Source organism: Sporothrix brasiliensis (genome assembly GCF_000820605.1).
Source record: "Sporothrix brasiliensis 5110 chromosome Unknown Cont22, whole genome shotgun sequence".
In the NCBI taxonomy this organism is placed as follows: Eukaryota; Fungi; Ascomycota; class Sordariomycetes; order Ophiostomatales; family Ophiostomataceae; genus Sporothrix; species Sporothrix brasiliensis.
This window is the reverse complement of record NW_024467141.1, coordinates 1,695,798-1,941,572: the sequence shown is the minus strand read 5'-3', so window position 1 is coordinate 1,941,572 and position 245,775 is coordinate 1,695,798. Positions and strand designations below refer to the sequence as shown.

Below are 245,775 nucleotides of genomic sequence, written 5' to 3'. Positions count from 1 at the left end.
GCGAGAGTGCTGTGCCAAACCGCCTAAATTATGTCGTAGAGCGACAAAATGCAAGCAAAAAGACCCGCCAACGGACAGTGATTCAGCCATGACAAAGCTGGAGAGTGTGGACAACGCTGATGTAACGGTTTGTCAGGCAACGGACGTGTAAGAGAGTGGAGGGGATCTAACCTGTTTTAGATGTTTAGCTCATTCTGACGAAAAGCTGACTGTGGCTTGGCTCTGTGGCTGATTCTAGAATTTCACGTGATATATCACGATGTATGATTTCTCATGCAGTCGGAAAGACAGCTCCACAGCCCCCACCAATGACACAATCGCTCGTCATCCACTCGAGTCGCTCCACTGCGTTGTAAGTCAGGCTCGCCCAATGAGGCGACCATTGATAAGAACGAGGCAGAGCTTCACCATTAAACATGCCTGCTTGCCCACACCCACTCTCGTAATGGTGGGTGACAAAGGTGGCCTGGACCATCAAACAATTACAACGGCGAGAATACACCATGTTGATGGTACTTTGGTTTAATGTAGAGGGGAGATGCGTTTTGCGCCATGTTCCCCCTGTCTTACGACGTGCTTTCTTTTTCAACGTTCCCCTCTTTCAGTGTTTCAACGGCTGTTCCGGAAAACGACCGTTATCTTGTGGCGAGAGGCGCGTGTCTTTTCTCATCATTTCCATACGGGTCTCTCCGTTGTACATTGTACAACCTACCTTTGATAGTCTACGCCCTATCGATATATTACTGACAATTGCAGACGAGACGCGGGGAAGTTGGCTATCATTGCTCGTCGGTCAATTTATCGCTGCATCTGCCAGGTCCACACATCCCTGGCGGTGCTTAGAAGTACATAAAACTCATAAAGTATCCAGTATTATGAAAACCATTATTTTTCGTGGTACTTTGGTTCCGGTAACCTTATGTTTCTAAAAAAGTCCCTAGTCTGGCCTGGATAAAACGAAAACAAGAAACATGAAAAAAAGAACAAGATATGAGACATGGATAAGAAAGGGAAAGAAAGGGAAAGAAAGAGAAGAGGAAGGCGAAAGGAAGAGTGGGAATCAAGTAAAAGTCGTTTTATCGGGTGGGTGAACGTAGCATAAGAGAGAAAAGCAATCATCTCGAGCACAAGCCCAAAGGGGGCGTGAGGAGGCAGTCCCGCGCAGGTGAGAGAGGGAACAGGGCAAGGTGAGCAAGGTGTGGCGAATAAAAAGTCATCTCAGCAGAAAGAATGCCTGCCAACTAGGTGCAGAGCCAAGGAGAGCAGAACCGACCAGCCGACAAACGGGTGCGAAACAGCACTCCTGTGATTTGCGCCAATAGCGCACCCCACTTATTCGTCCTTATCGTGCAGAAACGGCCACTAAAAGACAGTATTTCTCTCTTTTAGTTAGTGCCGTTGGGCGTCTTCTCGCTAATGCTTGCATCTGCCTGCTTCTTGGCCGCCGAAAGGTAGGTGCGCACCCAGGCCAGCGTCTCGGAGGTGACGGTGATTGCCGTCAGGGCGACCGCCTTGCCAGCCGGCAGCACGCCGTCGCCGCCGACCTGCTTGCGCTCGCCCGAGTAGACGCTAAAGACATGGTCGCGGCCTTCGGTGGCCTTGCGGACAGGGTACCAGACAAAGTCCTTGGTGTCCTGGTACACCTCAGCGGTGGGCTTGCGGACAACGGGGAAGCGCTGGTCAAGCGAGTCGAGGGTGCGGTCGCCGAGGGAGTCGGCCTTCTTGACGTAGGGCGAGACGTAGCCGTAGGGCTTGGACAGGTACGGGAGGACGGGCTTGGCGAGCGTCTCGTAGGCGGAGGTGCTGAAGGCAAGGGTCTGCTGGCCATACTTGTTCTCCTTGACGGTGGAGACGCTGTCGGAGACGAGCGGGTACTGGAGGAGGTGCTTGTATGGTTGTTAGTGGTGAGGCGCGATGACGGACACGGGCAGCTGCGACGACTGGAAAACTCACCTCCAGGAAAGCCGACTGCGGGCTGACGCCGTTGACCTGAGGGGAAGCCATTGCGAATGTGTAGGAGTGTTTGGTTTGCAAACAAAGTGAAAGATGGTTTGTTCGTGTACGGCGGCTGAAATAAAACGGAACGAGGATGGGAAAGTCGAGGTTGAGTGCGGACGACTCAATTAAGAGGCCTAGAAACGTGGGCGCGTAAGAAAGAGTCCAGCCAAAAGAGACAAAAAGAAAAAGAAAGAAAAAAAGCGAAGCAAAAAAAGACAGACGACGGGGTAGACAGGAGGTTCCTGAGTGAGACGGCTGAGACACAAAGGGGGACAAAGAATGCAGGTGAAGGCGCAAGGGCGATTACCACACCGCGGGTGTGAGGAGATGGAGTCAGAGGGGGGTGAAATCTTACAATGAATTCCTTTTTGAGTGGCTGTCGAGGCGACGTGTTAATGTTTGGGAAGAATGCAAAAGCGAGGAAACAGAGAGAAGAGCAAACAAAGGCAGGGAGAAAAGGGAAAGGAAGAGAAAAAGAAGAGAAAAAGAAGAGGCGTACGAAAAGGAAAGAGCAGACGGCAAGCTTTTGTTTTCTACAGGAAGGTTCGGTCAAAGCTGGCAGGTACGTATTGCCTACAATTACGGCGAGACACAGTCGCCATGTTGCGTGCTCCTTCCAACACCACCCACCCTGGCATGAGAAGGTGTGTGGCAACAGACAATCAGAGGCTTTTTGGGGCTGTCGATGTAGCCAAGCAGGCCGGCGTTGCTGTTGGCCATAATTTGTACGCTGTTCCATTTTGTTTTGTGTCTTGCTTGTTTTTCTTGCATCTATTACGTGTCTCGCCAAAGTTGCCTCTCTAGTTGTGAGACGATGCGCGTCTGCATCTTTTTTGCTGCGTCGCGTTGTTTGTGTTCGCTCAACTTTTTGGCATGTGCGTTGCCCTTCTTCTGCTATTTTTGCCGTCGTGTTTGCCATCCTTTTGCCATTTGAGCTTTAAAGTGGATGCCTGCCATTGTCAGGCTTACTGCGGACTGCTCTCTGTGGACTCCTGAGATGACTCGTTTCTTATCTCTGCGCAGCACGAGCAGACGCCTTTCACCACGGGTACCTCTCTATCCAGAAACGACATGTCGAGGATACATGTTTTCCACACGTTCATAAGCAGTGCAAGGGCACCGTGAGCCTTCATTGGGCGGCATGCAATGAGGCAGAAGCTTTTGCATGGATTGCTGCATGGCATTACTGTGGTGTGTGATTGTGTCCAGTTCTGGCATGTGAACGTCGCTGGTCCGTGCGTCTTGGAGTGCCTGCCCTTTGCTCGCCGTATTCTCCGTCAAAATACGCTATCCCTCCAGGTGGATTACGGAGTCAACAAAGTGCCTCTAACCCCCAGCCCCCCTACAATTTACACTGACTGGCCTTGAGTCGCCACCATGTCAGTCGCAAAGCGGCAAGAGGAGACGAGAGACGAGAGACGAGAGAGCGCCGCTATCAACCGAACGCAAATGGTAAACGAGGACGAGGCCAAGGCAGGGCATGCAGAGGGCCAAAACTATGGCAGTGATAAGAAATACCATGGACAAAGGGGCGCAGAATGGGGCAACTTTCGGAGAGGGTGCGGCCGGAATTTGCCATGCCGTGGCATGTCGGTCGGTCTTGCCATTTAATACGGCGTGGACCTCGCTATCACGTTCTTTCCTTGTCCTCTCTGCAATTACGCGCTCTGTGGTGGTTCCGTTACCTCTTCGTGCATTGCTCTTTCCCAATGCGACTCGGTACGATCATACTGTGTATGTCGTGTTCCACATGCTAAGTGACATCACCACTAAAAGCCTCTGGCGCAATAAGTACATCGCGACCTTGTACATCGATACATCGACACACGCGATCTGCAACGGTTTCCATGCTGCAGTCTCTGCACGGCTGCCATGCAACTCTTCACACTGTTCCAGGCCCCGCGTCGTACTCTTCCTTATCACACCTCTTCTCCCAGCCATATGTGGCGTACTACTATTATTGCCACACTTTCGTGAACGCCCGTTTTGTGTATTCCCTTTCTTCCATTTCCAACGTTTGTAGTGTTCGAATGCCTCTGCTCTGTGCGGAGCATAGGTTGGGTGTCGTGTCTAAATTCTAACCGAAATGAAATGCATCCCTGGGCCAAAAGGAAGTAGAAAAGAAGAATGCTGTGTAACCATCTCTCTGGTTCTCTGGTTCCTGGTTCTCCGGATCCCTCAACCCAAGACAAGGCGCCTGGCTGAGACATGTGCCCTGCATTGGAACTGTCCTCGAGAATGCCCGTCGACTTGTGAGTGCCCCGCATATCTTTACCAACCAGGGCCGACCTGGATGCCTCTTGGGTCCTCTTTGGAGACGGCGGCGCTTTCTCCGGTATTCCCTGCCCTCCTCGGTCATATCATGTGAGCGTGAGGCATCTTTGACTATCGTGGGGGTCATCCCTTACATAGACGGCTAATTATCGAGTGTTGGCCGCCGATGTCAGCCACAAGGGAACGACATTTGTGACTGTACCCCTTCGTTCTGCAATATAGGAGTATCCCTCAAAGTATATTACAATCTTCACGATGCCACCCGGTTTGTCGTTGTTTTCTGTTACTTGCTACTAGTCATCTTCTCTGGGTGAGGAATACGACGCCAGTGCAGAGTCCACCGTCCCTCGGAGAAGAGTGCTAGTATCAAATGGGACGTTGAGTTCGGTCCGACGCCAGATCCGAAGGGCACCATCGCTCGGAAAGTAAAAAGGAACAAGGGTCCTCCTGGCACATGCTTTTTGGCGTCTCCAAAAAGGGATGTTATCGTTCGAGGTTCTGAGAACGTATATGCACCTACGATGGGCACTAGCCTCGTTGCCGGCTATCTGCCCGTGACAAGCACACATTATGCTCGGCAAAGTGTAGAGAACGGTGCCGACTTGATAACCCATACAAAGTGACCGATGCACAATACAACTCAAGATCAGGGCACACTGAGCTGAACAGAGTCGCAAGTGGCGAGCCGAATTACAGAGCCGTAACGACCTGGACTGGTTGGACACACGAAAACATTCTACGAGACCATGAGACACTGGTTTGCCCTCGCCAATGGCAGCCATGACACGACCGAATGGGAAGTGAGGACATTGTCCCGGCGGAGGACGAGAACTCCCGTATATCCTCTTTCCAATATAACGTTACCCTACAATTTACTGACCAGCGACTGGGAAAAGGCTCACTGACCACGGACGGATTTCCTCTAAATTGTATTGCCAAGGCGCGGAATGAGGATCCAGAACACAAAGTTTGTACGCTATCGGAAAAGCTAGCTCGCAAATCATTTTTTTTTAGTTGACTGTGCGTCGATCTAATTAAGCACGCTTTAACGTAGTAGACAGTTTAAGAGGGGTGGCAAAAATGGAGCCCCTTTCACATGTCAACGACGACCAGACACGATTGACATCCTTTAACATGAGGAAAGTAAATAACAGCTCCCAGAATATTGCCAGCCGGGAGACGTATGATTTCATGCGAGGACAGGGGCCAGCGGGTAGAATTATTCCGTTGACGACAGTCGACGAAGAAAACTAGGAAGTGCGGATTTGATCCGCGATGAAGTTTACTTGTTCCCAAAGCACCATATGCATAGCACTTATATAAGATCAACGATGAGCTCCATACTTGTACTCCGTAATGTACGCACCTTTGCACAGCTGCTACCGAGCAAGGCGTCTTCGCTTCGACATACACCGAGGAACCAGGCGAACAAGCCACAAACCCTGTGGCCATGCCTCTGGTGACGCCACCGGGACACGATCCCCGGCAGTCGGTGGTACCCGTCTCATAGTTCAACAAGCCGTCTCGCATATCACCGCGAACAAGCAATCTATGCAGTGCTTTGAGATAATTTTGCCATGCGAGTGATAAAAAAAAAGCGAAGAGAAGAGAAGTTAAAGTACCGTTCGAGACTACACGCATGTAAAGCTATTGTGGGGTTTGAGACTGCAGTTTCGGTCGCCGAGGATGAGGCGATTACAAGTGCTGAGAACAAGTAAAACGCGTGAGTGATGCACCGATGATACGACTTGGCGTACTTTCGTCGGCTTTTCATAGTGATATAATTAAAACCGTAGAAATATATCCATGTGTATATTTTTGTAATACGTATTTTTCACCTTTAACCAAAGTCGTTATGAGAATGCTGCTAAAGAACGTGGCAATTTTGTTATACGTTTTCACCAGTCAAGTTTTCGTATGGTAGGTATGCCAAGGCGACACTGAAATTAAACCCAATTATCTCCTCCCTGATTCCATCTATTTTATGACCATCTTTTGCATAGTACTAGCTGACAAGTAAACTCTATCATCTTTCAAACTTCATAAAGCTCTCTTGGACCGTGCCATGGCCGTTGGCCCTTATTGAAGTAGTACATCTCGGCCGCTGCAATCAAAGAAGAATAAATCAATATAAAAGCCACATCGTGGTCCTGCAATGGCATATGCTCATATCCACCTGATATAAACGCGTCAAACGCGGCAATAGAAAGAAATCAGTGACGACTCAATGTCGGATGAGGGCCATCTCACGATACCGTCTGTTCTTGCCTCTTATCCGACGAGCCCGACGACGTGGCAGGGCGAGACGAGAGTTTCAATGCCTAAAAGCATGGGAGGAGATCCATTCTCAACATGCCATATCACAGCAAGGCGCTCTCCCATCTGGCCACGGACTCGTCAGGCCATTGTGCGTCATGCGTATGGCATGGTCACGCAAAGCCACCAAGCCACCCTGGAGACACAGGAAATAAGAAGAAACGAGAAAACAAAGGAACGAAGGCAACGGAATTCCAGGGTCCAAGTGCTGGACAAAGGTTGTCCACCCCAACAGGGCCCAGGCCAAAGTCTTCTTCAGCGGTTCTGTTACACAAATGAGAAGACGCTTCGCCTGGCGTGATGTGTGACGTGTGCTTTGCGAGAACAGCATGACCACACCCTGGACACTTTCTTCTTCGACTTTCCATGCCAGCAAAGGGTGGTCGCACAACATGGCAGCGTAGCATCAGAATGCAGAATGTGAAGAATAGGCAAGACAAAAATCCGAAAGCCGCCAAAAGCGTACAGAAAAGGAGCAACGACGAGCGTACGCGGCCAATGTCGGTGAGGGTGGACAGGGTTTTTCGTCTTGGCCAACTGACGAGGAGCACTGGATCGATGTGCGCCTTCAGAAGCCGTGGCTGCAGTCTCGTTCTCCAGATGAGCCACTCAATTTTCGTCGTCTCCGCCTCGGTCTGTACCTTCTGCATTCGATCCCGGTCTCGTGTCCTTGTGTTGCCAGTAGCTCCTTCATCACCTCATGTGCCGGCGCCTTATGTTTTTGTGTAGGAGCCGGCACGACTCTCCGTTCTCATGAGAGGAAGCTTGAGGCGCGACATGCGAGAAGAGTTGCCCATGTCCAACGACCACCGAAATGTCGCCGATGCTCTGCACTTTTTGATGCTGCTGTGTTCCCCTTTTTCTCTCGCCTTCTCAAACAGCAAACAGGCGCAAGGGGCGGTAAAAGATCAAGTAAGAGCAAGCCAAAAGCAGGAAGTGACAAGGACAAGAAGGTGGTACGAGAGGACAGAGAGCGTGTCGAGGCGGATCATGTACTGTCTAGATTGAAAATGAGAAACGTGGAACGTAAGTTGCCGGCCTGCTTGTCGACAACTCGGTCGATCTCGATGACAATACTTGTCAAAATGCAATGACTTGATGCCATCCAATCACCGTCCGGATCAACTATGATCGCTGGGCAATAGAAGCAGGGAAGGTGAAGTGGACATGGTTAGGAATAGAGAAGTCGGAGACGTGGACGGGGAGAATCAAGAGATGAAACGGAACCAAAATCAAAACACATGAGGAGGATGGGATTCCTTCGCGTATGATCACACCCCTATAGCGGCATCGGCTACCAAGGGGAAAATATATTCACATTGGCCTGTCTGTCCTCGTGAGCAAAATTGACCACTGGGATAAACACCGGCCTGTCAGATACAATATGCCCGGGTTTTTTCTGTGCTCCGACCTTTGGCGGAATCACCCAGGCATCAATCAAGATGAAACGGGGTGTGGAATGGGGTACAGGCGTAATGGGGAAAAGAGAAGATGAACGACAGACAGGAACGGCGAAAAGAAGTAAGAAGCCCTCGAAACGGGTGGCCTGTACTTTCGTCGAGACGAGCGTCCCGCGTTCGGCGGTTCTGCGGATCCGCTTCGGATGTGCTGTTGGCGATGCTGTGAGCGTTGTTTTCATCGTTTGTTCAGTCCGCCAGTCCTCATCCGCCCGTGTCACTTTTGGATGTGGTCATTCGGGCCTCGCGTTCGATTGTGATTTGTGTAAATAAAGGGGGGGGACAAGGGTGGGAAATAAGTAAGGAACTGTCACATCCGCTGCGCCCATCGGGCAAGCAGGTGCAAGTGGCCCCAAGGTTGCTCTTTCCTTTCGTTGTTTCTTGAGCTCTTTAGTCTATGGAAGGTCACATTACCTCTGCTCGACTGGACGGTTGCGAAAACGGCAGTCTCTCACACCCCCATTTTCCTTCCTTATCTGGTTGTTCCCGTCAACGTTCCCGTCAACGCTCTTTCCTCGTTTTGTCCCTGTGGAGGTGTCCCTGACTAGCAGGAGCGGCTGGCTTGGGCCATGGCGCCGTTCGTTCTTTCCATTCGCACAATCTCAGCATTCGACACTGTTCACCTAAGCCGCAGCTCGTGGACATCTCGTGGCGTTCCTATGGCTTCCCATGCCCGTCAACATAACACGATTGGTTGTCCAAGTCGCCCGTTGGAAATCCTTCCCTCGTTCGTTCGTTCCGTGTACACCCCTCACCGCCCCTCTGGGTCAGACACCCCTCCCGCCTGTTTTCCGCTGTGTCTCCCACTTTCCCCTCTGCGAGGCGAGAAAAAAAAAAGAAAACAAAAAAATAAAGAAAAAAAGGTTGATGGCGCAACACGATTGGAAGCATATAGACAGTGCTATTGGACAGCTCAATGACAGATATTTGCGGAAGGCAAAGGCGCAGCCAACCCCATGGCCAAACCGCTCGAGGAAGACGAGGGCCAGCTTTGGGCCAGCAAGGTGCAATGCCAGCCGGGTTGGCATGACCAACAGACTAGGCCAGCGAATCAACGAAAAGGCGATCGAGATGATGTGTTGTGCGCAGCAGTATTATGTCTTTATCCCCTCCCTTCCCTACCGTTTGGTAGGACTACCCGCGCGGGTGATTGTGACACGGCCTTCCGGCGAAGCCGTCTTGTACGTCTTATATGTGGAAACGACGGGAGAAAAGAGAGAAGTGTGAGCAGCGAAAGCAAGTAGAGAGAAAGTAGAGTGAAAGAGAGGTGAGAGTGGTGGTGGCGGTCGTTGCTCCTCTCCACGCGTAGCCATGCGCGATGTCAGTCCACAAGGAAGAGGGCTGACAACACTTTCCGTATTTTATCAAAAATTTTGAATAGTGGGATTTTGGAAGAAGCTGTCCGTCAACAGCCCTTTGCGATGGCCGTTCAGGGCGCAAGGCAGCAAGGCGCAGGCGGATAACTTACAAAACCAACCAAGAAATGGTCTCAACCAAAGACAGTCAAATGCAAACGTGCGGATGGCTGCGGACGCAACTGCTTGGCAGATTGTACCGGCAGACGGGTGCTCCCACTACGACCAGTGGAGATAAAAATACCAACGAGCGTGCATATGGCCCAAAGGCTGCTTGTGCTGTGGGCGACCTTTAAACTATAGTAGCTGTTTTATGCCTACGCACAGCCAGTGACTATTGCAGCCAAATCAGAAAAGAAACAAGAGGGAAGGATTCGGGGGGCGTGCAGGTTGCAAGGCAGTAATGGACTCCGTAATGTACATCGGACATACACTGGTGTTGTGTAGACTGATAGACTGCAGTGTTGCCTGTAAATAGACTGCGGGGAGAATAGGCAGGGAAGACTACGAGAGGTTGACAAACGTGAGGAAAATCGGGAGCATGAAGTGGAGAAAGAGAGAAAGACAGAAAGAGAGAGATAGCGATAGAGAGAAAGACGATTCGTGGCTGTATTTAGTGAATAATGGTTGGACTGAGGAGGCAAAGGGCAAAGGGACAGAGGCAGAGCAGTGTATGCCTGTAAAATGCCGAAGGCGGTAAACAAACGAAAACGGACGATATATGGCGATGATGTGTTGCGAGGGGGGGGGGGGGGGGTTGTGACTTGTGTTTCGCACATCGTCGTGCGGTGTCCTCGAAGTGTTGCTAGCGGCTAAGCAAAGGACACGGATGGGGATAGGAGAGAAAGGATAGAGCGAGAGGAGTTGCGCCCTGTTGCATCATACGAAGCAGATAGGGCCAAGAGCCATCGTCATCCTCTGTTGCAGGATCCCACGTGTGTGACTACCTGGGAGACGACTTACACGACTAAAATGGAAACAACGTGCAGGAGGGCCCTTTCCGTGTTTGGTAATCCTTTGTCTTTCCCTCTTCCCCTCGTCCTCCGCCATCCGCGCTTTCCATCTCTTATTCCTTCTCGCTTAACGCAGCGCCCGCGCGTCGTTCTTCCCCCCTTCCCATCGCCCCCTCCTCCCTCTTTCCCCGTCTCAACCTCACCGTTCCCTTGTCCGTTTCCTGTTTCATCCGTTCTTTCCTGGCATGCTGGCTTGGCGACGAGAGACAAGATGTGAAGTCATCAAGCCATCCTCGTGACCGCATTTCACACCCCCCTTTTATTTTCGTAGTATTACACCGCCAAGTAACAACGACGAGGAAGGAGCGAACGAGAAAAAGGAAAACCATAAAGAGGGGCGCGCTCGTCAGAGATGCAGAAACCAAGCAAAACAAGAAGGACCCCTGCTCAGCCCTGGATATCGTTTGATGCCTGCCTAGGAGACGCCTTTTTTCCCCTTCTCGACGGTTCTTTGTATCTTCCTTTTGTCCTCAGTCCCGTGTTTTATGTTTATCTCACTCTGTGCACGCGGTCATTGTGCATGCGAACCCACATTTATTTCACGCCAATATACATGTTTACAGCTCAGACAGACATGAAGGCCAACAGTTCTCTCTTGATATTTTGCTATTTTTGTGCCTTCCCCCCTGCATATTGGCAGCATCGTAACACTTTAAAAGGCTCCCATTTGAACGGGGTCCCTCTATTGTGTATTACCTCCACGTTGGATATCGGCCCACTAGCCACCCCCCAAACCCGCCGCCTTGCTGAGAAAGTGACCACACCCCCTCGGTATCTCCTTCCTCCAGCGTCCCCTCTTCTCACTCTTGCGTCGTTGCTACTAGCAGACCGGGCATAAAGTCACGGCCGGCACTAGCAAGAGTACAACGACCGCTAACGATGAGCTGTGTGTGCGCGGAAGGACCAACCCAGAGACAAAAAAAAGAGGGAAGGAGAGAATGACATGGTTGCCCGTTTTGGGGGCGACGCTTGGCAACTGGCCTTTGTGCACTTTTATGGGCCTTGTCTGCGTCCGGCCTTGTCCCTGCTTCCTGCGCTTTGCTGTGGCGTATGGCCCTCACAGTTATCGCATCTCAACCTCAGTCGTACCGTCCCTTCTCGCTCTTCGCCGCTCTTTCCCTCCACGCCCCGTCTGCCACGTCCCCGTTTTCCTCACATCATTACCCTGGGCATTTGCACGACGATTTTCGTCATAGCCTCCTCGTCGGCTCTTTCCTATATAAACCCTCAACCCTTCCTTCCTTGGATTAGCCTCTGGTCTTTTCCTCCATCTCTTCCTCAACAGCTCAAACAAACATCGCAACTTCTGACAAAAACACATCGCCAGCAACAACAGTCAACCGTCAACTCCATCGCTTACCTCCCTCACCTCCCTTATCACTTCATTTCATCAGCCTTTTGATACGTCGCCTTTCCAACAACCACTCTGCCTGCCAGGCGCTACTCTCTCTCTCTCTCTCTGTCACAGCTACGTCATCTTCCATAATGGACTGCAAGGAAATCGTCGCCCTTGTCAACCGGTGCTGCACGTACTGCTGCCGCGCGGTTGACTTTGGCACACATGATTACTGTGGAGGCAGCAAAAACTGCCACCGGTGCCCGTCAGACTAGGGGACGCAAGCTATGAGCCGGACGTCATGGCTCTCTGTCCACATCCTCGCCGTCCTCGCCTCTGACGCCTTCGCACTCAACCTTCTGCATTTGTCCACATCGAACATCAACTCCGCCTATGTTCTCTTATTTCCATCTTCCTGTTTTCGTCGACATGTCTAAATTGAGACCTTCCGGCACGCCTAACAACTGAGGCGTCTCCAGGTGTCTGAGCAGGTCGACACACGTTCTACGCATCATTGAGGTCGCAGCTTGGGATGTGAGCCAACCCTTCGACCACATCCTCTGTTTACCTCTCCCGTTCTCACTGCATTTGCAAACCTGTACTTCTATTTTGTACATGTCTGCCTGCCATGCACCTCTCCTGAGTGGCCTCCTCTGATGCGCCCCTTTGACCTCAGCCTACTCGGCTGCACATCACCTGGGCCAATCAGCCCGTAAAGCGGGCTCGACGGCCACACCGTGACTCACCCAGCCCACCCAAGCCCAGCCAACGAAACTGCGGATTCTCACCGAGCGATTGCGACTGGTCCGGTCGCGCCGTGTTGATGCCGCTTTCGCTCTCCAGGCTTCCGGTCATCGTTCTTATTTTGCTTATTTTCTTTTTATCATTTTCTTTTCTATGATACACTCATTTCTTCTTGCATACCTTTGTTCCTATCTTCTCCCTCAGTCACTTCACTTTTTTCACCTCTTTTTCACACCCTGGACTCTCCCTCTTTGTGCCAATTACTCTCCTCTCCAGCCACGCCTTGTCCAAGTCCACTCTGTGCCATTGGATGTGCCTTATCCCTGCAACACTTCAATGTGGGGTCATATGCGCATGCATGCCGCAGACTGACCTTACCACAGCTTCAGCAGATGCGAAGCAGGAGTACGATGTACATCGGTGCAACTTGCATACACCCTGCGCCTGGCGCTGCAGATTTTTTTAATTTTTGTCTCTCATTTCTTGTCCACTGTTATCCCGATATCCCCCCCACCCCCTTACCGTCCCCTTGATTATATAACGAAAGTATGATTTCCTGTATTACCTAACCTTTTGTGTTGCGTCCGGGAGTTTTCATCTTCAACACCGCGGAGGGCTGCGGCATTTGCTTTTTGCTTTTTGCTTCTTTGATCTGCGATTCATACAGGAAGGTGTCATAGGGCACATCCGTGTCTGGGAGTTTTTTGGATGGCTATGTTTTTGGAATACCTCGGGGCAATTATCTTGACGATCTTGGGCGTCTCGAAGGCTATATTGGACACTCGCTTTTGTTTTGTATTTGCTTTTTGAACTTTGCAGTGGTGAACGGTGAATGTGGAGTACTTTGGGCTCTTTCTGCAGGGTTATATTTTGCGAATCTTATTGTTGGGCACCTGTTTATGCTTTTGTCACATTTTTATTGAACCTTGGTTTCCGGATACGACCACCCACGGTCTTGAACCGGAGACGGTGACCAATTTGACCGCCTTGATCACATTGAAAGCTGCGACCTTTATCTTTTACTTCTCCTTTTCGTTTTTGGTCTTCTTTCTTCATGCACGAAGCTGCCATTGTCAGGTCGCCTTGCATCTGTCACTCTCCACTGGCATCTGGTCCCAGTCGACTCAAAATGGCATTGTGCATTGTGTGCCCTGCCCGGAGTCTGCGTCCTGCATGTCGTCAAGCCCTGCACGGTTGTTCTGGGCAACAGTGTACTCCTACCTCGTCCATGCACAGCTGTCTCCTCTCTCCACCAACCGACCAAGAGAGGAAAAGAAATAACAGCGAAAACAAAGTCGGCCGCATTGAAAGCCTGGTTCACACCGCTGTGGCCTTGCAGCCTTTTGTTTTGGCTAAGGAAATGTGAGCCAACCTGCACTGGAAATGATCACCTTGCGCTGATCACTCCGGGGTTGCTCACCTTAACGAGGCCGTTTCTCGCCATATTCTCAAAGAGAGATGCACACGTGTTGCTGCCTTGCTCCGGCTACCTTGCCAGCCTCATGGCCAACCGCTATTTTGGATATGATGTCCAAAAAAAAGGACTTTTACGCTCTTTTCGGGATGACAACACAATTAGACACCAGAGTCGAAGTTAACTCCTTGACTGCCTTTATCTGGCAGTGATCATCACTAATGAAGGCTGGAGTTAAGCGCATTATACGAGTAGCTTAAAGGAGCAATGCACATCGCCAACAAGACGGACAAGCTGCAGAAAATTACGGGCACGATATGCGGCCCGTTTGTGACCTATCGTGTCACTTTGAACCTCTGAAGCGGTTGACACAAGTGCGGTCACCGCTCACACAATTCACGCAATCTTGGATTAGTTTTTTTTGGTTCGAGATTGTGTTTATTATGACGTGAAACGATTAACGAAACCTAACATGAATGGGTATGAAAAATGACCTAATACAATAAGCAATAAATCCAAAAATAAAATGACACTGCACAACTACACCTTCGCCCCCAATCGTCCCAAACAGAAAATACCAATTCACACACCTCGCACTCCTCAAAAGTGACCCTCGCTATGAAAATATGCAGGCCATATTCTCTTCTCGGGCCCGAGATGGAGAGAACATGTAGCCCTGCAACCCTTCCTTCGACCCCTGTCCTATCCATGCTCATAACTGCTCGCTTTGATGCACCAGCTGCAGCGCCTTTCTCAATTGAGAACTGTACCATTTTGGTTCGTTTGTGAGCACGTGCGCCTGAGGGGAGACCAGCCCTTCCCTCAATCATTCAGATGTGCCCCCTCTGCACAATCTGGTAACCAATTGCAACGCGCAGAGCGATCCCCTCTCGATGTTGACCCTCTGTGTAGTGAAAGGAGAAGAGATCGATGTGGTGGAATAAGAGCGGGATGCTCGCAGCTGTTTTGGTTTGGTTACCTTTTTTTTTTTTTTTTTTTTAAAGGTTTTGCATCTCAGCGTGCTGCACAACTTTGCGTGTATGACAACTTTATGCACAGCAAAGTGCAACATAGGCAGAGAGTGAGAGATGCAGTGAGGCCAATCTGCCTTTCCTGACCAACACGTGCCCGACACCGTAGACAGAAAAAGCGGACGAGAGTGAGCCTTGCGATTCACGCAAAACGAAAGCCAACCATATCACAGCCTTGTCCAAAAGTGCTCACGTAGCTGGCCACGCAGCTGTGCGTCTTTCCCAGTACCTTTCACTATCCCAACAGACCGGTTTCGGTCATCCCTGCTGTCCCGGCACTTGCTTCTAGTTTTTTTGTCGTCCCCGCCCTGGATTGTGTCGGTGTGTTTCCAATGTGGAGCTACTCATGTGCTCTGCTGCATGCATCATGCGTGGTGTTGGAAGAAGCAAGAAGAAGCTGAGCAAGAGGTGTGGTGAGCAAGAGGTGAGGAGGTAGACACGGGCGCAAAAGGAAACAATAAAGATGCACACGCCCTTTCACCACAGCGAGCACTATTGCGTCCAAAATGCAACGTGGTGAGAACATAAACGAAACGGAAGCGGCGGGATGAGCAAGGAATATCGGTATGTTTTCTCTCGTGCAGCGAATTTGGCGCCTTGCCTGCAGCTTGACACACGGTGGGGACGAGAAAAAGGCAGCAAAGCAACGCAGGGCGCAGATGCACCGCAAATCATGCTTCGCCTCCTGCAGCCTCTGATCCTTTCCATACGTCTTCCTCCCCAAGTTCGTTGACCTCTCTCACCGAATCGTTGTTGCCTAATCCAAGTTCCGCCGCACCGTCTGCATTGTGAGATGATGCGCTCTTCTTGAGATTGTAAAAAAAGGAAAATGAGGGGCAGAGAGACGAGAGAAAAAGGCAGAGGTTTTCAGTAGCTCCAGCAGAAACTCAACAGGCTCTGACAAAACTGTTCAGCGTCTCAAGTAGGCCCTCTCCGTGGAAGACAAGATCGCATGAACCCAAGCTTTGAAGGACTAGTACAGGCTCACAAACACAGCCGAGATACTCGCCTTGTCGTACTTGACATATTTGCCCTTGCCCTTATCGATTTCGTGATAACGGTCCCAGAACCGGTTGTACAGCGGCTCGAGCATCTGCTGAATGTCACGGGCAAACGCCTGGCGCACCTCGCGCTCCATGCTAAACGAGCGGTGCTTGGCCACCATGTCGTCAAAGGACAGGTTGAACGCCGTGAACTTGCCCTTGATGTTCTCTTTGTCCTTGGACGACAGGCCGCGCACAATCGACGATGAGTCCACGCCGTTTTGGCTCGAAGCAGGCCGCCCACCGCCGCCGCCACCGCCACCGCCGGCACGGTTTGTGTGGATCACATCAAAGAGGTGCATCGACACGTCCTTGCAGGTCTCGGTGTAAAGCACAGTGGCCTTTTTTCGCCACGGCTCCAACACGCCGGCCTGGCGCGTTTCCAAGAGGGAGGTGAGGTCCGAGTCGCGGATCATGCGCTCGATAATGGCGATGCTGTTCGCGAGGAACACGCCAACCACAGGCTTGCGACCCAGGGACGCGCGCGCGCGCGCATCGAGCGCCGAAAGCAGGCCGTCAATGGTGTCGGTACAGTAGTGTGCAAAGATCTCGCGGCCGTCGGCGCCGACGTCAAAGGAGGCCAGGCTGGGGATGGCATCCGACGCACCGCCTCCACCGCCTCCACGTGGTGCGGCACCAGCCCGCCACCCACCGTCGCCCAGCGAGATCATAATGCTCGAGATCGGCCGCAGGAAATCCACCATGGTCTGCAGGCGTTGCATGGTCTCGGAGACAATGGGCACAGGTCCGCCGTCAAGCGGCAGCGTCGGCAGTGCCGTGACGCGGCGCTTAGTTTCTTCGAGCAGCTCGCCCAGCGACGACTTGGCCGTGTCGCGGACGGGCTTGAGGGATGCGGCCAGGGCCGACTTGAGCTCACCGGTCCGAGTCTCGAGCTTGTTCGACAGGCCCGAGATGATCTCGACAACCTCGTAGGCCAGGTAGCAGTCGGTCTGCGGGTGGGTCTTGATGTGGCTGTTGAGCTCGCGCAGGGTGCGGGCAAGTTCGTTCAGTGCATTTTGGCAGGTGCCCTGGAAGACGGGGGCCCAGTCGTCGCGCGTAAAGATGCTGCAAATGTTTTCGTGCTCGGCCAAAAACATACCCTCCATGGACTGGGCGTACATGCCGATGCCGCTGGTGCCGGAGCGGTAGATGGCGTCGGCGGTCTTTTTCTTGGTCGTACTGACACTGGCGGCGGCCAGATTCTTGAGAGTGTTGGCGAGATATGGTCCTCGGATGTCGGCATAGATGCGGCCCACGGGCGAGTCTTGGTTGGCGGAACCGACGGACAACATTGAGGAACCAGCAGGGCCACCTACCCCAGCACCACCGCCATTATTCCGCATCGAAGCGGCCAGGTGAGCATTGATAAGGCCCAGACGCGATGTCGTGTATTGGGTCAGCAACGGGAAAGGTTTGTTCTTGGTGGCAAAGTGCAGCGGCTCGATCTCGGGCGGAGTCTCAGCGCGCAGCAGCTGGTCAAAGTAGCTCTCAAGCTGGGCATTGGCGGACGAAGTGATGCGCTGCAGTTCGCCAATCGTCTGCTGCGTCGAGCGGATGTTGGACGCCTTCATTTCGTTGAGGGAGCGGTCGAGGCGCTGTACGGACGAGAGGTACTTGGACAGGCCAGCCTTTTCGGGGCCGGCGCGGATGATGAGCTCCTCTTCGTTCTTGTTCTCGGCGGGTTGGCGCAGCCGTTCAATTGCCGCAATGACGCTTTCAATGTCTGGGCAAGGGCAATTAGTATCTCTAGTACGAGGACCTCATAGAGCCAGGCGCATATCTTCAGAGGACAGGGGGCCTACTGTTCCCCAAGGTCTGCAGCCGCTTGGTCTCGCCGCTCAGTGGCCCAGCCACCTCGCGTACGCTCTTGCCCGTGGCATCGAGGCGGTTGAGGCAGGCCTCGATCTTCTTGGTCAGCTGTGACGTCTTCTCGAGGCGCGAGCTCAACACATCGACCTCGGCGCGGGCCTCTTCTTCCGCGGCGTGGCGCTGGCCCAAGCTGGTAGTGGTGCCGCCGGGCGTCAGGCCGACGGCCATCATGCGGATGCGCGTTGAGAGGTGCGAGGTGCGGCGCGACGCGGCGGTGAGGGAGGGAGAGGTGAATCGGTCGTTGGGATAATCAGAAAAGGAGCGTGTCGTCGAATAGGGGGAGCGGGGCGACGGCAATGGGGAAGTCGCGGATGCGGGTGAGGTCGCAGTTGCCGACGAGGAGAAGGAGCGTTTTGCAAGCGTTGGAGAGGCAGGCGCGAGCGAGGCTGCGAGCGAGGTGCTGTTGCCATAGCTGGCGTCCCGCCAGGACGTCGACCCACTGTAGTTCGCCATGCGTTCCTGGAATTACAGCACTCCTGACAACGAGCGAAGGTGGGGTTTCAGCGGTGCACTGAGAGGCGCAAAAGTCCACCAGTCGAAGGAAGGGAACCAACCAACTCTATCAACGTCACTCGACAGATGGACACTACTCGACCAAAGTTTTGAGGACGACGATGCGAAGTGGCTGTTCAATCTACGATCGTCCGCGAACGGCAATGCTCTTACTAAAATACCATACGTAGCCATATTGAAAATCGGATTATAGCCCTCTATTTGCCGACAACGCTTCTTCAAACACCAGATCTGGCCCGTCTGTGTGGCTCAGCCAAGTTCTTATTATCCGAGCATCTCTCGCTCTGCTAAAACGATGGTACTTTATGGATACACGCCGCTTGTTTCACCGTCTCATTCGTATCAATGTGCCTCTGTTCGAAAACAACTTCTCATAACTTGGCATCCACCAGCCCGGCATCTTTCTTCGTCGCAAAATAGTCTTCAATCAACCGCGCCACCCGGTCGACAATCGTGTGGATCTCTGCCCTCGTCGCGTTGTACGGCGGCGAGAGGATGATGTGGTCGCCTGACACTCCGTCGGCCGTGCCTGACCCGGGATAGACGGCAACAGCATAGTCGGCAGCGGCGACGCCCAGCTCTGCAATCTCCATGGCCACATGGTCCGCGGCAGGGAACGGCCGCGCTGCAGCCTTGTCCTGTACGAACTCGATACCCCAGAAGAAGCCGCGGCCGCGGATGTCGCCGACGTTGGGGTGGTCGCCCAGCCGCTGGGCAAGCAGATCTGAGAGGACGGGGGCGAGTGTGCGCACGTTGGCCAACAGGTCCTCCTCGGCAATAATACGCTGCACGGCGAGGGCGGCGGCACAGGCGACGGGGTGGCCCTGGTAGGTGTGTCCATGGACGAAGGCGCTAAACATGGTCAGAATGTGACGTGGACTCGAAGCATGACGGGGGAGGAGACGAGACTCACCCGGTGCCTTTGCTGAGGACATCAATGACACCGTGGCTAGCCAGGACGCCGGCAATGGGCTGATATCCGCCACCTAGGCACTTGCCAATCGTCTGAATATCAGGTGCGATGCCCTCCTGCTGCCAGGCGTGCAGAGTGCCGGTGCGCCCCATACCGCACATAACTTCGTCCAAAATCAACAGGGCGCCGTACTTGCGGCACACGGCCTGGATAGCCTTGAAGTATCCAGGCACAGATGGCACGGATCCGAGAGCCTTAGAAAGTAGGACACGGTCAGTGCGCGTCTCAGGAAGTATGGCGTAGTGACGAAGAGAACGAGAGGACATACTGCACCGACGACGGGCTCGGCCACAAAGGCACAAACTGTGTCCGGACCCACGCGCTGGAACTCGGCATCCAGCTCGTCGGCCAAGCGGGCCACGTAGGCAGCGTCCGACTCGTCTGCCGTCTTGCCGCGGTAGGCAAAACACGGGGAGACATGCGAGATGTTCTTCGGCATCAACGGTTCGAACAGCTGGCGCCGTGTCTTGTGGCCACCCACAGCCAGCGCGCCAAGCGTGATGCCGTGGTACGACTGGTTACGGGCGATGAATCGGGTGCGCCGCGGCTCTGGCTCAGCCTTTTCCAAGTAGTACTGGCGGGCTAGCTTCAAAGCGGCCTCCATAGCCTCGGAGCCGGAGCAAACAATGTAGGCTCGGGCCATGTGGCCGCCGGTCGAGTCAACGAGATAACGGCACAGCTGCTCGCAGGCCGTGTTCGTGTAAAAGATAGTGGCACAGTACGCTGCAGATCGCATCTGAGCCATGGCAGAGTCGGCCACGCGGCCATCACCGTGGCCAATGCAAGCGACGGCTGCACCGCCGGAGGCGTCCAGAATGCGCCGGCCGTCATCCAAGATGAGGTAACTGCCCTCGCCACGGACAATAGACGGAAACTCGTGATGGATCTGGCGATGTAGAACAGCCGATGCGGCAGCAGGAGGCGCAGAGGTAGACTCAACTACGCCAGTGGTCGGCGCCCGAGTGATAACGGACTCACACCGGCTCGTGTCCTGCATGCTGAAGGGATCGGTGTCACTGAGATGCATACTGGTGGGCAGATAAGAGGGACGGGTGCAATAGCTGAGAAAAACGTTAGTGTTGAAGGGACGAAGTGTGGACAGTTGCGTGAAAGAAAACGAAATTCGTCCAGGAACAATGGACGCAGTCTGTAAATATAGTAAAGTCACGGGAAGCGCCGACCTGACTAGGCTCGAAGACCCAGTTCCGAAGCGGGGGATCCGACTATCAAAGAATGAGCTAGATGCCTTGTAAGTCGAGCAACATAAGCCAGCAGATGCTCTCCAACTCCAAAGAGAGCACTAGCCATGGACAACGGCTGCCAAGGTTCTTGAATGTGCTCAGGCAGGCAAGCAACCGGTCAAGGACGTTCCTACTTCAATCGAAGACCATGGCGTTTGTTCCTTTTTTTTCCACTTCGTAATTGCGTTTTGTTGTTTTGAGCAAACGAAACCAATGTTGATAGGCAAGCGAGCAACAGAGGGGGCTCGTATGACAGCGGGTGCGTGCGGACAGTGGATGCCGACGCGGGATCCCAGAATGGATATGGACATGACGAAAGTCGAATAATGGACGAAACCCGGAATTTGTCGCCCCCCAAATCATGTAAGAACCAGACATCAACTGTCGACAACACACCGCTCCCCGATTCTGGGCGGATGCTGATGGTGTCAAGAGCGGCTAGCTGGTGAGTTGGTCAAATCAACCGGTGAACGGATAGACGCAGGGCCAATTTGTTGTTGTGTATGTGATGGGTTTTGTTTTATTGTTTTTCATGGTTCGTTTTCATCCCCTTTTGTTTTTGTCGTTACCTCCTTCCCCATTCTAGTACTTTCAGTGTTTCTTTTGCTCGTTTTTTTTGCTCCTGCCTCTGTTATTCCTCACCCGCGCTTTCCGCTTTCATTTTGATATCGTCGGTTTGTGGCCAGTTGCTCTTTCTTCATCTGTCCTCTTACATGGCTCTCATTCTTTCTTTCCTTTCCCCCGCTCAAGCCCTATTTCCTTGCAAGCCTCGTTCCAGCTTTTTCTTAACAGCAGAACCTTTGGCTTTCTTCATCTTATCTCCATTCAGACGTCTCAGCGGTCGTCCTGCACCGCCCTTCTCCTAGCCACAACACCGCGATTACACCCTCGACGCATATGCCTGCCCCCTGCGTTTTCGGGACGACAATAACATGCCGGCTCGTTCAATCCTGCCAACGGCCGACTTTATCGGCAAGCTGCCTGATTCGCCAAATTCTCCCCCCTTTCTGCTTGTCGTCATGTCGCAGTGCATGCAGACGTGCGGAGGAAGAGGTGGTTGCTTTTGTTCTCCAGAGCACATCACATGCTCCGCATGCAGCTGCAGGGTAGTATTCAGCATCATTCGTACGCTTAGCTCGACTTCTTATCATTTCTCAGTTTCGCTCAGGTCAAACGTCATTTTGACGCTCAGAGCTTAATGTCGAGACCTGAATGCCAACACGTATCTTGCAGCATCCGCGCCCTACCGGAAGTTGAACTGTGAATAACGAATAGTCATGATGGCCTCCGACCGCCATTGCTCTTTTTTCTCGAATTCAGCGTCGGATATCGGCTCACGTTCGAGCGCGGCGTCGGTGCGTCTGTCGCACCGCAGAATGCATCTCCGTACCAGGGTGACAAAACTAACAGAAAAATGCAGCTCGCTCTTGTCTTCCGTGCGTGTCTACGGGTGCCGTTTCCGCTGGCCACTGGTGCATGTCTTACGTTCTCGAGGAATTCTTGAGACACCCCGCGCGTGGAGAGCATTTATTCAATTTTCGTACAAACGCGCTGTGTTACGCCAGGCACAGAGACAAGCGAGTCCTTCAGTCACCAAAACAAAAGTTCATGATCCAAAAGAAAATACTGAAGACGAACCAGTTGACCATTGCGCTGCTGCATCCTGTCGTACCACGTGAAAGCCAGCAGCTGCATGCTAATATGTCTGTTTGTTCGACGGCTCGGCGGAGTGCAACCCATCCCGCTTCTGATGACCACCATTTTTCACAGGGCAAGGAACAGCCATCCCATATGCGACATCATGACACCCTTCTGTGTCTTTTCTGTTTTGTTCTGTCACAGCTCGTATTTTGGGCGTCTCTTCGTTTTGTCCCCCACCCTTGTTTTTCGGCCATGGCCGTTCGTCTCGTCATCTCCAAGTGCGCACAACAAACCGAACGGAGCCACGTCTCAACGCTAGCCGTCTGTTGGTTAAGGGATGCAGTGTTTCCAATACAGCCTTCCATTCTTGGCATCCCGATGCGAGTGAATGCCTTCCTTGATCAAAGCAGCATTCGACTGGTGCTGCCGCAATCGCAATTAATTTACCCTTCCACCGCCGACTGAACACAAGACCGGCCATTCTAGGCTCTTGTGGTGAGCCTGGCACAAGGAAGGGACAGCATGCCGCGTGGCCTACAGTGGTACACATTACATGTAGTGAGTCAAGACCGCGGGCCGTAGGCCAACAGCAGGCCGAGTCTCATGGCATTGTATACCATACCTTGGTCAACATAACTCGGACGTACGTTTATTTCGCTTGGAACACAGCTACAGTGACAACACTTCCCTAGCTCGGCCCGGGTATGAAAAATTGACGGTGGACGCGGAACACTGAGTTGTTGGCACGCCATTGTGTTTGAGCCCGAGGACCAACGTACGGCCTCGTCCAGGATTCGTATGTTATCGCGGGCATCATAAAGTAAATCGACCAAAATGGGCAAGTCAAAAAGATACAACTGGCCAAGAAGTAAATGTTGTCACACGGCCACGCCGTAGCACCCCCTCGTCAAACGAGCTTCGGTGGTTGGTGCCCGAAGTGATTCGACCTGCATAAAAACGACACTAACTACGAAAGTGCGTTATCGTATCCGTAAAATCGGTGAGAAATGGAACTGCTGTGCATGATGCATTAAGGAGGGTGGCATATCACAGGGATTGGATGAGCATGCCAGTCGAGTTTTTTGCTGGTCGTGGCCGTCGTCCGAACTTTTATCGTAATGACTGTGTTCAGGTTTGTTAGGATGGAGTTTAAAAAAGGCAGTGCATAAAACCAATGTGAAATGTGCATAAACTTGATTACCTAATTCGCTTGCGCTATTGTGCACTGGCCAGAGGGCAGCACGCGAAATTGGTTGGCTGGGCCCTGGCCTAAAAAGGGCGGGAGTTAAACCACTTAACGCGTAAACGCGTCCACGACGCGTCGCTCCTGCCCCCTCCTCCACCTGTCGCTCCTGCACCTCATTAAACCTTTTTCCCCTCCAGGAAAGAGAACCCCGTTGCTATTTTGCAATTAACTCCTTCCCGCTTTGCCTTTGCTGTTTTCTGTTTGCTTCGTCGCCTCGCACTTGCCTTTTTTCATACTTCCTTTGCATTCTTGCCTCGTTCGCTCCTTTTCTTTGTTTCTCTTCGGCCTCAAACTCAACGCTGCGCAAGACGATACTCCCACCTCCTTCTTTTCAGTCTCATCATCCCTCACCGCGAACGATTGTCACCACACCTTGATCGCGGGCACAATGGACAGCATCCTGCTCCGCGACGACGCGGCGCGCGACCGCGTCCGCCAGGCGGAGGAATTCCTTGATCCCAGTATGTTTACGATCCGCATTTTGCTTCAAGTTTACTGCTATCGCTGTTGGCAGCTTTCCCTAACTTGCTCCCGCTCCTTGCAGACGACCAGAATGTCCGCACCTATCGCCCCAGCATCATCACGATGCTGCAAAAGAACCAGCGCCGCCTCGTGGTCAACATTGACCATGTTCGCGATACGCGGCCCGAGATGGCCGACGGCCTGCTGACGCAGCCTTTTGACTTCACACTCGCCTTCAACCAGGCGCTCAAGAATATTGTCAAGGCGATTCCCAATGCGCGTCCTGACCAGACCGACGACGACGTGCCGTACTACTGCGCCTGGGCCGGCAGCTTCGGTATGCACGCCTGCAACCCGCGCACGCTGTCGTCCCAGCACCTCAACCAGATGGTCTCTATTGAGGGCATTGTCACACGCTGCTCGCTGATCCACCCCAAGGTCATCAAGAGTGTGCACCACAGCGCCGCCAACGACACCTTTTACTATCGCGAATATCGTGACCAGACCATGACCAACGGCGCCACCACAACCAGCGCCTACCCGCAGCAGGACGACAACGGCAATGCGCTCGTCACCGAGTATGGCTTCTCCACCTACCGCGACAACCAGACCATTTCCATCCAAGAGATGCCCGAGCGGGCGCCAGCCGGTCAGCTGCCGCGTGGTGTCGATGTCATGCTTGACGATGACCTCGTTGATCATGTCAAGCCTGGTGACCGCGTGCAGATTGTTGGCATTTTTCGCACGCTCGGCAACCGCAACACCAACCACAGCAGCGCCCTCTTCAAGACGATCCTGCTCGCCAACAACGTCGTGCTGCTGTCGTCCAAGGCTGGCGGCGGCATTTCGACTGTCGACATTACCGACACCGACTTGCGCAACATCAACAAGATTGCCAAGAAGAAGAATCTGTTTGAGCTACTCTCACAGTCGCTCGCACCTAGCATCTACGGCCACGACCATATCAAGAAGGCTGTTTTGCTCATGCTACTCGGTGGTATGGAGAAGAACCTGGAGAACGGCACCCATTTGCGTGGTGACATCAATATTCTCATGGTTGGTGACCCCTCGACGGCCAAGTCGCAGCTGCTGCGTTTTGTCCTCAACACCGCGCCGCTGGCCATTGCCACGACGGGTCGTGGCTCGTCCGGTGTTGGTCTGACTGCCGCAGTGACCACGGACAAGGAGACAGGCGAGCGCCGCCTCGAGGCCGGTGCCATGGTCATGGCCGATCGTGGCGTGGTTTGTATCGACGAGTTCGACAAGATGTCCGACATTGACCGTGTGGCCATCCACGAAGTCATGGAGCAGCAGACCGTCACCATTGCCAAGGCCGGCATCCACACCTCGCTTAACGCCCGGTGCAGTGTCGTCGCGGCCGCCAACCCTGTGTTTGGCCAGTACGACCCGCACAAGGACCCGCACAAGAACATTGCGCTGCCCGATTCGCTGCTCTCGCGTTTCGATTTGCTCTTTGTTGTCACCGACGACATTGAAGACACGCGCGATCGTCAGATCTCCGAGCACGTTCTGCGTATGCACCGTTATCGCCAGCCGGGCACCGAGGAGGGCGCCCCTGTCCGAGAGCAGGGCCAGCAGGCTCTGTCGGTAGGCATGCAGAGCCAAACGAACGGAGGCTCGTCGCAGCGACCTACGGACGTCTTTGAGAAGCACAACGACATGCTGCACGCGGGTGTCAGCGGCGGCACGTCAGGTCGTGGCCGCCCGGCTGCCAACAAGAAGAAGGAGCTTCTGTCCATCCCCTTCCTTAAGAAGTACATCCACTACGCCAAGACGCGTGTGCGCCCTGTCTTGACTCAAGAAGCGTCGGACCGCATCTCCGACATTTACGTGGCGCTACGCAACGACGAGATGGAGGGCAACCAGCGCCGCACCAGCCCCATGACGGTCCGTACGCTGGAGACCATTATCCGTCTGGCGACTGCACACGCCAAGTCGCGCCTGTCGAACCGCGTTGACGAGCGCGATGCGCTGGCGGCCGAGGCCATCCTGCGCTTCGCCCTCTTCAAGGAAGTTGTTGAGGACGAGTCGCGCCGCAAGAAGAGGAAGACGCGGACGGTCGACGATGCCGAGAATGCTGAGTCAGGTAGCGACGACGACGACGACGACGAGTCGAGCGACGAGGGCGACGATGCAGCTGATGGTACGTTCCGTCGGACAGGTGCCGCTGGTACTCCCAGCGGATCACGGTCCACCCGCACCTCGGCACGGGCACGCGGCGGCGCCACGACCAATGGCCGGCGGCAAGCAGCCGCTGATGAAGACGATGACGAGGAAGATGCCGACGGTGACATTGATCCAGCAACGCCTTCACGCACAACACGGTCGGGCGGTGCCGGTACACAGTCCAGCACATCCTTTGCTTCGTCGCTCCCCTCGTCGCGCCTGGTATCGCAATCCCAGTCGCAAAGACGGCGGGCTACGCAGGAGGGCGACGATGGCGACGATGACGATGACGACGACGAAGACGATGACGGCGATGCTGAGGAAGAGGACGAGGAGGCTGACGAGCTCGCTAGCGGCGCTGCTGCCCTCAGCATTGCACCCGCGGCTGCTGCACCAGCGACCCTGGCACCGGCTCGCATGAACACCTTCCGCCGTCTCCTCGGCCAGCTGCAGAGCACGGACCTGTTCCAGAACGACGCGGCCAGTGTCGACGACATTATCACCTCCGTCAACGAGAAGATTGCGTCGATGCCGAGCAGCAGTGGTGGTCCCTTTTCGCGTGCTGACACGATTCTGGCGCTGGAGAAGATGGAGAAGGACAACCAGGTCATGTACACGGGCGGCAACCTGGTGTACCGCCTGTAAGCGGCAACGTGGCCAGGGGACGAATGTTGATGCTGATGGTTTCGTGACGACGGCCGGCGTTATCTGGTAGAACGGGCATGTTGTGCTTTTTAATGCGGGTTTTGTCATGTCTTGTATCTGATTGTCTCTGCCATGTACATGGGAATGATTTGTTCAACGCGTCACATGTTGCGTAAGGAGACGTAATGTGAATGGAGCAATGGAAGAATGCCAGAAACAAAATCGAATTCAAATTCAAATTTGATTTTCTCAAGAACAACAAAAATGGTCTTCTAACGAAACCTGTCTAAAAGAAAGTCTATATGCGTGTCGTCGTATCGTGGCCATGCTTTTCCTGCCGTCAAAAATAAAACCGAAACGAAGTGGAAATGGATATAAGAACGCCTCCTGTTGTAGAAATGAGGTGAGATTGTTGTTGGCTGCCCCGGGCCCGTGTGCCCCTTGACGAGATATGATACTCTCCAGAGGGTTAGTGGTCAGTCCATTAGAATACCCCTTTTACGAAGCAGAGACGCGTACGCTGCATAGCGGTCCTCGACTCGAACTCCGTTCCACGTCTCTTGGCCGTCGGCGTCTTGGCCCAACACAGGCACACCGACCTGCTCGATAGCAAAGCTGGCAGCCACGTTGCCCCACACAGCAGCTTCGTCGAGACTCTTGCCGCGCGCAAGGGCCACGGTAAAGCCGCCAAGGAACGAGTTGCCGCCACCAGTTGGATCGACCACCTGTAGCTTCTTGCCGGCAATACTCTCGGCGTCACCGTCTGCTGCCTCCGCGGCCTCGCCAGACACGGCCGGGATCCAGACCTCAACGCCAGCATCAAATGTGATTTCGTCGCGAGCAATCGACCCTTCTTCATCTTGCATCAAGCCAGCAAACAGAGCCTCCATGTCAATGTCGGGGCGCAGGCCGCCGTGTAGGTCTTGTTTGGGCACCGCCTTTCTCGGCGGTGCTTCTTTCTTGGGCGCCGCGTTCTTGTCGGAGCGTAGGAACCGCCGGCCTCCGTTTTTCGCGACATAGCAGCCGTACTCGGCTGCCCGTACTACGAGCGCATATGATTGAAGCGGCATGGCCGAGAGGAGCTGCTCGCAGGCACGCTCAACGGCGGCCTTGGATGGTTTGCCGGTCTCAGGGTCCATGCCACAGTGCGGGTCTCCCATGTAGCTCGCCAGTTCTGTGTGGTTTGGACTGCAGACGTCAACTACAGGGAGTGTGTTGGTGCAGTCGAGAAGCTCGTCGGGTGTACAGCGGTCAGGCACGGGCTCCCAAATGAAGTAGGGCCGCGCTAGAATGTCCGCCGTAGCCGACGCATCCGGGCCCAGAGCCGCGATGGCTTTGCGGCGCCTCGCCTTGATGTCTTCCACGAGGTCGCGACAACGCGAGGCAGAACTGAGAATGTGAAATGCGCGAGCCGTCAGAAGCGAGGGCGGCAGATCTTCGGCTGTCAGCCGCTTTTTGGGCGTCATGTAGCGAAACGCTCGGCGCTCAGCGGCGTCGTAGCCGTTCCAGCCCCGCGTGGTCAAGCGATCTGGGTCGGACCGCATGACGACGGCTGTCTCCCAGCTGTCGATGAGGTCAGCCATCGCTTTGGGGAAGTCTGAACCCTTGTCAACAACCCATCCGACGGTCCGTGACAGATCCGGGGCGGGGGAGAACAGACGAGCGCCCAGCGCAGCATAGGCGCCGCCGCCACCAAGAATGTCGCGCACTGGCGGCTTTGGGGGCAAGTACTCGATCTCGTCTGCAATAGTCAGTATTTTCGCCGTCTTTTCTGACAATGCTTGTGTAGCCGTGTTCTCGCTTAACGATTTAGTCTCATGTCATCCGCTGTACGCACCGATGATAAACATTCCCATCGTCACAAAGTCTGCAAAGACGCTTGGTGACTCCTCAGACTCATCTTCCCATTGAGAATCCGCCGGACTGTCAGTGTCAGCTTCTATGGATCCCATGTCGACCGTTTTGCTGCCGTCAAGGACAGTCGGACCGTCCTTGGCCTGGCCGTTGAGTCCAACGCTTTCGAGAGGTTGCTCCAGACCGGAAAGGGCCATTAGACGAGAACAGCACGACCCAAACGGTAGCTTGCGCGAGTCATGCAGCAGGGCAGGTCTGCGGGTACGGCAGCGTTCCAGAAATGAGACTTCGGTCTTCCTGTTTGTGTATCTTGCAAAGTTTCGCTCTGGGTTTCAACGTTGACGACTGATTTCGTGTCGTCGAGCCTTATCGATATTCCGCTTTGGCAATGGAGCCCAGGAATGCGCTAATGTGAACACAGCAGCTAATTATTGCACACCGTTGGGCTAGCGAACGGGCTGCAAGGGCGGATTTCGTTTTTCGAACGGTGACGAACTGCGACAAGGAAAACGATAAACGTGTTTTGGTTAAGTCATAAAGATGGGAGAATCTTGAGAACGGGCAGAGTGGAGGATGTGGACGTGCAAGAGGAAACGTCAAGAACAGCAAAAGGAAAGTGCGTGAGAATCAGAACGTGCAAAAAGGCAGGGGCCTGACCAGTCACCGCCGGTCTCGCCTGCCCCCCCAACAAGGTAAGAATCCGACTGATTGGCTTTCAGGACAATAGCTCCTGCCCACTATGGACACCAAAACAACACAACTGTACAGAGTAATTACCAAGCTAGGCTTTTCAATGTATTCAGGCAAGAACGACTAAGCCAGAGCAGCAGCCCACGGCATCGCACTTGCACCGACACCACAACGTGCGCATTATTTAGAAGGATCGACCGGTGCAGAGCTGAACCACCTGCAGGAGGCTTGATTCTGGCCATTGGGAGCACTGAGCATGCCCTGCACGCACTTGCGCACACATCTGTAACTCGCCTTATGCATTTGTGAGGGTCGGCTTGGGTCGCAATCAATACGTATTAATACTCCGCAGCGGGCAGCCCACCAAGACGGGCGGTCCAAGTCAGTGTTTTGGGGATTGTTTGGGGACACTGCTTTATCGCTCCTTCCATTTCAAAATGACTAACAGGGCGTGGGATATTGGGCGGGGGTGGCTCTAGCGCCAGAAGCTCCCTGGAAGCAGTCCGTACCTTCTTTGGAGAAGTCGCTGTGCAACGGCGGAAGGCGTTCGCCCGATTCCAAGCTGGGTCCTGCCTTCCCATTCAATCAGGGGTTGAGGCAACATCCATCATCGCGCAAATCTGTCGGAAGAGTGCAGGAAACTTGCAGCAAATCTCATCCACACTTTTCCATCGGGGGACACTTCAAACGCCATTCTGCCATTTCGCGATTTCGTGCTCATCAGGCAGCACTGTTTACAAGGCCCGTCGGTCTCTCGCTCACCTTATTCGAATCTCGTCATTTCACAATCGTGTTGCCTAGTTCTAGCTTGCAGGCTTGCAGGTATAACTAGGTTTTCCTTTTCTTGTTCTGCCATCTGGTGTTTCCAGCTCACTGCAGCCTTTCTTGCGTTTCTGCCTCGTCTCGATCGTTTCGTCGCATCGTTTCGTCGCATCGTCGGCTTCTGTCGCACCGCCGCTCTCGTCTCGTCGGGCAGCTCCATCTCCTAGCTCCCACCGTTTCCCGCCATGGCCACCAACAACATGAACAACCTGACGACGCTCATCAAGAGGTAGGTTGGCAACTTTCTGCTTGACATTGGCTCAATTGGCTTGTTGGCATGACCTTGAACCAATACTGGCTCGACCACCGAGCTGACCCTCACCCACCTCACCCAGACTCGAAGCTGCCACTGCCCGGCTCGAGGACATTGCGTCGTCCACCATCGAGCTCCCCCAAGCCGTCCCAGGCCTCCAACGATCCATCGCTTCCCCCGAGGCGGGCGGCTCTTCTGTTTCGACGCCTTCTGCTGCCCCCTCTGCTGCCGCCACTGCTGCTGCCGCTTCGAAAGCGCCAGCAGTCCCCGACGAACCCCTCCCCGAAATCATCGAAGAGTTCGACGTGTTCCTCAATGGCGCCGTGGCCAAGTTTGTGGAGCTGAGCAACAAGCGTGGCGGCCTCGTCGCCGAGCAGGCTGCCAAGGTCGCGGAAGGCTTCCGCGCGCAGCGCACGTTCCTACTCATCTCGACCAAGGCCAAGAAGCCCGATGTGAACGGCGCCGAGATGACCGTCTATCAGGACCTGCTGAAGCCCATCAACGAGGCCCTCATGGCCGTCAGCGCCATCAAGGACAACAACCGTGGCGCCACCGATTTCAACCAGCTGAGCGCCGTGTCCGAGGGTATTATGGTTCTCGCCTGGGTCACGCTCTCCGGCCGGGCCTTCAAGATGGTGGAGGAGTCGCTGGGTGCCGCCCAGTTCTTTGGCAACCGCGTGCTGAAGGAGTACAAGGACAAGTGAGTGACCTTATCTTATTGTTTTTCGATTTTACAAACTCATGCTAATGCAGAGCAGGGATCCCCAGCAGGTGGAGTGGGTGCAGAGCTTCTACCAGATTTTCCGCGACCTGGCCGATTACACAAAGGAGTTTGTCAATAACGGCATTCCTTGGAACCCCAATGGCAAACCGGCGGCCGAGGCCGCCAAGGAGGTGGCCGCATTAGCACCCGGTGCCGCGTCGTCCGCCTCCGCACCGCCACCCCCGCCCCCGCCTGGTCCTTCGGCTGGCGGTGCGCCGCCGCCGCCACCGCCGCCACCTCCACCCGGCCCTCCTCCCGTCCTGCAAATCAAGGATGAGTCGGCTGCTCAGACCAACGGTGCCAGCTCGGCGATTGGTGCTGTGTTCTCGGAGATCAACAAGGGCTCGGACGTGACCAAGGGCCTGCGCAAGGTCGACAAGTCGCAGATGACGCACAAGAATCCGGAACTGCGGGCAAGCTCGACGGTGCCCGGCGGAGGTGCTGCGGCAGGGGCAGGCGGCCAGCGTGGCAAGAGTCCGGTGCCGGGTAAGAAGCCGAAGCCGGAGAGCATGCGGGTCAAGAAGCCGGCTAAGAAGGAGCTGGACGGCAACAAGTGGACCATTGAGAACTACGACAAGGAGGCGGCCGCGGCCGGGCCCATTGAGATCGTGGTCAACATCAACCAGTCGATCCTGATCAGCAAGTGCTCGAATGCTACAGTCATTGTGCGCGGCAAGGGCAATGCCGTGACCGTTGAGAACACGGACCGGCTGTCGTTGGTTGTGGAGACGCTCGTGTCGTCGGTGGACGTGGTCAAGTCCAAGAACTTTGCGCTGCAGGTGCTGGGTACCATCCCAACGGTGATGCTCGACCAGGTGGACGGTGCACAGGTGTACCTGAGCAAGGAGAGCACGTCGGCGCAGGTGTTTATGAGCAAGACGGAGGGCGTCAACCTCAACATCATCACGCCGGCCGAGCAGCTGGGCGCAGACGAGGAGGAGGGCGACTACAAGGAGGTGCCGCTGCCGTCGCAGATCTGCTCGTACTTTGACGCGGAAAAGGGCGAGCTGGTCAGCGAGATTGTGTCTCACGCCGGTTAGGTTGTGAAACATGTTTTGGGAGGGGAGGTCTACGAGGCAGTCGGTTCGTTGTGTTGGAAAGACAGGATGTGTCTCATTTTTGTCTGTATATTGCGAGTGTATTGTGTATTAGCCGAAGAGGGTGGTGTAGGTAGTGTTCGAGTAAGACGCGGTGTTACATGTAGACAGAATCTTGTCGAGGCTCATTGTATAGCTGTTTTCAAAAGAGCTTTTCAACTTGCAGTTGAGCATGTCTACCGCTATTGTGGCCTTACGATATGACCTCAGAACCAGCTCGTCCTATATGGATCAAATAATGTGAATGATCTTCCGCTACTATACACAAAATAGTCGTGTCTTTTTATTATTTCATAGGGGTGTATGATATATAGTATCAAAATCAAGTAAGATTCCCGCTTGCATCTGCACCTTTGTTGAAAGATGACCCTCGTGCTCAAGTATGCTTTTATGTTCAGAGGGAGCAAATGAACACAGTTTCGCCGTAATGCACCAAAAATCGAATATCAAATGCAAGCCCAGTCTGCCACACTTGAAAGAGTTCGTACCCACCTCGTTCTAAGTCTAGCCACAAGATTGTGGACGCAACGCCGTTGAAGTGTTGCTATGCCGAACAAAGCACCTATAGAGGGACCAGTCTGTCTGTATATAAGCACCAAACCTTAGAACAGACCGTCGATCTCGCCAGTCTCGACGTCGATGTCGACGTTGAGATATCCCGGTGCGGTGGGCAGACCCGGGATGGTCTGGATATCAGCAGCAAGCGCGTACCTATGTTCGTTAGCATGTGTAGTAAAGAGAACTGTAGGAAGGCGCAGAAACGCTGGGGACTCACAAGTATCCTGCACCGGCCGCCATGCGCACGTCCCGGATGGGCACGGTGAAGCCTGTGGGTGCACCCTTCAGGTCTGGGTCGTGCGACAGCGAGTACTGCGTCTTGGCCACGCAGATGGGCAGGTTGCCAAATCCTTGGCGGGTGTACGTGTCCACCTTCTTCTGTGCCAGCTCGCTGAACTCGACAGCCGCCGCGCCGTACATGTCGCGCGCAATCTTCTCAATACGCTCCTGCACGCTGCCCTCGAGGCTGTACAGAAGATGGAAGTCCTTGGGCTTCTCGCTAGCGGCAACGACGGCGTTGGCCAGGTCGACAGCGCCTTTGCCACCCTCGGCCCAGTGGTTGGCCAGGATGGCGTCCTCGGCACCCGCGGCAATGGCCTCCTCGCGAATCACGGCAATCTCGGCGTCCGTGTCCGTCGAAAACTTGTTGATGGCCACAACAACGGGCACACCGTACGTCTTGGCATTGGCAATGTGCTTGCGCAGATTGACGCAGCCCTTGCGCAGGATGTCGACGTTCTCCTCGCGGTAGACGGCATTGAGCGGCGCGCCAGGTGAAATCGGAGGGCCGCCACCGTGCACCTTCAGAGCACGAACAGTCGCCACCACGACAACGACGTCGGGTACGAGGCCGGACGTGCGACACTTGATGTTGAAGAACCGCTCACCACCCATGGTGAAGTCGAAACCGGCCTCGGTCACGACGAAACCGGCCTTGGCCTTGGGGTCTTCGTCCGGCTCTGTGCCGGCGAGTTTGAGAGCCAGCTTGTCCGCCAGAATCGAGCTGTTGCCAATGCTAATGTTGGCAAAGGGGCCCGCGTGGACAAAGACGGGCGTGCCCTCCAGCGACTGCATCAGGTTGGGCTTGATGGCGTCCTTCATCAGTGCCGCGAGGGCACCGCCGGCGCCAATGTCGTCGCACGTCACAGGGTCGCCGCTGCGCGACGTCGCAACGACCATGCGGCCGAGGCGCTCACGCATGTCCGACAGGCTTGTGCTCAAGGCCAGGATGGCCATGCACTCACTGGCCACGGAAATGTCGAAGCCAGTGTCGCGGGTCTGCCCCTTCTCGGTGGGCGCCGTGCCGACCGTGATGCCGCGCAAGTGGCGGTCGTTGACATCTAGGACACGCTTCCAAGTGATCGTCTCCGGATCGATGTCGAGACGGGCGAACTTGGTGATCTCCTCCGGTGTCAGAGAGTCGGGGTCGGTCTTGTCGATGCCGAGCTTCTTCAGGCGACGGAACATGACCGGTTGGAAAGTCCGCTTGCCGTTTTTGGCCGGTACCAGGCGCTTGTAGAGGGGGCCGTCCTTCTGCGTGTTCTCGTGGAAAATGCGCGTCTCAATGGCAGCTGCCAGCAGGTTGTTGGCCGCCGAGATGGCGTGGATGTCGCCCGTCAGGTGCAAGTTGAACTCGTCCATGGGGATGACCTGGCTGTAGCCACCACCGGCCGCACCGCCCTTAATGCCGAATGTCGGGCCCTGGCTGGGCTGGCGAACATTGGCAAACGTGAGGCGGCCGAGGTGGGCGCCCAGGGCCTGGGCAAGACCCATAGTAGTGGTCGACTTGCCCTCGCCCAGCGGCGTGGGCGTGATGCCCGTCACCACAACGTAGCGACCGTTCTGGCGGTGCTCGAGACGCTTCAGGACATCAAGGTCGACCTTGGCCTTGTAAGCGCCGTACGGCTCCAGCTCGGCGGTGGTGATGCCGATCTCGGAAGCCACGCGGGTGATTTGCTTTGGCCGCTGCGCACGGGACACGGCAATGTCCGACGGGACGGGCTCCTGCAGCTTCAGGGGCAGCGGTACAATGTGGCGGTTCTTCAGGCCCTCAAAGTAGTTGGTGGCGGCCTCGACCACGTTCTGCATCAGCATGGCGACGGTCATCGGGCCAACACCACCGGGCACGGGCGTGAGATACGACGCAACTTGCGCGACCTGCTCGTGGTTCACATCGCCGACGAGGCGCTGGCCGGATTTCTTGGTCGCGTCCGGGATGTAGTTGGTGCCGACGTCAATGACGACGGCACCGGGCTTCAGCCAGCTGCCCAGAATGAACTCGGGCTGGCCAATGGCGGCGACGACCACGTCGGCCTGCTGAATGTGATCAACCAAGCCCTGGGTCTGCGAGTGGCATGTTGTCACGGTGGCATCTGCATGGCGCAGAAGCGAGGCGACGGGGCTGCCGACAATGTCGCTGCGGCCAACGACAACGGCGTTCTTTCCCCGCAGATTGATACCGGTCTCCTTGAGGAGGGCCATGATTCCCTTGGGCGTGCAGGGGATGAAGAGCGGGCGCGCGCCGCGCTTGGCGAGCTCGCCAATGTTGTTGGTACCGAAGCCATCAACATCCTTCTCGGCAGCGACAGCCGAGGTGACATTGTACTCAGACAGGTGCTTAGGAAGCGGCAACTGGACAAGGATGCCGTGAACGCTGGGGTTGTTGTTGAGGCGTCCGATCTCCTCGAGCAGCTCGGGCTCGGAGATGGACTCGGGCAGGTGAATGAGCTCACAGAGAATGCCAGCCTAGAGTGGGAGCGGCGGGTGTTTAGCAACATGATGGCATTGCCGTCACATGTAATCCTTGAGAGGGGAGTGTGTCACAGCTTACCTCTTCGGCGGCCTTGAGCTTCATGCGAACATAGGTAGCTAAACGTCAGGGAGCAAACAACTGTCAGTCACGAACAAAAAAAAACACATCATTGGTCAACGGCAAACCTTCCACGCCCAGACGATATCGGTTTCGAGGGTCGTATCTTACAGGAGTCAGACCGGTCGGCGACTGTAGAAGCAATTGAGTCAGTGTGGGCTGCTGGAGGATCACGTTGAGTCATTCAATGGACCAGGGCACGTACCCTGGATGATCTTGAGGCTTGGCTGGAAACGCGGGTTGGACTTCTGCTGCTCGGCGATGTCGGCACGCAGCGACTCCCGGATCTTCTTGGCGAGCGCCGTGCCGTCAATCTTTGCGGCGGCCATGGCGGAGCTGGAGAATGGACGGCTGCGAGAGCGGGTGGGGAGACACAAGGGGGATCCTGCGGAAACTGCAGAAAAACCAGCAAAGCGAGGGCGAGCGAGGGGTGTCCGGCTAGCAAACGTGGTCTTTGAGAGCTGTTGGAGACCGACTCGGGCCGGCGCCGCTGACCCAAAGGAGGATGAGGGGCGCGTGGTGCTGTTGGGGCGAAGAGAGCTGGTGCTGCCAAGGAAGAGACTGCTACTGGCGTGTGAGCATGCGCTCGTGGTAGTTCTCGTTCTGCTTGTTGGGCAGGTTCTCGTGCTGTACAAGCGGTTGCAGCCAACGGACGACATGCAGCTCAAGGGCAATCGCTCAGGAGCTGGATGTTGCCAAAGCGGTTTTTTTGTTTGGCGGCTTAAATCGGGTCTGGCGATAGGCGCTACCGGCCAAACATGTGCCTTTGAGGCAGGTGGTGCTGGTGTTGGTGCCTGACGCTTACATGCATATTCAAAGCCACCACAAGTTGGCACTCTGCGCGGGTGCAGGGGTGGTGGCATGTCTCTGTCTGGACCCAGTTCCTATATGATAAGGACGTGCAGAAAGCGAAGAGGAATATCCGACGATGACGCGAAGTAAGATCGATGTGGTACCAGAAAGGGAAAGTCACTGCGAGGGAAGGGGCCCAGCGCGAATTGCCTCGCAAAAACGGAAACCACGCACCACTCTTTGCCCCTTGAAAAAGCGCCGCAAATGACACAACAATAGCAGAAGGAGCGTTCTAATCTTGCCTATTTTGTTACTTTCCTGTCTCCTTCCTAATACTCCCTCGATGTGTGACTCAGATGCGGGAACGGCAGGTACTTGTCGCAACAGTTCGCGGAAGGAATGACGGGGAACAAAACGCCAAGACTAGTCAGGGCGTCCGAGCCTTCCCTCTCGGTGAGCGGACGGTGGAATGTGGATATATGAAAGTAAGCGAGCTTACACCCTGAGACTGAGGCGGATGAACTGCACGAGATGCAACAAGATCGTGAACACGAGCAAGGTGGTTGAGAATGCACAAAAAGCGACAGGCTCGTGTTATGGGAGATGGGGAACGGACCATAGAAATAGGAAATACAAGGGTCTCTCTTGGCTGGCGATATGTATGTTGAACACGTCCGCAATTCAAGCAAAAATACGGTCGCCGCGCATGAGGCGCTTTCCACGCCTTCTTAGACACGGCTCGTCAGACAAGCGGCGAGTTCAACCGCCAACTGCATCCGTAAGCGGAGGCCAAGGCATTTGGTGATTTCTCGGCATGCGCCTGGCCACCGCAACAGAACCCACGGCAAGACAAATAAATGCCTTTGCAAAAGACGGGATGTGTCAAAGAATTGTCAAGTGGCAGATTAGCGTCACCCTGCCTCTGGATTTCACGATGCAGCGCGGACCAATAAAGAACGGCCGAAGACGGCGGCGTCTAGATGCGCACGGCAGAGCCATTCTTGTGCGCCGCCAGTTGACCCTTTCGCGATGCCGCCGCAGGGTTGTGGGGGGTGAGTGACTCCAGGGGTATGCAACTATCAGAAATGGTGGTCAGCAAACGGTACAAATGAGGCTGCAAAATTGGGACTCTGAGTCACGTGGTGAGTCAAATGCCACTGGACCCCTGTCCAAGGTACTGCTTGTGTGCTGCGGCATACAAAAGGTACTAAATGCTGCCTGGACGGCTGATTGCCCCGCCCTTTCCCTTAGACGAGGTTCGGCGCACAAAGACCCCACAGTTAATACTCTGCTGGTTCGCATTTGGTGAGAAAAAAAATGAAGACGTTGGTATCAAATTCGGACGCAGAAACGAGACTACCATCTGCAACCTCTCGCACGACCACCACCACGCGTCCACGAAACTGATTCGCGCTATAGCGGACATTTCCGACTTCTGAAAAACACCCAACATGCGGCCGATTTTACTATCTGGGCACGAGCGTGCCCTCACGCAAGTGAGGTGAGTTTGAGCGAGCGCTTCTCTGAAGCGAAAACGAAAGACGATATCGAACAGCGCGGTGGGGAATGCCACGAGGACCAGGGAAGCCGCCGCGTGATGGTTATGGATGGAGAATACACAGACTGTATGCATCCAAACGACACGCGAAAGAGCCTGGTTGGCCAGTAGACATGGCGGGGTGGTCTGGAGGAAAGACAGTCGACGACAAGCGACGCTTTTCTTTTATAGAAAGAATCATAGCCCGACAGCAAGATTGACTAACGCTTTCCCTTCCTAGATACAACCATGACGGCGATTTGATCTTCTCCGTGTCCAAGGATCAGCACATCTGCGCCTGGTACGCACACAACGGCGAGCGTCTCGGAACATACCAGGGCCACCAGGGCGCCATCTGGACAGTCGACGTCGACCCGACAACGACGATTCTGGCCAGCGGCTCGGCCGACAACACGATCCGGCTATGGGACGCCATGACGGGCAAGCTGCTCAAGACGTGGGAGTTCCCGACGGCCGTCAAGCGCGTCGAGTTCAACGAGGATGCCACGCAGCTGCTGGGCGTGACGGAGAAGCGCATGGGCCACCTGGGCACCATTGTGGTGCTAGACATCAAGGTCGACGTGGAGGCGGAGCAGACGGACGAGCGCGCCATGACGATTGTCTGCGACGAGAGCAAGGCCACCGTCGCCGGCTGGAGCTACCTGTCCAAGTACATCATTGCGGGCCACGAGGATGGCTCGGTATCGCAGTACGACGGCAAGACGGGCGAGCTGATTTACAACGTGCCGATCCACGACCTGAACCAGCCCATTACGGACCTGCAGTGGTCGCCCGACCGGACATACTTCATCACGGCGTCCAAGGACAAGACGGCCAAGCTGGTGTCGGCCCGCGACCTGACCGTGCTCAAGACGTACACGGCCGACACGCCGCTCAACAGCGCCTGCATAACCCGCAAGAAGGACTTTGTCATTCTGGGCGGCGGTCAGGCGGCCATGGAGGTCACGCAGACGGCGGCCCGCCAGGGCAAGTTCGAGGCCCGCTTCTACCACAAGATCTTTGAGGACGAGATTGGCCGTGTCCGTGGCCACTTCGGCCCTCTGGTGCGTTGCCCTCCCTTTCCCCTCTTGGATATATTCACTGAACAAACGCTAACATCATGCAAGAACACCGTTGCTGTCGATCCTACCGGCAAGGGTTACGCGAGTGGAGGTGAGGACGGTTACGTGCGTGTGCACCAGTTTGACAAGGGCTACTTTGACTTCCTGTACGAGGTGGAGCGGGAACGGGCGAACCAGCTGGCTCTGCAGCAGTAGGTGGCAGGCGACTTGTCCGGACGGTGGTAGACGGAGGAAACAAAAAAGCGGCATAGGGGCGCGCAGTCAGCATCTGGTATCATGCAACGTGTGGGTCGAGTGTTTGTGGGAGTCCCTCAATGGCCCTTGCAGCATTCATGGCGTTTCTGGGATTTTGTCTTGTTTTATGTTTTTGGTCCGGGATTTCAGAAACTAAAAATACGTCTACTATTTATGTCCCGTTTTAATCTCTGGCACGTTTTTGTATAAGAATTTGTTGATGTGAGGTGGTACATATTTTCGATCCAAGTCATATATTACAGAACACGCACGCAAGCACACACACACAATTACACACGCTCGCTGACCCAGATAGCGCTGCGACAGCCCAGACGGATGACGCCCGTCAGCAGCCAGTGCGGCTCGGCCTTTTGCGCATCGTTGTCGACGGCATGGTCCAAGTGCTCCAACTCCTCGTCACGGATCCGGCGCAGCGTCGACGTCAGCTCCTCCAGCTCCGGCCCCACCTCGTAGCCCTCTGCCTTCCATGCGTCCGTCATCTCCAGCAGCTCGCGGATCTGGCCGTTGTAGTGTGTGCCAATCTCCGTCTCCACGGCCTCGGTGCACGCCATAGCCGCCTCGCGGCCCAACATTGCCGTCGACCAGCCAAGGCCCGTGGCCAGGGCCGACCAGACCGGATACAGCGCCGTGGGCCGCACGCGATGCTTGGCAATCAGCTTGTTGAACGTCTTGAGGTGGCCGACCTCCTGGTCATGCATGTGCTTCATCAGCGGCCGCAGATGCGGGTGCCGGCGCACAATCACCGGCGTCTGGGCGGCGTAGATGAGTGTGGCCGCCAGCTCGCCCGTCTGGTTCACACGGAGCTGCGCGTGTTAGCACGGTTGCAGGTCGATCGAAAATCAGACAGAGAAAACATCCAATAGTACACCGTGCGATGATACATACTGCAGAGGAAAGGAAGTCTTTCTGCTCTTGGGTCAGCGGCTTGCGCTTCGGCTTCGCATCACTCGAGCTGGAAGAGTGCGGTGGCGGCGGCGGTGGTGTGGAAGCAGATGCAGAGCCAGACACAGAGTCCGGGTCATTGACAACAGCCGCCAGACGGCGAGCCGGGACCGATGACAGACCGCATTGCGGGCACGATCTTGAGGCCGAAGAAGGCGAAGACAAAAGAGGTGACGCTGACACGCCTGTCCGGCGGGCCGCCCGTAACAGTGCTCTTGATGTTATTGGCAGCATTTTGTATGTGATGAGGACTTGCGGACGAGAAACGCGAATCTCTACAATAATTGCTTCCTCAATAGATGTGCTGTTCGTCGTCAGTCGAGGCCTGAATCATCCGACCATCTTCAAAAGCCCTCCATTGATCCATTCCGAGGAGCTCTGGTGGATACGCCTGTGTGGTTGATTCCGGCTTTTTATTGGTCAGGTAACCACAAGTGGGTCCCTTCTGGATTTTTACTCTGCCACCTGCCAGTCCACCAGCTGACGGGCTATTGCGCTAAGACAAAACCAGCCAATCATGGGCGTGCCCAGGGCGAGGCCTCAAAGTGAGCCAAAGGGAAACAATGGTCAATAGCACCGAATTTAGATTGTTTGCTGCGTTGGACCGCAACATTTGCTTTCATCGATCTTTTGGCCATCCGTCGTTGTTGTGCAAAAGTTCGACCACCCGCCGCCACATTTTTATCGTTAACTTGTCCCAGAGTTCTTCTCCTCGGCAGGTACTTTACACCAGTACTGACTCACGAAAAGCGCAGAGTCTTGACATTTCCATCGCAACACTGCGTTTCCGTTTTGACTGCAAACACAAGCATCTGTCGCACCATACGATCAGAATGTCCGACGTTGATGACGAGCTCCTTGCCCTCGCTGGTGGCGGCGAGTCTTCGGACGAAGATGTTCCCCCACAGCGCAAACGGCGCTCGGCCGCCGCATCTGACGATGAAGACGACGACGATGATGCGCCCGTGAGCAGACACCGCAGCCGGAGCCACTCCGAGTCACGCCCGGTGTCCCGCGGGGACGACAACCCCGCACGCAAAAACGACTCGCCGAGCTCCGCCGGCATGTCCGTGAAGAAGCCGACCAAGGCCAGACGGCGGGCACAGTCCGACGATTCAGAGGAGGAGGGCGAGGCGTAAGTCCAGGACATGTTCTCGTCTCGTGTGCCTCAGAAGTGGCCATTGACAAACTAACCTCCGGCCAGCTCGTCGCAACCCGGTACCCCCAGCTCGCAACAATCAGCCCCCATGGACGAGTCCGACTCCGAGTCGGACGCCGATGTGACAACCACGAAGAAGTCGCGGGTTGCCGCGGCCGCTGCTGTGGCCGACGACGACGACGATGACGAGAATAAGTACCCCGTCGACGGTCTCTTTGCGACGCACGAGGAGAAGGAAGAGATTATGGGCATGCGCGAGGTGGAGCGTGAGCAGATTCTGGCCGAGCGCGCCATGGAAAAGGACCGCATCCACCAAAACAAGCTCCTGCGCAGCCTCGTGAGCAACGACGAACAGCGTAAGAAGCGGTCGGCGAGCGCGGCCGACCTCGACGAAGGCCAGCGCAAGACATCGCGTGTGCGCACGAAGCTGGGCGGCACCAAGGTTGGCGAGACGCACTCGGCCATTGACACGCTCAAGAGCCGGCGTGCCGAGAAGAGCGAGCGCAACCGGCGGCGCGAGGAGGACCGTGAGCGGCGGAAAGACCGGCCGTCGTCGCGCGGCGGGCGCAGCGACAGCAGCCGCTCGGACGACGAGGACGATGACGATGGCTATGAGCCGGGCGATGCCGACAGCGACGTGGAGTGGGCCAAGCCCTCCAAGAAGTCGCGGTCGCCCGAGCTCAAGGTCAGCCAGGTTGCGGAGCTGCGGGACGTGGAGCGCGTGCGTCTCAGCCGCAGCCGTTTTGGCCAGGTGTGCTTCTACCCTGGTTTCGAGGAGAAAATCACAGGCACCTTTGTCCGGATATCTATCGGTCCTGATCCGGAGACGCGCGAGCCTGTCTATCGCATGGCACTTGTCAAGGGTATGCAATGCGCCATAGTTGTGGAACGGAAATCAGTATCTTCCTATTAACACGGCACCAGGCTTCACCAAGGGCAAACCGTACGCCATCTCGGGCCCTCAGGGCCAAATGATTGTCACGGACCAGTATGTCCTAGCCGCACACGGAAAGGCCCAGAGAGAATGGCCCTTCCTCGCATGCTCTGACAGCCCATTCACTGAGGTAAGCACCCCACCATGTCCAGTCAATATGATTTTTTCCGTTTTTTTTTTTTTTTTTTTTTTTTTTTTTTTTTTTTTTTTTCAACTGATATTAACACCACCCAGTCTGAGTGGTCGCGGTACCAGAAGGTGTGCCACGCCGACGGCGTATCCGTCCCAAAAAGGGGCCTGCTGCTCAACAAGGCGGACGACATCAACCAGCTGATCAACCGCAAGTGGACCGAGCAGGAGCTCGTCGAAAAAGTCGACCGCCAACAGGAGCTCAAGAGCCGCTTCAACGGCGTCGACCGCCTGCGCCTCGAGACCGCCATCAAAGAGGCCAAGGCCCTCGGCAACGCTGAGCGTGCACAGAAGCTGCAGGAGGAGCTCGACAGCCTCGAGACCCCCCGCCTCGCCTTCCGCACGTCTCTCACTGCATCAACCAAGACCAGCAACGAGCCGTCGCAGCAGGAGCGCCTCGCCCGTCTCAATGCTGAGAACCGCCGGCGCAACGCCGATGCTGTGCGCAAAGCGCAGCTGCGCGAGCGCAAGAAGGCGCGCGAGATTGAGCGCAAGATTGAGAATGGCGAAGAGGTCGAGGAGGACACGTCTCGGCGTGTCAAGACGCGGGCCAAGTTTGTGCACGACATCAATGACAATGGCGCCACGCCCGAGAGGAAGCCCGGCAGCCAGGCGGGCAGCGGTGCGAGCACACCAGCCAACGGCACACCGCGCCTTGGCGCACAAAAGAGCGGCTCTGGACTCCTGCCGCACCTGGCCAAGCTGCAGCAGCAACAGCGGGCGACAGCCAAGAACGGCCTGCCCGTGCTCCACAAGCCGATTGTGGACGACGACATTATTGCGTCGCTCGATCTTGACATTGACGACAACATCTTTGACGACTAAGGACGTTGTTCAGGATGGGATTGTTGGTCGATACTGTTATGTTTTCTTGTTATATTTTATTTTCCCCTTCCCTTTTCGTGTATCAGGCGTGTTTTTAAAAATGACTTTAGGGGAGAGCGGAAGACGCAAAGCGCAGGACAAGGCTCTGTATCATAATTACAAAATTGCACAACAACGGCGTGTGGTGTTTGTATTTTATTTTTAAACCAACGGGGCAACTACAAAATATTATAAATGCTATGAGGCATACGGCAGCCCATAGAGGGATTAGATCGTAAACGTGAAGCATTAACGTCGTGCCAAGGAAAGAGATGCGAACCAGTAGCCAAACAAATAATGAAACAAAATCAAGTGGTAGTAAACATCCTAAGAAATATATTGTGCTTTGGCTTCACTCAACAGCTCACGTCATACCAGGCCTTGATATCTCTTTTCACTCATTGCCGGCCTCAAGAGCCCGCAGTCGCCGCTCCAGATCGGCATTCTGTTTCTCGAGCTTCTCAACTTGCGCCTCCAGCTCTTCCATCTGCTCTTCGGCGCCCACGCTCATCTCCTCGACAATCTTGACCACACGCCACAAACGCAGCACAATGACCAGGGACGCAATCTCTTCAAGAACGCCGTGCGCCAGCACGTCCACCACGAAGCTCACGAGGATGACAAAAGCGTCGAAGCAGTGGAACCAGGACGAGAAGAAGTCGGTTCCAAACGCCCACAGCGACGACAGCAGCTCGGCCAAGAACAGACTGCTAATGACCAGCCCAATAATCTTGGTGGCCTCGAGCACAGGGTCAACCCATGGCTGGTCCTCGGTGCCGGTCTCGCAGGTGACAAGAGACACCAAAATCTCCGTGAGGATGGCGACGACGTCGAGGCCGACGAGTGTCAAGATCAGGTAGTGTTTCTGTTTGGAGGCGAGGTAATGCTGCGACCGACGGCGCCATTGCTGGATGCGGGCATGAGTATGTCCAGTGTGCGAATGGCTGGTGGCATGAGCCGGATGAGGCAGCAGTGGCTGGTTGTCTGCCATGTTTGGATGCCAGACGTTTTGAGTGGCGGTTGGAGTTTCGGGCGGTGCCGAGGAATGCCAAGCCGCGAAACGTCCCTAAAAAGGCAACGATGCAGAACAAGAAGGAGCAGGGCTCGCAAGGAAGGAGCGAGGCTGGCGATGAAGTCGCGATCGTAAAACACAAACAACAGACGCGGGAAATAGAATGGACGTACGTCGTAATCAAGATCAAATAAGTTTTAATAAATTGTAAAAGAACGCACAAGTGTGTCTTAAACAGTCTACCGAGCAAAAATGACGCGCAGTGACGCTGCTAGAAAGAGGAAAGTTGGCGGATGGAAACAAGGAGGCAAGCGTCACGTGAAAGGACCACACACCAAAATAGCAATATTAATAGGAGGCATTCTTCGAAGTATGTCGTACAACGATTCACAACATACCGAGACATTATGGCTTTGGATATTATTTCTATTTCCCAACTCCGAATAATGTTGTTAAATAAACGACACCGGGTGCCAAACTCTGCTATGCAATGTGATATAGTAATGCCGTCCCCGTATACATGATTGAACAAAAAAAAATACCTGCAGTTGCCAAAAAAACAAGATGCTCCGAGAAACAACGCCGGCCGAGGCCGTGAGTAGCAACGTCAGTGTATGGTCTACCGTTCCTGCTGCGGTGCATTGGCCGTGTACAGGGTAATTCCAAAGTGGATATGCTGAAAGGCTGGAGAAAAACGCCCCTTTCCATCATCCTCCACTGCAAGTATTAAAACTGCGGTCGGACGATCGATGAACGGCAAACTTGGCCTATGCTTGCCGAGACCGCTTGCCGCCACCGCGCCCAAACACGTCTTTGCCATAGCCTAGGCTCGCCAAGTCAAAAATCTCGTCAAAGTTGAGCTTGCGCTTTTGACCGGCGGAGCTTCGGTTGTAGCGTGCCGTCAGAGCACTGCGGCCGTTTGGTCGGCCCGCCGCGTGCCGTACGCGAAACTGTCGCGAGCCTGCTGTGTGCGACGGGCTGGACGATGTGCCGTCGGCTTGTGGAGTGTTGGGCGGCGCGTTGAACACATATGTCGATCCTGTCGTTGCTGTGGCGGACGGTGGCTCGGACGCGTCTTTGACAGAACCGGACGCTGATCGCCGGTCCGACAGATCGAGGTTGGCAAGCTCCAGGTATGACTCGTTGGTGGGATACGGCACCGTTGAGCGGAAAGTAAAGTGGTCTGAGTTGGAGTTCGAAACGTCGGCGTCCGCGCCTGTGTCGGCAGCGGTCGATGTCGATGCTGAGGAAGACGCAGACGTCGTCGTGGCGCCTCGCGCTTTGATCTTGCTCTTCTTCGTCGACACAGGCGCGGCCATCGGAGATGATGCTGCTACCTGGTAGTTCTTGGACGGCGAGGGCGTCTCCGCCTCTGTTTCCATGTCCGCCTCCGCCTCTGCCTCGGCCTCCGTTTGCATGGCCGTATCGTTGCTGTTCATGTTGTTACTGCCGTTGTTGGCGTTGCTTGTTGTAGAATCGTGATCTCGCACTTGGCGGTCGGCGCTGTTGGCGCCGGCAGGCTGTGGTTCCGGCGTGGAGCCCTCGGTCTTCTCAACCTCGTCCTCGCTCTCGATCGTCGGCAGGATCGGCTCGCGGCCGTCCAGCCGCTCCACGATCCATCGGCGTATTGTCCGCACATCCACGTCGCCCTTGTCCAGAACCACCAGCAGGTCCTCCAGGCAGTCTTGGTAGCCCTCGATCCGCGCCTTGGACTGCACGGCCGCCGACGTTTTGTACAGTTTCGTCACCGAGAGCGCTGCCGCCTTGAAGACGTCCAGCAGCTCCTCGGGGCTGCTCTCAGCACTGTGGCCGAGCATAGAGTGTGTTGTTGTGCCGGGTGTCCGCTTGCCGCTCATTCTGCGACGCCTGTATCGGCGGTGTATTGTGTGATGGGTCGATGCCAGAGGCTGGCTCTCGCCGATGGCTTTGGATGGCCGTGTTGATGCACTGGAAAATATCCAACCGCGTGCCTTTCAACGACGCGATGGCGGTGATAAACTGTATCAGAGATAGATCCCAGACGTTGTCGTTTGTGCTGCACGGCTTTCAGTGTCGTATTTGGTCGGCCTGTGTCGAAAAATGTTGTCGTAGTGGGGAGGGTCCAGAGAGGGGATATGCGTTGCTGGGAAGATGCAGTGATTTTTGCCCTGTGACTTATCTTTAGCGGGTTGCCACGATTGGAGTGGATGTCCCACAGGGGCCTTTGCTGTGCTGCCTATTATTGGTCAGCCGAACAAGTCACAAGGAAATATGGGGTCTTGGTGCCTGATGATTTATCACGTGCAATCGATTGGCCAATTCGGATAAAATTTGTTGCGTCACGCTTCGATGTCCTCTCCCTTCCTGACACGGCTAGCCGCACTGTGATTGGCAGGAACGACCGCGAGCGCGCCTCGATCCTCGAAATTTTGGGACTAACACCCAACGCCGCCGAGGAAGGCACGGTACAGCACCCCTTCCCGCTAAGAAACAGTAGTGGGCGCCCTGCATCCATTGTCGAGAACGGCATCAGCATCTTCTCTTTTTTCAACACCCTCTGGTCCGCCCCTTTACACCACTCACCGTGAGACCACTACGCGCCAGTGACACCATTTCAACTGCATTCGCATCTTGGACGCTGCTCTTCGAACTTCCCATCCATTCGTCGCGCGCAATCGATTCGATCACGGCGTGCACCAAAGGATCGCTAAAACGTTGCAAAGAGGCGCGTTTCCAACGCGTAAAGTGCAGACATCGCGAGCCTTCCGACTCCCGTCGACTGGACGCCCCTGGAGCTGCACCAACTGCTCATCCGATCGATAGGCAGACATACGAATATTCAACACCGACCTCTCATACCCAAGATCGCCCGCCATGGCTGCCTCGCGGCTCGACGATGGCAACGACACGGACGCGTCCATGGCTGATGCGCCCGCCTCTCGGCCCCAGTACTACGAGGTGTGTGCTGCCTACTCCGGTCGACATTCTGCCTGATGATTTCCGGGCTGCCGGTTAACTAATTTGTGCAGATGGACGACACCCCAGACTACACAGAGGACTCCGACACCAACCCCAATACGACGGCGAGCAGCGTCATCGGCGACGCAGCGCCCGACAGCCGGAGACGCAAGTCCGAGGCCAACCAGCTCCGTCGCAGCATATTCGGCCGCAAGCATGACCGTCTTGGCGAGTCAAAGGTGCGTGACCTTTCCAGCCTGCCGATCTCGGCCGTCCCTCCCTTTCTTTGCCCATACTGACTAATGTTTTCCCTGCTTCAGGAAGACGACACCATTCGACGATTCAAGTACCTACTCGGACTGACCGACCTCTTCCGCCACTTCATCGACACAAACCCGAACCCCAAGGTGCGCGAGGTTGTTGAGGAGATTGACCGGCAGAACGCAGAGGCCAGCAAATCCAAGAAGTCGGCACGCCAGGGCGGTGCTGCTACCGGCCGGCAGCGGCGGACAGAAGCCGAGGAGGATGCCGAGCTGCTTCGGGACGAGAAACACGGCGGGTCGGCCGAGACCGTCTTCCGCGAGTCCCCGTCCTTCATCCAGGGCACGATGCGTGACTACCAAGTGGCGGGCCTCAACTGGCTGATCTCGCTGCACGAGAACGGTATCTCGGGCATCCTCGCCGACGAAATGGGTCTGGGCAAGACCCTGCAGACCATCTCGTTCCTGGGCTACCTGCGCCATATTATGGGCATCACCGGCCCGCACCTGGTCATTGTGCCCAAGTCGACCCTCGACAACTGGAAGCGCGAGTTTGCCAAGTGGACGCCCGAGGTCAACGTGCTGGTCCTGCAGGGCGCCAAGGAGGAGCGGACCAACCTGATCAACGACCGCCTGATCGACGAGAGCTTTGACGTCTGTGTCACCAGCTACGAGATGATTCTCCGCGAAAAGGCACATCTGAAGAAGTTTGCCTGGGAGTACATCATCATCGACGAGGCCCACCGCATCAAGAACGAGGAGTCGTCGCTCGCCCAGGTCATCCGCCTGTTCAACTCGCGCAACCGGCTGCTGATCACGGGCACACCGCTGCAGAACAACCTGCACGAGCTGTGGGCGCTGCTCAACTTCTTGCTGCCCGATGTGTTTGGTGACTCGGAGGCGTTTGACCAGTGGTTCTCGGGCCAGGGCCGCGACCAGGACACCGTCGTGCAGCAGCTGCACCGCGTGCTGCGGCCTTTCCTGCTGCGGCGTGTCAAGAGCGACGTGGAGAAGAGCCTCCTGCCGAAGAAGGAGGTCAACGTCTACATTGGCATGTCGGACATGCAGGTCAAGTGGTACCAAAAGATCCTGGAGAAGGACATTGACGCTGTCAACGGCGCCGGCGGCAAGCGCGAGTCCAAGACGCGCCTGCTCAACATTGTCATGCAGCTGCGCAAGTGCTGCAACCACCCGTACCTGTTTGAGGGCGCCGAGCCGGGTCCGCCGTACACGACCGACGAGCATCTTGTGTTCAATGCCGGCAAAATGGTCGTGCTCGACAAGCTGCTCAAGCGCATGCAGAGCCAGGGCAGCCGCGTGCTCATTTTCTCGCAGATGAGCCGCCAGCTGGACATTCTGGAGGACTACTGCGTCTTCCGCGAGTACCAGTACTGCCGGATTGACGGCAACACGGCGCACGAGGACCGCATTGCGGCGATTGACGAGTACAACAAGCCTGGGTCTGAAAAGTTTGTGTTTTTGCTGACGACGCGCGCCGGCGGCCTCGGCATCAACCTGACGACGGCCGACATTGTCGTGCTGTACGACAGCGACTGGAACCCGCAAGCCGATTTGCAGGCCATGGACCGCGCGCATCGCATTGGCCAGACCAAGCAGGTGTACGTGTACCGTTTCATTACGGACAATGCCATTGAGGAGAAGGTGCTGGAGCGCGCAGCCCAAAAGCTGCGGCTCGACCAGCTGGTCATCCAGCAGGGCCGGGCGCAGATTGCGGCCAAGGCGGCGGCCAACAAGGACGAGCTCTTGTCGATGATTCAGCACGGCGCCGAGAAGGTGTTCAACACCAAGGGCGGCGGCACGGGCACGATGGGCGAGAAGGGCATGGAGATGACGGACGAGGACATTGACACGATCCTGCAGAGCGGCGAGAAGCGGACCCAGGAGCTCAACGCGCGGTACGAAAAGCTGGGCATCGACGACCTGCAAAAGTTCACGTCGGAATCGGCGTACGACTGGAACGGCGAGAACTTTGCGGCCAAGAAGAAGGACGTCGGGCTGACGTGGATCAACCCGGCCAAGCGCGAGCGCAAGGAGCAGGTGTACTCCATCGACCAGTACTACCGGCAGGCCATGTACGGCCACGCGCAGGCGCAAAAGGAGGCCAAGCCCAAGGCGCCTCGCGCACCCAAGCAGATCCACATCCAGGACTACCAGTTCTACCCCGAGGCGCTGCGCGACCTGCAGGACCGCGAGACAGCCTACTACCGCAAGGAGATTGGCTACAAGGTGCCGCTGGCGGACGGCGAGGAGGAGACGCTGGCGGAGCGCGAGGCCGAGCAGCAGATCGACCAGCAGGAGATTGACAACGCGACGGCGCTGACGGAGGAAGAGCAGGAGGAGAAGCAGCGGCTGTCGACGATGGGATTCGGCGACTGGAACCGGCGGGACTACCAGCAGTTTATCAACGGCTCGGCCAAGTTTGGACGCACCGACTACGAGAGCATTGCCACCGAGGTCGACAGCAAGACGGGCAGCGAGGTCAAGCAGTACGCCAAGGTGTTTTGGCAGCGGTACAAGGAGATCAGCGACTATCCGCGGGCGATCAAGGTGATTGAGGACGGCGAGGAGAAGCTGCGCAAGATTGAGCACCAGCGCAAGATGCTGCGCAAGAAGATGCAGCAGTACCGCGTGCCGCTGCAGCAGCTGCGCATCAACTACTCGGTGTCGACGACGAACAAGAAGGTGTACACCGAGGAGGAGGACCGGTTCCTGCTGGTGCAGCTCGACAAGCACGGCGTCGACTCGGACGGCATCTACGAGAAGATTCGCGACGAGATTCGCGAGAGCCCCCTCTTCCGGTTCGACTGGTTCTTCCTGAGCCGCACGCCCAGCGAGCTGAGCCGCCGGTGCACGACGCTGCTGACGACAATCGTCAAGGAGTTTGACGACCTCAACACGGCCAAGAGCAACGGGCACGGCGGCCATGCCAACGGCAAGCCCAAGCGCGAGCCCGACGGGGACGAGGAGAACGACGAGGACAGTGTGCTGGGCGCGCCGCCCAAGAAGAAGTCCAAGAACGGCGTCAAGGTGAGTCCACACGCCATCCCCGCGTCCTGCTCTGAGGTGGGAAACCCAGAAACTGTGTATTAACGTGAAACGCAGAACAAACCCCTCGACAATGTCAAGGCCAAGAACGGCGGCAGCAAGGCTAGCTCGGCGTCGCCCTCGCGGGCTTCGAGCGTCGTGTCGTCCAAGAAGGGAAAGCCTCAGAGCAAGCAGGCGGCGGCAGCGGCAGCGGCGAGCTCCAAGAGCAAAGCCAAGGGCCGCAAGCGGTAGACGATAGACTCGGAGTCAGCAAAAAAAAAAAGAAAAGGTCGGCTGGCCTCTCATTTCCGTTTTTTTGTGTTAATTTTTGATTTTCTTCTCGCTGTCTTTTTTCTATTTGGTGCGGTTTTTTTTTTTTGGCTGGCTGGTCCCTTTGTATTTCTCATCTAGAAAAAGAGAGGGCTCTTGTTATAGGACGGTCGGGGCCGGTGTTTATTTGTTTCCTGTTTGTTTCTTGTGCTCGATTACCATGTTATATCTATCATCTGTCTTTTTTTTTTCTACATCTGCATTGTACAATGTGTCCTTTCGTGTCATCACTTTGCGTCAAGGAGTGGTTGTCGAAAGGTATATGGAGTATTCAAAATGCATTGGGGGTTTATTGCAGAAGCAGTTGGGCTTCGCCCTTTTCATACTGCCGCACTATTTTGGTCGCCTTTTGGTCGCAACACCGCATCGTATAAAAGTCAGCACATGAGAAGAGTACAGTCACGACATGGCCTCGTTTTAGAGGGAGCGCTTTGTAAACGGCCGGGCGAACACCTGTGACCCCTTTCGTTTTTCCACTTGGTTCTTTTCGTTATGTTCAGAGATGAACCATGCAACCCAAGCGTGACACTGTTTCCCTCGCAAGACCGGGCCACAACGAGGACGTGATATTGAGATTGAATGATATTGCAAATCCACAGGAGGGTACCCCAACTTTGTCGCGGGAATGCTCTGTCTCGAGTCCGTGGTAACAATGCAGCATCCATTAACCAGAGATGCAGCTGTCGCATATGACGTACGATTACACCTCGTCACGAGCCATTCGACTGTTCTCCGTCTGTTGTGTAGCAACAGGACAGAAAACGGCCAGCATTCCTCTGGCACAGAATAAGTGAGACCTGACAATGTCAACCAGCGTTTTGTCCGTCTCAATTGCGATGCACTTATGCTCCACTCCACTGACTCTGCTAGCTTCGCCGGCTTGTCTTGGAGCGATGGTTCCTTGGACGGATCGGCAAGTCACCCACCCACACCTTTTGTGTCCTCTGCGTTGTAGCGGCCGTGTCGAAGAGGACAACCCAGTCGCGCATCATGGATGTCAAAAGTAGCTCTCTAGCCATCATACAGCTGGGCCGCGCTAGCTGGGCGGATCACAGTGACAAGATTTTGGCCTGCTCGGCCTCCGTCGGACACTGGAATGCAGCCTCTCGGGCACTAGCAACAGCTTAACCAAGTCGTATGGAGGAACGCATATCTGCTGCCGAGAGGTGCAGATACGTTGTGAAAATGCGACGTAAGAGGAGTGTCGAACGTTGAAGTAAACAAATCGTCGCTCCTGCCCAGAGCTCGCAGGAAAGAAGGAAAGAAAGCATGGCATGTACGTTCCTTCCGCGTCACTTTGTTCTTTACTTTCTCGTTCTTCTGCCCCCCTGAAAAGCCAGTCTCGCAGGGAAGGAGCCGAAAAGGGAAAGGGCACGCCGCCACAGTCGCTATTCACTTTTATTTGTCCACCCAAAATTTAACATTATCTCAAATTGGCCAATCACTCAGGTCGCGATGGTGCCGGGTAGCGCATTTGGTGGTCCCGCTGAGCCAGAGGAAGGGGAAATAACCAACGAAAGCCCCTGGAATGCCAAAAATGCTGTCTGTTATGAGATCAAATCGACCACGCTAATACGAGGTTCAAGGGGTATTAGAGCTCCCCACAAAATGAGTAGCGTGGGACGTGCCTTCCATTCCCGTGCAAAAAGAAAACACACACGAGAGAAGGAAAGAGCACAGAGCATATCACCATCTTGCTTATGCGCCTCCTTACGCCCACATGTTCTACTTGAAACAGACAGTCGGACTTTTAGAAAGCTCATGGTGTACGGAGTACGACGTATTACGAGTAATGGGCCCGCGATACCGGGGAGACAGCGCACCAATGTCTTGCCCATCCCGGCCAGGAAGAGTCGAGCGAAAATATCACGAGGTCAAGGAGGAGGTTTTACTTGCGCATGGTGGCTCCTGCCCTCCACTCCCAATAACCCGGCTGGGGAAAACACGAACCGTCCAGTCCACCCACCGAACCCCTGGCCGTTCTTTCCTATCTCTCTTATTGTCTCTTTCCCTGGGTTTTTTTGGCACTGTTTTAGAAGGAAGGTACGGTGTAGCCCGTCAGGCCGTTGCTCACTCGCTGCCAGGCCACCGTCCTCCATGCCATTGCGCCGCCCGACGAGCATTGCTCGCTTAGAAACTTTGTGTAATGCCAGGTACCATACGCCGTACGTTGCTATTCCTAGATTTTCTGTGATATGTGGTGATTAGTAGGTGTGCGTCTGTTGTGTTGCGACTGATTTGGTCTGTGTGTGGTCCCTTGCTGCCCATCCAGCGCTCCTTCCCTTTTGTTTACTGTACCGAGTGTCCGTGGGTCGAAGCCATAAACCTCTCCTTCCCTGCCAGCCAGCAGCTTATCGAGCTATCCTTATTTCTCCTCTTTTCTGTCCTCTTCTTCTCTATTTTTCTTTCCCCTCTCTCTCTTTCTCTTCCACTTCTCTGCTTTACCACGATCCATCTTCGTTTCACGGTCATCACGTCCTTCGCTTGCCTTCTGTTCTTGTCACTCGTTTCGACCAAGTCGCCGTCTCTCGCTGTCTCAATACTTTCACCTCACGACTTTCACCATTTATCTCTTACTTTAACGTAATACCCACCTCTCACAACGCCAAAATGCAGTTCTTCACCTTCGCCGCTCTCCTGGCCTCGGCCGTCTCTGTCTCGGCCGCCACCACCTCGGCCGCCGCTCCTGTCGGCACGTCCACCTCGTCTTGCGCCGCCCAGAACATCCTGGACGCCTGCTTGCAGACCGAGACCGACCTGTTCAACTCCTGCGGCACCAACGACTGGAACTGCAAGTGCAATGCCTACGGTGCAATTGTGACGTGAGTCCTCCCCTCCCCGCACTCCTCTCCTTCAACCTTGCAAGGCCGACTGTTTCTACACTACAAGCTCGTGTAACACATCGCTAACCGTTCTTTAGCTGCTACAACAACTGCCCCAGCGACCAGACCGTCGTCACCGCCAAGGGCCAGCAGCAGATCTTCTGCGGCTACGCCAGCCAGTACCCTTCGGCGACGCCCACCGGCGCCAAGAAGACGGGCACCGCCACCACGACCGCCACCAAGGCTACCGGCACCAAAGCCGCCGCCGGTACCGGTTCCAGCACTGACTCTGGCTCCGGTGCGTCGGGCAGCGCTTCCTCGGGCACTGCTTCCGGCACTGCTAAGCCCCCCGCTGAGACCCACTCGGGTGCCGACCTGGCAATCAAGTCGGGCAGCATGCTGTTCGCCGTGGCCGGTATGGCCGCTGCTCTCCTGTAAGGGAGGTGAAGCGAACACCTTTGAAATAAGACAAGAAACCAGCGACAAACAGCTTGCATTCTTGGTCTTTTTTGATCGTTTCCCCGACCAATGAATCAACCCACCCCCTTTCTTCGTTGCGGTTTCTTTACAGGAGCTCGGCCATGTTTTTATTTTTTTTATAGTTCTTTCGCGCCTTCTTCGTCTACCGTTCATTACCGTTATACTTGAAAAACTCACAATATAATCTCTAATTTTTGGGTCGCGGGATCAGGAAAGCCATGGTGTCTCAATATATGAACGCATTGACAGCATGTTTGATGTGGAATATGTAATTCAATTTATAAATTGACATCTTAATGTGAGGCAACAGCTAGGCACGAAGAGAACGAGAAGTCACTCACACAACATGTCCCATTACCGCGCCTATAGACGCCTTAGCACACTCTCAACAGCATCCGACTTCCTCCTTGGCCCCATGGCCCACCTAACAAGGTGTTGTGCAAAGGGTCCCCGTGGTTTCGGGCAAAGGGCAGAAGTTATATTCGGTGCACTGTCCCGGTTGTGTAGCCAAATCTCGTCTACGTGATGACCATGTATTATTCAGAGCACATCTTTTTATTTGTGGTGACTCTCCTCGAGGGGTAATACTACGAATGGAGATTGGGAGGGAGAAGTTGAGAATATTGAACATTTCTTAGTATATACTTACTACCTGAGGTATATCTGTGAATAGGGTCAAACAGAAAGCCAGCGTCATATTCAGACATTCACATTCACACGTGGACGCAAGGCATTGACAAACTTAGGGCGTATTTGTATGGATGTTATGTTCAGATTCAAGTATGTACAGTTCGGTAGTAAAACATCTGTCCTGCAACGTAAAAAATAAATCGCAGACAGAAACACCGCTCTCGTCACCCATCAACGAGGCTCGCCATCTCGACAAAGGCTCTCGTTCGGCCTTGCACGCGGAGTCAACCGGCACCTTCTTTCAGGCCTTCGGCATCACCGAAAATGCTCCGGTATCGGGATCCGTACACGGTGCAGTCGCTTTCTCATCCTTTAAACAGAGAACAAAAGAACGCGGGAGACAAAAGAAGTACATAATATCGAGGAAAAGACAGCGCGAAAAGAAGACAACGGAGAAAAAAAGGACACGCACGAAAACCGCAAATCCGAACCCGCCATCCCATGCGCTTGAAACCACAGACCCGAGAGATAACCGGAACCAATAAAACTAAATAGAAGACGAAAACAGAGAAAAGAGACCGCCGCCTTGCGTCGCCGCGAGCAAGACGGTAAAAAATCAACCCATTTGTTTATCACTCTAATTTTGATTGTAGCAGGGAGGAGGAAATTTGAAGGAAAAGGGGAAGAAAGGGTCATTGACACATAAAAGCCATATGTGCAGCAATAAGGCGCGGTATAAAACAAAAAAAGCAAGCTGGTATTAAAAGCGTAGAAATGGAAAGCAAAGAGGGGTACAAGAAGGAAGAACGTGTGTGCGGGAGTGTAGGTGCGATGAGCAGGTGCGGTGGCAATAGACAGTCTAGTTACGTCTGCCCTTGCTAGACCCTTTCACGGGGCTCACAAAGGTGACATGTTTGGGGTCATCCTTCTTCAGCTTGACGCTGCCGCTGTGGCGGCGTAGAGGCCGAGGCGTGTTGTGCACGTGGTCTTCGTCCTCGTCGGTGTTGATCTCAGGTACTTCGGAGACGGAATCCATATCGGTGTCAGAGGTCTCCGAAGCAGAACCATCGTCCGAGTCATCGTACTCGCCATCATCGCTGACAAGCGAAGGCGCGATGTTGCTAGCCGAATGGATAGGGCTGAGGTCGACATCCATCGCATCGCCGACCACACCGACCGCGACATAGTCGACGATCTGCCCCCCGTACGGAATGTGGGCTGGGGTGGATGCGCCCTTGCTGCTGCTGGGCCGCGAAGCCTCGGCACTCTTAGAGGAGGCAGCCGATTGCGTCGGCCGCACGGGGGCACGCTTCACTGTCGACGTGTTTGGCGTTTCGGCATTCGGAGTGTTCAGGTCGAACTCGTCGTCTTCATCGGCGTACCAAGCCATGTCGTCAATGTCGGTGACCTCTTTCGCATCTTCCACCGACGCATCCAGGTTTCCTCCGAACTCCTTCTTTTCCAAGAAACGAGAAAGGAACGGCGTCTTATCCGAACCAACAAACGCAGCTGTAGCAGCCTTTGCCTTCTTGTTTTTCACCTGGTTGCGGGCGCCCGAGGCGGCCGAGGCGGCCGTGGCAGTAGAGCACGACGCGTAGGACGAGTGAATGCGGTCCAGCACGGAGTCAGTGGCGTTGCTATCAGCGCGCGCCAGTGAATAAACATGGCCGGGGAGAGCAGTGCTGCCAGGTGTGCCCGACACACCGGGGTTGACGGGAGTCGCGAGAGCGGACGCAGAGCAAGACGTAGAAGACGCGGACGCGATGGCTGAGGCAGCCGGCATAGCGATGCTCGCAGGAGCACCACTCTTGGGAGCAGCGGCGGCCGCAGTAGCATCGTTCTTTTTGGCCGATGCTGCGGCAAGAGGTGCACCGGTATCGACTTCGATGGGATGACCACAGTGAATGGCAGCCTCGTCATGGCTCTTGTAGTCGCGCTTGTGAGCGATACGGCAGTGGTTGATGAAGCCCTGTGTGCTAGAAAAGTTGTCACGGTGACAGTCGGTGCAGACCAGCTTCACGACTTTGCCATCAGAGCGCTTCAGAATGCAAGGGCCAGCCTTGTCCTTGGGCTGGGGGTAGCCACTGGACAGCGAGTGTAGTCTCTGACCAGAAACACCACGTGAGGCGCGCGCCTTGCTGGAGTCGGAGACGCTGTTCCTCGTCGACCGCGCATCGGCGGTTGCACCGCCCTTGGAGGACCGAGCATGCGGTGCAAGGCCAGGCCAGTTGGGGAGCGGCCCATCAAAGACAGGGTCGGGAATGAGCCACTTGGCGTAATGACGCGCATACGGACCGTCGACAACACCGAACGGCGATGACCACTTCGGAACAGTAGCGCCCGGCCTGGGACGCACAGCGGTACCACGACCGCTGGCAATGTCCAGCATTTGCGCGGGTGTCGGGCAATCCGTCGGGTAGGGGATAAGGTGGCATCTGCGCAACTGCTCGAGCGCAATCTGGCACTTGGCCATCTCTTGCTCGATGAGGCGCAGCTCATTGTGCTTGATCAAAATCTCCTGCGAAAACTGGAACTGCACGACATCCTTCACTGCCTCGATGTTGGCAACATCCCGTGTGGCCAGTGACACAGACAACGGAGGGGAGGGTGGTGAGGTCAGACGGTCTTGGGTGGTTGCGCTGTCCTGGGCACCATACGTAGCTTGCGGCCAAGCAGCCTCACCACACTCGGTCTTTACGCGCTTCGTCGAAGAGAACAGCGCCTGCTGGTCGGCCGGGGGGTCGAACTCCATCGAGGGAGAGGGCGGCAGCATAGACTCGGCGTCCGATGCGCGCTTGCGTTTTGTCAGCGGCGCCGGCCGCCCCGGCGCGCCAGCAGCGGTAGCTGCGGACATCTCAGAAGCGTCATACGCGTTATATACAGCGCCGAAATAGTCTTCAGATGGTGGTGATACTGCCTCGGTAGTACTGTCGCATCCCCTTGGTTCAGACGACCAGAAACGAAACATCACCAAGGTGGTAGGGAAGAGGCGCGCCGCGCGAGAAAGGAGTGTCGATCGCCCGGCGAGGGTGGGTGATTAAAAAATATAAATGAAAAAAGTCCAAAGACAAGAGAGAAAGAAAGACGGTCCAGTAAGAGTCAAAAAAAGAAGGCGCAAGGTCTTGTGTGTTGTGGTCGAGGCGGAAAGGACTGCTGACTGGTTGTCGAACTGAGTGGCTTTGGTACGTCGCAAGGCAGCCGCGTGGTGAAACAAGAACGCCACGGCAAAGGTGTGTGAGAAGGGGAAAGGCAAGAAACGAGAAGCGTGACAGCAAGCGGAGGAGACCGAATCAAATAGGGTGGGGCGAATCGGCACGAAAGAGCGTGTGATTGGCTGGCGATTGGGCGAAAGGCAAGCTGACGTAACCGAGCAGGACGGGCAAAGCGGGCCTATCGTATTTTGCAGACTGGAGCCTGCGTTGCGGGAGAAGGAGTACCGGGGGGGGGGGGGGGGGTGCGTTGGTGTGAGTGGAGAGTGGGTCCCCTAGGACTTTTGGCTGGGCCGTGAGGAACAGGGGCGACTAGCAGGAGAAGGAAAGAGCAAGGAATAAGGGGCAATAGCAGGCGGAACAGCGGGGGGAAGGCGCTGAGTGGTGAGTAATGCTGCTGGGCGTGGATGATGTGGCCGCTTCAGATCCAACGGAAACTGGGCAGCAACACAGCCTGGAATGCGCGGGAAGGTGCAACACTGCCAAAACTGGGCGGAAAGTGCGACGGAGCCAGCACTGCAAAAAGGGGGAAGATCGTGAGGGAGAAAGGAGGAAAAGTGAGCGGGAAAATAGAGGAAAATGAGAAAAGCGACGAGGAAAGCGATCGTAACAGGCCCAAAAGCGAGATTTTGGTTGCTGAAGGGAAGGGAAAGTCGAAGCGCGAGCACTAGCAAAAGCCTCTGCGCAAAGTAAAGGTCAGGAGAAGACAAGAAGTGTCGAGAAAGAGTCTGCAAAACGAAAATTTGCTGCTCTCGTCGAAGAAAAAAGCGTTGTTGTTTGTGTTGTCGCGGAAGACAATTCTGCGACGTCTGGAGATGGCGAGAAAAAAGAAGAAAAGGAAGAGAAACAGGACGTGAGAGCAAATGTGAGATAAAGGAGAAAGGGGGCGTTGTGTGGTGGGTGTGGGCGCTGGACGGTGGTGTTTTTGTTGTGGTTCTAGGCGAGAAGGAGATGGAAACGGGCGGGACGGATTGCGAAATCGAAAGGAAGCAAGGAAACAAGGAGGCAGCACAGAAGGGGTAACTGCGCGGGGCGTTTGTAGCGCAGGTGGCCTAGACTAGAGGAGACTGTAACCCCAAGGCGACCAGTTCATGCGCCGTTTCCACGTCTTGATGTCTGGGGGTCTGGGCCTCAGTGGAAGGAGCAAACCAAAAGCGCACGAATCCTGTTACGGTACTCCGTAGTGGGCAGGAGAAATTCTAGGCAAAAGGCAGGAGCAGCACAGGGTGGTTTGGGACCAACACCAGACTGGACGAGACAAGAAAGAACGGCGAAGGCGACGCTGGGAGCAACAGGGCAGGACGCAAGGGGAGAGGCGCTCAGAGTGGAAGCCACTGGGGAGGTGTGGGTCTAGCCAAGGGCGTCCCAAACACAACGCTAGGGAAGCTGTATTGGTGTGGGCCAGGCTTGGCTGGCGAGATACGAGAGACGAGGACAAGACACGGGGGGGGAGAATGAGTGATATCGGTTTGTCTCATTACGCTTGCGGAATGGACAAACGAGAGAAGGATGGGCATGTTTTGCGACGTAAGATGCAGTATCTCGCACTTGTGCACATCCATTTGAACACGTTACGAGAGCATGAAAAAGCGTTCGTAATGAGTTATGTTTCTCCAGACATTGCAATACGCAAGGCCCCGAGAATGACAGCATCCACTGCGACGGTCTTGAGATATGAAGATGGATCGGCAAGTCGCCGCCACGTGCACGTACTGGTACATCATAATGAGCGTCAAATACCGCAGTTTGGCAGCCCCATACGTATCTTCTACATTCGACTTAACGGTGCTGAGTAGCTTACGGGCATAGTGCACTACTAGCGCATTATGCTCTGCTTCAGCGCACTACGCGCTAACCGACCACGCAAATCCTGCCCAAATGGAATCATCGACACATGCAAGCCTATGAAGCTCGAGAGATGTGTCCAATATTGATAATATCGTAACACCGAGGACAGAAACACCCTCGCTTATTGTTTTTTCTTACTTGTTTAAAGGTCGTTGTTTTGTTTGTTTGTTGCTTCTGTTCCGTTTGTTCCGTTTGTTCCGTTGCGGCCGTTCGCGTTATCGCGCCACGTCTTGCAATCTATTTCGTGCTGTTGTTTCCTTGCTGTTTAGCTCGTTTAATTCCTTTTGTTTGCCCTTCTGCACGGCAGCAGGCCGTGCTGCCCTGTGCACTGTTTGATTGCAGCGATTCCACTGGGTGGGTATTCATGGGCTATTGCAGCTCCTTCCGCCCCAGTTTCAGCCTGGGTTAGCCGGGGTTTGCTCGCTAACAGAATACAGCCAGAGTGCTCATCTGCCCTCACCTTCCGGGCAAGGACTGCGTGTTCCCCGGTACCTCGCTATCTGCCGACCCCTGTCCAATAAACAGCAGGCATGGGTCCGAGGGCCGCTTTCTATTTGTGTTTGAGTTTGATGTTTCCTGGCCCCTTTGGCCCCCTTCCATCCTTGCAGTCACACAACAGCGGCCTGCAGCGAGGACTGGCGTCTAGACGAGGAAGGAGCAAATAAAGAGTGTGCATGCGCATCGAATTTCTTCATGGTGCAAAACGACGACAGACACCGGAGAGACGACCTCGACAAAAATATACACATGCCCGATGCACATGCCACGCTTGCTCGATCTCGAGCTGTCCATAATTCCACAGTGCAAGCCTCCACGCCATCAGAACCGTCGAGCTAGCGTGAGAACCTGCATGGTGCTGACGATGCCCCAGCTTCATCTTGTCAAATATGTGTCGTAAGATACTTCGTTCACTGCGTATTTTATGGGCTTAAGCCACGAAGACGTAGAGAGGTGAGAGTCCTATCACACACTGGTCCAGCCTCGCTGTATTGGCGTTCTGTTAGCTGGTCGAGTTGTACGCGGCGCAACGTCGGGTGCCGATACTCATGGCCGGCCTCACTGTTGAGCAGCCCAGAGATAGCTGCTGCTGCTGCGAAGTGGTGCAGTCAATGATAAGACCCCGTCCGAGAGCCACATAAAGGCGCAATACAAGGCGCTCTCGCCATGATTTTTGTCTGTTTGCAAGGCCAGAACGGCCGAGCTAAGCTCCGTTGGGCCGAAGGGGATGCATCTACTGGATGTTGGCCCAGGGGCGTGCATATTCACCTGCCACTCATCCAAGGAACCAAAGAAACAAACGTCGTGGAATAAATACTCCAGTCAAATAAATGCACAGCCGTTTTGCTTTCAAGAACGCACAGACCACCAGCGATGCAGGAGAACAAAGCTCCAGAACACTACTTGGAGAAGGCGCGCTTGTGATTGGCTGCAGCTATTTGCTGCAACGGCAGGCACCGTTTTGTGGGGGAGCGAACGTAGATTCTTACGATTTTTTTAGAGCCAGATTCGACCTCGTGCGGGACAACAACAACAAAGCATACGACGTGAAGACCCGACGTCACATCCATTACCGCAGAGCGACAGCAATCGGGTCATCCTGTCAGAAAATACGACTCGATAGAGTCGAGGCAGGCTCTTCCAATACGGGCATCACATAAAAACATACAGCCTTGAGGGGCTGCACCGACGCAGCCTTGTCCCGACCTCCGTCACAAACACATTTTACGTCCTGCCATACAACGGCTCCGCAAAATCAGCAGCAGTATTGAACCTTGCATCAAAGACACACGGGAGCATCGAGTAATGGGGCCGAGCAAGAGACACGCAGCATCGGCGCCCTTCGGGCAGCAGCAGAACCAAAAAAAGCCGAAAACAGCACCTTCCACAATCTTGAACACGCCCAAGGCAGCAAAGCCAACAACAAAGACAACTTCCAGCACGGTCATCCCGGCGACTCCGGGCGCAGCCGTAGACACAGCTTCGAAACGCGGCAAACAACAAACACCGACCAAAGAGCCCCAGTCAGAAAAACGGCAAAGAACGCCGCAGACAGCAGAGGCGGCACCCAAAAAGCGACCATCCAAACCACATTCGCAAAAGCAGGCGGCGCAACCCAGCACACTCCCCCTCGAGCCTCATGCCACCATATTGCGCGAGCTTGACCCCAAATACGATGTCCACACTCTCTCCGTCATCTCGTCATCGAAAATGGAGAAGCGCATCCAGGCAGTCCTCAACCACCTTGCAGATCGACCGATCGCTCATACCACAAAAGAACGAGAGGCATCGCCACCAACAACCCGGCCGGGCGTTGTGCTCCTACATAGCCGAGTCCTTGATTCCAACAAGCTCATCTCCATTGCCGAGATTGTCAAGCAGCGTGTGCGGGAAGGCTATTATGCTCGGGGAGCGGAAGGCGCGGGCGCTACGGGGGCGTCCAAGAAGCAGGGAAAGAAGGGTTCAAAACTGTCAAAGATGTCGTGGTATCAATACAACCGGATCTACGATGTTGTGTCTGCACCCGGCGCAGCGGACACCGCACCCGGTGCGGGGGATGACGAGGATGACGGCTTTGCACCTATGATGCACAGGTTCACAGAAGCAATGTCGGGAAAGAAAGCCTTGCAGGGGCGGGCAAATATCACAACCTACGTGAGCATTGTCCTGTCACGGACTCCCATCGCGGAATTGCAAAAGAACCCAGAAATATCTGTCCAGGCCAGCACTGACCCATTGGAGGTTGAGTTTGAGCAGTGGATGGCCAGGACTTGATCGCAGAGGGACGCGGGCAGTGACTATGGTGCTGACTCCGGAGTGGCATATGGCAGAGTTGCGGGTGATCTTGGGAACACATACATGGCACGGAAATTGAGGTTAAAGATTTGGCAAGCTTACATTATGATACCCTGGCTCTTCACGGTTTTAATTCCATAAAGCTTTCGATTTATTTTATTTCGTTTAATTTTGGTTTGTTTATTCTTCGTTTCTAAGCTATTTTTATTTATTTATTTGAAAAAAAGTTGTCGAAAAAAAAAAAGAACAATATTTGTTCACCATCGGTATCATACGAAGCTTAATTCCACGAATTCCATTCGAGCATGAACAACTTGCGTGACTTGTTATAAAAGTAAAATACATGGTGTAAACAAATGCCAATCACCGTTAACATAAGCCACGAAAGTACTCCGTATAGGTTCATCATCTGTCCGTCGGATCACAGTATCCTGCTGCTCACGTAAATCCAATCCCAAGTAACCAAAAAGTAAATGCTAGATATGCAATGCAGTCAGTCTGTACCCTCCATCCAGTCGTGTTCGTCCCCAGTAGTTTGTGAATTACTGTGGTTCTGCGCCTGTAAACATGTCACGCCCACCTCGGATCCAGGAGTGCGGTGCAGTTCCATCCTTTCACAATTGGATCCGTCACCTTGACGCAGGCGACGCGAAAACCGAGCCCATGTTCGCTTTTCAAGCCAAAGGAAGGAAATAGCCGCGCCTACTTCCGGTGGACTTCTCTTCGTCCGCTTCCGCCCACTACTGCATAACCGTTCTATGGGTTGCCGCCAGTCGAGGAGTAGACGATGCGCAGGACAAAGTTGACAACAATGGCCAGCACCAGGATGACGGCCAGGAACGTGGGACCGAAGCGGTCGTCGAAACCGGCCTGGCCACGCCGCCGTATCGACTTGGCACGCCAGTGGTAGGTGAAGAGCGCATACAGCATGGTCACGAGGGCAACACCCGTGAACAAAAAGGCGGAAATGAACGCCGGACGGTCACCAAAGTTGAGCATGCCGATGGCGAGGGCGCCGAGGATGACGGTGAAGTTCATCCATGACAGGAACGTGCGCTCGTTGGCGAAGAATACCTTGGGCTCGACGCGCGTCGGGAGAGCGATACGCTTGCCTGAAGAGGGGCCACGAGAATCAGCCAGCGTGTTCCAGGGAGCAGGCAAAAGAGGGAGGCAGAAATGAAGAGCCTTTTGATGGCTTACCTGGGGCAGTCTGGAGAAGAGGCTGGCTGGACATTTTGGCGGATGGCGCGAGAGGCGACGAGGAAGGCGAGTATCTCTGAAAGAGAAGGTCAAAACAAGTACAAGAGAAGAATTGAGTCTCGCGAAGTCGGCTGTTCGGAAGCGAGGACGACAAAGGGAAATGGGCGTCGAGATGCTAGGGACGAGGAGAGAATGGCGATCGTATCCAGAAGCGAAAAAAACAACAGAGCGATCTGGTCTGCTTATCGCGGTCCGATAGCAGCTAGAGGGAGAAAGAAGTGTACAAAGTATAGTCGTAGAAGAAGAAGCTGATTTGCCTGCAAGAGATGCCGTGACGACGAAGAGAGGGCCACGGAGAGATCACAATCTTTGATGGAAACAAGAAAAGTGTACGACGTAAAAGGACAAAAGACGAGGGAATTCGGCAACGGGACACTAGTTTCAATTGCAGAGCCTGGCGATGCGAGAAACATCCCAGGTATTGCTATGGAGCTTGCACGGGCGGACAGAAGCTGCAGCAAAAGACCACCAAAAGAGGCCAGGCTTTGAGCTGTGTATGCACTGTGGGAGCTTACACGAGGATTTTTTGGGGGGTACAAGCAGCCCGGAGTGCACGTGGGTCATTTGATTGGCCAGTATTCACTGTAGCAACCGGATCCGGATATCACGTGCCGGCTCTCGAACTGTTTCTGCAGCCCTTGCCGTCCGCATGGAGACAAACAGCCAATCAGAGCGCGGGTTCGACCTCTGCACCTACGACACAATGATGCGTCCCTGGTCCTCAGTCGCAAGCAGAGCAAGGAAGGGACCACCGGAACGGCAGGCACGATCTGATCCAACACCGCAAATTGCAGGCCAAAGTGCTCTCTTCGGTTCCCTTTTCATGTGTTATGTAAGATGGAAAGGTGTGCAAAGCCACCCCCACTGGCTGCAGCCTCGTCCTTCCCACCCAGTCTTCCGTTTCTTGTACGCAGGCGCCACACCCAGCGCCAGCCTTGCCCCTCCCAATTGCTTTCCATACCAATCCCGCTCCTTCACCGCTTTTGGGCAGGCAAGCAATCACAACCCCTGTCCGTCTTTGCTGACCATTCCTTGCTGCACAGCACTTTTTGTTTATTTACTCTGCAGCATCAAACATAGGACATCTTCTCTCGATCACGACCTCCTAACACCGCCCTTTCTAGTCTCCATCTCCCACCCACCATACCCCGACTGCAAGTATGGCCGACGCCACGTCAAACGCGGTACGTTTGTTGTGGACACGAGTCGTGGCTCTGTCTCGAGATCCTCGCAGCACCGCTCGGCCCCTTTATGCGTCTGCGCCTAGATGGGGCCAGCCTCGTTCCCCAAGTTTCCGTTTTGCTTAGATTTTGCCATTATCATTGTAACCTCGACTAACGCGTCTTTTTTCCGTGTTTTCAGCCCATCAAGCCGACGCGACTTAAGCAGATCACCGAGGATGTAAGTGGGCGGCCACCTTCGCTCCCCCTTGCCTTATCCGACAGGGCCCCATTCGCAATACGAACCCTGATGCGACGGCCGGTAGCGAGGCGATATACTGCGAATGTCGTAGCTAAAGAAAGGCATCTCATCATGCTAACCCGGCCCCCAACGACAGGCTTGCCAGAGCGCCATCGGCTCCGCCGAGTTCTACGAGCACGAGAAGACAGAGAGCTGGAACACGACCATCATTGTACGTTGAAGAACCGGACCCCCCCTCGGTTGGACCGTCGAGTGGCATTCGAACTCGCTAATGCTCTTCCGCCTTCCCCAGAACTCTATCCTCAAGGCCCTGATCAGCGAGTCGGCGACCGGCACCAGCGGCGCCCCGGCTTTCAAGTTCGCCGTCAACAGCACGATCGTGCAACACCTCGTCCCGACATCTCAGCTTAACAAGTCGCGGGGGACCGACACGGCCGCCGGCACCGACGACAACTCGACCCACGTCTCGGGCAGCAAGCCGGCTGCCACGGGCACGGACGGCAAGCCGCACGTCGGCCGCCGCGGCATGCACAGCGCCCAGGCTGCGTACTGGAACGAGAAGACGGACGGCATGTGGACGTACAAGTACGACGGCGGCGAGGGCAAGGGCTTTGACATTATTGTCATGGTCCTGTGGATCGCTTACGACTCGGGCAACCGGGTGTAAAGAATAACTGACAGGCTGGGAGGCCAAGACGCACGAGGGAATGAGGAGGGAATGAGAGGGTGTTGGCAGAGAGAAGGACAGAACGACCAAGGAATGATCTATTCATGGAACGGGCCAATTCAATTTTTCTGTTGAAGTCTCAACAGCAGACATTTTTACGGGCAGGATATGCATCTTTCATATATGATTTACCGTGTTGAATACACAACCACGTGGACAATTGTGCGAAGAGTTGTACATGGACTCATAAGAAGCATAGATGAGAGACTACCGCGTGATGTTCAATGCTGTGTTGGCTTGCTCCGCTTGAGACGCTCGGTTACCGGTTGTTGGTACACTCCGAACCCTTACTGGCCGGTTCCGTTGCCGACTGGTGCTGCGCGGGTGATTAGATGATCACGGCTGTCTTGATCTGGCTACCTGGCTCCCTGGGAATGCCATAAGGGCCGACGAGTTTCTATGTCAGAGTGGCGTGCATCGAAAGCTGGCCACGACTAACGTGCATCCCGATTTCTTTTCGACCCCCTCACCTGATCAACGTCTCGTGGGCCCTGTACTAATCCACCAGACCCATTGTTTACATCATAGGCTGAGGGCGTGATTCTGTCCAACTTTCGGCGACAATAAGGATCTGGAAGATGGAACAGTTGGTTATGTTTGGCGAGCCCAGGCGACTACTTTGTAGCTTTCTTTTCTGGACCTGATTCTCTCTTCTAAGGGCTAAACTAAAATACATTCTAATTATTGGCCATATGCCATTGCAGTCCAACGCCAATTGAAAGTCACGCGACGTGTTGTGCAAACGGTCTGGATTCAATGTTGCAAGATAAGTTGGTATTCGGTCTAGACATGAGAGATGAGATGAACGTTGTAATTGGCCCTCGCTTTACATCTACGGGAGCCCAATTCATATGGAGGTGTGCATGTGCACTCAAGAGACAACGTCAGACTATGCGAGATGCTGCATACAAAAATGGATACAGCTTCCTTGTTTGGCTGTCGCCTATGGGGCGCCCCCAAAACCGGGAACGACTTGCATGACACAATGGCACGACGACGCAGAAAGGGAAAGAACGAACAAAGTGGAGCGCCTATGACGGCACCGACGGCAGGCGCGCCCACTCCCCCAGACCACACTCTTCACCACTGAGAAAGGAACCACGGCAGCACGGTTCGCACTTGCCGTGTTGCATTCGGAGGAGCCTAGACTGCAAGACTCACCACTTGGTCTGGCCTGGCCTATTCGGCATTCAACCAAGAGGGAAAGTACAACCCTGCCGCAAAGAATCATGAGATACGACTTGCGTTGGATGCGAAAACGAAAACTTCTGCACGGCACAAATTTCTCTTCGTAACCAGAACCCGGACACAGCGCAAATAGGATTAAAGCCTGCTGAAAGACTGAAAGGCCCAGAGGCGAAAATGGCCACGGCAAAGGGACTTTGGGGGGGCGAATACACAGGTCGCTCACGCCAGCGGCCACCGTTCTTAGCCCGAGCGGGACGTGGTCCGCAGCCGGCGACATATGGTGTGAAATACAGTTAGTAGGCGAGCAGATCTTGTTTCGCACTGAGAATAGTCCCTGGGTGGCCAAGAATAGACCGTTATTTGTAAGGCCCGACAAAGTCCGTCGGGGCTCCAGTGGCACCAATTGGACCCTTTGATATGTCCGAGGCTTGGAGCGAGCGCTGTCGGTCAGTTGGGCAAGGGGCGGAAGAGGGAGCAAGAGCGATGCCCGGGGAACACAGTGGGTGCAAAGGACTTGCTGCAACTGGTCTATAGCGAAAAACATTTTTCAGCAAGAGAAGGGACGACCAGCGCATCCATCTCCCCCTGCATTGCGCTTTCCTTTGATGATCTGATGCGACTGCATATAACAAGTTGCATTCCCCCCATCCTTCTTCCAGCCCCCATCCTGTAGATACTGTGTTTCTGCATCTTCCACAAAATCCTCTTCCGCTCCCTGCGTCAGCTTTCCATCGTCTCGACCCCCTTGCACCAACAACATCCCTGTGCGTCGTACCTCATCCGACAGACCAAAAAGCAGTCACGAGGTGACTGTGTTTGACGTCCAACGCTTTGCGAAAGCGCCAATCTTTGCCGGATTACCAGCCTTGTCCTCAGGCGGATCTCCTCTACCGGCTTGTGTTTCCCTGAAAAGGGACGGCGGCACACAGGCACCGTACAATTCGTGCAAACTTCTACGACATACAGTGCCTGTCTACACCCACCAGTCCGGTTGATTTCTGGCATTTGATCATACGACCACCTCCTCGCATCTTTCGCATTGGTGCCACGCGAGCAGAACAATCGACTAACCCCCCCGACGTGTAACTGCGCCCCGCCCCGGCCTCATCTATCGTGGGCTCTGTTGCCGTTGTTCGATTCGTCGTCCCAGAAGAGCGCTTTCTTTTGGCTTCGACGTACCGGGCACCACATTTGCCCCCCCTCATCTCTAAGTCGCATTTCCCGCTCTGGAGCGACTTGTCCACCCCCCTCTCAACACAGGGCGTTTTCCTGGCGTTTTTCTGGCGTTTTCCTTTACTCCATATTAGGGTCGCGCCGCGACGATCGCGCTATCATACCCAGACGTTCTGACACTATAACGACATCACCTTTCTTGCCGTGCCGCCTGATGAGCTTGCTAGTGAAGAAGGGTATCGGAATCGCTCTGCCTCCTTCGCCTCTGGATCGCAAGCCGTACCTGGGCACACCACTCCTCGTCAGCACTGGACGCAGGTGCATTGCTTACACGTAAACAGTGCCTGTTCGGTTCGTCACATTCGTTTCGTTTGATACGTTCATTCGTTGTCTACCCCACCCCGCTCTGGAACCTCGTCTCCTCTCGGCAGCCTGAAGGCATATAAGATTCCGACCAGACGCGCCCGACTTCCCCTCTCGCATCCTTCGCTCCCTGTCAGCTACAGGACAAGACACGGCAGTCAGAACCCAAATATAATACCCGCCGCGATACGCGACCGACTCGAACCTTTATCACCATTTGGACAATGACAGCATCGATGACGACAATGCTTGAAAGCCTATACACTTCCCAGGGCAGTCACACTTCGCTTGTTCGTGGGGTAGACCCGAAGTCGTTCAACCCCAACGACAACTCGGCCAGTGGCAGAAACGGCCGTGTTCCTTTCCGGCCGCCACGTCGCGCCCAGTCCACCAACGACTATGTCTACCCTTCGCCGCCTCCGCTGATGCGGGGCGAGTCAAGGACGGTGCTCATCCACCAGAACAGCGCCAACAACATTCCACAGGCGGCCCTTGCGGCACCAGCGGAGGTTGCATCAAGCGGAGATGCCTTGAAAACGCTCGCCGCACACGGACGACCGCCGACCATTGACGAGGAGACCGTCAGTGGCCTGGTATCGCCGGGCGCCGTAACGCCCGTACCTACACCTACACCCCCGCCGGCGGAGATTGGCAGAACAACGCGGCCGAAGCTGGGACCGCCTCGGCGGTCGTACTCGGTCATGGACTACGAGCCGGTGCCACATCACCACCGCCTGTCAGAGAACCTCGGCCTCCTCGACCTGCCCCCCGAGCTGCACTACACCATCTTCGACTTCCTGGATCCGATTGACAGCACGTGCTTGGGGTTGACCAACAAGCACTTTTACGACATCCACCGCCGCATGCATGGTGCTGTGCCTCTGTCGGTGCGGCGGCCGGGTCCCAACGACATGGAGTGGGTGTGGCATCTGGCAGGCCGGATGATGCACGGCGGCCACTCGGATGCCGCCACGCTGGAGGCCACGACGAACGCGCTGGCTATGCTGCGCGTACGGGGCCAGGCCCTGTGTCGCAAGTGCGGTGTTTCGCGCTGCGAGCTGCACAAACACATTCAGGGCTGGATGGGCCCCGGTTACGAGTACTGTACGGTCCGGGAGAAGTTTGGACCGGCCGCTCCCGAGGGTGCCAAAGAGTTTTGCTATCTGAGCAACCCCAAAGACCCGCACCGCTGCGGCAGACATCGCGTTAACAAATCACGGCCGACGACCCCGGTGCCGTAGGGTGCAATGGCACCATTACTCTTCTCGCACCAGTCTTTCATCATTGTCAGTTTTACGAATACGTCTTTTCTCATTGCGGATATCATGTCTCAACAGTGTGGACGAGCGCGGAGGATGCGCCCGGTATCAACGGGCAGGGTTTTAGCGAGGCGTTATAGTTTTGATTTTGCTATTTAGTTGCCATTACATTGACGGACAGGGCCATGTGGTTACCTGATTGTAGGATATAAAGTTTATCGTTTTACCCAGCGAAGAGTAGGACCATGATGGGCACACGCATTTTAAAATCATGGAGGAATCGAACGGCTGCACTTCTTCAACAAGACAGTTTTTAATAATTATCTCTTATTATTGCCAGCGTGTGTTGGAGTGTATCGTACGTTTCGTAATGTCCGTTCTACGTACTAACATGGGGTTGGAGGATGGAGGACGAAAGGCACCAAGTCTCACGACAAAGGTTGCACAAAGTACGAAGAGCGACTACGGCATGCTTTTTATTCACTACAACAGCCATGTCGCGGCACTTGAGCCATGAGTTATGCAAGGTCCTTGACAAAGGACTTCTTTGTTAAATGGCGTTGGGGCAATGGTGCGCCCAGCGTGAAAAGAGGCCGCTTATTCTGATGACGCCACTTTTATGCCCAGCTTAAAGAGGCAGGGGAGACGCGGCCAGCACAAAGCAACAAGGGCGTGTTCCTTGCGCGTCGCACTTTCCCTCCCGGTCCTTCCATGTAATCTTGAGAGCATTTATGCCGTACTCCGAAATGGATCTTATTTACTCCTGCCCTGTGGCTTGCCTCGCTCTTTCCCATCGAAAGCCCCCAGTCCACACCTTCTTCCCGCGCTGCTGCTGTATCTTTCACTTGCTAGGGTCAAGAATAGGGGCTGTTGGGGCGTACCTTCTGCTTTTAATGCTATACAGCTGTTAGCGTATCGTCTTGCCTACTTGGGAAAGGGCGACGTCCTAGATTTCCTGCAGCTTCGACTGCTTCCGCCAGCTTTCCGTCATTTCGTCTTTTCGGTCTTTTGTCCCTTTTCAACTTTTCCAAACCCTCTCCTTTCCCTTCTCTTCTCATTTGCTTCGTGTATCCTGCCATCCTTATTTTCGACTTCTACCTACTTTGGATCGACTCCTATGATATCCGGTCGCGCCTGTGCCACGTTCTGTTCGCATTTGACACGTCTGCCCAGCTCGGGGCTTTCGTGGAACCTGGCCATACCAATCGGGGCCACAGCACCACCAAAAATCAAAAGACAACTTCAAGGCACAACAAACACATCCTGACGCTGCCGCAGCTGCTGGTGTCGTCATTCGATTGACTTGATTCTTTCTATTGGCCCAGCCGTGTTTCTGGCTCTCCATTTTTCAACGCAGCCTTCAGAAAATACTGCAATTAAACCTCCGTCTTCCTTTCTCCCCTTTTTTTGTCATCGTTTCAAGCTTCTGTTTTCTCGGCAACTGGCCTCGTCATTGCGTCTTTTATCGGCTGCATCGAATTCCCCGTCTGACGATTTATTTAGTCGCCGTTGATTGACCGACCCGACCTTTTTTCCCTATTGCACACACACACACAACCCACGCAAAATGCCTCCTTCGTCAAGCTCAACGACCGGCGGTGCTAACGGCAAACGCAAGCGTACCCGTGAAACAGCTGTCAACAACCACGACGACTTTCACGAGGAGAATGGCGACGATAACACCGAGTCCGAACACGACAACGATGCCGCGGACGCGTCCCCGTCTACACGGCGCCAGAACCAGCGACAGAAGCAGCTGCCTCCCAGTAAGCGGCAGCGTCCGAATGTCGACACCGACGGCCGCCGGAACAGCAACTCTACCAGCGACGACGACAACGAGGACGACAACGAGGACGTGAGTGCGTCCGACGAGTCCATGGCGCCGCCGCCGGTCGGTGGCGGCGGCCTCATTCACCCTCACGGCTACCGCACAAACTCCCCACCCACGGGTCGGCCGGTCCGTGTCTATGCAGATGGCGTCTTTGATCTGTTCCATCTTGGGTATATCCTCCCTTTTCTTCTATAGCAGATTGTACGATGCGTGGGCAACACTTTCTAACTCCCAGTAGACACATGCGTCAGCTCGAGCAGGCCAAGAAGGCGTTTTCTGACGTTTACCTGATTGTTGGCGTCACGGGCGACGAGGAGACCCACAAGCGCAAGGGCTTGACTGTGTTGTCTGGCAAGGAGCGTGCCGAGACTGTACGCCACTGCAAGTGGGTAGACGAAGTCATTGAAAACTGCCCGTGGATCGTTACGCCCGCCTTCCTCGAGGAGCACCAGATTGACTACGTCGCCCACGACGACATTCCCTACGGCGCCGACGAGGGCGACGACATTTACCAGCCGATAAAGGCCGCTGGCAAGTTTTTGGTGACCCAGCGCACTGAGGGTGTCAGCACAACGGGCATTATCACCAAGATCGTCCGCGACTACGAAAAGTACATCTCCCGCCAACTGAAGCGCGGCACCTCCCGCCAGGAGCTCAATGTGAGCTGGCTGAAGAAGAACGAGCTCGAGCTCAAGCGCCACGTCCAAGACCTGCGTGACAATATCCGTGCCAACTGGACCACGACAGGCCAGGAGCTCAGCAAGGAGCTGCGCCAGTTCTGGCCCACCAGCCGGCCCCAGAGCCCTGCCCCGCGGCCCTCGCTGCACCTCGGCTCCCCCGCCGGCCAGTCGTACCTGACCGCCAACGATGGGCCCCTCCCGGCGAGCCCCACCTCGACCCTAAACCTCCACCAGCAGCATCAGCAGGCTGTGGGCGGCGGTAATGGCGCGGCCCCCAGCATCAACACGTCGACACCCAAGTCGCCCGTCGGCAGCACCAACGACTTTGTGGCCGGCTACGCCCTCGGCCTGATTGGCGGCGTGCGGTCGTGGATGACCAAGAGCCGACAGCGCGGCCGGGACACGCGGTCGCAACAAGTCAGTGACGACGACTCTGAGGAGAGCGACGATAAGCAGCCGTCGGGCAGCGGCAGTGGTAGCGGAAACAATACACAAGAAGCTAAGAGCCGCCCGAGCAGCTCCCGGACTGGCAACGGCATCGAGCGCATTGCTTCGTCTTCCGACCTGCGGCGAAGCCTGCGCGCATCATAAGCGTGTGGGTACAGTTTGCGTTGCCTGTCTATCGTTTTGGTGTCGTCGGTGCTCGCTTTTTTTCTTCTTCTTTTTTACTTCACCGATTTCTTTTTTCCTTTCTTCCTCTTCATCCTGGTCTTCATTTCATTCCCCCCTCTTTCCCGTTACACCGTCTTCCTCTCTAGTTCCGCAAAACGCCCATAAACCACCCCGAAACACAATAGATGATTCATCCCCTTTTTGCTATATTATCCCCTTTGCGTTATTTTTACCTGCTATTTTCTGTCGTCCGGTTTACAGGCAGGTTTGGTTTTCCTATTACAGTATTCAGTACACACAAAAAGGCGGCCGGATTGAACAGCAGATGTTGGGAAGACACCGAGCCGGTTTCCCTGTTCTGCGACGTGGAAGATAATATAGAGTATTTTTTAGCTTTCGTACAAAGTCAGAATACGCGGGGCAAAAAAAGGCGTTTTAGTCGTTGCAAATGTTTTGTATTCGCATAGTGGTAACATGTAAATAGATGGTGGTATGTAATTTATGTTATTTGCTAGTATATGCCGTCATCCGTGAAAACGACAAAGTCATAAGCTGCTTTGCGTGAAAAAAATACGAAGAAAAAGAGCGCTGCTGTATCTGGCTTCGAAATGAGAAGGCATGCAGTAGTTTAAAAAACAGAACCTAAAGGAGAGCTCCGTAAATGTGTGCGCCGACATGTAGAACTGGCCAGAACCAAAGAAAGTTTTCCGCAATTCATTGTATTCTGGGTCTTCCAAAAATCAGAATCCTCTTCGGCCGCCGGTGCTCATGAGTGTAATCTTTTGCTTCTTCTTCTTCTTGGATTTACCACCCGCAGCTGGGGACGCGGCAGCGTCCGCGTCGCCGTCGACGGTCTGCTTGGCCGCCTCTACGCCCAGGGCTTCCATCTGGGCCACCAGGTCGGCGTCGCTGGCTCCGCTCGTATCGAGGAGCGAGCCCAGCACCTGGTCGTCCTTGAGCCATCCGTCGTCCGGGGCATTACTGGCGACATAGGCTTGCAGGCTCGGCGACACAGGCACGGCGCGCGTACCCCAAACGGTTCGTGATGCCGAGTTGGACAACGACGAAGGCGGCGTCGTCGACATGGACGCCAGCTGGCCAAAGCCGAGGCGCGGGTTGGGCGGGGAGGCCGACGACGATGTCAAGCCGCCGCCCTCGTTGTCACCAGGACCACCACCGAGCGGCTGGAACTCATTGATATCCATGGGCCGGACGGCGTCGTCGTATATGCTGTCGTGGCCGTGACCGCCGCCATCAAGACTGCCGGGTGCATCACCACTACCGCCTCCGCCGCCGCCACCGCTGCGCCGTCCAGCACCTCTGTGGAGTGCGGCGGCTTCAAGACGCTCGGCCTGCAGCCGTTCGCGCTCTTCCTGGAAGGCCTTGTCGCGGTTGCGCTTCCGGCGGCGCTCAATGTCCTCGGCAAACGTAGCGAGCGTCTCGGCCGGCACAATGTCCGTCCAGTCGCACTCCAGAAAGGACACGACGCAGCCGGCGGGGAGGTGACCAAGATACTTGGCGCGGCGGCGCATGGCGTCGTCCACCACGTGGCCGGTGGAAATGTGCTCGACGCGCGGCAGGAGGGTGGAGGGGAACGCCGAAAAGGAGCCGTACTTGGTCTTGAGGATACGAATGTCGAGCGGAGAGAGATAGAGGTGGGGCGGAGACATGTAAAAGTAAAAGTCTTGCGGGGCTGCCACTGTAGCAGCTGCACCTGCGGCAGCGGCGGCGCCTGATGAGGCGGCCGGTGGCCGTGGTAGGGAAGATAGTCCGTCGTCTGGCCGCGGTTGCGCAGTTCGTGCTGGTGCTGGAGCTGGTGATGCGGTTGTCACCGTGGGTGACGTAGGCTCGGCCCCGACAGGAAGCTGCTTCATTGGTCGCTGGTTGCTGCTACTGCCACCGAAAATGCTGCCGTCCTGCAGTGCGAGCTCGATCCCGCCCAGTTCTCGAGAGCTCTCCTGTGCCGTTCGCACGGCCCGCATAGCGCGCCGTGTCCACTCGCCGTCCTCGTGGAACAGCAGCTCGTCCTCTTTCTCCTGGCGCGCAAGGTCTTCCAGCTCCCGCCCAAACTCCTCCACCATGTAGTCCCCGGTGCCCTTCATGATGCGTGCATAGTCAAGTACATTGGCCGCAAAGTGCCACGGAATCGAAACACCGCCCCGTCCGCCCTTGGCACCAGAATTGAGTACATCGGCCGCGCTTTCGCGCGGCAATGCGACGGTCGAGTTGGCGTGGCGCATCATGAGACGTAGCACGACATCGTCACCTGGCCGGGGCAACGGGCTTTCTTGCCCTGCATAAAAGCGTACGGGCCGCACCTCCCCCAGGTACACGCTCTCCTCACAGATGGGGCACTTCTTCCACTTGGCTCGCTTTTCTGGTACGGGTGCTGACGGCGATGAGAGTGCGCCATTCGCATCCGGGACAGGCGGGAGACCGACCACAGTGCGTGCGGTACGGGAGGCGTTGCTGGCCGAGTCGTCGGCATCGATGGCGTGCATGAAGCGAATCAGACAGGGCAGACAGAAGATGTGGCCGCACTTGGCCATGCGGGGCGCAACAGGCTCTGACAGACAGATGGGACACGACGAGGTTTGAGACTCAGTCGACGCCAGGACCTGCAGGACATCGCTCCAGTCAATGTACCCGTCGGCGTCGGTGGCTTGGGTCGCATAGTTGCCCTTGGGCGAGACAACGAAACGGTAGTTGGAGTGCACAAACCGGGCCTTGTCGACCGAGCTGTTGTGGTGGTGGGAGCGGTACGAGTGGTGGCCACCGCCGGCGTAGTGATGGTGTCCTCCATGGTGCCGGGAGCGGCTGCCGTAGTAGTGGTCGTTGCCGCCAAAGGCGTGGTCTAGATAGGCGCGAGAGGGCGCCGCATAGTTGAGGAGGTGGGTGATGGACGTCTGGCCGCGGCGGCTGGACGCGTTCTTCAAAGCGCGGGTTTCCGCCATATCATCCTCGTCCTCGAAGCGGTAGTTTTTGTTCTTGTTCTGCCCGGTGTTGCCACTGCCGGACGCTCCACCGCTCGCAGCGCCCGGCCGTTTCTGGTTCCGGTGTTGCTTGCGTGATGCCTGGCCTTTGCGTGGGGCCGCCGAGATGCCTGCAGCAGGTCCGCTGGTCTGCTGGTTCGGCCGACGGGAGGAGTAGTCAGCGCCGCCAGTCGATGCGGCTGCTGGGGTGACGGGCGAGTGCGAGGATGGAGAAGGAGACGACAGCGACTTGCCCAGGTTCGCCTGTGGTACGCTCATTTTTTATTCGAGAAGGCGAAGGGGTGGAAAGCGGTCGGTGATCGTCCAGCAGGCGGTTAAGCGGATACGGCTGAAAAAAGAGAGGCTGAAAGAGAATTGCGTGCTGGGCCGTGACAACCGTGAAGAAGTACGAAGGTCAATAAGTGGCAAACGGTGGCGGTTGTCGAGACGCTTCGAAACGAATGCTAATGAGAACGGATGGCTCGCTGGATATGCCGACGTCTATCGCTATCGACAATGATAGTATCGGAGCTTCATCCCAATCGTCATCGCCCTGCAGGTCTCGCTGTTGCCAGTAGTTGGCGACGTTGGTCTTGGCCCTTTGAAAAAGAGCAGCAACGGACGACGTGGGATCAGGAGGAGGGCTTCGATTCTGTCGATGAAGCGGTTTAGGGATTGACGATCAGCGGTCGTAAGTCATCGACGTCTAATCGAGAACGCGTCGGCATAGGACAGAGTGTTGGTTCACAACCAGAAACGGCAAAGAGTCCGTCCAAGGCGCGAAAGGCGTTGGAATGGGAGAAGGAGAGAGAGAGGAAGACGTGAGGAGAGGAGGGGAACGCTAGGAGAATCACGACAGTGGTGTCGATAGTGCCCAGAAAAAGTAGGAGCGAATGATCTAAGCAGAGGAAGTCGCGGCAGACGGAGTCATAGGCTGGAAAGGGCGGGGCAAATGACACTCGGGACGGAAGGCGAAACGGAATGTCACGCTATTTGTCGGGCGATCACGTGAAGCGCAATGGCCTCTTCTACGTCACACTCAGCGCAATTTGCACAGCTTCAACATCTGATACATATTGCACTATTCAAAAATAATGAATATCGTGCTCACTGAGGTGAAAACGTTTACTGTATTTGTCTACACTACTACAAATTCAAAATTGGAAAACGACCCAAATGATGAAACTTAGATAAAATGCAAAACAAATTCAAGAGACCATGGCCAACCAAGCCGGTTCCAAGTCCTCCCCATTACCACTTCTCCGCGACCCTCTTCTCTTTGATTTGGTATCCAACACATATTACCCTCTGGATGCCCGATCCTCATTATGCCTTCTATTTTCCAATTCATTAATGTCTGGTCTCACAGAACAAGAACAACGCGAGTAGAGTAGCACACCCCGGGGAATCAAGAAAGACATGAGAAAAAAACAATCGCATGCCCATATGAACGACGGAAGAGACGAGCTGACAGGAAGGAACACGTCAACCGTAGTCTGGCGTCGGGGAAAGAACAATACGTAAAGAGAGCAAAAATGTAAAATGCGATGTCCAAAAACAAAAAAAACAAAAACAAAAAAAGACTAAGAATGAACTACAAACCAAAAAAAAAAGAAAAAAATCAAAATCAAAATATGGGGTGCCTTTCTAGACAAGAGCGTGACGGAAACTGTACAGATGACGTGGTGTTATGAGGAGAAAGCAAGACACGGCCACGTAGATGGCCATAACGAGAACGGGACCGGAACGAGCTGAGAAAAGTGACGGGCGGTTGTGGAGAATCGAAGAGGTTCTATTTCTTGTCGCCATCGATCTTGTCCAGGATCTTGTGGAAGAAGCCGCTGAGGCGATTCTTCTTCTTCTTCTCGGCGTTGACAACTCCACCCTTGGATGGCCGGGATGACGAAGCAGAGCCAATGGCCGCGGCGGTGGGGTTGGCGATAGGAGCGACCTGGGGAACCGACGCAGGGCCCGACGCGGCGGCACCAACAGTGGCGGAGTCCTTGCCATTTGTAGCCGTAGCAGCCTCGGTAGCGGGGCGGGTAGCAGAAGACTGGGCGGCAGCAGCTCGAGCAGCAGTAGTAGCAGGATCAGATGATCTAGCAGGACCAGCAGAAGCAGCAGGAGCCGCAGAAGTAGCAGGGCCAGCAGAAGAGGCAGGACCAGCAGGACCAGCAGAAGCAGCAGGACCAGCAGAAGCAGCAGGACCAGCAGAAGCAGCAGGACCAGCAGAAGCAGCAGGACCAGCAGAAGAGGCAGGACCAGCAGAAGAGACACCGGCAACAGAAGCGGCACCAGCAGCAGAAGCGGCACCAGCAGCTACGGCAGGGGTGGAGGCCGCGGCGGGGGCAGCTGCGGAAGACTTGGTGGCGGGTGCGGCAGCCGAAGCACCCTCACCGGGCGCGCCAGAATCAACCTTCTTCAGCAGCTCGGCCTCAACGGCCTTCTTTTCCTGGATGGCCGTGGGGTTGGCGGCAGCTTCGGGGCTGGTGCCGGCCTGCTGGATCGACTCTTTCACCTCAGCCGGAACATTCGACGCCTCGGCCTCGCCGCCGGCGGCCGTGGTGGCAAGCTGCTCCTGGATAGAGGTCGGCAGAACCTGCTTGACAGACACGGGCAGCTTGGCGGCAGCATCGCTGGCAGACGCAGTCGCCTTCTGGACCGTGGGACCGGCCTGCTCGACGGCCTTGTCCTTGGCGGACGTGGCAGTGGCGAGGGCAGTGGCACCAATTGCGGCAGCAGCAGCAGTGACGCTACCAACAACGGCAGTGGGGGAAATGGAGGATTGGTTGTTGGCGGTGGTGGTGCCGTCCGAGGTGACAGGGGCCTCGGGGACCTTCTTCAGTAGCTCGTCCTCCACCTGCTGCTTCTCCGTCACCTCGGTAGGGATGGCGCTGGCCTCCGGAGAGACACCAGCAGCCTCCTGGCTCTCCTTGACAACGGCAGGGACGGCCTCTTCCTTGACTGGGGCGGAGGTAGCGGCCTTGTTCTTCTCCAGGGGGACGGCGCCAGCCAGCGCGGCGGTTGTCGCAGCGGGGGCGGCCGAGTTGATGGCAACGTCATTGCCGCCGACGATAGGCAGGCTCGACTCGGGAATTATGTTCTTGGAGACGGGGGGCAGTTGATCGGCGGAGAAACCACCGGCAATAGCGGCGTCGGCCTTCTCGTACGACTCGGGGTCGAGCTTCACGTTGGCGTTGATGTCGCCAGACTTCAGCGATTCGGGAATCTTCTCACCGGGCGCGAGCTTCACGGGGTTCACACCGCCAGGGGCGGCAGGCAAGGGGTTGACGAGCTTGACTTCCTTGTTAAGCTCGTTCGCAGGGGTCTCGGGGAAGGTCCCCGGAATATCATCGGTCTGGTAACCGGACATCTTCTTTGCGTCTTCGGCGGAACCCTTGGCGGTAGCAACAACAGCGGCACCAACAGCAGCAACACCGGCGGCAGCGGCAGTAACGGGCGCGGCGATATCGGTAGCGGTGGAAGTCTCCTTGGAAGTCGGAGTCTCGTCCTTCTTTTCCAGAGGAACGTCGGCAGCGAGAGCAGCAGTAGAGGACGCTGGTGCGGCAGAGCTGATGACGGTGGATGAGGCGGGGGTCTCCTTGGCGGCAACGGGCTCCTCTTTGACGGGAAGGGTCGCGACAGGGGTGTCAACAGCCTTTGGTTCCAAGGGAACAGCGCCTGCAAGCTGGGCGGTAGAGGACTGGGGAGCGGCCGAGCTGATAGCACTGGCAAATGCAGGGGTCGCGCCAGCCACAATAGGCGCCTCAGTCACGGGTAGGATGGAGACAGGGGCGTCAAGAGCCTTGTCTTTGACGGGAACACCAGCAGCGAGCTGGGACGTAGTAGCCGTAGGAGCGGCAGAGCTGATGACAGCAGCAGAGGCTGGCGTGGCGACGATGTTCTCGGGAGTCAGAACGTTGTTGACGTTGCCCTCCTCGTCCTTCTCTTTGGGCGCAGCAGGATCAAGCACCCACTCGCCGTCGACAACAAACTGGAGAAGAAGAGAGATTGTTTAGTACGTACGCTGAACCAAGTGGGTTGCACAGGGCAAATAAATTGGTAACAAAACGACGAAGTTGAAGCGATTGTAGCGTAACAAAGGAGCCCCCAAAAAGCGGAAACAAAAGAGAAAAGGAAGCGAGGAAACAGAAGAGGGGCAATGCCAATAGATAAAAAAAAAGGGCGGTGCAGGGTAATTCTCGGCTGGTTGCAAGTCGAGTAGACAAAGCCTGGCGAGTCTAGCAACAAGAACGAGATCGATCGACCTTTGTCACAGGTGATCGTTTATTTAGCGACGAGGTCGGCGGAGAGGGGTCAATTGGCCGGGCCAGGCTCGCCCAGCCTCTGGACCAAGCCTTGATTCCTGCCAATGGGCGCTGACCTCCACATTCTGCGCTAGGCTCGAGCCAGTCTGCAGACCTTGCGTCATTGTCTCCGCTCGGCTGCACAAAAAGAAAGAAATGGGTGAGACAGGCAGGTTGGCTGAGGCCGCTCGCCCTTCTCGTTTTGGCATCTTTGCGAAAACTAAGGCCGCATTCGTTTGGTGAGAGACGCCAGGCGGTGGCAGATTTATTGTTGCCTAAGGCTGACCGGCTTGGCCAGGCCGTTTGGGAGACAATTGGAGAAGAGTAGAGGCAAGCACCATACATAACAAAAAAAAAAAAAAAAGAAACTTGACAGGAGCCAAAGCGAGGAACAAAAAGACAAGGTGACTGCAAAAGGGGCTGGGCAGGGGAAAGTGCAGTAAAGCAAGGGAGGCCAGCTCAGGCAACAAGCGAGGGGACCATCCCGTTGGGAAACGGGTGATTCGTTCGCAACGCACAAATGTCGCGTGGCAGGTGTCAAACGGCTGAGACCAACCATCAATCACATACCTTGTAGTAAATCTTCTTCGAGATATTGCCCAGCTCAACAGTATTCTGGAAAACGTCGCCAACCTTCTTGAGCTGGACGGACTTGGACCAGTTGTCGAACGTGCCGGTCACAAAGACCTCGTTGCCGGCATTGGGCCTGTTCGAGGAAAAACAAAATCTCGTCAGCATTCTGTTCACTAGGCAGCAAAATTCCCAAAGTCGTCCATCCTCACGGCCACCAACCCGGACGCCCCGGCTTGCGACACAATGCGTACCAGATGAAAACAAAGCTGCCCATGTTGACTGTAGGCGTCGAACAGCAGATGGGTGTGCTAAGAGTGGATGGGGAGCAGCGACGCTGGTGAATTGGGACGTTGGCGCAGAGAGTTGGTTGTCGAAGACGCTGCTGCGGTGGCGACGGATAAGCTGCGAATGCGTTCGAAAGCTGCCGGCGGTAGCGGACGCTGTGCGCGGCGGAAACTAGGACGGGCAGGAGGGACGAGTGCAGTCGAAGCTGCAAGAAGAACGACAAAGGTTTCGTCGTAACGGTTTCTGTTTAACGAGGTTGCTTGGTTAGCTATCGAAGCCGACGCCGAGAAAGACGAGAGTGATCAAGGATTGGACCGTGCGCCGAGACAGCCTGCAAGAAGAGAGGAGGGGAAAGCGACCGGGATCGAAGCGGAGGCGGAACCTGCCAGCGAGCACGAAATGAGGACCTGCAGGGCTTCTCTGCAGCTTGCAGCAGGCTGGCAGGGTGAGCTTCTGTCTCACTTTGCTTGCCACGCAACTCCTGACTGGCAGAAGGCATGGCTACTCTCGAAGCTCGTGCCAACGCGCACCAGCTTTTTGCTTTCTCCTTTCTTGTCTTCGAGCACCTTTTCGGTGTTCCAACGCCGTGGCCGTGGCTTTCCTTCTCTCTGTTCACCGCTTTCCTGAATGCTCGGTCCAGCAGCTGCGGAGAAGAAGGGGCGGCTTAATTCGTACTTACTTTTTTGATTTGTTTCAATGGAATGTCGAATTGGTACGGGAGAATGGAAGAATACGAAAGCCAATCTGGTGCGTAAAAGCTTCAATGCAACGGGATGTCTGAGACGGTTTGTTGGTGGTTTAGGAGCGGGAAGATGGTTGTTTGTTGGGGAGAAAAAAAGTGAAGCAAAAATGGCAGATGCGAGTGCGGATGACGAGAATGAAAAGAGGGAAAGAGGACTGAAAACAAAGAGGGAAGCTGCCCATGCGTCACGGAAAGCTATCGAAACAAAGGGAGACGCTTTTTGCTTAGCCTGAGGGGGGCCTCGGGGGGGAAGGCGTCGTAAATTGGGCGAAAAAAGCAGGAGCTTGGGCATATCAAATCAGACGAAAACCGGGGCATTCTGCCTGGTTGCTCTTGCTCTCTTGAAGAAATGGCCATGGAAACGGCGCTAAAAGGAAGCTACACCGAGAACACGCCTGCCCTCTACATTCGTATGGAGTATCCTGGAAATGGGCAATTACGGAATCTGAGCAAAAACAGGAAGTCAGGGCCTGTCTTGGCCCGACCAAAAGCCTACGCTGACGAAAGAGCGACCTGTCAGCCGGTTTAGCGCCGCCGGTGGTGTTCAGGCAGGCCCAAGGCAGTGATTCCAGTGAGAAGACGCAATTGCGATTGGAGATCGTTCTCTCGGCTCGTTTTTGTTTTGCGAGACAATATCTTACAACAAGCTGAACCTGCGATGAAGCCTTGTGACTTCCTGTCCTGCCGCAAAACGCAAGCACCTTATCAAGCCATTTGCGCTCCCCTTTGCTCTCCCTCTCTCCCCTGCTCAATTGCGTCAGGGGCGAGCATCAGGCACGGCGCACAGACTGTCTCTGTCATGAGCTGGTCTCGTGTCGCCCCCAATGCTTTCGGACAGCTAGGCCCCTGCAACAAGCACAGCGCTAAGACGCCCCGATCCAGTAAGCCGACTGGCCCCCTCACATTGGCGGTTGCCAGGCGGGCTAGAGTGCTGCCGGTTTGCTGCACTCTGCCGCGCGCATCAATGCATCGCAGAACAGCCATAAATACCCCTACAAGCAACTATATTAAAAAGAAAAGTAAAAATAGGACGACCAAGTGCAGGCCAGCCACCAACGTCAACATAAATAAATACAACATATATGTGAGATCCCCCCCTTGACCTGCAAGCTCTGAAAAGTCGTTCTGTCCGTAAAAGAGCCTTCCTCCTCATTAGTTGTCCTCGCGAACGGTCAACTAGCCTCCGACTTATTCACTCTTGCCAGCATGTGAAATATACACAAAAAGGCACGGACCAACTCCCAACTGATGATACCTTGCTTGAGCACCCCTCCGAAATAGCTCACCACCACCTTCTTACAGATCGTCAATTGTGGTACAGCCATGCCTGGCAGACGAACTGACGGATGAGGACAGTGTATACGAGGTTGTCCAACTACCCGAGCTGCTGGCGCCATCGATGTGGCGGAGGCTAGAGCTGCTGCTGAGCGGCATATAGTCGCGCGGCAGACCGGAGTCCATGAGCGGTGGCACACTTTCTGAGGCAAACGAGACTCCTTGGCCGGGGGGCGGACTGACAGGATGCTCATACACAAAGTGCGTCGGTATCGGGTCATAGCCGTGTGCAGACGGCGGTAGTGGGCCGAGACCGTTGCTGTTGGTAGAAACAGCAAAACCGCCAGAGGCCATGGAACAGGACACGGGTAGAGGGTGGCCAATGCCTTCTGTGTCGTCGATTGGTATTGTACTCGATCCCGCCATACTGGTGCGAGGCAATGGCATGGGGCCAGCTGTGCTGCTATGGCTGGCAATGTCGTGTGCCAAGCTGCTGCTTGACAGAGACAACCCAATGGCCGAGGACGGATCGCTGTGGTGGTATTGATGATTGAAGCGCGAGAGTTGCTGGTGTTCATCATAACCTGCGTCGGGCACCGTGTGATTGCGATTGTGACGACTATAGATACCGGCATGAGTCTGCAACGACTGGGTATGCATATAGGGGCCGGGGTGCCGAGGTTGTGCGCAGGGGTTGTCTTGGGCTCCGTCCCTCGGTCGCAAGTCGCCAGCAGGAGGTGAAATACTGCTCATCGGGTGGGTTTCAGGTGCCGTTTCTTCGTGAAAGGTCAGTTGGTCGGCGCTGCTGGCTGCAGCGCCGACCAGGACACTGTGAAGGTCCACGCCTTGTGCTTTGCCGACAGTCCTTGTTTTTCTGTCCTGACCACTCTCCCGTCCTTTGGTATCCTTCCCTTTCTTATAGTAGGTGCTGAGATCCTTCGTTCGGACGGTTTGCGGCGAGTTCGACTGCCCGCCGAGTGTTTGACTGTCGCTTGGATGTGGCTTGTCGTCTTGGTTTTTTGGTTTCGTCTTCCCCTCCGATCGAATAGTGCGTTTCCGTCCATCCCCGCTGTGACCCTTGGGATCACCTCTCCCCACGCTGGATGGTCGACGGCGTCTACGTCGGCCTGCGGGGGTCTCGCCCATGTCGGGATCAGTACTACTGTCATGGTTATTATCACTCCTGCTTCCCGGGGTCCCTTTTGACAAAGAAAAATAGGTGGTGCTCCGTACTGCTCCTGTGGCGGCCCAACTCCCGCCCGGGGAATCGCTCGCCTGGGACGAACCTCGACGACCTGATGGTCCGGCCTCTCCGTCGTCGGCGTCTTGCGGCATCTCTTCCCCACTGCTACTGCGCCAGTCAGTACTGTCGTTTGAGCCGCTTCCGTTGGAGGCCATCCTCCATGTATGTCTTTGTCACATCAGGATCAAGCTCGTCGTGAACCACACTCTTCAGGCGCAAAGTATGGAAAGGGGAGGGAGGGCAGGAATGGAACATACTGCTTCTGTTGGTGCCGGTGCAGGAGATCGGTGCGAAAGAAGATTTTGGTACAGCCGGGGTATGTGCACATATGGCGAGGCTCGTCGTGACTGAGCTGGTGGCGGCTATAGAGCATTCTGAATGTTAGTCAACGCGCAGGTTCCTAAGTGTCGCGAAACGGGGTGTTGGGCCATGTAGACTTGCCGCAAATGTTCGGCTCGCGTGAAAGTCTAAACGACTGTTAGTAGAGAGCGGAAACAAATACGGAAATGGTATTTGGGAGACTCACACGGCGAGGTTCACATCTGTCACAGACGTGGACAGGCTTTCCCTTCAGCGCTCGACTCTGACGACGGGTTATGGGTGTATAGCTGGTGTCTCTATGATCGGCGTACCCAACCATGCCGCCGTAGTGCCCAGACATGTCGCCGTGCGCCGACATCGAAGATGAGTCCATGCCGTGCATGGCGCCGTATTGGTGAATAGACGCGGCTTCGTAGGAGCCGTCCATGGCCACACCGGCGTTGTGCATGACGGCAGTATCCTGCATATGTGCGTAACCGGCCCCAGCGTTAGGGTCCATGTAATAGCCGCCGTGGCCACCTCGGTTGCTTCCGTGATGACCATGGTGGCTATGATGTTCGTGATGGCCATGGTGGCTGTGGCCATGATGTGACTGCTGGTAGTATTGACCCTCCGCAGAGGAACCGTACTCGGCGCCAGAGTCCATGGCGAGCTGGGTGGAGGATTGGTCGTAGTCGTAGTCGTCTACGTCGTCAAGGTTGTCGTCTTCGGCAGCTTTGTGCTTGCCCTTGCTGCTGGACTTGCCCTTGGAGGAATGATGATGGACGGTCTTTGAACTGGAACCGGATGGCTTGGATGAGCTGCTACTGCTGCTACCGCCGGGCTTGCTAGACTTTCCTGGTTTGTTGTTGCTTCCTCGGTAGACAAGGGTCGATGTGTTGGCGTGTGCTGATGTCCCTTCTGTGCCATGCGAGTCTGATGAAGATAGGGCAGACGATGGCCCTTTATATTAGTTTTAGTGTCCTCGCAAAGGGAGGCGATGAAGGCAAGGACGAGTCGAAGTGAAGATGTAAAGTTTAAAAATAAACCGAAACCACAAAGGGGCAGAAGAGAAGCGAGGGGGAAGGGGGAGGAAAGGCCAGGACAGAAAAAGGACTGCAGATGTGAAAAGATAGAAACGAGGAGGACAGACTGTGGGTTGGCGGATGATACTCATCCTCGTTATCGCCCAGAATGTATTTGAGTGACGACATGATGAGGGCGGATCGGAGGCCAGAAGAAGAAGATCGGCGAGACAGCTGTGGTTAGACAGTCGGTGACAAAATAGAATATAAATAAAAAAGGAACAACACAGCTCGTTCAACAGTAGGTCGTAGGACAAGAAGATGAGCCGAAGCAAATAAACAAGCTGCGGAAGAAAGGGTATCTCAGGGGACAAAAATAAAACTGGGGGGTGAGAAAAAACGTAACATCCAAAGGGTGCGATGCAGCAGAATAGAATAAAAATTAGGAGGAAGGGATAAAGGTGTGGGATGGTCGGGGGCGGAGGCCAGGAACCGACCGGCACAGAAGAGCTGGCAGCTGCAAGAATGCAAGTCAGAAGTGAGGCTGGGCTAGCATAACACCCCGGAATATATGAAAATAAGTGAATAAGAAGTTAACAAAAACGTACGCGAAAAGTTTCATAAGCGAAAATAGAAATGCGAGGCAAAATCCAAGGTGCCACAAGTAAAAAAAAAAAAAAAAAAAAAAAAAAAAAAAAAAAAAAAAAACAAAGAAGAAACAAGCCTCCCTGAAATACGAGCTGAAACAAATGGATCAAAAAATAGAAGTAGCAAACTGGCTGGAATTGGGTATCAGCAGATGTCTGGATAGCTGTAACAATATTGTAAAAATAGAAAGCCAGTCCGGCAAGTGTCAGGAATCAATAAATGTTGGTCATGTAGAGAAGGGCAAAATAGGCGAAGGGTGAAAGGAGAATAGAAGTGTGAAAGATGCAAGGGAAACAGCGACGGGTCGTGGACAAGTTTCAGCCGACTCGACGAGAAGACAAGAACTTGCAGCCGATCAAGCTGAAATTTGCCTGTTGGTTCTCTGGAGTAAACAGAAAAAGCGTGTAAGAAAAACTGAAACTATCAAAGTTGGTAGCGGATGATTCTTGTTGAACTTTTGAGGTCTTAAACGTTCAGGGATGGCGAGCCAGATGAGCCGAGGAACGGGAGTCTGGCAGAGAATGTCGAGAAAGTCGAGAAAGAAGAGATGAGGAAATGAAAACCGAAACTTGAAGGTCTCTTTTCGAATAAATAAAGACCATCGGGACGAAGAGTGCCTTATGAGGATCCGATATCAAGGGAAGGACAGAAGAGAAGCGAGAAAAGACGCCCGATGCCATGCAGGTTTTCCCTACTTTTTTGACAAAAAACGAATACGATTCGCCCACTTTCTTCCTTTTTTTTCGTCCCCTTCTTCGATGTTTGATTATCCTTACGGATGTCAAAGTATCAACGGGACAGGCTGCACGAGCACGAGTGGAGGGTGTGGGACGATGAGAAATAAACGGGAAGAAGACCACGACATTACGAAGTACGTTCGTAGGGCCTATCCGACGCCAGCGTGTGAGTTGCAACAGGACAGACACTGACATGCGAAAGGACGTTGGCGTGTGTTGGAGTTTGGCGTATGGCGTTGGCGCACCGGAGGCGTGAAGAGGAGAGAGGCATACAAAGGCCCGTAGATCAGGCCGCCCGAGGATGTGAGAGCATGTAGAAGAGCGCAAAGTACGGGCGTGTGGAAGGGAGAGTAAAGGGGGTGTTCAGAGAGTGTGTTGGGGGTGTTTCCCGAGTCAGGGCAGTAAAAGGGACCAGGGAGACATGGGAGGTTGAGAGACGGCTCGAGGATGAGATCGGCGAAGTCAAAGAATAGCTGGTGGAAGAAGCAAAAATAATTATAATAATAATAGTAGTTGTAGTAGTAGAATAATAGAAGAAAATGTTACAAAGGAAGAAAAATGGAGACGGGGAATCGGAGAGCCGAGAAGAGGCTGCATGAAACGCACGACGCGTGAGCAAGAAAGTACATACCGACATGCAGCTTGTGGAAGGAGCCACACTGTCAAGACAAAGCCAGAAGGAAAGAGGTATGTCGTACATCGTAGAAGGCGGAAGGAGGGAAGGGGGACTTAACTGACAAACGGCCAAAAAAAGAGGCCAAGCGCCAAACTAGGAAGGGACGACCTTCAGGAGAGCAACTGCGGCGGCCCCCAACAGCGACGGCAGCACTGGATGCACCGCGTGGCAAGAGGCACCTATCGAAGGGAAGCCAGGGCAGCCTGCCCGTTATGGCTACCATGCGTAGAGCTCAACTACGGGGGTTGCGATGATGGTTGTATGTTGTAATTACTTGGTCTTCACCCTGGAATTTTCTGTGCCTTCCACCGTCCATGCCATGCTCGTTCTTTCCTTCCCAGCCGCAATATTGCGCTGTTGGTCTTGCTCTGCCGTGGCCATCGTGCCTTCCACTTCTTCACGTCCAAGGCCCCCAATCGCGGTTCCTTCCCTTTGCTACCAACAGATCGTTACTAAACGTAGTATGCCAGGGGAAGTGCGACCTTGAATTCAATACACCTTGGGCGGTAGTCCTTACGAAGACCACTTGCCCCTCCTGTATCCTCTCTCGCTCCTGCCCCCAAGTGCGAGCAGCCGTATGCATTGGCATGCCTTCAGCTTTAGTTTCTTTCTTTCTTTCTTTTTTTCTTGCATTTCTCTGTTCAACGACATGTTTGACTCGAAAAGGCAGTCCTGATTATTTTCTCGAAATTTGTTCTGCATTTGTCTCCCACTCTCCCCTCGCACAAACCACGCCAGATGGCCCCCTGCACAGCAGCTACAACGGTCTCCAGTTACATTGGCACCCTGGTAGCAAATGTCTTTGTGTAAACGCCGGAGCCGAACACTTTTGACGGAGCGGTTTTGGGGCCACCAGGACGAAAGACAGTGGGGAGCCCAAGACAAAAAAAGGCAGATGGGAAGGCAGCCAGGGTGGATGGTGGAGACCACAGCCGAGAAGAGACAAGCAGGGATCCATTTAGAGAAGCAATCTGCGCAACCGGGAGTAGACGCTCGTGCTGAGATGGTGAGGAGGGAGGGAAGACGCGACTGGGAGGTGCAGTGGTCCTACGGAGGACCAACAGACCGTATCAACGTAGTGTCCCTGACGAGAGGACATATCGGGTTAGGGGACACGGGCGGCGGAGGAAGAGGATACGGAGACAGTGAATAAAATAACAAAAGCGAGAAGAAACATCCACCAGTCACGGTGAAGTAGAATGAAGAAAGGGGGGACGACATGGACAAAAGCGAGGCGAGGCAGTTTGACGGAGGTGAGAACCAACAGCTCGAGGTAGAGAGGGTAGTGTAGGCTAGCCATGTTAGCGTGAGAGCCTGTAGGGATGGGGCGTCTAATCACGTATGACAGAATAAATAATAATGGAATAATAAATGAAAAAAAAAACCGCCTGAAAATGCGGCAAAAATGAGCAAAAAAAAAAAAAAAAAAAAAAAAACACAATTAAGGAGAGGCTGCACAAAACCTGACGGCTGCTGAGACACTACGCTAATTGGGAGATCATCGAGATGGCCCGAGAGACACGGAAGAGGGGCCCGTTCTGGCGGCCATGTGTGTGAGTGGGCGTGGCGTAGTAGTTGGGCTGGGAAAAAGGCTTGAAATGTAATACTCCGTCCATGTATTACGTCGTAGGAGGCAGGAGAGCCTGGGGGTGGGGGGTGTTGAACGTTGACAGTGTCTTGGGTGTATGATGTCTGAAGTGTCAGTATTTAGAGACTAGGGGAAAGCACATGGGACGATGATGGCTGACAGGGGGGAGAAAATAAAATAGCAACAAAAAAAAAAAGGCAGAGATGGCACGCACAGGCCTCAGCCAAATTGTTACCCCAGAAGCTGAACAGTGCAGCCACCCGCTATCGGAAAAATGCCGAGTAAGATACAATGGGATGTCACGGACATCAACACAAAAACAACTCAAAAATAGTACACAGCCTGTGGTGTGGACAGAAACGAAGAAAGACAACAGCACCCCCCTTGATTCCTTGCTGATAGTTTGGAGTTTGACAAAAAGGATACGGAGTACGCCGGCATTGTTGCGTCGTCGTGTTTTGATCTCCATTTTTTAATGGTTCATGGCTTCTGCTTCGTCCGCCATTTCCCGCCTAACTTGCCTTGCAGAAAATAGGCGCCGTAGTCTGATGGGGGGTTGCCGCACGGGTTGATATTTTGGCCGGGCGATCCCCTTGGACAAAAGGTCAAAAACGGACGGGACAAGAAAGGGGAGGAAGGGCGGGGCAGTGGAAAGAAAATAAGACGAGTAAAAGGATACTGGAAACGACGGGCTTTCTCAGAAGATGCAAAAGATCTGACCGGCCCTAGGTGCGAGGGCTGGATCCACGGCCGGGCGAATGCCTCTTTTGTACACTGCAGGCCGGCGCCAGCGATGGAAAGGACAGAGCTTGTTAGTCTGTATGGAGTTCACATAGAACATGGCAGAAACGAACCAGAGTGAACTTGTGGTCCACGTTTGGTCTCGAACATGTTTGTGGCCCCATTTTTTATCTTTGCTTCCCCCTTGGCTGCTCTTGTCTGTCGTTGACGAGACTTTGTGCAATTTGCTTTGACGGGTAGCCCGCTAAAGGGCGCAAAGATACATGTAAATTGTCTCGTCACTGCCGCCCCTGTCCTTGTTTAGCCTCACAAGTGTGGCACGAGTGTGGATAGAGCTGAATGCCAACCTACTTCTGAAAGACCAGAGAGGACGACACAAAAAGGTAGTGCTCCGAATGGGGAGGGGAGGGGGCCGTCTCCATCCTCAGTACACCGTTGGGGCCAACATCATGCACTGCGTAATGCGAACCACAGACAGATCCTTTGGGGGCAGAAACGGAAAGGTGCAGTTTGGAGAGGAAGTGGCTGTCGCTAGCCGATGGTCTCAACGCCAGACGCAGAAGATGAAGGAGCGAGGCAGCAGGAAAGAAGAACGAGAGAGCAAAAGAAGACCAAACATGGCACGGCCAGAAAAAATGGTTGGGGAAGGAGGGATATCTCGTAAAGGTAAACGAGGACAGAGCGATGAGTGGATCATGGCCCAGAACAAGACCAACGAGATGCAGCAAAGATTCGAATATACGAAGAGGAAAAAGGGACAAAAATTCCACAAAAGCACAGAGCTGCGAGCATCGACCGATCTTCAGGCAGTTATTTCCGTGCCCGTTGGTTTTTGTGCTAGTGACGATGCACGGAAGGACTAGTCTGTTTCCGCGGCGCGGGGGCTGCAGAGTGGAAGCATGTGCCTTCGTATCTGGTCGTTTCTATCTTCTCGGGAGCCCTTCTGCTGTGTGTTTCTGATTGTGTTATTGCCCACTATAGAGGGAGTACCTTCAATCTAGTCCGCGCGTGTAAAGAGGGCTTGGGTGGAAGGTGTCCAGGGGGCGTGGGCGTCCCTAGATAAGAGGTGATGGGACCATGCCAGCGAGGAAACACGAAACCGTTTACTGGTTTGTCTAAATATCTGTTGCCCTTTCTTAACGTCATGTCTAGTAGTACGTGACTGTTTGGTCGGTTTATTTGTGCTTCAGAAGCATGGCAAGGGCGACCATCGAGCATGCGCCTTACAGAACCTCTAAAGGAACAACTATGGAGTGCATACGCTCGAGTCGCAGGGACTGTTGTGCATGTGGTGTGCGAGAGAAAGTATGTGCGAGAGAGTATCTCATCGCTGGCATGCCGTTGGCTGGTATGCCATTGCGTACTTTGTTTGCAGCTTCCGCAACGTTGTGGCACAACTAACCGACCCAACTCCGCAGGCAGGCGGAAGGTGACGGGAGAGGTAGAAATGAAGAAAAATGGAGACGAGGAAAATAAAAGTAAGAGGGGGAAAAAATGGTAAACGTTAGGGGTGCAAGTAGAACAAAGATCTGAGCTTACAGGGTAGCAGATGGAGCACATCTGACAAGCTGCATCTGATATGCAGGCTGTATGTTGTGACACCATCCCATTCATCGAGGACAGCGCACCAGACTGCATGGAGCGAAAGGTCAAACAGAAGAGGGGCAGTCGATGTATGCACATGCAGTGCAAGCCTCCTTTGCCTGCCCCCCACCTCGTTCTCACGTACGCCTACTTCCCCGTCGTTTCCTTCTGTCACTTCTGTCACTTGTCTCACTTGTCTCACTTTTTTATTTGTTTACTGATTAATTTTGTGATTTTGTTTTGTCTCTACTTTTCTTTTGAGTTCAACCGTTAACCAAGGCCAGATATCTGAACCCCGTTCTTCAGTGCGCAAAGGAAGACAGACGGGATCGAACGTGTTGTGTACAGAATAATAGGCTGGTCATTTCCTAGCTGCATGCAGCGTGTCTTTTCAGTGGATGAGTCGGGCAAACTTTCTGGACGCTGCATTATCAGTGGACAATGGTCGACAGACAGTGGTCCCCACCTGCGCGGCTATTTGCAGCACCATCTGTCAACAGGGTCCTGCTAACCCCGGGCCTTCCCTTCGGCCGCTGTTTTGATCATTGATAGAAGGCACGACCAGAAAGTTACCAATGTGGGAAAGAAAATAAACATTCGCAACAGAGAAGGAACGATTGTCCAACTAGGAAGGAACAACCCAACTTCCGCACCACACGTGCACACAAGCACACATACGCAATCTCGGCAAGTGCCCGACTGATACCAACTGACCGTCGGCATAAATACGCCGTATGTTCTCTAAAGGGTCCAAACGGTTCACACCCGGAGCCATGGAGCACAAGGCAGCAGAAAGGGCCAAAGATTGCCCGAGCGACAAACAGGTTGGTTCTTACGATGTATGTTACTCCTAAGTCTTCGATTCCCGCGGCAGACGGCAAAGCACATAGCAGACAGTTTTGCGCCCAGGTCTGTTGCTGGGCCACGGGAAGGCAAAAACAGGTGCCGGAAGAGGGACGATCAGAAGCTGTTTGTGCTTTCCGGGATGTCGTCACCAGCCCGGTCGCCGCGATCTTTTGTGGCCGGCAAGATCACTCAGGACGCCGCTGATCGTCGCACAACGCAATTGTCGACTGTTTGTGGTTGCATCGACCCAGGTCCAGTGCCACTCCCCCAGGACGGGATAAGTGGCAGCTTGCAGGCCTGTTTAACCCCCAGAACGGGATGGGAGGCAAGAGAAAGTGCGGCAGCGGTCGAGCGGACTACCCATTGTTCTCATTTCTCATTATTTTGCTGCCTGCGTCTCCTGCAAGCGTCTGCTTTCGTCCCAACAGCCTTCTTGTGCTCACTTCGGCCCGGATTCTGGCTGCATCGCCCTCGCCTCATTCGGCTGTTCATCCCTGTCCTATGCCGAGACCTACGAAAGAAAATTAGAAGAGAAAGGCTTTCCCGTAAACTACGCAGTACGGAACCAGAGAACGGAATCTGCAAACGAGCCTGCACCCAGCCTACATTGCGCCGATTGAGTCTTGCCCTTCCCTCCCTCCACACCCTCCTGTCATGCATTGCTCGGCGCAAGAAAATAACCATTCTCCTCCAATAACCAGCCATCCAACATCACCCAAGACGCACTATATGATCAGATGCGTGCTGTTAAGTGTATGGCGTGTGCATGTTCGTTGCATTCTGCGTGTACACCAGTGCATGCAGCAGGTGCACCGCCTAACTTGCCGGCGGGTATTTTATGCAAGGGCTGTGCGAGACAGCGACTGGGTGGCCATCCCAAATGACCATGGCCAGCCATAACAGGAACTTTTTCTGGTGATGATGATGTACGATGACAGATGCAAAATAAACCCGCCAAAGAATTGAAGCACGAAACCAGAAGGGATGAGCCGCTATGAGCAGGAAGTGCATGAGATGGCAGCGCTCCTTTACAGAGACACAAGACCTAGATGCAACCAGAGCCTCAAAGTACACTGCTCTCGTCATTGTCCGCCCGACGCCCTGAAGCCGCTTCATATCAACCAACGGCCATGGTCCATTGGGTTCAAATTGGGCCTGGGCCTTCGGCTTTCATTCTGCTCGAGTCCCAAAACGGACAAGGAATAGAACAATCTGAGACGGACAGAAGCTTTAGTGAATGGAACAAGCGTTCTTCTCTCAAGTCCCGTCCTTTATCGCAAGATGCCGCACTCTGAAGTCGCGCCCTTTGCCTCTTGTCTTGCAGTTCAGCTAGGACAAAAATAACGGTGCGCGTCGAAGAAAAGGAGGAACTAAAAACAAACAGAAATAATTCGTAGTTCTTTCAGAAAAATAAATAAAGTAGAAAAACCTCAACAGGGCGCAAAACTATGGCCTCACTTATTCTTCAGCCTCACTTTGACATAAATTTGTCATTAAAATTAGGTCGTCATGTTCTGTTATTTTTTTTAAAAAAAAAGTAGCAATCCCACGACAGAGAATACGAATGCCGAAATTGCCGAGTATTGGAGCTGCGCTTGAGCAAGAACAAGATATTGCATTACCATCATGATTTTCTTCCTCCCCCCTCTTTCCACCCCTATTTCACTGTTTTCTTTCGTTTCTTTCATCGCACCTTCCCCCGATTGCTGTGTTGTTCGTTTTCCCGCGCAATCCAGACCCACAATAATGGGCCTAGAGGGCTTGGGGGAAGGCGTGGGCGCTTAAAAAGTGGGTTATTTTTAGACCGACTGCTCTTTTCCCGCTTTCCACGAGAGAAGGCTCAAAATTCAACCGCACCCCACAGTGTGAGGCTGCAGCTGTTCGAAGACGCTACATTTCGTGCACAAGACATATGCGGGCACGGCGATCTACTGTCCACCCTATGCCACTCACTCTCGTCCGATCAGAGAAAGGTGAGCAAGCGGGGGAGGCGACAAACGTCAATCAAGGAAAAGAAAAGGGGGAGAAGCTCGGGCCAAAAGGGGACCGACATGAAAAAAAAAGAGAAAAAAAAAGACGCGCGACATGCGCTGGAGGCCAAAATGCTACGGCTACTGCTTTTTTTGTTGTCGTTGTTGTTCCCAAGCGACGCGCGTAAAAATTGTGGCCGTGCGGGATTTGCATAGGAGGAGCTGAAGAAGCAATATACGACTTCTGCGTCTGTATCATCAGACGCGGCTGTATTAAAGGAAGGGGTAAAATAAACAATCAACGGTGGCTGTGCACGCAAGCTGAGGACTTGAGACAGTAACAAATATAGACAAAGTCGAGATTGTCGAAAAAAAAAGAAAAAGAAAAGATTATGGTAGTGGAACACGAGGCTGAAGGAATCGACGAAAATAAACACCAGCAGCCAAGCAAACACTATCATGAAGAGGCAAGAGGATGAGGCTGAAAGTCGCTCACGATACGAAGCGGCTCACGATGACAGAGAATCAGCCGAAGCAGATAAGGCGGGACAGGTGAGACGCGTGCATCAGTGCCGCATCCTACGATGCATATGCCGCCGGATCGTCGAGATACCGAAAGGGATGGTTATTTTAGGGCTGGATGGATGGAAGGATCAGGTGACGGTGGTGGTAAGAACCGGCCCCATCTCGGGGCGACGGGACGATATGCTGCGGCAACTTCAGCTCCAACATCGTCTGATATCTATGACTCTACAAGGACTCGAAGCTGAAGCGCGTACGACGTGGCTAGCAGTAGACGAACAGCCCCTTATGTCTGGCGTTACATCGATTGCAATGGTTGACGACATCGAACTTGAATCTTGCTTTTATGTGGCTGTCTACAAGTACCTACATTGGCAACTCACCTCAATTGCACGAGCTTCGATGAAGAAAGGACTTTGTAGAAAGAATATAATCTAAAATATTACGTGGACTTGATAGACAAACGTTGCTTGTTTGATTGTCGAGGAAGGTACTTTTTGGCCCCTGTGTTGACTTTTTCTACTTCCTAGCCCTCTTTTGGTGCCAAGATTTGTAAACAGACTCTTTGGTGTCACAAATGATTATATTTTTCCATATATTGTTCTAGTTGAGGTGGCACAAGACGTATTGGAGTTTGTGAGCACTTCCAGGAGTTATTCTACGAGACGGCGTTGCCATATATCACGAACACGACATAATTTCAAGATTTTGGACACGAGTCCCGATGCGGGCTGCGGCGTTGGAATAATTCTCATGTCTGTTCTCAACGTCTACTGGTGCTTGTCGCCCTTTGCAACCACAAAGAAACGTGTTCCGTGAGTGCGCGGGCAACATGGCCTTTGAATACGAACGGAATGAATAAATGTTGGCCTTTGCCAGTAAAGAAATATGGATAATAAGTGGTGCAATGGTGGAGTAACATGGAGCGCAATGAAGAAAGGAAACAGAAAAACCAAGAAAAAAAGGACAATACAATCCGTCTTCAAACGCAAAGCAAAGGTTGAGAAAATACATAAATGCATCACGCTTTGCTAAACCAAAAATTCATGCCATGAGGTGTATCCAAGACCGCAGCAACGAAATACACGTTACAAAAGTAATGCCTCAAAGGCAGGGTCGCCATTGACTTTGCTTTCGATCCATTCAGTTGCTACACAGAGAGCTTGGTTAGTAAACGAATATTGCAATCACTCAGCCAACCTCGAAGAGAAACGTACTAAATTTGCAGCGGCGCAACTTGGTCCACCTGGTACATCCAGTTGCCGTTGTTCTCCTCCACGATAAGCCAGTCGTATGGGAACTGCACCAGGTGGCCCTGCATCATGTTGAGCAGGTCCTCGGCGTCCGCCTTGGACAGCACCTCGTCCGTGCCGCCTTGGTAGCCGCGTCGGCTACTTCGTGTCGTCGCGCGCTTGCGACGCTTGACCGACCCAGAATTGGTTCCGTTGCCCGTGGCCGCCGTGGCTCCCGTCGCCGTTGCTGTCAAGTTCGACATCCCGCTATTAGTGGTGTTGCCGTTGCCCGTGCTGTTGGCGTCGGCGTTGTTAATGCCGCCGTCCTTCTCCGACAGCCGCGGCTGCTTCTCCTGCTCCGAGAACGTCGTGCGACGGCCCTTGCCTTTGGACGGCGCTGCTGCTGCTGCTGCTGCTGCGTCTGCTACACCAGCAGGCGCTGCTTCTGCAACTCCTGCTGCGCCGACGCCCGTCTTCTCACCCATCGTCTCGCCAGTATGGTTCGCCATGGCGTCCATGGCATCCGTAGTGCTACCGAAAAGGGGCGATGCGGCGTCGGGCAAGACCGATCCGGGCTTCCATCCCGGCACAGACGACGGACGTCGCTTCAACGCGTTATCGGCTGCGGCCGCCTTCTCCATCTCCGCCTTGTTGGACACCTCACCGGGGTCACCGGGGCCCATGTCCGTCTCCGACGGGAAGCTGTCCTTGGTCGCTGGCCGCTCCGTGCTGTTTTGCCCGCCGCTGCTGCCACTCTTCTTGTTGTCGAGGTGGATTGTCTGATTGTGCAACATCGCGCTGGCGACCTTTTCGCCGACGCTCGCAATGGCATCTAGGGCGCTCGGTGTAGGAACGCTAATGCCGGCACCACCACCTGCCGCGTGCCGGGCGTGATCGTGGCCCTTGTTGCCCGACTCGGTCCGTTCGTTATCGTCGCCCTTCTTACGGACTTCCATGCTTTCCTGGAACCGAGTACCGTAGGTAACGAATTCCTGGAACTCGTGCCAGTTGGTCACCTCGGAGTCCGGAAGGCATCGGAACACACGTCGGTAGATCTTGGTGTTGTTCTCCGCGGCGCGGTTCCACACATCATCGATAAAAGCCGGGTCCAGAGGATCGCGCATGCAATCCCGCGTGATGCGGGCAAGACGAATGTCGGCTGCCAGAGGATTGACTGGGTAGTTTGGGGGACCGCCAATGTCGGTATCGTCAGTCACAGGCAGCGGCGGCAGCACGCCGGCAGCTTCATATCGAGTCTGTTCCTGTATGGCTGCCTGTTCGGTTGGCACAGGCGGCAGCACATCTTGATTGCCAGTACTCGCAGTGTTAGGGATCGATGCAGTCGAAGCGTGCGCGGCGCCGTCGCGGTCGCGGTCTTTAGCAGCGCTACTCCGGGACGCCGCGTGGCGAGGTGTACCATCAACAGGCCGGGAAAGGAATATCTCCTCGTCTCTTGCGCCCTCGTCAAAGGAGCCGTGGACGAGGAATTCATGACCATCAACAACGGTTGAGTCCCGCAGCCGGTCGATGCCCTTCTTCCTAGCCGCCGTCCAGTGGTCCTCGCCATGGCCGTACACATCCAGTGCCTGCATCTCGCTGTCAGGCGGGTGCTCGATGTGGCCTTCCTTGTTCAATGTGGGCATTGCTAAGGACGCCCGTCTGGACTTTATGGACGACGCTTCCTCAGATGGGAAGGCGTCCAAGTCAACGTTGTGGTTGAAGCTGTTGACGCGCTGCAGCCTGGAGTAGGGAGGCGTTGCGCTGGGGCCGGGGACGCCATTCGCATCGGCTACATCCTTGACAGAAGAGCGAAGGCGATCAGCTCGTGCCTGGGACGGGGACGCTACGCCATCTGGAGAGATATCCGACCGGATTGTGGAGTTGTCGTCGTCGTCGTCGTCGTCGTGGCCTCCATCCGTCTCGCCAGCATCGCTGTAGATCTGGTCCATCTCTGCCTCAAATTCGGCTTCGCGGCGCGTGTCCTCCATTATCTCGTCCGTGTCAAGACCAAGATGCTCTTGCATGAGGCGGAGACGTAAAGTGTGCGCGAACCGGCCTACACGGTAGGGCTTTCCGGCCATGGTTGACGATATCATGTCGCGATCGCGAACAACGGCTGCTACCTCCGAGTCGCGGTCACCCAGCATGGACCGTTCGTTGATGTTGGCCGAGCCAATCAGGGCCACGCGGTCATCCACAATGATGGTTTTGGCATGGATATACAGCTGCTCGGTCGTGAGGACCGTCTTGTTGTTGATCTTGCCCCATTGCCGCAAGCTGAAGAACTGGATGTAGTCCTCAGGCTCGATGCCCGCTGCACGCAGTCGACCAAAGATGGAGTTCTCGCCACGGCAGATGCTTCGGTACTGGCACTGGAGAATCAGCCGGACACTGGTGCCTTCCTGGTCGGCGACGGAGTTTTGGAAACCAGGCATCAGAGGAATGATAATAACGCACTTCCAATCTTCGTCGTCGCGGTTGGCCCGGATGATACGCTCCACCAGGGCATCGCCAATACGGTTGACAATCTTCACATTGAGTGTCTCTGTGCTCGTGATGAAAAACTGGTTTTCAATGTACACAAAGTGTTCGGATTCCTCAATCATACTGATATAGGCCGTCTGGATGCTGCACTCGACATCGGTGATGCCGAGCGACCAGGCCGATGCCGATCGAAGGATCTGAACCTCGCACGTGCCGGACAGGCCCAGGTTTTCCAGGTCCGCTTTCCGATAGTCAGGGGGGGGTAGCAGAAACGGTGTCGGACGTGTCGGCTTCCGACCGCGGCGAACGTAATTCCACCGCTGGACAAAGTGTCGAGTCAGATCGCGCGCAGGCTGGCCGACAATCTGCATGCCCACATCATGCCAAGGCATTCGGGGCACCTTGGTGCGGTCGTACATCTCCTTGTACGGTTCGCGGAGACTGAAGAAGTCCTGGACACGCGGGTTTGAGTAGTCTTTGCCGGGCCACAGCTGTGTGTGGTCGGCATCGCGGGGCTGCTCGTCCATCTCGAAGCCGGTGGGTTTGTCATCCACAAGGCTGTGCTGCGGACTGTCCCAGCGGCCGAAGCAGAGATCAATGCCGCCAACGAACGCAACGTCGTGGTCCACGACGCAAATTTTTTCGTGATGAGCGAAAAAGAATTGGTTCTTTTTGAACTGGTTGGGCGACCGCTGCACAAATATGTTGGGGTGCAGATTCAGGAGTGAGAATTTGGTGTACTCGGAATCAATGGGGATGGCAGCCTCGACGTTGCGGTAGATGATGACAAAGATCTTAACGCCCTCGGCGGCTTTGCGTTGCAGGAGACGATCGAGGCGCCACTTCTGGCTGATGCAGGCGGGTCGGCGCATATACAACTCCGGGCTGAGCCACCAGTCGTGGATGTAGATGACGTCTTTCGCCATGGCAATGGCGCGGGACACGTTCCACATGTAATCACGGCCGTCGACAAGCCACTGGGCGAACACGCCCGTGCGGACAGGGGCAAAGCTGTCGAAGCGATTTCGGCGGTGCCAAGGGGTCTGCTTGAGCATGTCCACGATGGATTCCTCGAATTGACCGATGAGGTGCTGGTTACGGGCCCATAGTTTGACCTTGCGTTCTGAGGTCAGGAGGGTGAGTGTGTGATGCTTCAGGCGGTTCTTGCTGGTAGACATCTCCAGTTCTGCGGCAGTGACGGAGCTTTTTCCGTTGGCGAGCTGCTGCTGCTTGCGCTTGGTCTTGGAAATAATGAGGAACTTGGGATCGATGAGGTAGACGTCGTAGATATTCATGTTCTCGGGCGATTCGACACAAACAATATAGCTCTGGCGGACAAGGAACCATTTGCGGCTGTGGCGTTCAATGACTTTCCCAGGCGTCAGGACGCGACGGAAATCAAGGCCCTTGGACGACTGGATGTGCAGGAAACATTCTTTGCCATGGTAGCTGCCCTCAGCAGCAAGACGCACGCCCAGCGCAGAGAGCTCGAGGAACCGGCAGAGACGGTTACTGTCGGCGCGGAAGATAAGCCAGTGCACCATTTCGTTCAGATATTTTTGAAGCATCCGCTGCTGGCGTTCGACGTATTTGCGTCGTGCGGCCGCCTCATCGAGAAGATCGCCAGCCACTGGCGTACCGTCAGGATTGACCTGCGCGGACTGGCGCCGCGTGATGCCACCCAGTACGGCGATACGGGACTTCCTCCGACGATAATTCACGCGACCACCAGGACCTTCCGCCTCGGTTGCCGTGCCTTCGCCGGCAGTACCGTCCCCGGCTGTGCCGTTGCCATCTGGTGCGCCCTCATCGCTGTGGACACTGGCAGCATCGTCTTCGTCGTCCAGTTTGACGCCGCGAAGACCGCGAACGTAGGGAAACGCAGAGATGGGGAACCTAGGTTGCTTCGGGCGCCCACCGGTCTGAGGCGTGTGGAGGTACTTGTCGTTGCGTGTCAATTTGTACTTCCAATGGAGCTCAAGAATCTCTCCAATGGTGCGCTTGATGGTCCACCTCATCCTACTGGGGCCACTGCCGTATTCAAGATCGATGGTAAACAGCCAGTGGCGCTCGCTGTCGCCATCTTGGACGGGGGTGCTCTCCCGGATGGTCAGCTTGACCTGCTCGAGGAGCACAGGAATCCGCTTGTTGCCGTGCTCATCGCGTTGGATCATACTGGCAAGCATCAGGGCAGCCGGGGCGCCCGCTCGCAGCTCCGCCATCAGCTCAGCCGACTTCATGTAGTCGAAGCTGTCTTCCTTTTTCTGCCTCAGAAGCCTCAGAGTGTTTTTCACCTGCCGCCACTTTTGCGCACCGTAGGTCGTAGCCCGGTCTCCAGTGAAGAAGGCACGACGAGGCGTCATAGCGTCGCCGTCTGAGACGCCACCGCCAAAGACGGTCATGCGACGGATGTGGCCAACGGCGCGACCTGAAGACGGGCCGCCATTTGCAGCATCAGGTTCTTCACTCCGTCCTACCCATGAGCTGCCACGGCGCCACCCATGCTGGCGGTTGAGGTGGTCACGACCCTCGCCCTCAGACAGCCCACCGCGGGGCTCCGATGTGTCGGGCATTGTTGCGCGCCGCTGCATCAACATATTGCGATGTCGGTTCGTAGGGAGCGGGGCGTTGGGCTCAGTCGAGACACCCGCAGACGCAGGTGCGGCTGACGGACCGGCCGTGTGCGAGCCCCGTCGCGAGCGGATGTACATTCGCCTTTTGCGCCTCCTGGGTCGGGTGCCAGTGATGTCGCCCGTACCTTCGTCGGCCGTTTCCTCGGCGTCCGCATCGGCATCGGCTTCCGCTTCGCTGTCGTTTCCGTTCAGGCTTTGTGCCAGTCGACTTCCACGGGCTCCTGCTGGCGTGCTGGCTGTTGATACCGGTGCGCCGTCTGGTATACTAGACCCGGGCGTTTTGGTTGCAGGAAGACCGCCTTGCACAGCTAGGGCCTTTAGACGGGACATGAACTGTCTGGAACGGGACGGGTTGGCTGGGTCCCACGAGCCTTGGCGTTGATGGGATCCTGCGGCAGCTGATGGCGGGTCAATAAGGACGTCCGACTGCGAGAACTGGACGCTGCGGCGACGTCTCGGGCCGGGCGTTATTGGCGGCGAATCAACAACGCCCTCGTGGCCCTTGTCGACCCCCTCTCGAATGGAACGCGTGCCCGAAGCGTTTGCCATGCCGTTGTCGTAGGCCGCCAGGGCGTTTACGCCGGTGGTAGCATAGCTTTCGTGCGGCCGTCCGGCGTTGAGGTAGTCCTCTGCCTCGTTTTGTGCACCTTGGTCTCGATCTGGGAGGGACGTCGCTGGGGACACCTGGTCGGAGGTCAGGCCGCTCCCAGGCAGAACGAGAGCTGACCCATTGCTCTGTGGTGCTGCAGGGGCTGCCGTAGAAGCAGACTCTGGTATTGGGGGTAGGTCTTTTTCGTGTACGGATGGTGCTGCCCCAAGCATAAGGGCTTCGCCGGCACTGTTGCTTACTGGCGGTCGAGAGCCATCATCGACGGGTGTAGACATCCTGAAGCGGTTCGCAGGAAGTCTCTGTTGTGGCACTCGAACGGCCGGCCTGGGCAAAGGGAAAACGCAATTAGACAAGCAGAACAGAATACAAAAAGGTACTAAAGACGCGCATGTGGATCAAGGTGGCGATAGGTGAAGCCAGCCGAGAGACAAAGTCGAGGGGCATTGGACGGGATAGGACGGTAGAAGGATGCTAAGGACAATTGTTGCTTTCCAACGACATACTGTAAGGCAGCCTGGCCACGTCTGCACTAGCACCTGCAGGACAACCGCGGCCATGCAAAGCTGCCACAGGAGGCCGTAAGCAGGAAAGACTGGTGTTCACTCGGCTGTAATGAATGGACAAACTCAAGATGTGCGTGTTGTTTCGCTTCTTGATCGGTCGACGTGTTGGATGTGAGGGATAGGGAAGCTTGGCCGAACGCGGAAACGTGGAAGCTGCTGGTCGTCCCGACTCTTTCTTTCTTTGTCGTCTGGTACTGGCGGTGAGCACCCGATGGACTCGGACTCTTTGTTCTGTGGTTGGCGTCGTTTACGTTCGTCTCTTGCAGAGTTCACTTGCTTCGCCGGATTGGGAGAATTGCGATGAAATGATCGCTCCAACCGGAAGCTCCGATCGAACGCAGGTTGATGCTGGCGGGCGACGAAATTGGCGCCAGGGCGAGATGCAGGAGGCAGCTGTAGTCCAATGGCGGTCTTTGGGGTTGTGGCTACTGCTGAGGACCGCCGTGATTGAGATGCAGTTTTGGTTTGTTGCGAAAGTCCTCGGGTGATGATAAGAGCTGCACGATGGGGGTAACGAGGACTGAGGTCTGAACTCGGAGGCAGGTACTGGCGAAAGCTCCTTCTCCTGCATGGGTTTTCCGTTCCTCCCTTTTTCTCGCTTGGTGTCTTGCGGCGACTAACCGCGCCTAGCGGGTTCATTTACAGGAGGAAATTAGGCTCGCCCCACTGGTGATGTCAGCCAAAGCGTGGTGGTTACCGCACCCCGATAGGGTAAACTGAGAGCCTAGAACTTGGGCGTACAGAATTATGGAAGGCGTGCATGTGGCGTATTTCCAGAATGCTTGTGTTTGGAACGCTCCTTCCCTGTCTGGAGATCTGTAATGTGTTTCTTCAAGGAAATCGATTTCGCATCGGAAGGAGCGAGCATTCAAGGGTAGGATCTCTTTTGCCTGGACGCTCAGAAAGGGAAATACCGGATTGAAGCATAACAGTCGTCTTTTGCACTAATGCGCGTTCTGGTGCGCGTCTTTGCACGTCGTCGCCTTCGGCAATCAATGAGGGTGTCTTATACTGGCACGTTCTCCAGCTACTTGGCTTGACTCGAAGTTGGTTGCGTCGTCCTGGGCAGTCTACGAGGGTATGGGCAACGTGAACTATTCGTACATAATATGTCGAGTTCAAAGTCACACGGACTGCTTTACGGCGTCACATTGGACGAATCTGTAACAGAAACCCGTGTTCTAGAAAACATGACCTGTCTGGTTTCGGTATTCTCCGGTCGAGACAAACATGCCATTACATATGACCCGTCAGCTGGGGACCCTCGACGTTATCGGATCTGCATCCACGGGGAGTGAGGCCGATAAAGATGGATGTCGCGGCATCACGTGATGCGCACCGAGAATGTGGAAAGGCGGTCTCGGCTGTAGTAAATAGTAAATAGCGGGGTGGTTAACGCGCCTTGTCAACTGTGACCGCCAGAACGACGCGTCGCACCCAGTTGCTTCCCTATTCAGTGAGAGTGGCATAAAAGTTGCCGCCTCACCACCTGGACCTGGCTTTTGTCGAAAAACGAAACCACACTTCCCACGTTGGCAGCCCAACATGCCTAGGTACGAGCAACACAATATGAATGAGATTGGCCGATGTGACTAACGGTATTGAACAGAGAAATCATCACCATCCAGGCGGGCCAGTGCGGCAACAGCAGTATGTATTCGCCATTTCTGCATCGTCTCGCCAAAAGTGTTTCTTTTTCTGACCTCAGACAGTCGGCAGCCAGTTCTGGCAACAGCTCTGCCAGGAGCATGGCATCAGCCAAGATGGCAATCTTGAGGAATTTGCGACTGAGGGCGGCGACCGGAAAGACGTCTTCTATTACCAGAGCGACGACACGCGATACATACCGCGAGCCATCCTGATCGACCTCGAGCCCCGCGTGATCAACGGCATCCAGACCGGGCCGTACAAAAACATCTACAACCCAGAGAACTTTTACGTCGGCAAGAACGGTATCGGCGCTGGCAACAACTGGGGTGACGGCTACCAGACCGGCGAGCAAGTGCACGAGGAAATCATGGAGATGATCGACCGGGAGGCGGACGGCAGCGACAGCCTCGAGGGCTTTATGCTGCTGCACTCGATTGCCGGCGGTACGGGGTCTGGTCTGGGATCCTTTTTGCTGGAGCGGCTCAACGACCGGTTTCCGAAAAAGGTCATCCAGACATACTCGGTGTTCCCGGACACCACGGCTGCAGGCGACGTCGTGGTCCACCCCTACAACAGCATCCTCGCCATGCGACGGTTGGTGCAGAATGCCGACTCGGTCGTTGTGCTCGACAACGGCGCGCTGTCCCACATTGCCGCCGACCGGTTGCATGTACAGGAACCCTCGTTCCAGCAGACGAACCAACTGGTAAGGCTGGGAAAGCTGGAGAGCTGTTCATGCATGGCATGCCTGTTTGTCCCGTGTTGCTGACTTTTGGCCCTTTGCACAGGTATCGACCGTCATGTCTGCCAGCACCACCACACTACGCTACCCCAGCTACATGCACAACGATCTCGTCAGCATCCTCGCCTCGCTCATCCCTACCCCGCGCTCCCACTTCCTCATGACCGCCTACACCCCCTTCACCGGCGACCAGGTCGAGCAGGCCAAGACGGTGCGCAAGACAACCGTGCTCGACGTCATGCGCCGCCTGCTTCAGCCCAAGAACCGCATGGTGTCGACGGCCCCCGGTCCTGGCGGCAAGGCCGGCCGCAAGAGCTGCTACATTTCGATCCTCAACGTCATCCAGGGCGAAGTGGACCCGACTGACGTGCACAAGAGTCTGCTGCGGATCCGTGAACGGAGACTGGCCACATTTATCCCCTGGGGCCCGGCGAGCATCCAAGTCGCTCTGACGAAACGGAGTCCGTACGTGCCAATGAGCCACCGCGTGAGCGGTCTAATGCTGGCCAACCACACCAGCATAGCAACAGTACGTACCTGAGACCCCCCCTTTCAGTTTTATCGCATCTCTTTAACACCGCTGTCTCCAGCTCTTCAAGCGCATTGTTCGGCAGTACGACGGTATGCGGAAACGCAACGCCTTTATCGACGCATATAAAAAGACGGCACCCTTCTCGGACAATCTGAGCGAGTTCGATGAGGCGCGGGAGGTTGTGACGGACCTTATTGGCGAGTACGAGGCAGCCGAAGAGGGCGACTACTTGAGTGCGCCACACGACAAGACCGCAGCGGCAGAAGACCCAAGAGACCGGTGATGCCTCGTACTGCGAGTGCTATTTCCTGCCTATTTCCTTCTCCTTGAGCGCCTGCCCCGGTGTATTATTGATTCCCCTGCTTTTTGTTGGCGCGCTGTTGGTTCTTGTGGTCTTGGTTCTGGGCTGGCGCCAACTAGGCCTTTCATTTTACCAGGGCCTGCATTTTGTCATGAAATTCCGCACAATACTTAAAAGAAAGAATGATGACGCTATAAGTTTCCATGTTTCACATCTGCATAGCCGTTTATCGGTCGGTGTATTGCTCTAGCCAGCGACGATAGTGTTTTATTTTATAGTGCTATATTTGAAGTCTTCGCGCATGCTAGATGTAAAACCGTCAGACCGGCCTGCCACACCAGACCGACGATCCTTGTGCTTGACATAACGTTGGCCTCTCTCGTACATCACACACCTCTGCGGGTTGCCTCCATTCCCAATGAACCTGCTGCTCTGTCTCACCACCTTCCCTTGCCTTTCTAGCCTCCCTGTCAGACACACTTTATGATGATCAGACATTGTGACAGACATAAACAAATATGAACGGAAATACAATAAAGAAGCACAATAAAAGAACATCATGAGCACACGCGAGAAGGGCGTGTGCGCTGGAGATGGTGACACTAATTGGCGAAAGCAGAGCCCCGCCCGCAAAGGCCATTGCGGCAGCAGCACTATACGAAATAGAAGTGCGGGTGCTGTCGATTCTGTGGGAGAACACGTCTTGAAATCTCGATCAGCAGCTGCAGACCAAGGATGCAAAATGCACAGACGCACAATGGTCGGAGAGAGTAAAAGGAAAGAAAAGAAAAACTATGGGGGAATAGCGATACCCATGAAACGGTTAGCATTCTCAGTGGAAACACTGTTGCCGGCTGTCGCCCATCTGGAACCTTGCAATCCCTTTGTAGCAGTTTTGGACTGGGCGTCCGGGAGAGTGAGACGAGACATGCGTGCGGTCAACGAATCAATGTTGCTCGAGATTGACGAGTTGGAAATGTCGCTCAGTGCCACCGGTGATGTGGTTGCAGGCTGCATGCCCAGTATAGAACCAGTCAACGTGAGCCGATCTGTAGATTTGGTCTGCCTCATCTTGGGCGGTGGGCTAGGCTGGAATGGCTCTGCTGTAGGCTTCAGATTGGATCGTGTTTTGCTGTCCGTGAGGCTTGACGATGGTGTGTGCAGGGGCTGCCTGCGGGATGCCTTCGGACGGCCCAGTCGGGACGGCCGTGGCAAGAAGTCAAGCTTGTCAAGAATCTCTGGAGGCGGCGCGGCGTGGTCCCGTAGTCTCTCGATGTTATCGCGAGTGTATCTAAGCCGGCACACGGTGTCTGCAGCTTTCGCAGAAGTCCCTTTCTCTTTGGACAGCTTTGCGAGAATGGCCCGTAGAAGCTGCTCTGCAGAGGAGAGGTGGACGTTTGTTTTGCCGTCCAAACTTGACCGAAGACTGGAAAAGACCAACTTAGCTGTATCCTCTCTTTTCGCTTCTTCGACACTGTCTAGGATGCGGACCATGGCCTCAAACTTTGGCAGAATCTCAAGGAGTGAATCTTGGAGGTTTATTTTGCTTCCCATGGCATCATCTTCTGCAAAGGCATCACCCTGAGGACGATGGATGGCTTCGTCGGGGGCCTTTTCAGCTGGCAAGGAGGGGTGCTCTGAGTGATTTGTTGCAGAGAGTTCCGTATCGGGTTCTGTCATAGGTTCTATCACAGGGACTGCAACAGGGTCGGTGAAAAGTTCAGTAACAAGCCCTGTCCCAGCAGGCTCGGCGGCATGTTCCATAAATCGCTCTGTATCAAGAGCTCCCACCCCAGCCGCCACAAATGGAGTACTCTGCTCCTGTACCCCTTCGGCAACGTCCAACGACATTGCAGGTGTTTCAAAGTGAGACGATTGCAAAGACCCAAGATCCATTACATAGGACGATGCCATGGTAGACCGAGTCGGGGGCCTGGAAGCAGTTACCTCCACTGGCTGCGACAAGTCGACAAGATCGCACGCCATACCGTAGTCGTCGTCTCCGTACTCGAGAACCAAGTCCGCTGAGGGACTCTCTGCGGCTGATATGGTTCTTGTACTAGCGTTTGGGAGAGTGGAAGTTGGTTTGACGTCGTATGTCGCTTGGGCTATTTCTTCAGGTGTGTCTTCTTTGGCAGATTTGCTTGGGACTAGCACGCTTCCCCTATCGATATTCTGGGAGGAGGAGTCAGGCTCTTCGGGAGGTGTAGAAATAGAAACCGTTTTCTTTGCAGTCTTTGCAGGCGTACTCGCCGTAGTTGCTTCGGAACCATGTTCTTGCTTCCGTGCTTTCAAACCCCGAAGAACCTCCATGAACTGTGCGATTTTATCCTGGCTGCCAAAAACAAGACGCGTCGTGGTAATCGAGACGCCATCAGACTCTTTAAACTGAGGGCAGAGATCGGTCGAGTTGGTGATGTAGTTGTGCATTTTCACGACCGGGTACTCAAGATACTTGGAGCCCTCCAGGTAGATGTGGAAAGTTCCTGGATCCGAGTCGGACAATGCGACCAAGTACACGACCCCTTCTCCCTTTGCCAACCTGTCTGCCACGCGGATGGCTTCCTTGTACACAAATGAAGCCGGCTCTGGGTCCTGTGGTCGTAGGATTTTAACCTCGGGGGGCGAAGGTTCAGGGAGTGGCTGTTTCCTGACCGTGTTTGCTGGCACCTGTACGATACGCCGAGGCATAGGTGAGTTTCCCCCAAGTTGATGCACGACGTCGCTGTCGACGGTACCGAAGCCCTTTGGTTTCGGTGCAGCTTTGGGAGGCATTTTGAACGAAAGCAGAGCACTACAGCAGATATGTTAGACAATTTTGTGGGAGGTAGGGAGGCCAGTATGGGTCGGTTTGTATATACCTCGTTTTATCTAAACCAAGGGGAGCGCCGGCTGAACGTGCATCTTGTTGTCCGAAGCCGGGGAACGGAACACCTGGGACCGACTTTGCCGGCCGGTGAGGTTCCGGCTGAATATTGAAGGGCGTGTTTCGTCTGAGACCTGGGGGAGGGAGGCCGGGAGGGAGCCTTTTGCGTTGCGGAAAATACTGCGCCGGCACGGTGGGAGCATTGTTCAGCGCGTGCAGTCTACCACCACCGATCCGGTCAAGACCCTTGACGGTTTCTGCGTCATCATCATCGAAAGCGCCGGATTGGATTGCAGCTTCTCAAGTTAGTAGACTGATAACTGGCGTAAAGGACGCTGTAAGGGCACGAAGGAGCAAGATATACATTTCCACTTGCTCGCGACCGGCAGAATCTTTCTCGGGGCGGCGGTGGCCTGTGCCGTGATAATAGAGCTCGCGTTTCCGGTGCGGATGGTGTGACCACGATGACCGTTCTCCAGCTGAAGATCGTCTACTCGTGTCATGCCCAAGTCGTTCTGGGCAGGTTAGCATTATTTCTGTAGATACATTTGGCATACCATGAAGACAGGAGAACACTGGGATCGAAACTCACTCTCATCGCCAACAGGACAGACTCTCTGGTTGGAAAGCCATCGTTGGTAGCCATCGTGACCTGGGAGTCACGTCGATGTAAGCGAGATTGTGGTGCTTTTGATATTTAGGGCCAACTGTCAGTGAGAGCACAATGAAGAGAAACGCGGGAATTGAACTGCCATGTGGCCAAAAGCCGTCATTTAAAGTAGTCAAGAGAGACGTAGAACATGGATCCTAGGTACTCACGACTTGTCGACGGTCGGACGAGACTTGTGTGCTTGAAGAGCAGCTGCGTGATTCTCGTCAGCGTGCTTTCAGTCGAAAGTCAAGGCACGTGAAGACGTGACTGAGAGCGAGCTCTGGCGTCCGATGAGGGTGAGGAAAGGAGATTATATAGCTGAAGTGTGGAAGTTGAACTGGTTGGCAGGTAAACAGACGGGAAGAGACAAAACAAGGTCTCGAGCTTGGGAGCGCAGCAAAATGGTGCGAAGTAGGCACGCGAGGTGCTCTTGCCGTGGACGAAAACAAGGATATGTTTTTGGATGCTGGCTGGGATACAAGTTATTGCCTAATTAGGAAAGAAGTCGTAGATAGTTGCCAGGGGAAGGTGCGATGCAGAGACTAAACGTAGCTCCCTTCTCTGCCTTACAGAATGAGTGACAGGAGGCATATTTTGGTATATCCTCCTCGACGATTCAGTGAATGTGAGGTTGCTGGTCTTTGGTGACCAGCTCACAGTTGCAAACAGTCACATTGATGTGATCGGTTCTTGCACGCTGGCTATAGACTATAAAATGACACCAGAGCCCGAAGGGAATGCGAGACGACCGCGCACAGACGAAAGGGAAGAGCTACGTAGCCACCAGCAAGTGAGGAGAGCCTGGTGAAGTTCTGCTCGGCAACACGCCGTGGTTGGTGTTACAAGGTCGTGTCGTTTGGCAAGTGCGATGCAAGCCATCGACTGCCGTCGCCATAGGACGTCGCACGCACTGCGGCCAACTCACAGGCAATTTGAAGTCACCAGCACTTTGGCCCAACCCGGCTTGTCTTACACTTACAGTCTCATACCGTTCTTTATAGCCAATGCTGCCCAGCTTACCAATAAGTCTGCGCGTGAGGATGCATGAATCTATGACAAAGGCACAATTGCGGCCAATATAACCATGGCCAAGTATCTCTACCAAAAGCAGCTGATGTACGAGCGTACAACATACACACATTGCATCACGCCACTGGCTTGGCTCTCAGGAATTTTGGCAGTGCGACTGAGTGTGTAACAGAGGACGTCGACAGATAGAACATGCACACCTGGTATGCGCACAAGAGAAGAGGTGGCATAAGGCAACATCGCTCCCAACTCTCGGTGCTGGACTACACGCAATAGAGGTACCTTAGTGAACTCACCTTGTGTTCGGTACGTACTCCTTATCTAAATCCACTCTAGACACCCAACATACGTCACAAGCATCGGTCACAAGCATCGACACCCCCCCTGCAACGTGTCGCGGATGCATTGCCGCGAATATGGATTGGTTGGCTGGCCTTGTCATGATGGCATGTGCGCTGTCCAGGCCTTGTAATAGTGCATTTACAGTGTAATAGCCGTTGCTACGGAAGCAGTTCCAGCGCGCGGAGGGTTGCTGCTGCTCCCCTAGTGCATGAACATCTGGATTGGGCCCAAGCTTCTTGGTGCGCCATTTGCCCCGCTTTTATTCAGGCTGCCGATGGCATGCAACCACTTAAGATGCGCCATACGATATGCCCCATGTCTCTGATATAGGCAAGTGCACAGCGCATTGCCGTCGCCTGCCAAAACCCTCGTCACCGCGGATGACTGCAAGTCGCCACAAACAACAAAACAAAGTTGAGTGAAATGAGATGAGACAGCTCCTGTGTCTTGCGGACAATATAAAACTACATGATCCCATTCAACTTGAGGCACGGGAGCACAAACTGCATACTTGCGCAAACCACTGTACTCTGTCACAATCCAACGAAACGAAACGAAGAGAAACGGAAGGAACACAGAACACACAGATCCTTCCCAATCCGTCCTTTTCCAACGGTCTGTCGCTGTATTTCCGTCCACCCCACAATCACTCGTCCGTCGCTGTCTTCACTGAGCAAGCACTTGCCAGACACCTTCCCAAAACAAAAGGTCTGGTTAGCGCATTCGCACGTGACTCATCGGCACTGGAAAAATTGCAGAACAGCAAGGGCAGGCACGACTGACGCAAAGGAGGGGCTTGTCAGCAGGTCCAATCAGTCGTCGCTCTTGTCCCGAGTGGTCTTAGCCCCTCTCTGTGGCTGCTTCTTTCTCTGTCCCGCCTTCCTGCTCCCAACAGACCGACCAACCCTCCATTACCGGTTCCCGCTACCTTCCTGCGTGCTTTGACTTATGTTATCTTTTCTCCTTGCAGTACAGAATACGACATAGACGACACAGAAATCCAAAGAAACATATACAGACACGTCTGCTCTGGCTGCAACTCTGCCGATAACGACACCCTCTTGGAGCATTTTTGCATTCTTCGACACACCTCCGCTTTTCCAAGGCACGGTGCTAGATCCATTTACAAGTGCCAACGCCCAAACACTCAAACGCCAAAGTAAGACAGCCTTGGACGGCTTTCTCTGACCTGCTGTCTTTGTCTCTACGTTGCTCCTCGCCTCCCCTCCCTTTCGACCAGGATTCGTTACGATTTATTTCGGATCGTATTGGTTTATCGACAGTCCATCTTGCGGGAATTCTAGCACTTCTTTCCATTGCACTCCTCGCGTCCTGGCCACTCGGTTCGCCTCGCAATCGATCTTTTGTTCTCCGCATCGCCCCATTCTCGCCCGACATTCTCCAATTGCGCGAGTTTACATTGACTGCTTGGCGTTGATCCGTTGCCGTCTTTTGACGACTCGCACCTTATACTGTCAGGAGCACGAGGCAACCAGAACTCTTGGGCCAGACCAAGTTCAACTACACACACACAAACCGCAGCTATGAATCCTCACCAGAAAAACAAGGTGGACATCAACGTAAGCAGCCCCTTCTTTCCGTCCTTCTTCGTCGACGCTCTTTTCGTCTCTTGCTAACTGGTCCTCTCGCCAAGTCCCTGTCCCCCGACGAGCAGCGCCTCTTCCGGCTCTACGGCAAGCTCCCGAGCCGCTCCGACCATTTCTCCAAGCATCTCAAGGAGCGCAAGTACTTTGACAGCGGCGACTACGCCATGTCCAAGGCCGGCAAGGGCGACAGCGTCGACACTGGCACCGTCGGCTCGCAGCACCCCGTCCCCGAAAAGATCCCCCACCTCTCGTCCCCGCCGTCGACCAACACGCCGGGCTCCAACGGCCACAGCAACAACCACAATGTCGTCGGTGGCAGCGGCAGCGGCGGCGTTGGCGGCATCACGCTCGGCATCCCGGGCTCGTCTGCCCACTTCCAGCAGGCCGGCAGCCCTGTGAAGGAGAGTAGCTTCCTGCACCGCGAGACGAGCGCCTCCGACCTGGAGGAACCATCGGCGGTGGACACGACGGCTGGCAAGCAGTCGTCTCCCGTGGGCCAAGGCCAGACCGAGTCGATTCCCATCCGGCGATAGTAGGAAGCGCCGAGTAGCGGGTATGAAAATTGAAAATACACATACAAAAAAATGGGCATTTTTCTTCCACGGGCGAACTGCTGTTTTGCGTGTTTTGTTTGATTTATTTTGAGACCCTTTTATTTACCTTTTTTTTTTCTTTGTCTCTTTTTTTTTTTTTCATTTCTTTGCATATATTTTTCTATCTGTTTTATTCCACCAGCTACGCGTTATGAAGTTTACCGGGATTGTCTGCTGTGTTTTATTCTCTGATTTATTCTTGTATCCCAATCGTGTATGTCGGCCGTCTCATTGTACGTGGCGCATACTTTACTGTGGACGTTTCACGTCTTGGACAATGACTGGAAGATGTTTCGAAAATGGACGATAAAATGGAAAGCCTCTTCCAATACAGGACAGGCAAGACACAAAGACAAAATGGATTCTTGGCTGGGAAACAAAGCACTTCTGCTTGTTTACTGCTTTTCTTGTTTTTCGCATGTTTCATGTTCTTCGATATTTCTTGATCCTCCGTTATTCTTTTTCTTCTTTTCCACACTACGCTTACCGCCAATTTGGACTCTTGACACGATATGCGACGAGTAAGGCAACTTATCACGAAACACTTCCTTTCTTCCAAAAGTGGCCCTTGTTCCATGCCATCAGAGTATTTATTTGCAACCGTACAATGCGTTTTCACACTAGATATCCCCATTTTAGTTTCCGATTTGGTCATGCCCGTTATATTCCATGTTCCCTTTTCATATCGACGCCTCTTGCGCGTGATATCATGATATGCTCCTTACCATGCAGTCCTTTACAGCTCCAGAGACTTCTTGGCCATCTGGAGCGCGCCCTCAAATGTCCGGTGACCGCCAATGAAGCCCGACGCGTGGACGAACACGGCACCTGGCGCCACGGCGCCGTCCAGGATTTTGTCGAGTGCGTCGTCGCGGTGACCACGCCACGCCTCCGGCAGCGGCCGGCGGCTCTCAAACGAGTCCTTGGCCGCCGGCACGCACTGCACGCGCCACCGTCCCTCCTTGTCCGGGTACAGTACGTACAGCACCTTGCTGCTCCCCTCGCCTGCCTCGCTCTCGAGCGTGTACAGGTGATCCTTCCACGGGCACGACTGGTCACGGAACACCAGCAGGCGCCCCTCGGTGTCAAACTCGCTGCGCGCGTCAAACGCCGCCTTGACAATGCTACGCGCCGGCAGCCAGCCGCTGACCAGGTAGTTCAGCTCGCGGTCAAACTCCTCGCCGATGCGCGCGCTGGCCTTTTCGAAGCGCGCGTCCTCGGTCGCCTGGTCCTCGTCGGCGTCGTTCCACTGCGCATTGTAGCGGCCCACCACGGCGCCGAGCGTGAAGCCGCCGTCCGTGTACCGTTTAGCAATGCCTGCACCGCCGTTGGCCGCCGCAAGCTCGGCCGGGTCGTAGGCGTCGATGCCGTTGTCGTGGGCGTCGAGGGCCTCGATGAAGCCGCTGTACAGCTTGTTGTACAGCAGGTCGACATCGGAGTCCGCCACCTTTTGGCTCGTCACACTGCGCTCGATGATGCCGCGGCCAAAGTGCATGTACACCAGGCCTGCCGAGGACAGCTTCGTGGGCCGGCCCGGGAACGTGGTGGTGAAGCCGCGCTGGTGGTGGTCGAAACGCAGCTTGTCTGCGTCGTACTCGCCGCCCACGTCGACGACCGTGTGGCTCTCGGCCAGCTTGGCGGGGTCGCGGGTGCGCACCAGGCTGGCACTTGCATAGTCGGGCACATGGCGACGGAGCATGTGAACAGCTAGGGCCTCATCGGCGTGGAAGTGGCCATTGTGGGTGGCAATGGAGATGCCGTCGGTTTTGAGGCGCTTGGCTGCTTGCTCTGTCATGGTCGAAAAGAGTCGTCGGCGGGCAATACGAAACATAAACTAGGGGCTGGTGACGCCGACCGAATTGTGGACGTCCTGTGATATGGTCGGAACGAGTGACAGAGTAACAACAGGTACTCTGCGGAGTGTGTTTTGTCGTTTGCACGTTGGAAGTCGCCGCTTTACATGGCAGAAAAGCTCAAGGCCAATATTAGTTAGCCTACTGCAGCAGGCGGTATGAGGCCGTGAGAAAAGTGGAGCTTGCATGGACGTGAAGGAGAGAAGACAGCAGCCAGCCAATCATAGTGCCAGTCGAGACCAGGGCGGACTGCAGGCAGGCACGTCCCAGGGCTTCGCAAAACGTTGCAGCGACAAGGAAGGAGCGTTCTGGTCGTGCGGCTGCTCGTGATGGGAAACTCGTAGCGTGGCGAGCATCTCTCCTGCTGGCTTTTTCCCGCGTGTTTTGGCCTCTCCTGCTGCATCCTCCCTTTTTTCTGTCGTCCGAACGCCATTGCACTTCGACTCGTCTTTTTTCGTGACCCGCGTTGTGCGCCCCGTTTTGACACAGCGCCGCCCACGCTCCCGGTTGGCTCTGTTTCTGTCTTTGCGTCGACATCTTCATCGTTTCGCGCTCACTTCCAATTCTCGCGACAGCCGCCGACGATTCGATGCACGTCACGATTTGAGCCCCCGTCAGTCATCCGCACCCAACGCCATACCTACGTCTACGACTCGATTTCAGAGTGATTTTTATCACATTGCCCTCCCAAGGCACGATATCCTTAATTGCAGGATCTCTTCGTTGCCGTCTTTATCCATATTCACAGCCCATTTCACAATGGACGCCGACAACGCGCCGTCCATACGGGACGTCAAGATGGAGGACGCAGCATCTGCAAAGGCAAAGGACAGCGCCGACTCTTCATCGGCTGGAGCATCCAAAAACGAAAGCGCGGCTACTGGCGAAGCCGCCAAGGGGAAGCGGTACCGCTCTTGGAAGAAGAAGTTCCAGAAGATGCGCGTCGAATTTGACGTCAGCATCGACATCAACGAAAAACTGCACACAGAGGAGACCAATGCTCTGCAGACAACGAAGCGGCTAGGCATTGAGATTGAGTAAGTCCCGGGCCATTCCTTGCAATCCATCTATCCATCTTGCCGGCTCGAAGGACAAAGTACTTTACTGACAGCAACGCAGCCGCATCCTCGACCTCCTCCTCGACATCAACAACACACCTCAAATCCCCGGGTCGAAGCGCATCGATCTCAGCCTCCCACGATCTAAGAACACCAAAGCCCTTGACATTGATGTGGACGGCGGCTGGGAGCGGCGATACTTTGATAAGAAGGACCCCGATGGGCCCCTCCCGGAGCCTCCAGCACGCTCGCTTAAGTCCCTCCTGGCTGAAGTGCCGCACCTCGACCTGGCCGAGACGAAGAAGAATGACCCTGCCGCGCTCAAGGACCTAATTGCGACCAACGAGAACCGGCTCGCCTTTGTGGTACCGGATCTGCGGCTCCTCAACAAGCAGAACCGCCAGCCGTCCACAGTGGACTTGTCGAACGTGTTCCCGGAGAGCTTCCTCACGGCCGACGACATTGACAACTACCTGTGGGACTCTGATCGCCACATTGCTGGCCGTGCCCTTCTCGCAGGCGAAAACCCGCCGCCCATGATCCCCACCATGGCCCCCTTTGCCCACACACCGGACACGCACATTGCCCACATCGGCAAGGGTGACACCGCCTGGGATGAGTTGTTCAACCGCAGCATCGTCGAAAGCGACCTGCCCAAGATGGTCAATACGGCACCCTTTTGGTACCTGTCCACCACCATTGCCCGCAACCCCACCAGCGTCTACAACTGGCTCAAGGACCATGCACCAAAGGCAATCTTTCTCCAGGAGGGTGAGGCGACGGCCCAGGCAGCAGCGGCGGCCGCCGCCGAAAAAGAGCGTGAGAAGGACAAGGACAAGGACGACCACGGCAGCCAAAAGGGCACCGGTGCTGGCGGCAAGGCCAAGCGCCAGCCCGCGCGCAGATCGGCCGGCGTCAACTTTTTCAGCCATTACCCCGGTGACGCCTCTCGTGCCAAGCGCGCCGCGGCGGCTGCGGATGCCGACCTGTCCGACGACGCGGGTACGACTGCAGCCGCTAGTTCCGGTCGCGGTGGCAAGCGGAAGCGGACGCTGGACGACGACACGGGGTACCGGCCGAAGGGGGCCGGTGGCGGCGGCAGTGCATCAGCCCGTGCTAACAAGCGGAAGCGTAAGAGCGAGAGCGGTGCCGCCGGGGACGACGACAACGATGGTACCGTGGCCGATGTGTCTATGGTGTCGGTGACTAAGAAGCGGCCGCGGAAGAACGCGGCACTGGAAGCAGCCACAGCCGACGGCGATACGGAGGTTGAGGCCGGGTCAAATGTCGGTGACGCAGCCGAGGATGATGCGGATGCCGGTGCCGCGGACACGGCATCGGCGGCCGTTGACTATGAAGCCAGCCCTGTTGACGCATAGTGCTACAGTCGTGGACAGTTGGGGCCTTTGTTCGAGCTGGTTATGGTTCTGTCCGGTCTTGCCGAGATTATAGACGGACGGTTGCAATGTATTATTACTGTTTTGTAGTATGGTTATTGCCTTTTCTACTTCGTGTTAAAATTTCAAAAGCCGTCGATGTACTTTGATGGGAGAAAATTACGGCTTGGTCGTTTGGCGTTAGTTTCGTTTATGCATTTATTATTTTGGATTCACATAATAATGATGTGATCACTGCTAAATGGCACACACATCTGATTGAAGCAAGCTCGTTGTTTCGTTTTGTACTCTTTATATGCGGTGTAATATATGGCGCGTATTTACAAGCGGGATTCTAATTACAGAAAAGGACAAATGTACAGAGTCCACAAATAGATACACACAGCCCCTGGACAGAGCATGCGGGAAGAAACGAAACAATGTCAACAAATATGTTGGACCTTCTCTCCACAGCCCCCTTCTAGCAGAGCCTCCTCTTGATTCCTCCCACGGCAACGACCTCGGGGTCATCTCCCGTGATGAGACGACGTTCCCTTCGGTCTCTAAGTTTCTAATATGTATTGTCGCGTCTTTTAGGTAGCGGTGAGCTTTATTCTTCTCTTTCCAAGAAGGAAGGGACTTCCGCCTCGGTAAAAGCACGCCGGTCGCAAGCAAGAACACGGCCTTGGAGAGGAGTGTTCAAACTTGATTCTCGTCAATGCGTTGCCTGCGTAGACCGCAGCAGTTCTTCCCGGGTTGTCGTTCTTTGGTTGTGGTTCGAATAGCGATACGAACACAAGCAACCAAAATGCAGGGTAAGAAAAGAGGTCAACAGAAAAGAAAAAGAAGATCCGCGTAAGGTTGGGCGTAGGATTTTGTTGGCATATGATCGTTTTCTTAGTTTTTTTTTTCAAATATGACTTTATATATACGTGTCAGCAGCTCGGCTGGCCGACAGACCCTAAGTGTCAGGGGGGATCGTTGCTAAGATGGGAGTAAATTGTGCATAGAGGGCGTTCATAATATGCGTCTACTGTAGGCGGATGCTGTAAAGAAATTTCAAAGGACCGAAACAATGCGTGGGTGGCATGAAGGCGTCATAAAGCGGTGGGTAAGAGTTGTAAGCGAGTCAGAAAGAGGAAGAGAGAGAAAGAGGAGGGAACGAAAAAGAAAAAGAACAGCCGCGTGACGGGTCCTGTGGCGATAGTGGCATGATAAACGAGATCGTAAACGAGCTGGCCGTTTAAAAAGTTTCACAGCTTCCCTGAAGATCAGGACCCTCATGTGTTCTTTTGTCTCAATCATAGATGCTCCGCTTATAGCTTCTCCTGCAGGCTGGTGCGAATACGACGCTCGACGGCGTTCATGTACTCGGTGGTCGTGACGTAGTCCTCGCGGGCGGTCTTGCCGCAGGCGAGGGCCAAATCCTTGGTCATGATGGCGTCAACATCAACGGTGTCAATGCAGGCGCGCTCCAGGGCGTCGGCGAAGGAGACCAGCTCGGGGGTGTCGTCAAGCTTGCCACGCTGGGCCAGACCGCGGGTCCAGGCGAAGATGGAGGCAATGGGATTGGTGGAGGTCTCGCGGCCCTTTTGGTGCTCGCGGTAGTGGCGGGTGACGGTGCCGTGGGCGGCCTCGGACTCGAAGGTCTTGCCGTCGGGGGTGATCAGAACCGAAGTCATCAGACCCAGAGAGCCGAAGCCCTGGGCAACGACATCGGACTGGACATCACCATCGTAGTCTACTTTGTTAATACATGCCTCTAATACATGGTCTTCTCTTTCTTCTTGAAAATAGCAATTGGGCCAGGGACGAGGAGGGGTGGGGACTCACTCTTCAGGGCCATGATGTAGCCGCCCTTGCTCTTGACCATCTGAGCGACCATATCGTCGATCAGGCGGTGCTCGTACCAGATGTTCTTGGCCTCAAAGTCCTTCTTGTACTGGGTGTCGTACAGTTCCTGGAAGATGTCCTTGAAGCGGCCATCGTACTTCTTAAGGATGGTGTTCTTGGTGCTCATGTACAGGGGTAGGGACTTGTCCAGGGCCATCTTGAACGAGGCATGGGCGAAACCCTCGATGCTCTCGTCGGTGTTGTACTGGGTCTGGGCAACACCGCCGCCGTTCTTAAAGTCGTAGACGGCAATTTCCTCGGGGGCACCACCATCGGCCGGGGTGTAGACCATGGACAGCTTGCCGGGGCCAGGGATGACGCGGTCCTTGGCGCGGTACTGGTCACCGAAGGCGTGGCGGCCAATGATGATGGGCTTCTCCCAGCCGGGCACGAGGCGGGGGATGCGGGGGATGACAATGGGCTCACGGAAGACCGTGCCGCCGAGTGCGTTGCGGATTGTGCCGTTGGGGGACAGCCACACTGGTTTATTAGTACAAAGGTTCGAAGGGATATAGAATGGGCCTGTAGTCAACGCGAGGTTGAACAGAAGCAATTTCACCGTAGGGACATACTCTGCTTCAGCTTAAACTCCTCAACACGGGCCTCATCGGGGGTGATGGTGGCACACTTGACACCGACAGAGTACTTCTTGATAGCCTCGGCGGAGTCGATGGTGACTTGGTCGTTGGTGGCGTCACGGTGCTCGAGGCCGAGATCGTAGTACTTGAGGTCGATGTCGAGGAAGGGCAGGATCAGCTTGTCCTTGATGTCCTGCCAGATGATGCGGGTCATCTCGTCACCGTCCAGCTCGACGACGGGGTTGACGACCTTGATCTTCTTGATCGGGGCGGCCGAGGAGGCCTGGGCTTGCTGGGAAGTCATGATAGCAGCAGGAGCAAGGGTGGGGCGACGAGTAGCAAAGGAGACGAGGTTGGCGGCGGCTCTGCGAGGCGTGGTGAAGTTGTTGGAAGAAGACGAGAAAGTAGAAGTGGAAGAGGAAAAGTTGGAAGAAAAAGATTTGGAGGAAAGGCTTAAAACCGGACCGGCAGCAAGAGCCCGTCGGCTGGCAACAGACGAACGAAGGAGTAGCGAGTTCATATTGGCCAAGGAGGGGGGAGGGGAACCTGGAAATCTGCGCGGGCGAGCTTGTGAAGAACGGCGAGACAAAATGGAAATGAGAAGCGGCCAGGGTCTTGAACTGCTACGGTGGGGAAAGTCGAAAAATGGACCAAAAAGGACCCAAAGGCTGCTTCCGTGTGTAAGTTCCGGGGGGGGGGGGGGGTGATCTGTAAGTGTCAACACGAGGAGCTGCGAAATTGACCCGACGTTATTGGACCTAGGATAGGATGATGCAAACAGGAGCGCAACAGGCTGGCGAGGTGTGCCGTAGGTTCAAAAGCCTTAGCCGAGGATCAACGCGGCTAGATATACCGTGCTGGAGGTCTAGCTCGAGGGGAGAGCAGTTTTGTGTGGGAGACTTGGCTGACGAAAGGAAATACTAATAAGCAGCGAGGGGCGCGCGTCGGATGGGAGGCTGTGGGAGAGGAACGTTTTGTCTCCTGGCAAGAAAAAAATGGAGAAAATAATTGGGAAAATCGGGAAACAGGGTCAAACGAGCGACCGCGCAACTCGTGTCGGTGATGATTCAATGGCTGTCGGAATGGCTACCGGCGGTTTAGCGGGGGACGACGGAGGCGTATCGGCAAAGATAGCGCGTCTGGGCGATCGAGGGGTGCTTGACACGAGGTACAAGTACGTTCTTGTGCGGAGTTGTGAGGGGCCGCAGGCGAGTTGAAAGTGAGGACAGGTGAAGGTGAGGCGACAAAGTTGTGGCAACACCAGGACGAGAGTCGATGCAGCAAACCGCAGCAAGGATTATCCAAATACAAACAGCTCCGGTGAGAAATTGGGACCGGCGAAGGGCGAACACGCAGTGTGTTGAATTGGGCTGGTATTCTTTTATTTAGCAAACGAAGGATGCGACATCGGTCCTTTTTTTTTTTTTTTTTTTTTTTTTTTTTTTGCGGCTTGCGGTGTTTTTGGGCACGTAGAGGCTCTTTTCTTTTTGCCTTTTGCTGCGTAGCCTGGTGTATATGCTTGGTCACTGTAGGGCCTGGGTAGTCCTTTTGGTGAATTTCCCTGGCTTTCCCGTTCTCTTCTGTCCTTCTTCCTGTTTTTCTGCCTCGTTCTCTTTTTTTGTCTTTTCTAAAGCAGCTGTCTCCACAAAGGCGACGATGGGTCCTGGTATCGATAGGGGAGGCGATAAGAGGTATTTTGCGACTGGAGTATGCCGTACGAGTATCAAATGCGTAAGGCGCAAAGTGAGAGCTGTGGTTGGGACTGAAGGCGGCCGTTTCGTGATTGTCTTGTTCGAGAAGGGTTTATTGTCAACACGCGGGGGATGTTGCAAGAGAAATATATGTTTCCCCTTTCCCCGTCCCCTTTCTACGACTGGGCAAGCCGAAAGTTGGTCGCGTGTGGAAAGAACGGCCCAGCGCTTGCTCTTTCCCCTCTCCCGTTTGTCCATCGGCCCCTTCCTAATTAGCCAGTACACCCAATGTCACCTCGCTGCTTCTCCAGGCCATCTGACCTTGCCGGTGCGTGCCAATGGAGGAAGGAACCACGGAAATAGGAAAGCACGCGATGCCGACGCTGCTGAGGGTTAAATTGCCAAACAGGCAGGCACGGGAGGAGGGAAGGAGGGTGCTGTGAACGCCGGCAGGCGCGCTGGAAACTGTGCACAGGGCACCCAGCATGCGGGGAGAAACCACCTGTCCATGGAACGTTTCGAGGTCAGAGCAGACAAAACACACAGCACGGATTGGCCGGTCGCGATTGATCAAAACAAACAAGAAGAGGCAGAAGCACTTTTGCGGTATTAGTCGCCCCTTGCAGTATGTATTCCGGGCCATACGGTGGTGGCAGTATGCGGTTTCCTGTTTCGTCGGGTGCCGTTTTATGCAGTCCCCCCGCATTGCTCGGTGGCTCTTCCCCCTTTCCCATAATACCATGCTGTAATTACATTGCATGTACAAATTACTCTGGGCGCCGTCTGACACCTGCAGCCACCCCGGCGATATTCACAACGGTATTCGACGTTGCGGGAAACATCAGTCCAAAAGCACGAGAGGCGTTGCCCAACTGGTGTCCAGAAGACAAACAAATAACCGACTGCAACGGGACAAACATCTCCGTCAGTGTCGTAGGTGGTGGCGCCTTCCTTTCCGGTGACCGCACTCCGTACTACAGCTCTGTCGTTCTTTCCCTGGGAGCCATTATTGTCCCCATGCTCCTTCCATCCTGCTGCATGGCGTGGGGAATCTTGGTATTGGTGCACACCACCACGCTACTGCCGCGGCGCCCGCATGGCGTGCATTGTAAACTTCCCGCCGCTGTGCACCCTTTCGCTCTTTCTCCGCGCGCTACAAACCGGGGAAAAGCGTATGTACGACGGACGTCGGAGAAGGCAGCGACCTGGTAACCGCCGTCGCACCTTCCCCCACACCAACCGAAAGCACCAACGCAACCACGCAGGAAAGCACCGCGGCGTTGTCTCGAGACGACCTAATTGGGCAATCATTCCCCACGACATAACATTCATAGGTCGTATGTGCCAGCATTACGGGTGCAAGACTCGCCCAACTGCCAGTCGGCTCAAGTCGAACGACCTGCTACGGAGGAGTTCTTTTGCCCAACGTCGTCAGAGCCGTTTACACAAGCCGATGGACCCGGACGGACCAGTCTTTCCGTGCATTCCGCCCTAAAAAGTCATGGTCGGTCGACTCTTCGCTTTTGTTCTGCCAATAGGGATTGGCTCTGCGAATGCGTCTGAGTCGAAGACTCGGCCCTCTCCACTCGAGTCTGGTTGACACTGGCTGGCGGTCCGTGGCGGTCGTCTCGGGAATACGGCAGTTGTCTGACAGCTGCCAATCCGTCCGGCAAGGGCAGCATCGATCAAACCTCCACATGGGACATCGCTAGTAAACACAACGGCGAGCACGAAGCCTGGCACTGCTTGCAGATCGATTGTCCTGCTCGGCGCTTTAGGGGTATTAATACGGCGCAAAAAGCAGCCCGTACCGAAGGAAACGCACCAAACGGGGCCAAGGAATGGGGGCAGGTGCCTGCCCCACGTGATGTACGTGAGCCACCCTGATGACACGTGACCTCAGGTTTATGTTTATTATTAGTATCGCCACGCTCGATAGTAGTAGTTAGCGAATCCAAGATTCTTACCATTCAGTCCATGACACCCACAAGGAAGGTCGCAAATCGACACGCAATCTAGCGTCGTTGCCGTCGGCGCCCAAGCCAGACTTTGCTTTTGAACAACTTGCGACGCAAGTACTCGTCCTCGTCTCTTCCAGCCGGTCGGCTGTTGGGTCGCCGTCTTTCGTGGCCTACGATCCGACGCGCCACAGTGTAAAAAACACAAGAGACGCAAAACGCCCCAGAAAACAGGTGTCGTTGTCGGCTCCCACGTCTACTGCCTCGCCCTGCCCCCCCTGCCGCCCTCATATCTTCTTTCGGGATAGTTCGACATTCCTTCCCGACGATTGACAAACTGGGGAAAATGTCCAAATCGACAAAAGGATTCCTCCTCTTCGCGCTTCTCAACTTTGAGGCTTTCTTTGGAACAATAATAGGAGAAGCGACACAGTGAGGATCCGTTTACGGTTTGGCTGTGGGCGGTTTACCTGCCCGATCCATACAAGTATCTTACGCGTCGGCTGAGAGCCACTGCACTCACAAAGATCCGATTATAAGCAAAAGTCGCCTGGTCGCCTACCTGGGATATAGCACTAGCGATGGTATGTACATAGGCGTCAGGTCACGTTCTGTTTAATGCAAGTCGTTGCAGATGCATCCGAAATAGGCAAGCATTCGCAGCTCGATTTGTTTACTTCGCTTGATAGCCTCGGTCACTATACACCGTACCGCCACTACATGGAGAAGCATCATAAAAGGGACAACGAGAGTCATGCAGATCCGGAGACACTGAATAAGAATCAGTGGATCAACAAACCCTGGCTGGTACCAACCCGGTGCACATAATTTTTATAGATGGTGCTGCACACGGAAGGTTTCGAGTGTGGCGTGCAGGTGTTTGGAGGGTTCCAGTTCGATACGTCTCACCCAGACTGTCCTTTGGGGAGGCACTTGGACTATCAGACATGCCACCACCGCTGCTGACTACATCACTCGTCAAGTGTCTCTCTTTAGTTTGATTCACTGCCATGCATAAACCAGGTATTATAAGATTCCGGTTTTTATTTCAGGAGCTATATACTTGACACGGCCTGGAAATGACGAGAATCTTGGCAACACCTTCCTCACTTCCTGAGGCGCCGCCTCGTTGTTGACAAACGTGCTCTTCTCGCCGTGGGCGATGCCACTGGCAAACGTCTTGGTGGGCCGCCACTTGGCCGAGGTCTGGAGGGTGGCCTCCTCCATCATGAGATCGACCTGCTCGAGGGTCAAGCCCTTGGTCTCGGGGACGAGGAAGTAGGTGTAGACAAAGGCGCAGGTGCAGAGGCCGAACCAGACATAAAAGACAGACGACACGAGGGCGCCGACCATGTAGGGGGTGATGACGGCGATGATGCAGTTCCAGAGCCAGTTGGAGGCGGTGGACAGGGCAATGCCGCGGGCGCGGATGGGCAGGGGGAAGATCTCGCCGATGACGATCCAGGCGCCGCGGCCCCAGGTGGTGGCAAACGAGAAGATGAAGATGGCAATGAAGGCGATCTGGGCGTTGACGGCTTGGGTGTTGTCGGCCGCGGTGCCGCCCACAACGGTCGCGTCAGGGTGGGTGTGGTTGAAGCCGACGGTGACGCCGACGGTGGCGACAATCAGCTGGCAGATCAGCATGGACAGGGCACCCCAGAGCAGGAGAGGGCGTCTGCCCCACTTCTCGACAGCCCAGAAGGCAAAGGGCGTCGCCAGGGTGTTGACGATGTTGAAGACGACGGACATGAGGAACTCGTTGGTCACGGCGCCGGTCGACTTGAAGAAGGGCGTGCCGTCTGTTTTGTTAGTGGGGAAGGACCAAAAAAAAAGAACAAAATAAAAATAAAAATAAAATAAAAAGCAGACAATGCAGCACTGTATATACCTTAAATGCACCGTGATAATATACCAGACAACCAGACAATCGAATCGAACGGAACTTGAGGTAGAGTTTCTTGGCGGGCCGGCGCTGAACGGGCCAGGCCGCGTGTGGCTTGGCAGCGACTAGTAATGGCAGGAACGACTGGCCGACATAAGCACATGACGTCCAGCTTCTATCAATTCAGCAAAGCGCACACAAATGCCATGATCTAAACCAAGTGAGGCCTTCGCAGTTGTTAACATCGCAGGTGACGGATGTTGCAGTGCTAGCACTGTCTACTGCAAGGCACAACAACCGACAGCAATGGCAAGTGGTGCATTTGCAAGTTATATGGTAGACACGGCGATGTATCAACAAAATGGTTGCAGGGGATCTGCGCGGGGCGTGTTTAGCCGGGCCAAGAGACTCTTAACAGGCAATGCTCCCGGCTTACTTACTCGGTCTTCCTGTATGTGCGTTTGATAGCTGGAGGCTTTGGAACAAGGCGTAACGGCCGTTGTCTGGTCTCTGCGCCTGTTTCAAACTAAGAACAAGCTCCCGAGATTTTGATGTGCAGCCTTCTGCTACGTACAGAACTGGATATCCGATGCATAAAAGTGACAAGGTGAATTTGGACAGTAAATGGATTCGGGAAGCAAAGCTAGACAGATTAGGAATTCTTACAGGTCAGTACAGTACAAAGAAACCAATGTAAGGAGAGCTTTACACGACAGAATAATAAAACATGTCCCAAAATGAGCCAATTCTATGAACTATATCCCTCCGCAAAAAAAAAAAGGAAGAAAAAACACCGGCTCATGCTGCATTGCTCTATCAGTACGTCTCCATCGACATGTCGTTATACGTTCCCCACTCGGCCGGTATGTCCAAAGACTGAGCCAACTGGCGGGCGTTTGTTGCCGCCATGGACGCCGCCGACCGCGACATCCGGATCGCCTTGCGTGGCTCCTCGATACTGCCTTTGCAGTTCGGACACGTCCAGCCACGCTCGGCAATGTCGACTCGCTGCAGACACCGCGCACAGCGCCACCACTCGGCCTCCGTCTTACAGTTTTGCAGTTGTGTCTCCTGAAGCAGCTTCTTGTTCCTTTTGACATCGGCGGTGGACGATGAGGATGCGGATGCCGACGATGGCGACAGCCTTTCGGATGTTCTGGCACCAGAGGACGACGACGTCGAGGCCGCCGTGTGGTGGTTTGCGTTGCTGCCACGCTTCAGCAGATCCTCGAGGTGGTACACGCGCAGATGCTCGCGGTAGTGGTCCTTGCGGTGAAATGGCGTAGCGCTGCGTGAGCACGAAGAGTAGTCGCACAGAAAGCGCTCCTTCTTATCGGCGTCGGTGTGGATGTGCAGCATGTGCCGGTCAAGGTCGGCCATACGCGTGAATACGGGACCATGGCAATCCGCGCGCGTGCACGCAAATTTGCTGCGGCTCTTGTCGTCAGATCCTCCCTTTGAGCCACTGCCACTGCCGCTGCCACTCCCACGCCCGTGCTTTGATGATGCCTGAGATGTCTTTCGGTTGGGAGATGTGGCGGTTGAATCGTATGGACTGGTACTTCGATTGGTTCCGCGGCTGCTGACATTACTACCTCGGCGGCTGCCGAGGCTGCCGAGGCTTCCACGTTTGTGACTGTTTGTGATGTTTTCGCCTCGGCCGCTCTTGTGGGTGCCCATCGTGCTGCTGCTCGCACCGATACCAACGCCGATGACACTGCTGCTACCAACACTGGTATCGTTGTAGCTCGTGGTGACCACCTGTGGTAGCTTAGTTCCTGCGACTGTACTCGCGAACCGTGTCGTCTTAGATGAAGCGTCCTTCATTGCCGGAGGCAGCTGGAATCCCCCTACTGTGGTTGAATCCAAGATCGACATGGGCGGCCATGATGTTGTAGATTGCGAGGTGGCCTGGAAGTTGAACGTGTCTGTAGCCAGTCCGCCTTGTGTGTTCAGATCTAATGCAAAGTTGTCTGAATGATACGCCATGCTTGGAGACAAACTATATGTCCTGTATGTAGATGTAGTAATAGTTAGTACTCTTCACCTTCCTGCTCCCCTCTGTCCATGCAATTCTAACCTCCTCCTTAATGTACGCAACAATAAAACGAAGGTCGCTTGTATCCATTTTGTCGCTTTTATATTTCTTACCTCGTGGTGTGACTATCGCCGTCAGCACTGCTCGGGCCGCCAGACAACCACGAACTCTGAGGTGGCGTGTATTGACTGCGGTCTGTATGGGGTGAAATATCGTCGAAAAAGCCCATACCGCTGCTACTGTGGTAGCTGCCATATATCCCGTCATTGGCAGCGCTGCCATCGGAGCTTGGCCACAGCAGGCCACTGAATCCGGAGAAATCGTGTCCACCCGGGCTTGTGCTTGGGCTCGGTTGTGCGGATCCTGCAACTGTTGCCGCATCGCCGACGTCCAAGTAGTCGCCAAAGTTGCTTCCACTGAGGCTCGTACTACGGAACAGTGGTCCGGGGTGCGAAAGTCCACCGAATGCAGCCAACGGAGACGTATCACCAGCGCTGCTCAAGGAGAGAAGCGGTGAACCGCCTGATGCTCGACTGCTGGTCTCGAGCATTCCCGCCAGGTAGGACGAGTCGCTGGATGTCGGGCTGGTGGTGTAGGTAAAATGTGACGGGACGCTGAGTGTTTGGCTGGATGCTGTGAGTGCGTCTGTTGTTGCGTCGAGCCCGGCTTGTGAGTAGCTGTACATTTGGCTGAATCTAAGCGCCATGTCGTTGTCGTCTGGTTGGTTCATTTTTGTTCCAAAAACAATTTCGGGGCCGTCAAAGTGTCTCAGCGACGAGTGCAGTTAAATACCGAAAGAGTGGAAACAAGGAAGGCCTGCAGATAAGCCGGCTGTCCTGTCTTATTTGAATTTGTTTTCTCCTTGCTGAAAATTTCAGGGTGGTCTCGACGCGTTAGACAGCAATGGCCCTTAACAATGCGGAGAAAAGGACAATTGTGTCAAGGTAGCCAGCATATGTATATATGCCAAATGACTTTCGTACTGCTGGTGTCTCCAGCATATCCCATATGTACCCTCTCCAGATTTGCTGAGCGGAGCAATATTGCCCAAAATCGCCTCGAAAAACGGCCTCTTTCTTCTGAAGCGGTAGCTGGTGACGGTAGCGTCGAAACGGAACAAAGGTGGCAACCTAGATGCGAGGTTGGAATGAAGATGTAAAAGAACAACAAAGAAAAACGTAGATAGAGAAATTGAAGCGTGTGTCAAGTGTCGAAAAAGGAAGGCTTCGGTCAGGGGGAACTGGCGAAGAAGAATCTGGCCGAGGGACTGTAAAGTGCGAGGATTTGCGCGACTTAAAAGATAAAAATTACATCAAGTGAGAAACTAACAAGAATGAAGGACCGAAGAGATTTAGGTTTGAAGGGATAGAGCGATAAAGTAAGACAGAAGAGGTCTCTGGGTTGGGGAGAGGATAAAGAGTAGATCACCTCAGAGTATGTGAAACTGAGAAGTTCTTGGAGCGGTTTACCGCAGCGAAGATGAAGAGGGGATAGTATGAATATAGGAGTAAATGAAGGCAGAGACCGGATCCTCGAAGGGGGCTGTAAACCAAAATAGGCGGATGAGAGGGCCAACGGCTGGGATGGACGAGGACGGGCAGGTAAGAGAAGTGCTGCAAAAACAAAGTAAGAAAATTCTAGAAAGGCAGAAAATGGACGTTGTTATTGTGCAGGTCAACCAACAGGAAGGAGTTGAAGTGTAGACGACAGCAAGAATGTGAAGCGCCTTACAACGAGGCTGACAACACGGCCGTCGTGGGGAGGCCACATGAAACGGCAAAGCGGCTTATTGACGGAGAGGGCTGCACAAACGTGGGCAAGGTGCAGGACAAGACCACGCAGTAGGGTGATGGGTGATGAAGGCGGTCGTGCAAGGTGCTTTTGTAGCACTCCGTTGCACCAGAACCGGGGGAATAGAAGAAAGAATCGGGTCAACGATTAAAAAACGCTGGTGTAGGGTCAGCATCAAAAGATGCGGTGATGCAAGAGACGGAAAATGGAGAAGGCCACAAGTGCGAGCGAGGCCCAACAGAAAGGGTGAGCAAAAGATTAGAAAGCACGGATCGGCAAATAGATTTGACCGTTCTTTTCGTTTTTTGTTTGTTTTTCCTTTTGCTTTCCTCTAGTCTTCCCCGTCTTTGTTGTCTTTTTTACTTCCGAATGCCGTGCGAGATACGACCTGCGGGCACCAGATGGGGCCCTCAGCCACTGACCCTAACCTTGATGGAATCGTTTCCAAAACGGGGCAGTATTGGTGTTATTCGGCCAAGCAGTCCGTGTTCCGTGGTAGGTGTGATGTTTAAAAACGGCTGGTAAGGGTCACACTCTCAAGTTCCTGAGTCTGCAAGGTAAGCATGAAAACGAGAAAACATGTAGCAAAGAGAATAAACGATGGGCGCTTCGGCCTCGTCACCAGCGTTACGCCAGAGAAATTCAACGAAGTGCACCCCCAGTATGACTGGTGCAGAAAGTGGTGTCAGGCCAGACTTTACACGAACGAAGGAACATGAGGCGACTGGGAGAAGACGAGGCAGAAGTACGGCCGCTTGTGGTCAGACACCTTAGCTTGGTCTGTACAAGGAAGGCGTATTGTACGAGGCTGAACGATGTTCAAGTCGCCGTTTTTCGTGTTCTGCGGTCTTTGATATTGCCCATGAATCGGCCCATGGACCTTCCCTCACGTCAAAAGTACTTTGAACAAGTGCTCTGGAAGGCGACATGGGTGAAAGTGAAAATCATGAACAGCGCCTCCATTTTGAAAACGTCTAAGTCGTCTTGGCATCGGTTGATGCCACACGGATCCAGATGAAAGACACAGTATCGTGATGACCAGGGGTGCAGCAGGGAAAAGGCGTGGAAAGAAGAGTGGAGAGAGAGAGGGTACCACTGACTTACGTTGGTGAGTTATGAAGATTAACAAAGCGGCCCGAGAAAACAGCCATCAGTAGGGGGAAAGCAGTTCGAATAACGGCGGCGCGTATGCACCCGATTATGTGAGTCTGCGGTGCAGGAACACTCGTGTATACGACCGCGAGAAAGAAAAGGGAACAATAAGGCAGGCGAGACACAAGGTGTCTGTGGACTAAAATGCAAGGAACGAAGGCAAACTGCAAGTGGGAAAGGTTAGCGAGCAAAGCATCATAACAATGGAGTAAAATCGTGTCATCTGGCGAGACAGGAACCTCATCAAGGCTGCTGTGGTCTGAGGGTGGGGTGAGAGAGGCGTGACACGGTGTGAACATGCGTGAGGTGTGTCTTTATGGTGGGGGCGTGTAAATATGACCAGAGCGTACACAATAGTGTAAATCAATATCTGGACCTACAATAGACCGAGACGAGAGCGGTAATAGAATCAGAAAACAGGCCAATATTTGCAGAATATCTTTCAAAAGGACATAGTCGATGCAGGCAGGTATGGTTGAGCTGAGCTTGCGGCCTTGTCTGTCTCTTTCGCATTTTGGTTGTTTTTTTCTCTGTTCGTGGACCGTCGTTGGCTTTCCGGTTGTCTTTTGTCCCGGTCGTGGCTTGCTATCGTGACCACGTCACAAATCTACCGAGGGAGACAGTATTGCCCAGGACTGGCTGAGAAGATCGGAAAGATGCGAAGCTGAAACGGAGCATCGGTGCTGTGTCATGTTTTTCGAGCAGCCTTGAAATTTCATACCGTCCTGGCATCTGCTGTGAAACACTCGTGGACACTAAAGAGGGCTGTGCTACCTGGGGAACGAAAGGCGACCCGGCACACGCGACGTACGGGGATTGGACATGAGGTAGCTTTGTCTGGCTTCCCGCGGACTGGAATTCTGGACAACGGATTCGTACTTGGTAGATGCTCCGCTCGGGAGACCAGGGGCCCCTTGAAGTCTTCTTCGGCCTCTTGGGACCTCTTCGTCACTAGGAAAAGGGACGATGGGAGGATACGGAAAAGCCACAGAGACCCAAGCGTAAACGACGAGCAAGGTGCGAACGGCGTGGGTGGAGACAACATGGGTACGAGCACCGAAGCGTAATAAAACATCAGACACAAAAGAGATCATAAACAAACGGAATGGCGGTGGGGGACCATCACAAAGGCGATGACGCAGGGCTGAGCCACGCTCACTGCCCCCGTATGGAGAAGGCTCGGTGGGCCACACCTTCCCTTTTCTTGCTTCGTGCCTTCCGGATCCGCGGTATCAGACCATAGCACGGGCTAGGTTCTTTCTAGAATGAGAAGGTTTTTGTTTGTGTGTGAAATGGGAAGGCACCTTGGTGTGTTTTGAGCTAGGTATTGGTATGAGGACAGCGTCTCGTTCAGGATACACAGAAAGAAGAGCAATGATTATTCTGCAAGCAGATCCCGATCAAGTTGCCTCTGATTACGCGTCTGGCGAGGCACGTGTTTACAAAACAAAATCAAGCCCAGTTAGATCTAGCAACCCTTCCGTATTCAATGAAGATGCATGGAAAGCGCGATGGACCCCAGGCACAAGATGCAACGGAAAGTACGATGAAGCAATACGCCGTATGTCGTTGCCCCTTTCCAAGGAGAAAGAACGACCATGGTAAGGCGACGAGGAGGAAGCCACAAGCCCCAGACAAATAGCATGGATAGCATGGCAGTTAAGCAGAACTCAAGTAGACGACAATGTCCGGGGCAGCGAAGCAACCGATGCAGATGAAGAATTCGTGTCTGCAAACAGACACATTTGCTCTGCGTGGTGTGCAGCGCGACAACCCTCCAATAGGCGATGGGTGTGTTTGTGTGCCTTGCTTGGACGCCTAGCTGTCCGCCTTTTGAGCTGGCCAATGAGGGAATGAACCAGTGGATGTGTTGCACAATGACGGTACGGTGGCAGGAACGTACGCACGACATTAGACCAGCGTTCTGGTTTGGGGGAAGGGACCAGCCCAGGAAGTCGGCCTTTGCATTCTTGTCGAAGGTGAAAACGGCAAGTGCGTACGGGGGTGTAGAAAAAACGAAGGAAGGATACGAGAATTACAAAACCCACGAGCCCTCGCTAACCAAACTTAAAAAGTTGACTAACAAGACTCCACGCAACAGCACCCACCCGAAAAGGGCAATTTTTTAGATGACCAACTGGGAGTGACAAATTGACTGACACTTCGAGCGGCCCCAAACTACGGCCCTCGTGTGATGAAAATACAAAAATAACCCCAAGAAAATAGGCCCGAGATGAAATGACGCCGATCGTACCAAAACAAAAAAATGAATAAAAAAAAATATGAGGAGCCGATACAGCGTCTCAGGCGGTGTTTTTCTACAATCACTGGCCAAACAACGGCTGTTTGTTCGGATCGTTCCTTCCAATGATGTACGGGTGAGTAACATGCCTCCTTCCCGGTGAGCTCTCAACGGCAATACTAGCGTGTCGATGTACGACGCAAGACTTAAGGCCTTTGTCGAGTCGGTCGAAAGTTTGCCAGTCGGACAGTTTGGGGAAGAAAGAGCGATCCTCGTTCTCGAACTTCTTGTCTCCTTCCGTGCAGGGGGGTGGGCCGAACGGGACAAGGCTGAGCAACACCGAAAGAAACACTGCTAGTCACAAAGCGGGGCTAGCTTTGAATTGTGGGGCCCAGCAGATAAACTAACCCGAGCGAAATCGCTTTTGTGGAGGGTCGTCCGTGTGGTCCTCTTCATCAAAGCAAACAATGGAGTGAGGCTGTGCATCCGCAACAGACGACGAAAACTCACACAAATCTCCCTTGTCTCCCCTCTTTTGCACCCCTTTTTGCTCATCTTTATTCCCATTTTTTCACCCTTTGCTGTGGGCCAGGCCGGCTGGCCCATCTGCAGGTGCCATGTCCACAAATTCTAGGCAACCGCGAAAAGACAAGATGTGAATGGTGCATTGTGCGCGGTGAGGTCTTTGGTCGGTTGTCGTTTGGCCTCGTCGTGTGGTCTTGCCGTTCCTGACCCTTCCTTCTTCTTCCTGCTTCCTTCTTGCTGTCGCCTTTTTGCCGGGCATCGTCTACATTCGGACAAGTCTCTCCTGCGCCATGCTCATGCTCATTGCACGCCGCGTTGCTCATTCGTGTCGTCATGCTGTCTTTGTTTCCCCTTGATTCGCAGCTGTCTTCCGAATGCTTGGCAGTCCCCCTGCACTTGTCGGCCCTGCATGTGCCGGGCAGGCCCCATTACGTCGTCCAGTCGTCTTTCTGAAGACCAAACGGCGAACGGCGAACTACAAACGACGATGTGCTGCGTCCCTGTATCTCCCTGTTGTGCGTTCGACACTAGGATGCCAGAATTAAGCATAAGCAAAAATAGAAACACAAACATGGGCGCCTGCGCTTCATGAAGCCCGAAAGGGACACGAGAAAGGGGTGGGTGAAGGGGTCAGATCCCAAAAGGATGACGACGCAGCAAAGCCGCAACGGAAACGTGGAAAGGCGAGAAACGTGGATTCAGTGCCGAACCAGACAGTTGTCACACAAAAGATACGGGTGGGGGAAGATGAAGAGCCGTTGAGAAGAGCACGGGGGGACAAAGAGAACGATGGTTCAGAGATGTGTCTTTCGACAAGGACGTGAGACGTAGTCTGGCAGTAACCTAGACACTCCTTCGTTGGCCAAAAGGAAAATGACAGTCTGGAAGACGGTGAAAAGAAAGGCGACCTGCCAAGGTGCAGTTGAGCATCCGGGATTGTCTTTCCGCTACGCCTTGCGACAAGTCGACGGGACAAGGCTTAAATGACGAATGTGAAAGGCCCGGTGTCGTTAAGAATAAAATAAAATAAAATAAAATAAAAATTGAATGGGCCAGTGCAAAATCAGAGGAGGTAAAATTAAGGTATTGTGTGTTGAAGATATATTTCTCATGCCGAACTAAAAATGTTGGCAGATGCAGTTTGTCATGATGGCTTTTGTTCGCCATAACATGTGAGATTTCACAAAAATATTTTCTATTAAAAGTGTAATACGGAACTAAGTAACTGAAAACGAAAATAAATCAATCTAAAATTCACATATCCAGTTATTCGGGACAATAGTCATCTCTCTCTTTTTAAAAAAAAAACCTATAATGAAGGCGAAATCCTACCTAAAAACATGTGTTTTGCATATTCTTCTATTAGCTTTGTAAACAAACCTTTTGAAATAACTAAACGTAAATGTATACGACATGAACAAAAAGGGAAAGAAATGCAAACATTAGGGACAGCCTGGGAAGCCTACCGAAAGTGCACAAGAAGACATATCGCCTCAGCACTCATTTAACAGAACGGTTCACTATGTGCGAATATGAAGAAAAGGCAGAAAAAAGACAGAAAATGACACAAATGACAGAAAAAGGATAGAAAAAGGACAGAAGTGAAGTCGCCGACAATCGCATCCCGCGCTTCCAAGTTCGGAACCTGCGATCGAGGGAACCCGCTGACCCGTGGCGACCAGTATTTAGGCCACAGAACAAACGTCACTTTTGAGCCTCATTTGCACCCAGCGCTCTGCTACCGAAGTTCGCCTCGTTTTCTGAACGTTCTGGTTCCCAATACCGACTGGATAGACAGACAGATTGACAAGGCTTACCATGTGTGGTCGAATGGTCGACAAGGCCGGAACGAGGCGGGACGGACAAAGCCAGCCCTGTAGGCAGAGCCTCGGACAAAACAATAGGCAAGGCTGCGTCGATCGCCGAGACGCGCCTTTTGTTACGGTTGCTACCTTTTTGTCCCGCCTGTCGACTCTATCTCGGCTCTATAACAACAAACGAGAAGACGGTGGCTGTTCGCGATCGTGACCCGTCGAACCGGCAAATGAGTCCATTTCCCCCCATGAGATCGGACGAAGGAAGAGTCAACGGCAAGAGGAAGGGTTTAGGCAGGCCAGGTGGCAATTCACGCGTAAACAACGACGCAGATAAAGGCAGTCGATATCGACCTCATACCATATCGTGGTGGCCGGCGCAACGTCACCTCACGAGAGCAAAATGATATTTTAAGACGTATTTGGTGCCATGCCGGCTGGATCTTATTTATTGAACCACCCTGTGCTTCTGTCAGGTAAATAGAGAGAACATGAGATGAGGATTCGATAAATAAAGATGGAAAATAACCACGGGAAACGCACAGCACGTGCGAGCGAGAGGCAACGATAACTACTGCAATAAAAGGAAAGAAGTGGGAAGAAAACGCCGGTTTCCCATTGCCCCTTGATTACCCTTTGCCGCAATAAATACACACAAGTGCGATCAACAGATGACCCAACTTAACGACAGCGAAGAAAACAAAGGTAAAGATAGAAAATAGAGGGAGAGACCCTGCGCTGTCGGAGACAACAACGAGCGTTACAAGATCCAAATAGCACCACATAGCAAGAGACCCGGAGGGCGTAACATAGATAAAAGTAAATGACTAGAGAGGCCACTACATGTCACCAATGTCCCGCGTCCGGCACCTGTGGGCAACTAGAGAGGCAGACATAGGCCATAGACTGCAATGCCAGCTCATTCGACTACACGTCATCCTCAAGGAACTTGTAGACGAACTTGAAGTCGGCCTTCCGTCTGTTCATCCTAGATTAGAGGTGAAAATACATGTTAGCGGAAAAACCTCCTATGTGTCAAGACTGTCGACATAACAGAGGACAAACATACCATGTGCTCTCGTAGTCGAAGAAGCGGTACGTGCCCTGTTCAAACTCCTCTGTGATGCTCTTGGGCTCTTCGTGTCGCTGGAACCAAGTCTGGTACTGCTTGTGGAAGCGCCAGCTCATGTCCTTGAGAGCCTTGGCGGCCAAGTACTGCTGGTAGGTTCCCTGCTTGTAGTAAAACACGTAGAAGAGCGTGTCCGGGTCGATGCGGTTGTACAGCCGAGGGTCGTCCAGCAGCGGCAGCGGCTCCTGCGGGTAGTTGGATGTCGAGTTGTAACGCATGTCCGGCACGTAGCGTCGCGGCGGCTCCGAGTCCATGGCCTCGGGCGGATTATTCGCGGACGTCGACAGCTGGCGCAGGGTGGTCGCCTGATTGGTCACGGCCGGTAGGCTCTTCGTCACCTCAAACGAGTCGACCAGATCCCGCAGCGACGCAGGCAGGTGGTATATCGACTCCTCGTCCCGGCGTTCCTGCTCGTCTGTAGCGGCAGCTTCCGTCCCATGCTTGGCACCATTGGTAAAGCCATTCGTTTGCGAGGAGGCTAGATGACATGTTAGAGCAGAGAAAAAGCCGAGGTGATAGTTTGTGCGGCAAATCTAGAAACGGAAAGGTGATGGCACGTACCCCTGGTTGTTGCCTCTGTTTGCTCGGCCGGCGCTGGTGTTGCCGCGGATGCTGCTGATGCTGCTGATGCTGCTGCCGCCACTGCCGCGTTCTTACTCCGTCTTGTGTTCTCTGCCTTGGCCGGCGCCGCAGCGGGTGCTGTTGAAGCGGACGCGGGCGCCGCCACGGAGACGGCAGGCGAGTAGGACTTGTCGGATAGTGCAGACGGCTGCGCGGGTGTTGGTTTGGGCGAGTTGGCTGCACTGGCAATCTTGCTGGCCTGGACGGCTGGAATTGACGCCGCGGTCGGCAGTTGTGAGGAAGAGACTGCGCCGGAGACGCCGACCGGTGGTGGTAACGGCGAAATGCCCAGATTCAGCTTGTCGCTCGCGGCAGCAGCGGCGGCGGCCGACGCGTACTTGAGAACCTCGCCGGCGGGTCGCGTTGGTATGGATGCAGGCTTCATTGTAGACGCTACGGAACCATTGCTCAGAGTCGGTAGCGGCGTATGCAGCGTTGCGAGAGCTGGTAATGGCGACTTGAGCTGTGCAGAGGGTCTCCGTCCCGACGCGGCCGCCTCCGATACCCCTTGTCGTCCCTTGCCCGTGGCCGCTGGTGCAGTTGGCGGTGCCGCGGGCTTGGACTCGATCTCCGGCGTGTCGCCTTGTATGGACTGGTTGTCTTGCGATGAGACCTTGTCGTTGTCTAGGTTCATGCCGAAGGCGTCTTCGTTCTCTTCGAGGTTCAGGTCGTCGTACATGGTGTCGTCCTCTATGAAGTCGCTCTGCATATTGTCGGTGACGTAGTAGCGTATGCTCTCTTCGAGGTCGGCGACCTGGTCGACGTCGACGCCTCCGTTCTCGAGTGAGCGGCGGATCAGCTCCAGCTTGCCCTGGTGCCACTTATGTCGTTCAATGGTACGTTCAATTTGTGCCATGCGTTCGGCCTTGGCACCGTGCATCTTGCCGCGCTTCGTAGTTGCTTGGATGGCTTCGCCCTCCGCTTCCAGGGTCTCAATCTGCTGCTCCAGCTCGTCTACTTGGTTGCCGATAAACTCGCCCTTGGCGACCTTGGCCTGCTCTTTCGGATCAAGTTTCGTCGCCGCCGACAAGCCTTCTTTCGAGTATGCTTTTGTCTTCATGGCCTTTTCTACAGCCTTGAAGCGCTCCATTTGCTATAGGAAGGGAAACATCAAAGATCAGCCACCAAACACATTTTTCGACGACATGCCTGCCTGTGAATGCCCGTGTCTCCCGGCGTCTGCTCGCATCGTGCTGGGGGAGGGGGAGCAAGCAAGCTTACCGTCTCAATCAACCTGCGGTACTCCATAAGCGGACCCTTGTCCTTGATCTCGTTGCCGGCTGCCCATGTCTTAATCTGATCGCGCAAACGCTGCAGCTTCTTGATTTCACGCTTGAGATTGTCTTCCAGCTTCTCTTTCTGAGCCGGGTTGTTGGACTGCTCAATCTTCTCGTAGATGGCGTCGAACTCGGCGACACCTTCAGTCACTTTCTTGAAGCACTTGTCGACCTCCTGCTGGAGTTTTCGTGCTGCCATGGCGCCGGTCGTTGGCAGCCGTCGCCAGGGAGGATGGAATGGTGGCGGATGGGAAAGTGAGGTTCAGGTCGGATACGCGGCAGCGGTGTCCGGTAGATCCAGCCCGGGGTGTTGTCGACGCCGTCGATGCCGTCGACGTCGTTGGTGTCGGTGTCGGTGGATAAAGGGATACAGGGCTCTTGGTTGCGTGGTCGTGTGGTGGTGTGGTTCGACTTGGACGACGGAGTAGGATGTCACAAGCCTGATTTGGCGTTTGAGGTCAAGGGTTAGGTGTACGTCGCCAGGTGTGCGCAGTAGCCTCGCGACAGTGACGGCGTAAATGAGGCTGATGAATGCTGTATGGAGTAATGTTCGATGCTGAGGTGTCAGAAGGCGGCTGTGGATTAATAACCCGCCCTTGTTGCTCTTGGTGGATGGCGTTTCGGTGGTCTTTCAGATTTTTCGCGGGAAAAGGTCAGCATTAGTCTCAATTTCTGGCTTTCTTGGGAGGTTTTTGCTTTGTCTGTTGGCTAGTGATGATAGGCCACAGAGGCTAGAATGGTAGTACGCACCAGCCGACAGGCACTAAAACTTGGTAAGATAGCAAAGACGGGATCGAGAGGCGCGAGTAGCCATCGGCTAGGGATGCTCAGTAGTAAAATGTTGTGGCCCGCGTGCAAAACAAGACAGGTGTTGTGTGCCCCGTGAGAAAAGTGAGGCCGTTTGACAGGATGTGGAGATGTTGGCATGGGAAACAGAGAAAGAGAGAACGAGTACAAAAGGGAAGGAGTGGACGCACGGCGTCTGTTCTCACTGGGCAGGCGCGATGGAGGAGCAACCAGCCTGCAACCAGCGAAACAAAACTGAGCTGGGCAAAAAGTGGGGCACTCAATCCCAAACCTGCAGGCGGCTACCCATTTTGAGCCATTGCAGCCCCTGGTGTGGCGGCCTATTTTGGCAACTTTATTTTGGATTTATTTTATTTGTCTCACTTAAGCGGCACCAAACGGAACTAAGTCACGTGAAATGTCAAGAGGGGGAGCACAGGCTTAAGAGCCAACGATGATACCAAAGAGACGGACATCCAGATTACTCGTCTTCTGATTGCCGTCATGGTGGCAGAGAGTGCGAAGATAGTTTAGGAGTCTACGGTAATGACGAGCGAGGAGTACCATAGTCACCCATGGAAGCATGTAATACATACGCGGATCTCAAGACATATTATCACGTGACCACATCGACAGCCTATCACATGCTGCATAACGGTAAATGTCCCGCTGAACACGACCTGCAGGGCTGCTGTAAGAGCTTGCCCAGAGCGCTGTAATACGAGCGAGCCGCGTACACTGGAGAGTCCCTGTGTACCTAGTGCAATTGCAACAAGAGCATGTGCATCTGCGCCTGACACAACGACGAGACGACACAATGAAAGGTGCGTATTGTTCTGCGATATAATCTGTCGTATGTGCCGACCACAGACACGCTAACCTCATCAGCAATTCTGCAACGCGTGCTGTCGGCCTCGGTTACGGTCGAGAAGGAGCTCGTCTCGTCGATCGGCAAAGGCGTCCTTGTCTTTGCGGCTGTGGCTCCGGGGGATACAGAGAAGGATGTTGACTCGTTGGCCGCCAAGGTCGTCAACATGCGGCTGTGGGACGACGAAGAGGGCGGCAAGGTGCGTAATCCGGGCGGTAGATGTGGATATCGACTGTTACTGACATTGTCAACTGCAGTGGAAGAAGAATGTCCTGGACATTGGCGGCGAGATCCTGTGTGGTGAGTAAGGCCCTGATCTGAGGCTGGATATTCGTCGTCCCGCTCACTGACAATCTAGTCTCACAATTCACGCTCCTGGCCTCGACCAAGAAGGGCAACAAGCCGTCATTTCACGGAGCACTGAATGGCGACGAGGCCCAGAGGCTCTACAGCTACTTTGTGCAAAAGGTGCGGGAGAACTTTGCGGCCGAGCGCGTCAAGGACGGCGTGTTCCGGGCCATGATGGAGGTCGCCCTTGTCAACGATGGCCCGGTGACACTGGAATTGTCAACGCCAGCCAAATTGGTTCCGCACACGGGACTGGATGTCCTGAAAACGATATAAGAAGAGCGTCAGGCACATGCGATGCACTCTAGAACTCACACGGCTCATGCATCCCACGTACATCAAGACAAATCACAAAAAATTATGGACAAACCGGCAACAAATAAACACCAAAGAAACAAGTCTGATTTTGACGGATAAGATACGTTCCGACGCGATGTGAGGTCGTATGCAGCGCTGAATCGGTGTGAAGGCCAAAGCGGTCCGTCGGCGGCAAGACCAACTGAGCCAAATCCAGTGGCTGCCTGCTGCCTTCTACGGCCGTTGACGGTGTGAATGGTGTGTGGCGCGCCTGCCCCGCGCAAGAACCAATCCATCTGATTCAGAAGGAAGGAGCTTCCCTCCAGCCCCACTTGCGCGGCTTCCTCTCGTTTTGAGCCTATGGCATTGTCTAGAAGCTTCTACTCCATCCCTCTTCAGGTTTACGACGAGCCTTTTTGTCTCGAGCAAGATCCAAACGCAAAGCCGCACCAAGAACAACCAAGACGAAACCCCACAGAAGCGTTGCGCGTAGGGCAATACGAGTGGGCAAGCAGTCAACAGCATTCGACCGATTTCGAACCAGGGCAACTACCACAGAAGCGGAGCTCTCCTTCCTTTTTCTCCAACTCAATTGAACCTCACCTCTTCTTTTTCTTCTCCCGTTTTTCTCTCTCTTCGTCACTCACAACAACACCCTTCACTCCCCACAGGTTTCTCGCAACCTCTCCGCACATTCACAATGGCAGACTCGACCGCCAAGGCACAGCGCCCCCGCGTCTTCTTCGACATCCGCATCGGCAACAAGACGGCCGGGCGCATCGTTTTTGAGCTCTACAACGATGTCGTCCCGAAGACCGCCGAGAACTTCCGCGCCCTCTGCACGGGTGAGAAGGGCAACACCTCCGACGGCAAGCCGCTGCACTTTAAGGGCTCCATCTTCCACCGCGTCATCAAGCAGTTCATGATCCAGGGCGGTGACTTCACGGCCGCCAACGGCACCGGCGGTGCCTCCATCTACGGCGAGAAGTTTCCCGACGAGAACTTTACGCTCAAGCACGACCGCCCCTTCTTGCTGAGCATGGCCAATGCCGGCCCAGACACCAATGGCTCGCAATTTTTCATCACGACGGTGCCCACGCCACACCTCGACAACAAGCATGTCGTCTTTGGCGCGGTGCTGGCCGGCAAGTCGGTCGTGCGCCAGGTTGAGAACATTTCGACCGAGCCGGGCGACAAGCCGAGCAAGGACGTTGTGATTGTGGACTGCGGCGAGCTCAAGGGCGACGACGCCATCTTGTCGGCGGACGCGCCCAAGCAGCCCGACGCGCTGGGCGACCCGTACGAGGACTTCCCCGAGGACGAGGCCGAGATCGGTGTTAGTGCGACCGAGGCGGCCAAGAGCGGCGCAGCAGCAGGAGAAGAAGCACCAGCCGACCCCCTCGCCGGCCTGACAGGCGGCGGCACCGCCACGCTGTCGGCCGAGCGCATCCTCAAGATCAGCTCCGACTGCAAGGGCTACGGCAACGCGGCATTCAAGAACGGCGACTGGAGCACGGCGCTCGAAAAGTACCACAAGGCGCTGCGGTACCTGAACGAGGAGCCGGACCTCGACAGCGCCCCCGAGGGCACAAAGGCCGCCCTCGACCAGGTGCGCATCAGCGTCAACAGCAATGCCGCTCTGATGCAGCTGAAGCTGGGCGCCTGGCAGGAGGCCCGCGTCGCCGCGAGCAACGCCCTCAGCGTGCCGGGCATTTCGGATGCCGACAAGGCCAAGGCGTACTTCCGCCGCGGCCAGGCGCTGGTGAAGCAGAAGGACGAGGAGGCGGCGCAGAAGGACCTGGCCGAGGCCCACAAGCTGGCCCCCGGCGATGCCAACGTGCTCAAGGAGCTGAACCAGGTCAAGGCGGCGCTCAAGGCTCGCCGCGAGAAGGAGAAGAAGACGTACCAGAAGTTCTTCTCATAGATCAGAGAAAGCGTAGGAAGAAAAAGAAGGAACATGTTACTATAGCAGCGAATGATGCTTAGCGTTATGACCAAATGGGCCGAGGAAGACGGCGAAACCAAAAGACAGCGAGCGTACATGTCTTAGATGATTAAATTTCAAAAAAAGACATCTGTTAAGTCACAATAACGTATTCAGACTTACACGTGAAGACAAGGCCGTTGAAACGGAGTGAATTTTGATGAAGACTTGTGACAATATACACGTCTGCGGCACGGCGTTCTCCAAATCCAAGTTGCATCAATAATTGAGCGTGAGTGAATGCCATCGGATAATTGTCCAAAGAGCAGAGAATAGTGCAGTGCATGGACCGGGCCGCCGAGAGATGTGTCGGTTCGCGTAGTCTCGCACCAATACTCTGACCTTCATTACACACAATTGTTCAGATGTAAATGCACCGACGTATCCACGTACATATCATTCACTTACCGTTTCGCACCCCCAACAGGTGCGTCTATTAATACACATCCTTTCTTCTCTCGTCTTTATTTTCTCATCCTGTCACTCTCTCTACCTTCCTTTCTCCCTTTTTCCCTTTGTCTTTGCAAGTTTCCTTTTTGTCCGGCCTCATCTGTCCGATACACATGCGAGATCTCGGTTCTGTCCTTCTGCTTTACCGCCTCTGCCCTTCTGGCCTGTTATATTGCCGTTTCCGCTCTAAATTTCCTATCCTGGATTATATGCACTTCAGGGACGACTTGGAAGCTTCCACCGCTAACACAACATGTCTGACGAAGTCGACTTCACCTTGGGGCGTTGGCAACCCGCCAGCTCTGCGATCAGCGATAGCAATGTACCCCAGGAACCGCTCTCAGAAGACGTCTATATCACCAACCTCCGTCGTGAAGAGCTCTCCCGGGAAAGCAAGCAAGCGGAACAGCGTTCCTTTGCCATGGGACGCCACCCTTCGTATCTCGCCTACATGGTCGAGCAGAAACACCAGCAGAAGCAGCTGAACGCCGCACCAAGCACGCAGAGTGTGCACAGCGTGCAGCCAACACGGGTTGAAGACAACCACCCGTCCTTGACTTCCAATGCATGGCAGACTCGTCGTCTCGGTCACTTGCACGCATCCAACGCCTCCGCGGCCGAGGCAGAAGCCAGGGATATGAACGTTTTACCCATCGGTGAAATGGATGCTCCGTGGCCCAAAGAGATCGGACACGGTTCTGTCACGGTCATTACGAACGACCGGAGTCACCTGGGGCATCCACCGCTTTCTCTCCAGCCTATCCAAAACTCGACCACCATCATCACCACGACCACCAATGTCAGCTCTTGGCTAGCAAGCAGACAGCCTCTCGCGGGGGACATGACCACTGCCGCCGCCGCCGCTACGACTCGCAGCAGCTCCAGGTTCTTCGATCCCACCTTTGGTAGCAACAACAACTCAGCTGGTGTCAACGCATCTGCCAGTGTACAGCTCGCGCCCATGCCTCGACTTCGGATCGACGCTTCCAAGGGGTCCTCTCGCGCACCTCTGCAGCCATGGTCGGAGGGCAAGGTTGCCCACAACGGCTCACATCTCGACAGCATACGCAATATCACCGGAAACGGCAAAAACAACGGCAACGCCAGGATCAACAAGACGCCCACGGCCATCGTGTGCGGCGACGATACTCCGACTTCAAAGGCCACAACGAACCTGGTAGCGGAATCCACTTCATGGATCCCTTCGTCTAGTGCTAATCTTCGAAGCTGCAGTAGCAACAGCACCGGTGACGCCAGCAACATCAACAGCATCGGCACCAGTATCACTCAAAGCGGAGCGCCCTCACCAGTCCAAGAGCAGGAGCCCTCGAAGCTCTCTCGCGCGTCACTTGTCATCAACAGCATCGATAATGTCGCCAGCCATGAGGAAACCACCGCCACCGTTCATGGTAACAACCTCACCGGCAATGGCAACAATGGTCATGGCAACAACAACGGCAACAACATCAGCCAGCAGGAAACGCAAGGTGCGGTGAGCAGGCACGCAGACTAGCGGTCTGGCCCTCGCTTCACGGTACCGGCCACCGCCAAGACATTGGTCTCGCGTGCACGCTCGCCCCTCCCAGTCCCCACCACCAGAGACGTTGACACATCGGCCATCATAGTCGCCTCTCTTGGGCCCCCGGCCCCGGGTTTCTTGCTACCCATGACGGGCTACGAGTTTGAGCTCAACCACGGCCGCAACCTGCTGGAGCTACACAGGCAGAAGCAGTGGGCGCAAGCGCAGCTGTTTTCGTGCAACGAGAACAACCGGTTTAAGCACACGCAGACGACGGCGTGCATCGTCGCCGTCAATGGACGCATCATTGGGCCATACCGGGCAGAGAGTCTGCGGTGCTATGGCACAAACCCCGAGATTGAGGGTTTGCGGGTGACCATGACAGTGAATGAGGGGGACAACAGACACATCGATGCCGCCGAGATCGACAGTAAAGATGCTGCGTCGATGCCTGTCTTCCGGAACGCCACACTGGTGCTGCGGCATCAAATCATTATGACGCATCCTTTGCGCACCTACCACCACCACCATCAGAAGCAGCTGCCACACCACGATTTCTCGCAGTACATGCCACCATCTTCGTCCAACACGACGTCCATTGCGTCGCTAATGTCGTCTTTACCCCAGCTACCTGGTAGTGACCGGGCCTCGGCACTATCGACGAGCACCCGCGCCCGGACGAATACGGGGCAAAGCACGGCGAGCAGCAGCATCGGCGGTGGCACGGCTAGTACGGCTCCTTCGACGAGCCACCGCTACAGCATTTCGTCGACCGTGTCGGGCGCGTCGTCCACGGCTACTTCGTCGTCGTCGCACCAACAGGGCGGTCGTCGGTATCTCTTTGCCACAACGACCATCCCGCTGTACGCTGGTATCGCAGCCCGGCCGGGATACCGCCCTGTTGAGGCCAGCGCGGCCGCCGAGCGCATTCACGAGTGGGGCGGGCGGCCAGACAAGGGTGTCTTTGGCAATTCGTGGCTCGTGCACATGGCAATCGAGCCGGGCCACGTCCAGCACGACATCGACACGAAGATTATGGAGCAGGTCCAACGGCTGACGAGCCATCGCAATGGCGGGGGTCGAGTCGATTATAGTGGCGGCCCAGATGCGCCAACGTGCGATGCGACAGAGGTCCAGATCATGCGCATGGTCAATGAGAGCATGGCGAAGATCGTGGCTCGGGAGGGAACGCTATCGGTGATGTTGTCGAACCACGTCACTCAAAAGAGGATTGCGCGCCAGTGTCCCGATCTGGTGGCCATGTGGGTGATGGCCCAGGAGCATCTGTGAGCTAGGTGTACGTACATCCGTCAGGCCATGTCGGCTGCTGAGGAAACAAAGATCGAGAAGGGGATTTCAAAGATAAGACAAAGGCATCAGTGTGGCATGTCAGAAAGAAGGTACCGAATCAGATAAAATGAAATAAAAGGATTTTTGCCTTTAAAAATATGTGCCGGCAGTACATACTTGCTATTTTGCCCGCCGGGATATCACTGATTCAATTATGGGCATGTATTTCAGAGTAAGTGCTCTCTCCTATGCCGCCGCCGTTTGTTCTGTGGCCGTGGTTGCTACTGGAACCGGTGTAGCAAGCTCTTTTTCGGACTTCGACTCGGCTGCCGTGGTTTCCAACCCGAGCACCGCCTGCAGCTCGTCTGTCTCGGCATGGTCCCGCGTGTGTTTCATGCGGTGACACCACGTCACAGACACGGCATCGTCTGCCGTCGATTTTCGAAACAAGAACTCGCCGCCGACCTGGCGATGGTTCCCCGATTTGAGCGCCAGTCCCCGCGGTAGCTGACGCAAGCCCTGCGCAATCGACCGGAACGAGGACGCCCACATGTTGGTGTGCTTCATGTACGCGGGTGGCGCGCCCAAGGAAAGTGTCGACACCATTCCGAGCTCGTCGTAGAGACGGCGCGTCGGGTCCGCGTACACGGGGAAGACGCACTCGGCGGCCTCGACATACATGGCAATCAGCGACGGATCACCGCAGCCGACGACGACGATCTGCGACGGCGTACGTGCTTTGGCAAGCGTTGCGAGCGGGATTGCCTGCGACAGGAGGCGAAGGTACTCCTGGCAGTTCTGGGGAGAGGAGAGGTTAGCAAGAAGCGCTTGGAAGACCACCATCCAGACACTAGGTCAGAAGGCGTACACCGCAGAAAAAGTGCCGGACAAAGACGACGAGCGTCTGGCCCGTGAAGTCCTCGTACAGGCTCTTGAAAGGATGTGATTTTCCCTCGCGGTCGAGTACAGGCAAATCGGCAGTCTTTTTCAGCGTGCCGCGCGATGGCAGGTTGTTGTCGGTGCGGACGGTGCCCGAAAACTCTCGCTGGTTGACGTCGTCGTCTTCGCCCGGAAGAGCACAAGCTGGCGCCGGTGCATCGGTAGAGGTGGCCATTTCGTTGTGGGATTTGCAAAAGGGGTGTATGTAGATGCAAAGTTTAGAAGTCAAGTCGACGATGGGAAAAGGAGGCTGACGAGGCGATATCGTGAAAAGGGAAGGAGGTAACACCAAGAAAATGGAAAGAGCAAACAAGATACGTCGTCGAGGGCAAGAGCTTGTTATGCACCCAAAGAGGAAAGGTCGATCGGAGGGGCTGCCCTCTGTTTGGCAAACCGGGACGGGCCAACTTACAGCTCGCTCGGCACAACTTGCTCCACTTGCAGCGCTGATCCGGCGTTGAGTTTCATCCGCGTTAGAGCGCTAGCTAAATGTGTTGTCCCCTTTTTGTTACGACAAACTGTATCAACAACCTGGATATAGGAATTATGAAAGAAACGGCGACAATAAGAGGCCTTTGAAGAACTGAAAATCGAGTGAAATAAAATTGATTTTGTTCTACTTCGTTCTTTTATACAATAAGTAAATAAATAAATACAAAATAACTAAACAACGTAAAAACTTCTGATCACAAAGAGAAACAAGAGTAGTATGATTTCTCCATGATTGATGCTGTGTCGTACATGCTTCATCTTAAAACGTAAATATCGGCAACTGTTGCAGAACTAAATACAAATACTCCAAAGCTGTAAAGTACACAGCATTGCTAGCTTGTATTCCACATTTCATTATCACCAAGACTCAAGACTCACGATACAACACATTCAAAATGGGAGTCACCGTACGCAGCACATGAAATCTAGATAAAAACTGTAATTGTCTCAACCAGAGTGCTCATCCCCTGTTCTCCCTTTGCACTCTGCCGTACATAACACCCCTATCTATATTCGGCCTCACTCTACCACTCTTCCTGCGTCTTCCCATTCGAAATACAGACTTCTCTCCTGCCATCCTTTTGGCGAACAAATAACCGTATCCACCTTGTTGCATCGGACCTCGGTCATCACAGCACCTGGGATAGTCTGTGCCCTCCGTGAGGGAAACACAGTTACAGTCTTGCAATATTGCCACGGCAAGTATGCCGTCTCTTGACAAGAGACCCCAGTTCTATGGGCAACACGGTACATTTCCAGCTACATCGGACAGTAGCGGCCTCAACGTGAGAAGCCCAGGGGCCGTTGCCTGCCCTGCAAGGAATATGACGATACTGCCTTTGAAAGCTGGACGTCGGCCACCAACGCTAAATCTGCAAGTAGAGGAGGCGGCCGAGCGTCATTGGCCGTGGTTCTCGTATCCACGTGGCGTATGTTGATAACCGAATGATTCCGGCTCTGGAGGGATCTTGGATGCATATTGTAACCACCATCTGTTGTCTTCAGAGTGGGCCATTTGTCGTGGATGAGACATGCCAAAAAAATGTCGTTTTTTTCTTCTCCTCGCCTTTGTTCAGACTGTCATTTGCCCAGACACTCAGTCATAGCCCGAGCCGCCAATCTGGCTGGCAAAGCCCGCAGTGCTAATGCTCTGCTGGTCGTCGTCGTAGCGCCGGTAGCCGTTACCGCTCGCGAGGCGTCCGCTGTTCTCGACGTAGTCCTTGAGCCGGTCGCTCTGGCTGAAGGACGTCATGCGGCCGTTGGCTACCGTGTCGTGCAGGCCCGCCCCGAGGCTGACGCCGCCCTGGCCCACGCCCTTGCCGCCAATCACGCTCGAGCCCGCGGTAATGTCGGTGTACTCAGAGTTGGCCACACTCTCGCCGGCGACGCTCTCGGCACCTCCCCCGCGGTTGCGGCCTTTGCCGCCCGAGCGGCCCATGGCGCTGGCACCGGGCAGACCGGGCCACTGGTCAGGGCTGAAGCTCGAGAACATGGCCGGGTACGCGGAGCTCAGGTTGGCACCGCCACCGCCGCCGCCGCCGCCGCCACCACCAATGGCCGAGCTGTGGATGGACGACACGTCGTCGGGGATGTACGACATGATGGAGCCGGTGTCAAAGTCGCGCGTACCGCTGCCGTTGTGACCGTGGTTGTTGTGCTGGCCATGGTGACCATAGCGGCCACCGCCAGCACCGACCGGGCCGCCGGGGCCGCCGGGGCCGCCGTGGCCGCCACCGTTGCCCAAGCCGCCCACACCGAGGCCGGCATTGCTGGTCTCGTTGCCGATGCCGTTGCCAAACACACGCGGCGGGCGGTGGCTGTTCTTGGGGCGGCTGAACTGGTGCAGAGACGGCTGCAGGTTGCTAAGGGGACCCTCGACGAGGCACTTGCAGTCCTTGTAGTGAACCAGCAGGTAGTACCAGAGGTCGTGCTTTGCGAGGACCTTGGGGTTGCCGATGATGACGAGGCCGTATTTGGCACGCGTCAGCGCGACGTTCAGACGGCGCGGGTCGGACAGGAAACCGATGCCGTGGTTCTCGTTGGAGCGCACGCAGGACAGCACAATGTAGTCCTTCTCGCGGCCCTGGAAGGCGTCGACGGAGGCGACCTCGACCTCTTTGTAGCTCTCCTTCTTGAAGGTGCCCGTGTTCTGCATGGTGGTGACAATGTAGCTGCGCTGGCCCTCGTACGGCGTGATGACGCCAATGTCGGCCGGCTTGACGCCGGCCTTGAAGAAGCGCGTCACAATCTTCTCGACGTTGGACGCCTCGGTGCGGTTCAGGTACGAGGTGCCAGACGCCGAGATCTCCTCGTTGCCCAGGTTCGACCAGAACATCATGGGCGTGTCGGCCACGGGCCAGGGGAAATCGATATCGCTGCGCAGGCGCTCGGCGATGCTCACGCCGTTTTGCAGGGAACCCTCGTAGAACATGTTGGACGGGAATTCGGCCAGGTGCGGGTGCATGCGGTACTGCATTTCGAGGCGGATGGGCGAGAAGCCCAGCTTGACGAGGCGCTCAAACAGCGACTGGTTCAGACCGGCCTTGGCGGCCTTCTTGTTCATGATGACAGGGCCCAGCTGCTTGTGGTCGCCGACCAGAACAACCTGTTTGCAGCCCAGAACCAGCGGGATCATGCACTCGGGCTCGGCCGATTGGGTCGACTCGTCGATGAGCACGTTGCGGAACTTCATCTTGGACAGGCGTGGGTCGCCCGCGCCGACACAGGTGCAGCAGACGACGTCGGCGTTGCTGAGGATCTCGCGCTCGGCCGCCTTGGTCAGCTGCCTGAACTTCTTCTCGTCCGCGCTCGACAGCTCGCCGATCTCGTTCTTGAGCTGCTGCAGGCGGGCCAGCTCGACGTTGGTGTCGTTCATGCGGACCTGCTCATGCAGGGCCAGGAAATTGACCGACGACTCGACGTCCTCGCGCGACTTGGCCGTCAGGCGCACGACCTTGAGGCCGGTGCGGTGCACACGCTCGCACAGCTGGTCGACGGCGACGTTGGACGGCGCGCACACAAGGACCTGGCTGTTGTTGAGCTTGGCCAGGTGGTAGATGATGGTGGCGGAGGTGACGGTCTTGCCAGTGCCGGGTGGGCCCTGGATCAGGCTGAGCGGGGTTGACAGCACGGCCTTGATGGCGCTGATCTGGCTGCCGTTGAGCTCGGGCAGCGCGGGCGCGGTGAACTTCTTGGGCAGGGTCGTCTTCATGGGCGCAACGGCGACCTCGTGGCCAAGCAACTTGTGGAAGATGTAGCCCGAGACGCTCAGCTCATTGACGGCAAAGGTGCGCATGGCGCACTGCATGCGGTCGTACGAGGTGGCCTTCCAGACGTAGTCGGCCGAGAAGTTGTGGGTGCACTCGGTGGGGACGGACTTTTCGTTGCCCGTCTTGCGCAGCTCCAGGGTGACCTCGTCGGACTGGTTGTTGGGGATCTTGACGACGTAGCCGACGCCCTCCCAGGCCGGGCGCAGCTCGCCCTTGTACTTGAGACGCATCTCGTCGCCGACGGCCAGCTTGACGTCGCCGGACTCGATCTTGGGCAGAATGAAGCTGGCCATGTGTTTGTTGTTGAGGCCAAAGTCCCAGCGGATGACGAGGTTGTCCTCGGACTGGGCCTCCTTGAGCTTCTTGTCGTAGTCGGACTCCATCTTGACGAGGGGGCCGAAGATGTTCTGGTGGTGGTACGGGTCGTCGTACTTGAGCAGGACGGGGTGCGGGTCGTCGTCGACGCCGGCGGCGGCATCAAGGTCCTGGACGGTGGCGCTGGCGTTGTCCTTCCACATCTCCTCGAGGCGGGCGATCATAGCGGCAGGGAGGTGGCGGGCGCGCAGCTGCTCGGCATCGCTGGGCTGGGCAACGAGCCACGATAGGAACTGGCGGTTCTCGATAAGGGGCTGCCAGCGGTTGATGTCCCAGCTCATGTCCTTGGCGGAGGTGTTGGAGACGCACGACTGGCGGCACAGCAGGACGACAACAGTGTCGGACTTGGCGGGAATGAAGCCGAGGATGAAGACGTTGCGGTTGCCGCAGTTGTAGCACTCGAGGACAGTCTCGCCGAGCGAGGAGTCGGGGTGCAGCTGGACCTCCTTGTGGCGGGCTCGGACGAGATGGTTGACAATGTGCGAGGACCCAACGTTGCCGCGGGCACTGCAGAACCACTTGTTGCAGATCATGCACTTGACGACAGAGGCGGGAGAGTGGATGCCGCAGTATCTGCGGCAGAGTTAGAGTTAGCGCAGAGCATGGACAAGAGGGGCGGACGGAGACGGCAACAGAGAGCCAGAGGGGGAAATAAACCAAAACGAAAGAAACCTACACGCAAGCATGGGCAGGCAGCTCTTGCTCCTTTTCTTCCTCCTCGGGCTCCAGCTTGGCATATTGCACGTTGTCGGCGAGGGCGCTCACAACGCTATCGTTGTCCGCGTCGTCAAAGGCAGCCTCGGTGCCGTTGTCGTTGTCGTCGTCGTCCTGGCGGCGGCGCGTGGCACTGCCCAGGCCGTCGTGCCCGCCATACTTGTTGTAGAGCAGGTTCTCGTCGGGGTCGATTGAAGACAGGTCGTCGTTGTCGTCAGCCTTAATGGCGGCCGCCGAGTCGGAGATCAGGTGGTTGCCCACATGGTTGAAGGCGCCCTCCATGGTAGGGGGCTCCCCGGGTCGTGGGTCGGTGGTAGCGAGCGCTGAGGGACGCTCTGTTGTCGCTATGGTAGTTGGTGACGATGGGGCGCTGGAAAGAAGCTGGTGATACTTTTGTCGGGTCTCGAAATGTCGATGTAGTTTTGGGTCAAGAAAGTCGACGCTTGAGTGCCATCCGCCTGCGGTGTTGCGACATGCGTGCCTGGTTGCAAAAGGCAGCGGGAGGCGGATTGCAAAGGAGAGGAGAGGCAAACGCGAGGGGCGTTGTCGACGTCGTGATTCCGACGATTGGTTCAGTGCATGCAAAGCGCAGTCGATTATTATCAGGGGAGCCAGCAAGCCTTGCCTGTTGTGTGCGGGGCAATTTTGCTGGCCGGTATTTGTTAGCAATTTTTGCCTGTCGAGGCTCGTCACGTGCCAGACTGACAATTTTTGAGTGGACCTGGCTTATCGATAAGACTTATCACCAATTTTTTTTTTTAGTTACTACACTGGGCAACGACTTGGTGCGTCTACACTGTGCATGCGTCTTCACACCACACACACACACACATATTTCGCAGCGTCGCTTCGTCCGCCATTATGCTTGTATGTTCTTTCTTGGAACACCATTGTATTGTTCAGACCACTGTAGTTCTGCCTGCTAACTCTCCCAGCGTAAAACAGTCCGCCAGCGGAGAGACTATCTCTACCGCAAGGCGATGATCCTCAAGGAAGCCGAGATCAACGAGAAACGCGCCAAGCTGCGCAACGCCATTGCGCAGGGCCGGCCGCTCGAAAAGGCCGTTGCCAGCGACAAGAAACTGCGCAAGGACTTTGCCTACGACGAATCGCGCGAGGACCTCGATGCCAACGCCCAGCTCGACATTGACGACGAGTACGCCCAGATGAGCGGCCTGGTCGACCCGCGCATCCTCGTGACGACGTCGCGGTCGTCGTCGACGCGCCTCACGGCCTTCAGCAAGGAGATCCGGCTGCTGATCCCGACGTCCATCCGGCTGAACCGCGGCAACCTCGTGCTCGACGACTGCGTGCGCTCCGCCAACTCGGCGGGCCTGACCGACATTGTGCTCCTGTCCGAGCACCGCGGCACGCCCACCGGCCTGGTCGTCTCCCATCTCCCCCACGGCCCGACCGTGTCCTTCTCGCTCCACAACGTGCTCATGCGCGGCGACATCCCCGGCAGCATCCGCGGCAGCGTGTCCGAGGCGTACCCGCACCTCATGTTCGAGGGCTTCACCAGCCGGCTGGGCGAGCGCGTGTGCAAGGTGCTCAAGCACCTGTTCCCGCCGCGGGATCCGATCACAAGCAAGACCAAGCTGTCGAACCGCGTGGTGGTGTTCAAGAACATTGAGGATGTCATCGAGGTGCGGCATTACGTGTACGTGCGGACGGCACACGACGCCGTGGAACTGTCCGAGGTTGGCCCGCGCATGTCGATGAAGCTGTTTGAGATCCGCAGCGGCACACTGGAGAACAAGGACGGTCACGTCGAGTGGCACCTGAACCAGTTTACGCGGACCAGCCGCAAGAAGGACTACTTGTGAGGGGGGCGATGGTACGATTAGGCAATCCGGCGGAGCGACAGAGCCGGGGCAAGACAGAATCGGCTCGGCACTGCGAAGAGACAAGCGGCAATTCGCGGGATTTCTTACGGAATTTCCACAGTCACGGGAATGCACGATATAGGACCTCCAGGCAAGCATAGCCCTAGAATGTCCAAAGATGGGCAGGCATTCGACACCGGAAACGAGGCACCACGGCTGCCGGGCTGCCGGGCACGAACAGAATCACTCAGCGCGTTGCCCTTGAGCAGACCACAGCATACCATTCCGTCAGCATCAGTGTGGCTGCTTGGCTTTGGCGGACAAGCACACTGCTGCACATACCGCACATGATGTGCATGACGTTACGATCATAGCTCATTGTAAATAGCATAATGGATTAGAAGCGAACTCTATCTTTCAGCACAAATGCGAGAACTTCGTGAACTGTATTGAGAACCACTCTGCCACTGCCAATCCGCGTTCGACCAGCTAGCCTTGTGAAAAGCTTCTCGGTTAGGCAACAGAGTTTATGTCTATTTCCACTTCTATTTTTGTCGGCCTGCAGCAAAGACTACCAGACTATCGACTGCACAAAGTGCTGTGCATGTCTCTCCACAGCCTTGCCTGAAAGGCGATGGGCGACAAGTGACGTATTTTAAGGGCCAGAAAGACTGGTTCTTGCAAGCGGATTCACGTTTTCGACACTGTCTCTCAGCAACACCTGCTTTTGCGGCCAAGTCTCAGCCTCATGAACCCGCCCTCCAAAGGATGCGGGTACGGGACCGGCCAAGCTGGGCGACGCGGCCGCTGGGATCGTATTTGCACCGATGGGGTTGGCGGGACGGTGAACGTCTCTAGGTAATACTGACTCCGTAATACTGAGGATAAACAGTGGCCAGGCCCTTGCTACACAACTGCGGGCCCTGGGGGTCTTGCCAGAACCGTCCCTTGTTTTTGGCCCCGCTCTCTCGCATCGCTAAAACTCAATCTGGCGCTAGTCCAAAACAGGAAAGATGTTGGATGGTGCCCGGTCGTTATTCAGGCTCAGTGTTCATCTTCATCTGCCAGTATTTGCCTGTGCGTCGTTGCTCATGGTTTGGTGTATTGGTCCTCATTTCAGGCTCATTTCTCGAGTTGACTTCCTCAATCGCCTCTGGCAGGCCGACAAAACGCCGCTCTGTCCGACTTAGTGTGCCATTGAGAGTGTGGACTTGGACAGGTCGCACCTTCCTCAATCCGCCTTCCACCGTCAGCCTCCTTCTCTTGTTGTTTCTGTAGCCAGTCCACATCTGCTGACGGCGCTTGTCAGCCCGTAAAGTCAAAGACTGCTGGCTCGAAGGATATATGTTGTATCCGCAGAAGCCGGGGCTATTCCGTTTTGACTTTTCAGTCCTTTCTTCTCTGTTATTCGCCTCGGAAAGGCCTCAGCCACTTTCGTCAACCTGCGAGTGGGGCGCCTTCCCTGCGTATCGATAGTGCACTCGTAAACTGTTGCAAAACGGATCCACACTGCCAGCTTACCTACGCTCCTTCTTTCTTCAGGTAACAGTGGTGAGAGTCCACCAGAGCCACCTTCCACAAACGCTGCGCGTCAAGGCAGCAGAATTAAACAAGGCCTGGCGACACGAAGCACACAGCGCGCCTTCCGTACAAAGCATGCCGCACGCCAACAATCGATTCATGTAGCAAGTGCGAGCGAGCAAAGAAATAAACGAAGATGCGGCGACTGAAGCAAAGCCCATAAAGTCCGGGAAAGAGCAAACCATTGTGCCATGAATCTCACTGGAAGGAGCAAATGGCAGCACGGAGCACAGCTTTGCTCCACACGTCTTGCCCAAAGAAGCAAGAATGTCAGACTGGAGCTTGTTTTTAGCCCCATCTTCCGAACAGCCTGCAGCGCTGCAATGACCGCTGAGGATTACTTACTGCACATGCCCATGTCCCCTGTCGTCTGGGCCTGGTTTCTTGTGCTTGCTTGATTTTCCCAATTATTTTTTACACATATTTTTTTACGTTAATTTCCCTGCTCTCCTCATATTCTCACGTTTCTTCTTCCCTCCACCCAATCTCGCTCCCTTCCCCTGTACTTTTCCTTTCTCATTACCACTTTACCGGACGCCGCCGGACACGAAAGCAAACTCCCCGTGATTTGTTTTCGTTTTTCCTATTTTGTGTTTTTTGCGCATTTTCAGAGCCTGCATCGCCGTCGCGATTTCACACAAAAGTCGGAATCCTTTGACAATTCGACGACGCGAAACAGAGGATCATCGTACGCCCCTTTTCGCGTTTTCGACCGCTTCCGTGCGCCTTTTCGACCGCTCCTTGGTCCTGCGCCAGGCAAAAGGGCGTCCGAAACGAAACGAAACAAAACGAAAGCCACAGCCCAAACAGAAACTCTCCGCGCGTAGCGATCCGCATCCGCGTCCGCAGTTGCAGTCAAGACGTCGACCAATTGAGCCCGTCCGGAACGCAGACACATCTCCCGCCATGGCCTACAACCAGTACCAGGGCCAGCCGGCCGGCAACCCGTACCAGGGCAACCCATACCAGAATGCCGGCGCCGCCGAGAACGGCTACGGTGCACCGGTAAGTCGAAAACGTGTTGAAGCAGACGGAATGGCAAGCCTCGGCACCGACCGTTATGCGTGATCCAGGATACGCAATGCTGTGGTTTGTATTGTTTTGTTTACACCAGCATCTAACCGCTCTGCTTGCCCTTCAGGAACAGCATGAGCTGCAGCCGTACGGCCAGGCAGACCCTGCAGCAGGCGCGCCCGTCATGTCGCAGCAGGAGTACCTGACCCAGGTATCAAACGTGCGCGGCGAGATCCGTGCCCTGACGACCAGCGTCCAGTCCATCGCCGGCCTGCATCAGCGCGCCCTCGGCGGTAACGACCCGAGCGCGGCCCAGCAGCTCGAGCAGCTTGTCTCCCAGACCCAGCTCAAGAACACCCAGATTCGCAACCAGCTCCGCATCCTGCAGCGCGACTGCGAGCGCACCTCTGACGGCACCCACGCCCTCAAGAAGCGCCAGTTCGAGACCCTCAACAACGACTTCAAGCGCGAGCTGCAGGGCTACATGACGGAGGAGAAGCAGTACCGCGAGCGTTACCGCGAGCAGATCTCCCGCCAGTACCGCATCGTCAACCCCGACGCGACCGAGGAGGAAGTCAACCAGGCCGCCGATGCCGACTGGGGCAGCGAGGGCATTTTCCAGACTGCTGTATGTATCCTCCCTTTGTCCCTTCTCTCTCTGGTCGTTGCGCGTTCTTTTCTCTCTCCCATTCATCTGCTAATTTCGTCGCAGCTCCGGACAAATCGCTCCGGCCAGGCTTCTGCCGTCCTGGGTGCCGTTCGCGCCCGCCACAACGAGCTGCAGCGCATCGAGCAGTCCATTGTTGAGCTGAACGGCCTGTTCAACGACCTCGACACGCTCGTCGTCCAGCAGGACCCCATCTTCGACCAGGTCAACGAACAGACGACCGCAACTGTCGGCAACTTGGAGGGCGCCAACAAGCAGGTTGCCAGTGCTACTGAGCATGCGCGCAAGCGCCGCAAGCTCAAGTGGTGGTGCTTCCTCGTCGTCGTCCTCATTATCCTTGCCATCGCTTTGGGTGTTGGTCTTGGCATCGGCATATCCAAGAGCAACAAGTGAGATGGCAGCGACTGACCGACTCCCGACTCGACTGTGCTTTTTCGCCTTCTCGACTTCTCGCCTCTTATACATCGTCTTTCCTCTTGTTTATGCCTCCGTTTCATTCCCACCTTTCCTCCTCCACTATCTCCATCACCCGACTACCACCTGTCGCCAATAGCAGGAGATACCCGTTGTCACCCGACGACATCTTGCGTCTCGAACCCCGACATTTCCTCTGCCTCCACATTTCGTTGGCTGCCGTCTAGGCCCATTGGTTTTTCTTTTTTGAGATGTTTATTTTGTTTACACTTGGACAAACAGAAAAGCAATGGAATCTTTTGGGATTGCCCCTTATATTAAACTCTTAATTTGTGGGGGTGGCCGTGTTCAGTCTTGCCTCCTCCGTTCTCGACTCCTACACTGACCGAGAGGCTGCCTCGGACCCCCCACACCCCTGTGTCTATAAAGCGCCAGCTTTCGGGTTCAGACTTCCCACCCGAGCTGGCGAGCAAGTTGCTTTGATGGTATGCTGTTTTGCTGTTTTCGATAAAAGATACTACATCTTGCCCCCGCCCTTCCACTTATTAGTCTTTTTTGTTCCCTTGGTTCGTTATACTATTACCACCTCTGTTGATATGAATAACAATTTCTGGTTTCTTTTTTTACAACTCGGATTCTTCGGTCCCTGCTACTTTTACGAGTCACTGCGTAGACTTGAGTGTAAAGCTTTTCGAGACGTGCTATATACAGTGTGGAGAGTGTTCGACCACAGACACCTAAAGAAGGATAGAAAATGAAGGTACCCAGATCCCAGGCAAAAAATATGAAGCGAGTCCCTTTGTTCCCTGGCTCTTGACCTTCCTTGTCAACATCCCCGGCGCCACTCACGGCGGCCCTTGTTCCCTACAAAACGTTTCCCGTATTTCCCTTCTGGCCCTCTGGATCATATTATTTTGGCGTTTCGGGGTCGTCGTGTCTCTTGCTGTAGAGGGAAGAGTTGAAAAGGATAGGGGAATTCGCCAGGGAAGAAAAATACAAAACCATTACAAAAGGCAGGACCAACAAGAACCATAGAAAAACCAATGACAAAAAGGGCAGAAAGAGAGATATAGTTAGAGAGATATAGTTGAAGAGGGAAAAAGAGGAATGGATTCTAGAAGTAATGCAAAATAAAAGAGTAAAACAGATGAAACCCCCAAAATAGAGACCAAAAAGAATGCTTTTTTTCTCTGTTCGTCTTGTTTTGCCTCATCCTTGATATACGTCGAATATCATCATTTTCATTTTTTTATTATTATCGTGCTTACCGCATGACGCTGCCCATGCCCTGGAGTTTGGCCGCAAGGGCCGGGTACTTCTCCTGGACATGAATCTGTGTGCGGGTGGCCTCGGCGTACGACAGGGCATTAACGAGCTCGCCCTCGGTGCGGGCCAGGTCGGCGGCGCGCTCAAAGTAGGTGAGGGCGTCGGTGACCTTGCCCTGCTGCAGCAGAAGCTGGGCCATGGTAGCGACGGCAATGTCGCATTCGGGGTCGACTGGAGGTGGTGCAGTTAGTACGTGTAAACCGATACGGGGAACCATGGGGGGAAAAAAAAAGTGACAGGGACCTGGACTACGTACTGATCAGTGCCTTGGAGCACAGCTTCTCGGCCTCGGAGAAGTCTTGCTTCCACTGGAACACGGCCAGCGACTTGTTGATGAGGGGCAGGACATTCATATTCATAGGCTTGGTCTCCTTCTCCATCTCAATGGCCTTGTCGAATTTTTCAATGGCATCCTGGTACCGGCCCTGGTCCAGGAGCAGCTCGCCGTGATAGTTATACACGTCCGGCACCTTGGTAAAGTTCTTTTCGCACCGCCGGAACGTCGCCATGGACGAGGCGATGGAGCCCAGCTTGTACTGCGTGACGCCGAGCTGGATGTGCGAGAAGATAAAGTCGCGGTCGAGGTCGATCGACTTCTGGTAGTCCTTGGCAGCCTCGCCGAACTCGGACTTGATAAAGTGCAGCTGCGCACGGTGGTAGTAGATGTCCGGGTCGTCCTTGTTCTGCGCCAGCGCCTTGGTAAAGTCCTCCTCGGCCATGGACGGCGCGCCGAGCTCCAGGTTCATGCTCGCGCGCTTGATGTAGCTCTGTGTCATGGACGGGTCCAGCTCGATGCTCTTGGTCAGCGCGGTCAGCGCCTCCTCGTGCTTGCCCAGCAGGCAGGCAAAGGTGCCAACCAGGTTGTAGGCCAGCGCATCAAACTCGCCGAGGTTGCCGAGGGCGACGGCCTTGGAGAAGGCGGCAGACGCCTCCTCGTAGCCGTCGGCCGTCTTCTTGTCGAGCGACTGCAGGCCCAGGCGCAGCTGGCCCTTGCCTGAGTTCTCGGCGAGGTCGGCGTCGTCGTCGAGGCCGGCGGGGCGCGGCTTGGGGCGGAAGCTCTGCAGGTAGTTGCCGACAAAGGTCGGGCTGGGCAGCTTGGCGGAGCGGGTCTCCATGATCTCCTTGGCCCTGGTCTCTGCGAACTTCTTGAGCAGGCGCTCGACGGCCTGGGCACTGGCCTCGTTCTTGAAGCCATCGATGATGCAGCTGGCGGTGTAGTCGAGCAGCGACTCGCTGTACTTGCCGAGGCGGTCGTAGGCGTTGGCGCGGCGGTTCAGGGCCTTGATGTACTCGGCGTCAATGTTGATGGCGGCAGTCGTGTCCTCGACGACCTTTTCCCAGTTGTTGAGGGCGCTGTAGCATGCGGCGCGGTTCGAGTAGTACACGGGGTCCTGCTTGCACAGGATAGCCTTGGAATAGAGGTCAATGGCGCGGTCCAGGTCCTTGGCGCCGTATGCCTTGTTGCCGGCTTCCTTAAGCTTGAGCGCCATCTTCTTGCGCTCGTCGAGGCTCATGGCGCCGACCGACGCCTCGGTGATCTCGGGCAGCTCCTCCTCGGCGGCGGGGGCCACGGAGGCGGCCGTGGTCTTCTTGGACGACGAGTCGTCGCTCTCAGTCGCCGACGCCGACTTGCCCTCTGCAGCGGCCTTGCGCTCAGCCTCTTTCCGTTTCCGCCGCTCCTTCTTGCTCAGCTTTGGCGTGGCTTCCTGGGCCGCGGCCTTCTTCGAGTAGTACACCACGCCCGCGCCCGTCACAACCACGGCAATACCAGCAATTGTGTAGACCGCGGCCTTGTTCTCGGAGGCCCATGTCGTTAACCGGTCCCAGACGGACGAGTTCTCGGGGACGTTGACGTTGATGGCGGCGCCGGTCGGAAACGGCGGTACCGCAGCCACTGGCGATGCGATGGGCGGTCGTGCGGCCATGGCTGTGGTAATGGTGTTCTGGCTATAGTGCGTTGGTCGAGAGGTCGGGTACGAAGACGCTCTGCTCTCGGCTGGGCTGTGGTTTGGGGGCTCTCCTATAATACGAAGTCTCGCGCTGGGCGGTGTGACGAGAGTATATGCGAATTGGAATTAATAAGTCAATGTCTGTGTTCTGTCGTCGTATCAGATGTGCGGTTCTAAGTCTGCTATGGTCGGCTCGTGGAGGAATGGTGTACTCGAGAAAGACTGGTGAAGGTGGTGCGTGGCGAGACGGTTCTCAACGCCAATTTTTTGACTGCTTTTTTTTGGATCTGCCAGCTTCTTTTGTTTTCTGCCTCCCGCACCGGATTTTGCCCACCGATGATGTCGGTCTCCATCCACTAATAGCAACTACGCAGGCAAGTCTCATTACAGCTTGGGCGGGAAGGAGCTACACGGGAAAAAAAATTTAAAAAATTAACACCGGCCCTCAGCCCGCTGTTCCAAAGAAACGCAGCGCGCACTGGCCAACCAACCGAGGGCCCAGTGAGGGGAGGGGTGGCGGGTTGTGGTGGCGGCGAGCAGTAACGACGGGCAAGAGGCAAGAGGGTTTGCCTCAGGCCGAAAGGGCGTTCTGATTCGTCAGCAGACTTGGGCTTTGGCAGATGCAAAAGGAACTGTAGAACGGTAGCCTAAACGGGGTCTAAACAGCCACTGTAAGCACTGTAGGGGGGCTCGGTAGTCAACCAGAACCTTGACTGCATGCTGGCATTTCGGAGCTGGCGATGGTTTCTAGACACACGACCTGTTGCCGTCTTTGATTTTATATTGTTGATTTTTATTTCTTTTTGTTGATTTTGTGTTTCTCCGGCCGTCTCAGGATTTCCTGTGCAGCATGACTGCACCCGACAGCAGCGCTTTTCAGCTGTTCAGCTCCGTTCGTTATGATGCCGCGCTCCGGAGCGTCGCTGGCAACGTAGAGTTGAAGCATGCTGGATGGAACTACAGCCGGTCGTCTCCATTCTACATGCTAGATTTTCACCGCGACCGCCTGCTCCGCGCAGCGACGCATTGGGGCTGGGAAGCGGCGGTCGCGGCCGTGTCGGGAGATGAAGGCCTACAGCGGCTCGGCGAAGTCTTGGAACAGGCCGTTGTGAACGAGAACGGAGGACCCAATCGGTGCCGTATCACCCTGAGCCAGGACGGTCAGATCGGTTGTGAAGTGTCGGGCGCGACAGCAACGCCTCTCGCCGGCCTCTTCCCGCCGGAGCTCCCCGCACCGGGATTCATGTCAGACTCAAATAACACGAGCAGGGACGGCTCAGAAGATGCATTGCCGCTTCTGCAGCAGCTTCGTTTAGCCATGGGCCAGACGCCGTACGAGGTAACCGTGGATGTTGATAAGACCTCATCGTCGCCGTACACGCACTATAAGACGACACGGCGGCAGATGTACGACGCAGCCCGCATGCGCGCTGGAATCACAGGTCCCGAGCGCAAGGAGGTGCTGCTCGTCAACTCCGACAGTGGCGTAATTATGGACGGCAGTATCAGCACCGTCTACTTTTGGCGCAACGGCCGCTGGGTGACGCCGCCGGTGCCACCAAAGTACGGCAAGGAGAGCGGCAGCGGCGGTCTGGATGGGACGACTCGGCGATGGGCTCTAGAACGGTACTTTCTTCTGGCTTCTCCCCATTTCGAACTACGCCTTACTAACATTGATTTCAGAAAACTTGCTGTAGAGGAAGAGGTCAAGGCCGATTCACTGCAGCACGGCGAGGAGTGCTGGTTGAGCAACGGTGTTCGTGGTTATCTCTTTGGCAAAATCAACCTTCAGTAGACTCCGGTGCATGAACTTTTGTTCTAGGCATGTCAGCATGGTAAACGTAGGTTTGTATATAGCATACCGTCTTGTATAATACGTCACGGAGAAAGGGCCAAATCATAATAGCGAACAATACATTCGTACGTTGCACATCTAAATCCATCAACAAGTTTTAAAAAGCAATTATTGTTTATCAATAAAGACTAAAGGAAGTGTTTGGACATAGGATTGCGATGCCAAGGGACCACGTGGGGGCGTCAAACGGCAGCCTCATTGCCCCCGGTAAGAAAAGACAAATGCCGGGCCGTCATCTGTAAACAACTTGCCGTCAAACGAAGCACAACTATGAAACATACTGCAAATACAACGCGCATGCGATACTCCCATCTCCGAATACGACAATAGCGTCAAGAGGTTTTATGTCATGTTTACAACCCAAATGTAAGCCGACGGCAGCTAACCTAGGCCGAAGTTCCGTCGCCCAGGTTCTGGTTGGCCTCGATCTTAGGCACCGCGCCAAAACGGACATTGCCGACGTCCCAAATCTGTCATTGTTAGCAACAGTTGAACTTCAAGAGAGTGGCACGATTCGGGGGAGGGTCTTTGAACTTACGGCGTAAATCGACTTCAGGAAAACGTCGCCGAGGATATCAAAGGTCAGATTACCCCGCGACTGGAAGCCACCGTAGTACACGCCATCCTGCGCATCACCGTAGATAAAGTCCTCGGGCTGGATAAAAAACTGCGTATCGCCAATGGCAACGGAGAACGCAGGCAGCTGGTCGGCGGTGATCGTGGCCGGGATCGTGTAGGCCTGTTGGGACGAATCGTACTTAGCGCCGGGGATGGCATCGTACACAGCCTTGATGAGATCATCTGAGAGCAGGCAGAGCGAAGTGCCAGTGTCAACAATGGCGGTGTTGTTGGAGCGGGTAATTGTCTTGCCACCGACAGACGCAGAGGCGGACGGGACCTCCCAGAACCCTTGGCTGTTGTCAACATTGGCCCACGCGACGCTCTTGCCGGAGGAAGTCACAAGGTCCTGGTCGATGAAGCCGAACGTGTAGAATGACTCCTTGTTGTTGTCACGCGAGCTATAGAAGCAAGACGTGAAAAGCTGGGCCTCCTTGGGCAGCGCGTTGTTGGCCACCAGGTTCTCGACTGGTGTCTTTTGGGGACTGGCGGTGTTGTTCTTCGTTACGGTGTTGATCGACGACCAGGCGAGGCCAAGAAGTCCGTCGCCGGTGCTTTGGACAAATTCGCTGGAGACTTTTTTAGCCAGCTCAATAGACTGCTTGGGAATGTCCAGCCCGCCCAGCGAGACGACGTCAGATCCAACGTCACCGGAAGCCGAGCTGGAATCGCCGTACTGGATCTTCCACGAGTACCCCTCCATCTGGGAAAAGGAAGTCGACTTTGTCGGGTCAAACGCAGAGTGGTTCTTCTGATCGCTGGCCGGAAGCTCCGTGGAGATCACCCAGAGGTCGGCTGAGCCCGTGTCGAAATCGAGCTGCAGCTTTTGAGGCGGCGTGCCGATGCTCACCTCACAGATATACTCGACATCACTCTCTTGGTCCTCGGCAACGACATTGCCGGTGCCGTCGCCTGCGTCCACGTTCTTGGGCACATCAGCTTGACCAGGGACGGCCTTGGCCGCAGCAGCGGCGGCGCGCTCCCGTCTAAACTCACGGAGACCCATATGATAAGGGCCAGGCATCGTGGGCTTGAAGTCGAACTTCCGCATGGCTGCAACGTAAGACTTCAGACCATTGTGCGCGTGGTTCTTGTTGACCGTGGCCACGATCCGCTCAAGGCCGCGGCTGGCCTTCAGTTCTTGCTGGACTTTGAAAGCAGCCTGCATGATGGGCGATGCTGTCTTGCGTATCAAGTTGGTGTCAAGGGAAAATGATTAGGGAGATTGAGCGAAGGAAGTATTGTGCAAGTGAACAAGGTTTATAGATTTATTACAGGGCCAAGATGAAGACAGATGAGGGAGCCGAGGGTTGACGAGAAGACAGGAAGAGCGCGAGCAGAAAAGAGGACGAGGTCAAAATGGCTGTTCGACTGGGGACTTGTTTTCTTTTATGGCATCAGGAAAAGCAGCCGAAAAGGTGCGCAGGGCAGCCACGGGTCTGTCGCAACAACGCACACCGCTGCCACGTAGTTCACGAGGTGACGAGAAACCTGTTCTTTCCTAACCGAGAAACTGTTTCTGTTTGTGGAAGGTGATGTCGTCATGACTCGTCACGCTGCACCTTCGCGCCTTCCCTGTGCATATCTGTTGCACATGTTTCTGCTATTGGTCATTCCCCTGTCTGATGCTGCAGCGATCATCGTACTTCGTTCGTAGTGGCATCGAGCTGAATGGCCCAGTCGCAGGTTTTCGCCCCTACTTTCTGGTGCCCTGTTTTGGATTGATTTTTATTTTCTTTTTTTTTTTTTTTTTTTTTTTTTTTTTTTTTTTTTTTTTTTTTTTTTTTGTTTTTCGGTACAATGCAGGTCCTGCGATGCCCTTGCAAGTGCGATGTGCCGGATGCTACGATGCAAGTGGTTCATCGTGAATGTGGCTGCACCTTCCTTTTGCCAAGGCTTCGGTATGAATTGCAAATGGAAGGCCCGATCTTTCCTCGTTAGACGAAGGACACAGGGAAGCTGCAGCCAGCAAAAGAGATCGTGTAATGTCAGGCATTTTGTGTTCATATGCTGGTGCCGGTGCCGGTGCATTCAGATGTACGGAGTAGCTCAACATGTTGGTTTATGGGAGGAGAAAGGCCTTGACAAATTGGCCGTGCAAAAGTGCTCCGCATTGGATCAGATGTACGTGAAAAGCCAGCGTCAACAAGAGCATCCATCATCAGAAGCGGGCTTTGGGATGGGGAAAGCAAGGAGGGCGGGGGAGGAAACAGGAAGCTGCAACCACTACATCATAGCAAAGAGGCCCACATTAGATACGCTTCGTCGACTGGTGTCAATGCCTGCCATTTTGGCGGTTGGTGATAGCCAAAGAGTCCTGCTGCGGCAGGAGCATAAGAGTGTAACTCCACTGCTCTTTCTGCATACTCCAGCGGTCCAGCCACGCATAAACATATGTCAAGTTGCACGGCAGGAAGAAGAAATAGAGACTGTGGAAATGCATGCGAGAAAAGACCACTGGCCCAATGACCCAAGAGGTTCTGTTTTCACAAAACTTGCCGCCACCAGTCATTCTCCGTCTCCAATGACATCGGTTTCCAATCACAGAGCAGAGAGGAGTAAACATGCGTTGCTGCCTTGTCACAAACGTCGCGTCCGGCATACAGCTTCCACTGGTCAATGAGCCCATTGCCCTTGCCTCGTTAGTTTTCATCACTGCCGTCCATGTCCCCAGTCGCGGTTTCCCATATCTGCTTTTGTCGCCGTACTGATGCACTGCATCGCTCTTGCTGTCTTTAATCTTCACCAACGACCGCTGCCGAAATCTGGAGCCATATTGCACACTTAGCGTTGTGGCTTTCTGCCGTTGGAGGATGTCTCAGTAAACAACTGGCTCTGGACTGGCTGTCCGATATTAGAATAGGAAAGCGCCACTCCGCGCTGCTGGGGATTCATAGCTTTTATGGCGACAGCTCCACTCAGCACCCCCCCTGCAGCAGCCCCAACACGCCTGGGACGGGGCCAGCACCTGCCCTGCCGCATTTCCTCCCTAATTTTCCCAATGCAACTCTCGTTTCCTCCTGTTCTTCGTCCTGGTCGTGCCTTCCTGTGCCATCGTAATCGTGCCCTCGGTTTTTGGACGCAGAATTGCCGTTGTTTTTTGCTCATTATTTTGCAGCACGTTTGCTTTCTGCTGCAATCGAAAAACTTTATCGTCGTCCTCTGCACCGTCCAGCTCCTAGAGCCAGCTTGTTTCGCACCAACAGCAAGTCACCTTGACCGTTTAATTCACTTTCGCCCCCTCTAGTGCCATTTCTCCTCTTTTCGTTGTTGTTTTGTACTGTCTGGCGGCGTTAGCTTCAACCCCATCCCCAAATATCTACTCAGGAAAGATCGAAACAACAGTCCGTCCGAGACAGTCAAGCCACGACATCTCTGCTGGCTACGACTCGAACGCTCCTTCCTTGCTTGCCGCCTGATGCTCCGGGGATCCGTCATCCATCGCAGCCCACCCCGACGCCATTGACTTCATCACCATCGCACCTGCCGTATGTTGGTCTGTCGTCATCGTCACGTTCGTCCTCTAGCCGGACTCCGTCCCGCCTTGCCTTCGATCTTTCCGTCATATTACGTTGCCGGTCGCCCTTGACCTTTCATCCTTCGCTCTTGAGCGCCCCTACTGCCCTTGACGGTTCCAGTTCCTGCCGTACCGAGCTCGATATCAGCGGGTCTTGACACGTCCTTCCTCATCCAACAACGAACGATTCGGCATCCTCTCCACTCTGCTTCCTAAGCACACTGAAGTCAACACGCATCATCCAAGCTCCATCTTTTCTCACACGACTCCGTGTCATCCGCCCTCGACCACCTCTCTCGTGACTCCGACCCCCTGACATCGATACATTCTCACACCGTTAGCGGCTATCGCCATTTCACTACTTTCCGCAAACAGAGCTTTCGGCCGCGCATATACGGGCGAGACGACTACCGCTACAGGCAAACCTCGCGGCACAGAATGGCTGCTGCTACCGCCACGCCCTCTCCCAACCCCACACAAAAACTCAATGTATCTCGTCGAATAAGGGCCGTGGGCCGCCGTCGGCGTGCAGGAGAGGAAGACGTCGGCGAGGGCGGCGCCAATAGCACCGTGGAGTTGGTTAACGACGACTCGCTTACGGAAGGCTCTATCGCCAGCGATGAGCAAGACGCGGTGCACGACAGTGATACCAGTAATGTGGACGATGCATCACCAACCGTTCCGGCACACGACAAACGACCGGTTGCTCGGACAGGCGGAGGACAAGGATATGCGCGTGGCAATGGGGCAACCGGCGGATCCGCACTGCGAACACCGGCCGATGCGGCGGACAGCACCGTGGATGCAGCCGCAAAGGCGTCCTCGACATCCGCTCCTTCGAGCCAGCCACAATCTACGGCACCTTCCATCAAACAGCCCCAGCCTGCCATTGTTTCGTCGTCGTCAGTTCAACCGCCTCGGCGGGAGACGGCGTACGATCGACAACGTCGGGAACACGACCTCTACAAACAGCGGAGAGACGAAGATCCTTCATTTGTACCGAACCGAGGTGCCTTCTTTATGCACGATCATCGCGGTGCTGGCCCTGCTGCCAATGGCTTCAGACCGTTTGGTAGGCCTGGACGAGGTGGTCGCCGTGGCGGCTTTGGTGGATCGTTCTCCCCTATGCAGTATGTCACGTTTTGTAGTGTATCTGTTTGTTGTCACATCATGCACAAAATACGTCGCTAACTCTCCTCAGTAATCAATTCCACAATCAGGCCGATCCCATTGCCAGCCAACCGTGGACTCATGACATGCACGAAGCGGTCACGCAACCGAACCCATCACGCCTGTCGATCCCCCGCCGCCAGAATTATGACGCTGTCAACCACTACGCGAACAGCCAGTACGCCGGGAGTCAGTATGCCGAAAGTCAATACGCTGGGAGTCAGTATGCTGGGAGCCAGTATGCCGGAAGCCAATATGGTGGCAGCCAATTTGGTGGCACCCGCGTCCCTCCCCCCGTGGCCGTCATTCCGACATGTCCACCGAGCTCCACGCCCATCAACAGGTCCATGTCGGTCGAGAAGCCACTGGGTATCGTGACCGTCCGCGTTTTCTTCCCGCCGATGAAGGAGCCCGCCTTTTTTGAAAAGTTCAAGGCCATGCAATACACCAAACTACCAGACCACCGGCCCCCGCTGCGGCGAGACAAGGCTGTTGTCATCGATTTGCCAGGCCATCCAAAACGGCAAATCTTCCCAGCAGTAGACCGGTCGTTTATTTTTATTCCTCGCGCATTGCGACCCAATCAGCAGCGCACCCGCGGTGGTCGCAACAAGTCTGTTATGGGCTCCGTGTCGGGTTTCTCGCGCCGCACAAGTGTCTTTGGTGGAAGCTATTACAACGGCAGCATGTATTCCCCCAGTGTCGCTCTTAGTCGTCGTTCGTCTATTGCCCAAGACACCGGGAGGGACTTCATTATATCACCAGCCGGCTCGGTTATTTCCCGCCCGCCCATGGCGATGGAAAACACAGCCCGTCCGGTCGTGCGTCTACCGCCTGCCGCTGGACCCCCTGTTCAGCCCGTTGGTATGCCGGTGGGCATGCCCGTTGCAGCTGTGCCCGGTCCCATGATCGTTCCTGCAATGGAGCTTGCCCCCATTCCCATGCCCTCCTATTCCCAGCAACAGCCTCCATATGCCCCCCTGCCGGCAGCACCGGCTTTGAACCCGCAGCCGAACCAGCAACCATCGCAAGGGCCTCCGCCTTCACCTTCGCGGCCCAGTTCTCAAAAGCCTGGGCAATCACAGCCTGCCCCACCGGCCCAGGCGTCTGAGGAATCACAGCCACCGCAGCCTCCTCAACCGACTCAATCCTCCCAACCATCTCAAACATCGCAGCAATCACAGCCCTCACAGCCCTCCCAACCATCCCAGTCTCACCAGCCTTCGGAGACTTCTTCGCTCAGTAGCGTCCCACCGCCTCAGCACCATCCACTGCCGCAGAAGCCGACGTTCCAAGAAAACCGACCAAGTCTCAGTCTGCCTATGCACCAACCCCGGCCGCAGAAAGCTGTTTCCGTCGAAAATATCGAATCCCCCGCCGCGCTTGGTGCCATGCAGCCTTCAGCGCCGCAGCCGTACTCTATGGCATTCCACCAGCAGGTGCCTATTTCAATGCCGTCTGGCTACCCGCCCGCTGAATCGCACTCGCGGCATCCATCATATCAATCCCACACCACGGGCACGCCTTTATCACAAATTCCCGAACGGGCCATCCACGCTGCTCCTTTCCAGCCAAACATGCCAGGCCAGCAACAGATGTCATACCCGCAGCAAAACAACATAGGCACGCCTGGCGGGCCAGCGTATTACGCCGGCGCCCCAGGTAGTTATGTCATGCAACCTGCGCAGCAGCAAGGATACTACTACGCCACTCCAACAACGTACCCGTCAACTATGACCTCCGGAGCCAACATGCCAGGCTTCGTCCCTAGTGGCGCGCCACAAGGTCCCGTGTCCGCTTATGGCCAACCAGGTCAAGTTGATGCATCCGGCGGAGCGAGTGCTGGCCCTCGCAACATGGTCGCACAGGAGGTGAATGGGATGGTATATTACGTGGATGCTTCCCAGATGCCCTCGGTACCAACCTATCCGGGATATGCCCAAGCACCGGCACCGCAAGGCGGATTCATGTCCGGTATGGGCACCATGGTCACGCCGGCACCTGCTGAAGGATACTACTATGGAGGGCAACCTGGCATGATGTACTATCCGCAGTAATGCTTGGCCAATACCATTCGTTCTTCATCTCATTCCCTTTCATCTGGTCCCCATCTTTTAGTACTCCTCCTCTTCCGTACCTCGTCCGTGTACAGGAATTCCATCCGGTAAATCATTGGCATCATGCATTCCAAACCACTGTCATAATCCGGCGGATTGCATATCGTTGCAGCATCTTCCATCGCGCTCTTATTTCATACTTGGATAATTCTCATTCTAAAGCGTGTCAATTGACTTCTAAATTATGTGTAACTCTTTTTCCAACGTGCAGTGATGGATTCATGGTCAGGCTACAGGCATGGATGATGTCTTGGCAAATGTACAAGTTTGTGACGACTATGTCCTCGTTTATTTTTACAAAACGTGGCACTTGTCCACGTATTTTGTTTACCCCTGTGTTAGTTATCTTGGAAGTCAAGAAATACAATTTTTATTGTAATTTCGTGCTTTCGTTTTCCTTTCCTACAAAATTAGCACATATCCTGAGAAGACGATATTTGCTCGATATCAGGCACTTACAACAACTCGCGTGACTCAGACGCTAAATGAATTAGTGCAGACGTCTGCATTCTAGAAGCACACGACTTTGACTTATGAAGACGGTGGAAACACAGCAAAAGCATTTCGATCGGGACACGATTGCAAAACCACGGCAAAGCTCCGGCGGCATATTGCGCAACTTGCGCTTCTCAAGCTCAGAAATGGGTCCGTATTATGTGAAAATCCACACTGGGCACTGAGGCGCAGCGAATATTTAATTTCCTGGCCTGTCAGATGCCCATATTCGACATTGACCATGCAAGGCTGTTGGTGTAGATGTTGAGACCATCGCAGAATTCATTTGTCTGGATCGATGCGAGAGTCGTAAGACGGAAGAAGACAAGGAAATGTCTGCTCGTTTCTAGCTTATTTTGCAGCTTGGGCGTAGAGATGGACCTTTCGGCGAGAGCCCCGCTCCCGCTATCATCCACCAGAGCCTCGCCCTGTTGTAAGCATGGTAGCTCCTTCTTGTAACGTGTATCTCTAAAGATTGAGGTCCTGCCAATTGAGGTCGACGGACGAACAATATAAAGGGAGGGCTGTGGCTCTTGCCTTTTTGTAACGTTTCGCTTCTTAGAGGCGCCGACGCTCTTTTCTGTTTACCTCATTTGATCCTTAGCATTCACTCCTTGCACGGCAATGGACGACGGAACAGGGACCCCCATCCGTCCCGCCACCATCCTCGCGACGTCGGCCGACCTGACTGCATCACCCGGCTCGTCATCACCCATGCAGGCCATAGCACCAGCAGCGACTTTCACCCCGAACGGTGATGCTACAGCGGCTGACTCTGTGACGAACGGTGTCTGTGTCTTCTCCGGGGGGACGGCAGCGAACTCACTCGTAGACGCCTTCCAAGCAGTGGCCAAGCACCTGTCGAGAGACGACAAGGGTGACACGACACGACAACGAGAGAACAAGCCACCATGTTCGCTTACCTATATCATCCCAATTTCGGACAACGGCGGCAGCTCCTCTGAACTAATTCGTTTCTTTGGAGGCCCGAGTACGTGGCCTGCAGATGTGTCCACTTAAACCCCCACGCTGATTGACGAAGACGAAGGTCTGCTAACATTGCAATACGGCAGGCGTGGGCGATGTGCGAAGTATGTCAACAACTCTATTTTGGAATGTGGACATGCCTTGTCGGATATTCCAAAAGCCTGCATATCAAACTAATGTGTCAACCTAGGCCGCCTTGTACGTCTCATCCCTTCGAGCGATGACGAAGGAAACGAGAGGGGGGCTCTCCGAGCGCTGTTTGAGCACCGGCTTTGTGCATCCGACCCCAACCAGGCGCGCACCGAGTGGCTGGATCTCGTTGAGGCCCGTCACTTGCTGTGGACATTTGTTCCCAGTGCGACGCGTGAGCTGATCCGCGCCGTTCTCAATACGCTCAACCTCGAGATTGTGAAGCGGGCACGGCCCTCGACGTCCGTATTCAACTTTGCCGGTGCCAGTGTTGGTAACCTGTTTCTAACTGGTGCTCGTCTGTTTTCGGGCTCTTTTGAAGCCGGCATCTTCCTCCTATCCCTGCTTTGCGGTATCCCGGACCACGTTGCTGTACTGCCGGCAATCAACTCCAACTTTACGCACCACATTTCGGCCGGCCTCGTTGACGGGACGACGATTGCTGGGCAGGTAAACATCAGCCACCCATCGTTGCCTACAGCTTTGCCGGATGGAGGGCCGCCCACCGGGAACGCCACAGGTGGCGGTGGCGGCGGCGGTGAAATGGATGGCGCCGGAGAAGTCGATGTGGGTCCAGCAGATGGCCGTGTTCCTTCCGGGCCTGGCCCTGTCTTTCGCTCTGGCCTGAAGGCACGGAAACGTGCTAGCACGGCCGTTGACTTTGAGGACGCAACGTTGCCTGGATCATTGCCGGCGCTCCGGCAACCACAGATTACCTTCAGCAAAGAGGACGAAGAGGATCTACCTTCGCGCATTTCCCGCATTTGGTATATCAATCCCTACGGACACGAGATTCGGCCACAAGCCAACCCGAAAGCCCTCGCGGCACTGCAGAAGGCCGAGGCCATCATCTACAGCATCGGAAGTCTCTACACCAGCATCATCCCGAGTCTTGTGCTGCGGGGTGTTGGAGCAGCAATAGCACATAATGGCGACAAGGAAGACAGCAGCGAGCCGCCTCGAAAGAAGGTACTCATCCTCAACAGCCGACTCGACCGTGAGACAGGACCGAGACACCAGGCGATGACAGCTGTCGACTTTGTGCGTGCGATTGTTGCGGCGTGCAAGCAGAGCCAGTCGGACTTCAGTCCAGTGCAGGACAGCGAGTGCCATCGATATGTGACGCATTTGGTCTATCTGGATTCGGCGCCGCACATGGGCGGTTCAAGCTGCAGTGCCGCGCCAGAGGTGAACAAGGTAGCTCTAGGTCATCTTGGGATTCAGTGTCTCGCCGTTCTGACCCAGGCAAGCCAAGAGAACCAGGATGTCAGAGACGGTGCCACTGTAGCGTCCAAGAAAGCCATGGGGCGATATGACCAGGCGGCATTGACGCAGACGCTGAAGAACCTTCTTGATGGGTCTTGGGACCGGTAGCGGAGCACTTGAATTTCACCGACGGCGATCTAGATGGGCATGATCGTTGTGTAATCTACACTTGTTTTCCTCTTTGTGGCTAGGGACGACGGCTATCGATTTTTTTTTTTTTTTTTTTTTTTTTGGTTGGTCGTTTATTTCCTTGATATCATATGTTGTGCTCCGTAGTCTCGCACTATATACGCACGCCCAGGCCTAACATTGTTTCTTTCTTTCCGATCCTTCTCATATCGGGTATCAAACGAAAACGGACATCAGCCTCCTGCGAGCGGCCGTGCACAGAGTTATGGGGCTTTCGAAGTACAGTCTCGGTTTGATTGTTTGTCCAAATTGCATTTGGCCTCGAAAGTCCACATAGCTTTTACTAGTTTTGCGGCCGATCAATGTGTTCATCGGAGAATTGTGTTTCGGAACGAGACCGAATTGCTGGTAAAAAAGGAGGGTAAAAAGAAGAAAAGAAGAAACGCAAACATGATGGACGGGACTGATTAGAAGAGCTCGGCCCCGACCAGTCGGTCTGGTTGGGCGGTATATTACGGGAGGAAGGACGACGAGGCTCAAAAGTTTGGCAAGGCGACGCGAGGCGGCAGAAAGCCTCGTTCAAAGGTTCTTTTGAGGTCGAACAATACCTGTTCTGTTTGTATGCCATTTCTCTGTCTTGACAATTGGGCAAAGGGCGGACAGGCAGGCGAACATGAGCAAGAGCCGCATCGTTGGGCAACTCGGCCACCCTCCCTACTTATTCGTCACAATCGACAAGGCAAGACTGATCTGAAATTTCCTGCGTCTTGACATTGTTTGCTGATGGGAACCGAGTCGACTCTCCAAGTTGTATGTTTCCGACCTGCTTAATTTTCTCTTCATGCCATTGGCTTTCCGGTGTCCAGTTGCCCTGCTTTCCGAAGCAATGTGACATGTTGAGACACGCAGGGGGCCACCACAAACACGGGTGGCGGCGTCTTCGTCCTATCCCACCAGCCTGTCCAACCCCCTCTCGCTAGCCGTCTGGGCTCAATCTGAATTAGGGACTCGACGTTCTAGGCAGTGACAGACTTTGTTCTGTCACCTCTTCTGAATCCCAGATGTGTGCTCTCGTTTCGTTTGCTTTCATGCTTCTGGCCATTTTCGTTGTTTGCTGTCGAGTTGCCTTCCGCCTTCCCAGACCGGTCCAGGCCCAGCTGGCCAAGACAGGCAACCGTCGAAGCTGACTCGATTATTAAATTGTCCAATGTAAATCAATAGCAGAAAAGAAGCGAATGTCGGTATTATGGTCTTGTCCTATGCCGACGACCAGCTTTGTCTTGTCTGCGTTGCAGACCCACATGTCCTGCATGACGAAGCTTCAGCCAATGCCTTCTTTGTTTTTCGGCGTAATGAGCACTTGGCCTACAAGCTTCTCTCGTCATGTGTCGCCTTTTGTTTGCTCAAATGCTGGTCAGCGTACCTCACGCCGTAATTACCGCCTCCATAGCGAAGCAATGAGAACCAGATCAGCGTGGACAAAATGAGAAACCAAGGTGCGGCTTCGACGTCAGGCTGCCAGTTATGGGCCACTGTCCATTTTCAGCACTCCAATGCCCGTTTGTCTGCCCACGCTAATGCTGCAGCAGAGAGGGGGTAGAGACAACATGGGCGAGGGACCAACGGCATTGCATCGAGCTCGAGTCGAGCTTACTTCTGTATCTGAGAAGGTACTTTGTAATACTGTCCACTTGCTTGTGGACTGTTGGAAATCTTGCTTGTGGGTGGTGACGTAGGATTGTTGATAACACATAGAGCTTTCATTTGAGGTCTCGATTTTATGCGTCCTATCGAAAGGAAGAGCGTGACTTCAGTATACTCCCCTCTCACAAATTGGCTCTGTGTCAAGTATTCAGTCTCGCAGCACGGAGTAAAGGATGCCAAAACGTCCGGGCCTGGCGTTACACATAGGCCATATTCGATGCTTGACGTCGTCAGCTTGCAACAGCCTTGTCACCGCTTCAGTGACGAGTACGTTGCCATTTTATCCCGAAAATCGCCTCATGGTGATCTCGTAATGCCGTATCACCTTCTGTCCCTTCGCCGTTTGCCACGCGTGACGCCGTCTCTTTTGGTGCCTGCGGGGCCTTGGCGGTGGGCACGGAGCTCTCGGGTAACCTGGGGCGAGGAGCTTGAAAGAGCTGAGGGCTCTGTCAGCTCCATCAGGCTGGGCGTGGCCAAGGATAACAAAGCAAAGCCGCTCGTGTTGGCAAGGGTATTGAAAACTAAAGGCCGTTACGATCTCAGCCAGTAGACAGACGAATGCTGTCTAGCGTCTGCTTGAGCAGCTCAACTATCACTGCCATAATGGCAAAGGCTTTGTAAGTGTTGTATGTGTTTAAGGTAAAAAGAAGAAGAAGAAAGACAGAATAGGGGTTCGCTGGAGCAGTCACTTGCCCCTCGGCCGACTTTCCATCGCCCTTTCCTTGAACTTTACGATACAGCTCTCTTAACCTTTGCCCGGCCGCTCTTTCCTTGTTTTCGATTGGGTGGTACAGCATACTTGTCACTGCAGACTCCACGTAAACATGCGGACGGGCCTCGCGGCCTCTAATTTTTTGGGGGGTAAGCCTCTGTAAAGGTGTTTCGCACTCTGTATTCTGTACATCGTTGTGTGAATGAGCCGAACGTGCCCGGTTGGACCAGAGCTGCGAGAGCTGCGAGGGCATGACGCCGTAGACCAGCGATAGAGGCACGAGGGCTCTGACGGGTTTAGACTTTTGGCCCCGCCTGACGCCCCACTTCCCTTCTGGGCATGTGCTCTTATTCACGCCGTTATCCACTAAATACGCCATCGCTTGCCTGAATTGACTGCTATCACTCAAGGGCCTTCCTCGCGTAAGATACGCAGTCGGGCATCGGCGGCCCTGTAAGTATCTAACAATGCTGGATCGCCGGATATGTGTTTAGACCACCGTCGACGTGCAGTTTCTTGGGACATGACCAACTGCCCGCGAGAGAATAGGGAAGGTACGAAAGGACCTTCGGTAGACCTACAGATCTCGAACAGGGCACCAAATAAACCCATGGGAAAGTGGCACTGACGGCAGTGTTTCGCTCCTTCCCTTCGCTCCTGCCCTTCGCGCCGCATTTGCATCCCTTTGCACCTTTCCTCCGCTTACATGGCGTTAATTGGGTGACCTCCATCCCCGCCCCACCGCCATTCCCTTTCTCTCTCCAAAGGCTGGGCAGGTAGGTGGGGCCCACACGTCGCCTCATGCGTAAGTTCTCGCCGTCCTCAGTTTCACGGTCCCAGGTTTGCTGCGGGCCTCTGCCTCTTCACTCGCCTTGCTGTACTCGTTCACTGTCCATGGGTGCTCTTTTGCAAGCCTGCCCACCTATTGCGTAGACACCACCCCCGATTCGTATTATCTGACTGCCTGGGGGGCGGGCTTTAGGGCGACTCCTCTCTTTTGCCCCACTTTCAGTGCCTTCGCTGACCAATGACCATGACGCCTTCCTGTACCTTCTCTAAAACGGCCCCTGCTGGGGGACAACCACGCTCTTGCCTCCCTCCTTCCCACACTTGCCTGGAGCCTTCGTTCCGCCGTCGGCGCCTTCCCTTATGGCGGGAGTTGGCCCTGCTATTCAGGCCAACACACTGTCTTCACCGACAAAACCAGAGCGGTCGCACCTTCCCTCCTCCTTCGCTTTCTTTCCTCTTTCTTTCCCCTCATTAATATCGACGGTATCCCGTCTCATCGTCGCTCCATCAATCTTCTATTTTGACGTTCGCAAACTCTGTTGTCCATCTCCCATTTGCATTCTTTTTTGTTCTTATCGACGTTTGTCTGCAGTCCTGTCCACGCAACGAGCTTATCGCATCCACTCCAGTGCTCGAACTACCTGCCTCGCACATGTAAGTCCTGACTCTCTTCAGATGTGGTCAACACATCTCCTCGCGATATTGTTCTGCCTCGAATGCCTGCTCTCATTATTTCCCTGATGGGACAGCATGTTTGTCACTGGGCCTTTCATCGTTCCAACTGTCCTAAGAGCTCTGGACACGTCGATGGCCGAGTACTTGTTTGGCACACTTGAAGTATACGGCTTCGGAACTGTCCATCATTTCCTGATGCATCATCTTTTCGCATTGTTATTTTGACTTTTCTGCTCTATACGTTTCCTGTTTTTGCTGGTAGTTTTATCAGTGCCTCAGGCTCATTTTGTCTTTTGCACACGGGCTTTCCTACCACAGCGTCGTGTACTGTCTCTGAGTTGGCCATAAATACTAATTCAGATGATGCTAGAATACGACTTGTGCCGTTGTCACCTCCGTCACCTAATGCACTGCGTTTTTGCATTTTCGGCAAATATATACTATTTACGAAATACAGCCACCGATAATGCCGCCATCTATGCCAATCCAGCCCGACACGCCCATCGCTGTTAAAATCGCGGTGGAAGACGACGTCAAGGCACACAAGAAGACCAAGATCCCCTATAGAGTTCTTGCAGACGGCCTGCCGGCCTTGGAACAGAAGGTAGGATTTCCCTCTCTCGATATGTGCTACAGCTTCTGATTGCTGACGCTGTGCTGGCTTTGTGCTGCCCTCATCTCTAGCTTCGCGAGTTCCTTGCTGTTCCCGAACGTACGCCATGCCATTTTGAACGATTCTCAGACTCGGCCGGCAAGAACATCCCTCTCGTGAGCACAAACCCGGCTGCATACCGGCAGCTACTGCGGGCTGCTAAGGCCAAGCAGAAGCTTAAGCTGCGTGCTGTCTTCCACGAGACCGAGAGCGCAACGCCCGAGCAGACTACAGCTGAGGACGCGCCCAAATCGACGGGTCCTCGCCCTGTCACAATCGAGGACATCCCGGAAGCAGTTCCAAATGCATCATCCACACCTGCTGCCACTATCGCTGGCCCGGCCCCAACTCCGGCCGCCCCGTCAGCAGAAGCCTCCACTACATTGGGCTCTGTGCCGGCTACCGCCGCGGCATCCGCTGTGGCCTCCGCCGCGGTCTCCGCTATCCCAATTGCGAGCTCCTCAAAGGCCTCGCTCAAGAGCGCCTTCGCAGCTCTGACAGAGTTCAAGGAGAAGCCCCACGAGCTCACTCCCGATGTTGTTCAGCGGTGCATCGACGCGTACCCCGACATTCCTGGCCACTTCCCCGAAGGCCAGACTGAGACCGAGTGGGAGAAGGAACTGGACGAGCGTTACCAGGCGACCATGCGGAGCATGGCCCAGAACCACCAGAGCCGCCAGGATCTAGCCGACCGCAACTTGGCTATCGTGGAAGCATCCATTGCACAGATGAACCTCAACTCGAACACCAGCGGCAAGCAGCCTGGTCCGATCCCGCCTCAGTCTGGTTATTACCACGATCCGTTCTCGACGTTCACCTTCCCAGCCAGGACTCCCGTCAACCCTCTCGCAGGACCGTCGACACCTGCTACCTCGAATGAGGCCCAGAAGCCCAAGCCCATCCCGGTCGCCAAGTACACGCGTGACTATCCGTGTACCTGGGCCCACAGCAACTCGAGCGCGACCATTGCCTCTCCTACGCCCAACCTTGCCACAAAGGCCACGCCCCCTGTTGCTACCTACGCCACAGTGACGGCCCCGCGTGCCGCCTTCACTGTGTGCTGCAACTCTTGCGAGCGCAAGATTCCGGACGCCCACTACCACTGCTCGACCTGCGAGGGTGGCGATTTTGACCTTTGCGAGACCTGCATCGAGCTTGGTATCACATGCTACAACCCGGAGCACTGGATGATCCGTCGCAACATTCAGAACAACCTGATTGTGAACAGCACGACTGAGCGCATCTCGCCTAAGGCGAAGCCTGCCTCGTCTGCCACCACGTCGGAGAAGGTTGCGGACAAGGCTCCTGTGACGTCTACAGAGAAGGTACCTGCGGTGGCCAGTGCTGCTAAGGATGTCAAGCCCACTACCGCGACTACGGATGATGCCGCTCGCACGAAGGCGTTCCGCAAGTACCAGATCCGCACCTGCAACAACTGCATTCGTGAACTGCCCGAGTTCGAGTTCCTGCATTGTACTGAGTGCTTCGATTTTGATCTGTGCAAGGCCTGCTTCGTGAAGAACGACCACGGCCACCATCCCAAGCACGCCTTCCAGCCCGCTGTCAAGGGCACTGAGTTCGGCTGGAACGTGACTCGCCGCCTATCTGCCGGCCGTGGCTACCGCCACAACGCTGTGTGCGATGGCTGTGAGGCGTTCATCACTGGTGTGCGCCACAAGTGCAGCGACTGCCCCGACTGGGACTACTGCTCCGACTGTGTCTTGAACGCTGGTTTCATTCACCCCGACCATCGCTTCATCCCCATTTATGAACCTCTTGCTGAGGCTGTCATGACAAAGGAAGATGATCAGGTTATCCACAACGGCATCTTCTGCGACGGTCCCCACTGTGCTTCCAACGGCCTTTTCCACACCCCAATCCGTGGTAACCGCTACAAGTGTGCCGTGTGTGACAACAAGGACTTCTGCGCCACCTGCGAGGCCAGCCCCAACAACACTCACAACAAGACGCACCCTCTTATCAAGTTCCGAACGCCAGTCCGCCACGTTTTGGTGACGACCACCGGCGAGCACGACAACGGTCGTCGTATGCCCACCATGGGCGACCGCCGCCCCAAGATGTTCACCTCCCTTGCCAACAGACCTGTCAGCACCCCTGCTGCGGAGACGAGCAGCCTGAGCGCCAACAAGGTGCAGACGGTTTTGGACATGGAGCCGAGTGCGGCCCCTGCCAACACCCCCGCCACCTCTGCTGAGCCTGTGGCCAAAGAGGAGGTTAAGAAGGAGGAGGTGACGAAGGAGAAGACTGTCCAGGAGGAGCCTGAGGCTAAGTTGATCGGCAACCTCGGCGCCACCTTCAAGAACGAGACTGTTTCGGACGGCACTTGGTTCGCCCCAAACCAGACCTTTGAGCAGACGTGGACCCTGCGCAACACGGGTTCCGTTGCCTGGCCGGCAGGTTGCTGCGTCACCTTCGTTGGGGGTGACTACATGGGCCACGTTGACCCGAACAGCCCGGCCGGCATCCAGGAGCTCGTGTCGTCGTCCGAGTCGACCATATGCTACAAGTCCCTGGCTCCTGGCGAGGAGGCTCCCTTCACGATTCTGCTGCGCTCTCCCTCGCGCCTCGGCCGGACCATCTCGTACTGGCGCCTGACCACCAAGGGCGGCATCAAGTTCGGTGACCGCCTGTGGTGTGACATTAACGTGCGCGCCAAGGAGGATGTTGAGACCAAGGCTCATTCCGCCGAGAAGACCGTCGAGAAGGTTGAGAAGGCTGAGCCGAAGGCCGATGAGAAATCGGAGGCCACCAGCGAGAGCCAGATGATCTTCCCCAAGCTTGAGACGGAGTCGCCGGCGGACAGCATCCATGAAGCTGTGGAATCGGCTCCCGCTAAGGAGACTACTGCCCTCGACTTTGAGGACGAGGAGGACTGGACTGTTGACAACTCGGACGACGGCTTCCTGACGGACGAGGAGTACGACATTCTTGATGCCTCTGACGAGGAGTCTCTGGTGGGCGACGACACGAAGGCCCGCAAGTAGTCGTTTCTTGATGACACAAGGTTCATGGTAGTCGAACAAGCTATGCCTGGCGCAATCAATTGCTGCTTTTGATCTGTTTTATCTGGGATTGGGTTTTATGAGAATATTGTTTGCTCAAGTTCGCTTTCTGAATTTTTTAATTATTCTGGTCTGTTTAGTTTTCGTCGTGCTTGTCTCTTTGGTTTCCTTCTGTTTATTGATTTTCCCTTTTGGCACCTGTTCCGTGAAGTTCTGCTGTATCGGATCGTTGCCGGAGCCCTGGATGGGCTGACTCTGTTGTACAACGTCCTGATGTTACATTTGTCACTGGATGTATTTTATCTCAATTTTTGCGTCTGTGTTTGTCTTTGTACGTTTAACAGATTGAAACAATGGACTTTTGCTTTTGATACCATACTCTTAAATGTTTCTCGTGACATGCAATGAAAGTTTATTGAAAATATCTTTGCCCCGTTACCATGAATTGAGAATGTCAAAACCGTGTGACTAACCCATATATTATGTCTTACTTTTGACTCTGGTACACATGAATCATTTGGACGAGACAGATTTGCAGTAGGATCGATCACATGAAAGTAACGCGTCCTGCAACGAGACAGCATACAAAGCAGTCTAGCCCCAACAACTTTGACCATATAAATTATAGATGTGTCATATGTAAAACAAGGAATATATCGCTCTAGCCATACAATGCGTAACAAACCAAAAATAAAGTAAGCAAATAAAAGACCTGCCAATGAAATACGGCGTACAGAGGAAAGGGGCCCAGAAGTCTACTCTAGCATCGTCTTTTTGCCGAGGGATGCCGTAATGGCACCGGTCCGGTAGGCGACAGTGGCGTCCTGGTGCTTGTATTGTTGGTTGTCGGGACGGGGCCGTCTTTCTCTCGGCTCGCGGGCCTTGTTGCCGCCACGGCCCTCGCCATCGTCACCTTGTGGCCGGCCGCCCTTGCGGAAGCGCTTCTTGTAGCGCATGGCGTCATCCTCGGCGAACTGGATCTTGAGCGGACGGCCCTTGAGCTGGTTGACCCACCACTTGCGCTGTCGTGTGCGTGGTGCGGGCTTGGTCGCTTCTTTTGTGTCGGCCACATCGTCCTCGTCTTCCATGTCTCCGGCAGCGACAGCTGCTTCGGCTGCAAAGTCCTCTTCGGTGTCGACCGTCTCGGTAATCCTGGCAAAGCCCGTGACAGCCGCCGCGGCCGCCTTGGACGCGGCCTCGGGCGTAATGTTCTGGCCGTCGTCTGTCTTGCCGCCAAACTGCACCCAGCCGTAGCCACGGCACTTCTCCGTGTTGTCTGGGAATGTGGCGACCTTGGCCCACGCGACGGGTCCGCAGGGCGTAAAGTGGCGGCGGAGATCCTCCTCGGTGGTATCGAATCCCAGGTTGCCGACAAAGATCTTGCTGCTGGTCATGCCGGCCGCGGGCGCTGCCGATGCGTCGGCACCGTTCTTGCCATCGTCGTCACCAGCAGCACCGGTGGTTGCGCCAGCACCGGCACCTTCACGCTCCTTGGCCGGACGGCCCTCAAACGACTTGCTGTCCTTGATCAGCACACGGCGGCCATCCAGCTCCGTCTCGGACAATGCCGTCGCGGCCACCTGGGCCTCATACGTCAGGAAATCGACGTAGGCGAAGCCCTTGTTGGGCGGCGCGACGTTGCCGTTGCTGTCGGCATTGACGTTGTGAGGGCGCTGCTGGTGTGGCTGGCGCTTGCCCAGAGGCAAGTTCACGCGGGTGATGTCGGCCTCCGAAATGGCGCCGCCGGAGCAGTCAATGAACCATTGGAACAGCTGAGGACGGGTGACGGTAAAGGGCAGGTTGCCGATCCAGATGCCGAACTGAGAGCGCTCGGCCTTTTTGTTGTCGTCCTTGTCACCGGACTTTCCGCCTTTGGCCGGGATGTCATCGTCGCCCTCATCGTCGGATCTGGGCTTGGCAGGGAGGACCTTGCCTTTTTTTAGAGCACGCTTCGCTCGCTTGGAGGGTGGCTCGGGGAGCGAGAGGTCGACCTCTATTTCGGGGACGTCGTCGTTGGCGGCTTTCCGCTTTTTCTGGGCCGACGGCAAGAAGGGAGAGGAGGGGCCTTCGGTTGGTGCAGCAGCAGCTGCCTTTGTCTCGATATCTGTCGCCATACTTGGAGCTGGGAAGGACAAGGATGGCGGGTGTTCTATCGAATATCTGGTGTAGTTTGACGTTGGCGAAGAGAGACAAAAGTTCTGCCGTATCGTCCGGACTCCGCCTTTTTTTTTCGACTTGGACTTTTTTCCTTATCGAAAAATGATCGGTGGGGCGATAACGATAAGCTTTTGGGCCATATGCACGCTGTAATTAAATTACGACGGCCCTTCAGAGACGTGTCGAATACGTTTTATTTCGCCCTTGAATTTCCTTTTGCTTGAAAATTCCATTTTCTGATATGTGTATAAAATCCTCACCTCTTTTTTTTTTTTTTTAATTTAAATGCAGTGGAATTGCCTGTACACGTGCCTCGTTCCATTTCTGCCAATTCGCACCTGCCTGTACGGAGCATTATGTGCCTTCTCTTCCAGGCGGGGAGTTCCGTAAACAACAGCCGCCTTGGGCCCACTTTTCGAAACGTCTCTGTCTGTGGAGTTCGTCGTATCTTACAGAAGTACGAATTACCTATGCCTACTATAGCAAGAGCAGTTGGAGGTTGTCAGGTGATTAGGCTTTAGCTGAGGATGATTACACGGCGCTTACCGCCATACATCAACAAGATCTCGCTGTGCTTTAAAACCCCGGCCGCTAGGCTCCTGTTCAGACAATCAAACCTCAAATGTCGTCTGTTGGCCGGCTTTAGGGCTGTGCAACTCTGTAAGCCTCTAAGGTGACGAGGTTGGGCAAAGGGCGAGCGACTGAGTTGTGTCAGTGTCTTTGCTGTAAGCGCTCCTTTTGATCGACGGCCACATCTTTTCCTCTTGCCCTCTTGGACTGTTCTCCATTTTTGACACACGCACCTGCTGTTTCCTGTGCTGACTGGGAGAGAAAGGGTGCGATTTTCCAATACTTTCCCTCTTCGGACATCTTTACGGAGGAATAATATGCCAAAACTCGGCATGGGGGTTCTTTTCCCCCGACAGCGAGCGCCCCCATGCTGTCTGGCCGGCTGGGGTCCAGAAGTGGTTGGCCAAGCCCAGGTAAAGCAAACCCCCTGAGACACCTATTGGCCGCCATCCACACACCACTTTGACGAGCTAATCCTGGGGAGTCTGACCAGCCAATGTCGAAGAGTCGCGTACATGCACGAAGGCACATCCGAGCACACGAACAAGCAGACACCGCAAGCACCTTGACCTTGACCCGGCCGGGTCTGTTCCAAGGCGCCCGGGGTGTGCCCTTGGACGTGCCCTTGGACGTGCCCTTGGACGGGCTTGTTTGATTTGCTGCCTGCAGGTGACGGGCGGTGGTGTCTTTTCTTCGCCGGTGTCGCGAAAGATGGTTTCCGTATGTAGGGAGACAGTAATTAAATTCATTCAAACAACCCCGTATTCATGTTGGAGCAAGTCAGTTGGTTGCGTGCTGCTATTCGTATCTTATCTTACCATGAAATATGGGTGACTTGGCTCAGGCTAGGTTTCCGCTGTGGAGACCGCCCGTCACTTCACTGAACTTGCGCTTTGGAGATTAGGTGATGCCAGTCCGCCATTGCCACTAATCCAGCAGTGAATGCCCTGTAACTTTGGGGCAGCCCACATCAGCTGGCCGCATGGCTGGAAGCAACAGCAGCCACGCCGGGGGTCTTTGTCTTATTACGGCACAGTGCCAGCTGCCCAGAGCATGCAAGACAGGCTAGGCGTGGACCTCAGCCAGTAGCCGTCCAAGGATGCCTCCAAAGACACGCTATCCTGCGTCCCGTGCCCCAGCACACAACCCACCCACACATCTGCCACGCAATAATTCCCTGCCCAGCCCAACCTAACTAATCCTGGCTTTGCCTGAGCGACTCGCCTCTTTTCCTCTTTCCTCTTTTTTTCCCGTCTCCTCTTTTCCCTCTTCCTTCCCTCGTCTTAGGCCCTCTTTTCCCCCTTCCTCATATTCTAATCTCTCCTCTCTTCTTGCTTTTCGTTTCTTTCCACCTCATCTCTCTCCCTTGTCGATATACTTTGCGTACGCTCTCGCCGTCCCTCTCGTATCGACGTATTCGCCGCTAGTTGGACGTCGCCGCCCTTCCGTGTCCACGCCGTATTCGCTCATCCCGCGGCTCCGATTCTGAACGACCCCGAATCATCACCACATCCGACAACCGCTACCGCCTGCCTGACCGACGTCTTGCCCGGCACAGATATACCACAGTCCTTTCATCGACGGCATCTGCATCCCAGAAAGGACGGCATCCTCGGGATCGCCATCCATCGCCGCGTGCTCTTGTGATCCGGGCCCTTGTTCCTCGTTTCAATCCGATTGCTCCTTTTGTCAGAAAATGAACGTCTTGCTGCCAGCGCAACCGGCTCTCTTCCCCCACCAGCACGAGTCTCCAAGACAATCTCCCTCCCGGTCTAGTACGTCTGCCTTCTTTTGCCTCTTCCTCTTGTCTCCTCACCAGTCGTGACTGTCATGCTCACAGCCCAGTGTCTCCTTTCCCAACCATGGCCGCCGCCAAGAAGCGGAAAGCCGACGATGACGGCAGTGATGAAATGTCCGTTTCGCCCATGAGCTCGCCCGCCATCGCCAACCGCCAGCTTTCCCGTCCTGTCAAGAAAGCCCGCGCTGCCGAAATGGCTGGCCGTCCCCTGCCGCTGCCTCGCCTGCTCGAGGCCCTCGATGCCTCGCAGCTGCGCACCATCCTCCAGACCATTTGCGACCACCACCCGGATATCTCGCAGCAGGTCGCCGACAACGCGCCGCGCCCCACACCCGCATCCACGCTGCGGCTCCTCGGCGAGTACCAGGACCGTCTCCGCTCTGCCATGCCGTACGGCCACTCCAGCGCCGACTACAACTACTATCGCGTCAAGCAGCCGCTCATCGCCATCGTCGAAGCCATCTCCGAATACACCCGCCAGTTCCTGCCACCCGTCGAGTCCCAAACGTCCGCCTCGCTTGAGTTTTTGGACGGCGCGACCAAGATCGTCCACCAGCTGCCCGACTGGGACAGCCCAACGTACCGCCAGCACAAGGAGAGTGCCTACGACGAGATTGCCCGCGCCTGGGCCGTCGTCATCCAGGAGGCGTCCAAGCGCGGCGGCGGCGGTTTTACGTCGTTGCTTCTGTCGGAGCACTGGGACCAGATCCTGTCCAAACACAACCAGCAGTCGGGCGGGCGTCTCAAAGTCGCCATGAGTGCGCTCTCGACGCACGTCGGCTGGATGGGTGCAACAGGCGGCACCAACGACCCCAACTCCATCCGCAACCAGCTGATGAACGGCACCTTCGGCTCGCCCGTCCGTGTCGGCCCCTGGTAGGAGCAAGACTTGCCACTCCATGTTGTCATGCTGGGCCATGCCCAAAGACTCCCACACGACCGACTTTTAACGACCCTTACGACGTTTCATTTTTCGTTTGCATTTTCCCCGGGCCTCATTTCAACCTTCCCGTCCTCTCGTTCATTCCCACGAACCCTCTATCTGGTATATTGCATTTGTCATTTGACTTTTTTTTGTCTTTTTTTTCAATGTGTTGTTTTCGCCTTCATGTTCTAGTTGCTTCGACCCTCATCACACCGGTGTTAATAACGGCCAGCGTTCAATAGAATTCAGGGGACCCAAGGAACCATCCATATTTAGGCGGCGTTTTTCATCTTTTGTTATTCACCTTATTCTCTTTTTGTACGTGCACTTCCGTCGTCGTTTTGTCTTCATGCACTGGTCGCGCAGACTCCGTTACCTTGATCCATGACCCCATTCTGCCTACCGGCATCGCCATGCTCTTGACTCTTGTCATTTTTTATGGAAATGATTCTTGGTGACGTTGCTACTGCCAGTTCCCTTCTGTGCTTTCTGTGTTTTCTGTGTTTTCTATTCATTCCATGTGCTTCGTGTTTCCATGTCGGGAAATATACAGTAGGGAGGATCGAGTCTTTCGGGTAGGGTGCTCTCATGTCGTCCTTTCATGTCCGTCATTTCTCCCCCCAAGTTTTTGTATGGCGTTTTTGTCGTATTTATATCATGATGATTTTGTAGCAGGGCAATCGACTCTCATTCTCAGCCCACGTGCTTGTACTCTTGGTTTCAAATCATAGGACCACGGTTTTTATAGTTCGAGATATGGGAACGTTTTGTTTGTCCACGGTAGCAGCTCCTTTCTCCATGATGAGATACGCGATACGTTGCCTCACCTTGATATGTTCCACACAGCCCGTCTTTTTTTTCTGGTTCGGCTACCCCCCCTGATCTACGGCTTTGCCATGCTCCAGCAAACCTTAGGTGTTCTGTGCTCGGGGATTCTCGGTTGTGGCGATCACCGGAGTACATTTTCACCCTTTGAATTCTTCGATTCTTCTTTCAGTTTTTCTTTTCCATTTCCGCCGCCACCCACCCATCCTCGACCGCACCCCGCCAAGCTTTTGATTTGTGTCGTGTGCAAAAATAGCAGCGACGCATCACCTACTTTCCCCGTCTTTTTCATGACGTCGTTTCGAAAGATGTGCCTTTATTGTTTGAAACCCACATCATGTCTTTTTAAGCTCGTTCCGTCAAGCCACGCGTTCACAGTCCATGGTTGTGCCTTCGCTACCGAGACAAGACAAGGGAAACAGTGAGAAGATAGTGACAGAAACATACTTGTGCACCATCATGTTCTATTTAAAATTTCCGACGGAGGACAAGAGCTATCGAAAGATACGTAATGCTTTGCCTTATGTGCATCCCTCTAAGTAGGCTCAAAGTAGGCTACGGGGGCTTCTATGTTGGTTCTGTGGGTGTGGGCAATTTTATGTCGTATTAGTGGCCGCACACGCTACGGCCGATGTTTCACAGGGCCCTGTCCAGCCTATCAGACCTGAAAGGTCTCAAGTTGTCAACCCAGGTCGTCGGGTTTGGCGGTAGCATAGGCAACGCCCCAATTCCAGTGCTGTGGTCCACTGTACTTAGTCTGCACGTGACCACGAGTCACTTTGGCAACACCGTACTCAAGTCGCGTCTTCAGCACGTCGCGCCTACTTTAGCAAAGCACAGCAGGCGCCAACAGACGCAAAGTCCACATCCAAGCCATTCCCACCAGCCCCGTCCACATCACGCATCCCGAAAGACGGCCGTCCGACCATTTGCTGGACACTGTCACTGGCCTGTGTGAATCCGATATCTTGCTTTTACGCACCCAGTCCTGCTAACAGAGTGTGGCGCCTATCTCATACCATCAAGACGCGTCTCCCCTGAACAGATTTGTTGATACAGTGCCAGTCGATTTGCGACTTTTGTTTGTCAGCCCCGACTCATCCTCGGGATTGTTGTCGAAGATGCCAAAGTACGTCAATCCAGCTTTCTGTCACTTACGACCCTGATCTGCCTCGTACTGACATCTACGCAGCCCGGGAGACCAGCACCAGCACATCTCCAACCCCTTCCAAAACATACAACCCCAGCAGGGCTTCGGCGACATGCATCAACAAAACTTGCAACAGCAGCCCGCACAGCGGCTGTCCGAGTACACCGCCCAGGAGATTGCTACCCTCCAAAGCCGTCTCGAGAAACAGCTCGGCCCCGAGTATCTGTCCGCACGCTCCGGTCCCTCTGGCCAGAAGGTCCACTACATCGCGGCTGAGAAAGTCATTACGCTCGCCAATGAGGTTTTTGGCTTCAACGGTTGGTCGTCGTCGATTCAGAACATCCAGGTCGATTTCGTTGACGAACACCCACAAACATTAAAGATCTCTGTCGGGCTGTCTGTCATTGTCCGGGTGACGCTTCGCGACGGCACGTATCACGAAGACATTGGCTACGGCCACATTGAGAACTGCAAAGGCAAAGCCGCCGCTTTCGAAAAGGCCAAGAAGGAGGGCACCACGGACGCTCTCAAGCGTGCCCTGCGTAGTTTCGGTAACGTCCTGGGCAACTGCATCTACGACAAGAAGTATGTGGAGCGTGTGTCCAAGATGAAGGCCGTGCCCGTGAACAAACGCACGTTTGCCGAGCAGGGCCTGCACCGGCATGCCGACTACGTCGTCAAGTCGGAAGACGATACGACCACGGCCGTCACGACGGCTGTGCCGACAGCGGCAGCGCGGCTTCCGCAAGCGGTCGCGGCAAGCGTCAAAGCCGAAACGTCTGTTCTGGCGGACACGTCCGAATTTGCGGCAGACATGTTTGACGATGACTTGCTCGGCGACTTTGATGAGGCCGACTTTTGTGTAACCGACGAAGGCCACCCCGATGAGTTTGTCGTCCGCGAATCCTCTGTGCCCGCACTTCCCCCGCCTCAGCAGAGCGTGGGCTCGAGGAACACGAGTCCACTGCGACAGGTCGTCCCACAGCAGAACGGCAACTACAACAACCAGCAGAGACCAGTCAGGCCGGGCGTGCCTCCAGGGGCACCGCAAACGCCGACACCAATGAACGCCAGGCCCATCGGGAACGGCAATGGCAACGGGTTTGGGCAAAGACCTTACCAGCCTGGTGCGAACCACCAGCAGACCAACGGGCCGCAGCAGCAAGGCCAAAGGCCACAGGGCTTCGGCAGCAACGGCGGCAATAATAACGTGAGCAGCAATAACAACAACAACAACAACAACAACAACAACAACAACAACGTCAAACCAACGCCACTTCCAACTGTGAATAGTAGCGGCGGCAATGGTAACAATGTTGCTGCCGGCGGTGCAGGCGAGGTCGAACCCACCCCCTGGTTGTCGGCCCGTGCTGTCGCCAAGGTCGGCGGTGGGGATCCCCTCCCCGCGGTGGCCCCGAAGATTCAGGGTGAACACCTATTCGACCCCAAGGCCGAAAGTCCCTCGATCCGCAAAACGCCTGGGTTCGACCACAATTCGTCCAAGCCGATCCCACGCCTCAACCGCCCAAGTGGCAGCATCGCGCTGCCGCCATCAGCCAACGCGGCATCAAATGTCACGTCAGCCTCTACCAGTTCTCCTGCCGCCGCGTCCAACATGCCATCCGGTGCGCCTGCCACTGGTGGCATGACCACCCGGAGCGGTGTACATCACCCGGGAATGGAGCCAATCCGGCGCATCGGAGCACCGCCTAGCACAGCGAGCCCCCTCGCGAACCGGAACCAATTCCGGCCTCCACCCATGAAACGTGGCCCGCCAACAGACTCTACCACCGGCGCGTCCCGACCGCCTCTTGCGGATGTGCCAAGCAATGTGCCGGTGAACGGCGGGACTATTGTAGCTGCGGGTTCTGCTGGTGCAGCAAGCGTGGACGCCAAGCGACAGAAGCTTGCATAGAGGAGATGAGTGTATTTCTTTTGATTGTTTCAAGTTAATTCCGTGGTATTTTCGAAGGGCTACGATTATTATGGCGTTTGGCGATATGTATTAATGGCGGCACGTCTTCATAAACACAAGCACGGCTGTGCACCACGGAATAAGACACAAGGCTAGAGTATGTTGCTTTGTGTTTCTTCAAGTTCAATCCATGTTTTATGCCAATTCAACAAATTCACCTTTCAGACCTAAAGATTGGCACTCAATATAGTCGGCCTCCCGCCACAGCCGCGATTTGTGATGGCTTTGAGCCAGCCTTGCTAGCTGTCTCTACCTGGCTACTGGGATTAATTTCAACTTTTTCTATCGATTCCAAACCCTCCACAATATGACGTACGTTTTCCAAAGTCTGTTCCGCATTTGCCATGTATTCCTATGCAACTCAACACAGCGGTTGGAATATGGTGCAGTTGCTTGAATTGACTAGCCGCTGATTGGCTGACACTTACACCATGGCACCTGCCATTCGACCCCACTACGTGCTTGCCCGCTGTCGGCTCCGATTGCGGGCGGGTAATGGTGCCTTCCGTAAGTGTCAATTGCACACTATTTTTTTTTTTTTTCGTCCCTGGCGTTTGGTAGAGCGGATCGCTCCTTCCCCCACAAAATCTGATCTGGACAATTTGAGCAGTGACCACTTCCCGCACTTCACCACCACTTTTGCCCTTCCCCACGATCACGACCACAGTTCTTCGGTCCCTCTTCCTTTGCAGCCGACCGAGAGGACAGACTGAGAGACTCACAGAGCCGCCATGGGGCCTATTGCGCTTGCTAGCCGTTCCGGCGCGCTGGCCAGGGTAAGCGTCGTCATTTGTCCCCCGCAACGCAAACGACCTTCCTCTTTGGTTCTACGTCTTGGCTGACCACATTTTTGTTTCTCTCTCTCTCCAGCTCCAGCAGCAGCCCTTACGCCGCGCCCTGCCCTCGGCTGCCCGTCGCCTCTTCTCGACTGTCAACGATGCCGCCCCCCTGCCCCCTGTCTACGAGCGCCTCTACAACAAGTATGCCACCGTGCGGCGTGTGCTGGGCGCCGAGCGCCGGCTGACGCTCGCCGAGAAGATCCTGTACAGCCACCTGGACGATGTCGAGACGAACCTGCTCACGGACACGAACAATGGCCGCTCCATTCGCGGCACCGCCAACCTGCAGCTCAAGCCCGACCGTGTCAATATGCAGGACGCCTCTGCACAGATGGCGCTGCTACAGTTCATGGCTTGCAACCTGCCACAGACGGCCATCCCCGCCAGCATCCACTGCGACCATCTGATTGTCGGCGAGAAGGGTGCCGAGGCCGACCTGGAGGCCGGCATCGACACCAACGGCGAGGTGTTTGCGTTCCTCGAGTCGGCGGCGCGCAAGTACGGAATTGACTTTTGGCCGCCCGGCGCGGGCATCATCCACCAGACTGTGCTCGAGAACTACGCCATCCCCGGTCTCATGATGCTCGGCACCGACAGCCACACGCCCAACGCCGGCGGTCTCTGCACGGTGGCCATTGGTGTCGGCGGTGCCGACGCCGTCGAGGCGCTGGTGGGCGCCCCCTGGGAGCTCAAGGCTCCCCGTATCCTGGGCGTGCGGCTGACGGGTCAGCTTAGCGGCTGGGTGTCGCCCAAGGACGTCATCCTGCACCTGGCGGGCCGCCTGACGGTGCGTGGCGGTACCGGTTTTATTATCGAGTACGCCGGACCTGGCGTGCAGACGCTGAGCTGCACGGGCATGGCCACGATGGCCAACATGGGCGCCGAGGTCGGTGCCACGACGTCCGTGTTCCCGTACACCGAGGCATCTGCGCGCTACCTGGTGTCGACGCGGCGGGACCAGGCCGCACAGGACGCTGCACGGTTCCAGCAGTTCCGCGGCACGCAGGCGCCGGCGGCCAACGACAAGAACGCCGTGTTCGAGTTCTCCGCCGACGAGGGTGCCGAGTACGACGAGCTGATTGAGATCAACCTGTCGGAGCTCGAGCCGCACATCAACGGGCCCTTCACGCCCGATCTGTCGATCCCGCTGTCCGAGTTCCGCCAGACGGTCGAGCAGGAGGCGTGGCCCCAAAAGCTCTCAGCTGGCCTGATTGGCAGCTGCACCAACAGCTCGTACGAGGACATGACGCGTGTCGAGAGCCTGCTCAAGGCGGCGGCGTCGGCGGGCCTGCAGCCCGTGTCGGACTTTTACGTGACGCCCGGCAGCGAGCAGATCCGGGCGACGCTCGAGCGCGACGGCACACTGGAGACAATCGACAAGGCGGGCGGCGTGCTGCTGTCCAACGCGTGCGGCCCCTGCATCGGCCAGTGGAAGCGCCGCGACGGTGTCGAGAAGGGCACCTCGAACGCCATCTTCACGTCGTACAACCGCAACTTCCGCGGCCGCAACGACGGCAACCTGGAGACGATGAACTTCCTTGCGTCGCCCGAGATCGTTACAGCGCTTGCGTTTGCCGGCTCGACGACGTTCAACCCGCTGACGGACCCCATCCCCACTCCCGATGGCGGCGAGTTCCGCTTCCCGGCCCCGCACGGCCTGGAGGGCCCGCCGAAGCCGTTTGACGAGGGTCGCGCGGCGTTTGCGGCGCTGGTGCAGCAGCCCGATGCGTCGGTGGAGGTGGCCATCTCCAAGACGTCGGAGCGCTTGGCCATTCTGGAGCCGTTTGAGCCGTTCCCGAACCAGGACCTCGAGGGCCTGCGTGTGCTGGTCAAGGTGCAGGGCAAGTGCACAACGGATACGATTTCGGCGGCAGGGCCCTGGCTCAAGTACAAGGGCCACTTGCCCAACATCAGCGCCAACACGCTCAATACGGCCGTCAACGCGGCGACGGGCGAGGTCAACGTGGCCTACGATCTGGACGGCAGCAAGTCGACGATCCCCGAGTTGGCGCAGCAGTGGCGCGAGCGCGGCCAGCCGTGGCTGGTCGTTGCCGAACACAACTACGGCGAGGGCAGCGCGCGCGAGCACGCGGCGCTGCAGCCGCGGTACCTGGGCGCGCGCATTGTCGTGACCAAGTCGTTTGCGCGCATCCACGAGACGAACCTCAAGAAGCAGGGCGTGGTGCCGCTGACGTTTGCCAACGAGGCCGACTACGACCGCATCGAGGCGGGCGACGTGGTGGCGACGGTCGGCCTGTACGACATGCTGCAGGCGCGTGGCCAGGGCGAGGTGCAGCTCAAGGTGACCAAGGCGTCGTCGGGCGAGGAGTTTGTGGTGCCGGTGAAGCACACCGTGAGCAAGGACCAGGCCGGCTTTATCCTGGCCGGCAGTGCGCTGAACATGCTGTCGCAGCGGTAAGCTTGGAGTGACGAGTAAGGACGAAAGAAAATAAAATAATACAATGCATCCTTTCAGGGAGGAAAATGAAAACGCATACCAAGGATGGGGCTGGCATAGTTTGAATATCTTTGGTGCATCTATTCTCATGTAAATAGAATTTTAACATGGATTACCTTGTACGTTCCAACCCATACTGCATCAAGGGACCACCGTATCGCACCACGTGAAGACATCATTAGCTAACCTGTTTGGTGATAGTACATAACGTTTTACAAGTAGCTTTCCAAGTCATATTTCAACATCTCGTCCGCGCTGCCCGTTTGTGAGACTTGCTTTTTGTGCTCCCGAAAAATTGTGGAGTTCGTATGACGTACAAGTACAATTGCAGTCATACGTAGGTAACTCATGTTCCACCACTAATAGCCGCAAAAGTCATCGCCGCTCTGCGGTTCGCAAACGTCTCGGTATCCGTACGCGAAGTGCGTCCGCTGCTGGTCGTGGAACGTGGCGGTGCCGGGAATGTAACGGTCGCACCGGTCTGTGATTTTGGCAGAAAAGAGCGGCCGTGTGGGGCCATCGCAGATGTTGGAATTCCAGTTGCAATAGTAAGCCACGACGCAGCCGCTCTTGGAGTATATGCTCTTGTTTCCGTCAACGTCGAGATAGCTGCCGCACTGTGCGTCGAGGGCGTTGTTTGCCGCATCCGTGTTGGCGGCGTTCAGCACCATGTGCTGGCTGAAACATTGGATTCCGTTGGGCTCCTGCAGCGCCGTATCATGAGTTTCTTTGATTTTGGCGGCGGGCACGTTGCCACTGGCGCCGATGCGGTCGGTGCCGCCGGCGTCGACTGTCACTATGTAGACGCCATCCGGCTGGTTTTTCGGGATTTTGAAGCCGGATGCCTGAGCAGCGGCTGCAATAACGACAGCAAGGGTCAACAGCAACATGCTTTCAGTTGGTTGTAGAAAAGGGCAGAGTAGACCAGATGGGCAAGCAAGTGGTGTTGTTGAGAGTATGGGCGAGGCAGAGTAAAAGAGTCGTGATAATTACGCTTTTGTCTCGCCTATAAGGAACCGCCAATAACCATATAGGGGAAATACGATGACGACAGCGGCGAAGGGTTACTACAAAATCCAAAAGGGGTGGACTATGTTCCTGAGGCACAAAATTCTTGTCGTGACGTTGTTTGATTACAGTCCCCGTCTCGACGGGTCGGGATGTTTCTATATATTGATGTAATGGACAACTGCGCATGACTCGTAATCAACTTGAGGTTCCAACAGGACCCTTGCGTGTAGCCCGTCCAGTCCCTTTCTCTGCAAATTATATTTTGCCAGTCTATAAACAACCAACAGAAGTTGTTCCTGTAGCGGGTAAATTGACCAACAAAGATAGTTGCACTGCACAAAACCGTCACGGAGCATCGGAAGGGAATGCCCTGTGGTTCATGAGCTTGAATTTGCAAATCTGAAATTTTCCCGGTTGTGCGTGATTTATAGTTGGATCGATTCTTTGATAGCGCTTAGCGTTCGGCCTGTGATACTACGGCGTAGTAAACAATTTCACCTTTTGGCATGCAGGTGGTGTGGGTTGGTTATTTATGAATCGCCTAATGTTTAAACGAGCCAACTATTGCAAATAGAAAGATGAGTACTTGAAAGAATCAAAGAAGAAACATAAACAGAATAAGAAACGAGAGAGAATAATAAATAAAAAACATAAAACGCCGGTCACTCTGGTATTCCGCTGCTGCGCCCTAGACTGAACATGTAATTACCCCTATAACAACAAACCCATTCCCATGCAAAAAATGCTACCCGACGATGATGACCCATACGTTCCCCACCCTTTTAACCTAATATAGTCCCCCAAAATGGACTGTGGTCCCTAAATTCATTGCCGCCCCTTGCTCCGACCGCTCGGTTTTGGCTTCACCGGCCCGGCCTCTTCGTCCTGCGCCAACTTGCCCAATAGTGCCATCCATGGCTTGTTGCTCGTCACTTCGGTGGGTAGCTCGCCCGTCCAGACCGAGGGGACCTGGGGAGGTGGTGCTGCACCTGTTGGGACTTGTGTGGTAGACGCCTTTTGTGTTGATCCGCGGGTAGTGCTGTTGGCGGCAGAATCTGGCCCCGTATTCGTATTCATATTCACATTCATATTCATATCCCCATCTGGGGCACTCGTTGGCGGCTCGTCCGTTGGCGACCCTGTCGTCTCCGATGATACTGTTGATGCCGCTGTCGCGACGGCTGCGGCTACAGCGCGGCGGCGGGCGGCAGCAGAACGCTGGACAGCCTTTCCAAAGTTGGCCTTGCGCCCGCCCCGTGCCGCAATTTCTTTTTGTTTGGCGACGTGCCAGGCCTTGGGTCGCGCTCGGGTCCAGTGCACCCGTGGGTCAATGTGGGCGTAGACAAAATCGGGGGCCTTTCTGGCAGACGAGGACGTAGACGACGAAACGGACGAGTAGTGCGTGGGTAGTGGTGCGGCTGCGGCGGCCGATGCGGCCTCAAGTCGTTCTCTGGACTTCGCGACTTCAGGCGGCGGCGGCAGCGGCGCCACGTCCTCGCCCTGGCTGTAGATGTATGTGTCTAGGGAGAACGTCATTGCCGCTTTGGCTGCTTGCGGTGTCCCGTTGGCTGCGTCACTGGACCGCGCTTTGTCTCGTTCCTGGATCCGGCGCTGCAAGGATAGCCGTAGTCCCAACCGTTTCGACGTGGAGAGTTCTGCAGCGGCGTCATCTGCATCGCGATCCGGGCCAGACTTTGAAATGTGTATTGTAGGTGCCTGTGCCGCAGGTGCATTTGTTTGTGGTTCAGAGTTGCCGACTATATTTGAGGCAGAGGCGCTCGCTTGAGCGTCTTGGTTGTTGCTGGCTTGTGTGGTCGGCGGAAACGTTTCGCCATTCACTTCATTCGGCCTTTCCGTGGCATTCGTTCCCACGCCTTTGTCCCCTTCTGCAGGCACCCTCGGTGTCGGCGCCTCATTTGTTTGCGCCCGTTGGGCTCCATTCTCAGAATCGGATCGAGGTCGCTTCTTCGAATGGTGCAAGGCCCGTAATTCGGGCGGGCTTTCTGAAGGCGTCAAAATAGTATTGCCACCGTTTGCATTGCTGTTGTCTTTGTCTTTGATGCTGCTTTTATCACGACCGTTAGGGAGATGGTCCGCCGTCCCATTTTGCCGTGAAGCGGTGTGCAAAGAAGAAAAGTATGAGCCTGCCACACTCTCGCCGTTGGCGCGTGACGCGGGTGTAACGGGTGCGGTATTCGTAGCGGCGTGTTGTCCTACGCGGGGTAGAAAAGATGGTCTTGCTGCAGACGCTGGACGGGAACCACTGCCTGGGGCTGTCTTACGCCTCATGTAAGTAGTCGACAGTTCAGGTGAGAGTACTGCATTTTTGGGCAGACGTGGAGTATCGGATGTGGGCAGCGGAGTGGCAGATGTGGAAACCACCGCCGCAGCCGGTTGTGACGCCCGCGGTGACGGGTTTCCCGACACATTTGCCAAAGTATCGCCTGATTTATGTATTGGTGTTGCAATGGTTGCTGGTGCTGCTTTTGCTACCGCCGTTGTCGCCGTTGTCGCCGTTGCTCCTGCTCCTGTTGTTGTCGGTGCGCTCGTGCCATTTTGCTTCTTTGGGCGTATCCGTGCCAGATGCTGAATACAAAACGGCGTCGTCATCCACGTCAGCGCCAAGCACCCGGGAAAAGTGCATGGCTCTGGGGGCGGCGACACCGGGCTTTGCTCCGCGATGACAATGCCAGCCCTGGAGTGTGGACCGTCGGACGGCAGACCATCGGTGGCTCCGCGCAGCCGCGGCAGTGTGCTGTCATGCGCTGTGCCTTGTAGGATGCTGTTCATAATGCCGTCCCTGCTGCTGAGAGGGTCGCTGAATAGCCTCCCATGGACATCATAGCCACTACGGCGTGGTGGCGCCGACGTATCTGGTAAAGATGCGTCTCGCATCTCTTTCCTCGAGTTGTAGAGCGACAAAGGACATTGAAAAAATAAAGAGCAGGAAAAGTTCCAGCCGCGCGTGATGCAGTGTGAGTCTATAACGGGGCGCCAGAAGCGAGCATGCGTGGTTAGTCGTATGAAGAAAGGACAGCATAGCTATAGCCATGGAGCACGAATGCGAAGCGACGAGGATGCAACAAATGGAAACATATAAAAGGGCGGGACAAGGAACAGGAAGCAGAGGGTAGGGATTCCGTCTCAGGTCTTTTCAGTTTCTTATAATGGTCATCATGCAGCACGGCCGAGCGGTTACGCATGCCATCTCGACCTCCACAGGGGCCCGTCCCGTATATAGAGAGGCATAGCGAGAAGCAGGACAGCATCGTGTCACCCTCCTTGCACAGCCAAATGTCTGCCATGGCCTTTGGCCCCGGTGCTAAGCATCCGCACAGATTGGAACAAGCCCGTAAAATGAGGCAAGTATCTGCGCGAAAAGGTGCATCCGGGACTCCAAAATAGTGGCAGCCCAAGAGACGCCGTGGTTGACTGGCCGCAGAGGGCCAGGCAATCAATGCAGCGTCTGTATAAGGGGTCTGTGGCAGCCGCCCCTGTTCGCCAGCAGGCCATTGAGCTGAGGCGAGGTGGGATGAAAAAAGTGCAATAAAACAGGGGCAGCCGCTCAGCCGCAGAACAGTATACAGAACGCTCAGCGTGTGGGCAGAACTGTATAGCCTGCGACCAAGTTTGTGTGACACAGGGCCACCTGCGAAAACAGAGGCGAGAATGCCAAGTAAACCAGAGAGGCCGCCATGAGCGCCATGAGGCTGTCTGACCTTTTACCAATAGTCATCATAGACGGAGGTGGGGGCAATGAAGAAAATGAAAAAGAGACGAGGGTAAACAACGAAATTGTCGGATGAAAGAGGGGGAAGGCTGCAGGTGGTTGGGGAATCGGGGAGGGGGATGAGAGCGAGCAGAATAGAATGTGAAAAGAGAGGAAAATATAGAGCAAAGGTGTGAGAGGTAAAGGAAAGTGAACCACCCACGCTCACAACAAAAACGGCGAAGATGAGAAGGACTATGAATATAGAATACATACCGGGCCGGGCAACGAATTGCCGTTCACGGCACTTCAGGACGAGACCTCGGCCGCAACGCCAGCAGGGCGCCGTCACCGTTGTCGCTCACCAGTGCGCTGCGGCCTGGACAGACGCATGGAGCGCAGAGCCGGGGCCTGAGGCGCAGACAGCTGTGCGGTCGCGCAGGTCCAAGTCGGCTCTCAGGGGCGCCGGCGACGACGAAGCAGGTCGTCCGACGGAGCACGCGCCGCTGCTGAGCCTGTGAGAATGGCCTCGCGGTGCTGAGCCGCGCGGAGCAGGAAGCCTTGCCTGCGTGCCGTGTGTTGCCTGGCAGATCTCGCGCGGCGGCGAATCAACGACGAGAAAATGAGGCGAGACGATAGGCGACGAAGTGCGACGAGGGTGGACGACGAGAGGCCCGCGTTGTGAGGGTGTGGGAGAGCGCAGGAAAGAGGCGAGGCTGGCCGTGAGCCAGATGACAGACAAAAAAGCACACGCCCACTTGCGGACCGTTGATAGACTAGACGCTGCGAAACAACACGGCGGGTAGACGACAAGGGGGTGTCTCTGTTTTGCGACTTTCAGCGGTTGCGCGAATCCATCCTTGGGCAGTCGTGGGAACTGCGTTCTGCGTTATACAGCAGGTCCCGGCGTACACTGTAATACAGGCTGCCCAGGGAAAGAGCGACATCCACACCGTAACCGCGGCCCACTTATTTTGTTCCTTTGCAGCGCTAGTCGGTGCCACTCAGGAGGTTCGTTCCTTCCCCCGTCCAGCTGTCCCTCAGCCTTCTGTTCCTGCCGAGACCAAGTCCCAAAACCGCAACCACGAGGGAAGGAGACGAGACGAGCGATGCGGAAGGCGCCATCCAGTAAAACGTAGGCCGGCTTGGAACAACGATGCGCCGGAGCACACGACTACAGTGCACAGTTGGCGCGCTGGGGTCTTACAGCAGGGCCGCCTGGGGTCGTCTCACTGAGACAACGGTGGCAGCTTTTCCAGCAATTAAACACGTCGCGCCAAAAGCGGCAGGAGGGGTGAACCCCATTCAGGGAGCTACGATTGACCTATCCCACGGTGCACCGAATATAGGGCCACCCTGAATTGTATATTCTGCGAGGATCCGCAGCCTCGTTATCCTTCTGCCAACCACCACGACACCCGACCGCCGACTCGATCTCCCGCCCTCGCCGCCCACGCCGCCGTCGCCCCCGATCCGCGACGCGTGCCCCGCCCCGATGGATTTCCTCAAGTCGGCCGTCGCGTCGGCCATCGCCAAGGGGCCCCCGTTTCCCTATTCCTTTGGCGACCGCGTCGACCTCGACCCTTCGATCTGGACATTGTACAACGGAACCCGACGAGTGCGTGACGATGCAGCCCTGCCAGTCTTTTTTGACGCGTTGACGTCTACTTGTCCTCATTCGTGTCCTCGCTGAAGCCCCTCTAACACCTCCCGCCCCAGGACGACGGATCCAACTGCAGCATCTTCTCCTTCGATGTCACCGCAAACAAAGCGCGCCTCCCGCTGGCCCGCAACGCCCTCAAGAAGCTGCGCACCCTACGACACCCCGGCGTCATCAGGGTGCTCGACACCGTCGAGACGGACACGTACATCTACATTGCGACCGAGCGCCTGGTGCCCCTGCGGTGGCATGTGAAGCGCAAGAGCCTGAGCCCTGAGACGCTGAAGTGGGGATTGTCCAGTGTTGCTGTATGTTGACATGCTGTTCTTTTCTTTTTTTTTCTTTTTTCTTTATTGTCTCGCCCTGTCCTGACTAGACTCCCAGCGTACAATCAAATTCATCAACGGTGACGCCTCGTCTGTCCACGGCAGCCTCAAAGTCGCCTCGATCTTCACATCCGAGAGCGGCGAGTGGAAACTCGGCGGCTTCGAGGTTCTCAGCAACGTCAAGGACGACGACGCCATCATCTACAACTACGGCAGCCTAGTCCCGGATGCTGCCCGCTACACCCCGCCGGAGCTGGCCCGCAACGGCTGGGACGCCATCAAGCGCAGCAACCACTGGGCCGTCGACTCCTTCAACTTTGGCGTGCTCATCTACGAGGTCTTCAACGGCGACTTTGCCAGCAGCGACCAGGCCGGCCAGACCAAGAACGTGCCGCCCACCATGCAGACCGGCTACAAGCGCCTTGTGAATGCCAACCCCAAGGCCCGCATCAGCGTCGCAAACTTCCTCGAAATGGGCCAGCGCCACGGCGCCTTCTTCGACTCGCCTTTGATCAAGCTGACGGACGGCATTGAGAACCTCGGCGTCAAGACCGAGGAGGAACGGGAGCGCTTCTTGGAGTAGGTCCGCATTGTACCTTGGATCCCGCCATGCGTGACCCCTGCTAACCCAACCAGCGACCTGGACGAACTGACAGACGACTTCCCTGAGGACTTTTTCAAGATGAAGGTGCTGCCCGAGCTCCTCAAGTCCGTCGAGTTTGGCGGCGGCGGCCCCAAGGCCTTTGGCATCGTCATGAAGATCGGCACAAAGCTGTCCAACGACGACTTTGAGACCAAGGTCACGCCCGTCGTCATCCGCCTCTTTGCCAACCCCGACCGCGGCATCCGCGTCTGCCTGCTCGACAACCTGCCGCTCATGATCGACCGCTTCCCGCAACGCATCGTCAACGACAAGATTTTCCCCCAGATCGTCGGCGGATTCACCGACCTTGCGCCCATTGTGCGCGAGCAGACGCTCAAATCCGTCCTTGTCTTTGTGCCCAAGCTGTCCGACCGCACCATCAACGGCGAGCTACTGCGCTATCTGGCCAAGACGGCCAACGATGAGCAGCCGGGCATCCGCACCAACACGACCATTTGCCTCGGCAAGATTGCCAAGAACTTGGGCACCTCTTCGCGCAGCAAGGTGCTCATTGCCGCCTTCTCGCGGTCGCTGCGCGATCCCTTTGTACACGCGCGCAACGCCGCACTGCTGGCGCTCGCAGCGACGGCCGAGCACTTTTCACCCGATGACATTGCCGGGCGCATCCTACCCGCCATTTGTGCCGTGCTGCTCGACAAGGAGAAGCTGGTGCGTGACCAGGCCACCAAGACCATGGACGTTTTCATGGACCGCATTCGCAAAGCAGCCGCGGCGATGCCCGACTCGGTCCTGCCGCCACCCTCGGCAACAGCGGGTGGCGATGCCAACGCCAACGGCGCCGCGCGCATGAGCACGCCGCAGCCCGACGCAAATTCCGGGTCCACCAGCTCCTGGGCCGGCTGGGCCATTTCCTCGTTTACAAACAAGATGTCCGCCGCGGCCGGCGAGATGGAGTCGGGCGCGGCCGGTTCGGCGTCCACGCCGATGCCGTCTGCCACAGCCCAACCCGGCCGACCGACCATGCACAGCACGGCCTCGGCCTCGACGCTGCACCGCCAGGCCGTGCGCTCGCCGTCGGCCTCGCAGCCCGTGTCGCGGAACTCGTCCTCCTCGAATGTGGGAGGCGACTCGTACTTTGCGGATGCAGCCGACAATGCCGATGCCGCCGCCGAGGACGATGCGTGGGGCGCCATGGACGACGGCTTTGGCGATGACGGCGGCGATGCGTGGGGTAACGATGACTTTGACAACGGCGACGGGAATGCGGATCCCTTCGCGGCAAAGACGACGACAAAAGCGGCAGCAGCCACGTCGAGCCGAACCGCCAGCGGTACTGGCGGCGTGCAGCCGTTTGGCGACGACGATGCGGAGCCCGACTTTGCGGGCTGGCTGGCAGCGCAGGAGGCCAAGAAGAAGAAGAGCAGCATCGCCGGCGGCGGCAAGGCACTGCCCAAGGGCCTAGCGAAGACCGGAACGGGCTCGGCCTCGTCGAGCCGGGTACCGTCGGCGTCACGGCCCGCAGCAAAACCCGCCGCCAAGCCGGCAGCGAAACCCGCCGCCAAGCCGGTGACCAAAAAGATCAACCTGGCGCCAAAAGACGACGACGATGCCGACGGCTGGGGCGACGGGTGGTGAGCTGCTCTCGTTGTCATCACAACGGCGTAATGCCGCTCATGTCACTGTTCTTTGTTTTTCTGCCTTCATTCGATTCCGTCCACAATAGAAGCAAGCGACCCTTGGCTAAACAAAATACCAATACGTTTTGAAACGATATATCCACATGTATATAAGATTCATTGTCTCCCTTTCTCTCCTTTGCTTTGCTCATGCCATGCCGTTGTTCTCTATAGAGTTGGAGGTCCATTTTCTTCGGCGACCAGATGCCGTTATTAAGCGGGCAAGTATGCATGGCGGCCGCCCGACCTCTGGGGTGTGCCGTTTGTGGCATCCCGTCGCCCATGCTGTGGCGTAGCACACATCTGCAAGTATATACTGCGACCTGGCCGAACTGGCCGTCATATTCCCAACTGTGCACGGTCCGTTCCGTGTGCCCAAAGCTGTGTCCCAAGCCAACCAATCCGTTTCTCCAAACACCGGCCTACCTCCACCTCGACGCGGCTCTTCTTCTTCGAGGCATGGGCACGTTGCCTTCGCAGGACACCATCGCGGCCGTGGGTATCAAAATACTGTAAATAATGGGAGAAGGGACGTGGGAAGTGCACTAAGCGTAGGTGCTTGTCGTCTTTCCGTCGTCAAAAAAAAAAAAAAAAAAAAAAAAAAAAAAAAAAACGAAACAAAATCCCTCCAATCTTTCACCGGGTGTCCGAGTAGTCGTTGAGGGCGACGCAGACAGCGCCACGGTGGTGGCCGTTGTACTGGCGGATGACCTGCTGGCTGTGCAGCTCCCAGAGACGGGCGTAGTGGTCGGACGAGGCGGTCACCAGGTAGGCCGAGTCGGCACTGAACGCGCAGTCCCACACCCAGCGCTGGTGCTGGTTGAGCGTGGCGTTGAGCACGAGCGGCTTGGGCTCTTCGTCGGGGCCGGGCGGCCGCGTGTCGACCTCCCAGATCTTGGCCGTGTGGTCGGCGCTACAGGTGGCGAGGCGCTTGCCGTCGGGCGACAGCAGGATACGGGTGATGTAGTCGCTGTGGGCGCGGAACTGCGTGATGGGCACGGGCTTGGTGCGCTCGTAGGTGGGCAGCAGCTGCCACATAAAGACATTGCCCGTGTTGTTGGCGGCACATAGCAGATAGCCCTCCATCCCCATCGTGATGCAGGACATGGGCACGTCGCCGTCCGGGATCAGCTCGTGCGTGCAGTTGTTCTCCGACAGATCCCACACGCGGACGCTGCCGCTGCGGTCGCACGAGATAATCTCGCCCTGGTTGGGGTGGATGACGACGTCGTTGACGGGTGCGCCGTGGCTGTAGCTGCGCTGGATCGCGGCGGTGCGCGTGTCCCAGATCTTGACGGTGCCGTCCTCGGAGCTCGTGACCATCCACTTGCTCTCGCAGTGGAAGGCAACGCCGGTGACGTTGCCCGTGTGGCCCTCGAAGACGAGCAGCGGGTTGGGGTTCGTGGACTTGATGTCAAACACCTTGACGGCGTGGTGGCCGGCGACGGCGAGGAGGCGCTTGTCGGGGGAGATGCAGAGGCGGTTCACCTGCGAGTCCGGGTGCTGGATCGTGCGGGAGCAGATGCCCGAGAGGGCCTCCCAGAAGCGGATGGTGTGGTCATAGCCGGCTGGAGAGGTGGAAGTAACGGACGAGGAGCGAGTCAGCAAATAGAGGCGCGATGTCGAACAACACGGCGACAGGGAGACATCTACAACGTACCTGTGCACAGAATGACAGACATGGTGGCGGTCGGCGTCGAGCGTGGTCGTCGGCAGCGGATTGTCGATCCGTCGAGGTGAGAGCAGCTCCAGTGCCCCCGAGGCTGGGACCCTTTACCTAGCGGAGATGGCAATGGACAAGAGTGGGGCCATCTTGCGAACGGCTTAGTCATGATTTGTGTGCACGTGACCACTTACACAAAATCACTGGCGCAATTCGACGACAATGATGGCTTATATCGACTTGCTTAATTTATTCCTTTTTGATCCGTTCTACTAATGTTTTGTGTTCTATCGTATCATTCCTTTATCTCCACCTTGCAGAATCTCACTACAGTTGTTCTTTGCCATGCTGTAGTCGCCATCCAAAGGAATCCTCGTTTCTTATGCATCCCTGCGCCTCGTCTGCAACGAAAATGAAATAAATTGCACACCGAGCGTGCTCCGCCCTGCTTCGTTTCTTCGCAAATTATTTTGTGTCGGTCAATAAATGTGTGATGGGCTATATTGGCGAAGGCTGTGTCCGCAACACGAAACAACACGCATGTGGCCACCCGCCAGCGCCACTGCGGACGGGTATTTTTTGTGTCTCCTGTACAACAACATGCGGTTGGATCCGTCGCCCCATTGTGGGTTTCCGTTACAATATCCGTCGTTGTAGGGGTGGAAAGAAAGCGCTGTCTTTAATTCTGTCACAAATCACATACATCGGCACGCTGGAGCGCAGATCAACACGGATGAAGCTCAGATCGAACGTCGATTGGGGTCAAGACTTCGGCATGTTGGTCCCAGATCGAGCCAGATCGAGCCAGATCCTCGGGAATGGAACTGTAGCAACGTAAATTGATATATCATAAAGTTCATAACCACGCATATTGCGCATTATATTGAGACCCAACATTTACCACTCCACATCCAGTTCATTCCATCGCATCCTTGGCTTCATCAAATTCATCCCTCTACATTCTCAACGACTGCTCTTTGAACCACTGTCTCGACCTTCGCCACTCGACCCCTTCTTGTTCCGGCCAAAGCGAGGTCTTCGTTTCGGCGATAATGGCGACGACGGTGACGACGACGACGACGAGGCAGAAGAAGCAGTGGAAGACGACGGCGAAGGTGGCAATCCGTGGTCTGGGTCGCGGCGGCTAGGGTTTCTGCCTCCATGGCTGCCGCTGCTTCCACCGCTGTGGCTGCCATTGTCGCCGTGCCGGATTGCCACGCTATCCACAAAGCTCGCATCAAACGACACGCCGCGAACCGACAGCTGGGCCACGTCCTGGTTGTGGTAGCGAGTCATGACCGAGGCCCGTGGCGACGACGATGTGGGTGGCGAGGACGAGGATGCCGACTCCGTTGTGGCTTCACGGCGTGGTGCGCGGCTGTGAGGACAAGGGACTTCGATGTAGGCCAGACCATAGCAGTATGTGCAGGAGGAGCAGCTGGATGTGTTAGCCGTCTCGTCGACGTATGATGTATTCCACAAAATAAGAACTATCCACCTACGCAGTGAAGCTGCCGCAGCAGTAGGAGCACGACTCAATGATCTGCGAACAACCACAATTTTTTTGCGGCCATCCGTAGACAAACTCGTCCGTGTAGTAAGGCCTGGCCATGATAGAATCTGCAAAGAGCCGGGAGGGTCGACGGTTGAATGCGATGCCTGAGACCGAAGTATATTACTTCGATTCAGTCGTCAGGAGGTTGAATCTGGCAGTTATATGACGAACATGTAGGATACGGCCTGGTTGTTAGGCGGAAATGTTTTGGTAATGTCTGGACAGCCCGATTAAGTAGGTAATGGTCGTTTGCGTTTTCTTAAAAAGCAGAGAGTAGTTGGTGGAGTTCCTCAAACTCAGAACACGAAGCTGGTAACTGTAGTACGATTTCGGACGTTTCTACGAATGGTGATTTTTAGAACCACTAATAGTAAAGGATATTGGCCTAAGATAGACATATACAGAAACTACCGTCCTGTCTGTGGTCGGAATCGCAGAGCAGCCCTCAAAATGGTCCTTCAAACAACGTCGCGCACACTACCTTTCTCATACGACAGTGCAAAAACGACTGAACAGGGCCAGGGTAGAGCTCCTACGTTAGTCAGTAAGATATGGAATTAGTAGCCCGTGGCGGAATTCGATACGAACGATGGCTGGTGATTCGGAACCGGATTGGTCACCTATAAAGCATCACACAACATACGGCGTTGGTCTTCTGCCAAGTATCAAAGACGCCTCCCTATCCTTTACTACGCCTTCTCCCATTCCCCGTACAAAAGTCTCTTCAGGCCACTTTTGTCCTACAGGGAATGCGTAGACTCCGAACTATGTTGGATGGGAGCATAGCTGCATGGACGCTAAACAATTCTGTACAGTTCTTATAACCTTCGTTATGGCCCTTCTTGATAGTTTCTGCACCGGGCCGCATTATTTCTTCTCTGGCTATAAATCAAACAGTCATGCAGTGCCGAGGACAATCGTATCGTACGGGTCGTGGTTTTAGGCTACCTATTCTAGATCGAGGGGGAGGAAAACACAAAACGTAGACCAGCAAGTTGCACGACGGAATCTGAGAAAATTGCGACACTTTCATCACCTCCAACCCCTTCCTACTTGGCGTAATATCTCCTCGTTGCAGACTCTGGAGGCATCATTAGGCAGCCTGCATGCATGGACATGGATCAGCGTTCTTTACAAAGATGGCGAGCTCCCGATATGAGCGAGGCTGCATCTTGGGAAGGGAGAGGGGGGCAGAACAAAACAGCGCAATACTGCATGTCCGCAAGCCTGTCACCGAGTACGACGTACAGACTTCACTCTTTGCCTGTTTTGTACGACAGAGAACAAAAGGATTCTTACCTGCTTACAGGTGTGCATATACGCAAAGAGGGCAGGTGTGGAGTAGACGACATTTTCCATTTTGATTGACTCGAGATTCCTCGCCACGGCAGCAGCCACTTGCTTTGGGTCCAGTCGTACGACATGGGCACAGATGGTGGACGTAATGGCTAGATTTCTGAGGCGCTGCCGCACAGCTGGCCTGATACGAAGTGATGTTGATACGATAAAAACTGACGCGATGGACGAAAGGACAACAGAAGAATGAGGAGCCAAAATGAGGGGAGGTGGAAGCATGAAGGAAAAAAGAAAAACAAGGATGAAGAAAACTGAATGACAAAACACGAGGCGTCGCATATCGGGTTCACACACTTTGTGCAACTCCAAGTCTCACCCGACGCCGGGCAACACGTTTCATTCTTTACATCACGCGGCCACATCCGATAGATCCACCTTTCACTGACCGCTTTGTTCTGACGAGGTCGCAAAAAAACGAGCAACCGACGTGCAGATGCGGATAATAACAGTGCTGGTGACGAGACAAGGAACCGGAATGCAGCTCTTTGTCTTATAAAAGAGCGGTCATCGGTAGTTGTCCATTTCTTCCTACGATTTCTGGATCGATGCACAATATCAGTCAATTAGCATGAGACGAAATCTTGCAAACACAGGTGACGAGAACTGAGCAAAGTGGAAACACAAAGCTGAATACAAATATCGAATTTGGCATGAATGGATGCAAGGAGAGTAAATAAAGCCAGAGCAAGAAACAGCAGGAAGCAACTAGAAACGCGTATGGAGACAAAACCAAGCATATACTGTATTATATAGACTTTCGGTTTGCATTGTTGAATTTGCTGTGAACGATGTATGTGTGCTGGTGTTCCATTCCTGTCCCATGCCGTGTCTGCCGAAAGGTTATAATATGTAACATACAGGAAAATAGCTCACCCCTGGCAAACTTGTAAAATTTGGAGAGAAAGAGAAAGAGTAGGAAAAGAAAGAAAAAGAAAAAGAAAAAGAAAAAGAAAAAGAAAAGGAAAAAGAAATAGAAAAAAGAAAAAACAATAACATTAGAAGGGAAATGTCAAGAACATAACGTTACAAAACTCCGGTCGTTGCAATTTGGCGTTATGGTTGAAGTGTCAAAAAACGCCAGGGAATCCTTGATAACCGGGAGACAGAAAAAAAAGTCATGACCGACCCGGAAAAAAAACGACAATTAATAAGACGGAAATGAGACAAAAGAGAAATAATTGCCGAATATTGACAATATTGCTTTGGCAAAACGACAGATGGGCATCAGAAGGAAGGGGCCGTGTAGATAAGCGAGCCAAGCACAACGGCACCCCCGAGCGCGGCAATGCCAATCTTCTCAGCCACTGCCCATGCCCGCCCCTTGCTCTTCTTCTTGGCGGCCACGGCGGCGGGTGTTGCAAGCCGTTTTGCGGATGGGGCCTCGGTTGCGGAAGGGGGTGCCACAGAAATAGTAGCTGCCGAAATGCCTGATGTGCAAGCAAGCATCTCGTCGGCTTTACGCTTCTTGCTGTTTGCTTTCCGCTTCTTGTACAACGAGAATGTCGTCGCGTTGGTCAAATCCACGTCTTCACTATCTTCCTCACCGCTAGGAGCCACGAGCGGCGGGAGGTCGGAAACAGTCGGGTGTAGAGCCGGAGACGGCGACGCCTGTTGAAGGGAGTCAATGACCATGTTAACCTTCATACGGGCTTCGTCGGTGATTTCGGCACGGGATGCCTCGCTGGGTTCAGCCGTTTCGTAACTGGCGGGCATGTTTCGGTAGACAGCGGGTAAAACGCCAGGTGCCTGGGTGGCGGGAATGCCGTCGGTCGGGATCTTTGCGGGAGACGAAGTCGGTGGCGATGGGTTGAGAAGCGACGAGATATCGAATTTGGCAGACACCGAGCGTGGGAGCGTGTCATCGAGGAGAAGCGACTTGCCGTCGTCGACAGGATCGACATCAGCATTTTCGTCATTGGTAACGTCCTCTTCAATCGGTTCCTGTTCGTGTATGAGTTCATCCTCAACAATGCGGGACAGGGTGGCCACATCCTCAGCGGACATGGGTGGCGGTGTCCATAGGCCGAGGACTGGCATTGAGTCGTTGTTATTCGGGGTGGGCTCTTTGCCGAAAACGAGCGATGGGGGACTGTCCTTTTTGGTGCCCTTGGCGTAGCCTTCGAGTTGCTCGCTGAGGTAGCTGCCCTCCATGTCTTCTGGCAGCTTAACATCTTTATTGTCGTCCTCTTCCTCGTATTCTTCCCCCTCATATTCGTCGTCTTCTATATCGCCTTCTTCCTCCTCCTCCTCCGCTTCTTCATCTTCTGAACTATTGGCGACGTCATCGACCTCATAGTCTTCGTTCACTTCGCCGTAGTCCTCGTCAACCACCTCGTCGTCGTCTGCATAAACATCATCCGTTTCGCCACGACCCTCGCTCACGAATTTATCCAGAGGCGGCAGAACATTCGTCTCTGAGCACATCGTGATTTCCTCCACGCTAATAGCGTCGTCGTTGGAAGATGTCTCACTGTCCTCGATCTCGTAGATCGCAGTCTTAGACTTGGCACTATCTGTAGGAATGGCTTTCGGCCCAGTGTGACTGCAAATACTAGCAGAGTCACATTCGAAGTCACTGGCGCTGCAGTCGGAAGCACAGTCGGAGTCAGGCGCACAGTAAGAGCGAGCCCTCTCGGCAGGCCTAGGGTGGTATGTTAGCAAGTATTACGAAAGCGAGTTATATACGGCATGGGATATCGCACTTGTTCAGTGTGCTGACGTAAGTGACTTTGCACGAAGTCGGGTAGAAGACGTCCAAGCCACGAGATACGTGGATTCCAAAGCTGACAATGTCGTCTTGCTTTAAGACCAAAGCAGTCTCCTTGGTGGGCTTTCCATTCACGAATGTCCCATGGAGTGAGCCCAAATCTGTTACCGTGACCGACTAAAGGAGTGGGAAAAAAATGTTAATGAGACCGCACGGATAAGGGATCGTGAGATACGGAACGCCCACATACACCGTCATTAAAGTTGCCCGTGATTTCGGCGTGCGTCCGAGAGACAACGGGGCTATCAAAAAAGGCGTTGTCGGAGGCAGGAAGAAGTCCCTTGCTGACTGTCTTGGACGCCCGGCCGATCTTGAACATCGGTTTGTCGGTCGTTAGGCGGATCTCGCGGTTGATGAAGTTACCGTGGAATGATTTGTTGCTGGACTTGAGACTGACGAGGACTACTCCATGTTAGACGCGGCAAGCAAAGACACAGACGATACACTACCAAAATAAAAGAGTGGAAAACATACTGCTCTCGTACCCGACAGCTCCGTTGTCGAGCTCCGGAGACATGGCCATGGCGATGTATGGACGGCTCAGCTGCAGATATGTTGGCAGTATCGAAGATTGACGTTCAGATTGTCGTTCGAGAAGCGTTCGATGTATGTTCAGTTGCAGATGTTAAAGCCACAATCGAAGGTAATGCGAAAGTCTGTACAAAAAAAATAACGATATGTCTCTGGCGAGGCTATGCGCGGGCTTGGTGGATATGGCCGATAAGGGCGAATCGTGCAGATGACACCGGGATGCGCGGGATGAGGTGCGTCGTGCAGATGACGAACTGTAGTTATTGCCCGATCAACCAAAATGACAAGAGGAAGCGAAGATGTAAAATCGTCAACTGTTGGCGACGAAAGAGAAGATGCAGAGACTGAAGAAAGAATTAGAGCAAGGAAGGAGCTGGGACAGAGGGAAAGAGCGATAGGGTAGAGGCAATGGCGGGCGGAGACAGTAAATGTTCGGGAGAGCATAACAAGTGGACGGAAGCACAGTGTGGGGCAGCCTACATTCTGCTAGGCAGGCAGCGCTTATCGAGGCAAGTGCGGTCGAGGTGCCTTATCAGAAACTGAAGCGAAGGAAGTCACCAGACGTGCGCCATCAGGAGGGAAGGTACTCCGTGCGTGAGGAAGGGAGGGGATGGGGCGGGGTAGTTGCGGCTTTGGAGTGATATGTGCTCGAATAAAGTACTGTTGGCAGTGGCACACCTTGGCCAAAAGCCAAAACGTAACGAATATTACGCAGTAGGAGAACCGGGACCTACCCCGTCGAGCCTTGGATCTCTGTCAGAACACTGCTTGGGATGAGCAGACCACCCGGATCCGTTTCAGTCCGGTCACGTAACTGCGTAATAAGTGACGACACACTGAGCTTTCTGGTTGGCGACGGGGTTGTTGGAAGAGACAAGAGAGGCGACGGGCAAGCGAGGATGCGAGCAAAGGAGGAACGAAACTGGTGAAGAACCCGGCTCTTTCGTTATCAAGCCGATCGCGGGAGTGCATGAAGGGGCTCGGTACAAGACAATGCTCGAGGTGGGCTTTCGCTGTGCTGTGACGAGGCCCGACCAGATCACGTTTACAAGAATATGTAGCTATGCGGTCTGTTGCCCGACTCACTTGACGAGCATCTCCAACTCCGACTACAACGCATCGCATGATACTTTTCACACCGTTGTTCACCGCCTTGCGCAATCAGGTCGCCGTGAACATCGTTCACACCGTTCATAACACCGTTCACGCTCCCAAAGCCCCTCTATCTCTATCGCGTGATATCGTAGGCGTGAGTTGCGTGGGTCCCGCTACTAGCAGTGACGCAGCCGTCATGCCCCACTGGGCATGGGCAGGCAGCATATCCTGACCCTTCTCGGCCTAGTGCTGTAACGGTGTTGTAAGTGAATATGAACTCTTTTGGGTTCAATTGACATGGAATCGATAAAGGACGTCAATGAAGTGTCTCTTAAATATAACCTTTGCAGTGGAGAGTCCCATTGCCATCCGATGTCTTCGTGTACAACTGTGCTGTTGTGATGGCTTAGAAAAGCGACCGTTGCCTGTTCGGACCGTCATGTTTTGCGTATATCGAATCCATCCATGCAAGTACTCGAGGTGGGCAACCTGCTTCCAAATCGGACGATCGTAAGTAGCATTGACAAAGGTAAGCAGGTAGACCTTGATGATAAGTCTACTATATCAGTAAACAGCACGGCCTCGAACTTTTATATGAAATGGCATATTCAATACAAGACACAATTTGCAACCTTATTCCACGTTTTCGAAAAATTTACTGCTTATGCAAAAACGCGGGGGTGGGGCTTCTCCAAAGAGCTTAACATTCCGCTGCAGCATGGACCCTACTCGTCCAGTAGGACCTATTTGTTTTGTTTCGCCCCCGCCCAAGTTTAAAAGAATTGGAACGAAGTCCAGGAGCTTTCATATATCATTACTCGACACCAAGATATACCATTGAGCTTTTCTCTACCTGATCACAGTGGCAGTATACAGTTTGACGTCAAGTTGTTCGGCTCAGAAGTTTAGGGCTGTGGACCTTTACCTCAGTAAACGGATTTGAAAAGTGTACATTGTGAATGATCTACCATACAACCTTGCTAGCTATTATTGCTTGACGACGTCTACAAAGTTTACATGTGCACTGATTGAGATGTAGATCAACATCAGAAGTAAAAAATGCTAGTGTCCCTTCTCTTTCGTCTTAATCTTTCTTCCTTCGCCAACAGCTTATTTATTTTGAAAATTGACGTCCGCATTACAACAGTACGTACGAGATCTTAGTTGACGTCAAGTGCAACAACGATAATATTAGTACCCGCTTAGTCGAACGTAAGGCCGGGAAGCACCCCCAAGCAGCTGCCACGAGGTCACCCTCTCACTGCGTCGAGATGTACACCGGTACCAAAAATGAGACTTGAGCCTCGACCCATTCCAAGGTCAGATCCAGCTCGGCGACACGGCGAGTTGTAAGCAAGTTGTCAGATATGGCAGCAAGATCCTACATATTGATACCCGAACCACCCGCACACGTGTAGGCTGCCTGCTCTCTATTCTGATAGCTGGCTTGACTTTGCAATTGGTGCACTATCACCGGATGCGTAAAATCATCGATGCCGGGGATCCCATCGCACCCCAGCACGCAATGTCGTCTGCTTTCGATACGGATATTGACGACTATCAGGCTGTTGAGGCTCAAAAGACAAAGTGTCTCTGCGGACTCACGGTCAGGCTCTCGAGAACGAGAACTTCGGATTGCGAAAAAGAAGGATGCGAAGAGTTTGGCAAATGGCGCTTCGAACTTCGTTTCCGACGTCGAACTGGAGGACAAGCGGGAAACCTTAAAGGCGGACAGTTCACACGCACAGGTACGCGAATTGCGTACATCGCTCGGGTTAGATGGCGTTCCCCATCTTAGTAATTTAGACCTCGTGTTCCTTTTTAAGTGAACAAGGAAGATCTTGTTTTTGGTTGATTGATAGGTTGGTTGGCTCAATTCAAAGGATGCAGCCACGTTTTCCCGTCTTCGAATATATCAAAATGCATCGTTCTCAGTAGCCTCCTACTTGCATTCCTCACAGCCCGTCGCCTATTCTCCACATACACGTGTAAAAACAGAGATATGGTAACCTTAAAGTGACCGCCAAGTCTGTCATCCGTTTCTGCCGAGGAATGCGGGAAATGCGGGAAGGGATCAGAAGTGCTCTGGAATGGGCTGTAGAGGAGCTATGTTCAAAACGAACAAACACGAACCTCGTACACTTACGACGTCTGGTGTGCTAATGTTGTTTGTGTGCATTGGGGTTTTTACATTCATTTAAAAAAACATAAATGGCTTCACACTGCCCCGTAGTAATTACAAGCAAGTAAGTAAGCATAGAAAAAGTACCTGCCGTGACCTCAGTCTAGCGATAAGAAAAAAGAGAAAGGCAAATCAGGACAAAAAGAGACCTAAGGCACAAAAGCACAAAAGCACACAAAAACACCAAGTACGAAAGTACGACTTATTCAATAATCCAAAAGCAAAGTGGTTACGTCTTACGTACTTTGTACGAGCATCTTGTGTGGTGCCACGGCATACCACGACCACTCACTTTCTCTTTTTTATCTCTCTTCAGGGAGAAACAAGATACCGTTTCCGCGGACTGTGGTCCATTAGGCTCGTGCATTGAGAATTGAGGTGGCTGGGTTTATTTTGAGGACTGCATTTGAGATTCATCTGGCGCACATGGCACGGGAATGAGAAGCGACCAACCACCAAGCCGAGGCGGGAGAGGCGTCCGCGTGCTTCCTTCTGTCGTTTATCCAAGGGGGAAGAGACGAGATGGGACAGCTTTCCGGGAAATTGACGACCCAAAATAGGTGTAAATGAAACGGATGTACGGCGGAAAGGTGTGTAAACGGGTGGACGAGAAACACGAGGAGCAATCGGACACGTCCCGAGAACAACACATTACGAAAGCCGGACGGTTGCAATGGGTGTCTCCTTTCAACCAAGGGACCCAGTAAATGAATAGCCCGTGCTGTAAGAGCAGAAGTAATCTATTCCGATCGAGCTGTAATATGGTGTGTGAATCAAACAGTACGGGAAGCAGAGCAACTGCTTTCTTTCCTAATTAGGGAGGCTGGGACGCCAAAAAGAAAGAGGAGCTCATGAGGAAAGAGCTCGAAAAACATCGTGACAGAAGGTCAGACAGAAGGTCAGACAGAAGGTCAGCGAAACAGAGCGACTATATTGAAGACAAGTCGAGCGACCGAAACAAACGGCCACCTCTGCAACAAGTTCTTGCTGTGCTTCGTGGCCTATCAATCTCCCGTCTGTGCAAGAGCTTGCCTTTATCTCCACCCGTTACAAGGGGCAACCGTGGAAACTGCGACTGTGACAAAAGTTGGCTTTTTCGTCGCTTTCCTTTGTGGATGCACTAGCCCCTTTTCGCACTTAGTGCTACCAGCAGACAGCAGACATCTTGGAAAACGGGACGCCCCTCGCTCCTTCCCTGCCGCTAGTCCTCAGCTGGTCTGGCTGTCTCTCCTGGCGCCAATGTCAACAAACCGCTCTACGATGTATTCGGGGCGCACCTGGCTTGTTTATTTGACATTGCGACGTTCGAGGCTTTGGGGAAACCCCAACAAAGCGAACAGCACATCTTACGAGAATACGGTGAGCAACATAAATATCGCTGTCTCCTTTCCGATAAAAAGTGGGTACTGGACCGTTTTGATTTCGGGTTCTTTCCAATTCCAATATGTCTGCCTTGCAAATCCATGAAAACCTGTCACACCGAAAAGCAGTCGATTAATCTTTCCAGGGTCGTAGCTGCCGTTGTCTAGTTGCGTTCCAGCAAGCTGCCTCTCCCCACGCCGTCACAAATTTCCACATTCCTCAAGTTCCGTGTCTGATCGTTCCTTCCTTTTTCTGCAGCTCCTTACTTTCCTTTTTCTTCCATACTGCAAATTGTCTGGATCGCGACTTCTCTTTGCGTGTCAAGCCTCGAGAAAGCAGCACCTCGGCAAGCCAATCAAACAGCTACTGCAGGTAAGAACCTCTCACTGCGCCGTCCATCGAGCCTGCCAAACAAATTGCTTCCTCGCTCTCCCACCCTTGTCACTTGTTTTCCCTGTACGAGGCCCACCCTCGGATCGCCCGCCTCTTGTTTGTCATTGGCTGGGCGACCGCAGCAACGCCAGCGCATCAAAAGACTGCGAAAGAGGGCAAGAGCAAAAACGAGCCGATGCAGGCAGGAACTTGAACGCACCAGGTGCTCCTTCCTCTACACACTTCCTTTTCGTGCCCATCCGCGCCCCCAATCCGCTTCACAGATCCGGCTCCTCTCTCCGTCTCCCTCCCTCTCTCTCTCCCTTTCTCCTTTTCCTGTCGCATCGTCTTGCATGTTGGCTTCGCCCTCCCCCTGCGACATAACGTACAATCGACTCCCTGGGCATCCGTTTTCGCCCACCTTGTGCCTGATCCACTAATACAGAGGCCCAAACGAACCTGCAGATGCACCCAACAGTTGCATGTGTTTGCTGCACTTGTCCATCCATCCACCCGCATCTCTGCTTTTCCGTTGCCTTTTCTTTTTGTTGTCGCCCAAACCCGCCTGCACAGCAACGACGATAGCGGTACGACTCTACCAGCAGCTCGCTGCACGCCGGCCCTCTACGCACCAGACTTTTCTTCTCCTGCATACTCGTTCCAGCTTTCCAACCTCTCCAACTCTTTTTCTCCTTCGTCGCCAGCTTCGCCAGGGCAACCGTCTCGTGCGTCTGTCCACTGGCGATCTATTGTCTCCTTGTCTCTTTTTAGTAGCTCGTCCATTGGCTTCTCGGGCTGCACATCACCAACCAAGTCGCGGCCTGCGGCTCTGATTTGGTCTCTTCCATATCTTACTGGCCTGTGAGTTGTGTTTGTTGCTGTTTGCAGAAACGGGGCGAGAGTACACGCGTTGTGGGCATCTTCTCGTACATGGCGCGGTCGTTTTCTTTTCCGTTTGTCTTGTTTGCCATTGCTAACTCTCTCTTTGGCTGAAAGTCCACCATTTTGCCAGTCCCTGCTTCCTTCGGTCGATTTCTATCGTATTAATTCACCCTTACTCCCCATGTCTTGCTAAAGCCGCTCGTCGACGTCTTTGACCTTGTTTCTTTCCCCTAATACTTTTCTTTTCCGTTCGTCGACATCTTCGTGGCCCTCTTCCACCTTCGGCACTTTCCTCCCTCCTCGAATCAGGCTCCCTGTCTGGCATTGGGAGTTTGGCGAGGCGAGGCTCTCGTGGCCATTTCAAATATACAGAGCGCGCCCCAGCGACACCCTCCACCAATCCCATTGATTCGCATCAGAAGCGACATTCGACCCGACTCCTCCTGCCCGAGGCCACCATGGGTGGTGACTCCAAGAAGAAAAAGGCTGTCATTCCCCTTCCCGCCCCGACCGAGTCCGAATCCATCATTACCGCTCCTACGGAACAGGCAACCGCGACTGCTACTGATGTGTCCCGACCTGGTGACGAGAAGTCGTCCTACTCTCTCCCCGAGGACGGCACTCCCGTGACGATCAAAACACGCGGCCACAGCGCCAACCGCTCACAGACCTCCCTGCTCATCGAATACTTTGAGGGCGGCAAAAGCCCAGGGCGTTCCGAGAGCCCAGGTAGCCGCCGGCCGAGTGTGCGTGTACGACTCAAGCCTTCCGGTAGTCGCAAGGACGAACGCATCATGATCTCCAAACCCAAATCCTCCTCCTCCCACCCTCGCAAGGCGTCCCTCTCCCGCCGATCGTCAACTCCACAAAAGGGCTCGTCCACCGCCGCCCGTGATTACGAGGCGGCCGGTGGCAGTGCCATCAGTGCCCTTAGCAGCGGCGGCGATGGCGAGGACAGTCGAAGCATCCACTCGTATGCGTCTGCGACTGAAGAATCCAACGTGTCTCGAAATCCAATTACTGTGGAAATTGACCACGGCGGTAGTGGCGGCGCCGGTGGTGTTAGTGCCAGCCAACAACGGCAACGGCCGCGTCGCCCCACAAGCCCATTGATCCCCGCCGCCGCCAGCAGCCGTGGCTCGGCGTCCTATCTACCTGGCACCGTGTCGGAGATCTCGGCAATTCCGGCAGACAGCTTCTTAGACGGTTCTAAATCGCCACGCAGTAACAGTCCCACTCGCGACATCGCACTAGCTGCTGCGGCCACGGCCGCGGGTGCTGCTGGAGCGGCGGCGCTTGAACGGCATCGTGTTTCAAGCCGAAGCCGAGCTGATGATCCCGACCGCATCATTGTGTCCAAGTCGGGCTCGTCCCGTGACAGAGACCGTGAACGAGACGGTGACCGTGACAAAGACCGTTCTGGTCGAAAACATCGTTCAAGCCGCAGTCGGACCAGTAGCCTGAATGTTGCGGAGCGCGAGGATGCCGGATCCCCATCGCAAAGACGTTCCAGTCGTCATCGTCACCACAACGAGTCAGCCGTGTCGGCGGGAGCGGAATCGAGCGTCATGTCGTCTGCTCTCTCACCCAGTCATCGGTCCTATGACCAATACTCGGTTCGCTCAGGCGCTTCCAAAGCTTCGTCCATCAATAATCCCAAGCTATTAGAGACCGTCGAAGACGCCATCCGCCGCCTTATCCTGCCGGAACTGAACGCCCTACGACGAGAGCACAGCCATCGAGACCGTCGCAACTCCACCACATCGACCGGCACAAGTGCCTCGCGGGACGAGTATGCTACGAACGATCGCCGCCGGTCCGGCACCAGCGACCGCCATGGGTCCGCCTCTCACACCCCGAGAGACAAAGGAAGGGAAGTTCGCGACCGTGAAGGAAGGCATGCGCTCGTTGATAGTCCATCCCCCGCAATGGACTACGCATCCGATTCGGGTCACGAGGCTGGTCTCACGAACCGTGCCGTTGGTGATACACCAAAACATAGTACAGACAAGGTCCGGGATGCCGCCATAGCAGCAGCAGCAGGTGCGGCTCTTGGCGGCTTAGCAAAAGCAGCCATGACGGACCACAGTGGGTCGCCTACCACTGCGCGGGATCAACGTCGGCGCCGCAGAGCTGAAGCGCAGGGCATTGATATTGATAGAGAACAGGGCGCCCCTCCAGTTCAGCTACAACAGCACCAAGGACCGCCAGACCTGTACCTTACAGGTGCGCATAGTGCAGCCAGTCGTTCCTTCGAAGACCAGGCTCATGGTCAACGTGGCCTGCAGGAGGTACCAATGCCACCAGGCGGCGGTGGTCTCAATGCCGGCCACTTGCAACATCTCGATCCGGATGCTGGCTTCTTGCAGCCTCCGATGCCTCTAATGAGTGAAATCAACTCAGAAATGACTCGCACGTCCATTCTCTCAGCAGAGTCGGATCGCCCCCTTTCGGCAGAAAACGAACGACAAATTCCTCCTGTCCAAGACGTTTCCAGAAGTACGCCCCATGGCGATGAGCCACTGGGTTCCTTACCACCTCAGTACACAACCTCGTCGAGCAGTCTTCAGGGTCTTGGCACACAACATGCCAATATCTCGCATGGCGATCTCCGGGCATTGCCTCGCAACGCTGTTGGCAGTGGTGCCAACCACGCGAATATGACTGGCCGGGGCATCGATGAGGTCGACGAGCACGACGCCATAATCGATCGCGAGCACCAGTATCCCGACCAGTATTTGCAACAGGCTGTCGAAGACGACTTTGTCGATGATTATGACGGTATGGCGGACTACGCTGGTCAGACCTACGATGCCTATGGCCACCAGATTGTTCCAGCGCCCCTTAAATATGTGCCTTATCAGCCTGAGCATCGCGGCCTCAGCCCCATCCCTAGTGTTTCGGGCTACACGGAGGGCGGCGCGAGCGAGGTGCAGGGCTACCGTGACAGTGGAGTGACAACAACTTCTACATCGTCCCCAGGAAAATCTCCTCGGCTCGAGCGAAAATCGGCCGCTTCAATCAACTCCATCCCTAGCAATGTTATGAGCCGTGAGTTTGATCACGACGACCTCAGTGCCCGAAGCTCTGAGATCGACTACCGCCCTGCCCCGACGCAGTTGACAGACGTTACGGAGGACGGCGACCAAAACAATTTTCGTGCTATGGACGGTATTGCTGCCAACCCTGATATTACCCACACGCCAATTGGCATTGAGTCAGCTGTTGCATCACTAGTCGACGGCTCAATGCTTGATGGGTCCGCAGTGACAACGGGTTCTAGCGCAGACGGTGCCTATGCGCCCATCTCTGGCACCCGTGGCTCCATGGACACGCTGGAAGAAGAGCGCTCGCATGGACAGATGACACCCAAAAACCGGTCGGTCGAGAGCCACGATCAAGCACTACGTGAAGGCGACGCCGGTCTTCGCGAAGGTGAGGAGCTGCACGAGACGCGCGAGATTGCTACTGCATCTCCAACGACAACCAGAACAAATCCCTCTGAGTTCTCGGGCGAGTACGAGATCGACCAATATGGACGCAAAGTGCGGCGCGCTTCGCCTACTGCCTCCGAAGCGGCTGCCATTACTGCTGGTGCCGTAGGTTTGGCCATTCGTGCAGCTCGGGACCGGAACCAGAACCCATACCAGCCTCACGGTGAGCGTGAGGTGCACGAAGCAAGCGGAAGCCAGGACGTTCCCGCTGAGAGCGAGTGGGTTCCCGCTGGTGTCCAGCGGAACAAGTCATTCAAGGAGCGAACCATGGACGGACTCCGTCCAGCCAATACACCCACCCACAGCACCGACCGCGTTGATGAGTACGACCAATACGAGCACGATGTGCCGCGCATGGGAGCTAGCGGTCTTCCGGATCTCAGCAACCCCCTTCCGGAGATTGGCTACGGCGGCTACTCGGAAGATGAAGATCTGGAGACAAACCCTTCCGTTGTGCACGGCCATGTCCCAGACGAAAATGAGCAGGAAGCATGGCGCACTGGCGATCGGACACCTACCCAAGAACGCCACGATGAAGCGACGTCACACGCAATGAATCTCGCCGGCCCCGCGGCCGCTGCAATCATGGGTGCTGCTGCTGCCGATCACATGCTTGGCGCGTCTCAGCACAGTCGGCAAACTAGCCAGGAGCGGGATGAGGAATGGCAGCGTTCGTCTGATGAACGCAAGCGGGACACCCTGATCACTAACCCCTACGAAGGCACAAGCCCAATTGTGAACGAGAGCCTCATCAAGAAGTCCATTCCCAACCCTGCCACTGGACCTGCTGCTGCAGCCGCCGCCGCTGCCGCTGCCGCCGCTGCCGCCTATGGGACAGCCGGGCTGGATTATGCTACCAGAAGCCCACTTGGCGCCCGGTTTGACGAGGGATATATCTCCCAGGGCCCCGGAAAGTCGCCCGATTTGGCTAATGTCTCCAAGGGCAAGGGTATCGACTACACAGATGCACCTGCTGTCTTTGGCGCTACGGAAGAGGACCCGTTCTATACGACGAACCAGGCTCGACACTTTAGCGGCTTGTCGCAGGGCATGGCGACACCACTGTACGATCCCGCTACCGGGGCCGGCATCGACCGCATCGAGAATAAGGACATTGTTGCTTTGATGCAACATCTGATGGTGCGGGACGCACAGCGGAGCGCGCGCGATACGGAGATTCTGGTGACTCTTGTGCGCGCGGCAGCGGAAATGCGCACTTCATTCGAGAACGTCCGCACCATGCTCACAATGCACGAGAAAGGCATCAACAACGAGTTCTCCAAGAAACTCGCCGACAGTGAGGATGCGATCATTACCGAAATCCTCGACGGAACCGAGAAGACGGTCCGTACGCACCTTGGCGGACCCCGGCCATTCCCGGGCAGTGGCAACCGGTCTTTACATGCCAGCATTTCCCAAGCCGAGACGGAGGACCTGCCAGGAAAGCGCCAGAACATCTTCCGCCGTGCTCTCAAGTCGCTGAATGCTAAGGGAAACAACGACTTGACGAGAATTGAGGACATGCTTAACCAGCTGCTAAATCAAGTCGATGTTCTCAAGGCTCAGTCTGCAGGCGGTGTGGGACCCGGTGGCATCAGTTTGAGCGGCAGTGCCAGTGGCCACGGACCGTCTCCGTACGAAGGAATGATGGATCCCCAATTGGCCTATGAGCACGACCGTGGTTATGAACCCGAGGGCCAGGCCGGCACATCCACTGCCAGCCACGCCAGCCAGTCCGGCCTCCTATCCGTTAATTCGCGGGGCGGCCTCATTCAATCGACTCGCAAGTTCTCCGACAATCGGATCAGCACCGTGCCTGAAGGCAACGAAGACGAGCCGGAATACGACCAGGGGCCTGGCAGCGCACCTGGCAATGGACCAGCCGGCAACGTAGCTGCTGGAGGTGCATCTGGTAACGTGCGCTTTGGCAGCCCTGCTTCGATTCCCCAGATGAGCTCAGCCCTGCTCGCAACGCCGCCCAGACAATCACAAGACAACCAGCAGCAGCAGTACCAGCAATCACAACACTCTGAGCCCCGACTGCATATGCAGCAAGCACCGCAGAGCAACGACAACACACCCCGGACAGAAAAGGCCAAGAAGCACAAGTCCAGCAGTTCGTCCAGCTGGCTCCCCAAGATCTCGAGGTGGTCGGAGACGACAACGTCTAGTGTCGGACGCGTGTTCCGGGGCAGCCGCGACTCCAAGAAGGACAACGACGAGCTTGGCTTCCATAGTGGATTGTCTCGGTCGGGTTCTGACCTCGCGGCGTACGATGGCTATGAGCCCACGCCAGGAGACAAGCTCCACTCGGGCTTCTCTGAGACCGACATCATTCATGGCGGCAACTACCTCGATCAGACGCAGCCTGAGCAATCTCAGCAGCATGCCCACCAGGGCGGGCAGATATACCAACAACCCCAGTTCGACGATGACATCCACGGTTATCACCTACCCCCCGACAGCACGGAGATTCTCCCTCCGAACCCCAAGTCATACATGACGCCCGAAGATCCCAAGTACCGGGCGCATCGCGACTCTCTCAACCTCCAGCATCCTCAGCCGCGGTCAGGTCAGCCCTTCAAAGCCGCCCTGGAGTCACAGGCAGCCGACTTTGACTCACCGATGAGCCCCCGATCGGCCGAATGGGCCGGCTCTGCCACATCGCTGAACCGGTTCCCAGGTCAGAACACCAACCGGTACAGTGATGCGTCGGTCAGCAACACGGCCGCGCAAAATACACAGCAGCAGCAACAGCAGCAGTACTGGGAAGCCGGGGCCGCCCAGGGCTCGCAGTCGCAGGCGGGCCCGCCTCGACCTCCCAAGGAACCTCTGGATGCCCAAAGAGAGCAACAAACGCCACCTCGTCCGGCGCGCCTAACCAAGGCAGCCAAGACAAGCCCCCTTCCGTACCACAGCGTGGAGAGCGGATACGGAACAGCCACACACGTCCCGACGAGCTACACCGGCAGCCCTCGGTTTGAGAATCGCAACTTGAGCGGCGCGCTGACAGCGCCAACGCGGCGTCCCAGTGGTCCTCGGGCGATGACTCCGAAGAGTGAGCGAAGCGCGCGTAGCTACAACGACGAGGAGCCTGGAAGCGACCCACGCAGACAGAAGAGAAGTAAGTTGTGACTGAAAATCACAAACTTCTTTTATGAACAAATAAACTAACACTTGATACAGACACCTTCGGCACGATTGCCTCTCAAGATACCGAGACGTTTTAAACAGGAAACACTCCAACATTCAGTTGTCAGCAACACCACGGCGTCGCAAACCAACAACTTAAAATGTCTCGTCTACACGGAGGAGCACACGCACGGATAGAAAATAGGGAGGACAATGTCGACGACATGTTGAGAACACCAAAGAGGAAGAGAAGGAATTATTAGGACGGCAACAGGCGATGGGCGCGCTTCTACATTTGATTTTGCTTCTGGAGTGTTGTTTACGCACAGCTGGCATGATGCATATTCTCATGATGATTACGACATTTGTGAAGAAAGATGGCAAGATCGCAAGATGGCAAAAATGGGTTGCTGGATGAAACCACAACAAAGCCTTCCCAGCATTGTTGATACAGAACAATAAAGAAGGAGGATAGTCAGATCTTAAAGAAAAGAGGATAGCATAGGGTTTCATATTTCGTTTTTGTTTTTTTTGTCTCTCATTTTGCTTTTACATCACCGACAGCGCGGTATATAGCAATCTTGTAATACCATACTTAACTCATCTCCCTCTCCATATATGCCAGTAACAGTCAATAAGTGCAGTGTCCGTCCTTCCTGCCGCCCCCCCCCCCCCCCCCCCCCACTACATTGTCGTTTCTATCTGTGTATGCGATGGAAGACAACGGTGTCAACGCGGCTTTGAGAGACACATCACATTGTAGCACCATGTAACCCATTGCCAGTGTGTTCCATTCATGTCTTACGGAAGTGGACGACTACAAAATATAGCCAGAGATACACCACGGGGACAACCGAGAAATAGGAATATGGGGACAATTGAGTGATTAGGAGCCGCTCCTCGGAGTTACTGTACTACTTTGTTTTTCTTGGCCGAGTATACGATGTAGCACAACGGGGTATAATGCAGACGGCGCTTTGACCGTTTTGATGCTCCTGACGTTGTGTCCTCCTCTCTCATCCCCGTTTTCTCAGACGATGTCGTAACAAACGGGACACTTTATGGATTGTTGAGTAAGTACGAGCTTGGTGTCCTTGACAGTTGAAAATTGTTGCACTACATGTCGAAATAACCAAGCAAGTGCTCATTTTCTTGAAGCCGTTTTGAAGGTGTCGCTTGTGATCGCTTAGGGCACAAAATGCACACGATATTACGAAGTCGGATTTGGGTAATGGCAGAAGTAGGAAAAAAACCAAGAAGCTTGTCTCCATTATCCATTCTCTGATGTAGTGCACTCAGGAGTGCTCACCACCGTGTGATACATTCTTATTGCGTGTGTGAGAGAAACAGGAGTCAGTGTTGTGGTGGGGGGAGATGCAGTATTTGGCTTCCTATCGACAAAATTATATGGCTACGACGTACTGCTGTGTTATTTTGTCTGATTTGGTTTGGGGTGATGAATTAAAATAAGTTCACCAATTTATCTCACCGTGGATGCACATGAAATTATTGCAGGTGTCTTTGAAGCTGCAAATAGTTATTCCAGAGTCACGATCCGTTGCATGGATTACGGTGTGGAGTTTTACTTTCAGAAAATAGATCTCTCTTCACGTCGAAGATGCCAATGCGGATTTTGTCACCATGTTGTAAACCTCCTTGCGACAACAGATATTCATAATCATCATTGCACTCTGGGTGCACGAGAAGTCAATAATAGTTCATCTTCTTCTGCCTCTGCAGTATTTCGGGACTTTGCACCACCACCTCCCTTCACCTCGCCGTAGTTACATTATATCAGCCAGCCCCAGCTCTCCACGGTCCTCACAGAAACGGCAGATGAGAGCGAGCCGGTCACCTATACACGCTCGCTTGAAGCAGTTCACTGTATGGGGGCTTGCTTAAGAAGACAAAAAAAAAAAAAAAAAAAAAAAAAAAAACCAAAGGTGCTGTGGGTGTAGTTTTTGTCCCTTCCCCAGAAAAGCACCAAATGTAGGCTCAGCAACAAATGGAAGTGCGCTGGAGTTCGCTTGCCTTGGCGGCACAGCCAGGTCTTCGCATGGCCTTTACGGTATCCGCGCTAAAAGTCTTTGAAAGGTCACTCGCGCCTACCAGTCTGAGGTCAAGTTCAACTGTAGTCGTAAGAATGGAAACAGGCAGTCGCCGATGGCCGTCGCTGTGGCTGTCGCCGCTGACCTCCGTGATCCCGTGACCCTACGACAGGTTGATGTTTCGCTCTTTCCTCGTTGTTTCGCTCTCACGGGTCACGGTGCCTGTTTCCTTGTAAATTTTACGAGGTGAACGTGACTTCCAAACGGTCAGCCGCAGAGCGCCACAGCCCAATTGAACTGTATTTTTTGTGTGTGTTTTACTCTTGCTCAATACCGCTCCTAGCCGCTTCCACGTGCTAGCTGAAAAGAAGATTCGAATCGTCTTCAGAAACACAACACACCCCCTGCTGCACCATTTCCTCTGGACGCCTGTACCTCTTTGGGCTTGATGCTCTTCATACCATACAGAGAGCTCGTTCCATTTGTTGTGATATTTCACGATTTGTGAATGTCAAGCGCGAGGACCATTGATGCCCGGCTTATGTGGTTCCATTCGAACGTTACGTGTCGTCGTTGTCTGTATTCTATGGCCGCAATACGTCGTATGAAGACTCTTGTCCCAATCAGATTTTCTTTCTCCTCTTTGAACTCGTAACCTCTCCTCCTCTCCCTGAAAATGGGTCACTTGGACCTTCGAAAAGTGGACTGGTAGGAATCGTAAGGCTATTGTAGCAGCCTGTGTTGTAATGGGAGGAGGGGAAAGAAGCCTTCTACTTCGGAGCTGACTGTCTCGACCCCTGGTAAAAGGTATAAAAAATGTTCACGATGTTCTATTTTGCCTTTTGCCACGCGAAGGCCGGCTGTCGTGGCGCAGGTGATCTGCCTCAGCAATCACAACAAGACAGCGTGGCACAAGTTTGGCAGCGCTGGCATCATCGTGTTGCTGTCCCCCGAAGGTTGGCGGGCAACCCAATTGACCTTGTTTCAACATAGTTTAAGCTTCAAATGAGGTCCGACATGGAACTCCGAGCTGTGTACCTTCCTCGCCCTGACAGTCTGTCCAATAATTGCATAATACTTGTTGAGGCCAGCCGACGCCAATGAGGAAGTTCCATCTGGACCACGATCGCTGCTGCTTTCGCCAAGTTGCTGCAACAGAGTGGTTGTCTCGCATGTCTCTCATGTCTGAGAGGGGAAGGTACGTACCGGCATTCCATGACTAAAAATTAGGTACGAGAAACCCAAAAACGGCCCAGGGGGGACAAAACGACCAAAATGACCACTGGGGCGGGGCCTCGTGATGCACTAAGCCAGCCGCCATTTCGTAACGGTAATATGCCAATGGCCACTCTGGAGGAGGATCCCATTTACGCATCGTGCAACGTGATCACGCAAACTGCCAACAGTGCCAGCACGCCCCCTGGGAACGCGCTGAAAACACCTGAAGCAGACCGCCCAGCGCTTGCCCAGAGAGCTGGTCACAGCGCCTGAAAGTCCATCACGCGGTTGCCACCACTCGGCCCATTCGCTGGGAAGGAGCCAGGGAGCCTCCTCCACCTCTCTGCAAAGCCGCACTTTCCATCCTGGGGGCGTGTATTCTGTAAGTTTACCTCTCTTGTGACCTGTAGCCAAGCCAGGCGGCTTTGAAAAATTTTACCTTTCTGGGTCTTTCTTGCCTTGCTATTACCCCATGGATTGCTCTTGCTGGAAAAGTTTTTCTTTACGCCCCTCTTGCCCTGCTGCCATTTCTCTTGCTAACGTCGCTGTCCTCCCTGCCGTCGCGCCTTCCCTCCTCGCGCAATTGTGTTTGAGCTGACCACAATGTTGTCATCTACAAAAGTTCGCCAGGGGGGCACCAATGCTTACACCCCCCTTCTCGTTGATTCCCCAGACAAAAGCCCAGACACACCAATCCACCCATTCCACCATGCAACGCAATTCTGGCTGTTTCTCAGCTAATACATGATAATGCTTTTTACTTACACGCCCCTCAGGTGGACGTCTGACTCTTTTTGCTCTGCTGTTCCCCCCCGTCAAAAATGATTTGCCTGGATGGGGAGAAAAGCTCTTAAACATCGTGGCCTCTTATTCATATATTTCCTATTGTCACTCGCTTTTTCCCTTCACTTTTCGTCTCTCTCGAATGTCATACACGTATATAATATACAACAAGTATATAACGATCTAAAGTACACCAACACTGACATCACGAGCTTCACATCTTCGTACACATTGAATATCGTCATCCCCTCACACCACGACTTACACCCACAGCCATCACAATGCCCTTCACAATCACCGAACCACATCCCACCGTGCGGGCCAATGCCTACACACACTCCGGCCGCGGCGGCCTGGGCAACACCTTCCGCGCTCCTACCACCGTCACGCCTGCTGCCGGCATCCCTACGCCCCTGACCAAAGTGTCCTCGGGCTCATCTGCCACTCACACGTCCACTCGCTTCTACGCTGGCCGTGGCGGCGCCGGCAACGCCTACCCGGCCTCGAAGCGTCCTGCTACGTCTCTGGACGACGAATACATCTACGCTTCGGCCGCGGCCGCCAAGGCGCAAAGCACCGGTGGCTACGTCGGCCGCGGTGGCGCCGGCAACTTTTACTCGTCCAAATCGTCGTCCTCGTCTCACCATAAGAAGGCGTCGGGCTCTACTTCGTCCGGCCCTGTCCTGTCGACCGCCGACCGCATTGCCCACAGTATCCGCATGGGTACCCATGGCCTCGGTCACGGCAGCAGCGCCTCGTCTGCCGGCAACTTCGTCCGCAAAGGCAGCGACGCCAGTTCCGTCTCGGGCGCGAGCACTACGAGCAGCGAAGAGGGCCGGCGGAGCGGCTTCTGGGGCCGCATGCACCGTTAAAGGGGGCGAGAATGGAGATCTGACTGGCTCTGGCAGCTTGTCTCGTCTTCTCTATTCTTCTGCCTTTCTCCTTGTATAATGACCCGACTGTCAACGACCACTTTTCAGCGACCCAATTTTGATTTTTACGACGACCGTCCTAGCGACCCAATTTTGATTTTTACGACGACCGTCCTAGCGACCGAAAACCGTGTTGCGGATTTTGCTGCATCCTGCTTTCCAACTGGACATACAGTCAAACGACCGCTCTTTTTTTCATCACATTATTCAACTGCGGAACGGAAAAGTTTAATTCTGATTTTCGAAAACAATATCATGGACGAGAAGCATTACGGAGTTTCTTTATTTTTCATTTTTCTTAGTCATTTTCCCGGATTATACCACAACCGAGCGGACCGGCGTTCTCTTTATATTTCATTAGTAACGCATTTCATAGCCTTTTATTCTCGTTGGAAAATTACTGGAAGGAAGTCAACAAAAGCAAAGATACCCAATTTGCTTTTCTCTGTTTCACTCACAAAAAAGAGGCGTTCTCTTTTCTAATACCTACAATACAAACGCATTCTGCATCTCTTCATCTTGGAGACTAATTCTGTCTGTGAACAAGTAAAATCTTTAAATTTGGGTGCCTCCCTGTTTGTATACAACGAAAAAGGGTATCATTTCAGTGCGCCCTTCTTGCCCGCCCTGGCCTCCCCCTTCCCCCCGTCCTGCCGCTATCGATTCACTATCGGTCGGTGATATACTCTTTCTATCTATTCCTAATAGGCCATATCCTTCCCTCCTTGGGTGTGAGATGTATTGTATATAATGTAGGTATACGTGTGCGTTTGTGGGTTTGCGTATGTGTGTGTCGATGTGTGTAAAAAAATATAGAAGACGCAAGGGACATGTACCTGTCCGTCGTCTTTGATGCCATGGGCCAGCGAAGAGGGAATAAATAAGGCATCCTCTTGTTGTCGTCAAGTTGCATTGTTTCCCTTTCTGGCTTGTTTGCTGTGTCCTGTGTGAGGTCGGTATCGCCGCCTCCCATATCGCCCTCCTTGTCAGCCGCCTCGAGAGATTTGTCCTCTCCCCATTTGTCTCTTCACGTGAATTTTGTGTGAATGATGTCGGGGTTCTCGTGCCAATCGTCGATACTGACCCACATCTGTATTTTCGTTAGCAACAAGTCATGGACGGCAACCTCATGATTCTGTTTCCCGTGAAAACTGGCATACCTTGCGGAACGTGCTCAGACCGGCCAGAATACTGCCGCCGATCCACGTCGTATACTTGCGCTCTGGCGGCGCAAAGATCTTGATCCGCATGTCCTTGACCGCAATCTTGCGGATCTCGTGCAGCAGCCGGTCACCAAAGCCCTTGGTCAAAGTCGTACCGCCCGACAGCACAATGTTGGCATACAACGACTTGCGCAGGTCGAGATCTGTCCGCACAATCGCGTCCACAACCATCTGGTGCACGCCAGGGTACTCGAGGCCGATAATCTCCGGGTCGAACAAGATCTCGGGCGCACGGAACCGCTCGGGGCCGACCTTGAGCTTGTTGCCGTCGGGCAGCACAAACTCGGCCGTCTTCTTGGGGTCCGACTTGGTCGTCATGTAGTCCTTCTCCTCTTTCTTGGGGTCCACGGCAATGTAGCTCGTCGCCTCCTTGATGTGCCGCACCACCTCTTTCTCCGCGCTCGTGTGGAACACATAACCCGTTTTCCGCAGCAGCGTCTGCAGGTACTCGGTCACATCGCGGCCGGCCACGTCGATCCGCTGGATCGAGTTGGTAATGGCGAAGCCCTCGTACACGGGCACCGCGTGGCTCACGCCGTCGCCCGCATCCAGCACAATGCCCGTCGTCCGTCCGCTCGCGTACAGCGACAGCACCGCTTGGATCGACGTGTAGAGCGCCGGCACGTTGAACGTCTCGAACAAAATCTGCGCGGCCGTGTCACGGTTGCTGCGCGGGTTGAGTGGCGGCTCCGTCAGCAGTACGGGGTGCTCCTCGCTCAGCACTTTGAGGCCCTCGTCGTAGATGTACGCCCAAATCTTTTCCATGTCGTCCCAATCCGTGACGATGCCGTGTTCGAGCGGGTAGTTGATCTTCAGGAGGCCGCGCAGCTCAGTGGCCGCACGCGGGCCGACGAACCAGTCACCCTCGAGGGCGCCGGCGAGCACGCGCAGATGCTTGGGGCGGCCGACAAACGACGGGAAGTAGCACTTGGGCAGGTCCTCGCCAGCAAAGCCTGCGCGGATGGTCCCTGAGCCATTATCAATGACCATCGGGATGTTGTGAAGACTTTCCGCCATGGTTGCGGATGTGTATGTGTTTGTATTGTGTGATGACGGAGGGGGAAAGAGTCGACGGAGTGTTGCCGATGGAGGAAGATCTGGATGCTCAAGAGGCGACTAGCGCGGCGCGTCTGCTCCTCTGGTTGTTCGAGGGCGGGGTAGGCCGGCCGAGGTCGTCGTTGAGCCCGTCCAGGTCGTCAAGCACGTCGAGACGATAAGTCGATAGCAGTGCCAGTTAGCCGTGACGGCCACGGGTCATTGTCCAGCTGTATCCGGGAGAAAGTGGCCAGGAGAATGGGAAAAGCAAATTCGCGGGCCACAACAGTATGAGTAGCAAAGGAAATCATAAACGGACATACGCTCGCTACCGCTGTTTCAAGACGCCGCTATGTCACTTATTCGGCAGTTGGCCGTCGTCAAGAGGATATGTCGTCGTTCGGATGTCGTCGTTGTCTCGCAAAAGGAGAGCTCTTGTCTCTCCTGGGCCCTCCAAAATTACATGCAGACACGAACGCGCCAAAACAGCACACCAAGGGGCGTGCCTTGCGCTAGTCTGTATTTGCACTAGTTTATTGTTTTGTCGAGGAAAGAGCACGGACCACGCTAGATTTTGTGTTCTCAAACAACTTCCCCAGAGTTAGTGTGGCGCAGATGATTGTGGCGTCACCTACAGTAGGCTCCTCCCTTGACTTACACCGGTAGTCGGTGTGATGTCAGCAACCAGAACGGAGCGTGGACGGATTCTTTGGTGGTTTATATGCTGGAGCCAGGGTTGTAAGGAGATAACAAGATTTCAATAATTACCGGTCTCGGGAGATGGAGAGGGAAAGCGCTTAGCAATGAATTGGCGTCTAGAGTCTATTCAAAATTGCATCAAGGGTTGCATCCTAAACAATAAGGATATTATCGGAGAAACTATGTCAGGGGAGTGTGTAGCATAGGAATAAAACCCGCAACTGCTTCAAGGCGTATTGAGAGTTGAAATCGAAAGGTCGCAGGTGCCTGAGCCCTGATTTTGTTATCGGTTGCTGCGAACTGAAACACGGCTGAGATTCCGACAATTTGGTGGGTAATTTTTATGTAATTTGGTTTCTGTTCCCCATGCTCATGGTTGCCATATGTTTTCGAGTTTGATGTGTGTATTTCGACAGAAGAAATATGAATGCTGAGAAAGAAATTGATGCCTCTAGATGGCACACGTGTCGCTTCGAGGGAACTCGACGAAAATAAAGGATAATTATAAAACGCCACCCCTCCAAAAATATAAATACAAAATGTGCTCCTCTATGAAAATCCCAAAACAATATTGTAAACGATCGTCTAGTGGACATGGCCGTCAAGGCCCTTCTTGGCGATCATCGGCCAACCCAGGATGGTAAAAGCGACGGGGAAGTAGCTAGAGTGAGGTGTTAGTGGGAGTAAGCAATGGGGATCGATTCTTTTGATATCATGTGGCAGCTGGGATGGACATACATAGCAATGGTCTTGCCACTCCGCTTGATTAGACGACCGTAGTCGGGAGCCTGGGCGTCACCGGCAACGGGCAGGCGCTGGAAGACATGGGGCTCAAAAGACCGAGCGAAGCTGCGCAGGGACCGCACCACCGAGAACTGGCGGCGGCCGGTAGCGGCGGCATTGCGGATGGCAGCGCGGGCGATGATGGGAGACATGACGAAGACGGAGGAGGTAGTAGTTGGTGTTGCCAAAATAAAAGCTGGTTATATTAACACCGAGTGGTGATGTGTTGATTGGATGAAGAGTGTTGAGAGGATGAAATAATCTGATCAGAAGGCTGACGATGCAATAAAGAGAAATAAAACATAAAAATGAGAGAAGGAAGAAGGATAGCCGAGGTGTCTTTATATGTGAGGGCAATACGGAGACTTGGCATATGGGATATAATTCAGGACAGGACTAGAAACAAAGGGCAAATTATGATGGCCAAGTAATTGTAATCCTTCTCCTTATTGCTCGCCTTCATCATGGCCAGGCAGCGACTCTAGCCCAATGCCCAAGCGCCCATCTAGTCATGTCGGTGTTCGCTCCATTGGCATCTCGTCTTCGCCGTCCCAGTCCGACATTTGATCGTCTGCAGCGTATTGGCCAGCGAGTTCCATAGCATTACGATGTGCTTGTTCAGATGGAGCCCAGTTGACGAAACTCGGGAATGCCAGTGAAGGAGAAAACAGAAAGAAAGGCGTAAAGCGACCAATATTCAATTGGAGAAGGACGCTTCGTGATTCTCTTTGTCTACTCCATCATGCCATTCTGGATGATAAACATGAGATGACTAGGGAAAGGTAGGGAACTCATTGTGCAAGTCCGCGAACCGGTGAATAACGGTCTAGCAAACGTACGCGGCGCGAGAACAAAGAATAGCTGTCTATGGAGTGGGCAGGGATTCGCAGGGCTGAGTGTCCCCCAAAGTCAGTAAATGTAAACTTTGCGGGCACCGGGAATAGCAGAGGGACGGGATCTACCCGGGTTTGGTCAGTCCGCTTTTGCGCTCGACTAAACCATTTTTCGGGGGAGTGGCACCACCGTGAGGCACTGCATTCTTAGTGGCACCACTAACAAGCCCAAGTGGCACGATGACTGCTGACAGTGGCCGGCTGTTTCCGAACAATGGAGAGGCCAATTTGGCAGGTTCAACGTTGGCAACTGTCATTTGCCCGTTTCCTTTGACGGGCTGTGCCTGCCAAATTGGCCACTTCCAGACGAGTCCGTTTTTTTAAGTTTTCCAGAGCCTTGGGGGAAAGAGGGCAAGATGGCATTGTTGACTGTTATCGGTTTGTTCCTTCCATTTCCGTGCATGCCCCGACTTGTGTCACATGATAACCAAAATTGTAGAAATATTGAAACAGTAGGTACGACTGTCTCGAAGCATACGTCGAATAACATCGAGTAACATCTTGTTTCAATATCTCCCTCCATCGCATCGGGAGGATATCTACGTCCAAAGCAAGGTGACAATAGGGCGTGCAAAAACAACTATCAACTATTGACGGCCTCCTTCCTCTACCTTCTCGTTTCCCAGTCACACCATGACACGTTCGTCCATCTGTCAAGCGTCAAGATGCTCAACGATACACGAGCGCTGCCAGACGACAGCGCGTCTTTTTGCGCGGACAAAAAGTCGAGGCCGGTGAAATAACGTTCAGCGATGGCCGTCTCGGAAAGTATTCACTCCCATCGGCGCGTTCCTGCTCACGGGCGCCTCATATGCAGCTTTTCCGTACCGCGACCCTCCAAAGTGTAAAGGGCTTGGATTGGACGTATTTATGGCGAAAGCGAAAACGACAAGACAGAGTGTATGCAGGAAGCCAGCTGGACCAATGGCAGCCTGAGGCACTTGTGTAATCGCAGCGTGTTTCTGCTAATATTTATTTTATGTATTTCTCTGTATTTCTCTTCTGTCTTTCCTTGGAGCTGTAAGGTGGCTAGCGGCCTGTTACACTTTTGGCATCACAAACATTACAGTTTTCTATCCAGCCCGTACTATCATCAATGACAACCACTAAAATAGTAGCACTGTCGTGCCCCAGGTCCCTGTAAGCCGCTGCTCTTACCTCCCCACCATAACCTCTGATGGTTTGCGACAGGAAACGGCGTGCACTCGACATTTGAGGGAGGCTTGTAGTTCCCACGTCAAGGATGGGAAGAGGCTGATCAAAAGGAAGAATTACGCTGAGACAAAACAAACGGGTTGCAGTGAGAAATAGAAAGGGGTCACAGGAAACAATAATTGCCAGTCAGGACGCACGGCCTAATTTGTAGGGAGTTTTGTGGCGAAAGACGAAAATGGTATAGAATACGCATAGCAGTCACATTAATCACGGCCGAAGAATATTCACAGACCGTACTTTCATTTGTATTGTCCCTTCTGACCGGTCAGATGCGCCCTCAGCCTCGCTTTACAGGCTCTTTCGTCCGTCCGTATATGCGAACCGGCGCCGCTCGGCGGTTACGGAATGCAGTGTCCTTCATCACGGAGATACAACGTTTGGAAGACAGGCATGGAGAGAGCAAAAGTCGGCCTAGACTCCTTAATACTGTTCTCTACTACAAGCCCGTGAGAGCGGCATACTTCTCCCAGAGTTTCTGCCCGGGCTCTAACGAAGGGACCGGGTATGTCAGCATGGCCGATGAAAGGGAAAATGGTTGACACAAGCGTACATATACGCTCCTTCCTCCAGGCGACGTCGTATCAAAAAAGGAGATGCATATGACGGATCAGTAAGATGTGGAAATGGCTTTAACTGCGTAGCAATCTCGGTCATCCAACGGCTCATCTTACTGGCAGGCGCACACTACCGTGTTCGCACGAATCGAATATCGTCTGTTCTAGTGTATGAGGTAAGATGCATTTATAGTTTCGCCAGTTACGTATCGCCCTCTATCCTGCTCTCTCGGGTATCAGACCAAAGCCGTCCATGTATAGGTCCAACAACGCACACCAATTTAAGAGACTCTGCTGCACATTCAAGATGACCGCGTCACCAGTGTGCCTTCTGCCGGCTCCAGCAACTGCCACTTACACTGGATGCCCTGCTTCTTAAATCGCCCAATGATCTCCTCCGCAATCTCGTCAAAGTGGTCCGTCGCCAGCGCCAGGATCGTCGGGCCCGCACCCGACAAGCACACGCCCAGCAGACCGGGCTGCGAGCTGGGCGTCATCGATTCGACGATCTCGGTGAGACCGGGGATCAGCGTCTGTCGATACGGCTGGTGCAGCTTGTCCTGCATGGCCAGGTAAATCAAGTTCGGGTCGGGCGGCGACTGGCCCAGCGCCACCGGGAGCAGTGCTATCCGCTGGAGGTTGAAGGTCTGTTGAACCACTGTCAGCTTTGTTTTTCTCGCCCTCGCTCGGCTATTTTCTCCTCCTCCTCCTCCTCTTCCTCCTCCTCCTCGTCAACCCAATTAGTTCTCTCGTTTGTGACTTACCACATCCGCACGGGGATACTCCGCCGGCAGCACCTCGCGCGCCTTGGCCGTGGCCACCTCAAAATCTGGGATGATCGCCACCGCCTTGATTGTCGGCGACCATGGGAACTTGATGTGGTGGCCGATCCCCAGCGGCGGCGCTGGTGGCTGGTCGCCCGTGTCCACGCCGCCCGCCGGCGTCGGCAGCACTTCGCTCAGCGGAATCTCCTTGCGCGCGACGTCCTCCGGCTTCAGCGGGTTCAGGTACGTGCCCACAAACCCGCCAAACAGCGCCGCGCCCACATTGTCCGGGTGCCGCTCAATCATCAGACAAAAATCAAACAGACGTGCCGGCGTCAGGTCGTGCAGACCGCCCACCTCCTTGCCCAACATCACACCCGCCACCACGGCCGCACCCGACGAGCCCAGCCCGCGGCCCAGCGGGATCGGATTCTTGATGTGCACGTGCGTCTCCGCGGGGAAGCTGCGCTGGTTGTGGCAGCGGAGCACGTAGAGCGCAACGCGGGTGACCAGGTTCGCATCCGGGTCCAGGGACACCGATCCCTCGCCGTCGCCCTCGTACGTGATGCGGCAGTTGAGCGGCGCCGTAAACGGCGTCTTGGAGCGGTCAATGGTGACGTGCAGCTCGAGGTAGAGGGAGAGCGCGAGGCCGATGACGTCGAAGCCAGGGCCAATATTGGCCGACGACGCCGGCGTGCGGATCACAAAAGATTCGGTGGCCATCATGGGGGTCGAGGGGGTGGTAAAAACGGGTGGTAGGGTGTGGGTGTAAAGCTCGAGGTGGTACGTCGTACTCCGTAGATGTCGAGCTATCGTTTTGGATCGGAGGAGGAGAAAGTCGTCGCTGCAAGGGAGGCCAGTCAGTGCTGATGGCCAGCTGCTGTCGTCTAATTGAGTCGAATTGGGTCGTTTGTAAGAAGTTGTCAGTTGACGCCGTTGTCCGTTATCGCGTGGCTACCAGAAAAATCCGCGCTTTCGGTCGGCGTTTGGAGACATTTGCGTGTGACTCGGCCACATAGTCGCTTTTTTTTCTCGTCTGCTCTTTCCCCCCTTTGGCATGCACCGATCGCGGAGCTATGCTTGTTTGGGCACCTAGCAGGCATTAACTACAAATCTGCTTGACAAAGAGGACAGGAGCATGCCTGGACATGTATGTTTGCATTGCCGGCTTCTTTTTCATTGTTCCCTGTTCTTGTGTGCAGATTAGTTTCGTTTATAAATTTGCTAGTCAATACTGTTTTTTTATTTTATTTTATTTTTATTTTATTTTTTTTTAAAAAAAACCCTTTATAAGCACCGAAATAACAATTATTAAGCTAGAAAAAAAAAAAACATAAACAACGAAACAAACGACTGGCTTGGTCAGAAAGCCAGACGTCACTGGAGACAGAGCGCCCCTTACGAACAGAAGCTTAACATGCACCGAGATGTTCTTGATTATATCGCGAACAGAATGGCTGATTTCTCTCTATCACAGTTTCTTTGACACTTCCGTGGCGACCACGTGACACAAAATAGATGATATGCCCATTTTTCTGTGTCCTGCAGAGATTAACATTTGTTTCCAAGAACGAGAGAGCTGTGCTAATCTTCTGGAATAACACACTGCCGTAGCAGACATGATAGCCTGGTGCCTGTTCCCAAGCAATGATTATACGGTTTGCATAATATCGAGTATATGTAGCGAAAAGAGGGGCCGGGGAACTCATCAGCGCAAACAACGAGAGCAACTTGGCGCAGCGGAAGCGCGCCGGGCTCATAACCCGGAGGTCCCTTGATCGAAACGAGGAGTTGCTAAAGGATGGTTGTTTGAGTACGTCGTTTTAGTTGACTTTTTGCGTTGTCCTTCGTTCTGACAATGTCTGACCGTCCTTCCATGATTTTTTTTTAAACATTTCCTATTTTCAAATCTGACCTTTATCTCATCATGTTCGCGTCAGCTCCAAGTACGCCTGGCTGTCTACAACTACCTTTGCCGCTTTGTCCTGACGTCATCTCGACAACAAAGGTGGCTGGGTCTCGCTACTTCTTACACATATTCGATTGCCTCTAGAAAACTGACTCGCTGGTTAGTTTACTGTGACCGTCGAACTGCCTGCAGCTACCGTTCCGTTGTCACCTTGCCAGAACACAAAGCCCGGTGCCCGGAGTAGAACGATGGCAAGTACGGCCGGAGGACGCAGAGGGGAACCTGCACAAGCCTCGTCGCTGACGTGACTTTTATCAGGCAACCGCATTCATCTTCACGACATGTCATTGTGGGACTACGACTGCACTGCAGAGAAGGCTTGGTTGTTCCGAGGAAGGCAGAGGCTAAGAGCTAATGGCACCAGATCGAGCCACAAGCCAGGAAGAGACGCATTCACCGAGTTAAGCTTGCTCGACCTGCAGGCTACGAAGAGCACCAGTGAGAGCAGAAAAGCATGATACGAACCAGAGATCACAGTTCTCCGTGAACCAATCGAAGCAGAAGTATGGGGGATATGCATTTCGATCGGCCGTCCACTGGAAGGCGACCCAAGGTATATCCCTGCTTTACTGTGCCAGCTTGCATTTATTGGCTGGAGGGCGAACACGCTTAAAGTCGAACTAGACGGGGGCGGTGCATAAAGAACGCCCGTAACCATTCTATGAGATTGTCTTTTGCCTCGCCGTAGTACGGAGTTGGCCTCGTGATCTTGGAGCTTTGCTCAAGCGCAAATGGATATACTGCACTACTGGTTGTGAAGGCTGCCTCTTTGGCGGCTGTTGCATTTCGCTGGTGGCGATTTTGTGTGCTAAATATAACACACGCCACAATGGCTTTCCTTTTACGTGCCTGACTTGCGCCACTTCTGGCATCTGGCAGCCTCCCGAGCTTCCAAACTGCCTGTGGCTTGCGCTAAAGATCCCCACAGTCTGCCAATGTTCGCGGGCAAATTCGAGGGCAATGGCCTCACAGCAGCGCATAAGCCTGCACCTGCGATGTATCTATCCTCCCCCTGGACAAAAAAAGGCGTACACACAAAATGTTCTAGCAGTCTTTCAGTGCAAGAAATCTTTAATTTAGCACTGTAACAGTGCGGACATCTCAACCAAAAAGCGTTTGTGTGTACGCATTTTTTTTGGCCAGGTGGAGCTATCTTACGCTTATCTCTGGTTTTCTTTGGCCCTCCTTGCAAGCCCCTAGTAATGTCTGCCAGTTGTCACTCCCCATTTCCGGTTACAGGGGATAATGTCGGCGATCTGCAGCGCATGGGCACAAAACGCGCAAGGGCGTCCGAGTTTAATTCCGTCGCAGCTGCTGTTTTGACGGCGGAAAAGTGGCGTCGGTGCCTTATTGTAGGCAGTTCAGGGTCCTCTTGCCAATTCCATGATCTGACAAGTGCATACACATACTAATCACTCCATATGCCCGGTGCTTGTCAAGATGTATAGTAACGGGGAAGGAAGTATCAAGAAACAAACCAAGAACGGGTAAAATGGAGGCAGACAGAGGTCGTCAGTGGCAGCCGCTTTGAGTGTTGCGCTTTGCGCCTTGCAGCGGGTGTTTCGTCCATTCCGCCAGATCCTCCAAGTCGCATGTTGTATGCGTGTATGTCGTACCTGCGCCTGGCCAATCGTCGCGAGTGGCTACGTCACTCAGGGCAAGGAAATGGAAATAAAAAAGAGACTTGCTGCGACCAACTCCCGCCGCCCCTAATTTGAAACATTGCACTGATTTCATTTTTAGACGAGGCCGGTTTCCCAGGCCCCACCAGCGCTTCCTCCTGGCGCGCACTTTACCGCAATCGCCACTTCCACTTCTGTAACTGGGAGACTGCATATCGCAACAGTAGAGGCAGGCACCTCTCTTGCAATTTCCTGCCCTTTCCTGCCCCTTTCGCATGCAGGTGAAAGCGTTGCGCTGCAGAAGAAAAAGAGCAGAGGCCTCTCAAACCAGTGACTATGCACACCGAGCTCTTAAGGGCGTTGAACCAAAAGTAGCATGCTGAACCATCTGTAGACTGCCCCGTCGCCAAGGCATATTTTGCCTTCTAAAAAAGGGTGGCTCAGCATCCCGAGTATCAGACATCCAGCCAAGAAAGGGCATGAGCGAACTTGTTCAAGTTTCCACAAAGAGGCAAAATTCTTCCCTCGGGCGCTCCTCCCTCGCCCTTTTGCATCGTGACAAAGTGGCTCCTTCCCCGGATTCGTTACTGTCTCTTTGTTGTCCCTTCCTTAGTGTCTACCCTTATCCTCCCTTTTACGTCGAACCAACTTTTGTTGAAGATTCTCTCCTCAATTTCTTCGTCGCTTCTTCTGAATCTCTTCTTTTTCTTGTACGCCATATACCCCTGCAACCAGCGACGGAACCTGGCTACCACCCACCCCGGTCATCTCCTCCACTGTGTTTCCGCCATCTCCTGCAGCACCAACAATCCCCCATAAACGTGAAACGTCCCTCGTTCAGACCTGCGCGTTTCCGACAAATCAGAGCCTTTTTGCTTGAGTTTCTCGCCTCGCCTACGCTTGTGAAGCAGGGCCACGTCCTCCGCTATTCTTACAATTTCCACAGCTGCTTACAGATCTTACAACCCTTACAGCCCGTGAGCGACTGCGCCGTAAAACAGCCTCACGCTCTCTCTGCCCCTGGTGAACCCTCTTAGGTACCGGCGTGAGAAGAAACTCCTGTTGTTGGCCGTTGCCGTCGCCCCAGCAGGAGACACGCCAAGTGGGTACAAGAGGACCCCGAAAACATCAAGTGAATCTCGAGAAGGAGAGAAACTCAGCTAGAAAACAGCACCAGCCAGAGGCAAAACGATATTAACAGATACGCCAGGAGACGCCAGACGGTGCCGTCCAAAACTAAAAACTGGAAAAGGGGAAAATACACCAACAACACACAAGACGCACTGAGACGATATCGTACGGCTGCATTTGAGTGATACGTTCGATAAACGGTCTCTATGCTAAACGGCTTGCGGCGACGCAATTAAGCAAAAACCCAAAAATAAGGGGCTACCGGGACCCATCAAAACCCAGCTTGGAGCATTCGTGCCAAGCACAGAGCCGCCAAGGGGGCCACAGGAGGACCACCCTCGAGAATTTCAAACACGAAACACATTCCAACCATTGCCGCACCCTTCCTCGACCTGTCCAAGTCTCCCTGTACTTACCATCCCCGGCCGCGTGGAGGCAAAGGATCAGCACTGCCATCGTTGTCTGTGGTTGCGATCGCATGCTCCGTCTTCCTCTCCCTTTCTCTCCTTTTCTTTTCAACTGCATCTTCGACTCTCCCTCCTGCGCTCCCTCCCGCGACCAACAGCTGCGACGCGACGTCCTGACCCCCCTTTTCAACTGTAACAACGACTCCAACTATCACTGTTATACCCGTCTCGCATACCTCGCGCTGCACCGCAACACACACCCGTGGGTTGCAAGACCGTGAACCATGGCCTACAACCGAATAGGTATGTTTTTCTGATATTCATGCCATCCTACCACTGCTTGCGCTTCCCCTGCTTGCCCATCCCGGTGATCGTCGCAGCCCGACAGACAGGCATAATCTTATTCTCTCTGGCCCTCCCTTCTCTTGTGTTTCTTGTCCTTTACCCCTTCTCCCCTCTCCGTTTTATTTTTCGGCTTTTTGCTGTCTTCCCCTTCCCAACATTGTGGCCGATATCACTTGCTCTTTTCACCCGGCCATTGAACCTCCCTCCTCCGCTACATACAACAACAACTCTTTGTTGCGCGCAGCATATTGGATAGTTCGCCGGATAAAGTGAACATCAGAAACAGATATTCGAGAACAGAGGACAGAGAACAAACAACATTTGGACTCTACGGCACTGGTTGCCTCTCTCCCTCTTGCGCTCGCCTGTCTTCTTCCCTTTTCGCATACTATCATACTTTCTTCGCCCCATTCTCTCTACTTGTTTAGTTTTCTCCTTGTGCCACGTTTCGGGAAACTGGCCGACCTTTCTGTGAGAGCGTCATATACTCATCTTTTTTTCTCTTGCTTCCACCTCTAGACGACGGTTACTACGACCACCAGATGGATCCCCGGAGCCATCGCACGCCCTCTCCGGGCAACCCCCTCCAGCATGGCTACCAGCTGGATGACAACCCGCATGGCCGCCATCCCATGGGGCAGAACCTCGACGTCCAAAGTGTCCCGTCGATGGGCCGCTTCAGCCCCGGCGACTCATTAGATATGCACCCAGCGGTAGGCTCCCTCTGTCGTCAAGGGACAGCGTGATTGGTTTCTCTGAGCTTCCGTATACTAACTTGCTTCGCGCCACAGCACTCGATCGATAACCTGGGCTCGACTTCGAACTTTGATCAGCCACACCACGGCGCTGGCGACTTCCACGGCGGCAGCGAATACGGTATTAACCCCGAACAGCATCACGATGCTTACTACAACCAGCCGTACGAACCGGCTCAGCATGATGGACACGGCGCCGGAGGCTACGAACCAGGGTACGAACCGGGATACGACAACGATGGCCGACCGCTCCTGCACCACCAGGATTCCTATGCGGCCAACAACGTCGGTGGCGGCTACGAAGACCCCATGATGCAGCAACAACAACAACAAGATCAAATGCAACAACGGCAACAACAAGGAGGCATGGGCGGCGGCGGCATCAAGCGGTGGAAGACGGTCAAGCAGGTGCTTCTGTACCGCGGCAACTTGGTCCTCGACTGTCCCGTTCCGCCACTCCTCCTGAACCAAGTACCCCACGGTGAGCGTGACGAGTTCACCCACATGCGCTACACGGCTGCCACCTGCGATCCGTCGACCTTTTACGAAGAGAATTTTACCCTGCGCCAGCGCCTTTTCAGCAAGCCCAGACAGACCGAGCTTTTCATTGTCATCACTATGTACAACGAAGACGAGATTCTGTTCGCTCGCACCATGGTCGGTGTGCTCAAGAATGTCGAGTACATGTGCAAGCGCAATGAGAGTAAGACCTGGGGAAAGGATGCCTGGAAGAAGATTGTCGTCTGCGTCGTCAGCGACGGCCGTGCCAAGATCAACCCGCGTACGCGCGCTCTGCTTGCTGGTATGGGCGTCTACCAAGAGGGTATTGCCAAGCAACAGGTCAACGGCAAAGATGTGACGGCCCACATCTACGAGTACACCACGCAGATCGGCATGCGCATCAAGAATGACGTCGTCCAGCTGGTCCCCAAACAGCAGCCCGTGCAGATGCTCTTCTGTCTCAAGGAGAAGAATCAGAAGAAGATCAACTCGCACCGTTGGTTCTTCCAGGCTTTCGGCCGTGTCCTCGACCCCAACGTCTGTGTTCTCATCGACGCCGGTACCCGTCCCGGTGGCAACTCCATCTACCACCTGTGGAAGGCCTTTGATCTTGAGCCCATGTGCGCCGGCGCCTGTGGAGAGATCAAGGCCATGCTGGGACCTGGTGGCAAGTACCTGGTCAATCCCCTCGTTGCAGCGCAGAATTTTGAGTACAAGATGAGCAACATTCTGGACAAGCCGCTCGAGTCTGCGTTCGGTTTCATTTCTGTGTTGCCCGGTGCCTTTTCTGCCTACCGTTACGTTGCTCTTCAAAACGACAAGAACGGCCAGGGTCCACTGGAGAAGTACTTTGCCGGTGAGAAGTTGCACGGTGCCGGCGCCGGTATCTTCACAGCCAACATGTACCTGGCCGAGGATCGTATCCTGTGTTTCGAGCTCGTCACCAAGCGCAACTGCCACTGGATCTTGCAGTACGTGAAGTCGGCCACGGGCGAGACCGATGTGCCCGACGGTATCTCCGAGCTGATTCTGCAGCGTCGTCGTTGGCTGAACGGTTCCTTCTTCGCTGCAATCTACGCCATTGTCCACTTCTACCAGTTCTTCCGCTCCGACCACTCCATCCTTCGCAAGCTCATGTTCTTCATCGAGTTTGTGTTTAACACGGTCAACATGATTTTCGCTTGGTTTGCCATTGGCAACTTCTTCCTCGTCTTCAAGATTCTGACGTCCAGTTTGTCATCGGATGACCTGCTGGGCACCGTCGGCAAAATCCTAGGCGTTGTCTTTGAGTGGCTGTACGGAGTCTCGCTCATTATCAGTTTCACGCTGTCCATGGGCAACCGTCCTGCCGGTTCTGGTCCATACTACCTGGTCATGTCCATCTTCTGGGCCGTCATCTACATCTACCTGTTGTTTGCTGCCATCTTCATCTCTGTCAAGGCTATCCAGACCGATATTCAGGCTGGGTTCACAATTGCGATGTTGTTCCAGAACAAGGTCTTCATTACGCTGATCCTCTCCGTAATGTCCACCTACGGTATCTGGCTGATTGCGTCGCTGCTCATGTTCGATCCGTGGCACATGTTTACCTCGCTCATCCAGTACCTCATGCTGACGCCCACCTTCACCAATATTCTCAACGTGTACGCCTTCTGCAATACCCATGATATTTCTTGGGGTACCAAGGGTGACGACAAGGCCGAGGCCCTACCCTCCGTCAGCACCAAGGACGGCCAGGGCAAGACGGACCTGCCCGACGAGGGTGACTTGAACGCCCAGTACGAGCGCGAGCTGCAAGTCTTTGGCCGCAAGGAGGTCAAGGTCAAGTCGACGCCGACGGCCGCCCAGCTCGACGAGAAGCAGCAGGACTACTACCGTGGTGTGCGCACGGTCGTTGTTGTCGTCTGGATCATCTCCAACTTTGCGCTGGCGGCACTAGTTCTGAGCACGGCCGGTCTCGAGAAGATTGTGCCGGGTGCGTCCGACGAGGAGGCCCGTGCCACGATCTACATGGCGGCCATTTTGTACTCGGTTGCGGCGCTGTCGGCTTTCAAATTTATCGGTGCCTGTTGGTTCTTGATTGTGCGCATGTTCCGCGGCGTATGAGCGCAAAGAGAGCGCGAGCGAGTCTCTTTAATTTGGGTCTAGTGTTCATCCGGCGTCTCTATTTTGTCCCTCTTTGTCGATTTCCACTGTGCTTCTTCACACCGCCCTTTTCATATTTGTCGAAAATAATACCCAACAAATGAACGAGAAGAAGGGGGGAAAAGATAATAGAAGAGTCCTTGATGGGGTCTTTGGTCTTCATTTTTTGGCTTTTGTTTGATTTCGTTTCTGTTTAAATCGGCCTCGTCCTCATTTCCGTTTGTTCTATGCTCGATATTTTTTTTTCTTTTTTTTTTCTTCCCCTTTTCTCTTCTTCTCTCATGTCATAGTCTACATATGTAGTTACTGGACCTACTATTTTGTCCTAAATTGTCAAACGACACCAACTTCATATTTGGCTTGCTTCTGATCGTTAGAATAAAGGGGTGTCCCTAGTGGTTCTATGTTGGTATGTATATTTGTGCACGCTTCCCATCACGTTCTTTGGGTTGTACCACTTTGTATTGTGCGTACTCGGTACGATGATTCCCATTTTCATACGTCGTACGTCCAAATTATCCGATTGCGGTTGCGATGCGCTAGCACGCTTTAGCCCGAAACGGACATGGGCTTGGCACATGGCCAATGCAGTCCTCCAATAAATCCCCTTAGCGCCTTCCTCACCCAAGTCGCTCCTGGTTTGTAGCACTCCCTCTCTTCCACTCTCCAGAACTCTCCTTTCTTTTTCCCTCTTCCACAACTTCACTCTACCACATCCATCCTCTCCAGTGTGCGCGTCACGACAAGCATCGACGATTCATCATCGGCACCATCGTCATCATCGCCATAACCAGCGCATTGATTCCATCTTCTCCATCAAGTCTGTTACCGATATTTTTGATCTTGTAATGCGCGCGCGCTCGTCAACACTCTCCTGAATGATCGCCTCCGTTTTGGCCTCTCTTGTCGCCCAATCCAGCGCCCTGTATCGCGAGTGACGGGGTCTGGTGGCGTTTGTTTCTCGTTTTCTATTATTTATTTTTACTTTGTGTTTGCTTTACTTGCTTTCCATTCGAACATGGGGCGATAAATTCGTTCTTTCTCTTGCGTAGCAAAACAAGAGTTCAAGGTTCAAAACGAGGCAGAGTGTTGTTGAAGCCCCAAGAGAGGACACTGAAGGATCCAAAGAGCGATTTTCAGTGTTGAAACGGAGACTAGCCTTTGTTTCTGACGCGTTTTGCGGGCTCAGCTCTCCGGCCAATTCTGCAAGTCTTCAGCGCTCACACCAGCCTCCGCCCCAGCCGCCCAACACCCAACAACGCCCTAATCCTTGTGACCAAAAAGCGCACCGCGGAGCTGCATAACAGGGCCCAGTCCGCGTTTTCTTCAGGGTATGTGCCAAACCACTATTAGTGCCAATTTAATGCCCCCAAGACCCTTAACCCCCCACGCACACCACCTGTCAAACTGCTGTTCCTTCTAATGTCTTGACAACACATCCTTCCCTCAATTTTCCCAAAGTTTGCCGTTGTATCTCTCCCGTTTGTTTCTTGCACATTTTCTTCTCTCCCTTGTCCCCTGGCTTCTGGCTTGGATTAATTGGGAAGTTTGGCACTGTTGAGAGAGAGACCGAAAGTCGAACACAAGAAAAAAGCAGACGGTAAACAACACATCAGGCAAGCAAAACGATCATTTTAATTCACAGATGACTTTAAGCAGAAAAGGCTGGATGGTCGAATGGGTATTTAAACCCCCTTTTGATTTCGTCGTTGTCTTCTCAGGCCGAAAGTAACAGCGCTCTTCTCACGAAGAATGAGATGGGAAAAGAGAAAGGGGAAGATGGAGGGAAAGCAGAAAATGCCTCTGGGTAAAACAGAGAACAGAAAGATCAGAAGACAGAAGCAGCAGAAGCTACAGACGCAGCAGGGACAGACAGAGGCAAGGCGACAGCGTGCGTGTGCCAATTCTGATGCAGCTGGGCTGACCTTCGACTGCAACCTTTGGGTCACCTTTTGTGTCTCGATTGTGCAATTTTGGTGCAGCCAAAATCGACGGCAAACACCGGCACGACGCAGGAACAGACGGGGGCCAGGACGGCGCGCCGCAATCGGCGGCCGATCTGGACCTGGAGCCGCCCGCAGTTGCAGCCCAAGAAAACGACTGGCCTGTTATCGCCCGCACTTGCACGTTTTGCGGTGCAGGGGAGTAAGACTGAGTTTAAGCAAAAGGCAGGCAGATGGAGAAGTGGTGATGGGAAGGCTGCTGAATGGTGAGAATGACGGGAGGGTGGACAAACGGCTGCAAAAGTGGGCGAGGCGACATGGGAGGTGAAAGTCAGGAAGCGACCGCTGCGAGGCGGCACTCCCGTTCCCTGCCAGGCATTGCCTTGTCCGTTTTCGTCTCCTCAGCCTTGTCAGTCCTACTATCACAATTGGCAGCAGCCTTCTCCTCCTGCCCCTTCCTAGTCTCCCTTTGACCTCATTGTTCGCTCTTTCCTTTCGGACTTTTCGTCTCGTGCTCCCTCCTTGGCTGTCCTTGTGTTTCCGTTCCAGGTGTCTTGCACCACCCAAATCCGGTTAACAAGCAGAGGTCGACGACGACAATCCAACCGGCAATGGCTCTTTACGGCTTTCGCTCTCTATCCCTGTCTATCTGTCTGTCTTCTTCTGATGCAATTGTCCGACTG

The 245,775-nt window shown here is 54.6% G+C and overlaps 65 protein-coding genes and 1 non-coding gene across 66 annotated transcripts; 31 read left to right on the top strand and 35 right to left on the bottom strand.

Moving 5' to 3' along the window:
• Positions 1-1,385: 1,385 nt before the first annotated feature.
• SPBR_08704 (pathogenesis associated protein Cap20) lies at positions 1,386-2,004 on the bottom strand (the record flags this gene model as incomplete). Its single annotated transcript, XM_040766942.1, has 2 exons — positions 1,386-1,874; positions 1,954-2,004. 2 exons carry the CDS (start codon positions 2,002-2,004, stop codon positions 1,386-1,388), a joined length of 540 nt encoding a protein of 179 aa, XP_040614823.1.
• Positions 2,005-15,911: 13,907 nt separating this feature from the next.
• On the bottom strand, positions 15,912-18,303 carry SPBR_08193 (exocyst complex component 7; the record flags this gene model as incomplete). The annotated part of the gene is made up of 2 exons (XM_040766431.1): positions 15,912-17,704; positions 17,784-18,303. 2 exons carry the CDS (start codon positions 18,301-18,303, stop codon positions 15,912-15,914), a joined length of 2,313 nt encoding a protein of 770 aa, XP_040614822.1.
• Positions 18,304-18,734: 431 nt separating this feature from the next.
• Positions 18,735-20,333, bottom strand: SPBR_08390 (uncharacterized protein; the record flags this gene model as incomplete). Its single annotated transcript, XM_040766628.1, has 3 exons — positions 18,735-19,242; positions 19,277-19,530; positions 19,605-20,333. The coding sequence occupies 3 exons, from the start codon at positions 20,331-20,333 to the stop codon at positions 18,735-18,737; spliced, it is 1,491 nt and encodes a 496-aa protein (XP_040614821.1).
• A 3,519-nt stretch (positions 20,334-23,852) lies between these two features.
• SPBR_08129 (minichromosome maintenance protein 3) lies at positions 23,853-26,758 on the top strand (the record flags this gene model as incomplete). Its single annotated transcript, XM_040766367.1, has 2 exons — positions 23,853-23,925; positions 24,009-26,758. 2 exons carry the CDS (start codon positions 23,853-23,855, stop codon positions 26,756-26,758), a joined length of 2,823 nt encoding a protein of 940 aa, XP_040614820.1.
• Positions 26,759-27,234: 476 nt separating this feature from the next.
• SPBR_08397 (carbohydrate/purine kinase) lies at positions 27,235-28,809 on the bottom strand (the record flags this gene model as incomplete). Its single annotated transcript, XM_040766635.1, has 2 exons — positions 27,235-28,499; positions 28,596-28,809. The coding sequence occupies 2 exons, from the start codon at positions 28,807-28,809 to the stop codon at positions 27,235-27,237; spliced, it is 1,479 nt and encodes a 492-aa protein (XP_040614819.1).
• Positions 28,810-30,309: 1,500 nt separating this feature from the next.
• SPBR_08300 (adenylyl cyclase-associated protein) lies at positions 30,310-32,180 on the top strand (the record flags this gene model as incomplete). Its single annotated transcript, XM_040766538.1, has 3 exons — positions 30,310-30,353; positions 30,460-31,077; positions 31,136-32,180. 3 exons carry the CDS (start codon positions 30,310-30,312, stop codon positions 32,178-32,180), a joined length of 1,707 nt encoding a protein of 568 aa, XP_040614818.1.
• A 659-nt stretch (positions 32,181-32,839) lies between these two features.
• Positions 32,840-35,993, bottom strand: SPBR_08116 (methylenetetrahydrofolate dehydrogenase (NADP+); the record flags this gene model as incomplete). The annotated part of the gene is made up of 5 exons (XM_040766354.1): positions 32,840-32,948; positions 33,013-35,540; positions 35,626-35,663; positions 35,776-35,796; positions 35,870-35,993. The coding sequence occupies 5 exons, from the start codon at positions 35,991-35,993 to the stop codon at positions 32,840-32,842; spliced, it is 2,820 nt and encodes a 939-aa protein (XP_040614817.1).
• Positions 35,994-37,907: 1,914 nt separating this feature from the next.
• SPBR_08466 (translation initiation factor 3 subunit I) lies at positions 37,908-39,270 on the top strand (the record flags this gene model as incomplete). Its single annotated transcript, XM_040766704.1, has 3 exons — positions 37,908-37,957; positions 38,235-39,057; positions 39,121-39,270. 3 exons carry the CDS (start codon positions 37,908-37,910, stop codon positions 39,268-39,270), a joined length of 1,023 nt encoding a protein of 340 aa, XP_040614816.1.
• Positions 39,271-39,599: 329 nt separating this feature from the next.
• SPBR_08612 (ubiquinone biosynthesis monooxygenase Coq7) lies at positions 39,600-40,506 on the bottom strand (the record flags this gene model as incomplete). The annotated part of the gene is made up of 2 exons (XM_040766850.1): positions 39,600-40,133; positions 40,216-40,506. The coding sequence occupies 2 exons, from the start codon at positions 40,504-40,506 to the stop codon at positions 39,600-39,602; spliced, it is 825 nt and encodes a 274-aa protein (XP_040614815.1).
• Positions 40,507-41,105: 599 nt separating this feature from the next.
• Positions 41,106-43,379, top strand: SPBR_08211 (RNA polymerase-associated protein RTF1; the record flags this gene model as incomplete). Its single annotated transcript, XM_040766449.1, has 5 exons — positions 41,106-41,407; positions 41,477-42,294; positions 42,356-42,419; positions 42,483-42,495; positions 42,600-43,379. 5 exons carry the CDS (start codon positions 41,106-41,108, stop codon positions 43,377-43,379), a joined length of 1,977 nt encoding a protein of 658 aa, XP_040614814.1.
• Positions 43,380-43,812: 433 nt separating this feature from the next.
• On the bottom strand, positions 43,813-44,409 carry SPBR_08711 (ion transporter; the record flags this gene model as incomplete). The annotated part of the gene is made up of 1 exon (XM_040766949.1): positions 43,813-44,409. The coding sequence occupies one exon, from the start codon at positions 44,407-44,409 to the stop codon at positions 43,813-43,815; it is 597 nt and encodes a 198-aa protein (XP_040614813.1).
• A 788-nt stretch (positions 44,410-45,197) lies between these two features.
• SPBR_08556 (uncharacterized protein) lies at positions 45,198-46,286 on the bottom strand (the record flags this gene model as incomplete). Its single annotated transcript, XM_040766794.1, has 1 exon — positions 45,198-46,286. One exon carries the CDS (start codon positions 46,284-46,286, stop codon positions 45,198-45,200), a length of 1,089 nt encoding a protein of 362 aa, XP_040614812.1.
• A 997-nt stretch (positions 46,287-47,283) lies between these two features.
• On the top strand, positions 47,284-50,924 carry SPBR_08100 (chromatin remodelling complex ATPase chain ISW1; the record flags this gene model as incomplete). The annotated part of the gene is made up of 4 exons (XM_040766338.1): positions 47,284-47,367; positions 47,439-47,606; positions 47,688-50,675; positions 50,751-50,924. 4 exons carry the CDS (start codon positions 47,284-47,286, stop codon positions 50,922-50,924), a joined length of 3,414 nt encoding a protein of 1,137 aa, XP_040614811.1.
• A 2,688-nt stretch (positions 50,925-53,612) lies between these two features.
• Positions 53,613-54,262, top strand: SPBR_08691 (uncharacterized protein; the record flags this gene model as incomplete). The annotated part of the gene is made up of 2 exons (XM_040766929.1): positions 53,613-53,824; positions 53,923-54,262. The coding sequence occupies 2 exons, from the start codon at positions 53,613-53,615 to the stop codon at positions 54,260-54,262; spliced, it is 552 nt and encodes a 183-aa protein (XP_040614810.1).
• Positions 54,263-55,793: 1,531 nt separating this feature from the next.
• Positions 55,794-57,788, bottom strand: SPBR_08266 (ADA HAT complex component 1; the record flags this gene model as incomplete). The annotated part of the gene is made up of 1 exon (XM_040766504.1): positions 55,794-57,788. The coding sequence occupies one exon, from the start codon at positions 57,786-57,788 to the stop codon at positions 55,794-55,796; it is 1,995 nt and encodes a 664-aa protein (XP_040614809.1).
• A 4,411-nt stretch (positions 57,789-62,199) lies between these two features.
• SPBR_08722 (uncharacterized protein) lies at positions 62,200-62,763 on the top strand (the record flags this gene model as incomplete). Its single annotated transcript, XM_040766960.1, has 1 exon — positions 62,200-62,763. One exon carries the CDS (start codon positions 62,200-62,202, stop codon positions 62,761-62,763), a length of 564 nt encoding a protein of 187 aa, XP_040614808.1.
• Positions 62,764-63,540: 777 nt separating this feature from the next.
• Positions 63,541-64,018, bottom strand: SPBR_08738 (negative regulator of cdc42p; the record flags this gene model as incomplete). Its single annotated transcript, XM_040766976.1, has 2 exons — positions 63,541-63,896; positions 63,985-64,018. 2 exons carry the CDS (start codon positions 64,016-64,018, stop codon positions 63,541-63,543), a joined length of 390 nt encoding a protein of 129 aa, XP_040614807.1.
• A 1,186-nt stretch (positions 64,019-65,204) lies between these two features.
• SPBR_08602 (dynein light chain) lies at positions 65,205-66,133 on the top strand (the record flags this gene model as incomplete). Its single annotated transcript, XM_040766840.1, has 4 exons — positions 65,205-65,228; positions 65,407-65,445; positions 65,603-65,677; positions 65,759-66,133. 4 exons carry the CDS (start codon positions 65,205-65,207, stop codon positions 66,131-66,133), a joined length of 513 nt encoding a protein of 170 aa, XP_040614806.1.
• Positions 66,134-69,153: 3,020 nt separating this feature from the next.
• Positions 69,154-70,158, top strand: SPBR_08578 (f-box domain containing protein; the record flags this gene model as incomplete). The annotated part of the gene is made up of 1 exon (XM_040766816.1): positions 69,154-70,158. One exon carries the CDS (start codon positions 69,154-69,156, stop codon positions 70,156-70,158), a length of 1,005 nt encoding a protein of 334 aa, XP_040614805.1.
• Positions 70,159-71,743: 1,585 nt separating this feature from the next.
• Positions 71,744-73,278, top strand: SPBR_08413 (choline-phosphate cytidylyltransferase; the record flags this gene model as incomplete). Its single annotated transcript, XM_040766651.1, has 2 exons — positions 71,744-72,177; positions 72,246-73,278. 2 exons carry the CDS (start codon positions 71,744-71,746, stop codon positions 73,276-73,278), a joined length of 1,467 nt encoding a protein of 488 aa, XP_040614804.1.
• A 761-nt stretch (positions 73,279-74,039) lies between these two features.
• On the bottom strand, positions 74,040-76,550 carry SPBR_08174 (uncharacterized protein; the record flags this gene model as incomplete). The annotated part of the gene is made up of 1 exon (XM_040766412.1): positions 74,040-76,550. The coding sequence occupies one exon, from the start codon at positions 76,548-76,550 to the stop codon at positions 74,040-74,042; it is 2,511 nt and encodes an 836-aa protein (XP_040614803.1).
• A 1,513-nt stretch (positions 76,551-78,063) lies between these two features.
• Positions 78,064-81,425, bottom strand: SPBR_08110 (uncharacterized protein; the record flags this gene model as incomplete). Its single annotated transcript, XM_040766348.1, has 3 exons — positions 78,064-80,265; positions 81,149-81,284; positions 81,403-81,425. The coding sequence occupies 3 exons, from the start codon at positions 81,423-81,425 to the stop codon at positions 78,064-78,066; spliced, it is 2,361 nt and encodes a 786-aa protein (XP_040614802.1).
• A 2,049-nt stretch (positions 81,426-83,474) lies between these two features.
• Positions 83,475-83,807, bottom strand: SPBR_08760 (uncharacterized protein; the record flags this gene model as incomplete). The annotated part of the gene is made up of 1 exon (XM_040766998.1): positions 83,475-83,807. The coding sequence occupies one exon, from the start codon at positions 83,805-83,807 to the stop codon at positions 83,475-83,477; it is 333 nt and encodes a 110-aa protein (XP_040614801.1).
• Positions 83,808-84,813: 1,006 nt separating this feature from the next.
• On the bottom strand, positions 84,814-86,210 carry SPBR_08450 (uncharacterized protein; the record flags this gene model as incomplete). The annotated part of the gene is made up of 3 exons (XM_040766688.1): positions 84,814-84,903; positions 85,250-85,932; positions 86,150-86,210. 3 exons carry the CDS (start codon positions 86,208-86,210, stop codon positions 84,814-84,816), a joined length of 834 nt encoding a protein of 277 aa, XP_040614800.1.
• A 10,339-nt stretch (positions 86,211-96,549) lies between these two features.
• On the bottom strand, positions 96,550-102,567 carry SPBR_08060 (phospholipase D; the record flags this gene model as incomplete). Its single annotated transcript, XM_040766298.1, has 1 exon — positions 96,550-102,567. The coding sequence occupies one exon, from the start codon at positions 102,565-102,567 to the stop codon at positions 96,550-96,552; it is 6,018 nt and encodes a 2,005-aa protein (XP_040614799.1).
• Positions 102,568-104,400: 1,833 nt separating this feature from the next.
• SPBR_08367 (tubulin gamma) lies at positions 104,401-106,062 on the top strand (the record flags this gene model as incomplete). The annotated part of the gene is made up of 5 exons (XM_040766605.1): positions 104,401-104,408; positions 104,465-104,505; positions 104,568-105,211; positions 105,294-105,776; positions 105,838-106,062. 5 exons carry the CDS (start codon positions 104,401-104,403, stop codon positions 106,060-106,062), a joined length of 1,401 nt encoding a protein of 466 aa, XP_040614798.1.
• Positions 106,063-106,872: 810 nt separating this feature from the next.
• Positions 106,873-109,592, bottom strand: SPBR_08886 (uncharacterized protein; the record flags this gene model as incomplete). Its single annotated transcript, XM_040767012.1, has 5 exons — positions 106,873-107,777; positions 108,330-108,668; positions 109,015-109,242; positions 109,311-109,461; positions 109,539-109,592. The coding sequence occupies 5 exons, from the start codon at positions 109,590-109,592 to the stop codon at positions 106,873-106,875; spliced, it is 1,677 nt and encodes a 558-aa protein (XP_040614797.1).
• A 2,921-nt stretch (positions 109,593-112,513) lies between these two features.
• Positions 112,514-113,109, top strand: SPBR_08712 (cAMP-regulated phosphoprotein family protein Igo1; the record flags this gene model as incomplete). The annotated part of the gene is made up of 2 exons (XM_040766950.1): positions 112,514-112,549; positions 112,645-113,109. 2 exons carry the CDS (start codon positions 112,514-112,516, stop codon positions 113,107-113,109), a joined length of 501 nt encoding a protein of 166 aa, XP_040614796.1.
• A 796-nt stretch (positions 113,110-113,905) lies between these two features.
• On the bottom strand, positions 113,906-114,964 carry SPBR_08563 (MYG1 protein; the record flags this gene model as incomplete). The annotated part of the gene is made up of 1 exon (XM_040766801.1): positions 113,906-114,964. The coding sequence occupies one exon, from the start codon at positions 114,962-114,964 to the stop codon at positions 113,906-113,908; it is 1,059 nt and encodes a 352-aa protein (XP_040614795.1).
• Positions 114,965-115,781: 817 nt separating this feature from the next.
• Positions 115,782-117,459, top strand: SPBR_08359 (uncharacterized protein; the record flags this gene model as incomplete). The annotated part of the gene is made up of 2 exons (XM_040766597.1): positions 115,782-116,059; positions 116,142-117,459. 2 exons carry the CDS (start codon positions 115,782-115,784, stop codon positions 117,457-117,459), a joined length of 1,596 nt encoding a protein of 531 aa, XP_040614794.1.
• Positions 117,460-118,772: 1,313 nt separating this feature from the next.
• Positions 118,773-120,231, bottom strand: SPBR_08430 (isocitrate dehydrogenase; the record flags this gene model as incomplete). Its single annotated transcript, XM_040766668.1, has 3 exons — positions 118,773-119,197; positions 119,290-119,829; positions 119,922-120,231. 3 exons carry the CDS (start codon positions 120,229-120,231, stop codon positions 118,773-118,775), a joined length of 1,275 nt encoding a protein of 424 aa, XP_040614793.1.
• Positions 120,232-124,602: 4,371 nt separating this feature from the next.
• Positions 124,603-125,325, bottom strand: SPBR_08674 (uncharacterized protein; the record flags this gene model as incomplete). The annotated part of the gene is made up of 1 exon (XM_040766912.1): positions 124,603-125,325. The coding sequence occupies one exon, from the start codon at positions 125,323-125,325 to the stop codon at positions 124,603-124,605; it is 723 nt and encodes a 240-aa protein (XP_040614792.1).
• Positions 125,326-126,274: 949 nt separating this feature from the next.
• On the bottom strand, positions 126,275-127,447 carry SPBR_08530 (uncharacterized protein; the record flags this gene model as incomplete). Its single annotated transcript, XM_040766768.1, has 1 exon — positions 126,275-127,447. The coding sequence occupies one exon, from the start codon at positions 127,445-127,447 to the stop codon at positions 126,275-126,277; it is 1,173 nt and encodes a 390-aa protein (XP_040614791.1).
• A 158-nt stretch (positions 127,448-127,605) lies between these two features.
• Positions 127,606-128,226, bottom strand: SPBR_08703 (uncharacterized protein; the record flags this gene model as incomplete). The annotated part of the gene is made up of 1 exon (XM_040766941.1): positions 127,606-128,226. The coding sequence occupies one exon, from the start codon at positions 128,224-128,226 to the stop codon at positions 127,606-127,608; it is 621 nt and encodes a 206-aa protein (XP_040614790.1).
• A 7,721-nt stretch (positions 128,227-135,947) lies between these two features.
• Positions 135,948-138,246, bottom strand: SPBR_08208 (CCR4-NOT transcription complex subunit 3; the record flags this gene model as incomplete). Its single annotated transcript, XM_040766446.1, has 4 exons — positions 135,948-136,008; positions 136,090-136,627; positions 136,711-137,863; positions 137,992-138,246. 4 exons carry the CDS (start codon positions 138,244-138,246, stop codon positions 135,948-135,950), a joined length of 2,007 nt encoding a protein of 668 aa, XP_040614789.1.
• Positions 138,247-139,650: 1,404 nt separating this feature from the next.
• Positions 139,651-140,325, top strand: SPBR_08686 (D-tyrosyl-tRNA(Tyr) deacylase; the record flags this gene model as incomplete). Its single annotated transcript, XM_040766924.1, has 4 exons — positions 139,651-139,657; positions 139,722-139,900; positions 139,959-140,001; positions 140,060-140,325. The coding sequence occupies 4 exons, from the start codon at positions 139,651-139,653 to the stop codon at positions 140,323-140,325; spliced, it is 495 nt and encodes a 164-aa protein (XP_040614788.1).
• A 721-nt stretch (positions 140,326-141,046) lies between these two features.
• SPBR_08511 (peptidyl-prolyl isomerase D (cyclophilin D)) lies at positions 141,047-142,270 on the top strand (the record flags this gene model as incomplete). The annotated part of the gene is made up of 1 exon (XM_040766749.1): positions 141,047-142,270. The coding sequence occupies one exon, from the start codon at positions 141,047-141,049 to the stop codon at positions 142,268-142,270; it is 1,224 nt and encodes a 407-aa protein (XP_040614787.1).
• A 763-nt stretch (positions 142,271-143,033) lies between these two features.
• Positions 143,034-145,589, top strand: SPBR_08165 (uncharacterized protein; the record flags this gene model as incomplete). The annotated part of the gene is made up of 2 exons (XM_040766403.1): positions 143,034-144,267; positions 144,367-145,589. The coding sequence occupies 2 exons, from the start codon at positions 143,034-143,036 to the stop codon at positions 145,587-145,589; spliced, it is 2,457 nt and encodes an 818-aa protein (XP_040614786.1).
• A 246-nt stretch (positions 145,590-145,835) lies between these two features.
• Positions 145,836-146,703, bottom strand: SPBR_08624 (uncharacterized protein; the record flags this gene model as incomplete). The annotated part of the gene is made up of 2 exons (XM_040766862.1): positions 145,836-146,387; positions 146,458-146,703. The coding sequence occupies 2 exons, from the start codon at positions 146,701-146,703 to the stop codon at positions 145,836-145,838; spliced, it is 798 nt and encodes a 265-aa protein (XP_040614785.1).
• A 1,413-nt stretch (positions 146,704-148,116) lies between these two features.
• SPBR_08104 (regulator of nonsense transcripts 1) lies at positions 148,117-151,660 on the bottom strand (the record flags this gene model as incomplete). The annotated part of the gene is made up of 2 exons (XM_040766342.1): positions 148,117-151,237; positions 151,341-151,660. 2 exons carry the CDS (start codon positions 151,658-151,660, stop codon positions 148,117-148,119), a joined length of 3,441 nt encoding a protein of 1,146 aa, XP_040614784.1.
• Positions 151,661-152,239: 579 nt separating this feature from the next.
• Positions 152,240-153,204, top strand: SPBR_08588 (U3 small nucleolar ribonucleoprotein IMP4; the record flags this gene model as incomplete). Its single annotated transcript, XM_040766826.1, has 2 exons — positions 152,240-152,245; positions 152,314-153,204. 2 exons carry the CDS (start codon positions 152,240-152,242, stop codon positions 153,202-153,204), a joined length of 897 nt encoding a protein of 298 aa, XP_040614783.1.
• Positions 153,205-155,691: 2,487 nt separating this feature from the next.
• On the top strand, positions 155,692-156,859 carry SPBR_08532 (syntaxin 1B/2/3; the record flags this gene model as incomplete). The annotated part of the gene is made up of 3 exons (XM_040766770.1): positions 155,692-155,790; positions 155,927-156,427; positions 156,512-156,859. The coding sequence occupies 3 exons, from the start codon at positions 155,692-155,694 to the stop codon at positions 156,857-156,859; spliced, it is 948 nt and encodes a 315-aa protein (XP_040614782.1).
• A 1,285-nt stretch (positions 156,860-158,144) lies between these two features.
• Positions 158,145-160,131, bottom strand: SPBR_08268 (mitochondrial precursor protein import receptor tom70; the record flags this gene model as incomplete). The annotated part of the gene is made up of 2 exons (XM_040766506.1): positions 158,145-158,377; positions 158,463-160,131. The coding sequence occupies 2 exons, from the start codon at positions 160,129-160,131 to the stop codon at positions 158,145-158,147; spliced, it is 1,902 nt and encodes a 633-aa protein (XP_040614781.1).
• Positions 160,132-161,005: 874 nt separating this feature from the next.
• On the top strand, positions 161,006-161,950 carry SPBR_08598 (uncharacterized protein; the record flags this gene model as incomplete). The annotated part of the gene is made up of 2 exons (XM_040766836.1): positions 161,006-161,781; positions 161,839-161,950. 2 exons carry the CDS (start codon positions 161,006-161,008, stop codon positions 161,948-161,950), a joined length of 888 nt encoding a protein of 295 aa, XP_040614780.1.
• Positions 161,951-162,396: 446 nt separating this feature from the next.
• SPBR_08449 (aspartic endopeptidase (AP1)) lies at positions 162,397-163,796 on the bottom strand (the record flags this gene model as incomplete). The annotated part of the gene is made up of 2 exons (XM_040766687.1): positions 162,397-162,480; positions 162,549-163,796. 2 exons carry the CDS (start codon positions 163,794-163,796, stop codon positions 162,397-162,399), a joined length of 1,332 nt encoding a protein of 443 aa, XP_040614779.1.
• Positions 163,797-166,583: 2,787 nt separating this feature from the next.
• On the top strand, positions 166,584-169,372 carry SPBR_08139 (uncharacterized protein; the record flags this gene model as incomplete). Its single annotated transcript, XM_040766377.1, has 3 exons — positions 166,584-167,275; positions 167,347-168,136; positions 168,536-169,372. 3 exons carry the CDS (start codon positions 166,584-166,586, stop codon positions 169,370-169,372), a joined length of 2,319 nt encoding a protein of 772 aa, XP_040614778.1.
• A 1,179-nt stretch (positions 169,373-170,551) lies between these two features.
• SPBR_08285 (UPF0052-domain-containing protein) lies at positions 170,552-172,477 on the top strand (the record flags this gene model as incomplete). Its single annotated transcript, XM_040766523.1, has 3 exons — positions 170,552-170,918; positions 171,001-171,018; positions 171,105-172,477. The coding sequence occupies 3 exons, from the start codon at positions 170,552-170,554 to the stop codon at positions 172,475-172,477; spliced, it is 1,758 nt and encodes a 585-aa protein (XP_040614777.1).
• A 4,367-nt stretch (positions 172,478-176,844) lies between these two features.
• SPBR_08113 (uncharacterized protein) lies at positions 176,845-180,035 on the top strand (the record flags this gene model as incomplete). The annotated part of the gene is made up of 2 exons (XM_040766351.1): positions 176,845-176,982; positions 177,063-180,035. The coding sequence occupies 2 exons, from the start codon at positions 176,845-176,847 to the stop codon at positions 180,033-180,035; spliced, it is 3,111 nt and encodes a 1,036-aa protein (XP_040614776.1).
• Positions 180,036-180,808: 773 nt separating this feature from the next.
• On the bottom strand, positions 180,809-182,167 carry SPBR_08467 (RNA-binding protein; the record flags this gene model as incomplete). Its single annotated transcript, XM_040766705.1, has 1 exon — positions 180,809-182,167. The coding sequence occupies one exon, from the start codon at positions 182,165-182,167 to the stop codon at positions 180,809-180,811; it is 1,359 nt and encodes a 452-aa protein (XP_040614775.1).
• A 2,475-nt stretch (positions 182,168-184,642) lies between these two features.
• SPBR_08645 (protein Cut8) lies at positions 184,643-185,458 on the top strand (the record flags this gene model as incomplete). The annotated part of the gene is made up of 1 exon (XM_040766883.1): positions 184,643-185,458. The coding sequence occupies one exon, from the start codon at positions 184,643-184,645 to the stop codon at positions 185,456-185,458; it is 816 nt and encodes a 271-aa protein (XP_040614774.1).
• A 1,991-nt stretch (positions 185,459-187,449) lies between these two features.
• SPBR_08277 (rad52 DNA repair protein radc) lies at positions 187,450-189,393 on the top strand (the record flags this gene model as incomplete). The annotated part of the gene is made up of 2 exons (XM_040766515.1): positions 187,450-187,457; positions 187,521-189,393. The coding sequence occupies 2 exons, from the start codon at positions 187,450-187,452 to the stop codon at positions 189,391-189,393; spliced, it is 1,881 nt and encodes a 626-aa protein (XP_040614773.1).
• A 791-nt stretch (positions 189,394-190,184) lies between these two features.
• On the top strand, positions 190,185-192,711 carry SPBR_08169 (aconitate hydratase 1; the record flags this gene model as incomplete). The annotated part of the gene is made up of 2 exons (XM_040766407.1): positions 190,185-190,229; positions 190,336-192,711. 2 exons carry the CDS (start codon positions 190,185-190,187, stop codon positions 192,709-192,711), a joined length of 2,421 nt encoding a protein of 806 aa, XP_040614772.1.
• Positions 192,712-193,109: 398 nt separating this feature from the next.
• Positions 193,110-193,640, bottom strand: SPBR_08727 (uncharacterized protein; the record flags this gene model as incomplete). Its single annotated transcript, XM_040766965.1, has 1 exon — positions 193,110-193,640. The coding sequence occupies one exon, from the start codon at positions 193,638-193,640 to the stop codon at positions 193,110-193,112; it is 531 nt and encodes a 176-aa protein (XP_040614771.1).
• Positions 193,641-194,586: 946 nt separating this feature from the next.
• On the bottom strand, positions 194,587-196,405 carry SPBR_08315 (uncharacterized protein; the record flags this gene model as incomplete). The annotated part of the gene is made up of 2 exons (XM_040766553.1): positions 194,587-195,974; positions 196,255-196,405. 2 exons carry the CDS (start codon positions 196,403-196,405, stop codon positions 194,587-194,589), a joined length of 1,539 nt encoding a protein of 512 aa, XP_040614770.1.
• Positions 196,406-197,715: 1,310 nt separating this feature from the next.
• On the top strand, positions 197,716-201,695 carry SPBR_08086 (uncharacterized protein; the record flags this gene model as incomplete). The annotated part of the gene is made up of 5 exons (XM_040766324.1): positions 197,716-197,987; positions 198,857-199,088; positions 199,190-199,438; positions 199,515-200,035; positions 200,093-201,695. 5 exons carry the CDS (start codon positions 197,716-197,718, stop codon positions 201,693-201,695), a joined length of 2,877 nt encoding a protein of 958 aa, XP_040614769.1.
• Positions 201,696-202,372: 677 nt separating this feature from the next.
• On the bottom strand, positions 202,373-203,418 carry SPBR_08566 (G protein beta subunit; the record flags this gene model as incomplete). Its single annotated transcript, XM_040766804.1, has 2 exons — positions 202,373-203,304; positions 203,397-203,418. 2 exons carry the CDS (start codon positions 203,416-203,418, stop codon positions 202,373-202,375), a joined length of 954 nt encoding a protein of 317 aa, XP_040614768.1.
• Positions 203,419-204,362: 944 nt separating this feature from the next.
• Positions 204,363-205,011, bottom strand: SPBR_08692 (uncharacterized protein; the record flags this gene model as incomplete). The annotated part of the gene is made up of 2 exons (XM_040766930.1): positions 204,363-204,777; positions 204,902-205,011. 2 exons carry the CDS (start codon positions 205,009-205,011, stop codon positions 204,363-204,365), a joined length of 525 nt encoding a protein of 174 aa, XP_040614767.1.
• A 2,523-nt stretch (positions 205,012-207,534) lies between these two features.
• SPBR_08251 (uncharacterized protein) lies at positions 207,535-209,600 on the bottom strand (the record flags this gene model as incomplete). The annotated part of the gene is made up of 4 exons (XM_040766489.1): positions 207,535-208,823; positions 208,996-209,194; positions 209,268-209,479; positions 209,552-209,600. 4 exons carry the CDS (start codon positions 209,598-209,600, stop codon positions 207,535-207,537), a joined length of 1,749 nt encoding a protein of 582 aa, XP_040614766.1.
• Positions 209,601-215,959: 6,359 nt separating this feature from the next.
• Positions 215,960-222,130, top strand: SPBR_08059 (uncharacterized protein; the record flags this gene model as incomplete). The annotated part of the gene is made up of 1 exon (XM_040766297.1): positions 215,960-222,130. The coding sequence occupies one exon, from the start codon at positions 215,960-215,962 to the stop codon at positions 222,128-222,130; it is 6,171 nt and encodes a 2,056-aa protein (XP_040614765.1).
• A 3,320-nt stretch (positions 222,131-225,450) lies between these two features.
• On the top strand, positions 225,451-225,666 carry SPBR_08771 (uncharacterized protein; the record flags this gene model as incomplete). The annotated part of the gene is made up of 1 exon (XM_040767008.1): positions 225,451-225,666. The coding sequence occupies one exon, from the start codon at positions 225,451-225,453 to the stop codon at positions 225,664-225,666; it is 216 nt and encodes a 71-aa protein (XP_040614764.1).
• Positions 225,667-226,457: 791 nt separating this feature from the next.
• SPBR_08717 (uncharacterized protein) lies at positions 226,458-227,048 on the top strand (the record flags this gene model as incomplete). The annotated part of the gene is made up of 1 exon (XM_040766955.1): positions 226,458-227,048. The coding sequence occupies one exon, from the start codon at positions 226,458-226,460 to the stop codon at positions 227,046-227,048; it is 591 nt and encodes a 196-aa protein (XP_040614763.1).
• Positions 227,049-228,135: 1,087 nt separating this feature from the next.
• SPBR_08516 (uncharacterized protein) lies at positions 228,136-229,348 on the bottom strand (the record flags this gene model as incomplete). The annotated part of the gene is made up of 2 exons (XM_040766754.1): positions 228,136-228,198; positions 228,269-229,348. The coding sequence occupies 2 exons, from the start codon at positions 229,346-229,348 to the stop codon at positions 228,136-228,138; spliced, it is 1,143 nt and encodes a 380-aa protein (XP_040614762.1).
• Positions 229,349-230,650: 1,302 nt separating this feature from the next.
• SPBR_08758 (uncharacterized protein) lies at positions 230,651-231,000 on the bottom strand (the record flags this gene model as incomplete). The annotated part of the gene is made up of 2 exons (XM_040766996.1): positions 230,651-230,726; positions 230,804-231,000. 2 exons carry the CDS (start codon positions 230,998-231,000, stop codon positions 230,651-230,653), a joined length of 273 nt encoding a protein of 90 aa, XP_040614761.1.
• A 2,812-nt stretch (positions 231,001-233,812) lies between these two features.
• SPBR_08522 (uncharacterized protein) lies at positions 233,813-234,997 on the bottom strand (the record flags this gene model as incomplete). The annotated part of the gene is made up of 2 exons (XM_040766760.1): positions 233,813-234,157; positions 234,275-234,997. The coding sequence occupies 2 exons, from the start codon at positions 234,995-234,997 to the stop codon at positions 233,813-233,815; spliced, it is 1,068 nt and encodes a 355-aa protein (XP_040614760.1).
• A 1,002-nt stretch (positions 234,998-235,999) lies between these two features.
• On the top strand, positions 236,000-236,071 carry SPBR_09564. Its single transcript has one exon. It is a non-coding gene; the product is annotated as a tRNA-Met (tRNA).
• Positions 236,072-239,687: 3,616 nt separating this feature from the next.
• SPBR_08106 (chitin synthase) lies at positions 239,688-243,110 on the top strand (the record flags this gene model as incomplete). The annotated part of the gene is made up of 3 exons (XM_040766344.1): positions 239,688-239,706; positions 240,268-240,461; positions 240,540-243,110. The coding sequence occupies 3 exons, from the start codon at positions 239,688-239,690 to the stop codon at positions 243,108-243,110; spliced, it is 2,784 nt and encodes a 927-aa protein (XP_040614759.1).
• Positions 243,111-245,775: the final 2,665 nt, after the last annotated feature.